This window comes from Daphnia pulicaria, chromosome 7, assembly GCF_021234035.1.
Source record: "Daphnia pulicaria isolate SC F1-1A chromosome 7, SC_F0-13Bv2, whole genome shotgun sequence".
Taxonomy (NCBI): Eukaryota; Metazoa; Arthropoda; class Branchiopoda; order Diplostraca; family Daphniidae; genus Daphnia; species Daphnia pulicaria.
The window spans coordinates 16460870-16701591 of record NC_060919.1 but is presented as its reverse complement, the minus strand read 5'-3'; the positions used below and the strand labels follow the sequence as shown (position 1 = coordinate 16701591).

Here is a 240722-nt window from a genome sequence, read left to right as displayed (position 1 = left end):
TTTTACTTGTCACGTCAAAATCGATAGGTGGCTAATATTTAAACCAGCGACACACCAATTTTTCATTTGAACAATGTCTATTTTGGGTTTCAGACTTTTCGGGGTTGATCTTTTTCTTAATGATCAGATTGATAATTGTTTATTTATAAGCGGGTGCTTTTTGATTGAAAGATTGATGAGATGATCGTGTAATTCCACAATCCCGAGCGATGCTGAATCACGGCCACACAGAGACGGAATAGTCGCCTTCGCTGCCACCTAGTGGCGACAGTGAACAACTTTGTCACGCAGCGGTGACTCACTGGAGAGAACGAAGACAGAACGAAAAATCTTGATTAACAATTAATGGTGGAACTAAAAATATAGACGGTGATGCAGTTGGACAGTCTGGATTTTTTTTGCCACATAAGAATGAGGATTGAGGACATCACGAACGTGAATAGTCTTCGAAAATTCCTTTGATTTACGAACGCGCCCGCTGATAGCAGACGCAAATTGGCAATCCCTTGTCGTTTTCCCGGCATATTTGTTATCACTTGGTGTCCTTACCACGTTGTTGTTTTTTCTCATTTTTCTTCTTTGTGTCCTCACGGTTTTTTCATTAAGCTAATTGAACACAACCCAACATACCAGTTTAAAAGGTAAGACCATTTTTGTTTGTTTTTTTCCAAGAATTACATAAATAACCACGTGAAGGGCTAAAATCGTCATTGAGTTGCCAGTTGATTGCCATTTGAAAGTTAATTTACCTTGACAGCATGCCCAACCAGCAAAAACTTTTTCAAGAGCAATGGCAAATAATGACAAAATTGTCAATACCTTTTTTCTAGGGAAAAATGAACTCCAAAGCTTTCAGTGTTACAGCATTGCTAGTAGCTAGCAATGTGGTAAAACCTGATTCTTCTTATTAGCCCATCAACCGTAATTTTATAATAAGAATTTGAATCCTGTGTTTTTTTCCTTCAAGGTGTGGCTTGAGTGCTACTCGTCAAGAGTGTCAAATATCTTGATATGGTTACGCTGAATTGAACAAGTTCAAAACACATCAGGCGCTGCTGCTCTCATTATTATGACAGTGAAAGTCATTTTTAATGTATTTTCCACTCCTTTCATACAGAGTCAGTTGGCATTCAATTTAATTCCTCCCAAGTTGTGACAGGTAGATTAGGTAGGGGATTTGGTTGGGGAAAAGTGTCTGAAACTTGTTTGAAAGATTTGTTGCATGTGAAACAATCCTAGCTTGAAATATTCAACACCACCACTGGTTTCCAAACAGTTTGAACTTTGAGACTTAAACACCTAAATGCCAGATCACTTTTGTAAAGCCGAATAACTGCCTTTGCCTCGCTTTAGTTTTGGTGCTGCTGTCGGTGTATGAGGAGTACGGCACAGTTCAACTAGTTGACTAGTTTGCTTTTGATCCGCTCTTCACCCCCCTCTTCTCCGAGTTTGGCCCAAGTGGAAGCAGCTAGAATGCCTTGTTATTATTGCGAGGCTGTAATGAGTTTTCGGGCATCTTATCCTGCACACACACACATGCATCACGCCAGCAAGTCTGTGAGACGGGCGGACCAAGGTCGAAGATACCCTCCTTGCCTCTGGTTCTTGTCACAATCAAATTGGATGTTTGATCGTTTAAACTCTGTCGGCGTGATGTGACTGTTGTAAGTTTCCCATGAGGGAAGATTTCAAGACAGGGTTTGACTTGACAACCCCCTCGACTTGTAACATACCCGTGCACATATAGCCTCCAACACTGAAAATTACAGACAAGTTTAGGGAAGTCTCTGCGGGGTGCATTTCGCTTTGGCTCATAGGCCCCGAGCTTTTGGTGTAGTAGTCTCTCACCTGGTGACTGACAGGCGAGAAACGTCAACATTTCAAGGGGGAAAAGCCAACAGCTCCGAGTGTGGAATCTGAATCATAATTTGGACAGTTGTGTGTCTGCCGTGAAATGACCCTCCTCCCAGAAAACGAAAATTTAAAAACGTAGCCACAGGTCAAACACGAAACTGTTGAGGAGAGTTGCTTGATGGTGTGTCTTGATGATTTGTTTATACGCGTTTTCAGGAAACTACAAAACACCTCCCCCGCCCTTCGCCTGCTGGCCTGTTTGTTGTGCCCTTAGTTTGTCCGTTTCCTTCCAATTCCAACTTTGTTGTGTCCGACCATTTTACAATTGAAAACGAAAAAGGAAAAGTAAAAAAAAAAATAGAAGATCTGTGGGCCGACGGAAGCGTCGAACGCGCGACTTTTGTCAGGTTGATGATAGAGGTGGCCCCCCTTTTTCTTTTCTAATTTCAACTGTTTTTCTTCTCCTTCTTCTTGGTATATTTTGTACCTAGTCATTAGTGACCTTGTCTTCTCGTGTCGAGGAAACAGCAACACAATTCCCGTAATAATAAGGCGAGCAAACAAGAGATGTTGCCCGGAGCCCACCAAGAATTGAATTCTTCTTCTTCATTTTTTCCCCATTTTGCACCTGTCATCACCGCACCAAACAAAACTGGGATAACCGCACGCCATTTAACGAGCCTGTCGTTAGTTTTTCTGTTTGCTTTTTTTCTTCTTCTTCTTCTTCTTGGTTTTTCCTTTTTACTCATTTGCGGCTGCGTGTGTGTCATTTTGTTGGTCTTTTTCGCGTTGAGAAGATCACGCTATCGCTGAAAAGAAGAAGAAGCCTGGGTCCAATTTTTGCTGTGTGTGGCGCAGCCCTGGATTATTAATTGGATGTATTTCAGCATCCCATTTGGTTGGCTTGGTTAGGTCCGTGTCCAGGCAGACAAAAGCTTACCGTTTTTCCAGTGTCCTCTATTTTCTTTAGATTTTTTAATTTTTTCGGGGAAAACGTTTCGCTCGCACGCCAGGTGCATGGCACGTGGAAGGGAAATCTTTTTTTCTATTTCATTCCCTCAAACTGGTTTAACCTACAAATATTCTCTTAATGAATAATGAATCAGGTGGCGGCGGGGGCCTCGTTCCACCCTCCGTCACCTGCGAGTCGGCCATATTATCAGCCGATGGATGTCATCGTCAATCAAAGTGGAGTTTCAGACCATTCGGAAGCCGAAAGATGACAATCGCCCAGCAGAACAAAAAGCGCAGACGGACCTTATTTGGAAGGATTAAAATACTTTTGTTTTTGTTCTTCTCAGAAGATTGCATTTAATTTTAAAATCATTAGAAAGAGAGAAATAGCCGATTGAATGCAAAGAGTCGATACTTTTGTGTATCGATTTCAGCCGGTTGATGATGATGTACTTCAACGGTTGGCGGCTATTCTTCTGTTTATTGATTAATGATGGAAAAGAAAACTTTTCTCTGTCGTCGTGTGTCCGCACTCTGCGGGAGTCACTCAGTCGGATGATGAATGTATCGAATAATTGGGACTTGCCAATGTAATTAGTCAATTCCGCACCACCGCCATCGTCTACTTCCTTTACAAGTGCGGGCGGATAGTTAACATTTCGAATTTCGATTCTCAGTTGATCCCCTTTTTCATTTTGGTTGCCGAGTGAAAATAGAGAAAGAGCCGCTGAATGTGAGGACTCTCCATCCGTCCAGTCTAATAATAACGAAGGTAGTCAGCTCCTCTATGTATAGCGATGAAAGAAGAGAGCCTTAATGTGAGGCGACCACGCGCTTCAGTCGTTAACAAGAGAAGAGAGAGAGAAACAGAGAGGAAGATGATGACTCTTTTCTGTGGGATGATAATCGTCTCTAGTTTCCTCTTGTTCCCTTGTCAGCATCTCTCTCTCTCGCTCTGTGTGTGTTCTTCTTCTACTCTGACGCACGCTGAATAATACCGAACCGGCTCTACTCGTTAAGATAATTGAAGAGACGTCCTCTGAGAGTGGGGGCAATGGAAAATCGTTTTTTATTTAGAACTGACGAACCATTTCGGTTTTTTTTTTCTCTTTCTCAAATAATAATCGAAAGAAATGTTCTATTTTTATTGTTATTTATTTATTTTTTAAATATTTTAAATTTTTGTTTCATTTTGATTCTTTCGCAGATGGCCACTGTCGCTGGTCCGGACGGCCGCCTTCACTATGTCTACACAATCAGCGGTGTCCGTGTCGAGTTTCCGGCCAAGGCTTATCCGTCGCAGATTGCCATGATGGATAAAGTAAGAGACACACATGCTTGTATATTTCTTTTTATTATAGTAGGGGAGGCTCTGATCTACTTATGCGTAAGCTGCTTTCGATCCTATTGGGATGATGATGAGGCCTCACGAACGTGAGCCACACACACTATACCAAATTCGTTATCTTCTTTTAACATCAATACGTAATCAGAGGGAAAGGCAAGCGGCAGACGAAGGGGGGAGAGAAAAAAAAATCCCCAAAAATGTGTGCGGGGTTCATTTAGTAGATATTACTAATAATTTATTTGTTGTCCAGGTGATTCGAGGATTGCAGCGTGGCCAGCATTGTCTACTGGAGAGTCCGACCGGATCCGGCAAAACACTGGCCTTGTTGTGCGCCAGCCTGGCGTGGCAGAGAGCGGAAGCAGGTAGGAGACAAACAGACTTGCATTCATTTTCAGTAGTTTGGGGGATTGGTTTGTCGAGTGACTTACGCACAACGTGAATCTAGTCCACTACGTGTACGCGTTTTTGTGTACGCACATGAATCTTTGGATCGATAATAATAACGTTTCATTCCCATTGTCGTCCCTATTGTCGGGGGGAAAGCGCACAATAAGGGCGACCTGGGTGACAGTCGAAACGAAATCAACACAAATAAAGAATAGAAAGAAAATGCGTTTAAGAATGAAACTGAAATCGTCCGGTGGGGAGGTTCAGCCGGAATGAGACCGGAGGTCACGCAAAGTATTTTTCCCATTTCTTTTGTGTTTTCCGTTTGTTTGTTTGTGTTTGTGTGTCTGTGTGTTTACAGATGGGAGGGGATTGATCCTGTCAAAGTTTTGGCGGTTTTCAAGTTTTTGGGAAAACACATTGAAAAATTCTCTCTCCATTTTGTGATTTGGACTTGTGCTTGGTTTTGTTTCGGTCATCCGGTTGCGTGTGGTGGTCAATCAAACACGCAACCGGCGACGACTATTTCGGTTGTCCACCCAAACAGAAAAGAAAAAGACTAGTCCTAGTTATTTTTTTTTCTTTTTTTCGTCAATTTTGTTTGCATTGCGAGAGGGGAAATTCACGCAGTCTCGACAACAGCAGCAGGTGCCTCTCATTTTTCTGTCGTTTTTTTTCTTGGAAAAGAAGTGGGAGGAATAGCGTGTCTCCGAGATAAAAGTGAGATACCTGCCTAAACTTCCGATGAAACGCAGAAAGTTTTTTCTGTTGAGTGGGGGCCGAGGGGAGGGGGGTGGAGGTTCCATATGTTTTTATAGACGTATCTTATTTTATTTTTTTCGGGGGAAATATTTTTTTTTTTTACCTACCCGATTTACATAATGGGCCTCAGCGCTTTGGTTCGTCCACTTGGGGCTTGTCATGTCCACGGGCTCGGGATTGACAACGGGTGATTTGTCTGCCCGCCGACATGTGAAAAGAAAAAAAAAATATCTTGGGATATTTTCCCTTCATGACTTTTTAGGTCCTTTTTTTTGTTGTTGTCCATTTCTTTTTTTTCCCTTCCTATCCTGATGATATTTTCTGATTCCTCGCATCTCTTTTTTTTTTGTTTATTTATTTATCCCGCGTGAGCTGGGACGCTTTGTCGGTATATGATTGGTTTATGCGTGTGTCTCGACTCTCTTGACTCCAGCACCGCTTCCACTCTCTTTTTTTGTTTGTCTTTTGGGATATTTTTCCTTGTTTTTTCCCCTCCGTTTTCAGATTCCACATTTGATTCGGGAGAAAAAAAAAATAATCAAAAATCACTCGCCGCTTTCGTTTCATTGTCCCCTGCCGGTCCTGTCCAGCAGCCAAAGGCGAATTTTCGATTCAAAAATTTTCACTTTCCCGCCCACTTTTTTTTTCTCCCCCTCTCTTTTTGTCGCATTTCAGCAACATGTCAGAATCTATTCGCAGTACCTGTCAGAGGTCGCATTCAATGCTAATCATGTGTGCACGCCCTCCTTTCGGGTAGATGGCAGCTTTTCTTCTTCGACAACAACAGCAACAACAGATAGGGGTGGGAGAGAAAAGTATAGCTTGTACGTCCACGTAATTGACGGTTTGAAAAACGAACTTTTGATTTCACTCTGCAGGAAGGAAGTGCAGGGATGAAATCTATAAGGTCTCTTATAGATCTGACAATGGCCGCCTCTAAATATAGGGTATTATTATCCTACTAGACGGCAGTGTTGTTTCTCAGCTTTCTTGTTTTTGGTCTCGTTTCACATTTGACTAGCGGGGGGTTCAGGCTGTCGTTTTGGTCAATCATCATCCTGATTTGTATGGGTAAAAGAAAATGGTCGGGTGACTCTCCTATTTGGTAGAGAGAGAGAGAGAGAATGAAAAGCAACTTCTTCTTCTTCTTCGTCTTTTGCCCCCGACGCGACTGATACCAATCTGACGGCGCGTCTAGTATTCTTCCCATTTTTCTGTTTTGTGTGTTGATTTTTTTTTCGGTGGGGGTTAAAAGCCGGCCGTCATCGGAGAAGCGTTGAAGCTGGACACACAACAAAAAAGAAAAAAAAAGGAAAAACTTGTTGGATGCATCGAGACCGTATTCCATGAAGTAGGAGAGAAAGAAAGAAGCTAGAGGATTGAAATAGATAAATAAATAGAATAAGTGGTGGCACGATGGAAAAGAAGAAGAAGAAGAAACCTAACCAGATGGAAAGGCGAGATTGTCAAGACAAGTAGCCGGGGACTATCTACAAAGGGCATAAGATGCCGTGTGTGTGTGTGTGTGTGTGTGGACGACAAAAGATAGAGAGAGGAAAGAGAGAAGTAATTTGAAACAAACAGAAAAAGGAAAGAAGAATAAAGGGCGACCAAACAAGAAGAAGAAGAAGCTATAGAGGTTTTTTTTTTTATTATTTTTATTTCAGAGAGAGATTCCTTTTGTCCTGACGTGCATAACCAATCAGTATCAGAGTGTGTGTGTGTCGCCCTTTTTGCCGCTTTGCTTTGAAAAACGTCTTGACGGGACCTGGTGCCCAGGGTCACCTGGGCAAAAGCAGCAGCAGAGGAACCCGCACGTCTCTCTCGCTTTGCTCCTGTGTGTGATGTGTGTTCGTGATTGCGGCCAAGACCGGTAGCTCCGAGGCGGCGCCTTCTTCTTGCACCACCACCAGCACACACACACACACACACCACTTCTTCAACTCTCTTGTGTGTTATTTCATTCCCTTTTTCGTGTGTGTTTTTTCTTCTCTTTTCCTCCTCATCATTCTTTCATTCCTTTTGGGAATTTTTTTTTTCTCCACCGTGTCTGTCGACTGCTACTGCCGTTGAGACGGGCGTGATGCGCGATGGAGAGGAAAGAAAAAAAGAAGCCTGCCTCCTTCTCCTCCTCCCGTCTCCTGTCGCTGTCACCCAGAAGAAGAAAAGAAAAAAAAAAAAAGGAAAAATTCCCTGCAACTGTTTTGTTTTTGTTTGTGTGTGTCCTTTTTTCCGACCGACATCTTTGGCAGGATAAACTATACAAGGACAGTCAGAGACGCACTACTGCATCAAATAAGAAATGTGTGAGCTTTTTTTTTCTTTCTTTCTTTTTAAGAAACGGAGGACAGTTGGAAAACGATAACAATTTATTCGGCGACTCTTTTTTTTTTTTTTTTTCTTTTTTCTTCGGTGAAACATTCTCCTGACCAGTTGGGGTTTTCATTTTCAGAATGTGAAGGAAAAAGGCGCGACATACACACACGCAGCACCGAGAAAAATCTCGTTGACAAAAAAGGAGACCCGTCGCCGCCATCGTTTGCTCCTGTTTTGCTCCTCGCTCGTTGGCTGGCTGCTGTTTTGTCGCTGCAGCCCAGCAGCCAGCAGCAGCAGCAGCTACTGGCAATGCATTGTGATGTGGTGGCGGTGGCATTGGGCGTGAGATCGAGCCTCCCCAGTTACGCATTTCTAGTTACCCTTCAAGTTGAAATAAATTGCTCACGTCCACTTTTGGATCCTTGTCCAATTTTTCTTTTATTCGGACATTTCCCCAAGATGGACCAATGCAGCAAACACACACACACACTACTGCGCAGCGCACACACTATCTCTCTCTCTATATATATATATATACTAGTTACTACACAACTACTAGACGACGACACTCTTGTGTATTACCAGCCCATTCGGTTATATGATTAGTTATTCCAGTCCCATACGGCCGGCTATCGATTCCACATTTATTTTTATTTTTCCTTCGTTTGTATTCACAACTGCCGATGCAAATGGCGCGGAAAATATACAAGGCAATGCAGGGCATCGGGAACGAGCTATTGTTTGTCGCCCAGGTCTCGAAATAAATAAACAATCCAGTTTATTTCTACCTAAATTACGTTTTCTTTTGAACATTTGGAAGTTTTTCTATGAAGGCAAACTCTCAAAACTGCAACTCTTTCTTTATTTTCGATTCGTGGTGTGACAAGAAAGTGTTGGCGCTTTTTGGAACTATGTCATTAGTCTATGAATTTAGACGTGTTTGATTTCGTTCTGTAAAGGAAAGAATTGAAACTAGGCCAAGTGACAGGTCACACCCGACTTTGACCCCGTACCCGACAACCCGAAAGTACAATTTCACATGCGAGTACAATTGGATTGTTTTCAGGGTGCTCATTAAGATGCCAAAGTTACTCTCTCTCTCTCTCTCTCTCTCTCTCTCTCTCTCTCTCTCTCTTCTGTGTATATTCTACACAGAAATGTAGTTTCTTGGCGGACTAACTGGGCCCAGTTGAAAAGTAACTCTTCTTATTACTCTTCTCCCATCTACTTTGACTCCTCTCTCTCTCTCCTACTTTTTCATTCACGCTGAGCCGGCGCTAGGATCTCTCTTTTGTCTGTCGATGTACGCTAGTTTCTATTAGCGCATCGTAGACAGTTTCACTTTGAAAAGCGCTACAGAAGAAGTAGTAGTAGTAGGTGTGTAGTTTGTGTCTACGTTGAATCAAAAGTTTGATGGCAAAAGGCGCGGCCGCCCGAGTTGGATGCACACACAGACTCCAGCGGAACCGTGTGTGCACCGAAAACACGCAAGTTATGAGGAAAACAAAAAACTTGACGCTCTCAACTACTAAATATGCTATGCAGTTCACACTACACAGTCTCTCCTTCTCGCTCTCTCTCTCTCGTATTCCCAGACACCCAAAACTTTTTGCTTTTTACCTAAAAAGCCCAAGGTGTTCCGCGTTTAGCTCCTCTAGCTTTCAATTCCCATTCAAAGTCAGACATTATATGTTTCCATTTATTAGTCGTCTTCCTTGATTATTTCGATTCCAAACTTTTGCCGCGGTCGCAGTTGGGGCCTAGTAGTTGTGGGCGAGGCAATGATTGATTTTGAAAAAGCGAAACGAAATGATTGGAAATAAAAACTCGATGGAATTTCGCTCTTTCTTTGATTATTTGTTCATCAAAGGCTCCCCCCTCCCACTCTAACGCTGGAGATATTTTTAGTTAAGTATCTAATATCTTTTGCCCCCAATAAAGTGGTTCGTATAGGCGGTGGCTGTATTAGCGTTGCCGGGAACAGAAAAATAAATATCTGAAAAAAGAATGCGCGCCTCGATCGCGACTAATCCCGTGTGCCTATACACTTGAAATCTCATCCTTTTGGTTGACTGTCGGAACTCCCACACACACAGCGACGTATTTCTTTTCTTCCCTCTCCAATCACGGCATTCATCTTTCAACAAGGAGATGCTGTGACGACGGCCAATTTCTTCACAACGAATTTTTTACAGACACACTGTCAAACATTCCGTGTGTGGCATCAAATCGAAATTTTTTGGGGCAACTTTTTTGGGCGTCGTTGTGGGCAACGCGTTTTTTTTGTTTTCTTTATTCATCCCTCCATCTCGGCCTGATTAATTATAATTCTCGTGCTGAATAATTGAATATTGGAAAAGCCGACATTCTTGAGCCTGGGTGACGGTGTAGTAGCGATTCGCCGTCGTGATTTGGTGGAGGTTTTTTCTTTCTTTCTTTTTGTGTTTTGTATTTTTTTTTTTTAGCCTCGGCTTTTGATTTTTGATTGTTGGGCGCTCATTAGAAAGAATGTCTGGAACTTGATCCAGCCAATAGACACGTACGTTTGAGACACAGTCGGGTTTATTATTATTATCTTGAATCGCGTATCGCATTGAAGTTATGCACACACACACACAGGAGAAAGAAAAAAGCACAAAAACCGCTGATTGTCTTTTTCTTTCGACTGATTTTGTGAGGGAAACTTTTTTCCACCCCAAAACAAATTGATCACACACGCAAGCGCTCGAATGTGTGTGTGTGTGTTTTTCCTCCCAGCACAGTGAGAGAGTTTAGTTGTTTTGTTTTTTACCCAGAAAGAAAGAGATGAATGTTTTAGATTTGGCGTAGAGTTTTTTTTTTTTTTATTTTTATTTTTCAAAAAGGTGGAGTGGCAACTGAGAGAGAAAAAAAGCAAAAGCGAGAGGTCCAATTAGGCCTAATTAGTAGTGCCGCTATTCTCTATCTATTTTGTTCTTTTCTTTTCATGTTGCACGCGCCTGCACTTTCGTGTCGGATGTTTGTTTTTCTTCCTGTTCTTCCGAACCTTTTGTTGGTTTTAGTGGAATGCTCGGATTCATCATTTCACCGCCGGTGAAAAAGAGAAAGAAGAAATACTCTTTGGCGCATCTTTTTTTATCGCCCGGGTAGGATCTTTTTGCCTTATTTAGTTCGAATCTGATGATGGTGGTGATTGCCCCTTAGTTAGACGCTTCATAACAAGGGAGTCGGGCCAACACAGACAAAAGAATTGAATAAACAATAGCACTCTTGTTCGTGTCGTCTAAACAGAGCAGACACGCCGGAAAAAATAGCTCGCCAATTAAGAAGAAAAATAATCAAAAACTTAAAAAGAAAACGAAGCGACTTTGACTGCAACATGGGCGGCGGCGTGCGGGTTTGGTAAAATTAGCTTTGGCGCTGCGGAGATGAATTGTGTGATGATGGTGGTGATTGTGCGCTTCTTCTGAATGTTATTTCTACGGGCTGCCCACTCACACACGTTCGTCATGGTCTCTTGTGTGTTTCTCTCTCTCCCGGTTGGCCAAAGCTAGAGGAAAGGCAATAGAAAAGAAGAAAAAAGAGATGTCTTATCTATTAGCGTATGGATGGCGCTTGAATATAAACAGTATAAAAGAGAACGGGGGGGATATACACTGCGACCCGGGTCGGGATAATAGGCAAAAAGGAGGATTCGATGCAATCGTTGACATCTGCCGGTGCAAACAAATCTGCCGACAGTGCGATCGCATTACCTTTTCTTCTCGAGGCGGTCGATTGACATCATGTTCTTCTTGTGTTGAAATTTTCTCCGTGTTTTTCTTGTATTTCTTTGCTCAGCGCAGAAACTGTTACAGTTTCTCTCGTCTTTGGCGTTGCCAAAATGAAAATGGAAAGAACCAAAAAAAGAGAAAGGTCGAAATCGGCTTGTTCGCCTTGGCTTCTTCTTTGCGTCACTAAATATGTTCGCCCATCATTTATTTCTATTCCAGTACTATTATCGAAGTATGTATAAAGGGGGTCTCCTTTTGGCCAAGAACCCATTTTGGGTCGAACCGGGAGCTGCTGATCTCCCGCCCGGTCTAGGCCGTCGAAAGCGCATACTTATTAGCTATAGCAGCGGCGGCAGCAGCTTACTGGCACTGTCGCCGGTCTCTCCGTCCGATTATTACTCTCTTTAGTTTTAGTTTTTTGTTCTCGAGCTAAAAATGCACTCGTAAAAAAGATAAGCGTTTCGCCTTGAACGTATATACGTATATATACGAAGCTCAACCGAAACAATGCCGAAAAAGTGTAGATAACGTCAATCTTCCTTCATTCGACAAAAGAAACCGACGGGAAACGGTTGGTCATCATCGTTAAGGTTTTTGTTGGTTTGTTCTTCGGTTCTTTTTTTACTTCTCGTTTCGAGTCTCTTTTTGCGCGCCTGCTGCCCACAAAACACGCGAGAGAGATTTGGGTCTTATTTCGATTTCAGAATGTCGTCATTTCACCGCGCGCCAAGGAGTTCCAGCAATGTCGTCGTTTGTCGTGTCCACCACCACCAACCGACACACAACCGGCATGTCTCAATGCAATAGGGGCTCGCCCGTTTTCACGCAGATTTCTTTTTTTTACGTCCAACTTTTTTGTCTAATTTACAGTCGAGAGATAAGAAGGAAAAAAAATATGAATGAAATAAGAGACATGATTGATTTTTCTCTCTTTCGGTAGATGATGTCATGCACGAATGTCTGGTGACAAGTATCAAACATGCCACCGTGATGACGTTGGGTTTTGTTTGCTGCTAATCTCACTAGACACTATCTCTCATCCCACGACTCTGCTTTCCCCCAAAAAACCCTTTTGTCGGCACGTAGATTATTGCCAGTCTCCCCTCTAAATCTTTTTTTTTTTTTTTTTTTCACGAAGGTATTATATTTGTGGGCTTTTTTCTCTCTTTGCGCACCCATAATTTCATGATATATTATTCCCTTTCGCCCTGTTTTTTTGTACGTATTTCGTACCCAGCCATCGGGCGCCTGGCCTTTCTGATTATTATGATGACTGACGCCATCAGCTGCTCTCTCTTTGCTGACGTTATTTGTAATTTTTTTTTGTTAGCTGGGGATGGGAGTCTATTACTACACACCCTATAACTCCGTGTGTGTCTGTCTATTTTCTGTTGTTACCGTTTTCGTGTTGGGAAAGGATCGATCGGGGAGGACCCTATTGTCCTGCTTAATATTAGATGCAGTTTGACGATGATTGGAACTGACGGGTTCCAATCAGCTGGAAAAAAACTTACACCCCCCTCCATCTATGTTATGTACGGATGTAATAATGTGCCGGAGCAAGACGGATGAGAGAGAAAAGGAAACTAGAAAAAAAAAAAAAAAAGATGAGTGAGGAAAGAATTAAAAAACAGAGATAGGGAAAGGTGAGTGTACAATTTCTACACACGAGTTGTGTGTGTGCGATGCACAGCTGTGCGATGTTCCCGTTTCGATTATTATCGCGATTCGTGGCGTGAAAATGGCCGTCACGGATGAAAAATTGGAATATGGGGACTTCCGGCACGACAGATTGTGAATCTCTTTCCCTCACGTCTGCTGCTGTCTCTCTCTCTCTCTCTCTCTCTCTCTCTCTCTCTCTCTCTCTCTCTCTCTCTCTCTCTCTCCGTAAATTTATTCTCGTTCCAGTTTCTATTATTTTTTCGTGTGTGTTTGGTCCTTTCCAGGTTTTCTCTCTATTATTCCGTGGATGGACGGACGGACATCTTTTTGGGGGTTTGAGTTGTCACATTTTTATTTTATTTTTATTTTTATTTTTTTTTGTCGAGGAAAATGGAATTCCATTCGTGTGGAATGGTTCCGCTTTCGTGAGATGTTTGTCAACCACGCTTCGTCCACCCCTCGATGGATACTGGCGGCCTCTGAGATAAAAAGGAAAACAGAGACACACACACAGGCCCCAAAAAAGGACAAACAGAAAAGAAAAAAAGACAAAACAAAGACGAAAGAAGAAGCGTTTGTGATTACATCGCAGCGCCCTAACGCTTCCGTCTGTTCCGTGTAGTATAGAGTAGCTGCTGCTGCTGCTGCTGCTACTATCCAGTAGTGTAGGCATAGATTCTTCTTCTTCTTCGATTCCCTTTTGAAGATGGACATCAGCCGTTTTCCATCAAGAGCCGTTTCTTGTGCGCTTGTCCTTATTTCTCTTTCTCTTCTTGCCGCTTCTGCTTTTACACACGGGGCCCTACGCGATGGAATGACAGATCGAATATCGACGTGTCTCGATTGAAAGAGATAAAATATAATGCATTTTTTTCGGTGGAGAGACGACCCGAATTTTGTGTCCATCGAGGGTTCACGTTGGTGAGTCACACACACACACACAGCAAAAGGCGGAATGGAGGTCCGAATGATTTCTTTAGACTATTTTGTATCCAAAATGGAAAATTGGAAGGGGGATCAAAAAGTAGTTTGATACAGTGGCCGGTATAGATCTCACCCCCCACCGATCCGATATTCTATTGACACAGGTGAGGGTGGAATCTTCTATTCTGGACGGTGTTTTGTGTGTCTAATATTTCTCCCTTTTTTTATTTTGTTTGTTCGAATCGCCATCAACTCGGCCGCCTCTTTTGAGCGCCGTCTAAATGTGAAATGGAGATGAAAACTCCCTCGATGGTTATTCCGCCATCAGTCAACTCGCATTAGCGTCTTTTCTCTCTCGAGCCTCTTTTTATCGTATCTCCTCTTGTTTGGATTTCAATGGCGATCCTTTTTCATCCATTGAATTTTTACCTGAACCTTTTGCTCGGTCCCCGTAACAACCGAGATATTACCTACGAGTATGTTACGTGCACTTTTTTCAACGGAAACATCTCATCGGGGCTAGGGTAACTAGTACAATTACGACAGTGTTGCACGTCGCATGTGATATCAACTTGGTTGCAGTTTTCCATTTGCGTTTGAAATTGTGTGTGTGTGTTTCTCAAGTGCCTTTTTTCGACCGGGTGAGAAATGATGTAAATTGTTTTGTTTCTTTTTCTTGTAAGAGTTCGTTACTCCGTAGTGGTTAAAGGGGCCTATTATTGGTTGGCCGTCGAGTTCAGTTGGTTCACGATTTGTACGTCCAAGGTCATGTGAATGCAGTAGCCCATCGCGGAGCACTTTATCGTGTCGCTTTCGGCTTAGACCGGATTGTCCATCATCAACTAGGGCAATCCAGCAGGGTCTCAGCTACCCATATTATATACCGACCATCTCTCTTCTTCCCCGAAAGGGCTCGAAGGAAAACGCCGAATAAGTGAAGGAGAAAAGAAGGAGAGGATGAAAGTGATGAGCTGTAATACAGTCCCCCGAGGAAAAATGACGGCCCCGGCCAGCGACCGGGAGGAGTCGACGGGCAATAGGGGGATAAAGTCACGTTCACGATGATCTGACGTGACCTGTTGTCCACCAGACAACCCTGCTGGTCTCACATGTATACCTAATTATTTTCGGTTTCGTCGTCGTCGTCTTCTGCTTTTTTTGTCTTTAGAACTTTGCGGGGGACGAGATTTTGTTTGAGACAATGGACTTATTTGGCTGGAATCTTATTTTATTTGGAAATCTTTCAAAGTTGCAAGTCGATTACTTAGTGTCCCGCTACATATAGTAGAGACCTTAGTAGACATTTTTTTTGTTGTTCTCTCTCTCTCTCCTTTCAAGGGTGTGCTGGGCGGCCAATCCTCGGGAAATGAGATTCAGTTGGCCGTCTTGCGCGATTGGTCATCGCGACGTGGGCGTGACAAAGTGGAGCAACACACACGAGAGTGAAGCCTTAACTTTTATTTTATTTTTCTATTGGAAATTTTCTGGCTGGTTATCTCTATCTCTCTCTCTACTGTTTCCTTCGTGAAAATGCGGGAGTCGGGGATTGTCGGGAACGGAATGGGACGCGCCCAGTTTGTTTGCGAGGCTTCGTTTCGTTTGAATTTGTTTGAAGGTTTTCTCTTTCAATCTGAAACCATTTCCGACGAAACGCCTACAATTGCTGACGCTATTACTATTTACAGAGTCCTGCTCCCGGCCGTCCTTCTTTTTTTTTTCTCTTTTTCCCGGCCGTTTGTAATCTTGTTGTCAAACTGCAAAATGAGACGACCAGCAGGAAACGGCCGCTGCTCGAGGCTAGACACAACAGCTCCAGTTGAAGGAACACACGGCGGGAAAGAGTCTTTCTATTTGAACATGGATATATGTCTTTCATTTTTTTTTCTTTTTTGGGTTTTATTTTCTTTCATGGGAGACGGGCCGAGCTGAGACTCACTTGACACACGCAGAGAGAGAGAGAGCCTCCTGCCCACGTATATTATACATCTATACACATCTGTGTGTAACTGTAATATGAAAGGCTTTTATTTCCTCTACCGTGTGTCTGTTGGTTCGTGTCTGTTCCACGAACGGACGACGGGGCCTCCACTCATCTTCAAGCCGCCGCCGCCGCTGCCGCCGCCGACTAATGAGATCTTTCTTTTGTATCCGTCCATCCGTTCCGTCTGCCTATCCATCCGCCCGCCCGATCGATTGTCATGACCCGTCTACTCTTCTTCCCTCCCCGCCGGATGCCATTTCTATTTGATGACTGCGTGTCTCTTTATTTATTTATCAATTCCAGTCTTTCCCTCGATAGGAAAAAAAATTCTACGAAATTATTATTATTTCTTTTTTCCTAGTTAGTTAGTTGGTAGTTGAATGCGACATCCAGTTGAAATAGAGGACGCCGTTGGGTACATTCGTGTCCGCTCTGATCGTGGCGAATCGATTAAAAATCCGAAACTAGAAGTAAAATACGTGGAAATATCGTTGCGAACGAACGGGGGGTTAGAGAAATAGAGCCTCCTCCTGAATAGATTTGTAGCGTTGATAGGAAACGTTGAAGCCTCTCTCTCTCTCTCTGAACCAACTTGAGAGAAGAAGCGGACAATGATTCAGTGTTTTTCTTTTGAACTCGCCCATCGAGTGAAATCGTGAAAATGCTAAAAGGAAATAGGCAAAATCCTCCTCTTGAAGTAGTTCTCCTGCCCAACCTATATATGCCATGTCATACACATGTGTGTGTGTCTCTCTTTGCTCTCTGAAGATCCTCTCTTGTCGGCTATCTCTTCGTGAAGAGAGATAGGAGGCGGCAACAATGAAGTTGATAGAAGCCGGAGCAGAGAATTGGAGGGATCGGACGGACGCCGATATGTTGTCGTTGTCGATGATGAGAGTTGCAACGTCGACAGCAACAAAACACACGACAACTTCAAGGGGGGAATCAGGAAATGGGAAGAAGAAGGGCCAAGCAAACTGGAGAGAGAGAGAGACAAGACTTTTGAGCTTTTGTTCAATTTGGATAGGGTCAGAGGTTGGTCAATAGCCTCTTCTCTCTTTCATTCTTTCTCCCTTTCTTTTGGCGAGTGAAACTTCAAAAGAAGAGACCAAAAAGAAAGCCTCAGGATCATCCATGATGATGGCCAGCTGGGCCATTTTTTTCCGACGAAACAGACCGATCGATTCCGGCCAACCAAACCAAAAAAAGAAATCAAATAAAACCCCATCGACATTCTTTCTAGTCTGATTTGAAACCTTCTTCCTCCTCTCATATCCACCCTCGATACGAACATTGATTTTAGTTATTCCTTTCTCATACAGCTGGATTTATTTTTTTCTTTTTTTCCCAAACTGGAAAAGATAGTTTGCAGCCGCCAACTGGCGCCAGACTCTTTTTTTCTAATGATCCAATCCTGACCGTGTCCGTGTCAATACTCGGGTCGCACGCAGAAGGGGGTTGTGTTGTTGTAGTTGCTCTTGTTGTGTAGGCCCAAGAACAACATTTCGGGATGTTAAATGTTTTCTTCCCCCTCCCTTTTTTAACTAGTTGGATCCTTCCAAGTCTCCATTGTCGTCTTATTTGTCACGGCTCTCAATCAACCTAGTCTCGCGGTCTGGGTTGATGAAACCCTAGATTTATTCCAATTCCGGATAGAATAGAGAAGTAACAATAATAAACCTCCCCAATAACAAAAAAAAATGTCGTTTTTTTCTTTTTTGTTGTTCAATTCTCTCAAATGGAAAATGTTGTTTTTTTATACGTAATATCCTGTGGGGTTCCTAAATAGGATAAACCCCCTCCTCTTTTTGGATATGATGGCGGAAGGTTATAGCCACTGAGAGCGGTTGGGGTTTGTTATTTTTTTTTTTTTTTTCGGGTGATATTCAATCCGTCTGTATGTGTGTCGGCATCGACCACCGCAACTATAAAGAAGGCGAGTTATAAAATAAAAAAAAGTGGAAAAAAAATCCGTTCGGGAAACGGTCGGGGGGAGAAGAAAAAAAAGACCGCCGCTCTCTATCAAGCGGCTCATTTGAATTTGCGCCGCGACTGCGGTTGTTTTTTTCTTCGATGGGCTTTCCCCTCTTATGATGATGGTAACTTGATGCTGAGCTGCCCTGTAGGTTATTGAGGCATTTTTATTTCAAATACTTTGGGTAATAAATAACGGCCTGTTGCTGTTTGGCTGTAGCGGCGGTGGCGGCGGCTCTCATCGACGCGGCTGCGCCTCCCCCCTTGTGGCTGGCGCTTTGGTCCGGGATTCATTTTATCCGGAAACGACTCAATCATTAACTAAAATATAAATAAATAAAAGGCCCTGGCTATGTACTTGGTGCTCAGCAATTGAAAGAGAATCGAACTGAAACGACGCGGGCATCCATCCGTCTCTGATTTCCCTCTTGTGATTCGCTCCTTGACGGACAGCCCGACATATCAAATGTGTTGGCAGGCCCACACACATCGGGATGTCAGTTTTAGTTCTATATGAAAAACACTAAACAATCCCGCCCCCGGCCCCCCGACCGAATAAAAATCGCCCCCAAAAAGTCGATGAGTAACTGAATCTTGTCTGAAAGGATATGACTCTCAGAGAAGAAGAAGAAGATAAATGTGTAATGCAGCGCAGTATGTATGGGTGGGGTCGGGGCTAGGAGGACCAGGAGTCTCCTCTTTCTCAATATCGGTCAAGTCTCTCTCTCTCTCTCCCCCTATCTCGCAGTTCTTGTCTTTTATGATTTATGACGATTATTAGATATGTAATCATAGACAAGAACACCACCCTCCCGACCCGGGGGCGCGCGCCCTCTCTCTCTCCTCCTGTTGTCTCGTCCGGCACGTGTCACCTTTCTCTCTCGTCTGATTGAATTTCTCTCCGATGTTCCGCTCAGCCAGCCCAAGTACTGTACACACACACACACAACGTACGCACAAGAGATATTAGAAACAACATCACAGGCGTTTGCATAGACACGGCAACCTTTGTGTTTTTACTATACTCCCGAACTACAGTCGTATCTCTCTGATGATGAATTATTGTGCGGAGATGATTCCGTGACACTCATCATCTTTTCTAGCTGCGCATTTCGCGTTTGGGCTTTTTGGGCGCCGCGAATGAGAATTTCCCCTGGCCAATGACGAATGATCGTCGTCGCCAGGCTTCTTCTTCTTTTGTTGGCGTGTATATTTGGAAAGTATGTACGTGGTGGACCCGTGTGTTTATACAGTCGCTTGGCTATCGATCCGACACGATGGTGATGAATGATTGATTGTTGGACGACTCCCTCCGGTGCGAGAGAGAGTGAACTCGCCAGTTACTATCGCTGCCGGTTTATAAATACATATAGACCCAAACGCGAGATGCACTGTGTTGTTTACGACGGGTCAGATTTGTAGGTGGAAGACGATTCAAAATGGCGGATTCATTATGAAGGTGAGGGGGTACTACTGCAAGTTGTGGATGTAAGAAAGTTTATTAACACCCACCTAATCACCTATTGCCGGAACTGTTTCCAAATCCCCTTACAAACTTACTTCCGTTTGTAATTCTGGGCTGAATTTTTGAATTCAATCTCTGCCGTCTGGTGCCACCTTTTAAGCTGGCTTGTTATAATTCACGAGGTTTTCCCATTTCCAGTCCTTCCTGTTCTTCATCTTAAATCATTCTCTACTTACTCGATTGCATTGTATTGATTTATGTGTAGGTTTTGTGCAATTTCTAAAACATGAAATCATTACTCCTATCATTCCTAATTTTGTTTCTTTTTCTTTTTGATTTGTTTATGTCGTCTACAGAAAATGTCAGGAAGTTCAACGAAGCCGTCGAAGCGACAGCGCGGGCCAGCCTCAAAACGCTCAAAACCGAAATTCAATCAACGGGTAAGTCAAATTGAGGCATTTATTCTAAAATAATTAAGACCAGCGGTTAGCCGACAAAAATTTCTTGGACGAAACGGCAGTTTATTGCTCGTTTCTTTTCCGGGCTCTGGAAATTGAAGAAAAATCAACGTTAAATAATGACACTAGGAGCTTGGCATTTGCAACCTACGAGTAGTAGCTTAGCTTGTAAGGCATTCGTGTCTAGTTAATCGAAATTTACAGCAGTAGATCGTGTCTTGTTTGCCGAGCAATTTACGAAATCCGCCCGCGAGACGGTTGCCAGGAATTCCGGCCTCGTGTCTAAACTTGAGAATTGATTGTAATAGCCGTCCTAGTTAATAACTATCGCGCAACCAACCGCTGTGAACGTGATGACGCTCTTCTTTCTTATTTTTTCTCGGTCGGATTGGAAAAGAGAAAAGAGAAAATCATGTGTCTGCTCGATTGTTTCGCCTCTTGTTTCGTCCAATACCCGGCGTGAGAGAGTCCTCGCAAAGGGGTCTGAAAGGGAAGGGAGGGGGGGGGGGGTTGCGCCATATCGAGTGGGTGTATGTGTGTCTATGAGTGAGTGAGGACGGTCCAATTGACAAAGAGGGATTGGCCGATACCGTACATCAAACACGTCCTCGGGTGGAGTTGAAAAAGACGAGAGAGGGGCACGCCGTTGACGCTCTCTCCCGACGTCTCTCTTATTTTGTTTCCCCATTTTCTTTTGTGTATGTCGTCCTCTCCCCCCCATCTCCTCGCGACTCTTTTGTCGAAAAAAGAGGGTGGTGGATGGGTGGGGAGGGGGATGGTGGAGAGAGAAGCGCATTGACGCAAGCAAAACACAGGCGCGCACCATCCGTGTGTTCTGTGTGCTCGTGTGTGCACCTCGTTATAGGCTACGCTGACCAATGGCAGAGCGGCAATGGCGGCGTCCTCTCGTTTCGACGCTTCTCTCATCTCACGCGTCGTCGTCGTCGCCATTCGTTTTTCTTTTTCCTCCTCCTCCTCCTCCTCATTTCCTATGGCTATTTGCTTGGGTTCCCGTGACTGTTGTGTTACTGTCGTTGCACAACAGAGGAGCCTCTTCTTTTTTTATTTTTTCCTTTGACGTCCGCACCCTCCCATTGCGTGTGTGTGTGTGTGTGTGCCGCACGGCGTTTCTTGTTAAGCTGAAGCCGCCGCCGCCGCCGTCGTCGTCGGCACCGTCACATGTAACCGTATATAGCTTCATCATCATCATTTATTCCATATAAAAAGAAGAAGAAGGACAAATAAATAAAATGGGTAGCTCTCTCTCTCTCTTCAAATATTACACCCCCACTACGTTCTCTCTTAAGGGCAAGTTGACGGCTGGCTGCAGGGTTCCGGTAATTCCTCCGTGGAATACAAAAAAGAAAGAAAGGGGTATGGGATGTTGTATTGGTAGCCATCCATCCGACGGAATATTGTAAAAGGGCGCGGCTATTGATTGATTTTTTAATAATGCCCCCAGCTTCAATATAATATGGAGAATCAAGGCATTGAACCCTCCTCCTCCTCTCTTCCGTCCTGTGCCCATGTGGAAAAGAAGAGAGAAAAAAAACCCCGATGGATTTCCACGTCGAGTCTCTCTCTCTCTTGTGTATTATTGCACACCCATCTCGGCAGTTCCCATTCTTTTCTCTCATCATTTTTCGATATCTTTTGTACATGTGGCATTGTGTGTCCATCCACCCGTCCTGCCATCTTTCTATCTAATGTATGAATATCATTCCACGGCCTCTCCGCTCCTCTGCACATCCTTTGGACGTGTGTACTTCCGCTCATTCTCTGGCACAGCACAGCGACTTACCTCCTGAAACTACTACTGTAGTCTACTACCCCCGGTGTAGTAGGACTCTCTACTTTGGAGACATTACAAGTCATCGTTATAATTTCACCGTTGAATAGCCGGTGCCTCATTTCTGTCTTTTCTGTCCTTTTGCTGTCCGTCTCCCCGGCCAGCTGGGATTGTGATCAATCGTCCAACGGACCAACGCACCAAAGGGACCCTGAAATGTCGTCTCTCCTCAATGCGTCTAGTAGTGTTCTTCCGTAATATAATGACGAATATGTCACCGACGTGTCCTCCTACTCTTCCGTCATCGGGGCGCACAAAATCCGTCGGTCCAATCAGCCGGCGATTACAAATGCACAAGACGGACAAGAGAACCCCCCATGTAAAATTGCTCACGCTTTAGACTGATGTTTGTGTCTATGCGAATATTGTACTACGCAGCCAGTAATGATGTCGTCCCACGTACCAGACTCTGAAGCGATCTGAATGATCCGGCTATTCTTTGAATTTGATTGTCATTCGTTTCTGATTTCCCCGTCATGGAATTTTAATTTTAATTTGGAGAGGAGGAGGAGTGGGCCTACAGGTTAAAACCGTTGATGGGGATTGGGGGCAAAGTTTTTGATTAACATGTCAAGTCGTCAGAAATTTATAAGGAAATGATTCCATATTTAATGCCGTTATCTTCGTGTAAATATCGAGCGATTGTCAATTGCTGGAGAGACTGAGACCTGCCGCGGCGCCCGCTGCTGACATTTAACGTTTATCCGCGCTGCAATTGCAACTTGTTTGTCCGGGGCGCTGATCTGTTCACCTCGTGTTATTAACTTAATAATTTAAAAGACTATGTTTGCTGCCCGACGATCGATTCGAGACGTCGGACCGGCCAGACCGGCTAATGGTCGGCTAAGTTGTTCCCTGAAAAAAAAACTCTCCCGGCATCTTTCGTCTAGACGGGATTTCACGATTATTATTACTGCCGAAAAAACGAATAGCGCGCGCCCCCCGTAACAGCTAGACGATGATGATGTACACATGTAAGTAGATATAGTTGGAGGGGGGTATAACATTAGGAAATTTATTTAAAACAAAAAAAAAAGAGTCTGTAAGAGGTGGAATATTATGTTCATCGAATATCCATTGCCGCCTTAATTCGGTTTCGTGGCTGGTTTGAATTTCGGTTGTGGCTGTTCTGGTTTTGGTTGACGAAGGAAAACGGATCTTGGAGGCCACATGTCGCATTGAGTTTCGACGGGCCGAGACGGACTCGTTTTTATTTTTTCCATCCAGGGTTGGCCTATGACTGTGATGAGCGCACGGCAGCATCGCCTTTCGTCGAACAATGCGAGCCCCCGTACTCTAGTTAAGGTATAGATGCTGGGAGGTCTTTGAATAAATCATGAAAGCGATGCGTCGCTTTCCATCTGTCGCCGAGCGCACGATTTTCCCTGCATAATTTCTTAATTTGATTCCCGTTTAATAATATCGGCCGGGGAGAGATGCCGAGCGAGCGAACGAGAGGAGACACGGGGGGAGAGCTGGGAATCTCTCTGAGGAGAAACGGGAGACGCTGACTGTAATCCAAACTCTGGGGCTGAGGTAACTTTCTTGCGGCCGGTTTCGTATGTAAAAAGGGGCCTATGATGTCGTCGGTACATCATGTCGAACAAGAGACGTCAAAGCCGCTCGCCGAGTCATTGATATAGTCAACTATTTAGGCCTAGATATAACATTTCAAGCAACCGCCTAACCTAATACGCGGACTCGCTCTACCGCCGCCACCGTCATCATCATCATCATCAGCAGCTCTGATGTGAACTCAACTAACTAAAGCGGCATTAACGAAGCTACGCAAGGCAAATAGAGTTGATGAAATTTACTTCCCCCCTCCAACCGGCAGGTTTAAAGTCGATTTCTGTTTGAACGTTCCACCCAATCTGCTCTCCCTCAAAGTGGACGCAGAGATGATCGTCGTCACATAACGGCCAAGACGATGTTATTATCGTCCATTTTGGGTTGGACAATTCTAATCGATTTCAAAATCCAGTTTGGAGTTTCCAACAGGATCAAGGATGAGCAGGTTGGACGTCAATAACATGTTTTCGAACCGTAATCAATTTATCCAGGTCAGAACGCAACAAAAAAAATGTGGAGATAAAACGGAGAGCGGGGGGGGAAAATGTACACGTAAGATCTTGAGAAATTATGAAATTCACGATTCCCGAACATTCATCATGTTTGGGATCTTTCTCGGAAATTTGGGACTTTTTTTTTTTTTTTTTTTTTTTTTTTTGTTTCTTCGTTTCTTCCTGTTGTTGGCTGGGCCAGTTACACGAGTTATGACACAAGTTTTTGTTTCACTTTTTCCCATCTCAATTTCATGCGTCCAGGAATCGACAGCTTAATGAGTGGTCATTTATTACTGTCGATAATTATTTCCAATTGTTTCTCTCTCGAAAAAAGTGGTCGATTTTTTTTTTTAATGTGGTAGAAAATGGACCGCCAAAGATATTATTATTATTATTATTATGATGATGATGAGTGTGATAGACAACCGGTCGTTGTATAACATGTAGAGTGGCCTGTGTTTTCTCCGTAGAGCGGCGGCGGCGTTTCTCTTATGTTTTTTTTTTAAATTATTATTATTATTTCTTTCTCTTTTATATGAAAAGAGAATATCATTTGATACGGTTGTCGGCATCTTCAGTCCATGTGGGCCGCTCGTCTCCATTTTTTTCTCTCGGTATTTCGTGGTAGAAAGAAAAAATGTATACACACAGAAAATCCCCCGTTTGCCATTCGAACCCGTAATTTCCGTATTCGCCGTGTTCGTTTCTGTCTTGTGTGTGTGTGTATCGCATTTTTTTTTGTTTCCTCCGCCTCCGTCTCCTCCCATTATGTATACATGGCTGATGATAATGACATATTTATATCAGTGAAGTATAATAGTACGCCGACACAAAGGGGACAATTTTTGAGTTTTTTCCTTATATAATTCTTTATGGGATATTGAGGAGCGCGGGACTCGGCTTTTTATTTTCTTTAAATGGGGCGTTACTCGCTGGGTGTGGTCGTGAGCAAGGAAGAGAGGCTCACTTACACACGTATTTAATCCTTTTTTTTTGTGTCGTCCCTCTTCCCGACATTCTGACAAACAAGATATCAAATGTGTTGCAGTTGGAAATGCAATTTGGAATGGTTTTGAGGGACGTCGTCGTAGGTCTTTGCGGGCCGCACTGTGCAACCCCTGCGTAATGTTTCACAAGCTGCACTAGACTATACATAATATAGGATGGTTTTTTTTTAAATAATAAAAAATGCAGTAATGCCAAAGGTGGAAGCGCTCCAAGATTTTGACAGCCACTTTCTGAGCTGCTGGCGCTTCATTTCCATTCTTGAAATACATGGGGTGCGAATTCCTTTTCTGTTTCAAGGCGAATTCGATGGATGATGTGATGCGCTTGATGGCGGGCGAATTGAATTTGGACTCGATTGAATTTCGTGCATCAGCAGCAGCAGCGTCACAATATCAAAAGGGGGGAGTGGGGGGGGGGGGGAAGGTTGGCTCGGTTGGGTTGTGAAGTGGAATGGAGTGGGTTTGCGCCCTTTTGTGTCGAAGCGGGTGCAATGACATTTGCAGCATCAGCAGTAAGCAGGAGCCGGAGTTACTAAGGATCTAGGAGCTGGCAGCAGCTGTCACCCTCAGAACGCGCGGCAATTGGTCGGGACGACCGGGGGCTTGGGGAAGGGAGGAAGAGAAGGTAGGGGGGGGGGGGAGAGAGAGGAGGAGCGAGTTCCACGCCCCCTTCCCCTCCTCCACTCGCTCCTCTTTGACTGTGTGCCATAGTTCAGAGGAGCGACTCTTCTTTTTTATTCTTTTTCTCTTTTAGATTTTCTATTCTGCCCCTTTTTGCTCCTCTCTCTCTTGTTCGTTATTGTTGTTCCCTTCCTTCCTGTGCGCTGCCCATCCAGCCGACTGGCCAATAGCCGTCCGTCTCACCCAACCCCCCCAAGTACCCCCTCCTCTCTTTTATCTCTTGTTTCTCCTCAATCTATTGATGTCTTTCTCTCTTCTTCTTTTATTTTTATTTTTTCTTATTTTTTTTTTTTCGTTACACGGAACGAACCGGAAAAAGAAAAATTGGGCCCGGAAGGTTGTCGAGTGTAACTCGAATCACTTCTGGGGATCTATTTATACAAGAGCCAGAAAGTAAAGATTCTGATATGTATATGTATTATGTATAGACATAACAAACTTTCTGAATGAAATGTTTTTCATTCACCCATTTTCTGGTATTTTTGCTGCGTAGCTATTCCAATATTTTTCGGATAATGTGAGGTAGGTAGTACGCTACTACTTTACTAAACATATCTCTAACATCTAAAGCAATTGGAGTGTAGTACTTGTGTTTAAGGAGGCTCTGATAGTCAAGGAGGTGCGTGATGTTCCGTCCTTTTCCCCATTTTTTTTTGGTATATATTCTTTCCCCCCATCGTCTGCAGTAGTCACTTTTGTCGGGATAGAAAAGGAATAAAAATCAAATAAAAAAATGGGGAAAAAGATGAGAGGAGACTCGTAGAGCAAGAGAGAGGTTCACTGAGACTCTTGTAAACTGCTGATGCTGCTACTAGTATGATACAAGAAGAAGAGGGAGACTGCGGGTTGACTGCTTTCCAACCTAGCGCATCATCTACCCACTATATAACCCTCCTTTGATCTTCTTCCTGGCTCAATTGGCTTATGAAGAAAAGGAAGACGAAAAGTTTCCATCGGCTGCCAATTAGGAATATAAAAAAAGGAAAAAGAAAAAAAAGAGCCGTCCGTCCGTCCGTCCGTCCGTCGGGTTCGCTGGCACATTGTATCGTATTAGACATGTAAGTCTCCGGAGTGAACAATATATCACGGATGCGGAGGAAAAGGATTCCCGATGATTACGCACCCGCCATGCGAGAGATAGAGAGAGAGAAAAAGGCCGAATCGACGGTGTGTAGGAGTGGTGGCGTCGGGGCGTTTATGATTTCCCGCGGGAGTTTCCTCCTCACCCTTCATCTCGTCACATTTATCGGTCGAGGAAGGCAGACGACTATGGCCTGGATATCAACTATGTGTTAAACTTGATTTTCTGTTTGATTATCTCTCGAGGGCCAGCATGTACAGTCTCTCTATTCCTCGTGGCTTTTTTTTTTTAAAGAAAAAGAGAAAAAATGTCGTCCGACAGAACAAATCTCCATGGTGATCACCCCGGCAACCACTGGGATCGACACAAAAGGGAGAAGAAGAAGAAGCCCTCACGTGTATGTATATATTCGTGCATACACCCTCTCACCGCCCCTTAATCGCGCTGAGCTTGTTACAGATGGACTCTCTCTCTCCATGTCGTTGGTTCTGGCTAGTCTAGCTTCTTTATTTCCTCGAAAATATGTGATACACAATATATATAATAACGAGAGATATACTGTATGGTAGTATTCCGCTATGAGAAATAAGTAGGAAGCAAAGGATCCTCCTACTCCATCCGAAGCAACGGATTTTCCTCCTCTTTTTTCCCCCTCCTCCTCTATTATTCCGGTTTCCCCTCCAGTTGAAATAGGGGTTTGATACTTTGAACGCCATACTGTCCGAAACATGACGTAAATGTCAACCGACTTTGTCCGCCATGCCGTCGTCGAAACTTGAAGAGGAAAATCGAAACTATGCATCTTTCTTGGTCTCATGTGATGTGCATTTTCTACGGCGGCAAGTGTTCGCATTCCCGTCCGCCTCCGTGGAAAAGGCGGAAAGAAAAGAAAAGACGAGAGAAGTCGGTCGCCATCTGGTGCGGTTGGAGCGTTGCCCATGACTAGCGATAACCATATTGATGATGTGATGATTTATTTTGCATTTTCTCATCGATTTCGCAGATGGAGGGCCAGATATGAAAATGGGAAACTGGAACGCGGAGGCCGTCAAAAAAGAACCGACCGCTCCAAAAGTCAAAGTTGAATCCTCGCCGGCCAGTGACATGTCGGCCTATTACTCGGACGACAACAGCGACGACGATTTTAAAATGCCGACCAAGAAAAGAACTAAGGTATTTTTTCCTTCCGTCAAAAATGTGTGTTTTGTTTTTCTATTGTTATTGTGATGACTGTTTGGGTCTATACACCGCATCAAATCAGATTTCGAAATCGCCGCCAGAGAAGCCGTTGGTTGCCATTCGTCCGGCTGGATCGTCGGCTCCAATCAAAATGGAAGACGTGAAGACGGAAAGAGTGATGTTGTCCGGCGATGGAAGCGTCGAGTCACCTGTCGAACAGCCGTTCATTCAACGGAAGCAAAAGTACGTACAGTAGCCCGCTTTGTCAGGGCCGACAAATCGAGATAATCGCATGCGATTGTTTGTTTGTTTGTTTTGTTTTGTTTTTTCTGTGTGTGTGTGTGGAATGGCTCGTTCAACTCAGTAGCTTGTTTACTCTTGCGCATCCATTCCAGGATTCCCAAGATCTTTTTTGGAACGCGGACGCACAAGCAAATCACTCAAGTGGTCAAAGAATTCCGCCGCACCGTCTACTGCAATACTCCGTGAGTCACACACGATGCCCTCGACAGCTATTATTTATTCCCCCCCCCCAGCTTACCTTCATTTGAATTTCCTTCTTAAATCTTAAGACTTGAGATAGATATTTTTCTTCTTCTCTTATCATTCCATTCGACTTTGGCTTTGTCGATCGACATTTTACAGGATGGGCGTACTGGCCAGCAGGGAACACACCTGCATCCATCCAGAAGTGTCGCGTTCCGCCAACAAAAACGAAGGTTGCAAAATACTAAATGACCGACGATTGGCCAAACAGGATCCGCAGCAGAAGGTAAAAGCGCGCAATTAATTTCATCGTCTCTCGTTGCGCGACCTTCTTCCCCCCCACCCCGATTCCAGCGAAAAAGGGAAATCGAACAAGCTACACTGTAAAAGTGTAGTATACCTCTTTTGTATCTACCTAATGATTTCCGCGAATTGATCTCGTCCTCCTCGGTAACAACAGTTCGCCATCGACCTGTTACCTGCCAGCCAAGAGAATCACGCATTCAACTTGTTTTGCCATTTAAAGAACGATCGTGATCGCCCGAGCGTCAAATACGATCAAATGAGATCAAAGAACTTGGGTGGGGGGGATAACAAAAAAAAAAAAAAAAAATGAAAATGACTGGTTTCAAGTTTAATTGCCCGTCATTAGAAGACAGTGAAGAAGGAGGAGCCATGAAACCATCCGGTTATTCAAGACGCCGACGTTGAGACATGATACGCTTTCAAGATCAAATTTTTACTTCCCCCCTTTTTTTATTTTATTTTCATGAAAAAAAATTTCATTTCTAGTATTTCTTCTTTTCATTCATTCAATAAGAAAAAAAGGAGAAGAAAACGAGGGGAATGGTTGGTGGGTTGATTCTTTTGCCTCTTTGAAGGCGGTCTCGTTTTCTCGTAATGAATCCTATCTTTCAATCCATTATCCAACCGTAGTAATCACCGCAAAAGCGGCATTCGTATAACCCCCCTGCAACTTTTTTCTTCGTATTTAGATATTTCTCTCCACCTTCTTTTTCCCCCTATTTTTCGGTTTATTTCATTTTTTTGATTCGTCAGCGCTTTGTAATGTGAGCCAAACATTTTGTCCTGTTTTTTTCATTATGATGACAATTATTCTCCGTATCTTTCGAGACGATCCGCTCATTTCTCCGAAAGGTTTTTTTTTTTCGTCCCTACGACAAAGTGACCATTGTTGTTGACTCAGTTCATGCTTCCCACAATTTTTCTAGTCTCATTTCATTGAACTGTACGTTGGAACACTAGTCGAATTGTTCTTGGCGGACATTCCTGACAAGTTGTCCACTCACACTGGAACTTTAATGAGTCCATTTTTCTCTTTTTTTTTCCCCAACTCTGTACAGGGTGGTTGTTCTTACCGTTGGCAAGGCAAAGACAAGCTCAAGACGCAAGCTCAAATTCGTAACTATGGACTGGTCAGTGGTTGGGTAAGTCAATGTTTAATTTATTAATGGGGGGGGGTGATTCAAATGAAAATTATTTTACTTTTTTTTGCTTGGGATTATTTTGTTTGATGTTTAGGATATCGAAGATTTGGTGAGTTTAGGCCGTCGCATTCGGGTTTGCCCATATTACGCTTCGCGCGACATGTCTGAGCAAGCGCAGATCGTCTTTAGCCCTTACAATTACCTGATTGATCCGAGGGTACGTCAGTCGATGAAGATCCCAATTAATGACAATATTATCATTCTCGACGAGGCTCATAACATCGAGGATTCTGGTATTAAGCATTAATTCTTATGTATTAAGCATTAATGCTTATGTACTTAATACATTCACAGCGCGCGAATCAGCTGGAGGTTCTTGGTCACAAGAGGATTTTCGCTTGGCTCTCAATGACTGCGAGAAAGTAAACAAGTCTTAAAAATTGAATGCTTGATGGGCCATCCCCCTATTGTTTCCGTTCTGTGTCTTGAGTAGATCGGTAATCGGCACCCGACGATGGAAAAAGAAATCGATAGACTGGCCAAATTCTCGTCTTACATGATGCAATGGATCGGCAAACACGCCACGAACATGAAGAGTGTCGGCTTCGACCGGGAAGTTCACGTGATGACCGGCACGGAATTTGTAGCCAATTTGAGCGTCGACGGCTACGGTCCCGAAATGCTGGTCGAGCTCAAGGCGATAATCGATTATATCTTCAACGAGCAACTCGAGTCGGATTGGAATGACAAAGAGGGCAGCCAGGACCCACAATTGTCGGCTGCCACTCAAACTCTCCTCGAAGGATTCCTCATGATTATGGATTTGATGTTGAACGGTAATCAAATTCACCGCGACGACTACCGGGCCGTAGTCGTTCGCACTGTCGAGAGGAAACAGAAAAAAGGACCTGGATCGTCATTTTTCGGGTGAGTCAATGCCAGGAGACGTTGTGAAATGCCTCACTTTGCAATCAATTATTTTGTTGGAAATGGACTTTACAGGAAAGCCAACATCGCCTCGCAGTGGACATACGCCCTCAATTTATGGTGTCTCAATTCGGCTGTCGTGATGCATGAAATCAAAGAGAGTACGCGATCTATCATCGTCACATCAGGCACGCTGTCACCCTTGGCCTCTTATCAGTCGGAACTCGATATCGATTTCAAGCTCACTCTGGAGGCCAATCATGTCATTCCGGCCAAACGTGTGTGGATAGGGACCATCTCGCAGGGGCCTAGGAACACTCTGCTCAACGGGACATTCAAGGTGACCGGGACTTTTGAATATCAGGTAAATCTCCTCTTTATTTTCTATTCTTCGAAGTTGTACCCGCGATGGTGCGGTTTACGCAACGGCAGTTGACGTTTCTGACCGGTCCAACTCTTGTCACTCAAGGATGAACTCGGCCGGTTGGCTTTGTCCGTCTGCCAGACGATTCCGCACGGTGTTTTATGCTTCCTGCCCTCTTACAGTCTATTGGAGAAGCTTGTCACTCGATGGCAGGACACGGGTCTATGGCAACACCTTTCCAATTACAAAACCATCGTTTGCGAGTCGCGAGATTCACGCGACTTTGAGGAAACGCTCAAGAGTTTTTACTCGGCCATCGAAGACAGCGTAAAGTAAACCAGCCTACTTTTTTTTCTCTATCTTTGAATGAATTAAATTGTCTATTTTATTTTTTTTTAAATCAGTGCTCTGAGTTGCTTAGACTTGGACGGCTCGGGTGATGGGTCTGAATGCCCGAGCAAAAAAACTGGTGACGTACCCAGCGGCGCTCTGATGTTGGCTGTATGTCGAGGCAAAGTCAGCGAAGGACTTGACTTTACCGATAACAATGCCCGGGCCGTCATTTGTGTGGGAATCCCTTTCCCAAATTTCAAAGATACTCAAGTCGAATTGAAACGCCAATACAATGACAAATTGTCCGCCTCTACACCGTTACTCAACGGAAGTGAGTGGTACGAGATCCAAGCCTTCAGGTTAGTTTTTCTTTTCAAATTATCTTTCGGTCTATCCATTACTTTCCCATCAAATAATAGTACATGTTTTTTGTTTGTTTGTTTGTGAAATAGGGCATTGAATCAAGCACTAGGACGCTGTATCAGACACAAAGCCGATTGGGGAGCTATTCTCCTAGTGGATGATCGTTTTGCAAAAACGCCACGATACGTGAACCAATTATCCAAATGGGTCCGGTCTTCTATTCGTCACTTCCACTGCTTTCCGCCCATGTTAAACTCGTTGAAGGAATTTGCCGATAACTTTGTAGCAGAAGACGCTGCTGCTTTGGTTGCCAGTCAGCAACAGCTACTTTCATCTACTCAAGAAGAGTCGCAATCGTTCACCCCTATGGTCGTCTCCAGCTCACCTTATTTCACCAAACCCGCTGTGTCGTCACCGAATGTGGTTTATCTTTCCGAGGATGAAAACGATTCCATTCTCTCTGTGAATGATAGTCTCACTGCTGAGATTTCGCCGTTGAAGACACGTCCAGTGCAGATGAACGCATCACCAGTCAAGCCTTTGTTGACTAACAAGATATCGCCGACGTTGCCTGTGCAGTCGAACGAAATGAAGACAACTCCCGTCAGGCACCCTGTGTCTAGAATCAAGAAACCGTTCGCCACTCTTTTGGGGAATTCGAATAAATTATCGCTTTCTCAGCGTAAATTGGCTGCCGAGAATGGATCTCACTATTTCCAGGATATGAATCCAGCTTCCGCAAACGTCAAACCTGATTTTGATTCTTAATGTATTTTGATAATATTGTACGTTGTTCTACCCAACTAAGCGAAATATTCTTGTAAGTGGATTCCTTTACTCATTATCATTTCAACACTATGTACGGGTTGTCCATCGAATTGTTGAAGTGCACAGGTTGTTCTAAAAAGATTCCAATTACCGATGCAGAATTTTTTTAAGGAACAGTGGGTAAAATTGTTTAAATTTTTTACTACAGGGAAAATAAAAGGCAATTGCCCAATTTAGATACTTATTAACCGTTCCCTTGCTATATAACATTGACTAAATTTATTCACCATAATATTTCCTTAGACTTCTTAAATGATGAATTTAAACAACGTTATTTCTCACATATTTAACAGGAGCACCAAAATAGCGTTTAAAATAACCAAGCTTATAATACCAGTTTGCGATTGAACAGCTGAATTTGGACACACATTTAAAGCTTGCCAGGTTTGTGAACATTTTGTGTCGTCGTTTCCGGGATATAATTCGGTAAGATCGACGAATTTGTAATTTTTCAAGTTATGACTGCAAAAATTTGAAGGTTAATATTAATCATGTGCATTGAATCGGATACGAAAATGAAAAAGCTTCTTACTAATCCGGTGACGACTGATTGCTACCTTCTGGTACAGGGTACAAACTGTTCGACTGGCGTTTCTCATCAGCGCCGTGAGTAGAATGCGCATTCATTGCGTATACCTATTCAAATCAAAGTTATTAATACTAAATTGGTTGATTTTGGTTGTTTACTACGTACTCTGGGTGGCAGATACGTCAAAGGAATAGTGGCAGATCCATTCCAATGACTTCCGAAACGATTAAATGAATATTTCAATGGGGAATCCAAACTTCCAACTTTGTTGTAATAGCCATTCCAGAAAACGACAAGATAATGTCCCCACCTGCAAGTTGAAAAAGTAATGTTAAAACAAATAGAATCGGTTCGCTCAGTGATTTGATAACGTAAAACATACGGTCCAAGTTCGATTTCCAGATATTTCAAATCCGGATAACCAAGTAAATAAAGATGGACGACTTCGTATTTATATAAATCTGCAAATGGGCCTCCATTGGTTTTTTCGGGAGCTGGATCATTGTAAAAGGGTGCGCTAACATTTAGAATCAAATTGGTAAGTGATGCATCAAGTTGTACATGTAAGTCGACGGTTTCATTGGAAAGAAGTTCTTTTCCCTTCCATGAAGTAGCGATTTGAAAACTGCGAATCCTTTAGCAAAAAATATCAGTGGTGTTGCAAAATTTAGGATTCAAAATCAGTATTAGGATTTCGATTATAGTACCCTTGTAGCGCATCCGTCCAAACCGACGACATGGCTTCAAAATGTTCAGTAAATAAAACAGTTCTATCGAAGGGTTGGAACGATGGCAATTTGTGACTAAAAAGTAATAAAGTTAATAATAACCCCCAGTTAATGTATGAAATAATACTTACTCGTCTAGTTCAGCAGTAGCAATGTTTTCAACGGGATAGAGTGCGTTTACGACACGCTTATCTCTTGAACCATGATATGAAAAGACGTTCAATTTGGAAGCGTTCACAGGCAGGTAGGTTAAAGGAATAATGGCAGTTCCGTTCCATCGTTTGCCACTCCGGTCTGCCTTGTAATTTATCAACATTCCGAAACGAATCGTGTGTCGATACCCATTCAAGAGTAATACAAAGTGATGGCCCCATCTGATTAAAAATTTGAACTTTTATTAATCTAGTAGCAAATTAGCAATTGTTCAACCTTATAAAAATGTACTTACGCTCCCAGCTGAATTTCAATATACTGGTGTAGATCGTTCAAGAAGAAAATTTTTACCACTAGATCAATTAAATGAAAATAATACTTCATACTTTCAGAAAACAGTAGTAGTTACATACATTCGAAATCCCAAAGCCCCCATTTTGGTTCACCTACATCACCAGGTGTGTTTGGAGGTGGGTCATCGTAGAAAGGAGCTTGAACAACAATTTTGAATGACTTAGCATCATGTTTCTCCAAATTTATTATGACTTGATCAGAAGAATCAATTGTCATATTGTTCCATGATGTTTTTATAACATACTCTGCAGCACTTTAAGTAAATAAAGTAATATGATTATATGGATGTTTAGGTCAAGTTAATACTGCATGACACAAGACACATCTGGACCAAGTGTTAATATTCATATGGTCAGGCCTATTGGCCAACAGATTCCAGGCTTTCCGAGGGCCAATAGATTTTTCCTATTCATATATTTGGCAAATGTGAATCATCATGCCCATGTTCTAGAATAAACAACTCAATTGCATACCACAAAAATTTTGTTTACTTACTTTGTGTTTGGTAAATGAACTGAGATCATAAAAAATAGCCACAGAAAAATGAATGATTGCTTCACATTATGCAATCCCCTATATTAAACAAAACACAAATTTGGTTAATAAAACATAGGGCAAATAGATTGTTATGTAGTATTTGAATGAACAAGAACATACAACACCTACATGTCCAAAACTTAATTAGTATAAGCCTTAGCTTTCAAGTTTCAACAGCCTCTACTTAAGAAACGAGTTTCTTTAAATAGACGGTGTTCAAGGTGTCGCAACTCGTAATCCGTTTTATTTGGCTAACAAACCTTGCGTCACTGATGAGTGATAATTACGAATGTTGATAATCTTTTCCTTTTCACCTTTTTTAAAGGAAATATCAATATTAGAGGCCAAGCCGCTCAAGATATGTCATAATCAGTCAAATCCATACTGCCATCTATTGAATAACTAACATAACTAGCTTTTCAATTTCAATTAAAATTTTATGATATTTTATAAAATAATGGTCATATTAAGAAATGTGTGTCGAAAATAATTATTGAAAATTTATAAAAATCCCAATGTTATTGGGTGTTTTGTCGGAAACGTTTTCTCGAGTCGGCCTTTTTGAACTAGAATTGTCAAATACCGTCCGATACCGTCGTCTGCTTGTCTGAAGTAAAGTTTGGGCTTTTCGGTGCACGTGGTCGACTAAATACGCCATACGATCGAGCGTATGTTCTTTTGATCTGTTTAATTGAAATAGCATATAACAAGCATACAAAATGGGAGCCCGTATGAAGAAAAAGGTTTGTTGCTAAAATTAATTCATATTGTAGATGTAGTGTTGTATCTTTGATGTTTTCTGCCACTGGCTGAAATATGGACATGTGACGTGTCATGCTTAAGCAAAGAGAAAGAGAACGTGATGAAAACTAACTATCCTTTAATTAGTACGAAGCAGGTGAAGCTACCAAATACATAACAAGAGCTCAAGCCTTGAAAAAGCTGCAGCTAAACTTGAAAGACTTTCGACGCCTTTGCATCTTGAAGGGTGTTTACCCACGTGAGCCCAACAACAGAAAGAAAGCCCAGAAGGGAAAACTTGACAAGAAGACCCTGTACTATGTGAAAGACATCAGATTTTTGAGCCACGAACCTCTGATATGGAAGTTCAGGGACTTCAAAATCTTCATGAGGAAGATGAAGACTGCGATGGAGAAGGGTGATAAAGAAACTGTAGCAAGGCTGAAAGATAACAAGCCTAGCATGAAGTTAGACCATTTGGTAAAAGAAAGGTAAGAAATGGTAGTAATAGTTAATAAAATGTTCACTGTCTATTGATTAATTTATCTTCTTAGATACCCTACATTTCTTGATGCACTCAATGATCTGGATGATTGCTTGACCCTCTGTTTTTTCTATTCGACTTTACCGCGAGACACCAAAGTTCCGGCGAATCTGATTTCACTTTGTCGCAGGCTCACCGTTGAGTTTTTACATTATGTGATTGCTGCCAAAGCTTTGCGCAAAGTCTTTATTTCAGTAAAAGGCATTTACTACCAAGTAGAGATTAAAGGACAGCCTGTGACAATTCTTATTAACCATCTAAGAGGGTTCAAGGTAATGTCTATCTACCAAATAATTTGAGTGTCATTCTAATCTCTTCAATTTCTTTAGCCCACAACAGCATCGGATGTTGATTATAGGATCATGACAAATTTCGTCGATTTTTATACTTCAATGCTTGGATTCATAAACTTCCGACTCTACCACTCCATTAATCTTCAGTATCCGCCGAAACTTCCGGGAATTAATAGTAATATTGTTTATATCTCTTCATTAATTAAATAAACTTACCAAAATAATTTGTAGTTAACGAAAATGCCGCGGATGAAGATGCTACTGAAGAGTACAACGAACTGGTAGCAGCTTTGAATACGAGTCTTGTTGCAAACGTACCCGAAGCAGAGGAAGAACTTCAAATAGACGAATTTCCATCGGTAAAAAAAATAATAATCTTTTTAATAATTATTGTTTTTGTTCTAAAACTAGCATTTATTCAATAGGCTGATGGACAGGATAAACTTGATGAAGCAAAGCGTGAGGCGGAAGCAATTGAGCGACTGAAATCTCTTTTCAAAGGTTTAAAGTTTTTCATTAGTCGTGAAGTTCCACGTGAATCGGTTGTTTTCGTGATCCGAGCGTGCGATGGTGAAGCTTCGTGGGATTCCTCCATATTTGCGGGCGCCACATATGATGAGACTGATGAAAGCATTACACATCAAATTATCGACAGACCTTCCGTCGAAAAACAATATCTTTCTCGGTAATTATTGCTTGGTGTTTATTTGTGTCAGTACTGCGCATCTAATCGCTTTTCTTCATGACAGTTATTACATCCAACCCCAATGGTTGTTTGACTGCATCAACTTCCGTCGATTACTTCCGGTGGAAGACTATTTCATTGGTGCTAATCTGCCACCGCATATCTCGCCCTTTGTTACTGAGCGTCTTGGTGACTACATTCCTCCTGAGCGACAGGTACTCCTGGCTCTTGAGCGCGGCGAAACCCTTCCAGGTATGCTTTTACTTGTCCTTTCGCACTGATTAAGCTTGCTAAATTAATGCCTTGTGATTACTAGCTGAAGAGGAAGAAGAAGAAGAGGAGGAGAGTGAGGATGATAGCAGTGAAGAAGAAGAAGATAGCAAACCGAAAAAGAATGATACCACAAAGTCTCAAGTCGTTAAGGAGGTAATGACGAGTTTGTTTTTTAACGATGTTTCTGAAAAAGCAATTAAATGTATTTTTACAACGATGTTTCTCGCAGAAAAAAGGCATGAAGGTAATGAGAGGTCGCGTTGAAATGCCCGACGTCAAGGGTATGGACGAAGAGGAAAAAGAACACTACAAATTCCGTGAACTTATGATTCGCAACAAAGACAAACGATTGTATCGCTCCATGATGAAGAATCGTAAGAGCCGTGAACGCGAAGCTAAGCGTTTGGAAAACAAACGCAAGTTCCACGAAAAGGAAGAAAAGGCATTGAAGAAAAGTACGTCTACTGGGAAAGAACTGACCGCGAAATGGTCCATTCAACCCCTATCGTCCACGACCTCAGACACGCAAATCAAGAAAATAAAGAAGGATGCGTAAGTTGTCGTATTCTTCTCCCTTTTTTTGTCTTAATACACGCTATTGTGGAAACAATCTCTGAAAGGCGTTTAGTATAAATACGGCAATTATCAAGTTAATTGCGGGCCTAGCAACACCTTTGTTGCCTCGTTTTTAACGGGTTATGACTACGACCAATTTATAAATGCATGCATGCGTACTTCCATGAAGCTTCCTTTTGGGGGGAGGGTTATCGAACATTTGCCTTTGCTGCTGGCAGTGCTGGCCTCCTTAACTGGGCCACCGGGATGCCTTCTGGCGATGACCGCAATTGGTGTTCCCTTTTTTTTTAGTGGGAAAACCAGTGTATGGAGCCCTTGGTATAACCGGCAACGACAGAATAACGGTGCGGCAGCTATTCTTCAAGGTGATTTAAGTTACCTGTTTCATTTTCTTGTATACTTGAATCTTTTCCTAATGCAGTGTTATTTTATGATTATTTAAAAAACAACAAAAGGATGAATTTCTTCTTCTCTGTTCGAATTTGTGGTTAGGTTAGTTGTGTTTTGTATTTTATCTATTCCAAATGCCGTCATAGTCTCCTTTGTTTATACTTGACTGAGTCGCCCGTTAGGTTTCTGTGGAGAAGGATAACAGCCGCTTCGATTTTCGCTGTTGCCGACTGACTGAAGACTGGATTTAACGGTACAGAACTCTCTTTCGGGAGAGAGAACTCTTTTGAAGGTATCATATCGTCTCGAACCGTGACTTGGTTTGGATCTGTGTGGATTGTTAGCGAGTTGGTGGATAGTGGTGGGTTAGTTTCTTTCCGTGTGTTGGCTTGCGCCTCCGCGCGCACTGTTTGCTGTCCATCTACACCTTATAGGTGGTCCGCTTTCTCCAATCTGTGATTTTTCTGTTGTCATATTTGGTATTTAAGTTTCATTGTTAAGAGCTACATTTTAAACTACTTGTCACGAAAATCGCGTTACATTTCCGTACTGTACGAACGTTGGCGAAACGAGTTCATGCAATGTCGGTCCGATTTTGGCTTGTTGCGGTCTTCACCGTAACCGTGTTATCCTACCACGTTGTGCCATGCGAATGTCAATCATCCGATGAGAGTGCTGTAGCTCTAAATTCCACAAGCAGTGCCGAGTCGTTGGTCAATGACACCAGCAACAATGCCACCGTTCAAGCCGTCAGCAACTTGGAACGCAATGGTAACAACAGTTCCGGATCATCATCGCCGTCTGGCTGGAATCGCCTATTGAGAAAATTTTTCGATCGCCCTTCATCTCAACAAAAGCATGCTGACAAGAACCGTATTATCTTGGAGAATCTCAACAACATCCAGTCGAACCCTGAAACAGCCAACACAACTTCTAGCGTTGCTTTCCACGACGAGGAAACAGTAGCCATTATTACCTACGTTAACAAGAACGTGAATAGCTGCAAGTTAATGGAAGTCAAGTAAGATTTCGTTTTCGTATTATATAAATAAAAAGAGGTGATTTGAGAAAATTGGAAACTTAGTTTTCCTTTTTGCTCTCATAACACCATTTCGAGACTGATATTTTCGCATTTCATTTGTTTGTTGCTTAACTTTCATTCACAATAGTAAGGATAATTCTTTTGTGTAAAATTAAAAATTCTTTTATTTTAATGCGTTGTATTGAAAGTCTGAAACGAAGGTTATTCTGATTTTTTTTTACTACCTGTATCCAACTACACACACCCTGAGGGATGAGAAGAGAAACGAAAACTTTCTCCGGAAATGTATCCATTCTTAAGAGAACCCGTCCCATGAATCTTTTGTCCGGGAGTTTTTAATCTTATACTACGTTAGTAGTCGAGGATCCGTTGCCCCCTTACACCTTTCAGTACGCCATGTGATGCCAGGTGGCAACCCGTTAGCGGATTTCTGTATATATTAAAGAAATTTCACAGGAAGAAAGTCATTGAAGGGTTTTAACTTCATACGATGCCAAGCTGTTTATACATCTTATAGCTTAAGAGAATAACTAAATTAAAATTTATTCATTTTTTTAATTATATTTTATTTTTGAAAAACGGAATTCAATGTTTTTTTTTTTCTTTCCCATTTTTTAACAGCTATCACTACCAAGCTGTAGAAGTGCTGAAAAATCTTTCGGTCTACATGCCAATTTACCCAGTTGGTAATTTACTATTTTTATTTTTTAATTAATGCGGCCGGCAGACCGCTCTTTCGCGGCCAAGGTACGTGTCGTCCAGCGCACGAACCTTGGCCTACGCTTACATGAACGTGGGCGGCCTACCGGCCGCAATTTTAAAAATATATATAAATCAACAAAAATTGCCTACCTGACCTAGACACCCATACCATGGTCAACCTAATTAAACAATGCCAGTATCTAAGGGGACCGATAGAGATGAACGGAAGGGGATGGACATCTAGATCAATGAGGTCAGAGAACTCGACGTCATCTAATTCGTGGACAACGTTTGTCACGACTATTGTTCCAGGTACGTGTGTAAACGTTATCATTGTTATCACGTATTAGAAATGAAATGCATTATGAAATGGGCATAGCTTGCATCACCAACTGCTTTTCTTTTTTGCTGCGGAAGGTGACGAAAGAGAGAGAAAGCTTTGTGATGACTAATATTTTAGGCTATGCTTTCTTAACTCAGTGTGTTTTGAAAGAACAGATGCAGCTTTCTCACAGATTATTTGAAGGATAAATTTTTTATTTGCTATTACTTGCTATTTTTTTGTGCAGGAACGAAATGGTGTGGTCCAGGAGACGTTGCCCAGTCTTACGATGACCTAGGTGCTCTAATCGAAGTGGACAAGTGTTGTCGGGCACACGACCACTGCCCGATTAAAGTGAAGGGTTTCGCCAGCGCGCATGGCTTGATGAATCTATCATTTTACACCAAGTAATGGAAATTTTTAAACTAAAATTTTGAATAAAATTTCACAATCAAACTTTTTTTTATTTGTCCAAGATCTCATTGCGCCTGCGACGACGAATTCTTTAGCTGCTTGAAGGCACTTCCGACTCCAGTGTCGCGGATGATCGGCAATCTCTATTTCAATGTCATCCAGATGCCGTGCGTTGATGAGCTGCAATTGTCCGTTCCAGACGGACTACCTAAGCCGAAACTCGAAATTTTGCAGCCGGAGCTATGTACAGCCAAAATCTCAAGAAGTGGAGAATGCACAGGTCCCTCCGTTAGAAGACCTTTTCAACCGAGACCCTACAAGTTCGTCACCATAAACCGCGTATTTTAAGTTGATCTTATAACACCTACTTTCCTGGAGTTTCACTCCCAACAAATCAAACCTTTCTTACTCTCGCATCCTCAATATACGGACGGATTCTTCCTCCACTGATGACTGTCTTTATTTCAACTCCTCGGTACTCAGCATTTACGCTTCATGTCGGAATAAAAACGTTTCACGTGCTAGGTCATTATGCATCACGTGTAAAAAAGGACTATTTTCCCTGTTTTGAAAATACAGTTAGCGAACGACACGTGAAACCACACTGTTGTGAAATCTTTTGAAGGCCCATTTAACCAAGGGATCCAATGTAACCAAATTTCTTCGACATAACTGTACTTTTGTACAAGCGGTGCAGAGACGGCAACACGTACGTTTTTCTATTAGGTTCAAATGCTCAGTGCTTGAAGCAACTACAGGTACAACTACCTTTTAAGGCAATGTTGCGTTTATGAATAATGTAGATTTAATGTAGTTATTCTTCAGTTTTGCAAAGGTAGATTTGTTGATGCGAAGGTTACTTGTGAAAATATTTTTACTTAAATTTTTTAAAAATAAATTTCGATTTGAGTATGACGCTATTTTGATTAGACTATTTTGCCCAATCCCCGGCTCTCTACCTCCCCCCTCCCCCCACCACCACCACCACCACACACACACACACACACATAGCACATTTGCACATAGTAATAAAACACAATGGATTCCCAAACAACTGTAATAGCAGCGAAGAATTTAACTTTAAAATTAAAAAATTTATCCACTAAACTATATAATATTAAGGAATCAAATATCAATAAATGAATCTGAATTCATGGTTTGACACATATTAAGAAAATTACAGGTGACAACGTTGTAACTGACTTGTCTTGTAGACGATTTCGAATGGACCAGTTGGAAAATAAAGAATCTTGGGATATCAAATCTCACGAAACTAAACCAAAATTCGAACAATCAACGTCATTACATGAAAGTTATCACCTAAAGCTGTGGATTGGTACCATCAAAAGTTTAAAACAAAATCATTCCGATACGAAAACGGCGATATTCGGAAAAAAAGTCATCGCCTATGTTGACATTTTAGGAACTGTAATTGATAAGTTAACTTACGAAAAAGCTGATATTTATGTTTGTATGTAACAAAATTTTTTTATATGGCGTTTAAAATTCTTTTAACCAAGATTTCATTTTTTTTAGTGGATGATGGTTCTGGTGTCATATCCTGTCATTTTGGAAAAAAGTCAGCTGAACTTGATAACATTGAAGAACTAAGACTATCTCTTAAAAATGATTCATCTATTATGGTAAACATGAGAATATTAATGTTAAACATTAACCTCTTGAAATTTAGAATTTTCCTGTTTGCACAGCTCATTTCTAATCAAGAAGATGAAGGTTTAGAAACTTTACTTACTTTACTGGAGAAAGAAAAAGGTGACTACACTATAGGTGATACTTTGCATGTTCAAGGGAAATTGAGTTTTTACAAAGAAGAGTGGAAAATATTTGGCAATACTATTCGTAGGTATTTCATACAAATCTTCTGAACTCCCAATGTTTGATTACAAATTATCTTAGGTGCTGTTGAGTTTGAAGAAGAAAATCATAGATGTCTTGAACTAGATTACTTGTATAAAAATATATACAAAACAAAATGAGTTCTGAAGCTGAATCGAAGAATACTGTACAAAATATTCGAGATGAGAATCGTCAAGAGTTTAATAGATTACGGAAAGAAAAACGTTACAAGGTAACAACAGTCCAACGAAGTGGCCTCGAACAATTGCAGCCACGTACCTATTCACCCGTAAATCTCCATTCTATGGCTGCTACTTTAAGAAAGAGGAAGGGTGTCAACAGAGAATTTCTCGCCGATCTGAGTCAAGCATTAGCAGAGTGCGAACAAAATGCAATTATTTTCTGTGGCATTGATGGTTCTATTCCAAGCTTATGCACATTTTTAACAGGTATAGAAATTTGTTGTTTGTGTTTGTTCATGTCCAGTTCATATTTAAGAATGTTATTTCTATAGGTGGTGATTCGACTTTACAATTAGAAGCAGCTTATTGCGTTGCTAACGCTGCTGTGTGGGAGGATGAAACTAAAATTGTTAGTCAGGTTGCTTCCGTAACTGGCGCTTACTTGATAACTTTGCTGGGAAGTGGAAATTCTTCTTTACAAGAAGCTTGTTGTTGGGGTATTTTCTTTGATTCCCGTTGAAGTTAATTATTCATTCCACTTATTTTAAATTTGCCTCACTCAGCCCTGGGAAATATGCTACCACAGGGCAAGACTATTTTATCTGCCCAAGGTTTTTTGGATAAGGTGTTGACCTTATTTGATTCTACTTTTGGAAATGTTCAGACTTCTGCAGTTCAGTGTCTTATCCAATACGTTTCAACAAGCACCCCTGCGTAAGTTTAATACGTAACACAATTTTACTAATGTTCATGCAATTATTTTTATTTAGGGAGGCCGATTTGACGAAAATTGCAGCGCACGTCGATAAATTGTTAAATTCTAAGGAATTAGATGTCTGTTCATTATGCTGGCTGAATTATTTACTCTCTTTCTTCTCTTGTTGTGATGCGAGTATCTTAGTTAACGGAGTCGTTTTTTGGTCATTATGTCAACTTCGTAAGCAGTTATCTGAAGAAAAAAAAGTTTCTGTCTTAGTGCCTTTGGTTCGATTTTTCGGTAATGTATGTGCTTCTAGTGATGATCATATAATCGCTTTACTGAAGGAAAGCGATTTTATCACGATAATTATGCAACTTTTGAATTTTTCTTACGAACCCATTTGCAAGGAAACCTTGTTACTCGTTGCCAATATAGTTAACAATCCTAGTACCATTATCGCATCAGTCGTAGCAAACGTAAAATTTAAAGAATCACTAGAAAAATCTGTTGGAAATGTATCTGCACTTTTCTGAGTTTTTCTTCCTATCCTAATACACATCATTTAAAAAAATTCCCGCCTTTCAGCTAACTATCGATTTAGAGCACCCCGATTAAATTGGGGTTTAAATCATACCACAGCCATCCCTACGTTCAAAACCGAATGGTGTTCAACGGTTTTCGTAGATCACAATCACACGCCACGAGCCCCCAAGGTTTGAAAATTTGCTCTTTTTGTAATTACATTTCTCCAATCAAAGCAATAGGTAATGTTAAGTGTAGATTGATTATTATTAGAGTTAGAGAATCTAAAAACAAATTTCGTGCTGCCCTCTACTTTTTTCTTAAAAAAAAGTGGACAGCAAGAGGCAAGACGACGCGATGTGTATCACTCGATTTTTTTAGAAAATGGAGGGCTAATTACGGCGCGTTTTTAACTTTTCATCGAACGTTTTGTAAGGTATTGATGAATTTTGTAACAGTGATTCAAAACAGCATCTTTGTTTTGTTACTAGTTTGTACATTGGATCAGAATATAATTTTAGCTAGATGTTCATTTATTTGGAAAGCATCATTTGAAATGAGACTGTCAAGAGGCTAGGGTGACAGACGTTACCCATGGGTGTACATTTTACGATTCTGTTTATTTGATTTTTTTAGATTCGGGTGAATATACAAAGTAATTAGTCTTCCGAGATCTAGTCTACCTCTAATGGTCTCAAGTTGAACATCCTAGTTTCATCAATTAGCTCATTATGGTGAAGCGAGGTACTGAAAAATTATAACTTAACATTTAAGTCTGTTTTAAGTAGTTAATTCAATTTATACACCAATAGGTTCAACCACAGCCAAGCGAGGAAGGAAGCCAGCTGCCTCACTCGAAAGCAGTAGCAATCCTACAAATGAAGTAGTTGCTGTTAATCAGCAACAAGCAGTTATCCCAAAAGGAGCTGTAACAAATAAAACAAAAAGCTCTTTTAGAGGAAAACTTTCACATACCAGCCCAATACTGGATTCAAGCTCACGAGAAAAGAAAATCACAGTTTATTTTTCTGCAGTCACATCTGAAGAAGCATCAAAAGTTGAACTTGAAAAGATTGATAAAGAAGTTGGTCAGGTTGCAAAGTCTTTAGCACTACAACGTGTCTTTGGCAAATCCCAAAGTAAGTTGATTTATTAGTGAAACAATTCAGTTCTCTAGTTTTATGATGAACAAGTTTGAAATGATCTGATATTAGATTTTTAATCTATTGATCAGAAAAGATCAGTTTAATCTTCTCTCTGATCCATACCCTTCCTACTCTTATTATTATTTCCTGGTAATGTTTTACAAGTATTCTATGATTTTCTTTTAATTTCTCAGGTCCAGAAAAAAGAGAGGTCACTCCCCATAAAATACTTTTGGAAGAAGAGCCCCAGCAGCTGATAGCTGAGACACAGGAAGTTTCTGAAAAAATTATAAAAGAAGAAATTATAGTTGACCAGTCAGTGAAGGAACCTAAAGTCAAAGCTATGAAAGCAAAGCGTAAACTGAACGTAAATCAAAGCCTCAATCAAGACTCATCTCAAAATCACAAGCTCACGGAATACTTTGCTGTCCGTCGTAGCGTCCGCAAACCTAAGACAGCTATTTTAGAGGAAAAACAAAGGAACCTCGAGGAATCCGTATTGTCTGGGAAAGAAGATGGGTTACAAGTAGTTCCCTAAATCATTATGTTATTCTCTTCTCGTTTGATAACCAAAGTTTTATTTTATCTTAAGGTCCACAATTTTCCAGGCAAAGGGCGTGGAATAGTTGCGACTCAATTGTTTCGAAGAGGCGAATTCGTAGTTGAGTATTCCGGGGATCTCATTGATATGACTGAAGCTCGTGAAAGAGAGAAACTTTATGCAGCAGACCAAAATACTGGATGCTATATGTACTATTTTCAGCATAAAAATCAGTCATACTGGTATGTGGATTTGCTTTTAATTGTGAGATGTTGTGTGTGAAACTTTAATTGATTTAACTATGAATTTTACAGTGTCGATGCCACTTTGGAATCTCAACGTCTCGGTCGTCTCGTTAATCACAGTCGACAGTCCGGCAATTTAATGCCAAAAGTTATTGAGATCAAAGATAGGCCGCATTTACTTCTTGTTGCCCGCTCCGATATACTACCAGGGGAAGAATTACTTTACGACTACGGAGACCGCAGCCGAGTTTCTCTGAAATACCACCCATGGCTGGCATCTTAAATTCCAACCTAGTGTAGTTTTTCAGTAATTCAAGTTCCCACCAATTCTCAAAGGACTCCACAATTTTTTGTCTTCTCAAGTCCTGGTATTAGATTAAAAAGGGGAACTTCCTTACACACTTTGTACAAAAAAATATCATTGCCTTTTTTTGCTCTCAATAGCGTTACAGTGTACTTTGCTATAATTTGACCATAATGTAAAAACCGATTTCTTGTGTTCACTTTCAAGTAAGCAAATTTACGTTACAGGATTTGAAGTTAACGTGATTTAAACGTCTACCAGGTACATGCTAAATGGTGAGATTTTGTAACCGAAAGGTAATTCCCACTGCCAAATGAATTGATACATATTAGGTTAACATTTTTCACCATTCATTTTTCTTTCTTGCAATTCTTTTCTTTTAATGTACAGTAATATTTGCCCAATTTTGATTTTAAATAATTCAATGAGTACAGTTTAAATATGTGTGTAGTGAATAAAATGTGTTAGAAAATAAGAAAATAACTGCGGTTTAACAAGGTCATTCATTTGAAAAAAGTTCCGGTGACAACCTTTCTTAGTTAATAGAAAATCTATAACCTTCAAAGATTTATCGCAAAACGCGAAATTAAATTATTTTCTGTAATTACGACTTCAAGCAGAGATAAAAATCTTAATTGTAAAATATTACATTTCATGAAAAGTTGAATTGGCAATTTTTAGTTTTTGACACAATTCGACATTAATATAATGATTTGGTTGCCAAACCCGATCTACGTCACACACAAATGCTTTGCTTGGCGTAGATGGCGCAAGTGAAACTTCATAGTGTGTTGTTGTAATCTGTACACTACCCTTTGTGCGTTCTTTCTCGTCTAGTTGTAAATTTACGCGTTTGTACCAAATTCAGTAAGTTTTTTTCTTTATTGGGATATTTTTAAGAACATATTCTAACGAGAAATCCTCGTTTTGTCAGTCTCAGATTACGAAATATTGTCGAACATCGAGAATCCCTCAAGGGAAGAAAGTGTGGGTTTTCAGGAAGACTGCTGCATGTTGAAAACTCGGCAATGTGCGTGGCATAGCAATTTTAGTGCCAGTTGTAATAAAGTCTGTTCTGATTAAGCTTTTCCCACTTTAAATTAAAATAAGTAATAATTATTCTACTAAATGGTTAGTCAATTCAAGTGATAAATTTTTTTTAAATTTGCAGGTTTAACCTAAATAGTCCAACTGCAAACTGTGAAGCCTACTGTTCAATATTGTTGCAAAACCCAACTGGTCTCTGATTCACTATTCATTTTGTATTGTTATCATTCTTTTAGCTTATTGTCTTGCAAGCTTTTTGTATCCTTAATTACCATGGAAGACATCATCATGGAAAGTGTTGAAAATCTTAATGGCAATGTCAGCCAAAAGATTATGTCTTGTAAAGGTGGCCATGATGAAAACCAACAAGTACCATCCAAAACCCTTCCAAAACTCTTTTATTCAAGAGACTTGTTGATCAAGCTTAAAAACCATCCTAGCTCCAAAGAGAAGCCAGCAATATTTGATGATCTGGACCGTGTAAAGAATGGAATGTGGGATCCAGAGCATTGGCATAGTCGAACTGCCAAAGAGCCCAAAAGGTCCAATTCGGGTACTGTTGTGGGAGCTGGTAACAAGGAAGACCAACAAGAAAAGGTAAATTTTTAGTTTTTGAATAGTTTTTGAATGCATGGCTATAGTAAATAATTCAAAATAGATATAGATTGCAAATAAGTTGCCATTCATGCTCCTCAGTTCACTTTAAAATTAATTTCTCTGTTTAGAAACGAGGTAAAGAAGAAGGGGACGAATTTTGTTTCACTCCGCAGCGTCGAAGCTTTGTCAGTGGATGTCATGTAGTTCGTCGACAAGATGCTGAACCGGCTGTACCGCCTGTTGTGACCGAAAGGTATTGACCTTGTACTGTTTAGTTTCGAGTCAAATAACAAATGATTTTATATTATAGTGTTCGTGAATCAACTTTGCCTGCACGTCGAGTGGGAAGTGGACGTTTGACGGGACGAGATGTAGAACCTGCTCCTGTCCCCGCTAAAGAACCGCGAGACCGACGTGAACCTCTTCGAGCTCCTGCTCCGCAAAGAGAACGAACTTTCGATAGAGAACCTCAGCGAAATGAGCGTGGAAACGAGAGGAATGATCGACACGATCGGAATGAGAGAAATGAAAGAAGTGAAAGGAACGGACGGACATTTCAACCAAGCAGAGCTGATCCGCGTGATAAAGATCCAGCAGAGAAGGATCGTCGCAATTTCGATCGCTCCGGCTACGATCGTGACTATAGCGGTCGTGGTGACCGTGGTGATCGATACAACGTGTGTTAATTTTTACAGGTTCAATCATTTTCGATTCTAATTTAATTATTTTCATTTAGTCTCGTCGTAAAAATGAAGATGACACTCCCGAATGGTTTTTTGGAGGGCCATCATCTCAACATGATACAATCGAGTTACGCGGTTTCGACGAGGAAAAAGACAGAAAACAAAATTCTAAAGCTCCGATTAGAAAGGAAAGCAACAAAGAACGACAACAATCCAGTGGAGCGAAGAAATCGGAGGAACCGCCAACTAGTTCCTCTCGTCCTGGTAGTGGGCTGTCAGGGAAGGTTGTTAAAGAAGATCAACCTCTGAAAACTGAAGCTCCTAAGTATAGTTTAATATAATTATGAGACATTTAAGGAAGCTAAATGTCATTATTTATACAGAAGGAAGAGTCCAGTTAACCAGGATAAAATGGATTTTAACATAGAAGATTTCTTGAAAATGGACGGTGACCTCAATGGGCTCGGTTTAGGACCTACTGAAAGCGAGGAAACGTCACGGGGATCTAAGGCAAGTCGCTGGTTTGGCAAAACTTCTGATTTACCAGAGGCTAGTAAGCCTCCGGCAACGGAAAATGTCAAACCAGATCACTCTACCAACCAAGACGCTGCACGTTCTCTACTAGAGATGTTGCAGAAAGGAAGTCAACAGCAGCAATCGGTTGAGCATAAAAAGATTGTCACGGCGGAAGAATTGGAACGTAGTAGTGGTAAGCTCAGGGATTATTCTTTATCTGAATGGTATGTTAATTGATTATGCGGTTTTTAAGGAAAATATTCCAACAACGAACGAAGCTCTGATGATGGTATGACGGTTTTCAACAAACTGCTTGCGCAGGTGCAGGAATCTACGACTAAACCACATTCCGTAATGAATAGTGCCCCAACTGAGCAAGATATCCTTGCCAATTTACTTGGAAAACAAATGAAGATTGAAGCACAACCTCCCCAACCTGGTATATTTCAACATTTTTTTATGTTTGCGTACCGCTCAAACCGTATTGTACATTTTTTAGTTCAACATCACGCTCAACAAACTCATCAAGATGCATTGGCAAAGTTTTTGCAACAACAGCAAAGCAACCAAATGCATCATCCCAATACACAGCAGCACAATACACATCAAATGTTGCAACAACCACAGATCAACCATCTCCATCATCAACAGCAGCAATCACATCTTTTTTCGATGCACAGTGAACAACCGCATTCCGACGTTCACTCTATGATGCGCGATTTGGCTAACGGACATCCACAGGTTTTAATGTAAACCCAATAAGTTTGAGTAGTGGTGTAACTTTATTTTTTCTCACTCTAGACATTGAATCAATTGCATATGATGACAATGCAAAAGCAACATCAGCAGCAACAACAGCAATTGCAGCAACAACAGCAGCAACAGCTACAACAATATCAGCAGCAACATCAGCAGCAGCAACAACAACAACAGCAGCAGCATCAGCAGCAGCAACAACAACAACGCCAAGCTTATGTTGGTAGTCCTCAACAATCAGTAGCGAAGCAGTCAGCTTCTTCTTCCAGCCCGCTGTCGTTTACTCCCACAGCTGTTATGCGTAAAATGGGTGCCGAAAAAGACAAAGCTAAAGCAGCGTCCTTGGTGAGAATTTAGTGGTGCAGTTTGTGACTGAGTTGTTAATCAATTTATTTTACTTTAGTGGATTTTGTATTTATTTAAATTTTTTTAAACTTTATTATCTTTTACTAGGATAAGGGTGACGGAGCAGAAACTGGAATGGGAACAACTTCATCCCCTCCGGCTAGCCAAAGCTCGGTGACTTCGAACCGCCTTACCGGAAGAACAGCTAGCCAAGTACAAGGTGCTTCTCGTGTAAGCAACCAAATGAGAATGAATGATGTGGTGAGTGAAACTTATAGTAAGCAAGTTATCTATGTGTCCTTTTAACCCACTTGTGTTTAAATCCCTTCAGCCTGTTGTTCAACAGCAGCAACAGCTTTTAACTGGACGTCCTTTAGTGAAAGGACAAGAAAGCATGCTTCCATTCCAGCAACAACAACAACAACAGTCACAACAAGCCGGTAATAGGCCATTCGGACTTGCATCTGCATCGAATGCAGCCATCACTGGTGTGGCTGTCAAGATGCTGGAACAGCAACAGCAGCATCAACTTTTGGCAGCGGCTGTAGCAGCTTCTGCTAATCAAACTCAACAACAGCTCAAACAACAAATCTTACAACAGCAGCAGCAACAACAGCAGCGAACGTCACCACTTCAACAATCTCTTTTGGCGTTTGCTGCCGGTGGACTTCAATCCAACATGGCATTGCAGAATCGTGGCATTCCTACAAATGTTCCAGTCGGTAATCGAACTCATTTTCGTCCAATTCATCCACAACCGATGATTCCTCCCATATCAGGTATTTTCATTTTGTTTTTAAATTGATCGGATGAATGGTTTTTTAACATTTGTTACATTGTTCAGGATACTCTCCGTACATGGGTAATCAAGCAAGCCTTCAAACCGGTCAGAGTCGCTTGCCAACCAACGTAGGTTCATCATCGAACCAGTTTTACGGAATCTCCCCCGCTTCCAATATTAGAGGTAAGCTCAAATTACATTTTAAATTCTGTGTATACTTTATTGCAAGACCGTTTGGGTAGGTCAAGCGCAAGGTCTAAATGCGTTAGCTGCGCTTCAGCAACAAGCATTTAGTGGAAACCGGAGCCCCAACATGTTGCAAGGAGGTAATTCATTATCTCGTTGGTTCCCACCCGAAATCTTTTCCCAAACTGGTTCTGGACAAATGCCAACGCTGCCACCGATGCCGAGTCAAAAAATCCTTAGTCTAGAAGAATTGGAACGTTTGCACACTTCGCCCATGTCACATTAGACTCAACGGCAAGTTTTTAAAGATGTTAATCCTCCAGCTTCAAATTTGAAAATTGTTTGTTGTCGATCTATTTTGTATCGAACAACTGTGGGAAAGGGTGCGTTTCCGAGGTGAGGAAAGCTCAGGCTCTAAGACATACAAGGAGCATTATCACAAAACTTGCACGCGGAACCGAAACTGATAATAATTCAAATCGGGTGTTTGTACCTTTGAGCCTTGAAAATGTATTTACTAAATTAGAAAGTAATTTCTCTGAAAGTCGGGTTGTAGCCGCGTTGAGTTTAAAAAACACACAACAACAAAAAGCAACCTAGTTTTTCTTGTGATACGGAAGATTTTGATTTTTTTTTTCTCTGTATTTCGGGTATTATATATATATTTTCTCTTAGAGTAAGCCTATTTCTTCGGTTTTTTTTGGTCCTTATAAAACCTGCCAGTGGTAACACACGGCCAATCTCTCCCTCTCGGTTATTAAGAAGATGGTATTTTTGTGTTACATTGTAATTTTTTGCATCTTTTTCTTCGCAATTATCAGGATTCTCGTCTCTGTTTATTTTCCCATTTCAGTATCGATTGCAATTTCTAGATCGTCTGAAACCCATATCAGAAAAAAAGAAATTCTCGGTTAATATGATATGAAAACAACTAACGGGGTGTCCAAAAGTGTTTTTCTAAACTTGTCCCAGTTGCTGAAAAAACATTGATTCAGAAGATACGTTATGCTCTTATTTTTTTTCTGTTCCTCTCCACTTCCTAGACTTGAACAAGAAGAGCGCATCAAAATTTATGTTTATTTTCTTTCCCTCGAATGTGAGCGATGTTTGTGTGTGTAAAATTTGCGCGAGCTAGTTCAGTGCCCTGAGTCTTGTGTAAATATTATAATCTAAGCATCTGTGGAAAACATGGTCATGTTCACATTTTCTTTTCAGCATCTTAATTATTATAGTTCATTCTGATTAGAGTGTCGGGGTCAAGAATTTAAGAGGTTCATTCCTCGGTATCGAAAAACGGTAAATATCCAATAAAATTGCAAACTAATGATAAACAAGGTCCTTTTTGTTTTATTCAATTTGTGTCATAAATCATTTTTTTTAGACAAGATCTTCTATTTCACTAATGAATAAAAATAATCTTCGGAGAAATTGGCTCATTTCCAAATAAGACATCTTTTTATGTAAAAGATCAAAGTCTGCCAACTCTAAATCATCACGTCGACTGATGCCACTGCGTCCGATGCGTTCGGCTAGTGCTCCAATACCAGCGAACTGCTCTCGGGTAAGTTCAGAAACAGAAACCAAGTCTATCAACTCGGACAGTTTTTCTTCTGCTTGCGAATCCAAGTGGAACCCGAGGATTTCGGTTAGAGAAAGGAAAAGTTTCTGTGCCGTTTAAAGAATTTTTCATTAATTAAAATTTTGACTTAAGTAATTGTAGATTTATTGTTTCAAACCTCAGTAGAGAGCTTTGACTCTGTGGCGTGTCGTTCAAAGACTACGTCATTTAGTCTTTGTCGGCAACGCGTCGCAACAACATATTGCGACAAGTATTCAAGAGGAGTCATCGCTGCGCAGGTAAAATCATCTTTAACAAAGTCGATTGACAGAAATCGTTTCTTATCAATTGTGTACGTACTTTTTAGTTTTCTCAAATCTATGGGCAATTCAAACCGTGCTCCGAAATTGTTGCCAGCTCGCGGAAAATACAGCCAGGACATGTCTTCCACTGCGACTGTGCCTTCAACTTGATACAAGACGTCATTATTCCCGTTGTGGTAGTCTTCGACTTGGAGATTACGTAGACTTTCCTCGAGATCTTCTACAGAGTGTTGTTTGTTTTTTACCGCTTCTTCACAAACCTCAATTGGTGGTTGAGCACCGACTTCGTTTATGAAAGCTCCGTTTAGTTTTGGATCCAGAAAAACCGGCTCATCCTAGTGTGAATCACAACCGATCACAACAAATGATTCATATTCTCCCCATAACAATAACGGTAAACTAAGTCAAGCAAATAATGCGTCTAAATTGCCTCAGTTTTCGCAAGGGGAAAACCATCGCTGAGATCCATTTCCCTCATAGGATCGGATAAATTATTAGCATCGTAGCCGGTGAACACATTTTCGTCCAAAACCGATGTATCCGGGTTGCGTAAGCTTCTTGCTCCTTTGGATGAAGACTGCTTCGGCACCTTTTTACTCTGTAAACAAAAAAGGTAATCTACAATCTGGGCATCAAAAGTACATGACTAAAAACGGCGTTTGAAAATAATGGGTGTAAATAACTTCAAAACCTTTTTTGTTTTGATTCGTCGTCGCCTACGTTTTTTCTCGGATTTGTTCTTTTGTTTCCCCTGATTGATCAACTGAAAAGTCACATTTTCCCCATCGTACACCCAACCCATTTCGTAATCAGGCGAACAATTTCGAATTTGACATTGCTTAGCTGGTTTCTGATTGCGAGGGCCGGGTTGAAGCGGGTTGGTCTTTCGAGGCTCTCTTCCTTCCAAATGGATACCTTGTAAACCGCAAGGAAGTTGTAGCCATTTCTCAAACTTTATGCTTTTTCTATTTCGTTTTTTCTTCCGTTGAAGAGGAGGTTTCAGTAGCCACTCGGATGGTCGAGGAGCATTAGACGTCCAGTTCACATCATCTTCTTGTTCGGTGCGGAAAATGTCCCGATTGTCCGACCTTCTTCTCTTAGCTGTCTGGACATCGGCTATGAGGTTCAAATTCTTTTGAATGTAAATTTTAAATCCTTCGGGCAATATTCCTGAACGGGAATTTCGTGGCATCCAAACACTTATTGTCGGTAGCTTTCGAGAGGATGTTGGTTTAGTTTCTGGAAGTGGAGTCTCTACTTCCGGAGAAGGCAATTTTTTTACAATGTCAACCCAAATGACTGGCTTAGTTTCTTCCTGGAAGACGGAAGAACTAGAGCAGTTCGATTCCGTTTCGCACAAAAGTTCAGTCGGTCGCTTCTTTGCAGTTTTCAAGACGACACTATTCGGTTTCCGGTTGCGAGCTTCTTTTGTTCGTGAACCTTGTGACAGTTTCAGTTTGTAAGAATCTGCCTCTTTTGTGCGACTTTGTTCCACAACAATCTTTTGTTGTATCCCAGCAACAAATAGATTAAGTTCACCAGCGGCCATCTCGTCTCATTGAATGTAAGAGAGTGACTGCGTAGTCCAATGCTTCGTTTGGTGTCTTTGTAGCACCACTTTCCGATCAATCAAGCAAACATTTTATTTATGTAAGTACATCACCGCCTCGGCTTGTACAATATTGACATTTAAAAGCGTCAAGTGTGCGGTTAGGCGGAGCAAGATTGTATGCTTACCTCTTTGAAAGACTTTGACAGGAATGTTTCCGGCCTTCTAATGGGTCTTGTCGATCGGCCTGGCTTGTCCTGCATCCTAGTTCGAGGGCTCTTTAACTCGAATCGCTTAAGGGAAAAGTAGGGGCCAAATAGAAAGGTAAATATTAAACAATGTTATTAATAGTTTGGAAAAGTGCCAGTCATTGTATGTGTTTGACGTTTGAATAAGGTTTTGAATACTTCAAAATTGTCGAGAGGTTCGTGCTGGCCGTCCGCAATACTGCTAACATTGTCGAAACTTTTCCATGGTCGCAAATCTAGAACGAGCATCCCTTCCGTTTTATGCGAACGCCTTTCAACTGGTGAAGGTCCACCGCTCGCGCATCTCCGTATCGCCAGTTGATTAGCGGAAGACGTTGTGGGATAAGCTCTAAACATTTTCACGCTGAGGGATTCCGAATTGAATAGATATTACGTATAAAACACTACCTGCCTGTTTCAGCGTATGATCCCAGCGCATTTGATATAATCTTTTGCTCCCAGTTGTGATGGAAAATGCTTCTTTCATCGTGTGGCAATCCTGCTCGATTAGCTCTTTTCATCATTTTAGCATTTTCGTAATGCTCTGCTCCGCCTTCATGTGTCTGCGATTGTTAGTAAGAACTTTTTTTTAAATTTGTAAGCGTATGAAAACTATGTTGAAGTTGAAAGATATCGCCTTGATACTACCGATGATATTCTCGGCCTCCACACGACATCTTTTAGCTCGGGGTCCTTCGGATGATTACACAGCACCGAGCAGCCATATGGATATGGATTGGGAAGCCCTGCTAAAGGTCTTGCAGTTCGAGGGGCTGGTCGAGCTGTGATGCATAGTCCGAGATCGATGTAGTTTGATCTGCCATTGAACACATCGAAAAATAAATTTCTTCTATATTTATGAGGTCCCATCTTTGCTAATGTAATAAACGACCGTAAGTGTGATTCAGAAATGGACAAAAACTAATAATAGTGGAACACTAAACAGTTCACGAAACTAGAAAACGACCTTAGTGTGACACTTATCGATCTATCATCACTGCACAAGGTATATAATCACTATGGAGACCATTTAATAAATTCTCTGTTACAATAAAGAGGCAGTGAATAACTTTTTGGCAAGCAAACTGGATGAGCGAAAAGTTTGGCGTCGTTGCAAATTGTCCGCAAAGAGTTGAAACAGCTAACTTGACTGCAGGATCTTGTTCGCGTTAGTTTATTGCAGTACTCCGCCATGACATCTTTCTTTCCTATCGGCCAACATTTTCAGAACATGGTGATGACTAATAAAGTCTTACAGCAGTTAGCGTAACTTCAAAGTAATCAAGCAGAAATGGATTTCTAAAGCGATGCAGATGAACGCTGTTTTTATATATGGACACTTTGACTTTTTATTGTTGGGAAATCTAAAGGGCTTATTTTTTATCATGCAAACCTTCCAGTTATTTCCCCATAAACGTTAAAACAAAAATAATCGCGTCGTTGCTATATCGAAACCTCTGAACTGCAGATAAGATAACTATATAGATATATAAGCTGGGATTAAGGGTACTACCAGGAAAATTTAAAGTACTATAACAAAAGCCATATCATGTTTAAAGTGCCACGACGAAAGCCTATCACGGGCTATCCCTTTAAACGTGTTTTTCAATTTGTGACGTCACGTTCTTTATGAGTGCAACGCAACGGCAACATATCCCCAACCCTCCTTATCAGTGTTCAGCTAACTCATCGTAAAAGCCGGAAGTCGACAAAGCTCGTGGGCACTGGAAGCACACCCAGAACACAAAGCTCTCGAAACCACTTCAATATTCACCAAAAACGAGAGAACACGGCATTCCTCTTAAATTTATCCATTTTTTAAGGTTCGGAATCATCACTCGAGGCCAAAAAGGTGAAACATACAAAATTCAAGAATGACCAAGAAGATCCACTAACTCATCACTTTTAGTTAAAAAAAAAACACGAGGTGATTTAAAACATTAATTGCGATATTAATCTTAAACATGGATTTGAGTTTTCACCGGTAGACGTTATTATAAAAGACATGCCGCCATGTTTTTGAGGCATACTAACTTACCTCGTCCTCTACAGTAATATATGCCGTGTGCGACTCCATTATTGTCAAATTCGTTTTATTGGAACAATATTAGGTTAAGATCAGTCTTCAAAAACACTTCTAGTGATCCAGGAACATATTAATCATTTCTTTGAATAGTTATTTTCGGTTGAGTGGTGTCTGCAAAGTTTTTTCATGTACGAATATCATATATATTCCCCACGCTAATGACAATCGAGTATGGCGAACAACTGAATGTCACGCAAACACAAAACCATTGCTGCCACCAAAATGTTTTTCTTGCCACTGGTTACTGACACATCCTGCACAGACAGGGTCTGATAGAAAGCAGGCATGTTTCATAGTATTATACAAATATGTTTTTTTTTCCCCCAAATATGTGCTGTGTGTTGTGAATTTCAATGTGTTAATAGTGATGAAGAAATGCTGGAGAAGTGTAGTCTAGTTGCTGAAGCCATCCTCCATTGTTTCTAACTGTCAACTCTTTTTTGTATTGACAGATCACATGCTGCTGAAATCACAGTTAAAATGAGCACATCAATGGCTGCTGAGTGTGAGGCAAGATTGTTGAAACTTCAACAATATGTTCCTTTTCTGCAACGAGCAAAGGAATACTACATATCCTCTCCAGAAGATGGGAAGAAGATAACTCAACTAATTGCCATAATTTCCAATGCAGAACGATGTAGAGAACAGTAAGTACTCATGGTTAAAACATAAGCTTCTACTCCCAGGATAGACATGGAAAGTTTGAGCTTTAATGGACTTCTTTGATTTTCTTGCTAGGTTACGTCCTGAAACTCTTGAAAGATGTGAAAACTTTTGCAGACTGCAGTATTTAAAATTTGGGAAGGTATGTGTATATTTTTGTTACAGGTAAAACCATAATGGAATGACTAACTTATTAATTTCTAGGAGGATGAAGTAAGACTAAGGAAAGGGAACAATCCACATAGTAGCCGAGAAAATAACAGGTTGGCTTTCATTACTACTTTCTACTTTCTGTTTTTCATGTATAATGTATTTCTTTATTTGTTTTTTATAAATATAGGTTTGACAATCCTCAACAGTTTCGAAAAGGCCCAGATCATGACGAGACACCAAGAAGTCCAAGTCCTGAGGAAACGGAACGTTTTTCTGCAAACTCTGTACCTAAAGCAATCCCTAATCAACGAACAGATTCTGATTTACGAATCAATCCAATTCTGAATCGTCCAGAAATGATCAATCGGGACTCCTACAGACGTTCTTCTCCAGTCGTTGAGCTTCGTCCTAGTCCTTCCCGGCCTCTACGAACTGAGCCAATTGAAATACCTACAATCCCTCAGATTCAAACTGGATCAAGAGTTCAGGGCTTTTCAAATCAGGATCAAGATTATCGTCCTGCATATGATCAGTCAACAGCAAATGGAAGGCTTTCACTGGAGGAACGTCGAGTCACGTATAATAGAGGTTCACCTGATGTGCAGCTTGCGGGAACGTCATTCCCTAAACGTGAATCTCGATTTGACCGTTATGTGGGCGATCGATCTTCTGTGCGGCCTTATGAAGACCCACTTCTTCATAAGCAGGCTAATATAAATAGTCATTGGGATGCTCAGCCAAGCTGGGAGTCTCATAGCCGTGATAGAATAATGCATCCTGCAGAGAGAGACAGGTCATTCCAGAGTCGTGGTCCTCCCAACACATCACATGCAGGGCCGAATGTTGCAAGACCAGGCACTCGATGGGATTCGTCCAACAATCAAAATCCACATTTTTCGTCTGTTTCTAGGACTGCACAAGCAAATAGGACAACACATGATAGCCAGCGAGAATCAATTCCAGTTCAGCATGTCCCAACTCATTCTTTCCGAACTGGAGAGTCATCCAACCCTCGTATGGATCGCCACAGACACGAGCCTAACCGCGGAGGAAAGAACTGGTCTAGTAGCCGAGATCAGCCTCCATCGATTCCGCAGCAAAATTTTGATCGGAGTCAGCCTAAGACTGAAAGAAAGTATTCTCAAAATGACGCGTCATCTAGACAAGGACTTCTACCTCACCCAGCTTCCACCAGTTTTCCTGTTCCTATCCCACCGACGTTGACGTCTCGTCCTCAAACAACTTCAAAAGTACCAATTCATCAAACAAATTCTGTATCGCAGCAACAACAGTCGACGATGGATTCATCATCTTCTCAAGGTCCAGCTCGCAGGGAAGATCCTCGTCTAGCAAACAGACCAAAACCTTCTGTTCCGTCGCTTCCTAATTCATCAAAACCGCTCCCATCACCCGTCAACTCATCCATACAGGCGCAACCGCCTCCGAGTCCACTTACACCAGCCCAATCGATTCCAAACCCACCTGTAGCAGCACCGCCACCACCACAACGATTCTCTTCGTCTTCCACTCCTGGTTTGTCTCGTTTCCCTCCTGATCTTCGGGGAACTCAGCGACCAGTAAACAAAATGCCACAACCAACAGAACCACCAAAAGGACAAAGCAGTGCTAAGGGCTACAACAAAAGTGACAGTGATGTACGAAAAGATGTTGCAAAGCCACCACCTGTTACCGATAATGCTAGCGGGTCTAGCACGAGAAATCAGGATGAATTTGTCTCTCCGTTGGATAGTTTGTATAGTGGAACGTCAAAATCTGGCCAAACCGGCCGAGGTTATGGTGTACAGACTTATAAAATACCTAAAAAGAAGACTACGGTGGAATATTCCAAAGGAGGAGGTAAACAACTCTCATCAGAAGCTGATCCATCCATTGTGATCTCATCGGAATCTTCTTCAACAAATGAAATTACTCAAGATACTACTAAAGCAAGCGATAGTCTCCAACCAGCAGCTGAACTCGACAAAGAACCATCTGAACAACAGGACGATACTATTCCGTTAGAGGTTATCGAAAATTTTTTGAAGAAGAACCTCCCGTCGGATGATGCCAAAATGGTATTAGATCGAATTAAGACAAAGACTACCCCCGATAAGACTAGCCCCAATAAGGATGCGAACGATTTGACTGGATCTCCCTTAAAGGCTCCAAAACAGGCTGAAAACTCTCCTACTCCCCGTTTGAATTCGAATATTCAGGAGTTGAACACTAAAAATATTTCTCCGGTCAGTAATAGTGACAGTAACAATTCATCAGGGGTTGTCACAGACGCCACTGTAACATCCTCTGGTGATCCCCTTATTTTAGTTTTATCGGAAGATGATGAAAGACCAACGGATGAGGAGAGCGGAAGTTTGGTGCAGGGTACAATTAAAACCGTGACTTCTAGTGATTCGAGAGACCCTGGCGAGGTAACCGGAAAGAAGAAAGGAAGACCTCGCAATTCTTTGCCCCTTGAATTAGCAAGACTCCGCGAAGATCTCACAGATTTCATGAAAGGAGGCATGGAGCTTGGTAGTCGAAGATGTCGTTCGAAATCCTCTCAACCAACATTAGATGGAGCGTCGGAAGAAGGTGACAAACGAGTTGACAATGTGGCACCAGCGACCGCTAAACGAGGAAGAAAAAGAAAAGTCGGGGGAGATAAGGTGCCAGAAGTTTCGTCGTTGAGTCCAATTCCGCCATCTGAAGAAGGAAATGAGAATTTAGATGACACCGGAAGCACCTACTCTTCGTCCTTGGAACCCACTAGCGTAATCGAGTCTCCAAACGAGTTGACTAATCCTCTTCGAGGACAAACAAGTACTCGGGGCCGTCCAAAGAAAGGAGTCGCTCGTGGAAGGAAATCCGGTCCGAACGATCCCAGTCCCGAAGGCACAGGGGGTAAATTGTCGAAAAAGCGGAAGAAACCCCTTGTTCCAACTCATTTATCGCTGCGCGGACGTCGTTCAATGTACGAAGACGGTGAACAAGAGAATCTTGCAGATCAATATTTCCAATGCCAAACATGTTCGTATCTCGGACAGAAAATCGTTCATCATTACGTTAATGAACATCCTGAAATAGAAAATCCTTACGTCTCTGTGCCTGAAAGTAATTGGGAAGAAATTTTGAGCTCTGCCACCAACCCACCACATCTTGAAGTAAACTCTGATCTTCTTTCGGACTTGTCTTGGATTCCCACTCGTCCGAATTACACCAGTCCTGTGCAGTGTAAATTATGTGCTTTCCACACCTCCAAACGAAGTGAACTCATGGAACACGTAATGATCCACGCCCTTCCTACTAATTGCAAATATCGTTGCTTACTCTGCGGCTTCACCGAAACAAATTTCTTCGACATGTTGGATCACGTCAGCGGTCACACTGGCGAGTTTCGGTACCGATGCAACTACTGCAATTTTCAAGTTGCACATCGAGCCGGCATCAAACACCACATGAACAGCATGCATGAGTCTCAAGATGGCCTGTTCTATAATACCAAGTCGTTCGAAGAAGAGAATCTACAGATGTGTGTCTCCGGATTTGCTTGCCGGACTTGCCGTTACGTACAGATGAATGAAGAGGGTGTGGAACGTCACAAAGCTTTACATCCTGAATGTGATGAGCACGTAAAGATCAATTTGGTTACCTTTATTCAGGAACCTATCACTGTCAAGAAAAAAATCATTGAAGAAGAGGAAGAATCTATGGAAGATAGTAAGTTAGAAAATATTCAAGACGAAAAGGAGAAAGGAGTGTTTTTATGCCCAACTTTAGAATCAGTGAGGCATGACGATGATCTGGATGAGGATCAATTGACAGTGTCTTTAAAACTACACTCAGTTTCGTTCATTGAAACGTTGGCTGAAAAACTTACTTCTCCTGAGGCATCGGAACAAATACCGAAGAATAAATCTCAAGAACAACGACCTGTAGTGCTAAATCCACCAGATGCAGAATCTGTTTCCCAAGTTCCCTCGTCGATGGCATTAGAAATTTCATCCCAAGAGCCAGAAAATTCATTAATCACGGAGGTTGCCAGCAAGGAAACAGAATGCATAGAGCAGGCAACAAGTGATCCCCCTAGGCTTTTAATGGAAGCCTGGAAGCAAAATGCCTTATTACAAACGATCATTTCCAAACTGTCGGACAAACTTGGTGGGTCGGAAATAGAAGCAAGCACATCGATTGAAGTTGAGGATGCTGAAGACGCCGAAGAAGTATCTGAGGAGGAGGAGGATGAGGAAGACAGCGAAGAGAGTTTCGATGATTCCGAGGTAAGAAACACGAATTTCTCCTTAACATTGTACTTTTGTATCTGTTGTTAATATTGTTTTTTTTTTTTTGTTTTTTTTTGACGTAATAGATTGATTCAGAAGATGAATCTGTTGAAGACCAAAACATGGATCAAGAGGACACTGTGCATACACCCATTACGGCAGCAGTTGATGTTAACGAAACGGCAACCGTCGAGGATATCGATGCGTCGTCAGATTCAGCTGGATTTTTGAGGATCGAAAACGTCATTAGTCTCATTGATATCGATGAAGATGACAGTCTCGATCCGGTTGCTTCCGCCGATCTCTTCTCGAAAGTAACAGTGGCCAAAGACGAAGTGACTTTCCCGTACAACACTAAGCATGATCGACCCAAATTCGCAGCTCAGTTGAAGGACGGAGAAATCTACAAATCAATGCTGGATCGTGGACGTGTTCGATATTTGTTCAAGTGCATGGCGTATCGTTGTATGTTCTCTAGCGACTCGGCTAAAGATTTCAAGCAGCATTTGCAGTGGCATAGCAAACATTTCTTCGTGACAAATCCCAGTCGGCTAATTCGTGAACGACGAATGGTTACGGAAGGAGCTGAAGGTGTCTGCGAAACGATAACTTTACCAGATTTTCATTTCTGTTCCTGCTGTCCGTTTGTGGCATGTTCTACATTAGAATTGGTGAAGCATATCGAAAGCATCCACGGATCAAGCGATTTCCAATGCTCTGCCTGCTTCTTCCGCGCAAGACGTTCCAAGATAGTTGACATTCATACCATCATCTCTCATCAAGGCACGAATGCATTTTCGCTAAGCTGCAAATTCATAACTCCTGCTGAACGTCAATTGGATGTCGATCAACTAGGGTTGAGTCAAGTCCCGAGGTATCGCTGCTGCGTCGACAAATGCGGATTTGCTTGCATCCTCCGCAACAGTTTCATCAAACATCTGTCGACTTGCCACCCCGGGCTGAGGCATTTTATCTGTCGCTTGTGCACGAAAGACATTTCTTGTAACAATAGCGATTACACTCAATACTTTCTACACATGAATACCCACAACATGGGGTTCTTTCAATGTGCCTTTTGCCTGTGGGGGTCTGACCTACCGACGGATATGCTCATCCATCAGTGCCTCCATCATCCCTCCATGGAGGGCAAAGTGTTCACTCGCTCCTCGCAAAACTCGTCCTCTTCCATGACCTTGTTAAAGTATTGGCATCCAGGATTGCACCATTCATACTCAGTGAAACAAAAGATCGATTTCGAGCAACGTTTTAGAGAACTTTTTGACAAGGTTCACGTTATCGAGAGTCTAATGTCGCCAGAAGAAGATGTTATTGATGTGCATGTGACGGAAACAGAGAACAATAAAAACGAGGTGGTGGCTGGAGAACCGATGAATGTTCCATCAAGTCTTGAAGATGAACAAGTTACCGAAAAATCAGTGGCAGTAGAAGAGGATTCGGCTCTCTCAGAAATTTCCAAGGAACCTGAACCCGAGTTCCATGGTTTTGGGGAGGAAGAACAGGCGAAAGCCAAGCAGCAAACAGAATCTATTGTAATTGTATCAGATCCTGAAGATGAAAATTCTGCTAGTGCTCCTATTGAGCTACGAGCAGTCGTGGCCACAAAAACCACTGAGGAACCAGTAGAGCAAGAAACAGAGGAACACCAGGAAGGACTGGCTGGACGCAAGTTGTACATGTGTGGAAACATAGGCTGTGATGAGACTGCTGAAACTGCGGCAACTTTCAAGGTTCGTTAACAAATCAAATTTTTCTGTCAATAACTAATAAATTGTTTTTATTTGCCATAGGATCATTTGTTGGTGTGTGATTTAGCTCGAGATTCTCGTTTATTGACATGCCGTCATTGTGGAAAAAATATTAAACAGGTCTCTAACCTGATTGAACATCTTCGATCTCATGGCGTCAAAAGATTCTTGTGCGGACTGTGCACTCACCGTTCCAATCAAGCTGCGCAAATCCGTAAGCACATGAAGACGGTACATCGGGTCAACGTTTGTGGTAAGCTTACTTATTAATTTCTCTTTCTATGCCAATATCGTTTAAATTTTCTGTTAAAATTTTTTAGACGAGGTGCCTATTAGTTCAGGACCAGGACCAGCGAACGCTGAAAACGTTCTCCATGCTTTGTATCCCCGAGAAATGATTGCTCGGTTGAAACTGAGGACGAGAGGATCGCCTGGTAAGAAAGGTGCTTCTAAGGCCTTTTCGTGCCGAGATGCGCAAATGATTCCAATGAGGGCAATTTTGCCCTCTAAAGTCAAATGCGCACATTGTGGTTACGCGAGTATTGTCAGAACAAATATGATTCGACACCTTTCCATGCATCAGTGTAGCGAAATAACAAATGGAACATCCAGCGAAGGAGAAGAAATCATTCCACGGATAGTGATACCTGACCAAGACCCTATCAATCCAGTGCCTCATCTGGAAACCCCGTCTCAGGGGATGATGTTTGACAAGATGGCTAATTTAGCTTACAGTTCGCATGTCAAAGAAAAACCGGCAACAAAAGAACGAATGAGTAAGATGAGAAATTCGAACTTGGTTGACGATTCGGTCGGATTGGAGAAAGCCCTAGAGCCTATTTTTGTTCCGGATCATCAACGTTACGTGTGTGGCTTCAACGACTGTGGCCATTTGACCATCAACGAAAATATGCTGAAGTATCACGTGCAAACTTTGCACAAGAACGCCGTCTTTTCTTGTCCTCACTGCACCTTGCTGGATGAAGAAGAACCCATGTCTATTGAGGCCTTCCGTGGTCACTTGAAGATGCATGGTCCTCAGTTATTCAAATGCGGACATTGTACCTATTATCATTGGCAACAACAAGATATTGATTCCCACTTGAAAGACAAGCATCCGAACCGTCCGCCGTGGCGGATACTCGTTCGGGATCCGAACGATGCCGAAGTGAAACGTTTGCAGAACACCAATCAGAATGCTGAAAAAAGCGGCGCGTCATGGAACTGCAGTTTATGTAAACAAGTGGCGTACACTGCGGCCGACATGCAAGCACACGTGGAATCAAATCATGGAGTCAAAAGTCAATTCAAATGTTCCTTGTGTCCAGTCCGCTGCAACATCCGCTCTGAATTCGACCGACATTTTGTAACAAAACATCCCGGACAAGACGTTCAAGTTCTCACAATGTTTTACAAGTGAGTTGAATGTGGAATTTTAACGTTGTCGCCTATTAACTAATCACTTTTTTCTTTTGTTAAGAGTGGAGAACAGTGAAGCTACCAATGAAACGGAAACAGCTTCATTTGTCGCAGCCAATTTTGAGCCACTATGGAAGAAAGATGACAACAGGTTGCGTCATATTCGTGGAATTCTTTTAGATGAGGACGAAATAAAACCAACCGAAGAAGATGGACATTCTGGAACAAAAACTATGAACGAAGATCCAGTATTTGGTCGTTATGGTGCACCGTGTTCCATCACTGGCCAGTATTGTTGCCCTAAATGTAATCAGTATCGCGTCTCGTACTCTCGCGACTTGAGGATACATCTTTATAAGGAATTAGATTACAAAAAATTCCTGTGCTCCATCTGTAACGAAGGCTCCTGGAGCCGTGCTCTGGCATTGAGTCATGTAGGAAAGCTGCATCCCAACTCAGGCGCTTATATACGGGAAATCACGTCTAATCGGGCTCTTGAGGATTGGGTCAGTTAATTTATTGAAAAACTTCTCATTTTAAATACGATTGTAACGTTTTCTTTATCTATCAGGTGGCAAAAGTAATCAAAGTTCAGACGGACGCCTTAAAAACCATAAAAGCAGTTTTGCCTACTGCAAATAAGGCTAAAAAAAGTGTTCCGTCTTCTCCGGCCACATCTACTCCGTCTTCTCCCGTCAAGTCACCGGCGAAAACAAAGAAACCTGTCATTTCAGTGGTGTCTGCCCCCACAGTTTCGATACAGCCTAAACCAATTGTGATCACTGTAGATCTGGAACCATTGCCAGACACTAGTGCCGTTGCGTTGCCGTTGGCATTAAAAAAGGACTGGAACTGCCTTTCTTGTCAGTTTGTAGGGGATTCCGAAAAGCTACTGGAAGAACATGTTGTGGCGAAGCATGCAGATGAAAACACAAAATCCGGAAATAAAATTTGCTTGGAGTGTGGATTCAAAGCCACACCCAAACAGTCATTGGTCAACCATCAAAAGAAAACCAAACACACCAAGACAAACGAGGTGGCAACAACTGCTGATGATGGTGAAAGTGAAGGTTCAGTTAGCACATTAACCGAAGTGGAGAGTACACCGCAAGTACAACAAGCGAAGAAAGGTCGGACCAAAACGCCCAATCCATACCGATGTAAGCATTGTAAATTTTCAGCAGTCAACGAGCATGGTATAAATCTTCATTGGCAACGCATCCATTTGGCAAATGATTTGCCGTTGGATTTTGAATGCGACATTTCACCGGAGGTTACTGCAGCCAAACCAGAATCAGCAAAAATTTATTATAAATGCCAACTTTGCTCTGTGCAACCTGGTCTTTACGAAGAAATGCGATTGCACTCGAAGACGCTTCATCCCAATTGTCCTGTCAAAATCTTTCGAATAACGTCCAAAGTGAAGGGTAATCAACAAAAGGAACCAAGTGTGACCGACAGTAAAGATTTGGGAACACCGCCCGTGAAGATAACCCGAGTTGAGAAAGCTCCAACACCAAGTAAGGAAGCTGTTGCCGCAACCTCGTCAACATTTGCAGTCAAATCTCAGCCGAAACATGCTGCTAAAACGACAGCTCCATCAACCTCAGGTAGCTCGCAAACGGTATTTGTGGTAGCACCACCTGCAAATCAGCCTGCCTATGCTTGTGCTTGGTGCAACTCTAAATTTCAGCAAGAAAGTCAGGTAATAAAAAACAATTTTTTGTATTTTTGGTTTCTAGAACTTTACATTCAATGTCAATACTCTTAGGTAATTCGCCATCACGCGACTCATCCGAGCAACGTTCCTTTACGTTACACCTGTACAACACCTACTCTTAAATCCGCGGGGAATGCACCTTCAGCATCAGTAAGTTTAAAAGTATTAGGGATTGCGTTGCAAATTCACACGAAATTCAATTCTATTTTTAAATGGTGTCCTATATTAGTTAATGTGATATTACCGTGTGTTCGAATTCGGAGAGCTATTGGATTTCTTGAATCTAATTCTTAGTCTCTCCTTTCTTTAGTCGTCGACATTTAAACCTGAACTTGCAGTGATGGAAATCCGTTTCGGATGTCCAATTTGCACGAAGTATTTTATTTCACTGGCTGGAGCACAGCAGCATGTGGTCGAACATAAGCAGGTGTGGAAGTGCGGACACTGCGTAATGTTATTTGGTACGCCTACGTTAGCTCTTCAACACTGGAAAGAAGTGCATCCTGGTCTTCAGGGGCAGCTAGAAAGCATAGATTCACCTAGTCAAATAGTCGAGAAACTGTCTAAGGGAATCACAATCCATCGCGTCCAGCTAAACATGAAATCTCTACTGAAGGACAAAACTTCTCTTCAATCTGCACATGCAAGCGAAATCACTGGTAACAAATTATTTAAAAACCATTTCAACCGTTTTCATCAGTTTGGGTTATGTTTTGACAGGAACAGTCAAGGAGATCAAGGAAACACGAAGTACTGAGACACCAACCCCATCACAAGTTCCCAAAGCCACAGCAGTGGCGAGGAAATCAACTAGCACTAACCTCTTTCTCAAAGAAAACATGAAACAAGATTCAGCGTCACCAGCAGCTCGCGAAGGCCCCCCTGCAGTGTTAGAAGTAACAAGAATAACTTAGAGGACCCACTAAAAATTTAAGTGCTGATGAGACATTGGGATTAATCAAATGCGTCACGATTTCCATTTAAATTTTGTAAATGTCCATCAAATTCATTGTACAATTTTATTCATCGGAAACCTGTCTTTTTTAATTTATTCGTTATGTTCTATTTTTCGTTTCAACTTTTGCCTGAATGAAACTGTGGCAACGCGGAATGTATAGCGAATGCTGCGAAGCTCATAAAAATGTCTATGTATCTAATATGTTGCACTCCTAGTTTATAAAACCGATACAACTCATTAAAGTGAACAAGTCGAACATACTGACATATTGTCATTCTCTAAATTGGCTGTTGTGGCTTTCTAAGCGATTTGTGAATTTCCTGATTTTTCCGCAAGTGCGTAAACATAAAATAAACATGTGTAAAGTTTTTCGATTTTTGTTATGTTTTTTTAGATATTATGTAAAAATCTAGCGACTAGTTTTCCAAAATCCGAGAAAAGAAAAGAATTTTCATGTTGTTGCTTGTTACTTTGTTAGCTAGATTAGATTGAAGGAGTTATGGTGGTTAAGGTTAACTGGTTAAATGAATGTTTCCCACCCCATCCTCCCCTCCCAGCCAAGTAGCTGCAGGTCTGGCAACATCGTGTTCAAACTGGTTATTTCACAAAAATAAACACGTGTGTGAGACTTGATTCGAAGAAGTCAATCTAAAAGTTTCTACAACGAATTCAAGGTTTATTGCCTGTGTGGGGATTTGACAGCTGGTAAAACATATGTGAATTTAAAGAGGGTATGTATGCTGATTTCATATTTTCATACCTAGTCCTTGATTCTCTGGTTAACATGGCATAGACCATAGATGATAATAGGGACATCAGATTCTTAAACAACTTTTGAACCACCCATAAATGATAACTTATGCCCAACTGCTCTAGTTCTATCTAGCTTAAACATTTTTTATTCATTATGAAAAAGGAGTGATGCAGTTAGGAATAGTTATATTTCCAGAAATAAAGTTTAGAACTCAAGTGCTCAACACTCCAGTACTGCCATACTACTTCAGTGCGGTTTCGGTTTTTAGAAAGATTTGGTGAAGTATCTATTAAGAATAATAATACAGTTGATTGTAAATGGGTCGGCTTTGAATTTGAATCTGTTTCATAAACGAAGTGAGTCCCCAAAACATTTCTACAATTCAACAATGCAAAATGTCTATAAACTACCCAGAGCAAAGCTTTTCTCTTAAGGTAAAAAAAAAATGGTAATTCTTAAAAAACACAATGGATAGTTTTCCCATTGACACATGCACTGTTAATCTGGTGATAAGGCATCTTTTATTTTTGTTTGTTTGTTTTTGGAGACAGCTGTTTATCTCTTGTTATTGTTTATTAATATGTTGTTTATTTCTTTCTCGCAATAGAATATGGCTTTCGTTGATGATCTTGCCCGAATTCGGGAGGTTCTTAGGGCAAATGCTGTAGACAAATTTGTAGCTGAAGACATGTTGGTTGCACTTCTTGAACTTTATGCCTCAGATAATCAGCGTGTTGATTTGGTTGTACTGGATTTACAAGCAATGCTTGGAAAAGAGCTATCAGCTGGAAATCATTTCGCTATGCAGCAACAAAGGTAAACAGCTATAAAAATTATGTGTTTGCAGTTATTTTCCACTGTACTAATATCTGGAATAATTTTTACAGGTGGGTGGAACTGCAAAGGCCACCAGAACCTCTAAATTCTGACATTATAATTGCCCGCACAAATGTTCCTCGAACTACTATTGCAGCTGAAGTAGTAGTGATTGATCAGAATCGACCTTCAACATCGGGAAATGCTGTTGCTTTGCCGAACGTAGTAAATCGAAATAAGCGACAGATATCGGAAGTTTCTAAAGAAAGTAGCGTTGCCAAGAAAGTAACACCAACTAAAGTGGAAAATGATCCACGTCGTCCATCGGTTACCGTTGCAGCTGTAGACCGAGTTCGCCCTGCTAGTGAAATCAATCAAGTGGCACCAACTCGACGTCCTGTTGCGAGCGGCAGCACTGCACAAGGTTCCATTCGGACAAATCATGCTGGCACATCCTCTCAAACTATTCTTGTGCTAGACAACAAAGCAACTACTGCTACTGTAATTTCAGCTTCAACTGCAGGTAACATTTGTATCTTTCAAATGCTATAGAACTTGACTGATCCACTTATCCTTCATTCTGCAGGACCCTCGAAAAATGAAACGATTCCTAGAGAGAATTTGGAAGAAACATCGATGAAGTTTCACAAGGCTACACTCAGTGCTGTTCAGGATATAAATGTCAAATTTTCAGCTTACAAGGCAACCGAATACGTCGAGCTACGTAAATCATCTGCGATTTTGGACGAGTATATAGGAATGATCGTGACGGACGCAAATCTCGCTTTACCGAAAGTTGATGTACTTTGGAATCCACCAGTGGAAATGAATCCTGAACACCAACGTCTATTCCAACACGTTTACGAAAGCTTCATCAGTGAAAAAGTCGAATTTCTCGTTCGGGCGGTTCCCGATGCAGATCCAGATTTTTTGGAAGAGAGAGTTAACAGTTTTCAAGGTTTGCAAATTTTAAAACTAATCTTATTGTTAATACTGAAAAATGCGAATTATTTTTATCCACAGGTGACCAGGAAAAAATCAGAGGCTTTCTAACAGAGATTTTGGAAGGAAATATGCAATTTCCTACGCGAGCCGATTACAATAGAAGAAAAGAATATAACGTTCTTGCAAATAAGTTCTTTACAGTCGAAGAGTTTTTGGAGCTGTACGATGACCCTCAAAAGTATTTTATGGAGGACACACGAGTCACAGATGTGGTAAATTGAAATTTTGAAAACCTTAATTCATTAGACATTATAACCGATTTCATGTTTCTTTTCAGGCGTATCGCGATCAAGCCATAAATCAACTGAAAAAAGATTTTAAATTTGCAAGCTTGACGAACATCCGTCGGCTATTTAACAAGAACAATTACCATTACACTCCAACATACTTTGATCTTATTAAAAACCCGACATTTAATCAAAGGAAAACGAAGCGATCTGCCCATGAATGTCTGGGAACTGCAAAAGATTTGTTTTTGATCCAAGAGGTAAGGTGGCCTGTTTTGTTTTCCTTGTGCAAACTAAAACGCAATTCTTTGTTTTGCAGATTGCTTTTGTTGGTCTTCTACATGATATTGATTTGTATTTGCGGAATAAAGAAAAAATGCGAAAGGACGCTATTACTCTATCTCGTACAACTGGAACTTTGTTGGACTGTCCAATTTGTTGCGAAGATGAGCTTATTGGACTTGATCTCATTTACTGCCCGCAAGGACATGGAGTTTGTCGCAGTTGCGTCCGCCGGCAAGTGTCTTTATTTTTAATTAAATTTTAAAAGCTTGTAATTCACGCCTTGTAATATCTTTGCTATTCTAGGCAATCGGAAGAACTAATTGGTTTGATGAAAACTCGTGTTCCGTGCCTATATCCTGATTGCTCCACTGAGTATACTCTTAATGATCTCAAGGTCGAGTTTCTTTCAGAAATTTAGCATTTCTGTTCAAAATCAAGACTTTATTTTTTTTTTTAAACAGGAGGTGCTTAAAAAGTCCATTTTTGGCTGTTTAGAAAAAAGGCGACAGGCAGAAGAAGTTCTTGCAGCTGGAATCGAAGGTATTCAAGATCAAATTGTTTTACACAGGGCATTTTATATCTTCGTTTTTTTTTTAGGAATTGAATCTTGTCCATTCTGTGAATACAGCGTAGTGCCTGGATATGATGACCGTTTGTTCACGTGTCGCAACCCAGAATGTTTAAAAATATCATGGTAAGAAGTAATTACAAAAATAATAATAATAATATTTTTGATGCTATCCCCTTTTGTGTAAATGACAATTTTTTTTCTTTGTTAGCCGTCAGTGTCGCGAGGTGAACCATTCCCCACTTCGCTGCGAAGAATATGCTATGAAGCAAAGACTCAACAATTACGTTGAGACTAAAATGACGGAAGCGCTTGTACGACAGTGTCCTAGTTGCAAAAAGAATTTTGTCAAAGCGGATGGTTGCAATAAAATGGTAATATTTTTTTAAATTCTTAGTAACATTTAACAAGTATTATGTCATCACTTTATTATTCCATTATAGGTTTGTCCCTGTGGTGCTATAATGTGTTACATTTGCCGACAGCAAATAAAGGACTACAATCACTTTTCGAACCTTCCACCCAATAATCCTAACCAACCGGCACCTATCAAACCTCCTAATGCTAAATGCCCCTTGTATTCTGATACTTTAAAGATGCACGAAGAAGAAGTTGCAATAAGTGCCGCTAAGGCTCGAGCCGAACTGGCGTCTTCTAATCCCAACATCCGCATTGATTTAGTTTTGGGCAAAAAGTAATGTTCGATATTTGTCCCGTTTAAACCCAAGTTACAAATTCCTCGTTCGTTATTATTAAAAAAAACCAAACCCAATGTTTCCGATTGTTTCCCTTAAAGTGAATTCGCGATGAGACTTATAATTCTTTCGCCCCGTTTCTCTTTTCAATTTGGTATTCAAATTTCCCTATTCAAAGTCTCTCTTGCCAAATCAGTTCTCTGTTGATGCACTAGTCTTCCCCATGATTTTCATTTGTTTTACGTTTCTATTTTAAAGTTGCTTAAAAAGCGGATCTAAAAAATTTGTCTACGTTGTAAACCCTGATCAGCCAACTCCTCGTTGTACATTTGATGTGTGCATTACCTGATCCATGCAATCTCATCTACAACAAATTGACTGATCAAAATTTCTTCACCAATTCAGAAATATGATAACTTTTTTCTAAAGAGATTCTTTTTGTTATCTAATTTTGTTTTCAATTTGGCGCTAAAAACTAGTGCTGCCACCTGGTGCCGTCTGTAGATAGTTTAGCGAGGGTAGACATATACGTAGGCACTTCGCCTCGCGTTCGTTTCTTTGAAAGAGTTTGTATGTATCCCCATCGGAAAAAAAATGGCTGACAAAATTTCCAAGCCTTATGGTCGTGTAATCATAAACTTAGAAAATTGCCTCCTTCCAACAGAAAGACTTGCGTGTACTGCTTCCAGTCTCGATGGATTGGACCCAGAAACAGAAATGGATCTCAGGATCCTTGGATGTGAACTAATCCAAACTGCCGGAATTTTGTTAAGATTACCACAGGTTGTTGTTTTTTTACAATATACAATAGGAAGTTGGCAAATTGGCTTAGATATAGTCTTCTTAATGTTTCTTTCTTTCATTTACAGGTTGCAATGGCAACAGGCCAAGTTCTGTTTCACAGATTCTATCATAGCAAATCGTTAGTTCGACAACCCATGGAAATAACTGCTATGGGATGTCTGTGTTGTGCCTCCAAAGTTGAGGAGGCCCCAAGAAGAATTAGAGATGTGATATCTGTTTTTGAGCACATCAAGCAAGTTCGTGGTGGAAAGTAAATATTGTTATTTTTAAAATGTCGTTACATTTTCCTAAAGACCAATTATCTTTTCGTTAGAACCATTGAACCTGTCTTGCTTGACCAAGGATATATTAATTTAAAGAATCAAGTTATTAAAGCTGAAAGAAGAGTTCTAAAAGAATTAGGATTCTGTGTTCATGTCAAACATCCACACAAGGTAATTTTCATTAGGTTTATTGTGTCTTCATTACATAATTCATGTAATCATGGTTTGTTGGCCTAGATTGTTGTTATGTACCTGCAAATACTGGGATTTGAGAAGAACAAGCGACTTGTCCAACTTTCCTGGTAAGAATTTTTTGATTGCCTTTTTATTAGTTACTTTTTGGACAGTCGAAATTTTGTTGCCTAATGAGATATCATGGCTCAGTTTTGTTTACTGATACTCAAATATTTGGAAATTTACCATTGCAATTAGGCATAATGAAAGTGTAGCATCTGTTGTGGGTGCCTACTTTGTCAAATCTTTCAATAGTTTCCTCATTAATTCTCACATACTGGAGGATTGCAATTTCCAAAATCAGATTTGGACATATATGTAAGGGATCGGGGAGGGTTGAACTATTGCTGTGAAATTTGTATGATTTAATGGTTTGGATTGGGGAAATTCAGGCATGGATAGGTAATAGTCCTTGTAGTGACGATGGTATTAACTTTTCATTTTTGGTTCCCGCCTAACAGTGTTTAGGTGAGGACCGGGGTGTCCCCATTGAGTCGGTAAGTAGCGATGAGAGGGAAAGCGAGGGTCCCCCCGCCATACGCCTGCGTATTGGCTCCTCCTTCTCTCATCATTCCATCAAGGCTGGAACGTCGGCCATGTCGGGGCTGGGCTAGGCTGAGCCACGCCCACTGTGCAAGCATCCGCCATCGAGTCATATTTACTTTTGACTCCTTTCTGGAGAGTGCTTCAACCTCACTTCAATTGCTATTTGACTTGAGACAACTTGCCTCTCGCTCACGCAATCCAAATCGTCTCCATGACTTCAGTCATTTCGTTCCACTTTTGTGGGCGTATTCTCATTTGACCAATGGAATCGGGTTTCAATAGTTAACTTTTTTTAGTAATTCAATAGGCAAGCATTTAATTATTTACATTCTGAAGGCTTTTGCCCACAGGTGAGCCCTCACCTTCTGCTGGCTATCCACCACTTCTTCCAGATTTACTTCTTATTCATCACGGCCTTGAATTTTTTCTTATAATTTAATTTGATCTTATCTAGCTGCATCTATTTCTTTTTTTTTTTTTTAAATATTATTCTTCCTTTTGTCTGGCCATTTGTAAATCTTATTTTATTATTATCGTCATTAGCCTTCCTTCCTTGATGAAATTAGCATGCTTTTAAATTCGCTTGACGAAAAATGACTGAAGACATGGACACATTTGGATCATGGTGTCCGTGTAGTGAAAGCCTAGCCCAATGCGACCAACGTGTTGTGCCTCATTGATTTGTAAATCTTTTTTGCTCTCACTATTTTCCCCTCCCTATACAACAAATGTTTGAACGCTGTCATTGACTGGTTCTTGGTGTCTTTTTTATCTTTCCTCCCTCCCAAAACGTGCCACGTTCTTTTTGTTCTCGTGCAGGAATTACATGAACGACTCGCTGAGAACAGACGTCTTTGTCCGATACAGTCCTGAAACCATCGCCTGTGCCTGTATATACCTCAGCGCCCGCAAACTGGGCATCGTTCTACCCAAGAAACCCGCTTGGTACCTCCTGTTTGGCTGCGTCGAAAATGACTTAAAGGACATCTCTATTCGCATTCTCAAACTGTACACGCGATCCAAGGTATGAGCGTGTCTTTAGCCCAGCTGTCGTCCGTCAGTTTTACATTTTTTATTTGTTTGATTTTTCTTGTTTTGGCAGCCGGACGCCGACGTCCTGGACAAGATTGTGGCGCAGTTGGAACAAGCTTATCAGGAGAGTCGCCAAAGACTGAAGCAAGTCGGCCAGGAGGGCGGCGCTTCGGGACTTGTTTCGGGTGGGATAGCCACGCCCATAAAAAATGAGAGTCACTCGACTTTCAGTCCGGGTGTGGCTGTCGCTGCTGTAACTCAACAACCAGAAATAAACAAAGGTATCTCTGCCGACTCTGCTGGAAGCACGCCATCCAGTTTCAAAGGTATGGGGGTGACTAAGATCATGTCAATGTCGTGACTAAGTGAAAAAGATTTTAATCGCGATTTCAAAACTTTTAAAAACATGTTTTTTATTTTGTTTTTTCATTTTCATTTGGCAGGTGAAGAAAAGAATCACCATGTGTCGACGACGACATCGAAAAAGAGTTCTAAAGTAATGGACAGTCCTCCCCGTTCTCCATCATTAAGCCCTTCAGAAAAGCAGGGCAAGGACAGACGTCGTAAGTCTCGACACCACAGCCACCACCACCACCACCGGAAGAAGCGCTCACGTTCCCGCAGCCGATCTCGCTCGCGCTCCAGGGACGACAAGCGACGAGAGCAACGTGATCGCGACCGAGTGGGCAGCGATAAAGACATTAGCAAACGAAAAGACAGGGAATCTGCCCATTCGCTGAAGAGCACAACGACGACGGGTGATAGGTACGGAGAGAACCGCGATCGTGATCGAGAGCGGGAAAGGGATCGCGATAAAGAGCGCGATTATAAATATCGCAGCAAAGACAACAACAGCTTCCGAGAGGAGAAGAGAGATTCGAAGAAGGAGAGGTCGAGACATCGGGATCGTTCATTGTCGCGAGATCGACGACGTTGATGCATTCTTTGGAACTGATTTCGGATGTGAATTTGAAACAAAACACAAAACCTCAATCCACGATGATGATGATGATGATGATGATAATGATGATGTCTTGTCATCTCCTTAAAAACAAAAAAAAAAAACATTTTTCTTTTTTCCTCCTTCTTCTCTTTCTCTATTTGTGTCGTCGTGTCTGCCTCTCGTGTGTTTTGTATCCTTCCGTACCCTTTCCGGCTGACGGCAGCTCACATGGTTCCATATAAGAATGATTTCTTTTGTTCTCGATTATCATTATTTTCTCTTTTCCATTTCATTTTGGCTTCTTTTTTAGATTCAATTCAGTACTACCCCGTACCGCCCGCTCCCGATTTCGACGTCTCTCTTTTGGTTTTCTCCTTTTTCGTTTGTGACGAATAGGAAGTATTTCCATTTTATGAAATAAAAAGAGAAAAAAGAAAATAAAATGTGCCCCATTCATCCCAATGCAAACCAGTGTGCGCCATTTTTTCTTCAACCGTCAAAGCATCGCCGATGGTCTGATTTGATTTGCCAGTGAATCTTATTCGGCAGCAGGTTCCAATTTTGATTGGCCGTGATTCCAACAATAGAATAAGCAACAAAAGCCGCGGGCTGTGCTGTGCTGCAGAACAAATATTTCATGAAAAACGGTTATCAGCATCCAGCAACTCTCTTATTCCACCCGACTGATGTGTGTTGGGGATGACTCCTTTTCTGGCTCGGTTGAATAGGTTCGCATTTGCTAGTAATAAGAACAACCTTGGCACGAGTTGTTGCATGAGCGTGATCTTGCCGCCCATCTAGGTGCGTCCAGGTCCTTTTTTTTGTTTCCCCCCCAGATTTGAAGCTCGCTCACCTTTTGACTAAATTTGGTTTTATCACGATTGAGTCGAGGTCAAAGTCTTGCGAAACGACTTTTTAGCGAGATGATCCTTCTTATTTCTTTGACAACTTTTACCGTTTGAATTTCAGATATTCTGGCGCCATGGGTCATTTGAATAGTGTGCATTCCGAACGATTCGCATTTTATCACGAACCCGTCGTCGATCGAATGCACTCAACTGCGTTGGATCATTTTACATAAAAGGGGGGTGATGATATTTGATTTGGCCCGAGCGTTTAGTTCAGTTTTCGGGCGCTAGGTGTCGTCGTTGTTCCACCAGCAGGTGCAGCCCCTTCCTCCTTGGGGAAGTTAAAAACTTTTGGTTGGTGCAAGTCGAGTCTCATTACTGAGGCTGCTCTTGGACTCTTAGGTCGTCCACGCGCGTTACTCTTTTGCAGTTTTTTTTGTATTTTTTGGCAGCCGAGAATCGTTTTGTCTCTTTATATTTATTGCGCCATTTCGTTGGCAGACGGTTGTTATTACTTTGCAGTGTTTGTTTGTTTCGCTGTGCGTCCGATCTGTTTTTTTGTTATTTCGTCACCGGATATTTGGCTCCTCGTGGCAGCAGAAGAAGAAGAGAAAAAAGTGTGCTGGAAGAAATCAACGAGAAACGGCTGGTACATGTACGTTCACCTCTGCCCCATCGAGTGACTCTCTCACTCGCTGCTGCTGTTGGGAAATAGAAGCTAAAAAGGTGGGGGAGAGAGAAAAGAGACACACAAACAAAAATTCCCCAGAAAAACTTGTTTTTCCACTGTGACGCCGAGGAGGTTTTGCTCACATTTTCTTCACGTCTAGACCGAATATTCTTTCCAAAAGATTTTCCTTCATGGCTGGCTGGCCGACGCTCGTTGTTGTTGGTGTGGCCTTGGCTTTGTTCGCCGCAGTGTCGAATGCCGAAACTCAAGGTAAGATGACGAAAAAATATCCACCTCTTTTTTTCTCTCTTCTTTTTCTTCCATTTGTTTCTTGTGAACACCTGAAAAAACCGAACAGGTTTTCCTCGTGATTGCGTCACTCCACCAGGCGTTTCGGCTTAATACCTGGTGGTGGTGTCGTCTATCCACCGTTAGGCACCCCAGCAACAACAATTTCTTTCCCAAAAAACAAGAAACAAACAACCCAAAAAAGTCTCGTTTCATACACGTCCAATTCAATCAGACTGAAACGTTTGATGTAGCAATTCTTCTGGTTTTCTCTGTTGTGTTAACACGAGGATTATTATGTGCCCGAAAGCTTTTTTCTTTTTTTTAACAACAGACAAAAAACTTTTATTTTCTTTGAAAGGCCCTTTGATTTTTTGAGGTTTTTGCTGAGCAAAGTAATACGGTGCCAAGTAGATTCGATCACGTCTCGGCATCGAGACATTGGAGAGAGAGAAAGGAGCTTGTGAGTTGGAACACATGAGTCATGTCCGCCCCATACTTGGGATTGTTCAATACGACACTCCTACACGCCAAGAGAAAAAAAAAAAAAACGGTCATATATATTTGTGTAGAAAAATTCCTTTTTATACACACATTTATTAAAATACTTTGTCTGGTTTTCACCGGAATCACTGCCGCCCTAGCTGGAAACGAGTTCATTAGATCTTTGTGAATTTCTTTTGAAGCAGCCCTAAAAAGATTCCTTCTGATTGGCTGCTCGTTATTAATAAGCGAATTTTTTTCTCCCTCCTTTCTTTCTTTTTTCAATTTGAAAGAGTCTGAATTTCAAATGAGATGCTTCTGCGTCTTGGTTATTAGTTAGTTAGCGGAGTAGTAAGCAAGGCAGGTATAGTAGGTGGAGTTTTGTCGGGGGGCAATCGATATTTGTGAAAAGCCCCAGCTGTGCACCGAGCCAGATCTCATCATCAGTGTGTGTGTGTGTTCGTTTCCTCCCTAAAATCTCATGTGCGTGGGTTGTACATTTGAAATACACCCAAAACTGCCTGTCTTTGCCACCGACAATTTTTGTGTTTCCCTATGCGACGACGACTCCGCTGCAAATGCCCGGAAGGTCATTGGAAAATGACGGAAATGGGCAGGCAGCAGACCTACAGGGCAGCAGCTGCTACTTCTCAATTGAAACTAGAAGAACCTTTTTTTTACCTCCTGAGACAAGGAAAAAGAATAAAGAAGAAGGTGGGCAGATGTTGTTTGTCGGTGTCCAGCTGACCCCTCCGTCTGGGATTCTCAGCCCCCCTCCTATTAGAAGAACCCCTTCATAGTACCTATTTGGGGGCTTGTAAAAGAATACACCTTGATGACCCTGATTGAGGCTGTTTTACCGGTGCATGTACACTATAAATGAGGTCAAAGGTCCTACCGAGATTAATCCGCTTTGAAATGGAAAGAAGGGGGGCTTGGTCTTGTGATCCATCCGGGGGGGGGGGGGGGGGGGACGTCGTCGGATGCGCGGGCGTCCTGGTGAAACCTTTTTTTTTTTCCTTTTTTGGACGACAAGAAAAGCCAAAACGAAAAAGAAGATGGGTGGGTGGAGGAGACATGATAGGACAGGGGGGATACATGAAGGGGCTATCCTCCTTCCTCTCTGCTACGGTATATATATATATATGATGAGAGCTATGAAGATGGATCCGCTCCCGCTTCGTACATATATCCTTCTTCTTCCCTCACGAGTCACAAGACGGATCGTACATCTTCTAAAGTCATGATGATATTACAAAGGGTGGGGACTAGAGGGTCTAAGAGTTTTCTTTTTTCCTGGCCACGATCGATACGTACATGACCTGTTTTTTCTTCTTCCCCTAGTACCTTCTTACTGCTTCTTCCTCCTCACTACATCTTCTCTTATTATATTGTGAAAAAGATTGAGATAGACTGTGGAATGTGTCGGAGCTAGTGGAAATTGAATTGTTTCCCATCCGTCTCTCTCTCTCTCTGTGCGTGTGTGACTCTGCGCCTTTTGGATGGCTTATAGAATACTCACCATTTATGATGTTAGTACAACGACGACGAAGACTTAACTCCATTCCAGCTCTGACTACATTATAGCAGCCCGGCAGTGGACAGGGCTGGATGAAGCGAGACTCTCATCCGTTGGGGTTGTATACAAGTGTAAGAGTCTCCCCTGGAACATTCCACTTTCTTGTTGTTATCTACAGCGACACTGTCGGAATAGGCGGAGTGAGTCTTTATGGCTCGTTTCTCCTCGTCGTGGCATACAGTCTAGTATGTTGGCGACTTGATTATTTACCAACTATATAGTACTGATGCGACCAGCTCTTTTTCTTTAGTGTATTCTCTACCCACCCTCATTCGCTCTTCCTGTCGGATGCGACGTTTGCCAAGGCCTAAATTGCATTCGCTCAATACTCTCATTTAATTAGGCCTGGGATACTGTATAGCTGAGCAGTATATTAGCTTTGTTAATACATAGAGAGTCTTGCGTTGTCAGCGCTACGTATTGTATTACTTAACCATGACTACAAGGCCCAGTCCAAGTTGTGTGGATCAATCTCATCACGACGGTTCACCCCTCGGTTCACGTGGAAATAAACCTTTTCTTACCTTCGTTAAAAAAGAATTTCCCCCATTTTCCCGCCGTCACACAAATTCCTTTTCGTCTTTTCTATTTATTTTTATTATTTGTCGTCCTCACCACCATCACTACCAACCCGCCCCTTCAATTTCGGTTGTGGAATGCAATCAAAGCAAATCAACAGCGGGAGAGATGCCAGATTGATATTGCTCTGCGACCCAAACACAGCGGCTGAAAAATCTTTTGATGTGAGGAATCTTTTTTGACTTGGGGAATAAGAATGCCAGAGAGAGAAAGAGAGGTGCGATTGTGATCGGGTTACTGCTTCGTCCTCCTTCTTTCTTTTTCTCTCTCCCTTCCAGCTGAAGGAGAAGAGATGTGGATGAAAGTTGAGAGAGAAAGAAAGAAGGAAAAGAAAAAGAGCAAAACGGTTTCAGAGGGACTATGTGGGCCAAGAAGCCTCCGGGTTTCTCTCTCTCTCTCTCTCTTGCTGTTTCGTATATATAAATGTATTTATATACCCACACATACACTCTCTCTCGCTCTGGTGTCTCACGCTGGGTGACCTAGGTGGGTGGCTGCATGGGGTGAGGAGGAAAAGAAGAAACGGTCGCGTCACGATCCAACTCCAAGTCAGTCAACCGGGACCCTTTTTCTTTTCTTTCTTTTTGGAATGGTTTTCCGTGTGTGTCTATTTCTTTTTTTTCCTAGTCATTTGCTACAGATTTTGCCATTCCACCGACAAATTTTTGTGAGAGTCGAGATTTATTCATTTTTTTTTTTTTTTTAGTAGTAGTAGCCAACAGGAAGAAAAACGAGGGTTTTTCTTATGGTAAATGCGATGTAACATTTGTACGGGACACAGCATGTAACGCGCCCGTATAAATTCAGGATCTCATATCGAAAAAGAAAAACAGACGTTGGGAGAAAAAAAGAAAATGAGATGTTTGTGTGTGTGTTTTTTTCTTCTTCGTCGTCGTCTCCCTATTGAATGACGGCGATCATTATGCCGCTCACGTTCTCCTTTTGGATCCTAGACGGATGGATGATGATGATGATGAAGTTTATTATATATTTTCATGTCGGCTATAAAAATGACGGGATCGTGATCGGAATAAGCCACGAAATCCTTATCGATCCGCGTTATTATATTCCATTGTTCCAGTTTTTCAGACTTGTGGTCTTTCCGCTCTGCCCACGTAGGAAAATTCACAAGGGCCCAAAGTTTTCGTTTCATCTGTTTTCGTCGTTATGGATTTTATCATCACACACACACACAGATGGACCCTCTAACGTCTGTGTGTCATTTTCTCGTTGAAAGGCAGAAACGAGGTGGCGGTGGGTTAGCAGCTGTGTGCCATTCCTTTCTGCGCTTGTTGCTCTTCCAAGTTTCTCCCCCCACCGACGCCTTTGCCCCGCCAAGCCGCGTGAATCTATATTTACACGCCGACCGACCGACCGACCGACAGCGCTTTATTTTAAAAAAGGGCAAAAGAAATGCTGGACAAAATCGAATCGACTCGTTGATGGATTGCAGGTTTCTTTTTCATCCAGGAGTTCCTAGAAAAAGACGTTGACTTGCGTTCGTGAGGAGCCGTTTTGGGTGCGGTCAACCTATCTTTGGGCGGTAGATTTTTTGAAAATTGCGTAGTATACATAGGACTCGAATCTTTTTTTTGTTTTTTAAATTGTATTTCCCCGTTGGCTCCTCGTTGGTCTTGTCTCCTATTCTGTGTTTAGACTTGAGCCTATTAGAGAAGAGCTTAACCTTTAGGCTCTAGTGTTGTTTCCATACCGAAAAACTCTGGGAGTTATATACCCCCGAACAACTCGCTGCCTTCTCCCCAGAGGAGGAGAAGGAACAAGAAACTTTGTGACTCTCTTGAGCGGATAAAATAGGAGCGACTTTGTTGTTGTGACTATAGGAAAGGGGGGAGAATTTTTCAGCGGAGGGAACTGTGTCGAAGAAAAACGGCCTCTTGACTCATTCATCTTTCTTTAGTACAACCGCTGTAATCACACAGGCGTCGTAGTCAATCGTAAAAGACGAGTGGGGGGAGGGGGGAAAACGACAACGACGTCGTCGTTTTTATAGCGACCGGAGATTTTGATCCCCTATTTTTTTAATATTTCTTTTTTTTTTGGCTGCTGCTGCGGCTAATGCCGACACTGCTGTTGCCATAATATCCCGAATTTGATGCAATCATCGTTATCGTCATTATAATGTCCACTCGACGGAGCGTGTATAGCTCCTCGTTCGTATCATAGCGGAGGAGGAGAGCGGCACGACGACGTTGTCTGCTAATGAACGCGCCATCGCTCGCATAGAATGCACACACACACCCGTTCGAGTATCATGTCCCTCCTCTTCTTCTTCTTCTTCATCATCTTTTCTTCTCTTCAATTCAGTCTCATCCGCACCACTGGCTTTTGTGGAGAAAGACGACGATGATTTTCATCTTTTTTATCGTGTCCCGCTCGTGAACGATGAAGAAGAAAAAAAAAGCCACCGTCTATCTTTCTTTTTTTTTTCCCCCGACTTCTCATTCGTTTCATTGCCATTTTATTTTAAATATTCTTTTCCCGTTGGGATGAAATCACACAACGATTCCTCTTCTTCTTTCGTGACTCACGCCGATGCTGCCGATCGACAATCTCACAAACAGCTGTTTCTTCCTCTTTTTTTTTTTTTGTGTGTACAGTTGAGAGGATCTTTCGTGTTTGTGTTTTTTATAGGGTCCCTTAACGACTTGTTCAATGTCTCTCTCTCCACTTTTGCCTCCTCCTCCTTTTTCTCGACCATTTCAAATGCATTTTTATCGATTTCTCTCCACCGACGAAATTTATGCAACCCTCCTTCTTTCGGGGGGTGGTGGTGGTCTTGTTGTACCACAGAAAATCAGACAGCATATTCGACTAAACGTGTGCAGCATCCCAAAAGATCCCGCCTCATCTTTTCCCTTGGAACTGGAGAGAAAAACAAAAATTAGGAGCCCCAAGTTTTTTTTGGGAGGAATTGAGGTAAGAGCTCGGGAGAGATGAAATAATCAATACAGCAGCAGCAGAGAGACCGACGTCATTGACGGCGTGGCAAGCGTCGTCGGTCGTTTTCCACCTAATCGACACAAAGGTTTAAAGCTACTGGCCCCCGGGATGGAATGAAGGGAGGGACAGGGAGGAGGGTTTACGTAATGAGCTTGTCAGTAGCAGAAGTGCACACACACACAAGTTTTCTCCTCTTCTCCGTCTCTCACTGGTGGAGAGTCTCTCTAATACTTTGAATGTAATCTCCTCATTCTATCATCGTCTTCCTAATTAAAAGTTGAGTCGCTTGTATACAAATCGATGGTAATAGATGCTGGGAGGGGGGTAGTTATTCATTTGTTTTTTGATTGGGAAAAAAAAGAGATGAGTTTTCAAGTCGGTTGCGTCCTGTCGGTGTCCATTTTCGTCATCCTACCACCACTCATCCAATCACAAGATATTTGTTACCTGCCAGCGTATCTCTTGAAAACGAGCCCCCCTTTTCTCTCTCTTCTTTCTCCCTGGGATTATTATTATTCGGAACTAATTAAAAGTGGAGGTCGCTCGCTACGTTGGACAGTGAGCGCGTGTGTGCAGCCGTTTTGTCTTAACGGGGCGGGTGCGCGTGTCTCCGATGCATATTCCCTTGGATGACCCTTTAGTTGCCTTGGTGACGGTTTGTCTTGTTTACTTTATTCCGCTAGCTCCTTGCTGTTGTTGTGTGTGCCAGAGATAGACGACGACGGCGGCGGCCAACAATATGAAGACGGTGCCGTTGCCGTCACAAAGGCGTCCATCTTGAAAATCGACGGCAAGGCCACCAAGAGCAAAGAGAGCCAACAATTAAGTACATGGGCGCCCTATACATGTACCACCACTGCTGCTATACACTTGTGCTCCGTGTTTGATCAAGCGCGCACCACACACACGCTCCACGACTTGTCATCCACCACCTTTCAGTTGTGTGGTGGTGACGACGGAAACTTTTTTCTTCTTCTTCTTCTTTGCTCCATCGATCCGGTTGGTGGTTGATGCCGTCTGGGGGAGGTGGGGAATCGGGCCAGATATATCTTATAAATAAATAAAAGCAAAAATAAAAGTAGGAACAAGGATGCAGCCAACCGCCGCTGCCGCCACCGCCCCGACATGGTGAAAAACAAAGTCCTTTCAATAAATTATTACGGCATCCGCAGCAGCAGAGGGCTCATGAAAATGTTAAAACGGGAGGATTTTCTTGTATTCGAGATTATTCGGCGTTCGACTTACATTATATATACAATGGTCGTTTCGAGTTGTTGTTGTCGAAAGAAGCTAAAATGGGAAACGGTCATCAAACATTGACGGTGTGGACGTGCGTCTTGGGCTTTCCGTGCACTGGTCCGTAGGCGTGTCCTTGTTTGGGGCTGTTTTTCGTCTTTTTTTTTAGTTTGTTTGTTTCGGGTTCAATGAAAAGTTAAGTTTCAGGTTTTTCTCTCTCTGTTTGACGTCAGCAACGACGACGACGAGTGTACACGATTCTAATTCCAGGACGGATCGATTGCAAAGGACAGGCGAGCTACGTGTGTTTGTCGACACTGGCGTATTTATTCGTGTTTTCATGCGACAGAATCTTCCGTTTTTCTTCTTCTTCTTCTTCTCTTACGACATCACTCGATTAGCATTTTGATTTAACTTTAGAGGCAAGACTCGTTTCTTTGTGCTGGCGGCAAGGAGACACCTGAAACTGGAAATGGGAAGTTTCAAATGTCGACGGAGATTCTTTTTCATGTGCGCTCAGAGAGTATCCAAAAACTTCAAAAGGAGCCCAGAGACTCTCTCTTTTACTTGGGCTCTTTTTCTTACAGCTATTGAACTGGGGAATTAATCTAACTTCTTCTGGCAACTATTGTGAATAGGGGGGACAATTACAAGAGAGAGAGAGAGAAAGAAAGAAAAAGAGGGAAGCAGCAGCAGCACAGTCATCGTCAGAGTGGCTTTGATGCTATTGGCTAATGGAGGAGCTCTGACAGATTGGGACAGGCAAGTTAACAGCGCAGATGATTGCCGAAAATGTCATATCGATTTATTTGATACCTCGACAGGAGGAGCCCAGCAACTCTTGTGTGTGTGTGTGTCATCCTATTAGATGGGCAAATCTCTTGGCATTTGTCACGATAGTCGGCATTTTTCTAAAAGAAAAGAACTGGGGGGAAATGAAAGAATGGGTCCGTCGCTATTCTTCTTTTCATTTTCTCGAGTACCACCACTAACCACCGCTTACCACGACACTGCAATCTGCTAGCAGACGGTCCCTCAATTGTTAAAAGGAGAGCTGGAGGAAGTTGCCAGATCGGCACCACCGTTATATCACAAGTTGCGTCCCTTACACTCAGCCAACTTCTCCTTTTCTTTTGCGTGCTACTCTCTTTTTTTTTCGGGGGGTTGGGTCGGGAGCGGAGGGCAAGACTTGCCCCCCCCCTCCCTCCTCCCGAAGGGTGTCGTCAGTGTGCCGTCTTCGTGACGTGTGCGATTGAGTGCTGCACCTCCCCTGCGGACGATCGGCAATCGATCCGCAAAGCTCCTGATGGCATATACAGAAAACATAAAATAAAAATAAAAAAAAGGAAGTCTGAGGCATTTCCATCCACATTTTTCCCTCTCTCCGACACACACACACACGCAAACACACACACACACAATGTAGTATTATAAGGGCCGGAGGGTTGAGGGAGAGAGGAAGATCCAATATATTTTTCATCACGTCCTCTGTATGTCGGACGAAAATTGGAAATCCGGGATGAGTCGGGATTTTTCTTTTTCTTTCATTCCTCTCGCTCATTCTTCACTTTCCATCTAACTTCATCTGTGCAGCCTCGACGTCCTCTCATTTTTTTTTTATTATTATTTTCGCCATTCCAATAATAGAGAAATGCTGTCTAATACTCCCCCAGTGGATTTGCGCCATTTTTCAATTTCTTCTCCCGTCAAATCCTTTTTTTTTATGGGGGGTGATTTGTGATGATCTGCTTGTGTGTCTCTCATCAATTTCTTCCTATTTATCATTTTTCCTTTTTTATATTATTATATATGGATTATTATTATTATTATTATTTTCTAGTTCCCCGTTTGGATGGAGCCGGCAGAAGTGTCGGTGGGAACAGCGGCTACCATGGACTCGTCGACGAAGATAAACTGATTGTGGATGTGACACCGAAAATCAGGGCCAGTGGCGCTGAAATTTGCGCCTTCCGCATCGTCAACAAACATCACGGAGAGACCCCATTCGAGGTGAGTTTGGCTTCACTTTACCTAACCAAATATTCTTATCGTCTCGTATATTTATTTACCTTATCCGTCTTGTGCTGAGAGTTGTTGAGAGGGAAATGAAAACCCAAGGCGCACACATTTCGAGCGACTAGATTGAATTTGTGTATTGCAAGCGGAGTCGAATGATTTAGCCGGAAAGAGTCTCCTGTAGGAGCCAGCCGTTGAAATGAGTGTAACCGTTGCCGTTCATGTAAGCTCCCGGTGACATGCCGAAAATCTCCAGCCAAATTTGATCTCCCGCCTGTAAATTGAGCGTCGACGACAGGGAAAATGTTTCGTGCTGGCCTCCCTCGGCCGCTATCTCGTCGGAGAAAGCGTGAGCCAGTCCGATGCGGCTGCCGTTCACGTAGAGAACGATGTGGAAGTAGAGGAGCGTTGACGACGAGGCCGGAATGAAGGCAATTCCCGACGCCGAGAAAAAGTAATTGCCCGTCCGCGGCGCTGTGAAGACTCCCGATGTCGAATTCATGGCGCCTCCGACGTTGAGTTTTTCCTCGTCGAATGGAATCGGAACTTTGGTTTGATTGAAGTTGGCGCTCGTCTGGACGTAAAAGTAGGTCGGCGATGACTTGACATCGGCAAATCCAATCAACGTCTGTAAACCTGACAGTCAAATTGAATTCAACGGCGTTTGACTTGTTTCACTTTTTTTGAGTTTACGATGCATTTCATTTGATGTCTCAACTTACTCGGATCGTCTGGTTGTTTGGTAAAGTCGCAGTAAACGCTTTCGACCATTTCGGCTCCCATAACGGAATACAATCCGCTTAAAACGTGGCCTATTTGACTTAAATCTTGGCACGAAGTCGGCATGGCTTTAGGAGCGGCGGCTCCTGATTGATTGGCACGATCGACGCGATGGGCTTTTCCCTCCATTCGGGCGACTTTTTCAGCCAACGTTTCCTGTTTGACCCCAAAACAAAACCAAACAAAAGAGAATGAAAAAAGTAATGAAAGCTGCTACACACTAAAACGAAAGAGCCCTTTTTTTATTTTATTTTTTTTTTTACGTACATGTTGTTGTTTCAGGTCCTTGAATTGACTTTCCCTTTCGGCTGAAAGTTGCATCATTTCATTCTGCGGAGAGAGACACACAACAGGTCGAACCCAAATGACATTTTGAATAGCCAATAGAACGGGGAAATTCGATTTAGTACCTGCTGGAGTCTGAGAGCCGCCAATTGATTGTCTTTTTCAGCCAGACTTTGTTGCAGCTCAATCTACCGACAGGAGAAAATGGGTGGGAAAAAAATTTACATGTAAATTCAGAGTGAAAGGGTTTTCTAGAAAGTAAATTTGATGATGAATAAGGAAATGGTCTTCCTTGAGACATGCACTCACGTAGCCGTTGGTTAATTGCTGCAATCTGTGCTCCAAAGAAAGTCCATCAGTCACGGCAGTCGAGCAGGACGTCCAAACTAGGAGACTACCTAGTGCCACTAGGAAAAGTGTATCAGCGCTAGAGCGGGCCATCTTCTTCCAAAAGTGCCAGACTTGCCTGAACACAATAGACTGTTCTCTCCCACAGATGATGCATCACCGATTTATATACTTTTTCCTAGGCCTACACACACTTACACAATAGATCCCTGCTGCTGTTGACTAGATTAATCACGTCCTTATATAAAGAGAGTAAGAGATAAGAACGAAAAAATTGGGTGGGTCCATCCAAACTTTGACTGATGCTCTTTTTTCTCTCGCTATCTCTCCCCCATTTGATATATTTTTGTAGTTGGACTCTCTGCTGGGAGGTGTACGTACACTGCGCAGAGTGTGTAAAAATAACGTTTTTTATCGTTCAATCAACAACAGATGCCCTGACTGATAGACGGTCGTGCAGGCGGATATTTAGGGCAATGTGTAAGCATTGTATAACCGAAATGTCGAGGGGCCTATCAAAACTTCACCTCAGCATGTCGGCATCTATTCTTCTTGTTGTGACTGGCCAGAACTCGCCAGGGCCGTTGCATGTTTAGTGTTTACTCTTTGACGTACTCTACGTCGTCGTACCAACACAAAAGAGCATATAGACTCATCGCTGGGGTTCATTCGGTCTATACTGGCGTCTGCAAAGATTGTCGAGAGGAGGGATGATGGTTGATTACACGCCGAGATAATGTGAATATCCTTGTGACCGCTCTGGAAATAGCCGATGCGCTTTGGCGGTGGCGGCGGCGGCTTTTGCACACACACGAGGAATAATGGAATATAGGGTTGGGGGGGATCTGTCTACAGCAAAGAGAGCTGATGGCCGTGGTGATGATATCGATCCAACAAAATCTAACCTCCTCCTTCTCTACCCTATTCCTCCGCCCTTTCCTTTTCGCTTCTCCCATCAAGATGGCTGAATAGTGGTAGTCCTATGCTCCCCCCGTCTTTATACTTTGATGGCCGATGATATGAAATTGGCGTTATAGTTTTGGCTCATGAGGGACATGAGAGAGCAGAAGCCGTCGTCGTCGTCGGTCGTGTTGTTGTTGTTGTCGACGCAAAAGCCAAGAGCTCAGGGCCGCACCAGCTATAGACTAGGCGAGTAGTAGTAGAGAAATGTAATCAATAGTTGTTAAAGGAGAAGAGCGCTATAGCACGCGCGCACACGACGCCCCGGAGAAAAAAAAAAAACTGCGAAGAGAGAGCTCCATGGCGTCGTCGTCCTATTCAACTCCCGTGCAGTAGTAGCAGCAACTCTGCCTCGCTGCGCTTTATGAAATTTCTCCCTTTAACGCGCTCGTCTTATTTTATTTTTCTGGCCGTTTTCTTGTTGTCGGTTGGCCCTCCCCCACTCAATTGTGATGATGGGCACAAATGGATCCGACCGAATGCCTTTTGAATTTCCTGTTTGAAATGATGAGAACAAGATGGCGGACACACACACACACCAAAAAACGAAGTAGAATGAAAGTCGAGAAAAATAGGAAGAAGCTAGAGAAAAACAAGCCTTTTTCTTTCTCTCCTTTCCGGCCACCAAATCACACCCGAAAAAACTTCTTTGTTCCTTTTCAATATTGACTCTCTCTTTTTCTCTCTGTCTGCCTAACACTTTTGGCTTTACTCGTTCGATTTCCTTCGTTCGTTCGTTCCCTTTTTTTCTTTCTCCCCCTTTTTTTAGTTAGGAAGGGCTGGTTGTATAAATCGCATCCAATAGTGTTTGTTGGCTCAGCTCTTTTGCTGGAAATCCCATCACGATGGAGCTCTGCTGTCGGAGTCGATCGATACTCAGACATCAAATCGCTTCTCGACTCTTCTCGACTCGCTACTTTTCCCCAATTTTTTCTTTTTCTCTAGCTCTATCATTATTATTACGAGGCCGATTTTTCACTCTCTTGTAACTTTAGACGTGCCATCGACGTTTTATAGATCCACTGACGAGGTGGATTGACGAGCTCGACTGTTGTGTGTGTGTGTTTTCAATTTCGTTAGTTATAGACTATGTGTGTGTCTCGCTTTCTTCTTTCCATTTCGAAAATGAAATCGACATGTCATTTATTTGCTTGTTTGTTTGTGTGTTTCTTTTTTGTGCTCGACAGATTGTGGTGAAGGATCGAGAGAAGGGCGAAGCTGAACTGCGGGCCAAAAAGAGTCTCAATTGTGAGAAGAAGAAAAACTACAAGTTCGACATTGTTGCCGTTTCCTGCGCCGGAATCTCATCCGAAAAGTGAGTCAACTTCTTTCTCTCTCTTGTGTACACACATGTGCTCGTCTAAAGCAATTCGGCAACAACAACCAACCAACCAACAAGAGAGCCATTGAAAATTGGGTGGGAGGAAGATGAGAGTGAACTCGGATCTGGTGCAACAGCAGCTGAAAGTCGTGAAAGATATCTAGGGTCTGCTGTTCTTTTATTTTTTTATAATAATAAAAAAGAAAAAAGGAGTGAAAGATAGGAGAGATAAGAGTAGATGAAAAAAGGGCTATATACGGCAGTGCAGCAGCCGTCGAGTTGATCAAGTGCTCCAGATAATATTGCTGCTGGCCTCTGTATGCCAGCCAGAGCCTCTTTCTTTGCTCTTTGTTCAAGTGGATGGACGGGAGAAGAGGAGGATGACATGACAGGGCGGACGGACGGCGCATTGAATAGACAAAGGAGCCTCGGATATATACCGTATTACATTTATAATAAAAGCGGGAGGGCATAGACGTCTCTCTCTCTCTTGGTGGTGAATGGCCTTTTGTTTCCCAGCTTGTTTCTGATTGCCAGTCTCATTTTTCACGATGTGATTGGTTTGATTTTCAACTGTTTGTTTTTTTCATTTATCTGCAGCGCCACGGTCCACATCAGCGTCAATGACGTCAACGAGTACGCGCCGAAATTCAACCAGCCGTCGTACGTCGTCGATGTAGACGAAGGTCGTCCCGTCGATAAGATCCTCCAAGTGGAAGCCAACGACGCCGATTGTTCGGCCAAGTACGGCGACATTTGCCGCTACGACATCCTCAACAAAGATCAACCATTTGCCATCGACAACGAAGGTTTGCGCCTCGACTCGACTCGACTCTCTTCGATCTTTTTATGTTGGATCGACTCCTTCCCCGGTCCTTCTACTCTATAAAAGAAAGTCCCTCGTTTAATGTATGCTAACCTAACCCAGTTCCCTTCCGGCCTCGTGAACTTTGTATCTCGAACCTCCTTTTTTCGAGCCCCCCTCCCCCCCCCCCCCCCCCCCCCCAAAAAAAAGGAGCTCTAGGCTTTCTCCATCCGGTCGTCGTCGAGGGGAAAGAAGGATGTATCCAGCACACACAAGATACAGAGCCTAGGCAATCCATCGAAAATCCCATCCACTTTATAGTCTCTCACGACTCTTGTTCGACGAAACGTTTCATGACGAGAACCTTTGGTTACTATTACCATGCAGAAGCAGCACTTTTTTAGAGGAGGAGTGGAAAAAAAGAAAAAGAAGGAAGACGCCACCACCACCACCCTCTTTTTGATTCCGGCGGGGGTTGTGCGTCTATTACCGCAGCGTCGAAATATCTAAGTGCTTTTGCACTCTTCACTCTCGTCCTCTCTCCCGATAGTATCTATGCTGCGAGGAGGAGGAGGAGGAGGATAGATGGATTAATCACCTCACACCCATATCTTGGTTACAAGACACGAATAAATAGAGGGGAAAGAAGAGGGGGGAGAGATATGGGGATATGTGAAACTTGATACACCGTGAAGAGAGAAGTGGATGGCGAGGATCTGCTGTGTCTGATGTTGGTCTGTCATCCGGAATCGAAGCGCACAAAGGACAAGAACTAGCTGCAATTCGGAAAGGGCAAACATTTTAGCTATCCATATATTCAGTGCAAGGTTGTAGTAGTAGGTAGTAGTACTACAGTATTCATCCGATTTGCCCCCCACATTAAAGTGTGTCTGCCAACGGATAGAATATGATGAATTCCGTCCTACGCTGCAAGTCTCTCAATATGCACGGTCTATTATTCACGAGATCGAGTGGGCCACGCTCGACTTTCGACGATTATGCGGGCACCAGTTTTACCTCCCAGCAGGTGGGGTGGAAAAAGATGGCGCCGTCTGCGTCATTATAATTGATTTTGCTTTTTTTTTATTTTCAAATTATTTTTAGCTCAATTCTCGCATTTTTGAAGGAGAAGCAACTGAATTATGACGAGTGCTTAAAGTATTTAGATTTTCGCAACGGCGTTCGTGGAACCAACTTTTTTCGTCCCGTCCTTTCCTGATTTCCACCTTCTTCTTTTTTGCTGGGTCCATTTCGGTCGATTCACTCTATTTAACTCTGGGGTTTGATTTTCTATAGCAACTGGGAGGAGGTCCTACTGGAATCTGCAATTCCTGGCGCTCTTTGATGTTTGTGTGCACCAGTGCTCGCTCCTCTTGTCTCCTTTTTTTATTTTTTTCCTTCTTCCTCCTTAGGAGCCCATCCATTGAATAGAGTAGGCGGGCGGACTAGAGCTTTAGTTGCCATCTTGTTATCGCACAAAAGTTGGGCATGATGATGGTAAAAGCTCTTTCTACCCCCCCCCCCTTCTCTTTTGAGACTTTGAGTCTCTACACAGGATGAGGAGCTGATGCCATGGATATTTGGCATTCGATTTAATCCGGATCAAATTTCAAAAGAGATGGAGAGGGGGGGGGTGTGAGCTGAGTGAGATTTGCAATCAGCAAATCCTTTGCTAGTTTCTGCTCTCACGTCGGTGGATTTCAATAAATCCCGATCCCTTCCCCTCTTTTTCTAAGTCTTCCATTCAACTCTTTATCGAAAATGCTAAACAAACACGGACTTTTGATTTGCTTCTGAAAGGATGTCGATTGATTCTGTCCATATTTGGATTTTTTTTTTTTTCGTCTTGTTTGACCTTTGAATCATTGGACCTTGTTTGCACAGGTGTTATTCGTAACACGGAGCCGCTGGATTATGAAAAGAATCACAATCACATCCTCCAAGTTGTTGCCTTTGATTGCGGAATGAAACGCTCCGAACCGGTCCTTGTCAGCGTCAAAGTCAACCGCGTCTGCCGTCTCGGATGGACCGGTAAGTGTCACTTCCGATTTTCATTTTCTCTCGTTGCCATTGTCTTATTTTGTGCGCAACTTGATTTCACAAATCTGATTACTTATTTGTGTTGCTTCTTCTTTTTATTTTTAGGCATCAGCGAACGCGTCGAGTATGTTCCCGGCTCTGGTCGGCAGGATCTTTTCCCTGAGGCTCTGATCAACTTGTGCGATTTCCCTTGCCAGCCAGAATCCATCCAGGCACGTCTTACTTTGGCTTCCTCCCATCTGGGCAAGAACTGCGACCGCGATACCTACACCATCCAGGTAGATATACACACACAAAAACGCTAGAAAAATGCGTTTTTTTTTTCTTTTTCTCTCTTGAAAAAACAAACACGGAATGACGTCGATAAAATGTGTTGAATAAAACAAACGACGGTGGAAGAGTTACCCGATACCATTCCCCCTCTCCCTAACCCTGACGTACTCTTCGTGACTGCCCAGGTGGTGCACGCCCGGAACACGAGAATTCATTGTCTCCCTTTTCATCGCCTAGTAGTTTTAGCTCCGGTCTAATCTGGTTTGTGTTATCCTACACCATTTTGGGATGGAAACTTTTATTTTATTTTTCGAGGGATTGGGTTTTTTTTTCCTCTTCATTTTATTTATTTTTTTTATTTTCCCGCGGTTTCTTTTGTTTCATTCGTTTTTTTTTTTCTATCAAATTGGTTATTTTTTTATTTTTTTTTGTTCTTCCCTGTTAAAGCTCCTTGGATTGTCGTCTTCCGTTTTATTTGTTTAGTCTTCGTTTTATTTTATTATATTTCGTTGTGTGTATTTTGTTTTTGTGTGTCCATCCGGAATGGATCGATAAGACTAATCGAAGGAAATGGCCGTTCGTGATCCCAGTCGACTCGAGCGTTAGAGCTATTTGGTGTCCTACTCTATTCCATTTCCTTTTCAATCAAAGAATAACAGGGGAAAAGCAACTCGATTACCTATTTATTTATCTTTTCTCTCATTTTCTTTTTTTCGCGACTGGGAAACAAAAAAAACTCACAGAACCAAAGGAAATTGTGTGGAGCCAATAGCCGGGCCATCGATCTCCTGCCACCACCAGGACCAGGAGCCGAGTGGACTCGCGACCTGCCCGTCGACCAAGGACGCGAAGCTGATCAGGTACGTGCCCGTCTATTTTATCCACCACAAACTTATAGAAAGGAGAGCATCATTTGTTATTTGACTGGCCTTTCTCCTTTGCGCGAGTGCTGATTGCACTGCGGTCCAGTGACAGCAAGATTGGATTACATTGCCAGTAGGACGGATCTATTCGGTCCAATCACACTCGCCACGCGGCTCGGTTCCTGTTATTTGTTAATAATTCAATTTGATTATCGTTATTAGCAACTAATATGAGCAGTCCAGCAAATTAGCACTAGATGGAACTGGACTGGGTTGGGTGTGCTCGGGTTCTTGATTAGTCATGAGCATGATATTCCTAGTCACTCATTTGTTTCACTCTATTTAATTGGTTTGGATTGATATGATTTTGATTGTTACGTGTTTTTCGTCTCTTCACATTTGTCAACCAATCGACGACGACGACGACGACGCCAGGTTTTCGTGTTTGACGGTGCAACAGGCGTGACCGTGCCGCCGGAAGTGATGTCTCACAACCTGACGAGAAATTTCACCATGTCCGTGTGGCTCAAACACGATCATCACGCAGGACAGGACAAACACGTCAAAGAGCACATTCTCTGCAATGCGGATGATCACCGTAAGGAAACAAAATAAAAAATGAATAAATATTTGCCGTCCATTTTTTTATTTTTAAGACATTCGATTGATTTTTTCTTATTATTTCTACAGAAATGAACCGCCATCATTTCTCCCTGTTCATCCGCAACTGCCGACTCATTTTACTTCTGCGCCGTGAGTTTGGAGACGGCGATCTCAAAAGTTTCCGCCCGGCTGAATTCCGTTGGAAATTGCCCCAGGTGACTTTTGACTTTTGAATTGAACAAAGAGAAGGGAGAAACTTGATCCAATGTCTATCTATATATATACTGTATATGTACCCATTTCTCGTTTCTCTCTCTCTCAACCACCTACTGTATTTGCGTCTTCAGTTGTGGCTTTTTAATAACTTGCTGTGCTCCCAACAACAACAACAACAACTCTCCAAAGCTCATATGGACTTTTCCTCAATTAGGTTTGCGATGGCCAGTGGCATCACTACGCCGTGTCTATGGAGTTCCCCGAAGTTCAGCTCTACGTCGATGGCCGCCCTATGGTTGCCAGCAAGAATAACCCTGAAATTATTGACGATTGGCCGCTTCACAACAGTCACGGACTCAACACAACTCTGACGGTCGGAGCTTGCTGGCAAGGTAAGCCGACACGCGAAAAAACAAACTCACTGGACGTTGGCTCAATTTTTTTTTTTTTTTTTTTTCCTACTTTTCTTTGTTTGACAGGATCACAGAGTCGGATGCAACATTTTATGCACGGATCCATGGCTGGTCTGTCCATTCTGGCCGGCCAAACGGAACTCGACGAGGTCATTGCTTGTTTCCACAAATGCAAAGAAAACCTGGAAGCTCCTCCCATGGAACTCCTTCAACCCGGCATGGAAATCCTCAACAACAACGGTCTTTAACTTAGCCACAATACGTTGCTCTAGCTTGGCTCGACTCAACTTTGATTTGATTTTTCAGATTTGACTGAATTGACGCTGGAAGGCGAAAACAAAACCAACTTGGAAGTGCTTTTGCGCAAAGTTGCCTACGCCAATTTGAGGGACTTTCCTACACCTGGCCGCCGTCCACTTCGCCTCTACACAAACATTATCTGCTCTTCTGGCCGGACCCTCAAGATCCCCGTCATTGAGAGTGCCATCGTCGTCCAGGCCACTCCATTGCCTATTGTAACTGTCACCGGACTCTCGAGCTCTCACTACGGCTACGAATCGCTGCGTGGTGGCGTCCATCTTTTCCCCGATGCTCGCATCGAAGTCAGCAATGCCGACGCTGCCGCTGCCGCCGATCAGGACTCTTCGTCGGAGGAAGACGAGTCTTCCGAGGAGGAAGATTTGTTGATGAACATTGCCCAGCGCGTCGATTCGTGCACGGCTACAGTCTACCCGCCGTTGAATCCCGATCACGAGACGCTGACGTGGCCGCAGAACCTTCTGAACCAGTTTAAGATTGAGGCCAAATTCAGCCACGACGGTGTCACGTTGATGGGCAGCGAGTCGACAAACCACTACGAACAGATCCTGCATCAGCTGCAGTACAACAACCACAAACCTGCTTTCTACTTGACACGAGCCTTCAAATTGATCTGTTCGCAGATGAGCGGGCGCTTTGCCAGCAACGAACTTGTCCACACTGTAAGACTTTCTGTGTAGTTACATCTATTTATGCCTGACTGAATTCCGCCCGATGAGTGAACTCTGAATGAATGACTAATGTGACCGGTTTTTCTTTGTATTTTTGTTTGATTGTTTCCAGGTCACCGTCGATCACCCTCAAGCGTCATCATTTATTGATGGATCGACATCCACCCTAGTGGCTGCTTCGACAACTTCGGCTGCCTCATCCAGCTCGTCTGCTGGCCATTCGACCGAGCCGTCCACCAGCGCTCCGCAACCACCGAGCCAACAGATGTCGATGCACCAGAGCAAAACGGCAGCCCCGGCTCACGCCAAGATTGACCGGCACCACGTCGACATCCGTCCCGTTGGCCCAATCACCTCCATCTCGGATGTTTACATGGGAATGGGTGGCACCGTTCAGGGCCACCTGTCCAACGGCGCCAGTACGCGATTGTCTTTCTTCCTCCTCCTTCCCACTTCGGACGAGAGTTTAATTTCTCGTGTTCTTTTGATTGATGAATTCAGGCCACACCGTGACGATCATCGTGATGGTTTGCGCTGGTTTCCTCCTTTTGATGATCAGCCTGGGAGTGGTGCGCGTCCGTGCCGCTAGGCGCCGCGCCCAACAAGACGAGACGACAGCCGATACTGAAATGGCTTGGGACGACTCCGCTCTCACCATCACCGTTAACCCGATGGAGGTAAACAATGCACGCTACATGAAATGACGCAGAAAATTATTGACTAAACTTTTGCAGACGTTGGAGGCGGCCGAGAAGTCGACCATGACACGAACTTCGCTCCGTCATGACGATTCTGACTCTGAAGATGACAGTTGCCATGGCAACGATTCATCGGACGAAGACCCAGATGATGAAGATGATGACGACGATGACGACGGAGGAGTTTGCAAAGCCCGCGACCTCGAGTGGGACAATTCCACTTTGAGTATCTAAAAAAACAAAAAAACAAAAACAAAAAAAAAAACAGCAGACGCAGCTGATATCATTCTTTATTTGTTGTTTTTGTCTTAGTTTTTTCCTTTTTTTTTTTTACAATTTCTTACTTCTTTGTCGTCCAAAACCAATTCGCTCTCTATCTTTACCTTCTATGACAAACATTTTTTAAAAATTTCGGTTTCTAAACTAAAAGAAATAATCATTGACAAATTGACGGCTTCTAAATAGGCAAAAAAAATGGGAAAAAATCAATAATATTTACGGTATCGCGTATATATAACACAAAAAAAGACAGACAAATTAATTGCCGGATTGTTGTATCGTATACATTACCATGTCGATGTTCGTTTCCTCTCTCTATTTCTATTCAATTCTACTCTAATTTTCATCATTTTTATTTTTTTTTGTGTGTGTCTCATTTTCTACTCCTTGAAAAACGTGTAACAAGGCAATTAATAGTTGTTGTTCGTTTCCTGATGAAACATGAAAGACTACCGAAACACAGGAGACTCCATTTTTTCAGTTTCTTTGTTTTTTTCTTTGAATTTATTTGTTTATTTTACATTGCCTATTTTTCCTCAGTTTTAAAAATTGATTGAGCCTCCCCGCGCGAAAAAATGTTATTGATTGATTTATTTTTTTTTTCTTTTAGGATGGAGAATTGAAAGCAAATTAATTTTGTTTGACTTAGGATCGCAGTATCCGTTCTCTCTTTTATCGGCACATTTGCAACTTTGGCACAATGCGGGGCGGAGGTAATGTTATTGGGAGGAGGTTCTTGTGGACGTTAGGAAACCAATCATGAAGACGAAAAAAAAGATAGATGGTAAGAGTAAAAGATTTTACTTTTCCCCCGCCAATATAGTTGTATCCTTCTTTCCAAAATTCCTCGTTTTTAAGAGCTAGAGGCAAGAAATAGAAACGGGCCGTTATTGAAACACAGTCCAAGTTTTCTAAACATTCAACGAAAGAAGGAAGACAAACACGCAGTTATGTTTCTTTAATCGCGGGGGGATTTGTCGTTCATTATGTGGGATTGGGAGAAGAACGCGGAAGAAGGGAATGTGAACGTTTGAATTCTCCCTTATTAATTTTTATGTTACTCGGTTGTATGAGTGTGGTAGAGTGACGAACATTCCGTTTTTTTGGTTGAGTTATTTTTCTTTTATTTCTGTTCCCCAATATTCTTCGGTATTTATAATAATTATATATATATATATCACTGCTAAAAGCTAATAACCAATATCAAGTCCACCCATCGTAGGTAATTGACTGCTTATTTGTTGGAGGAAGGAGCGGTTCTATCTCTCTTAGAAATTGACAAACTTTTTTTGATTCTCTTTTTTTAATCGAAGCTTTAATTCATATTTACCCTAACCACCGTCCGATTACTACCACACCAAATCATATAGTGAACTCGTTTCCCTTCTTCATTATCTTCTTCTTTTCTTAATTACTACGTATATATATATGGCCATATCATTGTGTGATTTCAGATTATTGAGATCTATTTAGCCGTCGTTTTTTCACCTCCCCCCCTACCAACCCTTTATTCACCCTGGAACCGCATTCGAATACCACTCCTATACTTATTATTATTATTATAATATCACCACGGAAAATAAGGCAACCGCAGAATGATGTCACGAGGGCTTCTTCTATAATTAGAATTTCATATTTCATTTCCCCCATTATTATCAAGCGATTTGAGTTTCATAAACCGGCTTTAACGTACTTATATAACCACATTCATATTTAACCGAATCCTTTAGCAAAAAAAAAAATAAGTTTTTTTTCCCTGCAGCGCTAGGATTTGTATAATAAATATACGTCTTACAGCAGGATAAATCCTTGTTTTGTTTTTGGATAGTTGCATTCTGATTTTATTCTCTAAAAATCTAAAAAAAAAATATTAAATAATAATGTCCCCCTCCAAGTTAATATTCCTTCAGGAAGAAAAAAAAATGCCAATGTAAAAAATGGCGTCGCTATATTTCATACATAAACAATTATACATCCCTCCCACACCTTTTGAAAACACACCCACGACACATCTGCTGCTGCTGCTGCTGTATCACCTTTTCAGAATATCAATTTCGTGTTATTGTATATTGATCATGTAACTGGGAAGGCAATTACATGGTTAATGACTGTAAAAAATGTGTTTCTCTTCCATTTTGCATATCGACATGCCATGAGTCGTCTTCGAAAGTTTTCTTTTGATTTATGCGGGTTTGGATTTATGCGCTTGCTTCAAGTCGCCGACGACAATAAGATGTTGATTTGTGAGTCAAGACGAGAATCGGGAATGCAATGGAGTGTTACGTGCATCTGTGCTTTCAGATTGCGGAACGTCAATCGATTTAACAAAGCAACTTGTCTTGGAAGTTGGAACAACACTGGAAAAACAGAAATTGACGTAATTGTACATTTTCCTTAATTATGAATGCACCAAACCCGACACGCAAAATCCAGGAAATAGAAATATGTTATGATGAATGCCAACAACTGAAGGCGAAATTTCTTCGGCGATCCTCATTGTGCTGTGGTAAAATAATACTTGTTAATTAGTTTTTTATTCACGCCAAAACACTTAATTTGTTACTTTTTTTCTTAATTAGTTTTGTCTTGTTTCATCTGTCTTCATGGTCTTAGACTCTTAAGTCATTGGCGGTAATTAAACCTCATATGCTGTTGTGGTTTTTTTAAATGAAACACAAATCACAAACAGCCCCTCAGACAGATACTTTAATTGCCTTACTAACGCCTTTAAGCTAACAATTTCTTTTTCCTAATTTATATTAAAGAAAATGAGCAAAACGGTCACTTTGTTTGTAGTTAGATGTCGCTAGCATCGCTTTGTTTTCTTGTTCATGTCGAAAGTTCTTGCTGGCTGGCTATTGCTGCTGCCTTCCATATTTCTTCGTAATTTTCTTAGTGTTTATGGAATAAATTCAACGCCATACAAAATGTAAATTTTTTTACTGAATTTAGGGCCTGCATATTTTCGAATCCGCTGTCGAAGCAAGCAGATTACGAAGCTCACATTTACAATATATTTGGCCTTGATATATTTATGAGCCTCACTCGAGAGGTAAAAACCATTTTTCTGTTCTTCGTTTAGGAATTACTCGACAGGTTGTGTGATATACCGTTGAATTTCACATGTTCAGGGTGTGGAATCTTGGTCCTTGGACTTGGAAGCTGACTATTCTACTTGCAGATTCGTTTTTGCCACACTTTCCCGCCAGCAGCCATAAGGTATCGTCCTGACGATATTAGCGAGCCTGGTGGGGAATCTTGGAACCACTTAATAATTCAATTCAACAATTCTATTATTTCTTATCATATTGTGGAGAGATATTTGAATTTCAAAATAAATAAACGCAGATTTTTGTTGCAATCAATGATCGAGTGGCACGCGCCCAAGCGGATTGATAGCAGGTTTTCAAACCACGAATTATTAAATCATTGTTGGCAACTCTGCAGATTAATAACATTCTCGTGGTCAGGCGGTACGACGTACGTTCTTGAATTCTTGAATTAGTGCATAATGGATTCAATAATTAAACTTTCAACTTCAAATTCAACGAGATCGAAATGGTAGGTTATACTTCTTTGGGGTGATTATGAGAAACATTATTTTAGTTTGGGATTGAGGCTACAAAGTTTGAGGCAGGTGCTCTTTTCAAATTAACTTTCAAAGGCCAAGTGAGGTAATCTGAGTCAAGTAACTTTTTGTTAGGGCTTAGAATGGACATTAAAAAGGATTAATGTTCTCAACTTGTCACTTCTCTGTGTGAGACTGCCACTTCATCATCATGAATCAAGGAAAGCAACACCATAATTTTGTTGGGTTGTTTGGTATGTTAAGTTTATTAGCAGACATTGTGTCCAAGATTATTTATATCTGCTGCTCTGCACTAGCAGAATATAGGTTTGTGACAACTGGAAATTAATAACATAGTTCACCTCAAGATTGCTTACTGGTTCAATAAGGTTGTTGTCTTTGTTTCACAATTTACAGGAATCGTGATGCCTGTTGCCCTGATTGCTGCTTTCATCCTGAACTGGTCTGGTCTCTCAACTGTGTTGGAGTGTTGGATATTCTTTGAGGTAGGAAATGACTGATTTCTTCCATATTGACGGCTAGCCGCTAGCTGTGTAAAGTGTGTAGCCTATGATACCAAAAGACTTGAGCAGACAACAAAGAATAGGTTTTGGCTTATGTCAATATAAAAGGATTTGCGAAGAAAGAACTGAAATAAAGGAAAGACCGAGAGTATTTAAAGGGACTGCAGTCAGGTCGTAAAAACTTTACATTGGAACCTCTGCTACTGCTCGACCTCTGGACTAGCATAGTGCTAGTATATTGCAGTTCGTTATTCAAGAGCTTATATATAGCCACGGTAATGTCAAGATCAAACGTAGAAAACGAAGAGAAAGAAACGAAATGAAGTCTGTCACTGGAGAGCCAAATTGATGATTTCAATCCCGATCGCCGCGTCTTATCCCGTAGACTCGACATAAAAGCCGACTCTTTATGGCAATTGAATTTCCCCCCCCCCCCCCCCCCGAACAGTGCACTTTGTCTTTGGTAGACTTCCGCTTCCCTTATTTCTTATTTAGACGTTCAATTTTACCAATTGCTCTCGACACAATCGGTAGAAAGGCAGTGAGCGAGAGAGAGAGAGAAGTCATCGACATGGTTGGCTGCATTTCCTTAGAACTGAACATATGAAACTTTATTCGACACGACTTGGAATCGATTGGGTGATTGCATTGGTCGTCAACACACACTTGTAGCCAACTCTCTCTCTATTCCTCCTTTCTCTCTTTATATATAAACTGTCCTAATGTTTTATTAAGAAAGGGCAGCAAGGGCCAAGCAAGCAGACTCTATTTCTGTAGTCGTCGTAGTACTAGTAGTCTTTTTATTCATTCCGGTACACTAGCACGTGTCACGCGTGCTAGGCTCCGTTTGAGGACTTTTGATATTGACTCTGCACTCATCGAGACGCAGTTCCCGTCTCTCTTTGCTCGCCCCTTCCTCCCGCCCAACATCGACGAAGATTGCTTGTCCGTTCTTCATCTCTGTCTATACATTCTCCTTGTCTATAGCTACACTGGGATGAGAAAGTAGGGCACCCGGTACACCAAGATATGTGGAGGTTTGGGATCCCGCTGGGGTGATGATGGGGGGGGGGGGGGGGGGGACGTCCCGGACAAGCACGAAATAAAAGAAAATCCTATTTCCGATTTTCTGACATGCTTGCAATACACAGTATGTACGACGAGAATCCGTTGGCACAAAAATAGCACTTATGGATGGAATGACGTATGATACCATGCAGCTATTCGCCGCCAAGTTGATGTATCGTTTTCGGCCCGATTAAGAGAAATATTACACATTCATGTTAATGGATGTAGTGTATGTGTGTGTGTGTGCAGCTATCGTGTTAAGAGGGTGCCCCCGAGTCTTGGCCGAAAAAAGGACAGATACATCGTTCGTCTATAGCGCGTGGAGGGTGGGCAACAGCGGCGGAAATCCTTATACTAACAAGATTCCTCTTGTCGGTCGGGGCTGAGTGCCTGTCACCCCACTGTCTAAAGAGCCGGGCGTGTGTGTGTGTGTGCGGGACTCGGTCGCACAATAGTGGAGAATCCATGTCCAAGTGAATAAATCAAGAATGAACCTCATGTCGTCGAGACACGCGACGGTCTCGTCAACCCGCAAGACTTCTTTTTCATCGATGGGAATAGCGGATAACTAAGTTTTTAGTCGCCGTAAAGTCGTCGTAGAGCTTCTTGCTCGTCGCGAAAAAAGGTTCAGCTTATTAACACACAAAATGCCAGCTGACACGGAGTGATTCAATTAGATAGGAGCCCTCTCCCTTCTTCTTCCGTCGTGCCATTTGTTGGCAGTCGTCAAAAGACCTCGAGAATCGAAGGCCAAGAATGTTTTCTTCCGCCAAAAGAGGGAGGGGGGGGGGGGGGGAATCCAGTTTGCAAGCAAGCGGATGATGATCTATTTCTGCATCGGGCAGCCCCCCCCCCCCCCCCCCCCCCCACACACACACACACATGTCCCGAAGAATAAGGGAATCACACAAAGTGCGCGCATTTCTTGAATCTTTCTGCCCTTTTTCGGACTTCTCCTCGGGGCCAGCGAAGAAAAGCCAACGACAAATTAAGAAACGTCGTCGAAAAAATTTCCCAAGTCCTGTGGTGCGTGCTTTTTTGTGTTGTTGTGGTCGTGCACGACAAAAATCAGAGAGAGGAAAAATGGCAGCTGTCATACTACTACGACTCCTCTCAAATCGCCTTGCCGGAGGTGGTGTGGGGGTAGTGGTGGGAGGATAAAAGAAGGGTGCTGGGTCCAGTTTTGTATATACAGGCATAGGCATACAAGAGGAAGTAAATTGGGAGTACAGTTGACGGACTAGGTCACATGGAAATGATTGGACGGCACAAGTTTGCCGTTTCTGCTCTCACTCTCTCGAGGAACTCAAATATACAAACCTTTGATCCGCGTTGGGCGGAGCGCAACTTCCATCCCGTCCCTCTCATTTACGATGCGAATACTGTTCCTGGTAGCAGTCGTAGCAGTATTGCGACGGGGAGAGCTAAAAAGATAAAAAAAAATATCAAAAATTCTCGGCTTCTGTGATGTTGGGGCTCAATTTCGTCTTATTTACCATCGAGTCATCACAAGATGATGACGACGAAAACGACGTCGCCGACGACGTATGGGCTTAAATCGGATTTGATGGTATAGATTGTGTAATATAGTGGACCACTCCCTTCCCCGCCTTTTGTTATGCACCGCCGTGTGTGCGTCGTTTCTTTCTTTATTTTTTCACTTTTTTCTAGTTGTATTTATTTATTTTTATTTCGCGGCGCTCGAGTTGATGGGACCTGTCGTACGTGACACGACTGACCAAACGTGGATTGCCTTTCTCATCAACTCCGTGCGCCTCCTCCCTCCTCCTCCTCCTCTTGTGCGGCACGTCACACGAAATCAAATCCATCCATTCCTATGCGCCGGAATATATCTCGCAATTGAAAAAGGGAATTGCAGAAATAGCAGGCGGCGCCCGATTTTTCTCTTTTTTTTAACGACTTTTCTCGTTTTCATTTTCTTATTCGGGGAGAAAGAAACTGGCGATGACATTTCGTTCCGAAAATTCGGCGAACTTTCACAAAGTCAGCGAATGAAATGAGCTCTTTTGACTGGGTGCGTCACCACCCCAGTGCCCGCGTCTGATTGAGGAAGGACGAGGCTTGCAAGAGTTAATTTACTCGGGCGCCTCCTCGATTTCATCAAGTGAAAATAATCTTTTGAGATGGGACAAAAGACGACCTACACCCATCGCTAACAGCGACGGCAGCAGTGTATCTTCCGGCCTACATGTCAAACATATTTCCTGGCTCTCTCTCTCTCTCTATGTGTGTGTGTGCGCGCGCGCTCGCTTGCTTGAACCATCATTGAAATGTTGGGGGCCTCCATGCGTGTATTTAGGGTAATCCAGCCAACGCCGCCTTTATCCTAATAATGGAACAGAAGTTGCATAGACCGTTGCCCTGTATATACATACATACAGAGAAAGAGAGAGAAGCAAAGTTTTACATGTTATAATACTATCCATCTGTTATTCATTTGATGCCGAAGTTGCGTCAAAAGATTCAATAGTGAAAGAATACGTAAAAGGTCGGATCCTTTTTTTTATTCATCCCCATTTTATTTCTCCTTTTTGGCTCGTTGAAGTAGCAACGAACATACACACACACACACGATTCCGCTTTTTCTTTTTCATTCGTTCTATCTCTTGGCTTTTCTCGCTTTCTCTGCGACACACCATGCGTTGTTACAATCGAAACTTCCGGCCGGAGAGAATGGAATCCCGGGTGCGGAACGGACGACGACGACGACGACGCTCAAATGTCAACTGTCAAGACACTGCGAAATCCTCAATCCCATGTGAAAATCGAATGTTTTCTACACTACCGCCTTCCTCTATTTTTTCGGCTACCAATTTGTATTTGATTCTCTTCGGTTCGTTCGTTTTTCTTTTTTTCATTATATGATTCCTTTTTCTTCCCGTTGCTTTCGGGATTGGCGTCAACTCGAATCGAATCAATAAAATCTGAGATCATCGACACTAAATAAAAGAAATAATCGTAAAATAGGGAAAAGTCAGTGGGAGAAGAAGGGTGTATCTGAAATATTTCGATGACTATGGTTATGCGTTCCATGTGAGAATCTATTGGGGAGTGGAGGGTTAGGCTGTTTTTGTTTTTTTCTCTCTTTTACCAAAGTCCAGCGGAACTGTTGATAGGGCCAGCCCCGTTAGTGTCCCCCCCATCGATTTCTCCGGCCATCATCATGTCTATTTTTTTTTTCTCCCTGGCTTTTCCTTTTGCCGATGGAAAAAAAAGTTATAATTATGGATGACACTTTGGCCTATTCTCAATGACCGTTTCTCTCCCTTTGGCCGATGGGAGATGGTTAGAGTGTCTTGGAAATAAAGAAGAGCTGCTATACACCATCGAAATATTGATGGGCAAAAGGTGATGATCTGCTGCTGACGACTACACAATCGCCGATTCGATGCGCGCGCGCGCGCGTGTGTGTATGTGTGTGTGTGCGTGCTCGTCGCCCGGCTTTTCTCTCCCCACCACCCCACTGTCGTCTAGTTCATAACCGACAACAGCAGCAGACATCAGTCGTTGATTCACTCTCGCCCGATCGACACGGCGGAGACACTTAATCTTGTAGACCTTCTATACAGTCGCACGAGTTTTTAAATTTGAAATCATCAAGAAGAGAAGTTTTGGTGATGTCATTCGGTCAAGACGCGATGAACTACCGATGAAGTCAGTTTCTATCCCGGTGCTGGCGACTTTTTGTGGTTCTTTTACCGGCCGCTCAATGGACGGACGGCAGGATGCGAACCAACAGCAGTGGGTGACGAGTCGGTGTTGTGCTGGGCGAACACAACGACCTTACGGCAAACGTTTGTCTAGTGTAGCGTGTTTCCTTCTGGTGGTTCTCATGCTGATTCTCGGATCCCGTAAGCAGAAACTTTTTAATTCTCAATTTTTTTTTTTTTATTTTTTTTCCTCCCTTTTTCACTCCCACCCACTTTTTCCTTGTTGAATTTTATTTTATTTATTTATTTTTGTGGTTGGTTTAAAATATTTTCTCTCGACTTCTTATGCTAAGGGGATTTCATTTGATCTCTTCTTTCGTCTTCTACTTCTTCATCTATTGCAATATCGCCCACGGGTTCTAGACAGAAATTTACGACCGACAGCACCATCTCCATCATCTCTTTTCCTCCTTGCAACTCTGCAACCTCCTTCCCTCTTGCGCTCCCATTTTCGGTCTTTTAATTCCCGGCTTTTTTCTTCTTCCGTTCTCTTCTTTATATTCCCGCCTTTTGTAGTTGGGTGTTTCCCCACTACCTATGGCAGTACTAAAAGTATAGAAAGTTGTTCTTTTCTTCCTCCCCGACCGCCACCAATTTTTTTCATTTCATCGAAGAGAAACGAGAAGCTTTGCCACGTTCAATGTTGTTCAGAACTTTTTTATTATGCGCTAGTTTCAAACGATAGCGGCGGCCCCCCACCACCACCCCTCTCGCGAGACTGATTAATATCGCAATAAAGGTGCTGATGGAAGATGGAGGGGGAACCTATTAAATTTGCAAACTTTGACCCATCCCCCCTTCATCCACACTTTACCATTTCCTGTTTCCGTTACTTGTCCGCCTCTCTTCTAGTTACGTTTTATTGATGTATCGGTATTCAATAGAGAACCCGCTGAAATCGGCTTTATTTTAAGACTTTTCCCCCATGGCCCTTGCCTATAGACTCTTGTGTGTGTGTGTGGGTCTGACAATGGCAGCACCTGTGGGCTTCCCTGGCGCTTTCAATCAAAGATTTCCTTTTTGCCTTTGAGTCCATTTTTGGAATTGACGAATCGACCGACAACGACCCGTTGGGCACTAAAGGAAACAGATCTGTTTTTACTTTGACGTGGTAAAAATTGAGCTTCGTGAGAGATTGGATCATTGACATTCGACTTCGTATAGATCCGATCGTATTTATCTATCTGGTCTGAAGAAAGAGAAAGAGAGAGAAAAAAGCTGAGCTTTTCTTTACTGCCATCTTTGTTATCTAGGCCAGATCTATACATGTTTTTTCTTTTGGATGAAATGAGCCATCTTTATGTTCTGGCTTCTTCTTCTTCTTCTTTTTTTGCGGAGCTGGAGAGGGATGTAGAAGCCAATCCACTCGTTTGACGACTCGGTGGTTACATCGTCGTGACTCTCATCAGAGAATCTTTGGCTTTCCACTCGAATTTGCGAGTGGCGTTGTTTTGGTGGCCACACATCCACCCCGTTTTACGACTGCTAGAGACTAGAAGAAACTGGGAGGGGCTTTTATCTAGTGAGAGACTAGTGAATTCGATGACGCTGACTCTATAGAGAAAGAGAGTTCCTCGGCGCAAATCGGGAAACGTTTGGAAAGAGCCCCTGAAGTTATAGTTGACTTGTAAATTGGGAACTTTGGTCAACTGACTTTTCTACAGTTTTGGGAGGGAATATCTCTGAGCTATATGGGAAGTCAACTCTGATCGAGCGGAGTTTCAAAACTTCCGCCAGAAGTGACAACAATAGTCTGAGAGAGAATTTCAGAATGCCTCTGCGCTGGAGGGGAGTTTATATTTGGCGAACACAAGAAATAACCGGATGGCCTCCCATTCTTTTCTTTCTATTCAACTGTCAAGTTTTCTCATTAAAAGCTAGGCACTCCCATCAGAGAGGGACTCCTGCTATAGTGTGGGCGCCGTGGGTGACATGGTATATATCTGGTGGGAGGAGGAGGAGGAGACACTGCCACTCCATTTGCGCTCCAACAATCGAATCAGATGCTTTCATTTACCTTTTTTTCCTTTTTTTATTCTCCGAAACCATTTCCTTCGTTTGCTGTTTTTCAATTCCCATATTAAAAAAACAAAAAAATCATCAAAACGTTCATCGATCTCGCAAGGGTGTGCTGGGTTGGCTGTTTTGTTTATTTATTTACTTTTTCGTTGTCTTCTTTATCCCCTGTGAAAGGGAGAAAATCCATCAAGTCCAACAGACGAGAGAGAGAGAGATCAAATTGTTAATATCCTCTTTAGCTTTGTAGCGAACAGCTGGAAGCAGCTCTCTCATCCTTTTCTTGATGTATATTTAGTATAGCAGTTGTAGTAGTAGTAGTAGTAGTAGTAGTAGTAGTTGTAGTTGTAGTTGTAGTCATCGTCTAAGGAAAAGGGCGTGGAATAGGGAAAATTCACGAAGTTGATGAATACCTCGTTCAGTTCGAAGCCAGCAGTAAGTTCGATCGTCGTCGTGCTGTTTGGGATTGCCAAGGCAGTACCAGGGCGAATTGATTATGAATAAGCACCCAACTGAATCAGCATCGTTACGGGTGGGGGTTGGTGTAGACGGAACCTATTTCGAGATGAGCCGATTAACGTCACTCTACTCAACGCCATTATTCTCTTCCATCAGTGTAGTGTAGTACAAGCGGAGGGAAAAAAGATAGAACTTTTGTTGCGTAGCCCACATTAACATGCTCCGGTTGCTCCCCCGGAAGATTTAAAGGCCTATTTGTGTTTGTTTTTGTGGTGTGTCTGTGTGTGTGTGTGTGTGTACGTATGCGAGCGATCGTTCAACAAACAGCTGGATATGTTTATAGACAATGACAGGCCATGTCGAACACAAACTCTCTCTAGCTGCTCTACTCTGCTCTCTCTGTCAACGGACACTATATAAATAGATCAATAGGAAAAAGGGGAAAAGTGGAAATGGACCAAAAGGGAATTTTTTAGATTTATTATTCTATAAAGGCGAATCTCTCGGGAAATATTTGGCAAGTCGACAGGAGGGGGTGGTGGCGCTCCTAGAAACCTCGGGACTCTCTAAACGGCTTCACCAAACAAGTTTTCGGCGAAAATCGAGAATGACTTTTGCGGTTGTCATTCAACCCAATAATAAGAAGGAGGAGTTGCTGCTGCTGCTGCAGAGGTCGAGTGACAAACATGGGACGCACCAGGGGCCGGTCGAGGACGACGGGACACAAAAGATTCCGAAAAGACTTTCGGAAAACTGAAACGGTCCTCACTGTTCTGCTCACGGCCGTGGCCGCCATTTCAAACTTGTACGTCACGTTTCTTATTCACGGATCAGAATACTGTTAAATAAATTTGCGATCGCCATGGTTTCCATTGTGAAACATTTGAAACTTCAATGACGTCATACCTCCATGACGTTCAAGCTCTCTTACGTAGGAAATAGTAGCAGCGAAAATTGTCTTCGGAATCAAGATAATGAATTCAATACAACTACGCGTACTACCCTGTCCAGATATTATGTACATATGGCATTGCAGCTGGTCTATCGATCGGATCTGCAATTCCTCACGTCAACCTGTCACAGTCTTTTGAAAGCACATCTTTTTTAAAGACTCAGTGGGAAGGTACAGACGAAATGCTGATATAAATTTCCCAGTGAGGAGGGTGGGTGGGAGGCTTCAGTCGATTTGTTGTTGGACTTGTGTGTGTTCCAATTTGGGCTGGCAGTCACAGCCGACAGAGGACGGACAGGCGTTGTGACACCAGTATATGCTGGGTGCGTGATGTGCATATATATGTATATGTATGGTACCAGGGATTCGCAGGAAACGTGCTATGTTATCCGGAAGGATGGATGGATGGATGGTAGAGAGAGAGAGAGAAGCTGACCGGTAGGAATTGAGAAAAAATCGATCGGCTTTCCTCTCTCTTGTTCGCACCAACTCTTCTTTATTTTTCCTCTCCGTCTTCTTCTTTGGTCGTTTCCTTCATCTTCCTTTTTCCCTTGTCCTGTTCCATCGACAATTCATGAGATGCGGTGCCCAACAAACACATCGACACGCGCCAGCTTTTGCCTCAGCTGCGCTTAAACAAAGAAACAGCCGGAATGACATGTCGACTCCACACGGAGGGGCTACTTCTGTTAGGATAGGCGAAGGATTTCGCAGCAAGCTTCCCTATTTTCTTTTTCTTTTTTTCCGTGATTTGCCTTTTGTCGCCTCCCTTTTTGTATGAATGATTTATTCAAACGCCCAAAGAAATCGCACACACACACACAAGATACCGCTCCCAACTGATTTGTATTTTTCATTCCTTCACTCTTTTTCTTTCATTCCTTCCTTCCTTTTTTGTTTTTGTTTTTGTTACTTTCGATTGTGTCGCCCTTTGTTTGTGATGGATCGTTGCGGATGTATGAAGTGCCACACGACGAATCGATTCTTTTCTTCTTGTTTTTTCTCTCCAAACTCCACGCCAATTTCAAATTGATGATTTACTCTTGCGGATCAAAGGGGTTTGGTTGTTTGGTTGTTTGGGTTTGGTTGTTCTTTTCTTTCCTTTCTTACCGACAATTCCAATCGTGTCGCTACCGATTGCGTCAATCACATCGCCAATGTGTCATTTTACGTGTCGTTGTTTTTTTTTGTTTTTTTTTTACTTGTATGTTTTCTCGCTCGGCGGCTGAGTGACACACTAACGGCCAGTTTGGGACGGGGCGGCCATTGACGGGATGAATGTTGCGTGAATGGTCTTTTTTTCTTCTTTTCCCATCCTGCCCTACCAAAAGTTCTATAATGGTCCATATATATATATGGTTGGGACTTTGGAGAGTGCACTACGGGGCAGGAGCTTTTTGAGTTGCGTGTCAACAACTATAGATATACAATATGTTGTGTTATTGTTGCAGCTCACGAATAATAAAGGGAAACCCCCCCCCCCCATCAAAGCCCCAGGTGGAGGTAGGTGCACTGGTAGCGAGAGTTGCGTGTTCCAACTATCTTTAGTTGGGTGCAATGGGAAAATAACATGAGTTAACTATTCGTTAACTTTGGGAATAAAACTATCGCCTCAAAAATGAAACGATCCCTTCGTGCTTCGATACCCTACAGTCGTATCAATGGGGTTGAGTGGGAGGTGGGAGGGTTAAGAGGATTAAAGGGCCGCACCACTCCCATCCGTGAAAAAGGGTGGCGGGCACATAGACAAAGTTCAATATAGATATATATAAATAAATATATATTGCGTAGTGTGTGCATCCAGCCTTAAGCTTAATGTACAAGGCAGCGCCTGGCGACAGCTGATGATCGTTTTCAAGAAAACACACAAGAAAAGAAAAGAAACAAATTGAATCTGGCGCGCGATATTGTTATTTTTCGGGGGAATTTCACGATCCCATGCGCAGAATTGATTTCAACTTACTGCTGGATGATGCTCCGTTCCAAAGTTTTGGTCTTCATTATCATCCGCACGTCAGAATTTCCCCTTTTGGAAAATGAGGGGTACAATAGAAACGGGGATTGTCTTTTGCGTTGTTGCCTCATCTCATCTCTCCTCGTCCTCGTCCTCCTCTTGCCGGCTGATAAATCAAAGTGACTTTGCTCATTCGAAGGGTCTAGCTGTCATCCGTCGAGAATTGATAAGAGGCCACACAATACTCTGACGACGACGACGACGACGGATGTTCCTTATTAACAACAACCGAAACTCATCGTCCACCGTTGACATGAGACTGATTCACCGTCATCTTTCAGCCCCATCACAACTTTCCGCTATTTTTGTTTTTCTCCCATCAGCTTTGTTATATTATGAAAGCAGTGGCTATCCGGCCAGCATATAACCAACGGGATAAGGAGAGACACAAAGACTCTAAAATGAGAAGGTTGTCGTTCTGCCGCTTCTTTTTCTTATTCTCCGGATGGACCAAGCAAAATGTCTCGTGAGCCGATCACTGACGGGAATAAGACGAGAAACCGTACGACCAGCCACTCGCGCCTGCTTAACTTTGATAAGGGCGTGTGTGTGTGTGTAGCCCTTGCGTAAGGTATATAAATGCGGTTCGTCTCGCCAGCAGCGACCGGAGACCAGCATCTGCTGTTGTCTGCTGCCGGTGAGTGCTGTGCTGTTGGAATAACGATCCGAGTTGTCGTCAGCAACTTATTTAGTTTTCATGACATTTGTTGTTTTTTTGTTATTTTTTTTCTCTCTTCCTGGTGGGCACGAGAGTCAGCCATTGACTGGGCTGCATTGTTTGGTTATTAACGAGACTCTGCGTCCTGAAAACCTCCCACCGATGATATGTATGACGCAGGAGAGGACTATATTCACGGCAGATGCGTCGAAAAAAAGAGAGAGAGAGAAAGAAAAAGAAACAAACAAATCCTTTATATAGGTTAATGCAATCTTTCTTTTTCTTTTTTTCTATTTTGACAACCGCTACAGCCAGGTGAGTTCGCCAACGGAGACGCTGAAAGATTGATTGCGGCTGGTGGAGCCCGTGAAATAAGGAAATAATTGAATTGAATTATTAGAGTCTTGCTGGCGAACCATGAGACAGCCAATGTTTTTTGGGAAAGTTTTTCAAAGAGACTCACGCACTTGGGCGCTCGCTCGCTCTCTCTCTCTCTCTTTCATTCACCATGACTCGGTTGATTGAACTCTAAAGAAATGGCAGCTAAATGAGGGCGCCTTCATCGTTGATCAAGCCAAGTTTTCCTTTTTTTATTTTTTTCGGTGGGGGGTCGACTTGATCCTCGTCCAAAACGTCGTTCACTTGCCCGGCGTGGAATAGAGAGAGCGTCCGACGACGGGCGATATTTATGTATACAAGTTGCATGATTTCCTATTGTGTGCCAGCGCAGTTTTAGAAACTTGAACTTGTTGTTGTTGTTGTAGCAGCAGCAGCAGATACCGTAAGTTACGGCGAAATATTCGATTAAATGGCGTCGTCATGGAAACGACAACCTAGTCATCAATAATGGATGCATCAAAGCTATTCGTATTATAACTGTGTTTCAACCCCTTTGGCTCTCTTTTCTTTCTTTTTCTTTTCTTGTTGTTGACCGGACATTTGCCAGTTGATCGACGACGGGAGTGCCAATGAGCGAGCATCAACATCCGTGCGTGTGTGTGTCTGATCATTTCCCCAAATAGTCAACGACCTTTTGCCATGTTTGCCATGTTGGATAATCGAATGAACGGACGATGACAACAACGTCGTCGTCTTCTTTTTTTCTTTTTTCCCCCCGGTTTTGGACGGGGTGGATGGCAAAGCATCCAACAGACGCTTCATTAACGGAATGTCATCAATGAATGTTGTTTGGTCCAATGACGTTTTCTCTTGATCAAAGGGGAACAGATTCCCGCATTATAGTGTTCTCCCCTTGCGTTGTTAAAGGTCACGCTGGCTGCCGACAGAAAGATGGAAAGCGAGAGAGAGAGAAAGAGGGGGGAAAGATGTCGCCTCATCTTCTATTCAGCGCCGCCGTGATTTCGGCGGATCCGCCGTGTGCGGAAATGAAGTATGGGCGGATGAAACAGCAGTTCACGTTCTAAGCATCTGCCTCTTGTTCGTTTTGCTGCTGCTGTCTCTCGATTTTGAAATGGAAACAAGAAAGTCGACGCTGCGAGATTAAAAAATCTTCTTCTTCTTCTTCTTCTTCTTGTTTCGCTCGCAGCGCATCTCGGGAAAAGAAAAGAAAGAAAAGAAACGACAAAAGAGAAACTAGAGACAGTTGGGCTGGAGCTCTATATCAAGCATGTGTATACATATATATACTATTTATGAATCCGCCAACGGGGCTCTCTTTGTTGATTATTAGACATCCAACCTCGACTGTAAACTTCTCAGACCGTTGCCTTTATTTTATTATTATTTATTTGGGTTTTGGTTTGGTTTTTTTTCTTCTTAAAAAAAAAGGGTTACCATTTATGCATCTCTTATTCGGGAGGGGGGAGGGATCTCTTCTCTGTTTTATTTGTTTTGCTTTTTTATGACATTGGCCTGACAGGTTGACGACCTATCCCCGAGTTCCCATAATCTTCTTGTAGCCCATTGGAATAGAGATGCAATATAGAGAGGAGGAGAGCGACTCGCTGGGGAACGCCACACGCACAAATCGCAGGGGGGTTGCTCTAGATCTCTTTTTTCTCTCTATCTCTCTCTCCTCACTATTTGGCGTTTTCTCTTACATTTTCAAGCAGGGAGAAAGGAAAAAAGAAGTAGAGGAAATGATAAAAGAAACGAGAGGGCGCGCCGTGGTGGTGGAGATGATGATGATGATGATGATGCCAGACGAGTCGGTTCCGATAGAGAGCCAACCGACCGCCACCACCACCACAACATCACCAGACTACCGAAGGGAGAAATACGAAAAAAAAAAAAGAAAAGAAAACGAATGTAATTCCGCGTTGCACAAGTCCCGGCGGATCTTGTGTGATGCTCGCCTCTCTCTCTCTCTATCTGTGCCATCCAGTATGTACCACAGGAAGCGAACAGTTAAAAGACATAAAAGTCTAGAGCAACCAGTACACAACGATGGAAGTAGTTAAGAATGAGAGAAAGAAAAACCCAAAAAAAGAGAGTAGAGAAAGTGTGTGTGTGTGTGTGTGTGTGCAGCGCGCACAACTTTTTACCTCTTATATACAGACACTCGTATCGCCGATTGCCTTTTGGCTTGATAGTTGCCCGTCTGTATGATGGCGGACGCCAGTGGCTTTTATGCTTCTTAATCTCCCGCTTCTGTGTCTAGTCTAGCGAATGTACCCATCAGCTCCAATTTCGCCCTTTTCGACGCCCACGATCGAGTCTTGTATTTGAACACGTCAGAGGGTATTTTGCCAAGTTGTGTAATCAGCACGACTCATCTGACGATGTGGGAAGCCAAAAATCCATCCGTTCCGCTTTTCAGCCGAATATAATAATAATCGTAATCAGAGAGAAAAGACGTCAGCGGGAGTCATCGATAGCGAGTCGAGAGAGTAGTATGATGCATGCCATCAACAATGGCCAGCAGACGTCTCATTTAACGTTCATGTCTGAGAGCTGCTGCTTTCTCCTAACTTCTATTGGCACACGACTTAACTGATGTTGGGCTAGTGGGGATTTATCTGCCGTCACCTTTGTTCCCCCTGGCGAAAGGTGCGATAAAAGCCAACGCAGCAGCACGTACTGCGAGACTCTCACGTGAAAAGAGACGTCAGATGGATCTCTCCGCCCCCCGTTCCCTCCTGTATATTGAAAGGAATCTAAAACTTGAAATGGGCGTTGTAAGTCGGTCATTTGAGGTTGAAACCACATCGTCCATATTTCATCTTCGTCACGTATTCTCTCTCTCTTTCGGACGAGTGTTCTGTCAGTTGCGCCGTAAAAGAAAATAAAAAACTCCCACACTCTCTCTAGTCGCCATTTTGTGTCCCTATTTAAAGGCCCCGATGGTGTTCCGTTTATATTTTATTTTTTGATGTTATGGAATATTAAACCGATGAAGCAAATAGACACACAGCAACCGAGAGAGAGAGAGAAAAAAAAAACAGGGCGGCCGTAATAGTGCGGCATCAAATTTTCATGGTCTGGCTGGGAGCGATGGAAGAGACCTACAACTACGCATTCAATTACGTCAGGCACGCCAACTCGTCACCGACGGGCGGAAATAGGAAAAAAAAAAGTTTTTCCTTTGTTGAGTGCTGGTCCAGGTTTTTGGCGATCCAGTAAAAAAAAAAAAATGCGAAAAACATACGAACTATTTTATTTGGTTTTTATCAAGTTCCGCCCTTGTTGAATAATTTTTGCGACTAAAACGAAAGTTTGCGTATTTGACGGCGTGTGCGGGCGGCCTATTTTTTTGGTGGGCGTTTTATTCCTGTTCAATCCGTCTTGTGTTTGTTTCTCCTATTATACTGCAGCTAGCATTTTCCATTTGACTTTATTCTCTGTTATTTTTTTATTATTCGACAGGGCGTTGCAGCGCAGCCATGGAAAGTCGGGATCCAGCATCCAGCGGCGGCAGATTCGGCGGTGGGGGCGGCAATCACTTTCTGGACGACGACGAAGACGACGATGGAGACGGAGTGGTGTGGCCCACCCTGTCTCTTTCACCTCGTTTCCAGCACATCCCGCCTCCACCCCCGCCCGTCGTTTACGGTAATCTCCATAAATCATATTTGAGATCATTAGAACCTCCCCCCAAGAAATTCTAATCTCATTTCTTTTTTGGTTGAAATAGGCCCATTTTTCGAGCCGGAATTCGCTACAAATATAAGCGTCTTGGCCGGGCAGACCGTCTTGCTCCAGTGCCGAGTCATGGATCTAGGTGATCGAGTGGTACGGTGCACTTTATTCATAAACCTATTAGCGTAATAAGCTCTATTGTTTTTTATTGTGTTGGGCTATAGAGAGGGTAGAGGGGGGGGGGGGGTGGTTTAGGGCAATTCTATTAGATCCGTTGTGTCAAGTGGCAAAAGCAATCACCGTGGCCGTTGCTTGATTAACTGACGGCCCGGCCGGCCAAGCTCGAACTATTCGATTCCGAATGGTTAGCTTGCGCCTATACAGAAAAGCTAGACTAGGGGTGCTGGCCTTACATGTCAACAACACGCTTAATTATCATCATCCCCACGGACCATGATGAGAGAGCGAGGGGGGTTCACATCACTTCTACTACTACGACGACGACGGGCGACTTCTACCACTCTTGTGATAATTCAGTTGTGTGTGTTGGAGACGATCCAAATCATCCAGCCTTTTTGACCCTCCGGCTGACTGGTCATAGAAAAGGAGAGAGTGGGGTGGGGGATGTCGGATGGATGGAAAGGTCTATCCAGTGATGGAAGAGACTGCCACCAAAAATGCGCTGATGGATCAGGCTTTCACCTATCCACTTTTACACGCACTGCTCACAAGATTTTCAAGTTCTAGTTTTATTTTATTATCTGATTTTATTCAATTGATTTAGTTTTATTTATTTATTTATTTTTATCCAGTCATTTTATTGAGTATTTGGTTTTTTTAAACAAATTCGATAAAAAAAACTTGAGTCAATTTTCGACTCATTTCGCAATCTGGCAAATGCGAGTTGCAGACTACAATTTAGCGAACGACACATGAACTTTTTTTATTTTATTTTTTAAAGTGTGAAAAAATCCTAGAAATCAAAGATAAAACCTACAATGAATTAGTTTGTGCACTTCACAATTGGTATTCTGTTATTCTGGCAGGTATGTTTGTCTTAATTTTGTAAACCTGTGAATTGTGTGACGTGTGTGAATTATTTCGTAGTGTTCAAAGATGGGAGAGTCAGACACAGACATAGCTTTCTTTCTTGTCAGAGGCCACGCTGAAGCCACCTTGGCCGAATTAGGTGAACACTTTCAAGGGAATGATGAAAGCATCATTTCAGGCATCCAGATAGAGTTTTCTTTGTACAACATCATCCATGTGAACAAGTCACTTGGTGGTTCTCGTTGCCGGTGAACCAAACTTAAACCCTCAGAACTACATACAGGTTTTTCATTACTTTGAGGATTAGAAACCTATTTACAGAGTTTTTTATTTAGTTTAGAATTTTAAAAACTAAATACAAAATATTTGTCTAGTTTATTATCTTGTTTAAGACAAAAAACTAATTTTTTTAAATTTCATAACGTTTCTTTGAAACCAAAATGATTGAATTTATTTTTATTTCTATTTTTATTTTTAAACGATAGTCTTCGTGGCTTTCCGTTTGCTTTCCTGTCGTCCTGTCCCATTTCTATACATCTTCTATCTTTAATCCCCTACATATAACCAACCTATTTCCTTTATTTTTCTCCTTTACTCTTCCGGGCCGGCATCAAGCAGAGAAACACACACACACACACATGTTCAGCACTGAATGATACTGTCTATATAATGCTACCATCGCATCTTTCTCTCTTGTCCCTCTTGTGTCTCCAGCCTGGGCAAACGGATGGGACCCCACGACATGGCCACGACCACGTCAGTCGATCGATCCAGTATAACCTCCCTAATGTTGGCCAAAATAGAGCCAGACACAACTGCCGCCGACCCAACAACCGCCCAGCCTAAACCCCCCCGTTCTCTCTCTCTCTCTCTCTCTTAAGCTTCGAGAGTTTGTTGCGTGTGTATGAACGACCAATCCATCCATCCGGACCATCCGTCAGTCGAGGGAGAATTGAATAACAATCCATCTCTGTTCCTTCTCGCCGCAGGGGGTTGGAAAGAGAGGGGGGGGGGGGGGATAGATACACTGTTCAACTTAAATTACGGCCTTATTTTGATGATGATATAATAACCCCCTAAATAATAGGAGGCCGGGTCCGTCTGATTCAATCCGGCGTCAAGTGCTCTTTCTTCTCTCCTTCTCGCGTTCTGCCCGTCTACACAGCTCGTCTTTGTCTGTCTCTCAACGGAAGAGTTGCCGGGGAAAAAGAAAGAAAGAAAGAGGAGGAGGAGCCCAAGGAAACTACTGCATAGTCGATATATATTACAAGACATCAACTGTATAGACTGGGATATATAGGCCTATATCTGCAAGGCAGTACCATGAAAAGAGATGAAAAGACTATGAGACAGGCCAGCAGCCAGCTGCTGCTGCTGCTTCTTCTTCTGTCACCCGAAATCTCTTTTGATGCTGATGATCATGGGGCGACGCTTTCATCATCAAAAGCATATCATTCCGAAAGGAAGGATTCTCCGTGCTTCTCCTTAGACTTGGTCTTCCTTAGTTTTGCCCGTCGACGACGAATATTCTCCACGTCAATGTGTTGATGAGGCAGCCGACCACGGACCCGCACTGCCTCATGTCATTTATATCCCACAGCTGGATGGAAGCGGATTTCCCGCGCTGGGAACATGTTTCCCGCTCCAGCACGCTCAAGTCTTGGAGATTTTTATTATTTTTTTTTCTAATCCGCAGAGCTGCTGGGTGAACGCGGGCAATGGTAGAAACGATCGAAATCGTGTTATCTTCGTGTTATCATTTTTATTTTTCCTGTCGTCCGCCCCCCCTCCTCATATTTGTATTTTTGTTGTTATTATTTTCAGGTTTCGTGGGTTCGACAATCGGATTTGGCTATTTTGGCATCGGGCGGAGTCAGCCACACGAGCGACAACCGAATCACGGCATCGGCCGACGAAACGCTGACCGACTGGGAACTGCAAATCGCCGAAGCCCAAACCAAAGATTCCGTAAGTGTTTTTGGCAATCGTCTTTCCCTTCCCCTCCACCACCAGCCATCCGCCATTTTGTTATCAATAATCCATCGCTCTGCACGCCATCGAATCAGTGAAAACAAATGATGGATCTAATACGTGCCTAACTTTTTTTTTTTTTTTTTTTAATTCATTTCATTTTCTTCGGTCCATCAAATCAAATATTTCTATTTTTCTTTTTCTCTTTATTCGTCTCTTTTTTTGTTTTCCATGTATTTGTTTGTTTTTTTTTCTGCCGGCGGGCGACGACCGAACGAACTGCAGGGCCTGTACGAATGTCAGGTCAACACGGAACCCAAAATCAATTGGCCCGTCACTGTCCACGTAGAAGGTAAGTTTAGTCACGCAACTTCTTTTATTTTGTTTCACGGCGTGGTTTTTTTGTTTGTTTGTTTTTTCTGCCAGTCGTCATATTTGCGAGTAATATGGTCGCGCGGGAATCGTGCCGTGTTGTTTCATTGATCATTGATTGTTTGAATTAATCAAACATCAACTGAATAATTTTTTTGCTTTTCGTCGGTGGGTGGTGGGGAGTGGGTGAGTTAGCGACTGTCTTGTAGACGAGCATTCGCCTCCTCGTTCACATGTCAGATGTTTTAAAATGGAACAACTTGTCCCGAGTCACGTAACACAATAAAGACAAGGAGGAGGAGTGGAAGGAGGTTTACTATACGCGACGACGGGTCGACGCGAAAAAGATGATGGCGTCTTCTCCGCCGCCGCCACCGCCGTCTCTTTTCCATTCCAATTCTCTCGTCTCCTTTTTCTTCTCTATTTTGCTGCTAGGCACACACACACACACACACAGTCAATTGATTTATCCCCGAAAGTTTATTCTTGCAGTTGGCCTTGCTGTCGATCTTCTTCCTCTTTTCAGCCGCTCGTCAACGTGTACCTCCTCGCTCGTGTGTTTTTCTCTTCTTTTTCTTTTCTTTTCCACTCGTTTATTTTTCTCGTCATAAAAAAGATGAGTTGCGTCTATCTATAAGTGTGCCAATCCCGACGACGACAGTCTTCGCCTCCCCCCCGTTCCAGATCTCCGGGAGAGAGAGCTTGGGCATTATTGGTGGATAATTGGCCGGACGGGAAGATACAAGATCAGTCGGCAACGTTACGCGCTGTGCCCTGTATGTGTGTGTGTGTAACGTGTATCCAGCAACGCAGTAAAAAGCAAGAACTAACATAGATGGCGGCAAATTCAATTCCGCGAGAAGACTATACGTACGTCGTCCATACACAGTGTAGTTAGTCTCTACACTAACTCTCAGCCATCATTAGCGAAAGGGGATTATGCGATCGATAGCGTGATCGATTGCCGGGACATGACAGCCATCGCCAGAACTCTCTCTCTCTCTCTCCCCCTTCCTCACTCCGACGTGTTTCACGTGCGGGTACATGGTGTACACAGGGTCGTCGTGCGGATGATTGGTGAGAATTGGAATGAAAAATGGGAGGGAGCAAGAAGACGGAAGAAGAAAAAAAAAAGAAGGAAGGAATTACCGGATCTGTAGTGGTGGATGGGGTGGTCCAGGAGTCTGAACGGGAGAGATTGAAAAGAGGATGTGTCCATTGGTGGTCTACTTCGCCGGTTTGGTCGAATCGTTTTCAATGCTGCTGGAGACTGGACGGATGTGTGTGTGTGTGTGAGGCGTCGGGCAGCATATCCATCAGAGCGCTGTTAAGGCTCGACCCGTTTTTCTTACATGTCCTCTCCTCCTTCCCCAGATCTTCTTCTTCTTCTTCTTCTTGGTTGGCATCGGCGGCTCATTGATCGTTTACAGAACAGACTGGCGGGTCGTTTCCGTTTTTGTTTTCTTTTGGCGACTCTCGTCCGTTTCCTCCTCCCGCAGTCGACTGCTGCCACTGCGTCATGTTGCATTCTCTATGGTATTGCACAGAGAGGGATAGATAGATAGATATGTGGGCGCTGGGAAGCTATATCGTGTTTTTCTTTCGACAAGAAGGAGCCTGACAGGAAAAGAATATAAGACCTGCCGTATTCAAGTGCATCATTAACGATCAACCGACCGGAGGGGGAAATTAGAAGCCGTGTTGTGGGCTCCAGTAATAATACTTGGCGGTTGCATCGTCGGGAAAAGGAGTATTATAATAAAAAAAGAAGAGGATTGGGAAAGAATAAAGAGAGAGAGAAACTTGATGGCGGACGAGTGTTGGGAGCCAGAAGTAACGTTAGGAGCCTTGTTAAGACAACTCGATCCCTGTGTGTAATCTAGTAGCGCAGATCGCCTATTTATGGTTCCCGTTGGCTAATTCGCTCCAGACGGCAGCCAATCCATCCGTCAATAAGACTCTGCCGAAACATACTTCGTTTTTCTCTGGGTGCAATAGACACACACACAAACAAACAAAAAGTATGAATCGAAATGGAAATGTTGTTCCGGGGCGTGTGTGTTGTAAGGAGCAAACGCCACAAGTTTATCCAGACGGATGACATCATCAAGATTCATAGCCGCTGTCACCCGATTCCAATTGACTCTCTCTCTCTCTCCGTATCAAATATATTCCCTTATTGTAGTCGAGAAAAAGACCAAGATTTTCACCATCCGCATCCATTTCCGTTTATTTTTTTCCGCCGTTATTTCGTTTGACTTTTGTGCTTTCGAGTACGTGAATCTCGGCGTGGCTCTGCCAACAGTAAAAAAAAAGGGGGAAGAAGAAAGAAAGTCTAAGAAGAAGAAGAAGAACGACACATCAAAGACGATCAAGTTGCAATAAAACTACAATAGTTGTCCAATAAAACACTGCGCTAGAGCGCATCTTTTTTTGCCTCGGTTCGTCGTCGTCGTCATCCTTGGCTGCTTTTCCATTCGTTGACTCTATCCTATATATCCTTCGTCGTGTTCCTTCTTCATTTTCCGGGCCTTCCGCCGACTTGTTTGCGAAACTTTTTTATTTTTATTTTTTTCCACCCCCTGTCGATGAAAAGTTGATGGCGCATCTTCTGTTTTTTCCGTGACGAGAAAATCGATCTAGCTCCTGCTGATTTGCTCAAGTCTCGGGGAAAAACGAAAGCACTTTGATCGAGTCGATGCGCTTTTGCACAGGTTGTTGTTCCTGCATTTGTTTAGTTTTTTTTTTTTTTTTTTTTTTTTTTTACTTTTTTTTTCCTGGAAAAGCGAAGCAAAGGCGATAAAGGGGAGGTTGGAAAATTTTAGAACTGTGTTCACTGTAAAAGTTGTTTTGTTTAATATCGTCTTCCGTGAACCGGGGTGGGGTGGGGTGGGGAGGGCAACGGCAACACGGACAACTTGGTATTTTCGCTTAAATATGAATTAGAAGTGGGCGAGCGAGTCGATGGAGCGCAAAGAGGCCAATATAAGTTTTGGAAAAGCGACTTGGAGATGTGTGTGTTGTATATAGTTGTGGGGGGTGGCGCTCTCTTTATTGTGCAAGGGCTGAAGTGAATCAAAGAAGCTGTTTCTTTCTTTCCTTTTTTTTGTGTCTTTTTCCCTTTAATAAGTTGAACTATGTCGGGCTCATCTTGTCGTGCTTGTCGTTTCTCCTTGTCTTCCTGTCCCTGTCTCTTCCGCCATATTGAGACTTTTCCCAAATAGATAGATGTAGGCGTGTAAAGAGGCGGGGTCTCGATGTCATCTTGTCGAAAGGGGGGAGACTAGTAGAGACAGAGAGAGCAGACTAGAGAGATCGCCGGGTGCGGAATAATCACGTGGAAAAGCGAGTGAGAGACACTGAGCCCCCCTAGGATGTTCTCTCTCTTTCTCTGTCTCTCTTGATGGCAAGGCAAGACATTGCTCCGTTGTTGTTTGACGAGCTGAGACCTGAGCAAGTCGCAGGCAATGCATTTCTAAGAGCCTGTTACACTGCAGTCTTAGTGACTATGGAGAGAAAGCCTAGATTCTATAGAGAGACGTAATAGTAGTACTACAACGGAGAGAGCGAGGGCAAAAGACGAGCACAAGCCCAGAGAGAGGAGGAAACAAAAGAATATAAGAGCGAATCGATAGTATATATATGTGTGTGTGTGTGTGTGTGTATGATGTCGAGAGGCGAACACAGCGAGAGAGGAGAGAGAGAGAGAAAGATGAAGGAAGGCAAAGAGACGATGAAAGAGAAGGGAAACAAGAAACAAGATGAAGGTTTGCCAAGAACTTGTGCAAGTTAAGTATACACTACGGCGCTCAGAATGGACAGGGGGAGGGGGGGCCTGTCGATGTGTTCCGGGCGGCATCCCCCTCCTCACCCCCGTCATGTATTTTGGTGCTGGCCTGCTATATGGTCCGCCTTCCACTTCTAGATATCCTTGGCCACTCTCTTTCATCTTTGCAATGGAGTAGACGGATTCAACGTACACACGGGGGAGCAATCAAATAGGGAAAAAGCCAGTAGAGCTGAAATGATTCAACTTGGCAGGCTCTTTCCCCCCCCCCCCCCCATCCTGAATTGCTAAAGACATATTCCAATATTTTAATCGGACTTTGTAATAAATAAGAAAAAAAGGACCTCTTTTTGAACTATTCAAATAGTCAGACAAATACTAAAAAAAAGGGGACTCAATCGAATCATCAATTCATCGTGTAACAATTAAATTATGCATAATGAATATGAAATGGAGATGTAATAGAAAGTGGGAGAGGGGGGGGGAGCGAAATCAAGAATAATTCGTTCGACATTAACAAGTCGACGACCGTCTTTTTATCTATTTTCTTCTTCCTCCCCACTGTTCTTCTGGCTGAACTATAATATCTTTGGCGTATCGTGACTTGAATCATCATCCCAACAAAGTTTTACTCTCCTTTTTTCTTCTTCTTCTTGTTCCATTTCTTGACATTTAACTGCGCGTTGAATTATTCAAGACTGGGTTGTTCGGGCCGATTAGCACAAATTAGGCAAATCAGTATATACGAGATAGAGATCGACGTGGGACAGATAGTCGGTGACTTTTTAACTGAGAGCGAGGGGGGGGGGGGGGCTAGGTTCGGGTAGGGAGAAAAAAAGACTCTTAAGGCAATGAAGAAGAAGAAGCGGAAGTGAAGAACGGAAGCTTTTCACCAGAGTGCTGTATGAGACACCAGGGAGAGAGAGAGACGCTTTCGGTCTTGTACGTTTCTCTCAACTAACTCGATGCCAGTCGTCTTTTCTTTTTTCTTTTCGATGAACTTTTGGGTAGAAAAAGAGTTGAGAGATCGTCGTCTCTTATGTTCAAGTCTTTTTTCTTCTTCTTCTTTATTCTGGGATTATATTCGTTAGATATTTCATTCTTTTTTCCTCGGAGGGAAAGTAAGAAGAAAAAAGGAGATGTAGAAAAGGAAGTGTCGTCTAAAGAGATCCAGAGAAGGAAGAAACTCTCGCAACTCTTTCCTTCCTGTGTCTTTCCTCAGAAGAAGAAGAAGAAGAAGAAGAAAAAGGGACATCAGAGAGTGGAACGGCCGGAACCAGTCTCGTTTCTCAGTTTATATTGAATCAGCTTTTCTATATGGACCTTCTTATTAGATATGTTGCATTTACATCAGGCTATACATCTTTTGTTTGTTGTCTAAAGCTCTTTATCTCTAATATTTGCTTTATGGCCTTTATATTTATTTATTATTTTCTCTTTTATTCTTTTTTTCTTTTTTCCCTCTGTTTGACTTCATAATGGTCTGATGCGGTGGATACATATACATACGTATAGTGCAGCGCAGTGCACGAAGAATTACCTCTTTGTTCACCAAGTTTTTTGCGGCAGTTGAACCGAACCCCCTACGCAACTGCAACTTTTTTTCTCTCTGTTGTTCCCTCTACTTTTGGCTTTTTGACCAGTCGGGTGCTGGGGGGAGAGAATTCTTATGTAACACTAAATCAAGTCGGTGCGCTGCCGCCACCACCACCACCACCACCACCCACTCACTGCTATTCGCATACAAAACGAGCGACTCGCTGCCCTCCCTTTTTCCCTACTTTACCTATTGAAAATTCCCATGATTTAGTGTGCTAGATGGCAGAGATACGTGAGCGACTGTAATCACGCACCCGAGCGTGAAAAACCAGTGTTAGACAAGAGAAGTCTTGCCTGAGAAACGCACCCAAAAAGTTTCTTCTCGGGACCCACTTTTTGGGGGTTTGTTTTTTGTTTTGTTTTGTTTTTTCTCTCCCCCTGGGTGGGGTGGGGGTGGGGTTGAGACGTCGTCGTCTTCGTCTGCGGCGTGACCTCAATCCGTGCGGAATGATCCGTGAGATGCGGAGGGTGGAAAGATTCCGTCCGGTTTGTTTTATGGCGTGTTTTTCTCCGTTGACAGAATCCTCAATTGTTCTTTTTCTTATTCTTTTTCTTCTTCTTTCGTGTAACTTTACGTCTTGTCTTGTCTGACTAACCCCCTACCGTCTTATGATGTAGGCCTCTTGTCGGCGGGATGTTTGAAAAGGGGAGCGGCTGATTTGTTTTATCTTTGGGCGTTGTCTTGTTTTCACTCTAAGCGCATTTGGTAGTAGGCCCTTGTCAACTTTACTCGAGTGGCCATTTATTTATGCCAGATAAACATGAATAGAAGACCCGACTCCGACTCAAACCCATAGACTCTCTTAACTATGTGTGTGTGTGTGTGTGTGTCGCACAAGTTTTCCGTCACGAGTTCTTCTTTTATTTTTGGGGGTTTTTTTTTTTATTCGTTTTGTCGCTCCTTGGGCGATACACACACACATTTATAGTTGGTCTAAACAAAATAGCCTCGAGTCGGCGAAGAAAATGTCCGGCCTGGAAGTTGTTTCGCTTCACTTACTTTTCTCTCACTTGACGGACGCTAGCTGCTGGACTTGTTGAAGATGGCGCAAACAAAAAGGATTGTGCGCGCAAAGTAAAAACCTCGCCCGGCCGGCCGGTTATTTCTTCTTCGTTGGCATTTATTTTTTTCGGGAGGAGGGAGGAACTGTCCGTCTGTTCCGTCGTGGATAAGCATAGGGTGAATAAGATGTAGGACTGAATGTGAGTCATGAGTCCGAGAGAACGAGAGAGGGACCGATTCGTCTTCGTTGCTGGACCAAGACACTGAGGATAAGAGACTGGGCTCTGTAAACGCTGCCGGGCGGCAACCAGCCTCGAGTTGTGTCGAGTCTCATTTGGCCGAAGATGGATGGATTCCACTGGCAGCTCCGCTCACCGAGCAGTAACGCGAGTCTGACGACACACAGTAATAGTCACTTCACAGACAACGTCAACATGAAAGGGCCGGCCGGCAGCAGCAGCAGCAGCAAAGTGGCGGGCTGATGTGGTGGTGGTGGTGATCCAACAGGAACTGGATCGAAAGTGGTCGAATTCGCCTCTATGATCCACTCATTCGCCTCTCACTCTATAAGTAGTCAATAAATAGTGCGCACCGTCTCATGATGGTGATGCAATCGTCGGTGACAGCTACGCTGAGCTTCATTCACGATGATTTGTGTGACTGATCGCCGCCGTCCTCCTTATCCGCCCTCCCCTTTTTGGTTTCGCCGCTCCGCAAAAACGACCTCGCAAATCCACCGGGACAAATCCGTTTTGATCAATAGCCAGAAATAAAGATGGAAAGGAATGAAAATATTATGCGTGTGTGTGTGTGTGTGTGCCCTCCTTTTTTGGCATTGTGCAATTTTCCGTACAAAGTCGTTGGCCATTGTCGATGGGGAAGAATCGGTGACAAGATCATCGATAAGTTGATTTGTGGGGTTGCGATGACGTAATCGTTTTCGGTTTGACAGTGTAACTTATATTGAACTTTTTTTTGTTTCGCAACAGCTGCTTTGGCGTCGATCGTGGGCGCCTCTGAACTTTACGTGCGGACGGGCAGCACCATCAGTCTGACGTGCATCATCCAAGGATCGGGTTCCATCCCGCCACGTGTCCTCTTTTGGTTTCACAATTCCAAGCCGAGTAAATATTAAGAAATTCCATTTCACATTTGAAACGTCTCCGCTTTTTAATTTTTCTAATCTTTTCCTTCGTGTTTTCCTTTCATTTAATGACGCACTTTGGTCTCTCCCCCTCCCCCCCGGTCGGCACAGTCGCGCTCGATTCTCCGCGCGGTGGGATATCACTGGAAACGGAACGAACGGTCACGGGAATGTCATCCAAATTACTCCTCACGCGTGCCACCGTCCAAGACGGAGGTAATGACCCATATATACTCGCTGAACTCTCTTTTTCTTTTTCTTTTCTTTTACTGGGGTGGGTGTGTCCGGAGGCTTTGGTTTGAGAATACTAAACTCAACCTTGTCTTACGGCATGTCGACTTTGGAACTTGACTTTGGTTTTATTTCTAATTACTCTCTCTCTCTCCTACTCTCTCGTTTGGTCTTCTCTGGGCCTTATGTCACTGGCGTTGGCTTTTTGATGATGCTGCAACAATCTTGTTGGAATACTTGAAAAAGGAAACTACACTTGCGCTCCTCCCGGCGCCCAACCGGCTGACGTCACTGTCCACGTCCTCAACGGTAAGTCATTTCGAGTTAATTCACTTCCAACTTGTCAGCTGACTCTCTCTGCCGACTGGTTGAAAACACCTCGTTATTTATTGATGGTTTCTTCTTGTGTTGTTGGGTTTCTTTTTTTTTCGGGGGGGATGAATCTGGGTGGGGTCGGCTTTTTCTGCAGGTGAGCATCCGGCCGCCATGCAGCGAGGGAACAGGAGTCCATCAACCAACGGCGGAGAAAGAGCGGCCCATTTGGGTGCCAAATGTCTCTGGGCCGTTCAAGTGATTGCATTACAGTATTCCATCCAGCGCTGGCTATTCGGGAGCCCGTCTCCCACCGTTTAATTATTTTTTAAGATCCGAAAGGAAATGCGGCACATCACATATAGATGGGATTCAACTTGTTTCAAGGACCCGCGCTTTTCAAAAATTCAAAAAAAAAGAAAAATTCAAAAAAAAAAGAGAGAAATGTTTTTGGTTTGTTTTTTTAACAAATGAGATTTTGGTTTTTCCTCAAAAAATGAAATTCTTTTACCATCCCGCGTCATTCTCTTTTTACTTATTATTCTGATTATAACCTTATTATATATATTATATAACTATACTGCGATTATCATCATCCTCTCGAGTGAAATAGTACGTGACGAACAACACAATCGTGACATTTTCACCCTTTTTCATCTCTAAATCCTTCACACAAAAAAAGTCATTCCCCACTGGAATTTTTTTATTTCTCGGTTGTTGTACTGTGTGTGTGAATGTTGTTTTTACACAAAAAAATATGCTATCGTTCATATATTTCTATATATAATAATTAAGCACTCCTCCCAACCCATCCTCCGACCCCAATCTGTACGTGATTCAGTTAAGATTATTCCTTACAGATGATGATGACTTTGTTTGTTATATTCCCCTTTTCATTTGATCTCTTTTTTCTCTCTCTCTTTTCGGAACTCCCCCCCCCCCCCCCTCTGGCTCCGTAAATACCCCCCACCGTGGATAAGTCATGGTCCCTCCCAATGATGATGATCCTGATGATTGGCTGGAAGGGAGAATGAACAGTCAGTGTTTGAACAAAAGGAAAAAAAAAAAAAAAAAAAAAAAAAAAAAACGGAGAAATGTCATTAATTTCGTTTGCTTTTTTTGTGATTAGTTTCACGCGCGGGACGAGGCGGCGGGATTGTAAAACCGCCGTCGGAAAAAAAAACCCGCCGGTTTCACGGTCTCGTATGGTGGAAAAAATGGAAGAAACGAGGGTCTTTTCATCTTTTTTTTTTCTTTCTTTTGTCGGTGACATGAAAGAAGATAATGAGCCATGGTTATACCCCTCCCGCCTCGCTGTCGAATGTTTGCTGCATCGACACACAAATATACTCTCCCGCCTTGACAGATCTGATTACGCTGCCGGGCGAGAGCCAACAGTGGGGACGTGCGACGCTCCCGCCGAATCGGATCCGGATGATGCAAAAGAGAGGGGGGAACCGTGAGTTTATATAGCAGAGGCTTGGAGAGAAGGAGACACCAGGCCGGGCGGTTTGATGGGAGAAAATCCAATTTGTATTCGCGGTTATATCTTTTCACGATAGCAAATGCAAACACAACGCGTGATAACACTCACCCGTGTTGAAAAGGAAACCCAGGACTTCGACATTTCGATCGAGTGAAAAAGAAACAAATCCAAAATTTCAATCAACGAAAAAAAAAGGGAAGGAGCTCTTTTTCTTCTTTTACCCTGGCGTTGACGACGATATGTTACACAACAACAACAAAAGAACGGCTAATGAAAGGTAATTAGCGAGCTCTTCTTCTGGCGGATGTATTTTTTTTATCAACGATACTACACCACCACATAACCTTGGGGCGGGGGAAAAGAAAAAGAAAAAAAGTTGGTACTGTATGTATTACAGTTATTTATCGTCATTCACGGTCCTATTTTTTTTTTATTATTTTTCTCATGTCGTTTTTCATCGTTTCCCCGTTTTTTTTGTTGATGTGTTTTACTATGCGTGTCTGTTGCACACGCGGTTACGCGCTGTGATCTCATTTTCCTTGGGCTTGATTCTTTATATTCTTTAATCATTTTTATTTTTATTTTCTCTTTTTTTACTCGCCGTGGTTGCGTATTAACTTTAATTATAGGCGGTGACGACAGGCGGAAGTTGCCTCTGCCATCCCACGTGTGTCTTCTGGCACGAGGCGAACGGGGGACTCGTGTTACCTGTACGGCCAAGGTGGTCTCTCCCGAAGAATATCGTTGATGTATTCGACCTTGCCGGACTGGGCCGTAGAGAGAGAGAGAGAGAGAAAGAGTATTAAATATGTAATATGTAAGTACGTGCTGGCCGAGAACAGATGCGAGGGGAAATAGGGGAGAAGCCAGTCCCTCGGTCGACTGCCCTTGTAGGACGACGTGACGATCGACCGAGCGCGCGCCGCGACGTCCACCGCAGGGCAATTGGGTGTGGGCTACCGAACGCAAAACCTTAGCAGACAGAAAATGATCCAGTTGCTATATTGCCATCCCCATCGATTGTATTCATTATTGAGAATCCAGCTTCCTGCAGACTGCAGTATATTAGACATTGATGGAATCTGTTGCCGGGCCGATGCCGAAAAAAAAATAGCCAAGTGAAATCGCTATCGACCGCCATGATTTCAGTCGCGCTCCGTTTGAGATCGAAAACAATTGCGGGAAAAATTTAAAAAATAAATAAAAAAGTGTCCGGTAAGTAAACCTTGGAATGTCCTTTTATAGTCCAGTTCATTTTGGTTTTGGTTTTTTATTTCTTCCTGATGAAGAACCTGTGTATACTGTTATTACTCTAAGTAATGGTCTTACCTACAACACTTAAAATCGAGAGGAAAGGAAAAGTGAAGCCTTGAGGCGCTTTTACGTTTGCCTACCAAAAACTCGGACGGACTTGGGGGTATCTCTATCTTGTGTGTCTATCTTGTGTGTATGTATGTATATAAGGCAACTGGCAAACTAACAAGTTCTCACATTCTCTACCACTCGCTTGTCACTGACGAACACACTGTTTGACGTAAGTTGTGTGTGTGTTTGTGTGTCTGTGTCTCCGTCCGGTGATCGTTTTAAAAAAGACTTTCCTTTTTCCACTCTTGCTGTTTTTAGAGTCTCTTTTCCTCTTGAGTCTTGACTGGACGACATTCTTTGAGAAAATAAAACAAATTCTCCTTTCCAATTTCAAAAAGTGGATCTAGAAGCAGCATACACCCTCAGCAGCAGCAGCAGCTTCGTATTATCTAGTGTCAACTAGATTCCCGAGAGATGATTATCCTGCGACCACTTGTCACGTTCCTGGCCGCCCTGCTGGTCTCCTCCTCCTCCTGTCTAGCTCAGGATCGCTCAACTTATTGCCGCCTTTCGACACGGCACACACTGTGTCGATTCCAGGTAAATAAGAACCCCGTCTCTGTGTTGCGAAACGCTCGTCACACATGATGAGATTTGAAACTCTTTTTTCTTTTTTCTTCTTCCATCCGAAGCGGATTGTTGTTGTTGTCCGAGCGATGGACAGAAAATGTCTTTTCACATTGCGTTGAGAGGGGGAACGATTTGGTTTTTCTGGAAAAATAGGATAAGCCCAGGATTACAATATATTGAATAAGGCGGGGGTTGTGACATTTGTCGGATATTGATGAGATTGATACACAACATGCGCGTTGGTAAATGTCGAATAAAGAGAAATTTCTTTTTTAAAAGTTGGCAGAGCCTTTTTTTTTTTAAATAACAAGTCGTTGTTGTTGTTGTTGTTGCAACAACTGGTTTTTTCGAAGCACAATAGATTGTTGTAACGTGGCCCTCGCTTTGTGCTTTTTGATCCCCTCCCGCCGTCTATTTGAGAGCTGAAATCGAATTCCACAGCATTGAATGCAACCTCATCTTGTTGTTAGCCTACAAGTAGAATCGCCTGAAAAGGTCAGAAAAGAATCCCAAGGAAAATGATGCGAAAATGGTAATACTTGTAACTGGACCGATGCAAATAGATTTGGCGAAGGGGGAGAGGGGAGATGCATGTGCGTATCTTTTATTTAGATGAAATGCGCTCTAGTACAGTATACTACTAGACATCCGTCCCTGACAAATCGAAAGAAATTGAGTTACCTCGCATGGCAAATCACATCGACCCGACCATAAAGTACTGACGACGCCACTCACTTTTGTTTTTCATTTTTCCCCACCTCCTTCTCTTATATATTAAAAAACTCTGCGATGAATGGAGAGAGAAACTAAGTTATATTCGCATCGTTGAAACTTTTCGGATGAATTTTTTTTTTTTTTTTTAAATTCCAATTTCGTTTGTGCTTTTTTGTGGGGGTTGAACTAATCCGGCCGGCAGTTTTTTGTTGCCATTTGTTATGGTATTGATTGTGCGTTTCCAATGCAATGAATGTTAATGCTCTTTTTTTTTTTATGATACGATGGGGACTGGCGTGTGCCTACGACCAAACAGAGCGACGGCGAGCAGTGCGGGAGCTCCGTTTCGAGACGTGGCGTGGAAGACAAGAACCGGCAGGTAATCTTGGACGCGCACAACGCGCTGCGGTCGATCGTGGCGTCGGGTCAAGAGTCACGCGGGCGTCCAGGTCCCCAACCTCAAGCTTCCAACATGCAAATCATGGTAGGTTGACACACACACACACACACACACGGCTCTCATGTCGTGTCAAATAACCTTCCTTTAATAATAAGAGCGTGCGCTTTGCTGCTCTGATTTGCCTTACACGCGTGACTGGAAACATGTCGTCAATCTCTCTCTTATTCTCTCTCTCTCTCTCCCCCCCCCCTCACCTCTCCTTTCTCTCTTGCGCAACAAAATGTGTGCTGGCTGTGCTCTCTGAATGTAATCAGACATGGGACGAGGAACTGGCAACCGTCGCTCAACGCCTCGCCGAGCAGTGTCTATTTGAACACGACTGCAACGAATGCCGCAAAGTGGGTAAGTTCTCGGTGCGAATTATATTCCCGCGCTTCAAACGCTATTTTCGTCCAGAATATTAACGCTTAGCGCAGCATTGTAGCTGTCGTTCTAAATTTGTCTCCACCCTTTTCTGGACTTTTTGCACGCGGGATTTATTTTCTTTTTTTTCTTTTTGTTCGGTTGGGTCGGGGAATCGGTTTAGGTCGATTTCCCGTTGGTCAGAACTTGGCTGTCGAATGGACGACCGGCCCACCTTTGCCAATCAACTGGAAGACACAAGTGACCAGGTGGTACGAGGAGGTCCAAGAGTTTCCCAACACATCTGCCCGCAAATTCGAGTAAGACCCATCAACTTGAGCCATGTCATCTGATTTCGTCCCTTTCTAATCAAATGTATCGATCCTGGGGTAGCTCGCCTATTAATATTTGTTGTTTTCTATTCGAAAATGGCGCTCTGCTGCTCTATACTTGGAACGCGCAACACTTTTGTCGTCAGCAATATATGGTGAAGGGGAGAGGGGGCATCGATTTTTTGTTTGGCAAGTCCATGCATATTTACGTGGCACTCTCTACGAGCGTGTGCGACGCTATATGCTATCCCGGTGGATGTATTCATTCTTCTTTTTTTTTTTTTTAATTAATTTTAGATCAGAGAAGTTTCGGGTTGCGAAAACTATAGAAACAGCCGAGTCAAGTGCACCACCGAGTCCCCTCACCCCACCTACTATTTTGGGTTGAGTTCCTGTTAGTATTGCTCCCATGCTGGGGTTTGTTTATTTCTCATTTTCTCGGCTGACGACTGCTGTCACAGCTGCGGGAGTTGCCTCGTCAGCTTTCCTTCCCTCCCTTGACTTTGATGACTTAAAGACTGACAAAAGTTTCATGAGCTGGGTGAATTCATTCTTCATTGCCTATAGGCCCGAGTCTATCTTTCAGCCGCCGCAGAGCTATAGATTCTTAAATGTTGTTTACGATCAAAAAGTATTGTCGGCGCATCAGAATAAAGTCCAATAAAAAAGTAGTGCGTAGTCGCATAGGCTTTCATTAGAGTAAAAGGATCCTGCAGGATTCGCCCGTGCCACGCGAGACCGCTCAGTACTCGGAAAATGTTGTTTATACAGAATGGGATTTGTACAGCACACACAGACGTACTTGGAAGGAGAAAAAAAAACCCAAGAAATCTATCCAGCCTCTAATCTTAAGAGGCTCTTTGATACGTAAGCAAGTCTCGCTAGCTAGGTTTTTTTTTTTTCATGAATATACTCACCGCTTCGTAAAGTCTGAGCTCGCGTGCAATCTCCTTGATGGAAATGGCTCATCAAACCCTGCTCCCCTATACGATGTGGGCCCTGATTTTTTTTTCCCGTCAACTCACGACTAAACCCTGGGCGGCATTCAACAGCTTTGAAAGAAAGCCCCCGCTTTTTCATCTTTCTCCGAGTTCCCTCTCAAGACGGTTTAGACATTTTTCGGGACTAGGCAAATGTTCGCTGTTGGTTTAGCAGTATTTATTTCTATCGCCTAGGTAACCCTCTGTCTCCTTGTGTCGCCAAGAGTGGCGCCTCATTAAAAAAAAATGTGAAGTTGCCATCAACTACGGTCTCAACTTAATTATCGAATCTTTGTTTATTGGTAGGTTTTCGGTAGTGACGGGTCACTACAGTCAAATTATCTGGGCTGATACGAATCGCGTCGGTTGCGGATTCACGTCCTATCGAGACAACGGAACCTTGGAGACTAATCTCTACGTCTGTAACTATGGGCCAGCTGGAAATTTCATCGGATTACCCAGCTATAAAGTCGGAGCGCCTTGTTCTCAGTGTCCCGCTAATACTGCCTGTAGCTCTCGATTCAGCAGTCTGTGCGGTACGTAAGACATACAACATACATACATGGGCTAGAGAGATGTAAAGAGAATGACTTGCCATTGGACATGATTTATCGATTCGTTTGCAATTAACTTAGAATCCCCCAAGAAAAACCCCGAGATTTCCGGCGAATCTCCTTCTGAAGAATTAGCTAATGAAATTGTGCCCGGATCGACAAGCAGACCCGTCCGACCTCCGCCGAAAGTGACGACGCCTACTGTTTCAGTTACACAGCGACCCACAATTACGACAGCGATCGGCTCGGCCGTCACAAAGCGGCCGACTGCTCCAACACGGCCCGTCGTAGTCACGCAGCGGCCAGCAATGAAGAAACCCACGGCGGTCACGCAAGGACTGATTGTCGGCGTCACTTCACGCCCACCATTATTTCTGGCGACGTTGGGCAACAACAACAACGTCACCGCCGAGGAAACGGTCGTCGTCCGCAAAGACTTGGTCTGTCAAGTAGGCAGGGGGGCGTGTCGGGCCGTGTTCAGAGGCACCGCTTGGAATTTCCGACCTCAGCCTTTTTCCATGAATCAAAGCAAGTATCTCTTCGTTTCCTCAGTTATTTTTTTTTAATACGTGATTCATTTGCATATGTGAAAGGCACACTCTGATAACTCGGCAATGTGAAAACTGCTGGCTGATTCAATGTGTGCCCTAACGAGTGTAATGCACTAACGAACTCGTGATTTAACTGAGTGCACAAATATTTTCTCTTGTTGATTTCTTTTTTTCTCCCACTGGTGTATTCTCATTTAAAAAGGGCGGGATTCATCAATGCAAAAAGTTAGCCGTGTGTTTATTGAATCAATAGTGACGAAAATCACTATTCCGGAAGATTCTTAATGATTTGTTTGCTTCTGGTTTGTTGCTTATGTTGTAGCAGGCTATCTGGAGACGAACCTGGCGGTAGGCGAACTGACGGAGTTGCAAATCAGCCAAAACTTTCCTGCTCCAAAGGCAAACAGTCACTCGTGCTTGAGCTTCCAACTAAGACAGGAGGTTGAAAACGATCAAAAAGGGACATCGTGGCTCCTGCCACCTTTGCTAATCAAAATTCAGCCAGAGAAAAGCCAGTCTGTTGTGGTGCCCATATCCAGTGGCGTGGAAAGCAAATGGGTTCAAGTAAAGTTGGCCGTCAGTCGGATACGGACTCCCTTTAAGCTGCTTTTCCAACAGACTGGCCCTACGTCGACCGACGAGACGACTAATTTCTCACCCCTCTCAAGAGCAACTCTTCGTCTAGCACTAGGAGAGATGCGAATTTTCAGCGGAAGTTGCAAACAGTAAATAAAACTAACGGCGAAGTTTCATTCGGATTCCCCCACCCAAAATATTTCCTCTTTCAAGTATCCAAGGCAAAAAGTCAAAATGATACGTATACGTGGTACGTGACAAGATACAGCTAATTGATTACACCTATTGATGTGGTCGATGAACTTGACAGATTGTTTGACATGCATCCTATTTTATAAAACCGTTTCATCTTGTTCTGAAATGATTGATTGCGGCAATTATTTGTCTCGCTTTGAATACGCAAATATATTATTGAAATAATATTTTGGTTGAGTTAAAATGCTGGTGTGATTCTGTTATCGGAGATCATTTTTGAAGCTGAAGTCACTAGTCAGAGGGGAATTGAAAAGTTTAATGTTTGAAACTGAACTTGTGTTTCGCGCATCAGGCGAAGTTGTTTTAGATTTTCCCAGTTGCATTTAGGAAATCATTAAATCAATCACATCGCGGTTTTCAGCTTAAACTCGGTTGTGATTTACTGATTTCAGCTGGTGTCAACCTAATACAAGCCAATTTCTAAAATATTCAGAACAGTTAGGCCTACTTTTCTTTAAAACCAACGAAATTCTACTGATTTAAAATTCTTTTTAAAAATAGCCATTAAGTAGCCTAGATTTATTGGTTTTCCCTATATAGTACTGAGATCTTGCGAGGGGGTGATAAACCAGTTGTTTCCATTTTTGTTTATACTTTATCGACTTTAGACTTACTCTTTTTTTTTGCAGTTCCTTTGGAAGCAGTGCTTCATAACTTCATTTGTCTATAGTCATTTCGTGTAAACAAATTAGTGTTAGTCTATTCCGGACATTGGCGGTTTATTGGACGTCATTTGGTATTATGATATTTTTTTTTATGAAACAAAAATCACAAACAGTCCTTCATATATTATTACGGTACGAGTCACCTGAGCCCCGTTCAAATCCGGGGAACTTTGGTCTAGCGTAAATTCGAACTCTTTTTCTATTCGCTTTTCTGTAGCTTAATCATCTGCCCGTAATAGATTTAAGCATGGGAAATCTGCCCAGTACTTTACTTTAAGATTATCACGGCGATGCTATAGACATCTGGTGGTGATGTTGCGTCATAAAAGATTGCGTCATCACGGCGACGACATCCGATGGGCATGTTTGGGCATGTTCCATTTTGGGGGAGGAGCTTGTGTCCGTGACAGACACAGGCTCCTCCCCCCAAATATCCGTGACAGACACAGGCTCCTCCCACAAAAGCTTGTTCTTTTATTATATATAGATTACCTTGATAACGCATGCAGATCATGCAGATGCAACCTAAGTGGTGTGGGATGGATTAATTGGATTAGTTATCGATTGTCTCACTAGATGATAGTGTTGAATTGTTGTCTTATTAGATGACCGTTACAACTTAAGCCATCAACCGCAAATTGGCCATTCAAGCCGAATAAAGACAAATGCTTTTCATAAATGTGAAGGATCATTTGGAGGATTTCTCCAGAAGTCAGCAAAGATAAATCTCATTCTGATAATTAACAAGTTAGCAATCTAAGTGTTATTTACCAAAAAGGTCACAAGTTTAAGTGTCGTGAAAACTGTTCTGAAAGGCAATGGAAACTGGGCGAACATCGTCGATTGGCAATCACCTTGTTGAAAGGTGAGTGGAGCAAGAACTTAAAATATTCATGAAATATTTCCTACATCAAGTTGTTTTCTCATAGATGACATTTGAACAAATCCCTCTTAGTCCCATAAGCAAAGCCATGACCATTGGGGGATCCTTAAATGGTATTTGGTATGATCAAATCTGTGTAGGTGGAATCGGTGGAAACACATTCGACTTTTATTGCTGTCGATTTGGGAATCATGGACCCTACATCTTAGTGCATGGACATCAGGGTGCTTATTGTTTGTGGCACCACATTGAGGTGGTTATTGATCATTTAGTGTTCTATTTTCTTTGTACTGACACTTCCCATATCCTTGAAGGAACAATGAAATCCAGCTGTCGTGTTTAACAGGCATTTTGATTCTGATGAAGACTTCATATGGGATCCAGTGATGACTTTGCTCTTACTGTAAGTGGTAGTAGTCCTCACATTTTTCTGTTCGACTGTCTGTCGATGATATCTTATTTTTGTTATACCTTTTATATGTTAAATTTCGGTTAGCGTCGATCAGATTACTATAGGCTACATACACCTTGGATTCAGTAGTCTCACCAAGAGGTATTCCTCGCATCACAAAAAAATTAAATAATTATAAAATTCCTTTTGAACGCTTAGGTTGTGTGGCACGAAGTAAGTCGTCCTCAAATATATGGTTTTAATTTGTCCTGCATTGCATCTCTCGGACGGTTGCTTCCGATTGCATCTCCCGGCTTGCTTCAGGAGCAGAAAAGAAAGTCATCCAACTTTTTGAAGCACCTCATAATTTTCTAAAGAATTTTACCCAGGTCTGTCGTATTGGTCAGCCAATTCCAGAACGTAATACCGTTTTTCATAAATCAACTTTCCCACATAAAGTATTTAACTCAACATTCAAAATCGGATTTGTATGCAGAAAACCAAATTACGGAAATTCATCTCATCACAGAACATAGATTATATATTTGAATTATTATCCCTTTTCTGATTTATTTTTTATGACGCCTCTTTTTCATAAGCTCTCCCATCTGAATAAGAACCTCTTCTTCAAAACCCACTTTGTCCCTAGGTGCAGAAACTGTACGGACAGGACACGGTTACGAGTTATTCAGTCTAGCGGCTGATCCTTAGTGCTAATTTTTTGTGTCGGCCTCGTAGGCCCAGAAGGTAGAACACGCATCTGTATTCATTTGGGATTCATCGCACCGGGGGTATGATTGGAAAATTGGAAGCCCAGTGAAGATTGGACAGTAAAGTCACGAGATCGCCAAGCTGCTGCAACACCACATTCAACACCAAAGAAAACAAACAGCAATCTGAATCGGATGTTGAAAAAGAATGATTGTTCAAACGCCGACAGAAAGAATCATCGTCGAGAGAAGAAAAAAGGGAGAATGCAATATCGGTAGTTCCAGACGAAACCGTTTTCCCCAAACTTGTGGAAGATACAAAAAGCGGAGTCTTCCTGGACGAAGTTGATGACAGCCAATCAAAGGCATCGTCCCATCGAAAACGAGCAGCCAAATGAGAAGCCAAAGAGCGAGCTGGTGTCGGAAGAAAAAATATCTCGTGTCGAGCAAGGCATACTAATCCAAACTGCATCTACCACTCCTGATGCCACCATCTTAATAGTAATCGAAGAAACTCCTGTGACTACCGACGCAAACATACCTTGCTAACGCAGGTAGGTTTCACTGATATAAGACATCTGCTTCTTGATATTAATTTCTTTATTTTTTATAATTTTAACAGTCTCTGAGTATGAGCGTCTGCCAGTTGGTGAGAGGTGAGAACAAGACAGCTGTTGCATTCAGTTTGTGGTGCTGCCATTATTGTCCTTGAATGTATTGGTTTTTCTGACCAATATCTTTAAACCAACACAGAAACCAGAAACAACTCACAAAAAAGTAATTACATTTTTATCAATTTCTAATGAAGAAAGCTACAGATTAAGTAAATGGGAGACCATTCAGTAGAAAAGTCTAATAATCCATTGTATTTAGGCAACAACGACTGCAATGTAGATCTCTACGAATAAGTTTCTAATAGGGAGGAATTTCAAACGAACGTTAACGAATAAGTTTCTAAAGAGGAATTTCAAACGATCGTTTAAGTTGAGAAAGAAGAAAATAACGGCTCGATACAATCAAATCAAAGAAAGACAAAACCAGAGGAGAGACGCCGCAAATGTTACTTGTCGCACAATTCCTGGTGATGGTGTGGCGTTTTGATGTCAGGTGTCGTTAAATTACATTCCGACTTGTAACTACACCGACTTTGCAACCAGATTCTTCGCCATTTCCAATTGGAATGATCAGTTTAGGTCAGTCAAAGTTTACTAGACATTTCCATGTAAACTTTCGTCCTACCACAAATGTCGCACTGCCCTGTAAGTATATTGCTCACATTTTAGTCTACGTATATGAGCCTAAGAGTCGTACACTCGTACGTTTCTTTAGAATGTTTAAAATTAAATTTAGATATATTTTCAACATGTTCCCAGTGATGCAGTATGTATTTATCATTTTTCAATCACCATTGTAGAGTTCCACCTGCAGACTGGTCGGCCAGTTTGCATGTCCTTCACGCTTGAAGGTCACGGTGAAAATTACGTGTAAAACTGTCAATGCGGTGGTGTAGAGGTTGGGTGAGAACTGGACGTGTTGCATCCTTATCAAGCAGGTACAATTGCCGCAAGGCTCAGCCATTTCGTATTCATTTTGATTTTGGTTGTTGTAGACCCATCCCCAGCCACGACAACCTGCAGAAGGAAAGGCACGTAAAACTTGTCATGCAGTGGTGTAGAGGTTGGGTGAGAACGGGATGTGTTACATAACCATTTGGTATTCATTTTTATTTTGGTTGTTGTAGACCCATCCCCGGCAACGTCGACCTGCAAAAGGAAAAGGCGGTCCGCCTGTCCTTTACATTCGAAGGTCACGGAGATCATTACGTAAAACGTGTCATGCAGTGGCGTAGAGGTTGGGTGATAACGGGGCGTGTTTCATAATTTTCAAGCAGGTACAATAGCCGCAAGGCTTGAGAGGTGAGGGTGACAAAAAAATCGTATAAAAAGGAGAGACAAAAGGCCAGAGACATTAGTCGAGTGAGCATCTCCGACACGGCAACAACTGCAGCGCACTGCGCACTTTCTGTCACCATCTTCCTTCTTCACCGTATTGCCAGTTCGCATCCATGGGTAAATATTCTGTCTTTTACATTAAGATTGGTATCAATCCTACTTTTTTTCTATATGTATGCCTTTTATTATTTAATATTTATGTTTGAATTTGTTTAATGTCTAGTTAATAAGGCGTCATATGCTGTTGGGGTTGTATCGTTGATGGATGGGTTGAACACTTGTGTACCGATGTCTCCTTGGTATGGCGGAAACCGAACCGCTCCGCCGCCTTACTATCCAAAAGCAACTTACGCAACGACCAGTTACTGCACCGAGGTCTACAAGTACTACACTACTAAGGCACCGGAGTTTTAACCACAACTTACGCTGCCCCGAGCCACTACACTGACGCCCTGAAGTATTACTCTGCCCGAGTTACTACACCACTAAGGCGACGGAGTGCTACATCACATGACTACGCATGCTGCCCCATCTTGCTATACCGATGCTCCCAAGTATTACTCTGTTGTCCGCTACTTATTGCACCCATTTTCCTAAATACTTCTCTGTTCCCAGATGCTACACCGAGGCTCCCGCTGATTACTCCACCAAAACGTTCGAGTACTACACCGAAGCGGCAAAGTACTTCTCTGCCCCGATCTACGCAAGCACCACTGAGGCGGCCAAGTATTACGCAGTCCCCACTTACTACACAGAAGCTGCTCTTTCGTGCTACGTTGCACAGAAATACTACACTGATGCTCCAGTCCACTACACCACGACCTACGCTACGCCTAGCTACAACACCGCAGCCCCCAAGTACTTCACCGAAGAAGCCGCCAATTACACAACTACGTATGCTGCCTAGTTTACTACATGAGGAATTTAAGTATTACCCTGCCCCAACCTCTACCAAACTGAAGTTCATATGTATTACATCAGTAATTCTCCCGACTATGTCACCAACCTACGGTACTCCGACCTATACACCGAAGTTGTGAAGTATTTCTCTGGAAGTGTTGAAAGATTGCTGAAATACAAGATTGATTGAAAATAACAAGTGCATTCTCTATTTTCTCCTTAAGTAACTTTCCTCCTGCTGATAATTGCATGATGTGAGAAAATATTTCTGAGTGCTATGTAAACTTACAAATAATTGATTTTGCAAAATACAACAAAATTCAAACCCATGTTTTACACTTTATAATAATTCTATAGATGTTTTATTAAAATTCAAAGTCCAATTCCAACAATATTTTTCTTAAAAAAATTCAAATAACCACCTTATCATTTTCTGCTAAGTCCAGACTTGTTTTTGGAAAAAATTTACAAAATTTCCCTTACAAGTCTTTTAAAAAAATTTCGCGAAACTTATTTGATTTTTTTATTACAACAAGATTTATTTTATTCGAATATTTTATAGCATACAAAATTTTATAATATTTACATATATTTTTCATGTGGCCCCCAGGGGGGGGGGGCCTGTCGCTTTCTCTACCGCGATAATAACATGATGCAAGTTATAGTCAAGTTATTATTTGTTTGGCGCAGAAAGCTTGTTTTATCTAGCAGTTCTCGACTGTGTCAAACCTGATATTGATCAGGTTGCCTCAATTGTATACTGCATGATTGAATGAAAACTCAAAAGACAACAGATCAAACTTTTAACTCAGCAACACAAAAAGCAATTCATATGGCATAAACGACAACACAACAATTTTTAAGTCGGGAACCCAGATGGAACAGCTCAACTACAACAGCACAGCAACTTCGGGATTACACTGCAACCACATGCTCCATACAATGGTTCAATCTGTCTTCGTCACACCTTTCACTATTTGGCTGCAACAAGGTAACCACCACCAGCGTTAAAGAAGTGTTTGTTATACCTATTTAAGAAAAGAAAATTATTTTCGAGAAACACAACTCTGTAAACATGCATGCACATTATAAAAGAATACAAAGAGTATCAGAAAACTATGCAGTCCAGCAGAATAACTTTGATATCTGATTCAAAATTTCTATAGTAGCAGAGCAAACTGGTCTACTCTCTAGTCATGTTAACTAAATCTGTACTTTTGTAAGACATTTGATCCAAATAATTACTTTTTGCTGTTGATTTGCATGGGATGAGACGTACGCCTAACAGGCAGCGAGACACACGAGGCACGCCATTTCGGAAATGTACAGGCAATTCCAAGTCTCAGTTGATAGATTTGGCAACTCGGTTTCTATGTGCTAAATCACCTATAAATTTTCACATCAACATATCACATTCAATAACAAGAGGAAATTAACGATAAATACCTTTTAATTTTCATCGTGAGAAACGTCACAACCAACAACCCATTTCTGCTGCGTCTTGGAACAAAATATCTCTCCTCTGAAGACACTAACGCTACCTGGTGGACATCATTTGAGCCACTTATTCACAGCCACCTATTGACAGCCATTAGATTCCTGTTCCAAATGACTGAACGCAACGGTTGGATTGCTTCCTTCGAGACAGCATGCAGCAGCTCAATTGAATTCGACATGCCTTTCGGCTTTTACTAGCTGGCACGAAATGAATCAAATGAGCATGACCACCAGATTACTCCAGCAGCTTTCCTTATGACACAAATACACAAAGTTTTTAGTTAGCTTTTCAAACTTTGTAACTCTTTCAACATAAAAATCTATAATATTAACAGAAAGTGTTGGGGGTCAAGACAAAAAATTAAACTTACAATTTTCTGAAGAAAAGAATCATTTTCCTGCCTGTGGCTGAAAGGCAACAGCACCAGTTATCTGTGTTTTTAGAGTACGCACAGTGAGTTGAGTTCCAACTAACTTTGGCATCAAACAGTTAGTCATGTTGAATCTAAAGGAAATATGTCAATAAATATTCCAACATTCTTCCAATAAATTAAAGTTAATGGCTACCTGCTGCTCGTGTTAACATTCAGAAAAATACAACACATGTTGGTATGTGACCAGTGCCCTGCATTTGTTCACATTCTTCTCTTAAGCTGCTGCAATAAACGTGAAGATTACCCATGGCCTTGATTATATGATATTTTTCATAGCTTTCCCTATGACAGAAAATAAAAATAACATCAAATAACAGTTAAAAAACCGAAAGAAGAATAATACTTGTACGTCAATGAATTATTTGTTGAAAAACATGTTCAGAAAAACAAACATGTTCACACTGGGGTAGTGACCCAGTAGTGACCTACTGACCTACCAAGATCAATAGAAAATTAGAAACTGCTGATAATTAGACAAATATGAACTTAGTCTGGGAATAAGTATTTTTAAAAATGTGTGACTAAGACATTAATGGTTTTTTTACCTGTATTAACTGCATGATGCATTCAGCAGAACGAAGATTTTTAATAAAAGAGTTGGTGGTAGTGATGGTAGGCTACTTGTATGCTAATTTTTCCTTTCCCGTTCCTTCCTACAGGTTAGATTGAGGAATTTTGAATTTGATCCAGCACACATACGGAATAAATCACATCACAAACAAGTTGCACAGAAAATAACTTGAATTTACTGATGAATTCATCGGTAATTTTCATGGAAAAATAGGAAAACTTTTGACAACCACTGACACAACAATCCGCCATCGCATGAAAACGACGACGCCTATGTCATCTATTGGACACTTCTGACACCCCAGGTTCATAACGCAATTTACTTTGGTATGGCGACCGTACAACTCAAAAGTCAAAAGACAGAAGAACTCCATCGACAATAGAACCAGAATATTTTAAATCATTTTTAAAATTTCTTTGTATGCGACAGTAGAACTCAAACGACAGTAGAACTCAAAGCCGTTGCGTTCAGTCATTTGGAACAGGAGTCTAATGGCTGTCAATAGGTGGCTGCATGGTGTATTAGTATGGTGGGGGATCTTATGGTTGGAATCGGCTATCTCGGCTGAAGCCAGTGGTCGGCTATGATCAGCGCTGCCTGGTGGACAATTGGGTGAACTATGAGCTAAAAACCCCCTTGAATGCTGTCAACGGTTTGAAAATTCTCTAAGTCCGATTGCACATTGCTTGTGTACTTAGTAACCTATAATATCCTATTTTGATTGTTATTAGACTAAGTAGATTTGTGCTCTATTAAAATTGTATGAAATAACCAAAAATATGAAAATAAATTGAAGCAAAAAAATTTAATTGAGATTATTTTGTATTTACATGCGCTGTAGTTCCGAGTTTGAAACTTATAACAACTACTAACTTAAAATATAACAACAGTTTGAGACACTGTATAGTGTTTTGAAATACCAGGAAGAATAGAAGTGACAGGCACAGGAACTGAATCAATCAGAGTGTCGTCTTGGTCTTGGCTTGACCCAGGATCGAATTTTACAAAATGAAATATAACAACAGTTTGAAACACTGTACAGTGTTTTGAACTACCAGGAAGAGCAGAAGTGACAGGCACAGGAACTGAAACCATGATAGTGTCGTCTTCAACAGTGGCTTGGCTTGACCCAGGATCTAATTTTAAGAAATGAAATATATCAACAGTTTGAATCACTGTACAGTGTTTTGAAATACCAGGAAGAGCAGAAGTGACAGGCACAGGAACTGAATCAATCAGAGTGTCATCTTCAAACATTACTTGGCTTGGCCCAGGATCTAATTTTAAGAAATGAAATATAACAACAGTTTGAATCACTGTACAGTGTTTTGAAATACCTGTTAGAACAGTAGTTATAGGCACAGGAGCATAACCCATCAGAGTGTCGTCTTCAAACATCACATGGCTGGAACCAGAATCTAATTAGAAAATAACAAATAAAAAAATTATTGATTTAAAGGAAATTGCTCAATCAACATAAGTTGTTGATAAAGTTATACCTGAGAGAGCATTTGTGCAAAGCAATTTAGTTGTAGGTTGGGAACTGTTCCTACGATCTGTGTGGTGAATAGTAGTTAACTGATTTTAAACAATGCTGGAAATAGGTGTCCCCAAAATTGACGTAATTGTTAAACGTCTTCATCAAAATGACGCCAGCACAAGCATGATGAGTCCAAAAGCCCCATTTTTGGAAGGATCCCTCTCCATTCCTCTAGACGATGTTTGGGTACTTTGAAGAATATAGCTGGACCATTTTCTTGGTCTCTTCCAGTACAACAATCTAATATAAAACACCGTTTCACCATTTTTCGATAACTTTTAAATCACACATCAATGACACAGTTACTTCGCATTCACAATTTCACACATAAAATGGCCGTCTGCAAACGAACGAGAACCAAAATTTATAAATTATGAAAGAATTTAGTATATTGGTTCATAGAGGGCACTGACAATAGCCGACCAGCCCTGCAATTGGCTGTTAAGAATTTCGACTTTTGCCCTAAGCTCCGCCTCTTGTCCGGAAACTGGCTTCATTCGAGATAGCCGATTCCAACAAAAGTTCCCCCACCATACTAATACACCATGGTGGCTGTGAATAAGTGGCTGTATGATGTCCACCAGATAGCGCTATTGTCTTCAGGGACGCTCAGCGAGTCAGCGGCCATTATGATTCAAGACGCAGCAGAAATGGGTTGTTGGTTGTGACGTTTCTCACGATGAAAATTAAAAGGTATTTATTGGTAAATTTCCTATTGTTATTGAATGTAAAATGTTGATGTGAATATTTACAGGTGATTTAGCATGTAGAAACCAATTTGCCAAATCATTCAACTCAGACTTGGGAAGTGCCTGTACATTTCCGAAATGGCGTGCCTCGTGTGTCTCGCTGCCTGTTCTTAGGCGTACGTCCCATGCAAATCAACAGCAAAAAGTAATTATTTTGATCAAATGTCTTGCAAAAGTACTACAGATTTAGTTTACTATAGAATCTTTGAATCAGATATCAAAGTTTTTCTGTTGGACTGCGTAGTTTTCTGTCACTCTTTGTATTCTTTTGTTATAATGTGTACACAGTTGTGTTTCTCGAAAATAATTTTCTTTTCTTAAAAAGGTAAAACAAATGCTGGTGGTTACCTTGTTGCATCCAAATGGTGAAAGGTGTGACAAAGACAGATTGAACAGTTGTATGTATGCTGAATGTGATTGCAGTGTAATCCAGATCAGTTGCTGTGCTGTTGTAGCTGAGCTGTTCCATCTGGGTTCCTGACTTCAAAAATGTTGTGTTGTCGTTTTCATCCATGCCATATGAAATTGCTCTGCCAGTGATATTTTGTGTTGCTGCGTAAAAAGTTAGATCTGTTGTCTTTCGAGTTTTCATTCAATCATGCAGTATTCGACTGAGGCAGCCTGATCAATATCAGGTTTGACACAGTCGAGAACTGCTAGATAAAACAAGCTTTCTGCGCCAAACAAATAATAACTTGACTATAACTTGCATCATGTTATTATCGCGGTAGAGAAAGCGACAGGAGGTAAATCCTCAAATATTTTAGCAAAATTTTTCAAGAATATTTATTTTGCAAATTTGTATTTTTGTAGAAATATTTTTGCAGAAGATGATCAGCAGGAGGAAAGGTACTTAAGAGAAAATAGACGTGCAATTGTGATTTATCAATCAATCTTGTATTTCAACAATCTTTCAACACATCCAAAAAATATTTCAGAACTTCGGTATACAGCTCGGAGCAGCGTAAATAGTGGTGACATGGTGGGGAGAACTGCTGATATAATACATGTAAGCCTCAGTTTGGTAGTAGTTCGGAGCAGAGTAATACTTAAATTTCTCGATGTAGTAAGCTAGGCAGCGTACGCAGTTGCGTATGGACGCCTTCTTCGGTGCAGTACTTGGGGGCTGCGGTGTTGTAGCTAGGTGTAGCGTAAGTCGTGGTGTAGTAGATTGGAGCATCAGTGTAGTATCTCTGTTCGACGCAGCACGAAAGATCAGCTTTGGAGTAGCAAGTCGGGACTGCGTAATACTTGGCCGCCTCAGTTGTGGTTGTGTAGATTGGGGCAGAATAGTACTTTGTCGCTTCAGTGTAGTATTCGACCGTGGTGGTGGAGACATCAGTGGGAGCCTCGGTATAGCATCTAAGAACAGAATAGTATTTAGGAAAATCGGTGCAATAAGTAGCTGAGAACAGAGTAATACTTGGGAGCCTTGGTGTAGTAGGATAGGCAGTATACGTAGTCGTGTTGTGTCATCCGTCACCTAGATGGTGTAGTAACTCGGGGCAGAGTAATACTTAGGGCATCAGTGTAGTGACTCGGGGCAGCGTAAGTTGTGGTATAAAACTCCCGTGGTTTGGTGGTGTAGTATTTAAAGACATCGGTGCAGGAACTGGTCGTTTCGTAAGTTGAATAGGTAGGCGGCGGCGTTGCGGTTTGGTTTCCGCCATACCAGGGAGACATCGCTACACCAGCAGTCGATTCAGCCATCAACGATAGCTACAACACCCAACAGGAGCACGACGTCATAGTTGACTAAACAGTAAATGCATTTAAACATTAATATTAAACATCAGCAGGCATATCAACAAATTAAAAAAAAAATAATTGATACAAAACTCAATGTAAAAACAAGAATATTTACCCATAATTCCGAATCGGTTACACGATGAGGAAAGTAGTTGGTGACAGATAGGGCACTGCAGTTCGGGCACTTCTTTTCTTTTTTGAAGACTCCTTTTACGCACAGTAATACTTCGGGACGTAGGTGTAGTAGCTCGGGGAAGCGCAGGTTGTAGTGTAGTACTTGAGCGCTTCAGTGTTGTAGTAATGCGGGGCCTCGGTGTAGTAGGCAGGGGTAGCATACATAGACGTGCAGAATTCCGGTGCCTTAGTGATGTAGTAATTGGGAGCCTCGGTGTAGTAAACTAGGCAGCATACGTTGTTGTAGGCGGCTTCTTCGGTGTAGTACTTGGGGGCTGCGGTGTAGCGTAGGTCGTGGTGTAGTGAACTGGAGCATCAGTGTAGTATTTCTGTTCGACACAGCACGAAAGAGCAGCTTTGGTGTAGTAAGTGGGGACTGCGTAATACTTGGCCGCCTCAGTTATGGTTGTGTAGATCGGGGCAGAGTAGTACTTTCAAGCTTCGGTGTAGTAATCGGCGGGAGCCTCGGTGTAGCAGCTGGGAACAGAGTAGTATTTAGGAAAATCGGTGCAATAAGTAGATGAGAACAGAGTTATACTTAGGAGCCTCGGAGGATGGGGCAGCATGCGTAGTCATCCTCCGTCGCCTTGGTGGTGTAGTAATTCGGGGCAGAGTAACACTTCAGGGCGTCAGTGTAGTGGCTCGGGGCAGCGTAAGTTGCGCTACTAAATTCCGGTGCTTTAAAGGTGTAGTTCTTGAAGACCTCGGTGCAGTAACTGGTCGTTGCGTAAGTTGCTTTTGGGTAGTAAGGCAGCGGCGTTGCGGTTTGGTATCCGCCATACCAAAAAGACATCGGTACACCAGTGGTCGACCCAGCCATCAATGATTCAACACACAACAGCAGCACTACGCCATAGTTTGCTAGACAATTATAAATTTTAACATAAATTCTACATAATAACAAGCATACATATTCAAAAGAAGGATTGATACCAAACTCTAGGTAAAAGACAGAATATTTACCCATGGATGCGAACTGACAGACAAAGCGCTGCAGTTGTTGCCGTGTCGGAGATGCTCCCTCGACTGATTTACCTTCGCCTTTTCTCTCTCCTTTTATACGATTTTTTGATCACCCTCACCTCTTAAGCCTTGCGGCTATTGTAGTTGCTTGAAAATGATGAATCACGTCCCGTTCTCACCCAACCTCTACATCACTGCATGACACGTTTTACGTAATGATCTCCGTGACCTTCGAATGTGAAGGACAGGCGGACTGCCCTTTCCTTTTGCAGGTTGAAGTTTCTGGGGATGGGTCTACAACAACCAATATCAAAATGAAAATGGTTATGTAACAGTAACACATCCCGTTCTCACCCAACCTCTTTTTGACATGTTTTACGTGCCTTTCCTTTTGCAGGTTGTCGTTGCTGGGGATGGGTCTACAACAACCAATATCAAAATTCAAAATGAATACCAAATGGTTATGTAACACATCCCGTTCTCACCCAACCTCTACACCACTGCATAACACGTTTTACGTGCCTTTCCTTCTGCAGGTTTACGTGGCTGGGGATTGGAATGGGTCTACAACAACCAATATAAAAATTAATACCAAATGATTATGGCTTAAAACTCACTTTACACCAATTGAAATTAACAATGGCTCCTTTTCAGAAAGGTTTTCTACCTAATTAGACTTCATCATCTTGAATTATTACCACAGTAATTAAAAGAAATATTGGTTGAAATAATTACCTTGCAAATAGAAATTCCTTGGTTTTGGATGGTTTTGGAAGACAGCTTGCAAATTTGCAATATATGGATTGGGCCATTTTATCTGTTGGTCATGAGCACTCTGCAAATCAGTGCCCACAAAAACTTCAAAGTTGCCTGAAAATACCGTATTTAGCCAAAAATGCAAGATTATTAGCTAAATGTTATATTATCTATTTATTAAATAGAGTTTAACTTTAACCGTCGAAAGTTTAGCCATCAAGCCACCTTTAAGAATCAAGGCCAATTATATCGATGTGCAACAGGCAGAATTTCTTTAAAAAATCACATTCACTAATCTTGTAAAGATCTAGCCAAATTCTCTTAGCTAGCCTCTAATATATTTAGCGTTCAACTAAAGATTATACAAAGCAATACAAACCGGGACGAGCCATAGTACGGGTAATGCCTCGGGTAATGCTGTAACATTGTAGCTTTATGATAATTTTTTTTATGTATAAAATGCAATTTATGTTAAAATCTCGAATAAAGCACATCCGAGTTCGACCTGACAAATCACGAAATGAAACCTGAATGTCCATGATTAAAATTATCACGCCACTTCACAGCACACCTTCTAACCATTATTGGTGCTGTTTTTCTACCAATTGGTTAGCGACCGCGATCGACAGATTGGATGTTCCTCACCAAATCTTTAAAAATCAGACAGTATTTTTAAAAAATAAAATAAAAATACCACATCACCTTCTTATTTTCCACCAGTTGACATCTATTTCTGCGACCCCATATTCTCATGGTTATTTCTTATTTTTTACCTGAAAACCATTGATATATGAGTAAACATGATGACTAATGACTTTGCAAAGGAATTATTATTTATTAATAACTCAAAGGATTATCTTTTTCATTAGTCATCACAAGTTTCCTTTTTTTACATGTGATTTACAAATGACAGAAAGTCTAAATTCAAAAACTTTAAGATCGTCATTCTTTAAAAGTCCAAAACTCGAAATTTGGCTACTACTTTCGCTGCAGACGAAATTTTCACAGCATGTGTACTGATAGTGTATTCTGCCCCAAAAAACTTACAAAGCCGCGTTATTTGATAAATCTGTTTGAAAAGTTTTAGCTTTCAACGATTAATTTAGTTGGTAAGAATCCGATTGCCAACCATCTTATTCTAAGATTATACTATGAAAATCATTTGTTTTGATGGGAGTGAACTGCCTATTTCTTTTCAGTAGACTAACCAAAGCTGTTCCAACTAGTTATCCATTTCGTAGTTTATGGACCAAAATGGATTTGTCTTTACCTAATGTTCGCGGAATGACCGAACTAGACAGAGAAAAATTTTCAAAAGAAGTGAATGTACCGTCAGTTGAAATCCCAAGCCAAAATATTGGGAAAAGCATGCATGTTTTCAAAAAATACCTACTCAAGATGGAGAAGCTCAAACCAGTCGTTGAAGTTGATGGCACTGTTTTGAGAAAAAAATTGCTGCTGGACCCTCTGTTATTTGAAACATTGGAAAAATTGAGTGAAGAACAACAAACGAAACTTTCTGAATTGGATGTGAACAATGACAACTTCTCTAGAACATGTCTTCATTTACAGTATGAAAATTTCAGAATAGACGACATCTTCAAAGCTGTTTTACCAGAGGGGAAAGAAGGATGTACCTCATATTCACGAATAGGTCACATCATTCACCTTAATCTTAGAGATCACCTGCTACCCTACAAAAATTTGATTGGTCAGGTCTTGATTGACAAGTTGATTGGAGTGAAGACGGTGGTGAACAAGAGTTCGGCAATAGACTCGACTTATCGAAACTTCCAAATGGAAGTATTGGCGGGTGAAACTGACTTTATAACGGAGGTGAAAGAGAATTTATGTACTTTCAAATTTGACTTTAGCCAAGTGTATTGGAATTCAAGACTCTGCACGGAACACGAGCGCATCATCAAACTGTTACCCCAGAACTGTGTTTTGTTTGACGTTTTTGCTGGAGTGGGTCCGTTTTCAGTTCCGGCCGCGAAGATTCGCAAGTGCCAGGTCTTTGCCAACGATCTCAACCCATCTAGCTACCATTGGCTCAAAGAAAACGTTCGAATCAACAAAGTCGCGAAAGTTGAAACGTTCAATCTTGATGGGCGTCAATTCATTCGTGAACAGTTGTCATCATTCCTTCTTAGAAAGCCCACAGAGCCCATCCACGTAACGATGAACCTTCCTGCACTTGCTGTCGAATTCCTCGACGCCTTCATCGGACTATTAGCGGGTATCGAGTTGGATCCACTCCCAGACATTACCGTTCATGTCTACAGTTTCTGCGAAGAATCTTCTGCCTTCTCTGAAATGCGTACCAAAGTGGAATCATCTTTAAAACATTCCATTGAAGATGGAAAAATCGTCGAATTGGTCGACGTTAGAGATGTTTCACCCAAGAAGCACATGCTACGATTGTCCTTCCGGATTCCCATCGAAATCCTTACGAAGTCTGGACCTGAAGTGGAGGAGGAAACTTCCGAACCGAAGAGGCTAAAGCTGGATTTAGAGTCACAAGATCGATAAAGTCTAAAGTATAGTTTAAACTCAAAACTTATTTTAATTTCTAATTTTTTAACCTGTTTTTTATCTTAACATTTGTAGGAAGAAGATGAGAGTGGTGTATCTAAAGGTGTTCCCGATTAGGTTTTGATGTTTATAACAATTTAAACAATAAAACTCTGGAAACCTAATCACGAAAACAATTTCACTGGCATATAATGAACACTTTCTCTAAACACTTACAAAAAGAAGGGCGGTGACGTAGAGTAGTGTTACAACTTCTCTCTTATTTTGGTTTAAGTTACAACTTGGCATGCAAGTGGATGAAATAAATCATGAGTGCTATCCATTATCCTTTCATCTTTTTACTCTTTTTAAAAGGTTTATTAAGAGTATATTTACTTGAGGTAAAAGTTCTACAATTCATCCTTTGCTTGTTTATCATTCATAAGCTTGGCGACAAAAGAAAACATGTCGTCTAAACTACGGTTTCCGTCATATTCTTCTACTTTTTCTCCGTTTGAATACAAGAACATGGTGGGGAAACCATTGACCTATGATACAATTTTTGAATATTGAGAACATGACTTGTAACTTAAATTATTCGATAATACCTTTTGGTCAGCACACAACTGTCGGTTTGATCCCTCAGTACAGTCTACTTTGGCGATTTTAACTCCGGTTTTACCGACAAACTTTGTTCCTAACTCGTCCCACTAATAAAATTATTATTTAAAATATTTGCAATCTCTATTAAAACTAAAAATGTAATTACAGTAGGGGACATTCGCTTGCAGTGGCCACACCTGTAAAAAAAATTTATTATCAACCCGATTTCTAAGTTGCCAATAGATTGGTTTACCAAGGTGCATAGAATTTCACAAACGTCACTCCTGATGCTATTCCGTTTTCAAAGTTTGAACCGACGAGCTGAACAACAGGACTAGAACTAGTCACAGTAGCCTATGAGGGTATTTATATTAGCGAAGAAAACATTTATTTTATTTCAAATTTCTTTATCATCCTTACGGTCTTGGCATCTGCAGTTTCGGCATTGCCTTTCTTCATGCGCTCAATAAATGCCTTGAGGTCTTCGTGGGTTCGCGACCCTTGATATTTTTCTACCTATCACAAAATAACATGAGTAAAATTAGGCATCTAAATTACAAGGGGAAACACCATATAGAATTATAGATAACCGCACTTTCTTTCCATCTTTAATCCACAGGAGAGTAGGGTAACCTTTGACTTCGAACTCGTTGCATAAGTCGCGGAATTGAGTGCAGTCAACCTTTCCAATGGTAACGCTGTTTTCTTGCCCAACTGACTGTGCAAGGTTGTCCCATGTTCCAGCCATTTTTTGACAATGCCCACACCAAGGAGCAAAAAATTTCACAAAATGATCTCCAGAGGCGACATGTAAATGAAAATTGTCTTCAGAAAGATCAAGAGCTCCTTTAACAGGCTCATCACTTTTAGTATCTACAACATTTTCCTATATGAAAAGAATTATAAATATTTAGTTAATATTAACCTAAAATTGAGGAGAAAAAAAATGTACATTAATGCTTTCAGCCAAGCCTAGAGTCTCTTTGATGAATGTCAGCAATGAAGGTAAGTCCCTTGGTCCTCTGTAGCGCTGTGATTCTGCCACTCCTTTCGTAAAGAATTTCAACCTATAATATTCAATACTTTAGAAAAAGAACCATTGGATAAGGAAAAATCTTTACGTAGGGTAGCCTGTGACATCTTGTTGTGAGCAAAGAGAAGTTGCAGTAGTACAATCAACTTCAGCGATTTTTACTTCCTCATTCAACTTTGATTTAACAGTAGTGGCTAATTCAGCCCAAGTTGGCTTCAATCGTTCACAGTGTCCACACCTGTGAAAAGTTAATATGAATGAAACTCTCAATCATTTTGGGTCCAACTTAACACTAACCAAGGAGCAAAAAACATGACAAAATGATGGCTTTTGGGTAATTCTGCTTGAAAGGTGTCACCATCAAGCTTTACAACTTGACTAGTATCAGAGTTGGCCTCATTTCCCGAAACCAACTTCATCAATAAGATGATGGCTATAAAGATGCTGCACTGCATGTCCTGCAAAATGAAAATATACATTTTAACTGAAGATCTTTATGAAGTTATAAAATAAGATGTTTATACGCGAAATGATGTCTGAAAATGCATCAGAATGTCTTGATAGTAACTGAAAATTGGCAGTGCGCCGGTATGAATGACGAGTTATGCTCAGAGACTGACACGTATAATATTTTTCAGTTGAGGCTTGCTAGATATACGATACCGGAGTCAGGAGGCAGTACAGGGCGCAAATAGAATAAACAGCGTGAGGAGATTATCAGCTCGAAATACAACAAGTTAAAGTTATCGTTGGGGCGTTATTTATTTCAGATTCGTTCGGTGTAAAACAAAACCACAAAACTACATCTGGTGTCGTTCTTGTCATTTACTTTCTGCCTGCAGCTATGTAGCGCCATTAGAGATGCATTTGAAAACGTCAAAAAGAATTTCTACACATGTTTATAAATATTTACTTTGATGGATTATTAATAAATTAAAATAAAATAATGCAACTTGAAAAACGTTAAAGTTGTTAAAACTGCTCAAAAAGCGGAATTTCTTTGCTCTTCGATGGCCAGAAATATTTTTGTCGGACACTCAAATCGTCAACACAAATGAATAAAAGCTTGGCTTGAATAAATACCTGTGTCACAAGTTGCTACACATGAAATTAGAGTTTCTTTTACGTCGACTGAATATGGAACACGTAAATGTTAATGAGCTATTGTCACAACAAAAATTACAACATTTAACGGCTTGTTGTAAACCGCGCTTTTACCGTTTACTCATCATTTTGAAATTGCGCTATCTCTTCATACAATGGATTAGAAAGGCTCAAAACCTAATCAAAGAAAAAACAAAGAGAATAACAGAATTGGATCCGCATGTTTTATTTAAGCCACACGTCATTAATATAAGAAAGAACAATATATCCTTAGCTACAAAATTTTAGAGCGGCAGTCAAATAAATAATTATATTATCTAGCATTTTTGTTTTGCATAAATATGAGCGAAGTCGCAATTATGTAAGGTTAATTTGAAATTGGGCAGGGCACTATGCTATATCTATGCTGGGCACTGGCAAACGCAACCGGATTTAAAGGCAGTTTGCTGGAACATCGATCCCTGGCCAGCCATCACTCCAGCACCGCTCTGATAATTGTTGTTGTAGCTTCCAGCACCAGCACCGTAACTCTTTCCCATTGATGAAGCTCCGCCGTATTGGTATCCACCATTGTTGACTGAGTATCCACTATTGCCAGAAGTAGTTGGTGGATTGAAGAACGACGAGGTCTTGACGGAAGCACCACCCGATGAATAACCGCCAGCAGCCTTGCCATAAGCTGGACTGGATGATCCATCGGCATATTGGACGTCGGCAACGTAACCATTTTGATCGGCAGAGTAGCTAACAACTTGAAGGCGATCGTCAGGTAGAAGAACACGGTATTCACCGTTCACTTTGCCAGATTTGCTGGCCTCTTCGTGCCCGAAATCCTGGCCGGAGTAAGTGTCCCTGGTATCGATTTAAAAAAAAAAAAAAAGGTAAACTTTAATTCTTGTCAAATGGAAACGTAAACTCACAAAATTTGGTAGGCGTAAGAGTAACTCGGGGTGTTGGAATAAGTATCCGAGTACGAAAGTGATGAGCCGATGAGTGCCATCAAAACAGTAGCACCGATCTGGTGCGGAGGAGGCCAAATGAACATTGAAACTTGAATAGTGAAAAAAATAGCAATTAGGTATAAACCTAATTAAATCTTACCAAAGTAAGCATCGAGAAAGACATGACGATACGTATAAAGTAAATTGAGATTTCAGAGAGAGAAGCTGAGACTGGAAACTGAGAGAACTGACTGTGCTTGTTAAGAACCACTGCATTGTCCTTTTATACATTAGTCGCACTGTTGTCGTTTCTGCTGTGGTTACTCATTACTGCAAGTTAGGCGACGCTGGGAAATGATACTATCCAAAAGGAGGGGTCTTGTTGACTCTTGAAGGTCTCTTGGCTCACCCCGTAAAACCGGATCATGCGTGAGTAGCTCGGCGCTTACGTCTCGCAGAGTTTCGGATTCTCGGTGACATCGCGTGAAACGGAAAATAACAAGTAGCAGCTATACATTGCATAGCCTTCGACAACCGGCCCGCCTGTTTGTCGCTTGACCACAACGGTAACAAAAACAAAAAATTATAGAAAAGGATATTGGAAGTTATACTTTCCCTTAATTGTGTCGCCTAATTCGAAACCAATTAAACGCGCAATTATTGCTATTTTTTTTTTCTCTCACCATCCAAAATAATAGTGTGATCTTTATGTGTGACCGAATAACCAGTCTTACGTGACCGGTCAACAAGCCAATTTCAATCCGGCAGGCGTTTCTTTAAATTGCGCAATTGAAATCGTGAAATTTAAATTGTCTGGAAATTTTTTTTGGTTGTTGGTTTGGATCTCTCAATTTTCGGTTTGAGGTCGAAAACGTAATTTTCCAAATGAATTAATTTGCACAATCAACGTATTATTTGCAATCTGAAAAATCCCTTGTTCCAGTAGAAATTATAAGGGAGAAATATCGTAAGCGTATTAGGGAAACTCTGGAGATTCTACGAGGTCGTTGGAGAAGGGATTCATCACGATTGGACCGTGAACTACTAACCCAAGCGTCTTTAATAAAGTAGTTACGAAGCAGCAACTTATAATCATATTTGTTGTAGATATACATTTCCGCGCTAATGATTGACAAAGAAGACTATAAGACTCGGATGATGCTTAGACAAGATTCTGATTTAACTCAGATAAATCCATTTAGTGCATAGTTACCTCGACTGTAAAAGGATTTGATTCGTCGTTTCGTGAATTATCCTCCCGTGGAATATTGTGAGATACTAGTATAGTTGACGCTTGATTGCCTTCCACACGCTGTGTGTTGTCTATGATATAACTGGGATCAACCCTTTTTCCAAACGCGGAATAACATTGCCTTGAAAATAAAAGAGAAGCACATGTATAAATTCGACGACATAGAGAAAGAGACATGTAAGCTGTGAGAATCAGAGATATTTTATGTGTTCTACCCGACATACCAACGAGGTTATGATCAATCTGTGCTATCTACACCAATAAAAGATACCATTCAAATACTCAAATAGCCATTTTACGATTGAGAATGTATCTTCACCTTCAGATAGGGTCGCATCGTCAAACTTTTTTAGAAATAAAGTCAACAAAATTATTTGCGATTTTTGTGGAATTGAAGGGCACCGTTCGAAAGTCTACAGTCACAGATTTCACGAAAGAGTTATGTCATTGAGCAAAAAGATTATCATTACACATCATTACACGGGACCATCCCAAAAAGGCGACCTGTTCTGAATAGAGACTCATCTGCTTACGATTGTGTGTAATGACATCACATCATAGATAACCGCATGCATGGCATTGAAGAAAAAATCTACACAGCATCTGTCATTACGAAATCGTTGTAGTTAAGTAAATAATAAACGAGAATACGTACGTCCTTGGTAATTGAATACAGGTGCTGTACAAATTGCACTCGAACTGTAAAAACTTAAAAAAAAACTTAATTTCAATTTGGTTTTTTAAGTAAACACCACTTCACAATAAAACTTTTACGTAGATTCGTCTGCTAAATAGAAAATGCTTACGCGTCAAGCAAAAATAAAATTAATAGTTTGTCCACCTGCCGCAGTGGTGCCGTCGGTGCGTGTTGGCGTAACATGCGCACAGACTTTTGCCTTTTCTCCCCTTTTGCACCGTGGGAATTTTAAAAAATGCTTTTGATTATTTATTCATCGGCACTTAACAGAGCTTGGGTGAATGAAAAAATTCCGATGTGTACACCATCATCAATAACCAATGACAATGTGGGAACAAAAAACCATTAGAATTCAAACATGTTTCGCTTGTATCTAAATTTATTTCTGCCCAAAACCTCGTGAAATAATCGAACCGAGGACAACAGGTAGTGATGCCCTTACCGTTTGGCAAGATAATTTAATTCTGTTAGCACGCAGTTGGCGCCCTCATTTCGTAACCATTTCGAAAAACGACTGCGCAAATGGTTGCTGGATGACGGTACTAGTTATTATTCCGATTTCAGCGCGTATATTATTTCCTAGCTAGGACTTTCACCCGTCATTTCTAGACCAACACACATAGTAACATGCAGGACGTTTACAAGAATTGGGAAGTAATAGAAATCGCAGTAAATCTATTGATACGAACCGCCCATGCCTCCAGTTTGTTATACAGTCAGCGTTCAATTAGGCGTACACGTATAACATGACGATTGACTTTTTCGTTATCGCTATGTAGGTGTGACCACGCATTTCGGTTTCTAGTATATCATTCCTCCGCGGCAAAAGGAATACATGGAAAAAGTCGTGTTGAGAGAAAATAAGTAATAGTTGCTGTATGTATATTTACAAGTAAGTGTTGCGATGATTGATGAGTAAAAACGGGAAATGGCGCACCTGTAATAGATACACACAGACTTTCCCTTTCAGACGGATAGGATATGTATCGAACTCTATGTACAGCACCGTACAAACGTCTGAGAAAAATAGAAATGAATGTGTTGTTCTCCTCTAGACAATTCTTTTATATTTTTCAACCACGGCGGGAAGTCTCTGTATTTCAAAATTGAGAAAAACACGAAATGCGCTATTAGACATCGTGACCCGTTATTCTTCTACCGTTTGGAAATTACTGCGTGAGTTTGACCTAAGCCTGGAAAAGTTGGGAAAGAAAACGTATGGATGTATAACAATCAACTCGAGTTGTTCAACTCCACCGAATGTGCGCAAGAGAGAAGGGTCTCACGAAATGTACGAAATTTAACGAGCGGTGAATTTTGTTTCGTTTTATTTTTTTTCACTTTCCCTCCCGCACTGAAACTTCATGCGCATCAACAAGGAGAAAAGCTCGGATACAAGAAGAGATCGCGTCTTCATCCCGCCGACAATCGCGAAATTGGGCGGCACATATAACAACGGTCGTCCATCATATCTTGCGGTTTCCTTTCCATGCGCCATGCTGAGCTTTTGTTTTCCCCTCCAGACGATTAAAGCCCTAGTTCTTTTTTGTTTCTCTTTATTCATTCGCTTTCGCTCTGCTGATTGCACAGTGGTGTTCAATTGTTGTTGACGAGTCGAGTTTCTCGCACACTTTGCTGACTAGAAAGTGAAAGGTGGCGATTAAGAATAATGGCGCCGTTTTGTTTCGATCAACAAGAGAAATAACCAAAATAAATGCGGCAGATTAAAAGAAAAGATAGACATTTTTATTGATTCAATATCGAGGCACATGAATACAAATGAGGAAGCACTTTCTTATTACATAATAACTAAAAGGCGATGAAATGCTCATTCATCGTCGCACGATAGTTGATTGTTTAAAATCTATTAACGTAAATCATCTGTTTTTTTGGGAGTGTTAATAAATGGCTAAGAAGCTTCGTGTTATTACGCTGGTACGTACTGCTGAGGTCTCGGAGCTCCTTCGACTTGCTCCTGACGGTGGTAGACGGGCCTGTAGACTGGGAAGGAAGGTTCAGGGTAGGAACGACGCTCTTCGGCCGGATAAGGGTAAGGTGGTCTTCCTTCGTAGGCTGGCTGCGGGTAAGGAGGACGAGGATAAGCTGGTTCGGGATAAGGAGATGGCCTGTATGAAGGGGGGCCTGGCCTGGCATGAGGGTAGGAAGGAGGTTCGGGGTAGGATGATTCCGGATAGCTGGGCTCGGTGTAGCTGGGCTCCGGATAGCTTGGCTTTGGAGTAGTAGTTGTTGTTGTGGGGGTTGGTGTAGTTGTGGTTGGGGCAGGAGTAGTGGTTTTGTATTCCACCGTTGTGGTTTCAGGTACGGGCTCCGGAGTAGTAGGCTCTGGTGTAGTAGGTTCTGGCTTGGGTTCGGGTTTGTAAACTGGGGGCTGCTGTTTAGGGTATGGAGGCCTTACATAGACGGGCTCGGCTTGGTAAGAAGGTTCAGGGTAATTGACTGGTTCTCTGTATACTGGCTTGGGTGGGGCTACTGGCTCAGCATAAGCAGGTTTGCTAGGGGGAGACGGTCTAGGATATGCGGGCTGTTTGGGCGATGGCTTGACGGGTCTAGGATAAGCAGGCTCTTCTGCGGTATATTCGGGTTCCTTTTCATAGCTCGGTCTAGGTCTGTATTCTGGCTGCTCTTTGGGGTAGGCAGGCTCAGCTTTATAGGTAGGCTCGGCTCTGTAGACAGGCTCTGGCTGGTAGGAAGGCTCTGGCTTATAGACAGGCTCTGGCTGATAGGAAGGCTCTGGCTTGTAAGCAGGTTCAGCTTTATAGGAAGGCTCTGGCCTGTAGGAAGGCTCTGGTTTATAGGCAGGTTTATAGGCAGGCTCCGGTTTGTAAGCAGGCTCCGGTTTGTAAGCAGGCTCAGCTTTATAGGCGGGTGCAGGTTTGTAGGCAGGCGAAGATTTGTAAGGTGATTGGGTTGGCTCGATGTATTCTGGGTAAACAGCTTCTCCCTCGTAGGTGACATCCGCTGTGAATCCGGTGTTAGGATCAGCCCTGTACTTAACAATTTGTTTGCGACCATCAGGAAGGACTACGTGGTAAGATCCGGTCACCACCTTGCCATCGCTCTCCTCATGACGACCGTAATCATCGTACTCATCCTTGATGGCGTAACCAAAGTTGTACGGCTCCCTGGGCACCTGTTCAAACACAATAAACCAGATAAATATTTTCCCAACAAGTCGTAATAAAAGAAGATAAATGTACCTCCTTTTGCTCCTCTTCGTAAGGTGATGGTTTGTATGTGGCAGGTTCAGCGGTGGCCTTGTATGGGGCAGCTTCAGCGGGCTTGTATGGGGCAGGAGCAGCGGGCTTGTATGCAGGTTGTTTCTTGGCAGCCGGACGAGGATATTGGGGCTCTGATTGCTCTTCTTGGTAGACAGGCTGACGAGGTCGGTAGACGGGCTTGGGCTGAGGCTGATAAGGGCTCTCCTTGTATTCTGGCTCCTGTGGCTTAGGTGGAGCATAAGCGGGAGGAGCTGGTTTGTACTCGGGTTCCTGGGGTTTAGATGGAACATAAGCGGGAGGAGCTGGCTTGTAATCTTCTGGCTCCTGGTAAGGAGTAGCTGGTCTGGGGTAAACAGCTTCAGCTGGAGCTGGTTTAGGATAATCCACCTTGGGCTCTTGGTATTGTTTAGGAACATAACGAGCCGATTGGACACGGCGGCGGACGATGGGTGTCTCCTCGGAGATGATCGTTTGGACTCGGCGACGATAGACGGGAGGTGCCACTTCGGAGACTGTTGATGGGACACGTCGTCTAACGACGGGAGAAGCCACTTCAGCGGCCAATACGGCGGTGGCCATCAAGGCGAGGCAAATCAAGAAAATCTAAATAGAAACGGTGCTCAAGAAGATTCAATCAAATTAATCGGCACGAGTAAAAACTTACCTTCATGATGTTTCTGAGCTTGTATGAGATAAAGCAAAGCTACAGCTTTACTTCCAAAGGAGGTAGAAGTCAACTGTACTGAATTGCTCAAACAGGGTCCAACTTATATAGGCGGTCTGGGCCGCTTCTATATCCTCCTCATCGTTCATAAAAATATAATACCGCCTCCTTTTTTCCATGCGGCAATAATAAGCGTACGTACAGCATACAACAGACAGTATAACTAAAAAGGGTCCCTGCTACTACCTAGGCAACCCACGCGCATCCAGCACACGTATACCATGTACCTTTGCTCTCTCTCTCTCTTGGGCTTGATGATGTTGCCAGTCTTTTGTCTTTCTCCTTCTTCTTTATTTTCCCACCTTACTCAACTCCCCCACGAAAAAACACAGTTATAAGAACGATAGCCTATATATTCCAAAAGAGCGCAATTGTCCACGGCTTGTTGGCCTTTCCCTTTCTCTTCTTGCAACGCGAGCGTGTGATGATGTGTTCCTCCTCCCCGCCCAGCCGACTTGCGGCCCGATATTGTTGCTCAGACAGACGTATATAATGCAGGGCCACCGCCGACTTGGATGGCAGGTGCGTGTTTGCCGTACGCATGTGCTCACGATGATAGAAAAAAAGGAAGCAAATGGAATAGGGCGAGAAAGTTTCCCAAATCATCCCTCTAACCATCACGACCGAGTCACGCCCTAATAAAACTCTTTTGGTTGGGTATCCTTTAATCGTATCAACCACGCTGGATCCCCCCCCCCCTCCGTAGAAATGTACAGGTAGGTGGGTGTACAGGTGCTGATGCAACCAATTGAAAAGCCGCAATTAAAAGTTCTCTTGTCGACCTCTCCCTTGACTGGTGAATAAAAGTACAGCACGACTCCAGGCTCAGTAAGACCGCGAAATTTGAAAATCGTGAGATTCGTGACCGAACGCGGGAATGGTCCCATTTCGCTTGTTGGTCAGCAGCAGCAGCAATTGAACTAGATATAATAATAGAAAAATTATATTTGTGAGAATCAACAAAACAACAATCACAATAAAAGTTGAAAAGAGAAGAAAAAGTTGCGCAACTTTCGCCGAGAGTACTGCAGGTTGATTGGCGCAATATTTACTAACACAGGTGTAATTAAGTTAAGATTTTGGCTGTCGAGACGATAGCGGTCGGCTACACGTATACACACGTCAACACTCTTGTTAGATGACGGATAGTCATCGCTTGTTTTACCTTCTCCGTTTATGGAGAGTCAGTGACCTGGGAAAAAATAATTTTTCCGCTTCTGGACCAGCGAGTACGAATCCAATGGTGGAGTTGCGTGAGTTGCATAACTGCACGCCAAAAGAAAAATTTTTGAAGCGATTCGCCATCCAAGGCCGATGAAACACAATAAAAGTGAATTAAGACTTTTTGGCATTTTGTTTTCCCCCGAGCAGTGACAATTTGGAATTATTCTGCAGTGTGCATGGGACTCAATTGGGGACACTGTAGCTGATAATCTGCCATTCTCCTTTATTCCTAATTTTTCTTTGAAGGGATTTAACCTTTTTCTGATTGCACAACAAGTCGTGATATTCCGCAGGAGAAATGGAAAGTGAAACGCTGGCTCCTCGTACGGTATATTTTATGTTTCATAAGGAAAAAGAGCAAAAAACTAACTGACAGAGCTACTGCTGTTACCAAAAAGCGGCCTGACTAATATGTATTTTGAATGATTCTTCAAGCCAGGGCGTGGTGGTGATTTCCCCCCCAACCCCACAGTTTCGCTTGACCCAAATATCACTCACCAGGTGTGTGTGTAGTAAATTTCTTTACGTCGATCACATCCATAATGGTAAGAATAGAGAAAGAACCGGTTGCGTGAGTTGCTCTGCTTTTCTGGAAAATTTGAAAACAACAAACAAACAACTTTACTAGCGCCGAAAGTCAACGAACGACTTTGGGTGTGCGAACCCAACCCCAATCAGACGGACAAAAAAGTGTTTCCCGTTCCTGGTGCTGGCAAATTATTCATTAGAAAGTTACTAAGACACTTGTTGTATAGCCTTAAAAATATTTGTTGAAATTTCTCAGCCGCCCGTGTGCTTCTTACGTGCCTTTTGCCTGGTGCCCTTTTAGGGCGAATTTAATATCCGCCTCTATACCTACTGCCGTCTAGTTATTACCGTTCAATTACTACTATTCTCTTTGTCTATATGTACACAGACCTCCCATTACGCGTGTTCTCTTTCCTAGATCACTCTGCAAATAAATTAGTTGAAATTACAACTCGGGCGGGATTGTAACAAAATTTTACGAACGCACAAAACCTTATAAGAGATAGTTGCTCTAGTAAAATCAATTGCATTCCACATCAAAGGGGCAAAAAATAAAAATAGAAATCTGAAAAAATAAAAAAATGATGAAATTCAAAGTTCTCAGGAATCCTTACCTTGGAAAAGTGATAGTCAATTGTTTTGGTGGCTTCCCTCAAAAGTTGACGTTGCGCTATCCCTGGTCTCACTCTCTCCGTACCTCATTTTGCTATTCATAGAGACAAACAAAAGAGCATATAGTCGAGTGCAGCAATCAGAGAAGCACATCAGGTGGAAAACAAAATGGGCAACCGCATGCAGCACAGCCGGCACGAACCACGTGAAAAACAAATCAAAAGAGCGGCTACGAATCTTTTAAGTACAAAGAAGAATTTTTTCGCTCGGTGCGGAACAGAAAATCACGAGCATAGCTGATTACGTCAACCTTGGCGGTTGATGTATAATAACGCGTGTCGGGACTTTTCCCTTTCGTATTGTCATTATGTGCAACCAAGGTGGGGAGACTGCCACAGGTTTTTGCTTTATTATTCGACTATTCTGATGTTGTGATGGCCGACTAACCGCGTTCTTTTTTTCTTTCTTTCTTTCTCTTTTCCCCCAAATTGTTTAACGCTCTCGCTCTCTCCGTTTGGGAAAAACTTGGGCCACGACACATCAGTAGCGATGGGAATTGAGTTTTTAAAATACTAAATGAATTCTACATACAGCTCGTGTTCTCATATGGCAAGATTGAGTTGCTTCACCAACGAGAAACACCAAGTGACTTGTTCACATGGATGATGTTGGACAAGAAAATTCTGAGATACCTGAAATGATGCCTTCATCATTTTCTTCTAATTCCAAGTTTTCTTTTAATTCAAACATGCTGGCCTCTGACAAGAAAGAAAGCTATGTCTGTGTCTGCACTGCCTTTACTAGCTTTTAACACTACAAAATGATTCACTCAAATTTAGAAAACTAAGAAAAAACATACCTGCCAAAATAGTAGAATGTCAGTTGTGAAATGCACAAACTATTTATCTTTGATTTCTAGTATTTGCTCTCTAAAAACTTTTGAATGTTTCATCATTTCATGTGCCGTTCGCTAAATTATAGTCTGCAATCTGGGATTACGGATGGTCCGATTTGGCATTTGCCAGATTGCGAAAATGACTAATGAGTCGAAAATTTTAAAAAAGTTTTCAACAAAATTTTTTTTTTTTTTTATATTGGAGTTGTATTTTGAATTTGTATTAAAAACCAAATATTCAATCAAAATGATTGGGTTGAAAAAACTGAATAAAATAAAACTGAATAAAATGAAACCGAATAACAAGATATTGGCCAAACTAGATTTGCATTTTGCAACGCTACACATAAGCAGAGCAGCACAATCCGAATTATGTGTTGTTTCACAAATGATTTGTCAAGCTCTACTTGATAACAGTAAAAAAGGGGACAATAAAACAATTGAACGAAATAACAATTTCTCGATGCCAAACAGACCAGTGCGTCAACGCACAGAGAAGGGGGGAGAAAATTGGGCGAGTGTAACGAATGGCTAATATAGTAATAAAAAGCTTAAAATCTGTATATGCATAAGTTATTCGGGTTTTAAAAAAAAAAGATCCAAAGTTTAGTAGCGCAGTAGGTTTACCACCATCTTTCCGCCTCTCGACGTGTGCTGGGATTGACAATCCGGCGGGTGACAACTCGCGGATTAGCGACACGGCGTCGGTTACGGAAGGCAGCTGGGATAGGTAAGGGTCCGTCCAATTCAAAGACGTCGTTGAAGTCAACATCGATAGGAGAGAACTCCTCGGGAGCTGCTGGTCTGGCCTCAACAGCCGGATTGGGAAATTCAACGATCCTGGCACGGGGTGGAGCGTTGAATTTTTCAGGATTTGGGAGTTTTTCGGAGATGATACTGAGCAAGGATTCATCAGGAGCCGATGGAGATTCAGTGGTAGCAACCAGTCGTTCCGGAGTAGCAACCAAACGTTCCGGAGTGGGGAGGGATTCAGCCGGAAGGAAAGATTCGACGGATCGAGCTTTGGACGGAGCCGGAGGACCGGTTTTATATTGAGCGGAATATTTGACAGGAAGTTCAATGGCCCTGGCTGGAGGTGGTGAAGGGTTAGGACGAGTGTAAACCGCTTTTACTTCTCGGTTTACTTTATTGACCTCCTCCACTTTTTTGCTGTTTGTTTTAACGACTTCTTGTTTGTTGGTTTTGAGCGATTCCTTCGGCTCGGTTTTGATTGTCTGTCGGTTAATTTTGACACCTTGGCTGGTCCTCAGAGCGGGATTGATGGACGCAATTGGTGTTCTCTTCTCTTTGACCACCGGGGTGAAATCCGGGAACCTGGCCTCACCTTCGTAACTGACTTTCATGACGTTGCCAGTATCCGGAGACGATCTGTAATTGACAAGTTGAGTGCGGCCATCGGGTAAACTTACTCGGTAGGATCCGGTCACCACATCGCCGTCGCGTTTCTCTTGTTGCTCAAAGTCATTGAACGAGTCTTGATCCTTGATGACGTAACCATAGGAATAGGAACGGGCGCTCTTGGCTCCTGCAATCGACCTGGTTACTGGGCTCTGTGAGACCACAAAATGGATAAGAATTATTTTGTGATCAAATTTCGATGAGTGTTTATATACTTACAGTCGATCTCTTGGGCTCTTCTCGTTTGATCTCTACTCGTTTAACCTCTTCTTTCTGCTCAACTTTCACCACGGATGGCCGGGCCTGACGTTTGATCACTGGTTTGGCGACCTCCTCTCTGACTTCTTCTTCTTCTTCTTCTTTGACCTCCTGGAATTTCCTGGATGGAGTAATGACAACCGGAGGAGAAGCCGGAGATTCTCTTTTAATGGTCGAGTACGGCCTGGCGATGGGAATCTTGTATTCCGGATGGTAAATCCTGATGGAAGGATAAGTGTTAGGACGCTGCTGGGATCGCTGGGTGTCGCCTGCGACGGATGCGATGGCCAGGAGGACGACAACAAATACCGAGATCTATGCACCAAAATGGAGGAAAATGTAATTGTAAATCCATTGCAATCTTTTATTTTGAAGGATGATTTAACCAATAAATGGAAACTACCTTCATTCTGGATGTGTTGGGTTAAGAAAGTCTGAAACTATTGTGACGATTGAACCGTGTCCACTGCGTCGCCTTATATATGCCTGGGTGATGAGCCAATCCGGAATTGGGCGTTCCTACGAGCACTTTATCCAAGTTATAACACGTGCTACAGGATAGAGCCTCTTGGTGAACTGGAATCGGGAGAGAAGGTAGGAAGAAAAAAAAAACGACATGGATGTTTAACAACTATATAAGAAAAAACAAAAACAGGTTTTAATTATTTTCTCGTGTTTTTTTGGTCGATTCCGTCTAGTCGTCGTTGTTTCTTATCGCATTAAAGATTGGCCGGTGAAATGAGGAAGAATGACACTCTCCTCTCGGTCAGTAGCGTCCAATAAGAGTAGCGCATCACAGGTTGACTCCCTTTCACCTCGTGATGGAGTCTCTTCCGCGCTGCTCCTCTTCCACAGATAATCGAGAAGCGGTTTGGTATAGATAGTCGTTGGTTGGGATTCCGCGTTGCCCGTTTTTTTGTTTCTTTCCACGGAGAAAGTGGAGAGAGAGAAAATGAACGTGGAGATCAGAAAAAAAACAAATAATCTAAGGAGAAAATGAACTAAATCCGTCGCTGCTGTAGACGACAGGTTTTTTGGGTTCTTTCTTTTTTTAAGAAAAAGAAGTTATTTACCATATTATATCTATGTCATCTTCGACTGGACGCGATAGGCCGGTTTGAAAGCTGCTGACTTTGATCTGAAATAAAAAACCCGAGATTTTTTTTATTAAATTCAAAAGTGATCAACGACTTGTCACTTCTGGTATTTCTTATCCGTGTGCGTTCGAAATCAAACGATTTTCACTTATAAAGACGGGACTGGATTGGCACGATCAATAACTAGCCTTGCATCTCAATAAATCATAACAACCAGGAATTTCCTTGGACATGTGTCTTGGCTTGTCATCGCGGTGTCCCACATCCATTATTTCAATGGGCAATGAGGGTTGACTGATGGATAACAAATTCTACAGAGATGTATGGGAAAAAAATAAAACAGTTCCATTCAAACTGTCAAATGATTGTGTAATAAAGTAGTCCCTATACGGTCCCGTATGGTCCCTTTTTGTATGTATCTTGCTGGGAGATTATACAAAACACGTTAAAGCTGATTTGTCCTTTTTTTTCTCAGTCGACTTTATGGTCTTTACGCCCGCACGATTCATGACTATTCAATGACCGCCGTCTCGGAAAGTGAAAACAAATTTATGCCAATAACGAATTCCGAATCGAGTGAACGACGCTGAATTCAATATGAATAATGTATATATAAATCTGTGTGCAGTATAAAATCCCTTATTTGGTTGCATTATTCCTATATATCTTTTATGGGAAAGTTGATATTCATCATAATTCCGTATAATAGTAACTGACTTTAGATTTTGTTATAGATGAGTGAGATTGAATTCATTATACAAAAAGGGGGTCTACATCTCATTTAATATCTATACAACTTGTGTGTCCGGCGAATGGCAGTTTTAGGGCAACGTCCTCGGGTGCGTCTTCCGCGACTTTCTATTGCAACATCAAAGATTTGGCTTTCTTTTTCTGTCGCTATTATGCTAGATTTTATTCTTATTAGTTATGTTATGTCTCATCTTGTGCGGACGTTGATGAATGTCCAACATCAGAAACAACTTCGATTGCGCGTTTCTTTCAAATATGTACAGCAGTATAAGATGTCATAATGTGATAAGAGTCGTTGGACATTCGACCGACTGAACGTTCACCCTCTATATGTGATGTCCTCATTTCCTCGTGCTCCAGTGACATAAAGGTGAAATAAAAACTGATCCGACGACGACAAAACGGTTTCTGGTTTTTCTTTTTCATTAAACTATTTTAGAAACGTCGAGATTTTTCATAATTCCTAGTAACTGCAAATGAATCGAATAATAACGACGTGAGTGAAAACCCCGAATAGTTTGGGGCGCGATAGTCGAATGACCCAATAAGCTTCAAATGGTGAAATCGGAGAGGTCATTTGGATGAGTCAGCTAGCTCGGGTTATAATGATGCCACTAGTGTATCATTTAAGGGAATGTTATCTCCCGGGTTTATATAGTGGCAAAACCTGAATTGACTCTAGAACAGCAAAAAAAACATCTTCTCTTTCTATATAGAGTGAAAGCGCTCCTCTTCCATGTACCTCATTTCACGCTTTAAAATTCACCGTGTAAAGGCGGTTCGTTTTGACGGTAGATGTTATTCATTGCGGTTTGTTGTTTACTGCCAGACGCGGAGAATTATTAGGCATTCCATATCAAGGTCAAGATCATTCCGTCCTCTTTTTACGTTACAGACGTATCATTGTCATTTTTATGTAACAATAGGCACGAGTTTTCACTTTCCAAAAAGGCCCAGCAGCCACAGCCCCTCCAAGCTTTTGAGTTTTTCCAGAGAAATCGAAAGGCCTTTGAAACATTATCCATTGTGTATAGACCTACTATAAAATCGTGACTGTTTTTTTTCCTTTCAATTGTACTATGATCTTTTAATTGAAATGCTGAGCTCCTCCCAAAGTCCCCCCCCCCCCCATCCATCTTCCAAGGTCGACTCTAATAATTTCTGTCTCGTTAGAAGCATCCGTCATTCACCTGCTGCTCTCTGACTGGGGCAACTCAATTTCAGCGTGACAGGATTGACCCAATTCTTTGCGGTGACCATCCCTCACATTTTAGTTGATCATTACGGCGGAATTTCTGTCGTCGAGTTCGTTGATTTGTAAAAAAGAAGAAACCGGTCGCCGATTTGAGGTTTCCTTATGAGCTGCACAATCAATAATAATAATCTCCGAATAAAAGAAAACTTTTGGAAAATAAGAGAGTGTACATATATCTATGGTGTACGTAGAGAGCGCTAGAGAGAATATAACAAGAAGAAGAAGGAAGGTGTGCAGTAATGTGCACGCAGATGCCACCTATTGCCGGAACCCACCAAACCGCTTATTAATAACTGATTTGCAGCTTGCGGCCGTCACGATCCGGTGAAAGAATGGAATTTCACGACTCTCTGCTCGCGATATCTTATTATTATTTCTACCAGCATACGTCGTTTCTTCAAATGAGACGAGACTAAATAATCTAAGGTATTTATTCTACAAAGTTCGAAGTTTGTCGTCAAAAAGCCATCAGGACCCGTTTTGTTCAAATAGGAGGAGAAAGAGAGTCGCCTCTCTCTACAATAACAAGTCAAAGAAAAAAACGGATTGGTGTTAGTGGTTTTAAGTGCATTTGACTCGCTGGCAACTGGTGAAACTGCTCTCAAGGAAAGAGAAAGAGAGAGAGCGTTGGTCGGAGAAAGCGCAGAGCCTTTCTTTTGTTTGCCTTTTGCTAGCGAGGGTTTTATTTTTTACCAAACAAAAAGAAAAAAAAAAGTCACATGCCATCTGCAGTGTACAACATCTCTCTGAAAATTTCATCAACTGGAAAATGGAACTCAAATGATATCGAGGGGACACCGCGTTTCTTCCTCAAAACTTTCATTTTAATGTTTTCAAACCTTATTTTTTTTTTAAATAATCCCATGATTCAATATTATTAAAAATAAGCCGATTTGATGACTCGAGTCTTTTTTTTTTTAATGCTCAGCACAACCTCAATCCACATTTAACCTGTCGGATGTAGAAGATGCGGTTGCAGTCAGACAGGTGTACGATGACACAGGTGAAAACGGCTCATGGGCACTCATCCCTCTTGGCTTGTTTCTTATTTTCTTATCACTTTTTCTCTCTTTCCCCCCCCCCCCCCCCCCACCACATCACTGGGGGCTTTTGTTATTGTGGGAAAAGCATTTTCACTTTTTACGGGATTGAACACTGTGTGTGTTGTGTGTGTGTGTATATTGTGAGTCGACTTTTGTGGCGTGTGTTTATGTTGCGGGCGTTATTCTTAGTCTTCTTCTACGTCGTAGTATATAGTAGAAAAGAGCCGAGCGGAGAAAGTCAGCCGAGATAGTATAGCCGAGTGGTCCTGCATGAGCGTCCAGCAATTAATGAGTCGCGTCGTAAACCGGTCGAGGTGAAAGTGAACAATGGAATATCTACATCCCTCCCTAATACTGCTGGCCGCTGCCCCTTTGCGTGTATGTTTCTTTCGCCCCGCTGCTGCCGATGTATAGTACGCTAGGTGTACCAGCAGCTGCTGTCAAAAGTGTGTGGCTGGGCACAGCAGCGGCTCTATATAAGAGCTAGTCCTCCCTGCAGAGCTCATTCATCGCTTATTTGCCGACAACCAACCCTCCCGAAAGGAAGTTTTTATCCCGATTCCACACAATGAAGGTAAACTCAATTCTTTTTTAAAAAGAAAAGAAAAGAAAAGTGACACAAGAATTTCATTATTTTGTGAAGGTGATGATCATTTGCACTGTCGGATGTTTGATGATGTTGACCGTGGCTTCGATGCCGGTGGCTCAAAAATCATCGCTCGATCACCTGATCATCCCTTACGAGGATTCTCCAGTCGACTATGGCGTCTTCGTTTCGGATCAAGGATCCCAATTCAAGGACGAACCGACAGTAAGTCAATCAAATGGTTATTTCCTGGTTAATATTTTATTTGACGATAACGTGATTGTCGTACAAACTACTCATTATACTATCTACTCCCGTGAAAGGTCATCACCACCTACAACGTCGGCACGTTCAGGCAAGGTGATTTCCTCACGGTGCCACTTGGAGCTTCGTACACGGTCGGCGGACCCGATCACCAGAATCGTTTGAAAAAAGGCATCGTCACCGGAACAAAGCGCTTCTCTCTGACAAATACCGCCGGATATCGACCCGGAATTGTCTTGTAATCTCTCTCTTGATGAAAACAAAAAGCTAAAGGAACCCTTACGAACCTATCGGATTTCTAAACCCTATGAATGTTTTTTCTTTCTTGTATAGAGCTCATGTGTGTGTGTGCCCGAGTGTGTGTGTGTATTTTCATTGTCTCAATCACGAATTCCCTCCTGTCAATGTCTTTTTTTCCCCGCTCAGGTAAGCGATAAGGAGACATTGATTATTTCCATTGTAAAACTGCACGAGCTCATTTGAACCTGCGATGTTGTCACAAATAAAAAGCAACTGAATTTCTTTTAATTATACGCGTAGATTCAATTGTCTTCGTTCTCCGGATGAAAATTAGACATACCTGTATAATTAAAAGTAAACTTGAATCGCACGCAGCGGTTAGCTCTAACAATTATCCAAATTACATTATAATTGAATAACGTATTTAGACATTTGTTGCATCGAGAACATTTTCTGTGTTGCTGTTGTTGTCTGCGGTGTGCAGATATCCGGTCAGATAATCCCGGGAGGTTCGTCTGAATGCCAAACACATCCTGTGTGAGTGGGTGTGTTTATTTCTTCATTCCACCGCACATACACACAGACACAGGCAACGCCGAAAATTCGTGATTAAATGAGATGGCACAGATGGCACTAAATTTCTAAAGAAACCAAGGCTGTGCTATATCCCAGTACATTATCAAGACACTTGCTCACGCGCCAGTCCCCCGACGATCAATAAATATAATGCGCGGTTGTTGTGTATAGCCCCCTGTGCACGGTCGCGCAACCAAACGCGCAGGTTTTTCCATCGCCCAGGCCGGCCAAATGAACGCAGTTTCAGTCAAACCAGCAGTCACTCTCGAAACAGCTGTTCCGCATGGTCTGTGCGTCTATTGTACACACAGCACACACTCTGCTCTGTTTTGTGTCCACTTTCTGTGGATCGATTTCTACACATCCAGCGTGAAACAGTGGCCAGCAGAAAGCTCCCACAAGGTAAGCTATAGACGAGAACAAACCTGGGTTTTGTTTTCTGTTTTACAACTAGGTTGAACAGCAACAGGAGATCTCTGACGTTTCGTTTCAAAAAGTTATTGCATCATTTACCTTGGATAAGTTTTAAAAAAACCTGCAGGACTTTTGTTAATGGAACTTGACAGGACAAGGACAGAAACCTTAGAGCAGTCCCCGAGTTGGTATTTTAGTGACATTTTCTTTGTGACTTTTCTCCTTTCTCGGTCGTCAGCCTTCTGTGACGATGAGCAAGTCGAACGAGCAATTATATACGTCCGTCGTGCTGATGCGAGCATCAAAAGGCATGAGAAACGTCATGGTCGTCTATGTGAAAGCTACTGACGAGTGTTAACGTCCTGTATACAGTGGGCTGCACATGGAGAGTTACGTGTCGGGAACGAAATCGAATCAACATCATCTGTTGAATCTTTCATGACTTTCTATACGTACACCCCTTTCACCAATCTCTAGCCTCGACTACCGATCAGATCTCAACGTTCTGAATGTTAACACAATCGAGAATCCCATGACCACCGACACTCGTCCGTTTTCACTTTAGTTTGACGGAGTATAGAACAGTTTCTAAATGTAGCTATGTGGAGTCGACATATGACTGGAGTGAGTCGCCATGTTTAAGGATAAACAGTACAAGGTTTTCAAGTTAATAGTGTTCTAATTATTATTTTTAACATCACCTTCTTCTATCAGAAATAGTTCAACGCAGATAAGAATTATAGATGAAATGTCCTAATATTTGTTCTGATATCGATCGGAGATTGAATGTTTATGCGTTCGGAAAACTGATTGACTTTCCCTTTGTCTCTGTATCGAAGAAGACACCGATCAACGTTTATAGACATTTTTTTCAGCTATTCACCTGAGTGAAGATAATCAAAACCTCGGGGAGAACTTTTGTGCAGTCGACCTTCAAAGGATTGCATCAAGGGCGATCACCCCAGCTTGTTTATAGACACAACAGAGTTCGTCGTGGTATATTGCCTAGTATAAAAGACAAAGAAGTTCATCAGTCAACTAGCTAACACAGCGTGACTAAGTTGTCTTATATTGTTCCACTCGATCGCAAAAGTTCTTCTTAGCGTCGGTTGACTGGCTTAACACACAGCTCTGTACCTATATCTCTGTAGCTGTATATCTACTGGCTTTTATCATGGCCAATTTGACGTGCGTGCTCTTGTCTTTTCAGTCCAAACGAAATTGTTGGTCTTTATGACCCCCCTGATTTTATTTTATTACCTGTACATACGGTTATTACGGTACTAACAGGATTGACCTTTTATTTTGTTTGTTTTGTCTTTTTTTCAAAAGAGAGGATCAGCCGCCGTTGGAGGCGAACAACATATCAGCTGTCAGCGCTTCGGAACTCAATAATCCCATCGACGACACTACCAAAACGGAAGAAATGGGCGGACTGCGCAACCGATTAATGTGCCGATTTGTCAGTTCGACATGTTTCCAGATGAACCGACGCAAGACCCTAGGCGAAGATCTCATGGAAACTCCTTTACGACGATGTCTCTCCACTCTCGACATCACAATGCTCGGTAATTATACATTCTCGTCGTATTCAAAGGATGTACATATTTTGTGTTAAACGAGGACGAGGTGCCGGTGTAGGTCACTTATGGTCAAAAAATTGTCTTGTTGCACTTTGCTTCAAGTGTTTAAAGTTCAAATATTTTAGAATGTGATGGTTTACCCACACGCAAACTTTTGAGGTAAAAAAACAAGCCTGATCTACAGTCGTTCGACAAATGGGATTTTAAGTGAACCCTTACTGAGAAAAAATAAAAACGAAGAGAGTTGCAGTCAACCCCATAGCTAGAATAAATATACTCCGTGATCAGCCCACGCGCGTAACGATTTATAATCAACGCCACCAGAAATTGTCAGACAGATTTGTCCTACCTTTATGCCTGGAAAATACAGCCAGGCATCTACAGTTGCTCCATCCATCTGCTGAAGAGTTGAATTACAGCACCAGACGGAATAGGGTAAGGGGTGTTCTCGTGAATACACCCACATTCACATGGGCATACACGAGGACATTTAAAGAAAGGGGATAGAGAGATCCGTAATTCGATTGATATCGGTAGTTTTTCCAGTGCAATGGGATGCTTTGTATCTAAACATAAATAGAAAATGTGGGTTACGAAAAAAATATTGACAGAAACAACAAGTCAGGAAAAGTTGAAAATGAGACACTGGGGGAAACTCTAATTGTTAATAAATGGGAGAATTAAAGGTTTACATTTAGTACACTGCATTGATGAAGGTAATGCAGCAAAAACATATCTAGTAGGTCACAGGTCAATAAAAGTAAAGGACAAAATCATTACCCAAGCGATGATCCTGAGATTGTTGCTGATGACAGGTTATCACTTGCACAAGAAAACTTGTATATTGTGTAGTTATGATGGCTGGCTCTGGCCTCAAATCTGCAAAAAAGAGAAGGGTTACCTATAGCACAAACAAACTGCCATACATTGACAGGGCAATTGCATGATGAATGCTAGTCAGGAACTAACATTTCAGTTTAACTCTTCTACAGCTTCCAAAATCATTCTATTTGTAATATTAGTTTTATTTACCGGCTAAACAGCATGGAATTGGAGTATGACGGTTATCAAAAACAAATAAATCTATGACAATGTAAATCTTGAACTCTCTGGAACTTTTTCGAAATTTTAAACTAAATGAAAGCAGACAACACTTCACACTTGTCCAATTTTCTTCTAATCAGCATATTGCTTACTCGATGCAATTCGAATTTCCATTTGTACACCTCTGAAGGTTAAAACAATTAAAATGTTATTGTTTTATCAAATTCGAATGAACACAATCATAAATCATTGGTTCTTTTTTCCTCACCCATCCCCTTTTTAATTATTAGCCGCCATCATGGATTTTTATCGCGCGGGTTTTTTTAAAAACAGAACTCGAGTTTAAGGGCGGGAGAGAAAATGGGTTGGTTTATTCGTGCTCTTCCTTTCGCAAAAACCCCAAAAGGTTTACAAAACCTAATTTGCATATTTTTACAAAAAAGAAAAAAGGACGAGATTGTAATAAATCATTTTCAATGTCATAATAATTAATCCGAATTCAATTAGGAATTGGGCATATGGTGGGTGCCGGTATTTACGTCTTGACCGGAACCGTAGCTCACAGCATGGCAGGTCCTGCCATCGTTTTGAGTTTCCTGATCGCTGGATTAGCATCCGTTCTGGCGGCATTATGTTACGCCGAGTTTGGAAGTCGAGTACCAAAGGCCGGATCCGCTTACGTCTACACTTACGTAACTATAGGAGAATTCTGGGCTTTCGTCATCGGCTGGAATATTCTTCTCGAACACATGATAGGTAATATTACAAGGAACTTTGTGCAAACTTTGTGTCTGTGTCCTCTGTAACACCTGCAATTATTTACTCAGGTGCGGCGTCAGTAGCCAGGGCTTGGAGCGGTTACGTTGATGCTTTGACTGGCGGAGTTATAGCAAACGCTACAGCCGGAACTTTTGGTGAAATGCACAGTGGAATGCTGGCCAAGACTCCCGATTTCTTGGCCTTTGCCGTTTGCTTGGCCTATTGTGGTCTTTCCACATTGGGCGTTAAAGGCTCATCCTACTTTAACAGTTTCTTCACCATGGTCTGTTAGTCCTCCTCATTTATAAGTAACTTAAAAGCTATTATTAAATGTCTAACTATAATTAAAAGGTGAACATCGGCGTGATTGTCTTTGTGAGTGCATTCGGTTTCTACTGGGCCGATTACCGCAACTGGACCGACTACGGAGGATTCACGCCGTTTGGCTTCTCCGGAATCTTGAGCGGAGCGGCCACTTGTTTCTACGCTTACGTCGGCTTCGACAGTATCGCCACATCGGGAGAAGAGGCCCGTGATCCGAGTTTCTCCATCCCGGTGGCAACTTTCGTTTCGATGAGCGTCGTTTCCTTAGGTTACATTTGCGTTTCGGCCGCTCTCACCCTAATGGTGCCCTATACCCTCATCAACCCGACGGCGGCGTTGCCGGACGCTTTCGCCTCTCACGGCATCACCTGGGCGCGGATCGTCATCAGCGTCGGGGCGTTGGCCGGAATGACGACCACACTATTTGGCTCGCTCTTTTCTCTTCCACGGGGAGTGTACGCAATGGCACAAGACGGTCTTCTCTTTAAAGTCTTTGCTAGAGTCAACGAGAAGACCCAGGTCCCGTTGATAACCATCGGCGTCTGTGGACTCTTTAGCGCTTTCGTAGCTCTCTTTTTCGATATTGAAAAACTAGTCGAATTCATGTCCATTGGCACTTTGATGGCCTACACCATCGTCTCGGCAGCTGTCATTATACTTCGCTATCGTCCCCTCGTCGTTAGATCCGACGTGCTTCCCTTAACAGAATCCCCCGTGTCACCTGGAAGCGCCAAGGACTTTGTTAACGTATGGAAATTGAATGAATTATTAGGTCAAATGGGAATCACCTTTTATTTGTGTTGCAGATGCTGAATGAAGCTGGGCGATTGAAACCGAAATTCTATTGGATCGAACGGCTCGTGGGCAGGTATGAACCGGGTGTTCTTCCAGCTTATTGCGTCTTTATTTTCACCGTCACCTGTGGCTGTATTTTCTCCATTCTCCAATGGGGAGGAAAGGCCGTCTACCATCCTAATGGTCCGGAATGGTGGCTCATCGTGTTACTAACTTTCCTCGTTGCAGTTTCTCTCATTAGTGAGTTCATCCAAGTTGTATACTAGTAAAAAAAGAGTTAATTGTCAATAATATTAATTAATTTTTGTGTCCAATTATTTAGCTATAGCTCTTATTGCTGTTCACAATCAATCGACCGAAGGATTGAGATTCAAAGTCCCTTGGGTTCCCACCATTCCAGCACTTTCTATCGTTGCTAATGTCGCACTTATGGTTAATTTGAATCCAATGACGTGGGTTCGATTTGGCATCTGGATGTCTATAGGTTTAAAAACAAAATTATTTTCTAAATTGTATCAGACAACTAATATTAATCAATCGATATACAGGTTTCGTTATTTACTTTGCATACGGAATGAGACACAGCAAAGAAAACGCTACAGTAACCTCTTACTCTGGTTTACTGAAATCGAATTCCCGCACAGGAGAGTGGGGTTCTACTCTGACGGCCAAAGATCTACCCGATACACCGACGTCTCAGACAGAAAATTAAAAAAACAGACAATTATTTTTCAAAAGCTACTGTTTCTGTGTCACGTTTAAATTTTAGATGTATTTAAAAAAAGAAAAAGAAGTTTAATTTTAACTATTCAGAGCCACCGTTTTCAAATGTATTACAGGCCATATTTAAAAAATAAAGAAGAGAGAATGGCCGAAATACACATTTATCTGCAACAGCAATCCGTTCAAATCGAGCAAATTTAATTGTAAGTCATGTAGCGAGGTGTTGCGCTGAATTTAGCGTAAGACTTGATGACTTTGTTGACAGCTTCGAGGAAATCTTTTTCAGTTGCCACCTTTCGACGGGCACGAATGGCAAACATGCCGGCTTCTGTACATACCGAACGAATTTCGGCACCTTTTTAAGGGAGGAAATTCATTAGATATGGTCTAGTGTACAGATAGAAAAAAATCGTCATTACCAGTGCTGTTGGGACAGAGACGGGCCAACAATTCGAAACGAATGTCTCTTTCGACGCTCATGGAACGAGCGTGAATCTTGAAGATGTGCGATCTGCCTTCCAAATCGGGCAGACCGAATTCAACTTTACGATCTAATCGACCGGGACGCATCAAAGCTGGGTCAAGAGTGTCGGGTCGATTGGTGGCCATCAAGACCTGTAGGCAATGCGAAGCGGTTTTAATACTAGATAAATAGATGGCAAATTTTTTTATTTTACCTTGATATTTCCACGAGGGTCGAAACCGTCAAGCTGGTTAATCAACTCCAACATAGTTCTCTGAACTTCGTTGTCTCCACCGGCACCATCATCGAAACGTGCTCCACCAATAGCATCGATTTCATCAAAGAAAATGAGACAAGCTTTCTTTGTCCTGGCCATTTCAAACAACTCTCTCACCATTCGAGCTCCCTGTGAGAAAATACAAATAGGAATTAGAAAATTCATCTTTTCAAAATAAAGCCAATTATTATCAATTACCTCTCCGACGTACTTCTGAACAAGTTCAGAACCGATAACTCGAATGAAACAAGCATCTGTTCGATTGGCTACTGCTCGAGCGCAAAGAGTTTTGCCAGTACCAGGTGGGCCAAAAAGAAGAACTCCCTTGGGTGGCTCAATGCCAAGATTCACAAATCTCTCCGGCTATAAACGAAATAAGGCAAAATTGTTATTGCTTGAATGAGAATGCGACTTGGATGTTTACTAAATTACATGAAGTAAAGGTGTTTCCACGACTTCGCGAAGTTTTTCAATTTGTTCTTTGCAGCCACCAACATCACTGTAAGTTACGTCTGGCTTTTCTTCTACTTGCATCATCGTTACAGTTGGGTCGATTTTGGGTGGGAGAGGAATGTGGATCTGGTATTTGTTCCGATCTACACCAACACGCATGCCTTCTTCAATGTCAGTAGGTGCCACTGAATCAGCCAGATCTACAACAAACTTGGCAAATTGTTTGACATTGATGATGTATTTAGGATCATCAGAGTCTGCATTGATGATCTTTGTACAACGGGCAACCTACAAAGGAAATATTAAGTTAGTGCTCTTGATGGCCAAATCACAACAAATTCTTAAACTTACTTGCAGGGGTTGTTCATTTGCCAAGTTCTGCTTGTCAGCAGCAAGGTCCCATAATGCTGGGGGTGCTAATCCTGTGTCTGATTCTTTGATGCCAGCCAGTTCATTTACACGTTTAATAATGGACTGAATGTCTTCCTCCACATTTTTTATCGCCTTGGTATATTGTCCTTGACCCTGTAGATTAAGTTGTAGACCATGTAACAATCACTAGTGAAACGAATTATAAATAACTGTAACTTACATAGGTTTTGAGAATTTCGATGTCTCTTTCGTCGAGAGCTGTGAACCAAAGAGACAATTAAGAGTAAGTCTTGAATCGGGAAAAAACACTATGAGACAAAACTCTTACCTTTGATATCTTTTTCTTCTTTGACTTCCTCATTTTTAGTTTTACGCATATCTTCTCCTAAATGGTCGGGCATTTTCACGTTAATATTGGTGTTGATTCGAGGAATAAGAACGTCTCTTGTCGGAAAAGGGTGACAAGCCGAAATTTTGGATGAGCATGAGCATAAGAAGTAGGAAGCCTCTTCTAGCTACAATTTGGAAGGTTGATGCAGGGAGGAGTGGGAAATCCGAATCGGGAATGGGAATCCAGTTGTTATTTGAATTTTTATCAGATTTTTATGTTGGTATTTTCTTTTTGTTTGTACTTTGTGCTTATAATAAAATATGATCACTTAAAAACCAAACTCAAATTTAATCGTATATTCGTTAATGTTCTGTGTTTCAAGGCATTAAATGAACAGACAATTCAATTAGTCACTAGTAATAATAAGAGTAATAAACATAACGGCGTGAAAGGCAAGGGTTTTTTGAGTTTTTCCCCCTCTTTTTCTAAGTCTTCGAGATTTCCGGTGGGTTTCTTCCGGGTTTTCCGAAATTTCCTTTTGCAAATTTCCCAGATTTTCGAAAACTTTTTTAATTTTCGGGTTTCCATTGGCTTTTCCGGACTTTTTTGGTCAAGTTAACCACCAAAAAAAGAGTCCGGAACTGTGATATGATTGGGGAGAATAAATATAATCGAGCAGCATTTTCCGGCATTTTCATCATTTTCGAAGCTCGGCGTAAATGACTGAATCGCGCTTTTTGTTAAGACCGGTCGTAGAATTAATTTCAGCAGCTGCATTTTCTGAGTTTGAATTTTTCTGGACGTTGAAATCCAATTCGATGTAGCTGATGGGTTCGTTATGTAACAAATTTGGAATCACATTTTCGTACGTCACACTCTCAGACTGATTCGTAGAATTAATTTCAGCAGTTCCATTTTCTGCTGGGTTTGAATTTTCCTGGACGTTGAATTCCAATTCGATGTAGTTGGGTTCGTTTAGTAACAAATTTGGAGTCACGTTTTGATACGTCACAATATCAATTGCAGATTGATATTCGCGTCTTCCCATCGACATATCTGTGTAATAGAATGCATCGTCCACTACGTCGGGGTTTTCACTTCTTCTTAAAAATTTCGCGATTTTGGCCCTGGAAAAAAAATACTATTTTCTCTTATATAGACTTGATGTATTTAAACCGATTTAAACAGATGTACCTTTGACAGAATAGTATGACGAAAACTGCGAGTGTACAAACAACTCCAGTAGCACCTAAGGAAATCCACAGGATCTTGTTGTCAAAGCTGCTTTGCTGCATTGCTGAAGACGTAGTTTGGGTTGTTGTAGTGTCAGCAGCTTTTTAAATATACATTAATTAGAATGAAAAAGATAGACACATAGTAAATATTACATTGTCATCGAATTACGTATGTTTGTTTATCAAATGAGATACTGTACTCGTTCCAATTATTTTACTTACGACATTGTGGATGATCTGTTGTGTTATCGTTAGGCCATCCGTTATGTTTACACCAACCCACATGCCGTACTAGATAATATTTTACCCACATACATTCTCGTTCGAGATTAACAAATAAGGTGTGTTGTGTGAGAAATCTTCTAAAATTGCTGTCATTTTCTGTAAGACCGTATCTTCCAGCAAACAGATTTGTAATATCCAAAAGCTTTGGGTTGGAAGGACAACCGTGATAATCTAATAAAGTGAATTTTAAATAAAACACAGATTTTGGAATAGTAAACTAGAACATTTTGACAAAAAAAAATACTTGCAGCAATTTAAGCAGTTCATTCCACGTTGCGTATAATGATGGGAGACACCGCAATTCCCACTCACATTAGTACTGAACGGACCGATACAAATGGACGAAAGAATTTGAAATTTTTTATTGTGGTGATTAAGCTGGAAATAAACCGAGAGATGCTCATCCTTCTGGAAGCTCGTCGATCCTGGCATTATCGGGAACATTTATTCACGGAGGACATTTACAACAATATCTTCAAAATCGTGAACCCACCTATAATGATCTGTAATACGAACGTCAGAAAAACAATAAGATCTGCGGCAGAAGTCTCAACAGAAAAACTGAATCGTACAACACGTCTCATCATGCTAGTGAGCTAAAGGTTCCAACGAGACAGAAAGTTAGAAAATAAATATATACTCGACCAAGAGTACTTTACGTTCAAGTTAGACAAATTGCGAGCGAACTCGGTTACATATCAAAATTGGTTTGTCGCGATACCCGACTCTCCATCAGTTAGTAAACCCGCCCCTTCGTCCGATAAGAAATGAGTTCTTAGAGAATTTGAAAAGCGTTAACACTTTCCGGAAAAGGAAATTCGAGAAATTCTGTGGTAAATTCTTGAGATTTAGAGTTTAGGCTATAAGATTTGTTCCGTCACGTTTGATGTGTATTATCAAATGTTTTCCGTTCGATATTTTATTTGAATTAATTGAATATACTGATCTTTGCATTTCTGGTCACAAGAAGAAGAGTCGGGAAATGTAATGGGATTAAAGAGCATTAATATAATCGGCGAGCAGCATTTTCATCACTTTCTTAGCTCGGCGTATATGACTGAATCGACGTAGCCTTTTATATCGCGCTTTTGGTTAAGGGTCGTAGAATTAATTTCAGCAGCTGCATTTTCTGGGTTTGAATTTTTCTGGACGTTGAATTCCAATTCGATGTAGTTGAGTTCGTTTAGTAACAAATTTGGAGTCACGTTTTCGTACGTCTCACTCTCAGATTGATTATCGCGTCTTCCCATGGATACATCTGTGTAATAGAATGCATCGTCCACTACGTCGGGGTTTTCACTTTTTCTTAAAAACTTCGCGATTTTTGCCCTGGAAGAAACAGACTATTTCCTCCAATTCTAAAACTCGATTTGATGTCTTGTAACAGATAGTACCTTTGACAGAATATAATGAAGAAAACTGTGAGTGTAAAAACAGTTGCAGTCGCACCCAAGGAAATCCACAGGATCTGGTTGTCTAAGCTACTTTCATTTGGCATTTGTTCGCCGAACTCTGTTGCTGCTGAATTGTTCGTTTGTCGAGTTGTTTGCCCATATAGTGGTGTTGTAGTTGTCAAAGTGATAGGATTTGTCGTCGTAGTCTTAGTCGTTGTTTTGGTTGTTATTGTGTCTGCAGCTTTTTTGGATATGCGTTAGATGGAATATGGACAGAAAAATATAAATATTACATTGCCATTGAATTACAGTATGTTTGTTCAACAAATGAGATACTGTACGTGTTGCTGGCTTTTGTTCAACGAAATCTGTAGCTGAGTTGATCTTTTGCCAATATCTTGTCGATGTCGAAGTGACTGAAGGAAACGGCGCACGTGGAATATTCGGAAAAGAATTTATCGGTGATTTGGTAGAAGACGTAGTCGTCCTAGTGATAGGATTTGTCGTCGTAGCCTTTGTCGTCGGTGTTATAGTGTCAGCAGCTTTATTTATACATGCATTAATTGGAATGAAACAGAAGAATTGAAATATTACACTGCCATCGGATTATGTTTTTCAACAAATGAGATACTACTGCCGTATAGACCTACGTCAAATATTATACTTACGACATCGTGGTATTTCATCGTTCAGCCATCTGTAATATTCGCAGAATTGCACATACCAATCAAGATACGCTTTTAAGGATGTGCATTTCACTTCTAGATTAACAAATAAGGTGTGATTTGTCTGATATCTTTTCAAATCCCTGACATCTTCTATGCTGGGACGGTATTCCCCAGCCAACAGATTTGTAATATCCACATAATTTATGGCGTTATGGCAACCTTGCGGATCTATTAAAGTAAATTTTAAAACACAAATGTTGCAATTTTCACAATATAACGAAAACATTTGTTATACGACAAAATAATAACTTGCAGCATTTAAAGCAGTCCATTCTATCCCAACGATGATATACACGGCAAATGCTATTCGCATTACTACTGAACGGGCCAATACAAATAGACGAATCAAATGAGCGATTTTTAATCCGTTGATTAAAATGGAAGTATACAGAGAGATTCCCTTCCGTCTGTTGGGAGCTCGAACCTAGCGTTACACCGAAATATTTATCCATTATTGATAACATTTATTGAATATTCCTACAACTAGTCTACTATCTTTAAAAAAACATGTAAACCCACCTAAAATGAACTGTAATACGATTGCCAGAAGAAAAACAAATTCTGCTGCAGAGGTCTTAATAACAGAATTACTGAATCGTGGAACATTCCTCTTCATGCTAGTTAGGTGTAGCTAATAATTTCCAATGGGATTCAATCAGGAAAGAAATATAAGAAATATATAATTACAGTAGTCAGGAAACAAAATATACTTAGCAAGTGAATTTTGCGTTTAAGTTAGACACGTTACGGAGCTCAAGTCGGTTACATTTCAAAATTAGTTTATCACGACCCGACTCCCCTGTATTAGCAAATAACCACTCGAAACCGCCCCTCCGTCCGATAAGGATTTAGTAAAATAAGTGTCACACGCCGGAAAAGGAAATTCTGTGGTAAATGCTCTCAATTTTAATTCTACTGACACTTTGTCTTATCTTTTAGGATAGAATAGGATTTGTTCCACGTCACGTTTGAAGTACGCACATAAAATGTTTTTCCCTCGATATTTTATTTGAATTAATTATTGCCTTATTGGTGGATTTTCGCGAGTTCCAGAAATTACAATTTGATTGACAGTTGATTACGTCAATAACGATTGTTAAACATTTCATTTTTCAACCTTACTTCGGTGCTCTGTCTCGCCAAGAGTGGCACCACACCACCATTCGACTTGCAACACAACGAACTCAGCCGTCTAGCAATTAAAAAAATTTAACGACATTTATTCCATGTTAAAATATTGATCGAAGTCATTTGCTATTTTTAGTAGTTAAATTTATTGTCAAGAAAAATGTCGTGCTACACGCAAAGGGTGATCTGAAGGAAGTAGTTGAATTTATACAATCATACCAGCCTTTCGAAATTCTCCGCCGAATAAAATCTTATCCGAGTTCAAAAATGCTACGAAAATTTTAAGAAACATTTTCCAAATTAAAAAGGGGTAAGAAGGAAGGTGGTAACTTCATCGGTATCAATAGCAACGCTATTATTGAATTGGCAAATTTTCTTCAAGGTTTCCACTTCGTACATTTCCGCCAACGCAGTCAGCTGTCTAATATGTACGCTTGAATCCAACGAGCCCATACTGAGAAATGCCAAAAAGTTCTTCACGACCTCAATATCCATTTCAAAGGTGACAGCAGGTTTGTCGGAGACGTCGACCCTGCTTGGTAGGGCATCGAGTTTACATGTGACATCCGGAGAAATGCAATTGGCTAGCTGGCAAATTTTGACGAGTGCATTCACTTCGTACATTTCGGCCAGTTCAAGTAGTTGCTTGTTGGTGGCGGACATCTCTAAACATCCGGTATACAAAAATTTTAAAAAATGTTTCACAACGTCAACATCCATACTCTCTTCAATGGCAACCGACGATTTGACGTGATCGATGCTGTCCAGCAACACACTCAATACGGGACTACGAGCGGAAAGTACAACTCGGTGGGCTTCCAGCTTAATGGATCCGATAAATATTTCAACATCCGTCAGCTGTTGGTCTAAAGCGGCCTGCCACAGCTGGGTCGTCCACGACGTGTCCATCATGTCGTAGTGATAATTTTCAATGGTGCTGGTCATCTCGATGCGGAAATGAACATTACAAGTGTAAAACGTTTCGGTCGCTTGAGCCACGAAGAGAAACAGTTCGACGTTATCGGCCCTCATGGGTTTCATTTTCATCCACGTCCGGCCGTAATCGGTGGAACAAAAAGCGCCCGTGGCTTTCAAACCAAAGTTGCGATGATTGACGCAAATCAAATGAATCCACGGATTCTCGATTCGTTTGCTGAACAGGATTTTCCCAGTCAAGTGGGGCGCAAATAATTTTTCGTTTTGATAGTCGATGATGACATTGGGTGTCAATGCGGTTGAATCGAGCGCAGTTTCCCAGCGGCACTGAAAGACGGACGTTGCGTCATCATGGAAAATTTCCGTCTCCTTATCCGGCCTGTTATCAGTAAGAAATTCTCATCATTTTATAGAAATAACCAAATCTTTTTGTATACCTTATGTGGACAGGATCGAAGAAATGTGTTTCCTCATGCATTGTTGTGGCTTCCGGATTGAGACTAGACATGCAGCTCATCATCTGCTGGACATCGATATTGGTCAAGGCCGTCCGGCACAAGTCGATCAGAGTCTTGAGCTCGTAACGTTCAGCCAATTTGAGCAGCTCTTCATTAGCCAACGACGACAATACCGGCTCTCCCGTGTACAGGAAGTGCAGGAATTGCTCGACACTTTCCGGTTCCACGTCGTCGATTCGGATGATCTGCAGGGGACCCTCGTCGTCCTTCCGTCCCGGCTTCTCTTTGGTGAATTCGGCCGCAAAGACGGGACTGCGAGCGGCCAGAATGGCCTGGTGGGCTGAAAATCGCTGGTCTTTGACGGCGAATTCGACATCGACGTGATGTTGGCTGTCGGAAGAGGCACTCCACAATTGCTCCTTGGCCAGGCGGTCGGACAAGTGGTAAGAATGAGCCGGAACGCTTCCATCGATGCAAATCGAGAAGTAGAATGTGCATTTGCCAGCGGGCATTTCGGTGAGGTCGATGGTGAACAACTGCAAACTTTCACCGGCGTCTTTGGTCCTCTTGATTTCTCCTTCTTTCATTCTCTGGGTGGATTCGAGATCTTGTTTGCTGTACGTCACCTCTCGCACTCTCAATCCGAGTTTGTTGAGATTGGCCACCAAGAAGATCAAGATGGGATTCTTGGACGTCGTCGTGTTCTTCAAGCACAAACGGAAGACTTTCTCACCGTGAAAGAGAATCACTTTGGATAAAACGGTGGTGGTTTTCTCGACGTGTTCCAACATCCATTCGTAATTCAACGTCAGTTGGGACCCCAGAATCTCGACGGCCATGATATTGTTGACTGTGCTGCTACAAAACGGCATGTAAATGAAATGAATAGGCAAATTACCTTGGATCGACTTGATTGAACAATTTCGGACAGTCCAAGTGAGGCGTACGTGGTTAACTATAGAAATGCTATTCACTTATTCAGACCTTGACGCTTTTGGCTTTAGCGTCTTGTCGACGTCGACTATCTTCTGGAAGCTTTATAGTCCCCAGAGATTGTCAGAGGAATATGCTGTTAATAGAAAAATCTCTTGAATTTTAAAATCCTGGGAATCAGATAGTAGATTTCATAAATGCAAACAGCCCAATTGAGAATTTGCTGTGGAAATTATTCGTGCAGTGGTGGGGTCATATTATATTTTAAACTACATAAAATAGTTTTGAAATATTGTATTAATGTAATCAAGGGAGTCGTAGAAATATGAGGGGATTCCCCTTGCGAAAATATTTCAATTATGTTTTCGTGATAAAAACCCGCACTACCGGTTTAATAATTTACCGTTGGTAAAAGTTGCTGGACCGGTAATAATTCATACATGTGCGCTCACGCACATTGACTGGAAAGAGGTCAAGAGAATTAATTAAAAAAATCTCTATAAGAATTCAAATGTATATTTTCCGATAGTAAAAGAAAGTTTCACGATATAAGCACTTAAAAGTTAGCCAGGAGGAAATTGGTCACTTCATCAACGTCCGGAGAGGAAACCATAGCCAGATTACAAATTTTGCTTAGCGTTTCAACTTCATGCATCTCGGCCAGTGCCAGATATTGCTTGTTGCTGAAATTGATCTTGGACGAGCCCGTGTACAGGAAATACAAAAAATGTTTGACTATACTGGAGTCGATATCCGCTTCGAAGGTGATGGTGGCTTTGCCGTTCTTGGTGACAATGTTACTCAACAGGTTACTCAGAACGGGGCTGCGGGCAGACAGGATAACCTGATGGGCTTCCATCAACTTTTTCTGGCCGACGTAGACATCCAGGTCGGTCAGCTTTCCGTCTTCGGCGGCCTTCCAGAGCTGAGTCAACCAGGAAACGTCCATCATCTCGTAGCGGTAGTCTCCGATGGTGCTAATCATCTTGACGTCGAAATGGATCGATTGCTCGGAGCAGTGATCAAAATCGACATCCGATTTGGCCACGAAGAAGAGCATTTCCGATTTCTCTAATTTGTGTTTGGCATTTTTCGGCTTCATTTTGATCCAGTTTTTAGAGTTGGTCGAGTAAATGACTTGGTTGACGAATTTGCGGTGGTTGACGCAAATGAAATGGATAATCTCGTCTTTGAGATGCAGAGAAAAGAGATTCTCATTTTGATAGTCGATTGCTAGGGGTTTTTCGGCCGCTTTGCGTCCTTCAAAGACCCAAATGCATCGATAGGTGGATTCGTGATGGCCGAAACTTAATTCCGTGTCTTTATCCGGTCTACAAATGAGAAAATCAGAGTTGTATAATAATATGCGCATAATTAGTAATTAGAAATGTGTTTACCGGACGATGAAAGGTGGTGATTCAGGATCAAGATCAAGATTGGAAACGAAACTGGCCATCTGCATGACGTCGACTTTCTTGAGAGCAATTTGACACAATTCCACCAGAGTGTTGAGCTCGTAGCGCTTGGCCAATTTGAGCAAATCTTCGTTAGCTAACGACGATTGAATGGCTTCTCCGGTGTAGAGGAAATAGAGGAATCGTTCAACAGCTGTAGGGTCCACGTCGTCAATGTGGATCTGTAGGGGACTGTCGTCAGTGGTTTTAAATTTATATTTCTTGGCTAATTCTTCAAATTCGGCTGCAAAGACGGGACTGCGAGCGGCCAGGATTGATTTGTGAGCTGAAAATTTCTTGTCAGCCTTGCAGACGAATTCGACGTCGGCGTAATGTAGACCTTTAGACGAGGCGTCCCATAAATCTCGTTTGGCAAGACGATCGGCCAGCTGGTAGGAATAGCAACCGGGGACGCTGCCTTCCAGCCAAATGGAGAAGACGAACGTGCAATTGCCGACGACCATTTCGGTCAGATCGAAGGTGAACAGCTGCAGACTTTCGCCGTCGACATTGTTGTGGGTCATCTTTTGGCGATTGTCGCTGTTTTGCTTGTCGAATCCGACTTCGCGGACTCTCATTCCGATTCGGTTGAGGTCGATGGCCATGAAAATCAACGTCGGCTTGTCGCGGTTTTTCAAACCGACGCGGAAGACTTTCTCGCCGCGGAAGCAAATCATCCTGGACGAGATTGTTTTGTGCTCTTTTTCCAAATCTTGAAGCTCCCAGCGGTAAGTGATCATCATCATGGATTCGCCCAGTATTCTGGCCGGTTTGATTTCTTTGTCACCAAGGATTTCGAAATCACTGCAATAAAAACCCCGGATAAGTGACATGTTATATCATCTGAATAGCGAACTAGTCGAATATGAAATGATAAAAATTTTGCACATACCTTCCTGGTATGGAGATATCCGAACTTAGGCTCGTCGAAACTTTGTTTCCGCCATGGTTCTCGTGAGATTCTTCGTCCGGATGCATGTTGAATGAAATGTGAGGGGGAGACGTGTTGTGATAATATGCGCGCGCTTGACAAGTGGTGGTAGCAATATGTCACATTTTTCCGGCTTGTTGGTCACTTTTATGAGCTCGTCAAATGGGTCAAGCAACTCGACGAGGGGAGCGTCACAAATACGTTGATGTACAGTGAGAAAATTTACTTTTACTTTATATTGGAGACGGTCTGACTGCACCTTTCTCTTGAGGATGTCTACCCATGAGATTTATCAAGAATTTTAACAACAATATTCATTTATTGTCTACAGGTGCTGTAATTAAAAAACAATCGACTTGGAGGATCGTCTTCTAGACGATTTCGCTTTGTTGGGACGAACTTATGTAATGATTTTAATTAGAACATCATACGTAACTGCAATTGCCTCCAAATTTCCTCCGAGGATTGTGATAATTAATTATTTGACTACTTGTAATTTTCGTAACTGTTTAATCCATTGTTGTCATCCCAAATCGCATAAAACCAGATGAATTACCAAGGTCTGACTAACTTATCTATATCTAGTAAATAATAATAAGCATGCCAATCAATATCTTATCCTTCAAAAGGTCCATGTTTGTCCAAAATGTCAGCCAGCGAATTATTTGCTTATCAACCAAACTGTCAGCGCATTTGAGATGTTATATAAAGCCGCTCAAAATATTTAGACGTTGTGTTACGTAAGCACTCTTCAACTGAATGAAACGCGCTGATGAGCCGTTATGTGTGTTATTTTTCAACAAAAAACTACCGCTGTTACATAGCATTATTCTTTTTTTATTGAATAACACTTGTTTTGTCCCAATACTAAAGCTTTTATAAGTCGACTACGAAATCTGACTCATTCCGCTTGACTAATCGCAGCGAATGCGTCAAGACACATCGAAAATTCCATCGAATCGAGACCTACTTACTATAATCCTTTTGAAATTACGCGTTTTATTTTAAAGCTAAAAATAACTGCGATCCACCGCAGCATTCTTCACATTTCCTATACTATTGGGAGCAGAAGAACCAAATTGCAAAGACATTTAAAATATCATTATTTTATTTTGGGCGGGATATTAAAAAATAATGTTACTTTATTTTTGGCGTTCTTTAACGGCATATAGCCCCACGGTCGCCCACGCCACACATGGCCCACGGTAGACATAGGATTGCGCCATCTGCTAATCGATAGCGCAATATTGCCCGGCGCTGCACGGCGCAAGAATGGCGCAATCGTAAATCCCCCGCTCAGTCCAAAGTCCAGACTGCACCGACAGCCGAATTGTTGGTGGTGGTGCCACTTCACAACCGACCGAGTAACAAGAACGTTGTCAGGTAGGACACTATAGGCGGCTGTTGTTGTTGTACCGGCCGTGCCAAGTGTTCATCGTACGTAATTCTATTACAGCAAATTGTCGTTTGATTGTTATTCTCCTCGACAGCGTAACGCCCCGTTTCGAGAACAAAATGGATCCAACCAACAGGTGTCGTTCTAGTCAAAAAGGTAACCCAGTCATCATTTGTCCGTTTTTCCTGGAAGACCGCTGCAAATTTGGCGATCAGTGTCACAATCTTCATCCAATCAGACGAAAACTTTCCAAAAAGAATAAGCCGAAAATCAATCGAGAGGACGACGATCTCGTCGCCGCATGTCACCAAAGTCTCAACCGGAAGATGCGCACGGCTTCCGACGTCATCCATCGGATCCAATGGGATCCGGCTTTAAACGTTGCCGATTTCCGGGTGATTTACCTTGACCGATTCACCGGACTCGGTTGCACGACGATGGCCGAATTCCTGGAGCAGAATAGCGACGATCCCACCATTCCGCAGCATCGCATCCAGCAAATCTGCTACTGTCCATTCACCTCATCCGACAGCCGGTGCGGATGGGTCGTCTGGGAAAAGCAGAGCAGGACCGATTATGTTTTCGGCAGCGGAGGTGGCGCAACAATCAAACTACTCGATTTGATCCGGCACGCGAGCAAAACCAGTCAACCGGTGTAGTAGCACGAAACATGTTTAAAACACCTGTCACTACTCCTGACCGCTAGATGGCGTGGCGATTCATCTCCAGCCCCATTGGCGCTCATTATGGAAAAAAAGGAAATAAAATCGGGGGCGACGACGAGAGTAAAGAAATGTAAATTGCGCATAACGATGCTGCTGCTATATGACGGGAATACACACATTGCATCCAGTCGTTTGGTTTTTGTTTATTTTTTCATACGATTAACAGGTCGTTATAAAATGTTCAACAACTTATTGTCCATCGTGAAAAATGTTTAACTCAAGAAACAAGTTGAATGAATAAAAGGAGCAAATTGGTTTTTTTTTTCTAAAGGTAAAATAAATAAAAAAATAGAAGGTGGGCAGGTAAACACCAAAAAGGTCCGTTGATAATAAACGGTCTTGTGTGGTTTCCATTTTATTTTTATTTTTTGGGAGGTAGAGAGAGAGTCAAATGAGAAGAGAGTGAGAGAGAGAGAAAAAAAAAGAGGGGGAGAGAGAGAGAAAACTATCCATTCGTTTCCTGCCCGCTGATAGGAGAGAAAATAAGAAACGGGTTCGGTCGGCAGCCAGTTGCAGTCCAGACTCGTTGGAGGACAGTCGGGTTTTATTTCAGCTGTTGGTGGGATTTTGTTGTTTTGTTTCATTATTTCGTGAAAAAAAGTGAATTTCAATCGTTTAATTAATTGGGTTAGAATTTTGTTTTGGGGTCGACTTGCTAAAGAATTTTGTATAATCCTGTTGGATTGTGGGATTTTTGAATTTCGAGGGGGTTTCACATCATCCACCATTGCGCCGTATTCGCAAAATTTACAACAATCGACGATGGATGCGATTCCGCCAGACGCGCCAGCCCCTCGTCTCTGCCATGTAATCAAACGACCGGATTTCGAAGGATTTGGTTTTAACTTGTTCGCCGGTAAAGTGAAAACGGGTCAATTTATTGGCAAAGTGGACGCTGGATCGCCAGCTGAAGATGCTGGGCTCAAACCGGGCGACCGCATTATTGAAGTCAACGGCGTTCATATCGGCGTCGAAAACCACAAACAGGTAAAAATTTGGGAAAAAAAAGGAAAAAAGTTTGTAAAGACCATAATGTAATCAACGGTAATCATATAAAAACTCCTCCTCCATTTTTTGGCCATCAACAAAAGTAACTGAATCAAACGCGAATTTTTATTAAAAAAGGAAAATACCATCGGTGGAATTTTTGTCCTCGGTGGAATTTTTTTCCTAAGTTGCTGCAACGGGACATTATCGTTATTCCGAGATAAGTGTCGCTGGGTTGGGCTTTTGCGTCGAGATAATAGCATACACACGGTGTGTGTGTGTGTGTGTGTCTTAACTTGTTTGAAGGTGGGTTATTCACTCTCTGAGAGAGAACAAACTCGCGGCTCCCACCGTTTTCTTCTATCCCGGAGAAAAATGGGAAGATTCCAAAACTCCTTTTTTTTCGTTGTTTCATTTCTTGTTAACGACTCGTGCCATTCCAACACGACCCAAAAAAGTAGTTGTCGGAATGTTCACTTGTATAATTAGTATTTCACTGAGATAATCTAATAAAGAAGAAAGAAAAAAGTCCCATCGTATATGCCGAACGCAACTAGAACGAAACGAATTGACATTTTGGGCTGCTGCTTAGTTTAGTCAAGTTAAGGTACAGCCATATGTGTTGCGGTGTATATTATTGCTGTTTGGATATCATTAAATACTCCTGCTGCTGTTGGCCTGTTGGGTCTGCGTGCGGAAGTGCGGGGGGGGGGGGGGGACCCCTCGTATGTCCGTGTTCCACACCCCTTACAACAGCAGCAGCCGTTTTTCACATGTGTGCTAACCGGAAACGAATTCCCACCACCCCCAAACCGGGGTTGGGTTTCTCTCTCTCTCTCTGTGGGTGTACAGATGTGGATTGAATCAAAGAATCGGGAAAACCAGTTGATTGTTTCTAATCAATGTTTTTGGTCTTTTTTCTTTAAACAAAAAAGGTTGTCCAGCGGATCAAGTTACGTCCCGACGAGACGGAATTATTGGTTGTCGACGACGAGACGGATGAATATTACGCCAGTCGCGGATTGACCATAAAGAGCACCAACTCGAACGTTATCCGCAAAAGGAGTTCGCCAGCACCGGAGCCGGCCAGGAAAATATCAAGTTCCTCTTCGGAGAGCGAGTCCGAACAACAGAAACAAGCCGCCCGTCTACAACAACAACAACAACAACAAGCTTACGTGACAAACGGCCAGAGACGGGAATCCAGTTCGTCTGAGGGAGAGGTAAAAATATTTGATTGATGAATCGATTATTGAAGAAATAATTATCAATGCAGCCAACAACAAATGGGCGGAAAAATGATGTTGTTTGATACGCGTGTTAAACAGGATTGGAGCAACGCACCTGCGCCACGCTTATGCCACGTCATCAAGTGGAACGAGAATGATGGTTTCGGATTCCACCTGCTGGCCGATAAAAAGCGCAAGGTAACAAAACCCGGCACTTGTATTTGCGTGAAACGAAAGACGGACGCGCTGATTTGTTAACTGTGGTTATTAATCCAGGGCCAGTTTATCGGTAAAGTCGACGCTGGATCTGCGGCTGAAGCGGCCGGATTGAAACTGAGCGACAGGATCGTGGAAGTGAACGGACACAACGTGGTGGAGGAAACACACAAGCAAGTGGTTCAGCGGATCAAAGCCGTTGCCAACGAAACGAAATTGCTGGTCATCGATCCACAGGGGCAGCTGTATTACGCCGAGCGCAATATTACCATCACCTCATCCATGCCAAATGTCCAGAAGATGAGAACTCCAGCCACGCCACCTCAGCGAATAAATAATAGACCGGATCACTTGAAATTGGCCGTCACAACAGCAACAGCAATCACGGAAACCAACGGCTCATCCATGGCACCTCCTCCCAAATCATCCCTCAAGGTTTTTTACCGCAAATTATTTCAATTCTTTCCACTAAATAATAATTGACGTCCGCTTTCTCATTTTTTTGGGGTTTTTAACATTTTCTGCCAAAATCTTTTATTATTTCTAAATAAATGTATTCTTTTTTTTGGGGTTTTATTATTATTTTAGAGAGTTAGCTCGGCTCCGGCTCCTCGTTTGTGTCACATCATCAAATGGAGGCAGGATGCAGGCTACGGATTCCATTTGTTGGCTGATAAGAAACGTGTCGGTAAGTCTTTTCGCAGACTTTGTTGTTTTCATAACTATAACTGATTGATGACATCATTTCTGACTTCTATCATTTGAAAAAAAAAGGTCACTTTATCGGTAAAGTGGATCCGAACACGCCAGCCAGTGCAGGAGGACTGAAAGTTGGCGATCGTATCATCGAAGTTAACGGTCACAACGTGGTCAACGAGACCCACAAACAGGTAAAGTTTTAAAACTTGTTTTTTTTTTTTTTTTTTTTCTGATTGAACTTATTTGAATGGGACCAACTGGTATGTGCATTAGATTGTGGAGCGAATTAAATCCGTTTCCAACGAGACGAAATTGCTGGTGCTGGATCCCGAAGCGGACCTTTATTATCGCGAGCGTGACATCATGGTGAGCTCGTCGCAAAGCAACGTCGCCCTTATCAAAACGCCGGCCGCCCCACGGGCCACCAATGAATCGTCGGACGATGACGACGACTACGAGGTGAAACTTCGCTCCAAAGGATCTCGGGTATGTTTTGATACGCGGTCATTGGATCTCCTTTTATTATTTATTTATTTCGTTTTGAGTAATCGATACACCCACCACCGCAAATGATTACACCAGAAATCGTATTCTACACGTATGCGATTTATTCACGTTAGGGTTCTTAACCGTGCATATCATTTGCATGGCCAATCAGTTATTCCGACGTGTGCTGCGCTCGTTCACCTGTGCAGGTTTTTTTCGACAAACATTTCGTGTCCTTTCATGAATCCCAGGGACAATTTGGGTTTTTTGTTTTTTTTTTCTCCTGGAACTGGAAATTCTTATAAGATGAGGCGCTCGCTCATTTGCGATGCAAATGTGTTTTCAATGAGGAGAGAAAGCGGAGATAGAGAGAAATCTCGATGATACATCGCTATTCTCCAACATTTTTCCGTTGTATTTCAACTTGAAAAAAAAATTGTTTGCGGAGAAGAAGAAGTTGTCTGTGAAGCCATGTAAGGCCGATTGGGGCCGAATAATTGAAAATCCGTCATTGCGGCCGTTCCCGGGATTTAAGAGACCGGTTTGTCTTTTTTTTTTTAACCAAATTTGTGGGTTAGAATTTTGGTTTGACCTTAGGGGGGAATTTTGGTATAGACAAGGATTAGACCGGGATTGGATTCTAGGTACGGGATTTTGTAGTTATTTCTTTACAAGTCTGTTGCGTATCAAGCGAATGAAATGGAAACCTCGCAATAGCCAGCTCGACGAACCCAACTGAAACCAACACAGGTGTGTACACGGCGTCCCAACCCACAACAGTGAGTCAGTCGGGAAAATTTTGGAATCTGTTTACGTTGAGAAACGGGGAGGAAATAAAATGGTCGGCAGGCGCAGCAGTGGCCGAGCCCCAGCCACCACTTTCATTTGGTGATGGTCGTAATGGTTTTTCTTCAGTGAGTTTATATATAGTCCCCTCGGGTGGTTCTCATAGTTTTGTCCAGGTAAAAAAAAAAAAAGTAAACGCGCGGGAAAAGTTAACACCGTGCCTACCGAAAGATTCCACCTCGTCATTCACGTGTTGTATAGTAGAAACCGTTCGGACATTGTGGGTAAAGAAAACGATTTGTTCCGATGGATGGACAAATTTACTCTGGCGACAGTGATGGATGGCAACTTGTGAATCTTATTGGCTAACGACGTAATCATCTGTAACACGATATCAATGTGCGTAGGAGAAGCTTTTGGGCGTTGTTTTGAATAGTTAAATAATGTACGGTTGAATCGAAAAAATATGAATGACGTCATATGGCAGCTATGATAACCGAATGGAACCCCGAAGAAGGAGGTTTTTTTTTTTTCTTTCTTTTGTTGTAGTAAATGGAATTGTCGGCATGCAAAGAGCTGGAGGCAATGAAGCGGAATACTTTTACGTTTCTTCTCGAAAGAGCCGGAGTTTTCCCCTCTTCAAAGTTTTTCGATTTTTTGTTTGGCTGAATCGCCGCACAATTCAAAAAAAAAGAAAGAAAAAGGAAACCCAATGTGCACCTATAGGTCATAGATCGTCTTATTGTGGTTAAAAATGGGAAAATGGCCAAAATAGACAAGACATTATTCCGGCTGTGGATATTTTTTTTTGTTATCCGGCAGTTCCGGCCGACAACAACAAAAGGAGACACGTATTGGTGTATGTGCCGTGTGCCCATTTCGCGTGTCTGTGTCACCTTTGTCTATAAAGAACAGACAGAAAACGAGATAAAAGAGACTGAAAAAAGAAAGGGAACTCGAATATCTCCTCTTGTAGTAGTACCTGTGTGTGATGGTGATGGCCAAAAAAGAATCAAGGTCGCTTTAGAAAAAGGTATACGCCACTTAAGGTTCTTTCTTTCTTTTCCTCGACTCGAAAGCCCCCTCCAGGTGTATTGTTGTTGGGGAACTATCGTCGTCGTCGGTGCTCTCTCTACCATTTTCTTGTTTTCTCATCGTCCGAAAAACGGGCATCCTTATATGTCGTGGAAAATTTCTCCATAGAGTTTTTATTATTTTCCTCATCTTGTTTCAGTATACATTGTCGGTTCGACCTCTTCTTTTGTTTCGTTAAGGGGGGGGCGTTGCTGATTGGAACATGAGTAATTGAGCAGTTTATTAGCATAGAGGCGCTCATTTGTGCTCGGCGAAATCATTTTCAAAAATGTTTAATTCATTCAGAGAGAAATTTTGTTTTCCCATCAGAAATAACGCCAGAAGGGACTTGCATTTCTGTCTCTATCCAAATTCTTTTATTTTAGCTCGGCTACCTGTGTGACGACATAATCAGACAAGATTACAGAAATATGGCCCTTGTATTATATCTCCGCTGATTACAAGTGCGCACGCAGGCTAATAATCCTTGAACCCACTTCGACACACTAAACAAAAAACTGGAATAGTACAGACAGAGTTGGTGAGAGAAGAGCAAAAAGGAAGACAATAGGTCGATATTTCCAAAGGAGATGCAAAATAGATAATGTATACAACATGCAGCCAGTTGGGGGGGATAGTAGACGGGGCCAAGAATAAGATGGCTCCATTTCTCCACTCTGAACGCCGGAGAAAGGAGGACACGTATACCAAACAAAAACAAACAACACACACACACACTGTAGTATTATTATGGAAGTATAGAGAGATAAAATGTAAGCCAAGTCTCTTCATTTTTTTCCAAAAAGGGGGGAAACCGGTAATAGATTAAAAGAAAAGTTTTTCAGCTGCGCATATGTTCGGCGCCACATTCCACGTACGCCAGTCTCTTTTTTCTTCTTATTTTTGTTTCTTCCTGAGAAAACAATCGCCTATATCTTCTTTCCGTTATCAAAAAGACTCCTGTGAAGTGATGGTTAGTCATTTAAAGACAAACACAAATCCTCCCTTTCATCTTCTTTTCAATCCCCTTGTGTGTTTTAAACCTATCACGATAATGACACGTACGCGCATGTGTGAAAAAAAAAGAAGTAGTCCGGTGAGGATAGATAATCGGGTCGAACGAGATAGGAGTCCTCTGCTCTATCTCCATCTGTTCCTTTATTCATAAAAGCTTCAAGGAGATTTATATTTGAGTTTTGGAAGTGTGCTCGTCTGCCACACGTTTGTCCTTGCGCACAACACGTATGGACGCACGTCTCCTGTTTCATAAACTGGAGCTGGAAACAACAACAACAACATACCAAAAAGGGGAAAAAGAGGAACATATATGGTGATCCAGCTTTTACGTGGTTTGGATTGATAAACATGAATGAATGGCCGAGGCTTATTTTGCAGGGGAAAACTGTAAAAAGATTGATGATATGAAAAGTGCAGAATGTTGTTTGGAAAACTGCGTTTCAGAGATTCCATTTTTGAAATGGTTTTCACGATAAAAACATGGAATCTTTTTCTAATTAAGAAGTTACTTAACTTGTTTTCTATTTCCTCAGTCACCTCCATCGCGATCTTCCGTCTCCCCATTAACATCGCCAACTTCGCCCACTCGTCCGCTCTCAATGGCGACGATAGCAGCTGCCGCTAATTCCGGATTGAACTTGAACATGTCGGCTGCCCAACTTCGAGCCCGGCTGGCGGCCCAGAAGAAATACGATCCCAAACGGGAGGCTATGGACTTGCGTCGCAAGCACGAAATCATCCAGACCATGTGAATAATCAACCCACTACACACACACACACACACACAGCAGAGTACAATCAGAAAGGTAGAAGAATGGAGCAACCAATGGAGAGTAAAAAGGTGAAGAGAAATCATTTCTATTTGAATTATTCGATGGCTACAGCGTGTTAACACAATTGGTACTAACTTGACACTAATTATTTTTCACCTTATTTGTTTAGTTACTTTCTTTTTTCTTTTTTTGGTTTTTGTTTATTTCTTATTTCATTATTTTCCAAAATGATGACTGAGCTTGCGAGTGGTTGTGATGATCGTGTCATTTTTATAGTCACTTACGTATCGCATTGACATACGTAACCTCTAAAGAAATAATCCCCAAATTTTGGTTTTCAATTTTTTGACGGAAATGTTTGAACCCGTTTGACCCATTTAAGGGCCACCAAGAAAAGAAAAAAATATGGAAGAAATTAAGGAGAGAAAAAGAAATTTGTGCTATTAAACGTTCTTTTAAACCTTCTTAATGTTCGCCCGTAAACAATGACGAATGCTTTGTTTATTTCCCCATATCCAACTTTTTAACTACTTCCATCAAGTTTGAATTAGTGAATTTTTGGGTTGAGGTCGATTTGTTTTTCTTTCATTGGCTTTTTTGACGACTATTTTGTGCAAAGGACGTAAAAACATGATGGATCAACTATTTGAAAAGAAAGGTTTAATATAATATGTGTATAATATACCATTTCAAATATAATAGTATTTTGAAACGTGATTTCCAACCCTCAAAATATAATTTGAAAATTTTCTGAATTTCCGGTTGAGCCAAAAATAGGTGGGAAAAAAAAGGTAAATGTCCAGTGATTTGCATTGGCGTCGTTCGTCCACCTGCCATTAAAGAAAGTTGATCCAATTATCTCGAGCAAAGATAATTAAGGGGTTACCCAGGAAACGCAACTCGACAATTGTGAAAGAAGAAATTTCTGTGTGATAAAAAAAAAAGTGGTGACAAATTGGTCAGATGGCGATAAGCCAACAACAAAAAAAGATAACGAGCCAAGTTATATCGCGTGGTTCGTGGCGTCCACCAGGTGCGGAATCGTCATTCAAAAACCACAAAACTCTAACGGCAATGATCGGTACAGTACGAGAGAGAAAAAAAAGGAAAGACTTTTTCTCTTTCTCATTAATAAAAGAGTAAATAAAAAAGAAACAACAACATTTATCGGCCAACGCAGCTCGGCAGGAGCAATAAAACATCATTGCTGCGGTACGGTAAGTCATGTCGCCTTTGGAATGAAACACACCTCTTCTCTCTACTACCTACAACAACAACAGCAACAACCCAAACGGGCCGACTCATCCTGGCGCGCGCGCGAGCGTGGTCCCGCATCGATGAGATTCCGGTTTCAGCGTGAACAACACACACACATACAAAGCGGTTTGGAATTCAATGCGGTCTCATTCCCTTCTTTCTTTCTTTTTTCTTTTCCCCTTTGGCGTGTGTGTGTGTGTTCCCTTACAATGGAAGATGGAGGTGCGCCGGGGCGGATCATGACGCTTGTCAAATGACTCTTCGAACACACATACATACCTTATGGCAACTGGCAGCATCGATTACAAGTCAACGTCGAACACGTATTTCTTTCGCTACCCCATATCAAATCGTGAATCTCACCTGAGAGTTGAGACGCTGACGGGGCTGAGCCAGGATTATACAGATTGCTACGAAAGATCTTTGATCCATCCACTGACGATAGTGGCCATCTGTTGGCTGGATTGCAGGACGAATGCGTGCTCGAATCCGTGTGGGCAGACAATGGCCCTGGCTTCGGGGACTTGGCGTTGCAAATTTTGACAGTACTCCATAGGGCACCAGTGATCTTTGGTGCCGAAATAGAGGACTAGCCTGTAACGTCATTCCGACATCCATCAAAATGCACGTCAGTTTTTGAATGAACGGCAATTATAGGAATGTATACCAATCACCTGTCGCTGTGAAGACGAATATCGTCGGCGTTCAATTCACCCACCACTTTGAGCTCGTCGTGAGCCATGAACAAAGACCGTTCTAAGGCTTGTGGGTGTAGCAGCCTCATGGTCGTTCTCACGTTTACGTGAACTGCAGACGGCGCACTACCCGATGACGTGGAACTTTCGATGGCCAAATGACTTCCTTTCGAACCTGCATAACGTGGGAAATTCAGAGTACAAGGAGAAAACGACCCAAAACAAATAGGCATTTGTCTTACGCATGGCCCATTCGACGACCGGTGTTAACCAGGACTCAGGTAACCGATAGAGCAATGACGCAGCAAATACGACAACTTTTCTCAGCGGGCCTAAGATAGGCCACAACTTTCTTCCACTAGGAGTCTGGGCCATTCTCTCGAGAGTAGGAAATAATAAGTAGGCAGCGGCGTTGTGTTTACTCCGATATCTTTTTACAAGTTCTACACAAATTTTGGCGCCGATGGAATGTCCGATAAAGTGTAAATTGACACCAGCAGGAACGTAAGTTTCAACAAAGTCGATTTTGTGATTCACTTGTCCATCAAGAGTGAATAGCTCTGGTTTATCTAAATGAAATACATCAAGGGTTTATTGGATATTTGATGATGTGAAAAAAATGTGCTTAGAAAACAAAAGTTTACCATTTACACTTGGCATTGTTACATTGTTGGGAAAATCATGTCCTGCATGGCCTAGACCCCATATCACATATTCACCGAGTAATTCATCATATAGTGATCTCATGAAATGTTCATAGTAACCAATTAACCCTGGATTACCTATGAAAACCAAAAATACACTTTAAAATGCTGCACACACAAAAATAAGCCACATATTTATTTACCTGGAATTACAATAATCAAATGCTTTTTTTTAATGGGTTGCCCTACGATCCAACCACCCATGGAAATTACTCGGGTTGGTACGCTGTTAATGTCTACATATCCTTCTTCCATTTTATATCAGTAAAACTATTCAAGAATAAGTACCCAAAAACTCACAAATCACAAAATATAACTACTTTTCAAAACACCAGTTTCACAATATTGACATTTTCTATTTCGGACACTAGCAGACGAAAATTGCAGGTTGCTGATAAATTTGTTTCTTATATGTAAGATAGATGTCACTTTATTTGTTTTCTTCTTTTCATTTTGCTCCACAAATTATTAATCTGTGATTACTGTTAAAAGTAAAATGTTTAAATGCAAGAAATCATTCTTCGTTAATAATGTTACATTCTTTACGAGACGTAGCGTGATAAATGTTCTAACTTCTATTCAATGCAAAAACTACTCGTGAGTTAATGTTTCCCTGCTGCAGTGCATCTGCAATATCTCACATTCGATTCGATAAATTCTATTAAACTAAGCATTAATACATTTCGTTTTAGGTCTGATAATGAAAGATATTTACACAAGTCAAAAGTTCCAACAATGCACTTCCAACCTTCTCTACCCCGTCTCCCAATCCCAAGTCTCGAGGAAACCTGCCAGCGTTATCTGAATGCTCAATTACCTTTACTAGATCCTACACATTTTGAGGACACACAAAAGTTGGTTGCCAACTTCCAGTTAGAGGAGGGGAAAGGTAATAGTCACATCATTTCTTTCCTTCCCCTGAGTTTGACTACATTCTGTTTCAGAGCTGAACCAAAAACTAATTGCGCAAGATAAAGCCAACAAGCACACAAGTTACATTACTGGGTCATGGTTTGACATGTATTTGAGAGATCGTCAACCTATTGTTTTAAACTACAACCCGTTTATTTCATATGTTGATGATCCAAAGACAGCATACAATGATCAAGTTATCAGAGCTGCTAATTTCTTGATCTCAGCTATCAGGTGTTTTTTTTTACTTGTCCAATGGATTATTCAAAAGTTCAACATATCTAATAATTTGTTTGGCATATTGCTGTATAGGTTCAGGGAAACCATGAATGCTGGTCTACTTGAACCTGAAGTTTATCACATGAACCCAAAAAAGAGCGACACTGATACGTTCCGCAAAGTTGTTCGCATGCTGCCATCCTCGCTGTCGTGGTACGGCGCCTACTTTTACAAAGTGAGTTTGTTCAAATTGTTTAGTACCACACTGATTGATTTCATGGTCTCCTTTTCTATTTAGGCTTTTCCATTGGATATGTCTCAGTATTCCAGCTTGTTCAACTCAACTCGAATTCCAGAAATAGGCAAAGATCGCCTCGCTCGTTTCGAGAAAGCAAAACATGTTCTGGTAATGCGAGGCGGTCATTTCTACGTATTTGACGTTTTGGACAAAGATGGTATATCATGTTTCAACTAAATATGTTTTTAAAAGGGCATTGAAGCTAATTGATATCCCGGTGTTTTTCTGTGCAGGAAACCTGTTGGAACCACTAGATATCTACTCTTGTTTAAAGTGGATCCAGCAGGATCCGATTTCACCTTCCCGGGATCCGATTGGTTATTTAACGGCGGAAAATCGCGACACGTGGGCTAAAGCCCGTCGACTTCTGATGGAAAACAATAGCAGTCAGATGGAAGCTATCGACAGCGCTTTGTTCAACTTGGTATTGGACGACGTTGGTACCGACAACGATCCAGTCAAAATATCCAAACTGTTTCTCCACGGCAACGGGGCTAACCGGTACAAAAAGAAACTTTTAAAAAGCTTTGGCTGCAGTCGAGCGGCGATATCGTTTACATTACATAAACAAATCTGAAACTCGATTTTAGGTGGTTCGATAAATCTTTTTCTCTTATCGTTGCTCGGGACGGCAAGGCTGCAGTCAATTTCGAGCATTCATGGGGGGATGGAGTGGCTGTGATGAGATTTATAAACGAGTCGCACAAAGATTCGATCGAAAAACCTCGAGTACACCCCCACGAAGTCGCCGGGATGCTTCCACGTCGCGACGTCGATCCGTCACATCATGTCAGACGTCTTGGTAATATGCTGAAATATCTGCCAGCGTGACGAGACAAAATCAAATAACATCTCCATGGAGTCGTAGATTAAAACGTCCTTTTCGTTTCTTTATTCAGAATTTCAACTGAGTGATCAGCTCAAAACGGCAGTCAGTGACGCTCGGCAGCATTTCGATCAAATGACGGGCCCTCTGGCAGTCGACTTATTTATCTACGAGGGTTTTAGTAAACACTTTTGCAAAGAAAAGCAAGTCAGCCCAGACGCAATGATGCAGCTAGGCTTTCAGGTATCTCCCAGGGGATCGCCATAAACAGTCTATTTGGTGGCTGACAGGCTGTTGTGATTCTGAAATAGGTGGCCTATCAACTACAGAATGGCGGTACATGTGCCACCTACGAGTCATGCAGTACTGCCGCCTTCAAGCACGGACGGACGGAAACGATTCGACCGTGTACTTCACAGACTACTGCCTTCAGCCGTGCCATTACCTCATCTTCGGGCAAGCATAGTCTGCCGGAATTGCGTGTCATGATCGCCGATTGTTCCAAAGTTCACGGCCAGTTGACTAAAGAAGCAGCCATGGGTACATTAAATTTTATTCCCTTTTCAGTATATACATGCTTCTTTGATGTCTTTTGTATATCGTTTAGGTAAGGGGTTCGACCGTCATTTGTTTGCTCTTAAATATCTGGCCCAGCAACAGTCATTGCCCATCCCAGCTTTGTATCAAGATCCAGCGTATGCGGCCATCAATCATAACATTCTATCAACGTCAACCCTGGGAAGTCCGGCGGTCGAGCTGGGTGGATTCGCCCCGGTCGTCCACGATGGATATGGACTCGGGTATGGCTGTCCCATCTCCTCCCTTGCAACCGCTTTTCACTTTGTTGACGTTACCGGATACCTTTGTTTCTTACATGTCCATCCAGGTACTCGATCCAGGACAACCGACTGGGCGCTGTGGTGACCACTTACCCCCCACACCGATGCGGCTCGGATTTCGTTTCTTGTTTACAGTCTGCCTTCCGCCGGATCGAAGATGTCTTGCGACAGAAGATGTGATTCTGCAGCCATCCGCTGCTGTTTTTCGTGCTAAATCGTTTGGCTTTCAGCAATAACAATATAACAGTATTTGATTCCCTACTACTTCGATCTATACCCGTGTTTTAATCGCAATCATTTCCGCTGTGTTTATTATTAGGTGGCGAGAGAATGAGAAAGGTCAAAACTCTTCTTCTCTGTTGTACAGAACAAACACAATAGATGCGGTCGGGATTCGTAGGATGCAGTTGTAGTAGTACTGGGAGTAGAAGACTATTTGTATTGTGTGTCACAATGAACGGCCGGGTCACAATCTAGTCACACACACACACACAGAACAGTGCTCAGACGTGTAGAGTATATATAAGAGTTCTAGGGGGAGTCACTCCTGATGTTCTGGGTGTGTATGTGTGTGTGATCCCCTCATTACACGTCCCGTTCAGCCGGCGCGTTGCTGGGCAACAGCCAATCAGCCTTTCTTTTCAACCAAAAAGAAGAAATATATAGAAAATCAAAATAATAGAACGTGTGACGAGGCATGGCCCGAAAAAAAAAGCGGATGAAGGAGGGGGGTGTTTTTCTTCTTTTTTTTTAATATTTCACCTGCTCTTCGCTCAACAAGAAAGAAGAAGAAAAAAGGTGTGTAGATGTTGTGTATGCGTCTGATGCAGCCAACATGAGATTCATAATAAGGAGCTGGGAGAAGAAAGAAAGAAAGAAGATGTGATCCAACGAGTAGAAGATAATGATGAGTGACTATTTCGGGGACTCAATCCAGCTAGATATTTCCACGAATCGGTACTAGTGCCACAACTTCAAGTAAAGAAGAAGATTAACATCACGGTCAATATTTATTTTATATTTCGCACTCAATTTTATAACCTTCTTTTTTTAAGTAGAAAAAGGGCAGCGGTGTACATGGGCACTGATGATGATTTGGGGATATTGACAAAGGGAATGATTGGCAGATGTATAGAATAATGGGGGTCTGCTTAGTACTGTATAATGAATATGAACAAGTCCTTCAACCCCTCTGTGGAATATGTAGTGCTGGTCTTTAGAGCAATCACTCCGTCGCCCCCGTTTCATTTCAATGGAAAACGAATCTCGACAAATGCATTCAGCTAGCTGCTACCGATGTTGTCCTCATTCCCCTCGGTCCCCCCTCCCTTCCTTTCTCTATACTTCGATGAGATGGATGGAGGGTTTCAGGATCTCTCATCTGATACCATCCATAATAACATCGATCCTCTATTTCGTTGGTGTTGTGACAGGTATAAAGGTAGTTATGTACTCTGTCCGTCACTACTCTTCTGTTCTAATACCAGCTATTTTTGACACCCTGACCTTTCACGCGTAATTTATCTGATGGAATAAGCCTCCGCCTACAGGGATTTTAGATATGATTTGTCTGAAACTGCAGATGGATTAGTAATTGAGACTGAAGGCTACTACTTATTACAGCAGCGATTTGTTGCTGTCGAGATATCAAAATGTTATTGACTTTTGATTCAAATGGTTGATGAAACTCTCTGATGAGATTTTTAAAAAAGGTTCAAGATTGCATTGAGAAAATTACTTCTCAGTTCTTTTATTAAATGTTTTATTGTTTAATAAATCAAATAGAAAATTTTAATTTTTTAGTCGGTATATTATAATATTTAAATTTTCGCATGTTTAAATTAATTGAAAAATTTAGTCAATGTTATTGCAACGTTGGCACTTGGCACGTGCTCAACTAGTCAACTGATTAGTACACCTTCACCTCTGCTGCGGGCAAGTTGTTTCATATTCCGGTATCATTAGTTGTTTTTCAAGTAAAATTTGCAGTCATTGGAATCGTCTATAAAAGTTGCTTATGAACTCAGTAGTAGCCGTTGATTTACAGACTCCTAAATCAGTTAAGTATGGCCCATAAAGTCTACTTTTTTTCTCCCCAGTTCACACAGTCCGTACTCGAATTAGAGACACTTGCCTCGTTCTTTTCGATTGTCTTGAATTGACGAAACTCAATGTGATATGCAAATTATATTCCGTGACCAATTAAATCTCAAGTAATGTTCGATGAATTCTCAAAGTCTAACCGGAAATCTTGAAACAAGAAGTCCATCATAAAGTTGCAGTCCATCCATTTCTCATCATGAAAGTTGCAAACACGTGGAGATCGATAGACGCCTACGAGAAGGCGATACTGTCGTGTTTTAGTTGATGTGTGGTGTACTGCAGAGGCATTTCACCTTAAAAGGTAGAAGAGAGATACTGTCAGCTACTTCCCGACACGTCATAATAGACTACAACTTCATAGGCAAAAGTCCTGGTCGAGTCTTCGATTTGTGTGAAGGTAAATACGTTATTCGTTCAGCATGACTGATTCCGCTGCAGTTGATGAAGACTCTACACGCTGTTATACTGTAAAGGATGGAAACTGCTCCACGACCACGTCCCTATAATGAGACGACTCGCTCGACTGCCTTGTCAGTCAGGTGAACTTTATTGCCGTCCATCGCCCCCGTCTACTCTGATATTACCTTTTGTTTTTGTACACGCTGTGCACGAGTAGAGGACTGAACGAGAAATATCTGTAAGAAAAATGAAGCCATTCAAAAGATGTTTGTGTTGACCCTTGCCTTGATCGAGTTGACTTGTTAAGATTGTACCCCCTATTTATTTAGATTTGCACCTTTTCTTTTTTCTTTCTTATTCAGGGTTACTACCTTTTTAGCCTCTTGCTAGCAGCGCTGCTCCTTATTCTTGGCTGTTGAACTCGACAGTTGGAGGTGGCAAGGTGAAGTCGATCAGCGAAAAATGATGCGATCAACAACAACCCACCGTTTCCAAAAAAAAAAGAAGGAACGAAAAAAATGACAACAAATAAAAGAAGAAATGGCCGTATCCTACTAGTAACGTCTCTACTAATTCAAGTACACCCGAGCGTGAAAGTGGTCCCTTTGAACAGTAAGAAATCTAGAAATAAAACACAACATTCCCCCCCCCCCCCCATCTCTCTTTTTCATTTTCCAATTCAACGTGAAATATTTCTGACATTGACAGGTACATGTACAACTTGAGGGGGGAAAAGTGAGAAGTTGACAATCTTCCGGATGTAGTACACACACACCCAAATAAGTTTTCGTAACCATTGAAAGTAACAAGTAAACGACAAATTATTTTTAGACTGACAACAGGATTTTGAAAACTGTACCCCTGTAAACGTAATAACGACATTGGGGGAGGAGGTGGAATAGTTTAATCTGCCTAGGTGGAAACAAACTGATTGTGACAGCATAGACTATTATATACTTTTAAACTGGTTGACTGCCAACTGATCAAAACTCATCCGCTAAAAACTTTTCTTTTCATACAGCAGTCGACAACTTTCTTTTCCCACTTGGAATAGACAACCAGGCCGCTGTGTGCACAAACACACAGTTGCATTTCCAAAGTTTTGACGGCGACGTGTCATCCCAGCGGTAAACCTACACGCAATTCGCTTTGTAATTTTAGTTTATCCTTTTTTTGTTATTTCTCAAACAGGCGCACGCCATGCAGTTGATCCCCCTTCGATCCCTTTATTTTAAACTCCTTACACGCTCGACGTAGTAGAGTTGTCTGTCATCCATCCATCCATCTAGGAGTGCTGCTGCGGATGGAATAGGAAAAAGTGGGGCGGAATGAGGTGGGGATCGACGGGGTGGAAGAAAAGACGTCGTCGACATCGAAGCGGTTAGAGAGAGTTTTGGTGATCATCGATCTACATCAAAGGCGTCAACCAAAAAGCCGACGCGATACGTGACAGGCAAGTCTCTGACAGTCGCCGCCAGGAGAGTCGAACGCCGCTTTTATGGTGGAGGGAGAGAGAGGGATTTATAGCAGCAGTAAAGTGGGTTTAATAAGGGAAAAGGGGGGGGGGGAGCTGGATTGTGATTGGCGGCCGTTGCGTCGACTCCGCCCGCTCCTACAACAGTGCGGGATCGAATCCACGGGCGGAGTCAACATCCCATTGGTTCCCTGCGTCTCCTTCCTGACGTCACCCTTATGTACAACATGAGAGAGAAGGTCTTCTATACATTTTCAATTGACGGATGGGAGAGGAGTCAAGGGAGGATTTGGGTGGGGAGAGATGGAAGGTGGAGAGGAGCTGAACGGTTACAAATAGTCTCGCAATCGTCCAATCTGATCGTAAACGTGATCCGGAAATCCCGCAATCAAATACTACACTCCCGCTTCTCTCCTCTAAAGTTTTGATCGTTGAACAGATACACGCAAACATCGTTTAAGCAAAAACTCACCACAACATCTCCGAGTATACAACTGCAAAGTGATCCTTCCAGCTTGTCGTCCCAATCAATTTGACCCAGGTAAGTTATCGATCCTATTTTTCTCCTTATTTGTTGGCGTTGTAGCTTGGAAAACTCTTCGGCAAGATTTTTTTAGAGAAACAACTATCATACAACTGTTCGCCTTTAACAAAAAGACAATGTTTTTCCAAGTCATCTCTGAAAAGTTTGGGCGGAGGTCAATTTGTAGGAAAAAATTCAAACTTTTTCACTCCTAACTTGAAGCTTCAAAAGTTTTGTTCATCCAAAAGTTTGAGTTTTTGAAAGCCAATTAAACACAACACCTGTGCATGAATTGTCGGCGAATAATCAATCAAGTGCAATAGTCTTGACAAGTTTTGCGAACGAGGCCTATTAAGGGTGTTGCCTTCCCCGTCGGTTGTTGTTGTTTTTCATAAATGAAAAGATCAAATCTGTTTTGCCGGTAGACATGGTGTCAACTCTAATCAGGTAGCTGATTCCCTTTAATGACAGTTATGGGCTAGTATAAAAGTTGTATCCGGCTGAGCAAAGACTTAATTACATTAGTTTGACGATTAACTTGACTCTGGGGGCCATGAAAAATGATAGTATGTTACAGCCTATTAATGCTTTTGGGGAAAAGCCGGTCAATAATATACAAGAACTGAAGCCCGTTTCCGTCTCCCCCTCCTACGGTCGTCCAAAATGCGTCGCACACCTGGATTTGGAAGCTGTTAGTAGCTAGACTTGCTACTTATCCGCACCAGTTAACTCGTTACAGGGGGATTTACAAGGGAGGGAAAAAAAGAGAGAAATAAAAAAAAAGGATCTGCTGTTGACTGGTTTTTCCACTCAACTTAATGATGAGACAGCACTGGCTTTTCCTTTCTTTTTATCCAACAGAGATTATCGGGCTCCTGTTAATGCCGACTGTTGTGTAGGTAGCTACCGCTGCGTATCATCACTCAGAGTGCTCTGTGGGTCTCTTAAATGTTTGGCACCTTGAGACCCCCCGCAGGTTCATCGCTATTGATACCTATACACATCACCCTTCCTTACATGTTCCATAACATCCCACGAGGAGATTTAAAAAAATAAGGATTGCTGCTAACACAAGGAAAAGCAGATGTGTCGTTGCAGAATCAAGTTTTTAAAAAATTATTTCTTTTTTAATCACAGCAGGCAGGCAGTACATTGATCCAAAAGAAATTTTTTCCAGAAATCCTGTCCTGCCGTTGATGATGGAGACGCGGATCCTGATGTCGTCGTCGACTTCGTCTGCCAGCAATAGCAGCAATTACGAAGGTTAGTTTTGTCTTCTTGTCCCATTCTCCATCACCTTTTGTGTCAGTCATTTTTAAACAAAAGATACGAGGGGCTACGCAAAGCGTCTGAGAAAGGTTTCGGTTGAATTGTATAACGAGTTTCGAGATGAAGGTATATACGAGATTGAAACAAGAGCGAAGCAGTGGAAATGTCGGTTTGTGACTGACAAGTTTGTGCCGACTCATTAAGACTTTTAATTGCTTGACTTCCAAATGTTGATATTTATATCTTACACAGATGCACATAAAAAAGGTAGAATTAGAAAAGAGAACCAGTCTATTTAACTATATGCAAAAGAGAGAGACCTTTTTCCAACCAATTAAATGCTGCTGCCGCAGTCGGCGGGTCGTTGTTGCGCTTGATATTACACGCATAAAGCGAAGCCGTATTAGATATCCCAAACTGCTGCTTTCCTATTTATCTAAACGTAACCTGATCAAACGAACTAATTAACGAGCTCTTGCTTTTTGCCACCCCTAGTATCCTTTTCATGTTGATAACTTTGTCTCTCTCTCCTCCCTGCTGTCTTATAATAGAGCTAGCGTAGCATCAATCAGCCACTTGGAATTGACAAAAGTGTCAAGACTTTCAAATGAGCATTAAACCAAGGTAGACTTAGGGTTTTTGATGATTGCAATAATCGAGTTTCTTTTTTTTATTATTTGATGAAGTACGACGGTTGTTTCTTATTTTCGGTCTTATAATCTAAGATTTCCGTCACCCAGACAACTTCAAAAATAAATCGAGCCGATGTATGAACACCAGGCCCCCCCCCCCCCCCCCGCATCTCTTCGTTAGTTGATGTTTTCGAGCATTTAATACAAAGTATTTGATCTTCAGTCCGTCACAGCGTATTTTCAGGCCAGGCCTCTCTCTTGTACTCTTTTCAGCTAGTCTCTCTGCGTGCTATTGTATTTGACCATGAAAACGATACAGCAAGGCTTCTTCCACCATAATATTACTATGAGCTGTATAGTATATAAATATGGGGGGCGCCTGGCCAAACAATAGGTACCAGGTAGAGCATGAATACAGCTCAGCGTCGCTATACTGAAAGACCAGAGAGGAGAGAAGCCATGCCGAAATTCTTGTCTCAATAGAATCTCTCCCTTATTCTCCGTTTCATATCATATCCAGCAGCAGCAGCAGCAGCAGCTCATGTATTATATAATCATGATGGCGGATATTGGTTTTCTCTCTAGCTTTCACCTTTTCCCCCTTCCTGTGCAGGTATATAGCCACGTCGTCATCAATTCCAAGATATATATATATGTGTGTACCGTGCTGCAGATACATGCAGTCCGTGTAATGTTCATACAACAATCGAGAAAAACAAGTTGAGTATATCGCACACGGTAGGAAGCTAGTGACTCTGAATAGATCCGAGGGTACAGCACCCCTCTGAAATTATTGAACCGGATAATCCAGCTACGTGTATACATGTTGTATACAACTAAAGTACTAAGTAGTATATTTATAGCTTCACGAAAATGATGTTGTGCTCTCTTGGCCGAGTAAAAATGATTTACCGTGATAGTTTTCTTGCCAAAACACACCTGGCGCTAAAGTAATAATTTATTGATCGTCGATGAAATCAGATAGGGATGCGAGCTAGTACCTAATTGAAACACTGTGTATATGACACAAGGAGGAAGAATCGAAAAAAAAAGAAGGGGGGGGGATAGTCAACATGTGAGGAAGGGCAGGGAAAAAGAGGATGGCGCGTGGGATCGAATGTTTGGAATGATACACCGACAAGGGCACGTGGCCACGCTCTTGATTGACAGCCATTCAACTGTGATATTAGCTTCTGCTAGTAGTACTCGTCACCGTGTCAGTACTTTGTCAGATATGTGATTCAAACCAACATGAATACAAGTCGATTCGTTTCCCCTCCCCCCTTCTCTCGTGTCCGTCATGTTCTGGTTTTCGGGCAATTCGATTAGCGCATAGAGGTGAAATTTCTCATCCGTTCCGTCATGGTTTCATCCGAATTTGTGTGGGCCAAATATAGGATGTTGTTAACGGTTTAATCTGCTATTGCGTATTAGAAATGATGCTGAACCGGAAGGAATCATCGTCGGTACATCATCTTCACCACCAAAGAAGCAACAACTCTTCGTCAGTGACGGCCATCGGTGCCGGCGGTGGTAATGGGGGACATCATCATCATCACCATCATTCACATCACAATCAAACGACTCAACTTCCACCGTCGTTGACCGTACAGATGAGGCCTCACTCAACGCCGGCCACTCTCCTTTGGCTGGAAGAGAATTATGAAATGGCTCAAGGAGTTTGCGTTCCACGCAACACCCTTTACCTTCACTACGTTGATTTCTGTTCCAAACATGGCATGACACCCGTCAATGCCGCATCTTTCGGCAAGGTATAAAATTATCTCTAGAGTTTCTTTTTTTAGTTTCGGATTAATTTGAACATTGACATTTTCATTTTTAGATAATCCGGCAGCAGTTTCCGCAATTGACAACCCGCCGTTTGGGAACGAGAGGCCAATCACGCTATCATTATTACGGGATCGCTATACGAGAGAACTCTGCTTATTACGAGCTCGTGTACTCTAAGAAAGGCCTACAAGCGTAAGTGAACCTTCACTTTCTTTTTTCTTAATAGGCTGCCGAGTCATTTGACTGCGCAGTTTTTCTTTAACTATTATTCGATCGAATTTTGACAATCAAAAGCGTACAGTACCAGTCGATCAAAATCAATCGTAATACCTACTACTACTCGTATCTATAATAAGAAGACCGATTTTCTCTCGATTCGTGTATTTTCCTGTCGTATCATGAAGTAGTTGTGCGTTTATGTGTCGTTGGTTGCCTAGGTGAGAGCAGCCATCTTGTTATATCAAGCCTCCGTGAATCTTCTCTCCCCCGCCGTGCACATTTTCCTTCTTCTAAACCCATCTCCCAATCTTCTTTTTTTCTTTTTTTTTACTTTTTTCCCCCTCGCACAATTTCCGACTGGATGTGCTTGTCAAACGGCATAATATGTGCTACTGTAACTTATCCTGACCCCTTCCTTTAGCCTTTCGGAAGTTGAAAAGTTTTAAAGTTGAAAACAAAAGTGAAAGAATAAAGAACAAAAAAATGTTTTTCTTTTTTCAATCAGGACTGAAGATATTCGAAAGGATCATCTGAGACAGGTAACAAACTTGAATTGACACTTTTGTTATTTGACTGGATGGAATTTTTGTTATTAAATCTATGTATGCGTTATTTGGGAATTCATTTTTAGATGCCTTCCTCTTGTTCGGCAAACCAGCAAGGAGGAATGTCGTCGTCGTCGTCGTCTGCAAGATCTTTGACATCATCGTCCTCGGCGGTGGGTACGAGCGGTGGCGGGATGCCGGTTTCAGTGGCAGTGGCTCAAGCAGCCACGGCCGTCGCCCTGGCCACCCGCCTACCCGAGTTTCCTAATTTACGTGATTTGTGTCTACCGCCGGGTGGCATCAGTGGGGGCGTGCCCGAGGAGCGCGTGGCTACATTTATTGTCATGTACCGTGCACACTGTCAGCGACTCCTTGACACGATTATTCGGGGCAGTTTCCAAGAAGTAAGTTTTTCTTTGAATTTATTGGCGTCACTGATGGAAAAATAATGAACCGTTTTGTCTGATTGAATGTTAGGTGCAAACATTCCTACTGCATTACTGGCAAGGCATGCCGCCTCATTTGGTTGGTGTCCTAGGAAGTCACGTGGTCGTCAACATTGTCGGCGTCTGCGACTCGATCCTTTACCGCTCTGTGTGCAGCATCCTCATGTCTTCTGTTATTCGAGTAATTTCAATCGCGTCGACATTACTTTGTGCTCTATTACTAAGTAACTATCGATTTTTTATCTTGGCAGGGATTGCCGGAAAATTTGATCCAAATGATTCGCAAATTTGCGTCCGAACTGGATTCTTGGCTTCAAGCCGCTTTGGAGGACTTGCCGGAAAATTTGCGTGCCGTCAAAATCGATCGTAAAAATATCTTCTTATCGTTCAAATCAACAACGATTTATAAAAATCTTTTTCATTTTGTACGTTCAGTTGCGCGACATTTTTGTCACATGCTCAGGAGACAAAGTTCCCTCAATCAGATTTTTGGGACGGTGCGGTTAGCTTTACACGATCCGCAAGTCAACAGCGTGTTGCTTCACGATTGGCAACGTCAGGATCTTCACGCCATGACCAAAAGCGCACTGCAGGCGGTCAGCAATTTTCATTTGGGAGATCACAGTCAACAGTTTCGTAAACGTCGTCCGACAGATACCCAATCCATCAATCCGGCCACAGTTGAATTTATTGCTGCCTGTAAGTTGAAACATAATTTGAACATTCTTTTTCTTTCAAAAATGTCATAATGTCTTTTCAAATATCCCCAGTCGGCGGCGAGTTTGAACGCTTGTTGGCGGAGCAGGCGCCGTTGGAAGCCTACACTGAATGGGTGGAGTCGATTGTGGATCGGTGCGTCCTCCAACAGCGCGGCCATCATCGCAGCAGACCCGCCTCTTCGTTGCGCCACTCGATCCGCCAGTTTCTCCTTGTATGGATGGCTTTTAGCGGCCGTTTGCTGCGTGAGTTGACCGCACAGACCGCTGCCGGATTCGGTTAGTTGCCCCGCAACATTCGATTGCTTTGTCCTTTTTTGGGGATTTTTGATTTTTTAATACTTCCTTTTTTTTCGCCTTGCTGACACTGACCGATTTTTATCAAACAGAAACGTTTCATTTGATGCGCATCATGGTGGACGATTATTTCCTGTACCTGGTCGAGTTGTTGCACGTTGACGACAGAGCTCGTGAGCTCATGCGTAACATCACACTCGACATTCCGCCAGAATACCTGGACACTGACTATGAAGGTTTTTTTTTTCTAATAAAATATTCTTTGATTTTCTGCCTTCTTACTTTGATGAATGAATCCAGGTTTCCTAGCCACCGTTTTTGCCAATTTTGATGTTTCACCAGAATTGGCTGGCCTCGGTTCGGATCATTCATCTTCCGCCAATCGCCATCTGACCGTGGGTGAACCACATTACGCTGAAGTCGTGACGGACGAAGCCAATCGTAAGAACAATATTTTATTTCGCTTTTTTCTCAACTTGTTCAATGTAACATAATATTTTTTTTCAGACATGGAAACCGGAAGTCCCAGCAGCCAACAGCAACAAGTGATTGTGGTCAACAATACCAGCAACAATGATTACAACGGTCTACCGACCGAATCTACTTCTGACACTGGAGCATCAGATGAAACGTTCACGGGCTATGACTACGCAACCAACGTCAGACTTGCCAATGGATACAAATTCACAAGTGGCGGTGGGCCTACCAATACCGGAGTGTATACGAGCTATCCGGCGACTAATACTCCGCCTGCAGCATCTCATCAAGTAATTAACAGCTATAACAATAGCTTTACTGATTGACAGAAAGTAAATGTATCTTTGAATCTATTATGAAAACAGTTGAGTTATTATCCGAGTACTGGCTTTGGCGATGTCTCAGCGTCGGCCGAACAGTATACTAATGGCTCGTACAACGCAGCCTATCAGCAATTCCACATCCGACGGGACTTTAGCACCGAAGTTATCCATCATCAGGTGCACAGCTGTTCAACCTCGGGTGGAAGTTCTACCGGATTTTATCCGCCTGAACATCAGCAATCACCACTGGTAATCACACCAACAACAGGCACAAATTACGTCACCACTGCCGGAAGCGGTGACTATTACGGGACGGTCTATGATGTCACGTCGTCCGCTTCGTCCAGCAGTAGCACATCTGTCTACGGAGACCTGAACGACCAGAATCATTCAAAGTAATTCGTTTGGATTGTTAATTGGCTATTGCTTGGTTCTGATGAATTTTTTGGGGATTTCAGATTGAAGAAAAATGAAACTGTCATAGCACAACAGTCTTCAAGTATCATTAATAGCCAGGCACAACCTGAGACGGAATGTGGAGGTAAAGCGCCTGAAACAAATACTTCAAGCAATTTTCATATTTCCTCAGAACCCTACATTCGTTCATAAGATGTTCAACTGTACTATTTTGATTGAAACCTAGTCGATTTATTTATCCCAATCTTTCGTAAATGATCTCATTATTGCCAAAGGACAATTCGGCAAATTAGTACAACATTCGCCAGAATCCCGAGTGAACACTTGGTCCCAGCACAAACCAAAATTCTTATCACTAACTAAAAAGTGGGCTTCTTCATGTCTTATTTGATCATTATAGTCTGCGTATACACTCCTTCCTTATACTTCGGTACATCAGTCAGATGCTGGTCAATGTTAAATTGCACACGACTTTTTTTTTTCTATCACTTAAAATTTATTTCGATGGCTGGTTGTTTGGCCTTTTGCTGAAACTTCTAATTAAGAACTATTTCTTTCGTGTATTCAGACTTTGGAGTGTTAAACATATTGCTGATTTTCTTCTTGTGTGCATGCTATTATCGTTCATAATTGAAATCCTTTCAATACACTTATATTTCGTTTGGATTTTTCCGCTTCTCTCTTTTTTTTGTAATTAATCTCACTTTCATCAAATCAATTGTATATATCAGGCTGTTTTTAAATAGGCAGATAACGGCATCTAGCGGTCAGATTACAAATACGCAGAACATTTTGGTTAAAGGTCGATGGCTCTCAAAGTCGGTAAAAAATGTGTTGCACGTCAAATGCAAATTACAAATGCATTGCATTTGCCGCCTGATACAGGCGATTGTATAGCATCTAGCGGAGAAATTCTTTACTGCCTATCTGCATTACCATTCATCGTCTGCTACTTAGCTTCTTTGATCGGAGTGGAGACGGTTGCCTGGTCGCCATTTGTACATTTTTTCTAGAATTTGGAAATTCCTTAGCTAGTTTATTTTTTTATTTAGGTTATCTCTCTTCTAATTGTGCTGCTGAGTATTGTTAAATATTAGTTGTAGCCATTTCGATTTCACAAAACATTTATCCCTCTCAAACAGTATCGATATTTACCATATTTGTTCTTGTCCAGCCTAGATCACTCCTTGCCTAGATTTTGATTCATTGCTCAAAGTGACTTCACATAGAAATTTTCCAAAACTATTTTTGTTCTGTTTTCATTTTTATTCAGAATAGTCAATCCACCCAAAAGTTTTTTGTGTTAATCTGTTCTTTGAACAGTTCTATTCTATTCAGATTCTTTGACTTCAGAAGTTGCAGACGGTGAGGTGTTGAGATATCTCAGATCTGCCAGATTGACCAGGACTTGTGTGTTCATCACCAAATTATTTCATGTTGTAAGTTACATGTTTATTGAACACTAAGATTGTTCCTAAGTTGAGACATCACAATTTTCATAAAAGGTAATAAAACTATGTCCGCTAAATGGCGCGAATTGGTCCGTTAGTGACGAAATTTCTGCCATTTCTTCTAAAGACACTGAGCGGAAAGGTTACTCATTCTTTGTTATTAAGGATATGTGGATTACATTTGTTATTTTCAAGTTGGAAAACTTGACAACTACAAATTCCTTTGTAAGATTTATCAAGGTAATTCTGAGAGGTTTTATAGTTTTAACTTCATACTTCTGTCATTTTATATGTCACATGAGATCTGTTCCTTGATAGTTGATAGTAACTTGATTTTGTTTTTCAATAGCCAGGTGAAGTCTGCGCTTCTTTGTTGCAGTCTAATGTACACATGGATTGGTTGCAGTCATCCAGTGAAAGGTGTGATTAAATTGAGCTGTTGCATGCAGTCTTTGGTGCTGATGTTGTCCTGGAGTGTGGGAGAGTTCCATGCATGCTTCAAGTCTTCTGGGATCAGCCATATCTGAGTTGATGCTGGATCATGCTGCATTGTGGTTGCCGAAATGTTGGACATCTAGTAGAACTGCAAGAAGACCCCTTGAAATGGTAATTTGATAAAAATTATAGGTTCTAGCTTGGGAAGTATCATGCTTGGACTACTATAATTGCTTACATTGTTTAATTTTAACATTTTGGGATTTCATCATGTCAACAGCTCTTTCCTTCGATCATATGTAAATTGAGTTATGGATTGTTTAAGGGGAATTGGTTAACAAGATAGGCAGATACTGTAGAAGAATGTTTTTGCTTGCTGCTGAGCACTACAAATTTCAAATGAATTAAATGAGTAATCTAGTCTCATGTAAATTTTTGTTTAAACTATAGTTATCAGATAGTGTTGCCATAGAATATTTTGGTGAACTCCATTTGAAGTGATTTTTTTTTTTTTATTTTATACAAAATTTACATTGATCAAACATTAATTTCATTTTGGTCATAGGTTTATGTTTACGTAGCAGTGATGTTGCTGTCCAAATATGAAATATGGCATGTTGTTGCAGCCTATACTGGTGAAAGATTTTTTGCATCGAGTAATGCTGTTGCTGTTCCTTGGTGCCGGACTGCTGGTGTTGTGCACAAAAGTTACATCCAGTTTTAATTGTTATTTGCGTCTATGAAGTTAACCGTTTATTTGGTGAGAATGAAAAAAATAGTAATATACGGGGAATTTTTACGTTGAACAAATAATAAACATGCCTTAGCGATTGGGAAACCAGCGAGGAGGAGATTGGGGGGAGGAGGGCAATTGATTTTCATTAGCTAGAAGAAGTCGTTGTTTGTTTTAATAAGGTTGACATAAAATCGTTTGTCTATCACATGCATATACCTACCTATATAACCACATCTATTCTTCAAACCCCATAACTTCCACCAACAACCATTTCTTAAACCCCCATTTCCCCACAAATGACAAATATCTTTAATATGCAAATGTTATTGTTGAATAAATAAACCATCTACATAATATGTAAACCTCATTTTTATTCTGGAACACTTACAAAATAAATAATTCATTAAACAGAGCGTCCGGTTCGAGACAATTTTTTTTTGTGCGAGGCTTTTTAGCAAGCAATCCGCCACCCAATTTGACAAAAAGTGATAGTTTGTTTTCACGGAAATTTCGTCAGACGGTTACAAAATTTCTAATTCAACAATCTGATGTAGAAATTTGCATCTAGTCTACTGGTGCAAATTGCGATTCTGTAAGCCTGATTAATTTAGGTGATGTGTTAAAAGCAATTGTGGGTTTTTTAACACATCTCCTAAATAATCAAGCTAAAAGAATCGCAATTTGCACCAGTAGACTAGATGCAAATTTCTACATCAGATTGTTGAATTATAAATTTTGTAACCGTCTGACGAAATTTCCGTGAAAACAAACTATCACTTTTTGTCAAATTGGGTGGCGGATTGCTTGCTAAAACTCGCACATGCAGAGTCGGCGTAGATCCAGGGAGATTACCTGGAAATGGAAGAAGAGAGAAGAGTGCGAGGCAAGTTTTAATGGGGAGCGATTAGTCATACTAGGCTTCCGGGTTAGACTCATGACCCTCTAAAAGTTTTCGTCGGATCATACGCCTTCCAAGTCCCCGTTCGACCAGAGCCCTCCCCTCCTCCTGGTTTCACAGCGGGTGAGTGACCACCGGCGGGCGTTGGTTAGTGGTTAGTTAGGGAAATGGGACCAAAGAAAGAAGGGAGCCCAGACATTCACTTGTTTTATCTAACAACTACACAATTTTTCAGTCTTGAATGACAGCATTCTCTTGAATTATAGCATCACCAATGGATGAAGTCCACGATAAGTAGCGAAGGAGTTACCCTGTAGACAGAATGAACATTTATTAGTTTGAGAATAATTTTTCAACAATATTTGAGCGACAGAAAGCAATACCTCAAATCAAGCTTAAGAAAGTAAAAAGGGAGATTCAAGGGAAGCAACCAACAGGTTACCAAACAAGGTAGTGTAAATTGTTGACTGTCAGTCAGTCCTTTTTCTTCAACATGACTGTACTTAAAGTCTGTCATGCAAATTTAGAAACCTATAGTTTCAAACCTGTAAATAAAAAATAAGAAAATTAAGTCACCTTGTTAATAATTTGTGTCATATATGTGCTTGACAACTATGAAAATAAACTATCTAAAAGAATAATTAAACAGTAATCAGTATACTGCAGTTGAAATCGTCTTATAACCATAGACGTGAGTGCAGATCAATACTTTGAATACATATTAGACTGCAACAAAGAAAGTTCCTTGACGTGACAAGTGAACTTACACTTGAAACCACCGAACAGTTAGCCAAGGTTCTCTAGAAGATGGAATGAGAGATTTGTCTGTGATGGGGTTGGTGATCTAGCAAGTCCAATTCTTACAGCAGATAATTATAATGAATCCTAATAAAAGATGAGAAGATTGTATGTTTTTCAACAATACTGTAATAAAGCTAGTGTTGGTAGTTACCTGTGTCATTTCGATGGCACATGTTGAACAAAATAGTCAACGGTAGGCTACGTTTCCTCCTGTAAGTTGGTGAGAAACACTAAGGTTATCCAACATGTACACGGAATAGAACACATCACCGACAAGTCACAAACGAAATTACTCGAATTAACCTATGTGTCCATTTGTAACTTTCGATGAAAATAGCTTAGCTGAAGATAGCTTTAGACAACGAGCCGCCATAAGCCCACATTTGACAACACAATATTCCTTCACGCCATCTATTAGACACGTCCAAAACTCACTATCTAAAGGACCGGCTTTAGATAGTCACAAAAGTCACAAAAGTAAATCAAAAAGACCTTTTCGGTTTGCTTTAGCTGGCAAGGAGTCTCTAGAATTGTGCAGAGAACAAAGCTCACTTGCTAGTTTTATGCAAATTTTCCGGAAGTATACCGGAAGTAAGCGATAGCGCCTCAACCATTGAGCTGCCGACCTAATAAACCAAATATTCGTGATCTACGTGAAATTTGGGGTCGATTAGATGTAATTTAAACTAAATCCAGATTTTGGCCAAAATCGAGAATTTTCCTGAACTATAGTTCAGGAAAATTTTAAAACCGAAAGTACGAAAATGTACAAAACAAAACATGAACTTTACCACAAATTTGACGAGGATCACGAATATGTGGTTATTTTGTGCGTCGAATGAATATTTACTGAACTACTGACTAAAATGAGAAAACCGGAAGTAGAAAAAAAAACATATTAATACAAATCTAACAAGTGAGCTTTGTTGCTGAAATAGAAACTGACAGTTATCACAAAAAAGTTCTTTGTAGTAGTAGCGAGAAATTTCTTCAGAGAGGTGCAAAGTAAGATTCTGACAGGTAAAAAATTATCAAAGACCATGCCGTCTAACGTCAGAAAGAAGTCTAAACGTTTAAAAAAAGTAACATGAAAACAATGTCCGCTCTAGCTCGGTGACACTAAATTGAAAGAACTAACAAACAAAGGTAACAAATAATTTTCATACTCACGTAATATTCACCCTGTCAAAAAGCAACAAAAAGCCACCACGCAGCATGAGCATGACACATCACAACAGACGAAATCCTCAAGGTGATAATAGACGCCAGTTCAACTTCTACACTGAGGAAAAGGCACTCAAGGCGGTGAGCCGGTGATATCCTTTCATGTACCTTGTCTGCAAGTGATTCCCGACGTTTCAGCACCTAGGCAACAGTGCTTGGACAGTGGGATTGCTGAAAGGAAAAACACCTAGTTGGTAAGGTAAACCTGCCGTTATTCAGAATGTGTTTCTATTCACTGTGGCCTTCTACTAGGCTACATACTACAAGGCAACAGCAAATGTAAGATCAATCACAACGGATGGTGAAGATGAAAAATCCTTTCCACACTACCCTGTCTCACAACAACAGCAAGTTCCGGGCACCTCACACTAGGGACTGGGCATCTGATTGTTTTAATAATCACCTGTATCACCCTTTTAGCTTTATTCCTGTCATTCTGCACTTTACCTAATCTGTGATAAATCTTTCTTTTTGAATGAACATGTTTTGTTTGTTTTTTAATTTAGCAGACAAACGAGACAGAAATCATTTCACAACCGTCACAACTGTCAACTGTGTTTATTTATCCTAGAGAATCCAACAAGTGCGATCGTACGTTATCTAACAGCAGTATCCATGGTTAAAATGGAAATTTACGTGTCGCAGTTCAGTAGCCAAAAGGATAAATAACAAAGCACCTCACCAAACGTTAATAAAATCTAACATTTCCTAGAATCATCGCAAATAAGATGCGTTAACACTGGAAATTTATCAAAAAATTAAATGAAACTTTTACACGTACATGTTACTTTGAATTCACTTCATTCATTCACAAGACTCAAATGCTGAAGTCAAACCGGGTAATATTACCCGCACTCGGCAAAATCCTGATCTGATCCATCATCGTTATCAGCGATTTCACCGTCGTCTCCACCTGCGAACAAATTGTAATCTTGTCAGTAAATCAATTACATGGACAAACAGATGAGACGCAACGGTCAACTATGAAAATATTCATCATATTTGACCCTGAATTCCCGCTATATTCCAAGAACTAGGTTCTGTTGTAGGGTTTATAAGGATGGCAATTAAGTGAAAAAAAAAAGCATTTGTTCAACATTAACATTAAGGTAATGAACCTTAGGAACGGAACAAAACTACAAAGAATATGACGACAACGTAAGTAATTACGCCAACTCTATCGACAATTTAGAAAATACAAACTGAAAATTGTACATGATAGAACGAAGGTTAATTGGAAATTGCCATTATGCACAAGAGAAAGTCTCTAAGAAATTCCATAAAATACCTGTATCGCGACGACGTCGTTTGTTAGCGCTCCTGACAGAATGCGGAGATGGATCAGTTTCGCCATGAACCAAGGAATTCCGGTAGAACAAGAGAGGTTCCCATTCTCGACGAGGTGAAAGCCTTCCCATGGTCAGCATTCGGTCCAAAAACTGTAAAACCACCTTTTTGTCTTGTTTTAGCAGTTTGTTTGAAAACTCGCCACAAATTTCAAGAAACCCTAAATTAGGAGGAGGGCCAATTGGATTATTTGGATTCTCGAGTGGATTTGTGGCAAAAATAATTCCATCTCTATGAAGGGCGGTGATAGCTTCGCGATTTTTCACCATATCGAGTCCAAATGACATAGCCAATTTTTTGGCCAATTCCTACGGACAAATTTATTACAATTATTAATATTTCATTACAAGTATTCGCGTGAAAAGTAATGCTGTCAGTAAAGTTAAAATTTGTTTCATACCTTGACACTAAGAAATTCTTCTGACTGCCGATCAATACGACTTCCACCATCCCTTGTTAGATCGTGAAACAGCAATGAGAGACTAAGAACCATAGTTTTTGCACTGGTAATTTTGTTGATGTTTCGAGTTTTTCCCAATAATGTCTTAATGATGTCACCGTAATCATCGTAATACTTGACATAGTGTCTAATAACACCTGCCGCAGCTTTTACAGGCAAGACGTTGCAAGCTACGAGTTTGCAGAAAACCGCTAAATAGTTCCGGCGATTGTGCAATTTTTCAATTTTTTTTATGTTCGTCGCCTTCCTCGTCTACATCTTCTTCTTCTTCTTCAACAAACACATAAGTCTGAATGAAGTTTTCCAGAATTTGTTGTAAGTCACGATCAGGCTCGTAAACAAGCGGTTTTAAATGAGGATTGTCTTTTAGACGCTTGCTAAAACATACAAGCAAATCCCCTACCGACACGTATGCCTAAAAAACAAAATTATAAATAAGCGTGAAATGACAAGAATTTTTACACTAACAATACCTCTTCTCTAAAATCAGCAACGTTCGAAGTGATTAGCTCAGTCATCAAAGACATGTAGGCGTCCAAATGATCTCTTAATTGTTTCTGTTGTTGAGCGGCAGACGTTCCTTGTCCAGAACAGTTTTTGAATTGCAGAAGCTCCCATAAAACAGCAGAATGGCAAGCTGAAATGCAATATTTTATAGCCTAAAAAATTTATTGCATATTATTTTGAGGAAATAAAACCAAGAAAATCACTAGATACTTCAAGTGGAATTTTCCGATTTAGGTTTATAGTTTCTTGAATTGCGTTAAACAGAGAATCCCACAAATTCCATGTCCCAAGATTGTGATGTGACGAGAATAAGGCAATTTTTTTCAAACCCAATACCAGCGTAAACACCGCATCTTTGTTGGGCTCTTCGTCCTATAAAAACACACAAATTAGTATGTAAGACGTGAAAAAAAATTTGCAAACAAAATAAATTCTTACGCCAGACATCAGTGTCACATAATTTTCATAATCTTGTTCGCATTTCTTAACGAGACGATCAATTAAAGTGTTCCTTGTTAAATCACATCGAGAAGATATGGCGTAATCTTCATCACAAAGAAATTCCAACGCTTTAGCGCAGCCTTCCAGCACTTCTGTTGTGGTATGTCTTTCTACTATATTCTGGATCAAGCGCAATAACGAATCTAGACTCTGTAATTTGAGAAGTAAAGTATCTCAGCCTTTTGTAAACAATATCATAAATTAAACGAACTCACCTTCTCTTGACGTGAGGTAGTATAGATTTCCATATTAAGGTATTGAGGGATTGACAAGAGGTTTGCAACTTGTTCGGGATCAGTCATATATTTCCCGATTAACAGAGGAAGAGTTGGTATGAAATGTTCAGTAAGTCGTACACGGTGACCTTGGGTTTGTCTGGTTTCTTTGACGGTAGGAATCTGTAATAATAATAATTTATATGAAAATCTCCACTACTACATGTTGTATGTTAACATGATAACCACAATAAAAATAATTAATCGGTTACCTTTCTCATAGACCCTCGACCTGCAGGTGGTTCTCCGGTCGCAACTTGTTTAATGCAGCATGTCATCAACTCGATCAAAGCTGTTTCCTGCTGATCGTCCAAAGGCTCTTCGTCTGGCCCAGGTTCTTCAATTAACAAATCCGTCATGCACTCCCAGTCTTTCATCATTTCATTTGAGTCGATTAAGGAGTCGATCAAATATGCTCCGTGTTCATGCAACTATGAAGTATTTGTGTTTAATAATTTATTTGAATTGTTACTTGATTGGATTTCACCTCAGATTCAATGAAAAATTGAATCAAATCACGTATGAGAGGTGTGTTAGGTAGTCTCTTTTTGCCACGGAGAGTTCGTGGAGCTGGATAACTGGTAGCATTAAGTGTGAATAGTCGCTCTTTAAGGAATTCGCCGGCAGCTTGTGCAAGGGCTCGATGAGAAGAGAACACCAACTCGTAAACTGACTCACAATCCTTGTCTGATAACATTTCTTGGTGATACTTCTGCATAGTGATAACCAAACGAACAGCTTGGACTGAAACATCATAGTCTTTGTCTAGCGTCATCGAAATGACACGATCCTAAATATAATATTTAAAGTATTGTTGGTTGACTAAGCAAAAATTTTGTACTTTATTCACCTTAAATTTGCTGATAAAAAGTTCCAGTTTTTCTTTAAGCTCTTGTGAAGCATACAGCGGTTGGAGAGCTTGAAGACTTTTTAAACGAACATCGGCAACTTTGTCGTACAAATTCCACCCAATATACTTCAGGTTAGAATCATCAAGAAAATTTTGGGGAAACCGTTGCATCCAAATGCCTATTTCCGTCATACAAATGGCTCGAATATCGGGAACGATATCTCGGTAACGATGGACAAACACCGACTTGAATAAGTAAGTCAACATGTTTTTAATGTCATGCATGTTTTCTTCAAGTTCTTCGTGTTTGGCAAGCAATCCTTCAAGGCGATCACTGGCTCGTTTATCCTGTGTTTTCCGACGCTCAACTTCATACTGACGAGACGTGTTGTCAAGATGAACCGACACGGTCAGAGCCACATCAACCAAGGCAGTCATTAATTTCATAACTAAAACAAATACCTTTAAAATTTGTGAAGAAGAAAAATAAAGAATAAGGAAAATCATTTTACCTGCTAAGGTGGCAGTATGACGAAACGCTCGGACTTGTGAATCAGAAAGACCAGTAAGAAGTGAAATTACGTTATCCATCAGGTATTGTTCATAAATTATGGAATATTGGCACTGCTTCACGAGTGTGTGCACGAAGTCGCAGAAGTTGCTTCGAAATTTTCTCCATTGTGGTCCAGACATGACCAACGGATATTCTCCACTATCCTAAAGTACAGGTTTATTATTTATACTACACAGTTAAATCTTCGTTTGCTACCCAAATTAATCAAAACTATTATACCTCATCAAACTTTTTTGTCATATCGCGGATAACTGCGGCATGATCCATGCTACTTGGTATTTTAGATGGTATTTTCCCGTTGCATCCTGAAGCACTAATGAAGAACTGCATTATAGCGTTCAATCCTGAGTCACGGTCAGCCTTGTACTGCTCAATCCATTCATCTACAATGTGCTGCAATCGGCAATAAAATGTTTGAAGTTTGAATTTTAGGAAACATTTTTACAGTTGAGGAATTGAGTACTTCAATACCTGTAAGGAGCTTTTGCCATTCCTGATAATACTAAATAAATCGCTTTCATCTTCAACATTAGCAACATGTTCCGTCTCTGAATGTTTCTTTGACCGTCCTATACGTCGAAGAGAAGGACGTGTGGATGTGGGAGTACCTTCAAGGCTAGATACTAATTTCTGAGAATTTGCAGTAACTGCAGGGGCCTTCTTCCCAGTAGGAATAAATGAAGCTATAAAAAGCATTTAAAAATTATGTTAAAATACAACAAAAGGTCAAAAGAGATTTATACTTTGGCCACGAGTACTTTCAGGTGTCTGTCCATGCCCAACAGAAAGAGTTGGGACTGTGGTATTTTCCGCCTGATTTGAACTGATAACATTCAAATTCTGCTGCACAGGAACACTATTTTTATCATGTTCCATTTTGGAAGGAGTATCGAAATCATAATGTGCGTGTACATTTTCACATTTTTCACTGAATGAATTATTGCATTTCAATGAAATTAGAATTTCACTTAACAATGTTTAGAAAGATTTCAAACCTTTGCTGATCCATTGGAGTTTGCTGCTCATCCAAATAAGAAGTGGATGGTGGTTCAAAATCCTCGAGAGGATTGTCCATCTTTACTTTTTTCCCTCTTCTACGTTGCATTTCTAGTTCTTTAGGCTGAGTAATTATTCTATAACATTATAAAGAATCATTTAATTTTAAAAATTTATGGATAATGTTAAAGTATGTAATGTACTATTGTTTGGTCACAACACACAATTAGCCTAGTACATTCATAGGTTTTTTAAGAAATAAGGTTATGAATGGTTGACTGATACAGAGGTGACTTACTTTGTTCTGTTATTTATAATATTTTCCTTGGAAAATAACCGTCGATCATGAAATAACACAGCAACAAACTGAAAGCTAGCTTTTTGTTTGAGTGTTAGAACGTGCTTTAGAGACCTGCTTCATCAGAGCAATGATCCAATGAATGAGAGGGCAGAGACCAGAGAGGCAGAGAGGCTGAGAACATGCACGTGAGTCATCTGCTACTTGATTTTCATTGTAAATTCAGGCCAGGTTGAAACCAGTACTGTTCTCGCTAATATTGATTTCTCTGATTATTTAATAGAAAATACATACACAAATAATAAAATTGTTTCCTATTTTGATGTTGTTGTAAATTACCCCATATCAATGGTACCATACCAGTTAATTGAATTAGAAGGGTCCAATTTCAGCGACAAGATTTTTAAGATGGCGCGCTGCCCAAAGGAATATAGCCTCCGGAAAATGTATCAACCCGATCCCTTGCTGAGGCGCGAGTTTAAGGACCAACCTGCTTGCTTTGAATGTTTTTCTGATTTTTGTCTAAAAATAAATTTAGGTTTGCTGTGAAGGTAAAAAATTTGGATGCTGTTGATTTCCAGTTTTAGGAGGACAATGTTATTTAGATAGGAATGTAGGAAAAGAAGATATTGCGACTCGTTTAATACCGCATCGGATTTAACCAGATATAACTACCGCTAGTACAATAGTACCGCAGATCACCAAAATGACGAGTGTTTGATTCCTTGCTTCACCTAATCTCACTTCTATTCTCATCTTCCTTTCTGTTAAGCGTCCAATTAATATAAAGGCCTCTTTCATTAAAATCGCCAACACCTCTCGTGTCTTGACTAAAGAGTGCGGCCATCAAATGAAGTTACTTTGATTTAATTTTCACTTTTTAAACACGCCACACTTTTTTAATTTTACAAGCAAAGCGATAACAGGGCCAAAAGATTCCCCGTTACACTCTAAAATGTGTACCAAAAATCCCCAGCCATGTCTACAAGAGATTGATGAACTTGCAAAAAAAAGGGAAATCCAATGTCATAGAAATTATTTTTTTAAACTACCTACTTCCTATTCTTTTAATACGTATAGCTACTGTGGGTTTCCAGGGGGATACCGGGGATAACGGGATACCGGGGATACCGGGATACCGGATATAACGGATACCTGGGATACCGGATAACCGGGGATACCGGGATTTCCCAACACGATTTTTGCATGCGGACCGTAACTGACGTCAACAGATTTCCCTTGAATGTGAGAAACTTCACTCCCAAATTTAGAACTAGAACAACTGAGGGGAATAACCCCGCCAATTACTTATAGAGAACTAGCCAAGATAAAAATTAAAAAATGTGGCTAAAATCTCGTTTTCGTTGAGGTCTATAGTTCGATCAGAAATATGACGAGTTAACACAGAAAAATAAAGTTTCGTGGGTCTCTTAATTATTTCGTAAACCGGAATGATCAGACCGTTGGACAATATATAGGTTACTACTTTGCTGAACTAAGCTTACTTACATTAAGGTAGGATTGTTCAGGAATTGAGAAAGTTTGAAATTGAGTTTTTCCGCATGACGTCAGCGTGATCAAGGTCGTTCCTTTTCCTCTAGATTTTATCCGCTGTCGTTTTTCTTCTCTTATTCGCCGTCGTCACTTTCTCTTCTTCTCCGGATTGGTGAGCTGTCGGCAAGCGTCCATCAAAGCAACAGCAGCAGAGATCAACGAATCGAGCGGCCTTATAAACCACCGGCATTCGTCTCACTTCCACACCAGTCGATAACGGAACACAACAGCGAGAACATCAGCGAAGAGAATCTTACTTAAAATGCTGGCTATTAGATCACTATTCTTCTTCGTCTTGGTGGCGTGCATCGCTTCTTTGGTCTCGGCCGCACCACGTAAGTTTCTTCAAATTTACCTAATTGAAATAAATAATTAGTATCTCGTAGATTGCATCAATTAATGAAATATATTTTCACATGCAGAGAACCGAGTTTCACGTGCTGCCAGCGAATGTTTCCTTCCAAAATATGGAGGACCATGCCGAGGGTATTTCCCTCGATATTATTACGATCCATCCAGCAGGTCGTGCAAGTCTTTTGTCTACGGTGGATGTGATGGAAATGGCAACAATTTCCACACGCTCAACGAATGCAGATTAGCGTGTCGAAACTAAATGTGAAAAACTGCTTTTGTTTTGTCCAAATTTATTCCTTTCCTTTAACTTGTTAATTTGATGAGAACTCGAGACATTTTAATCTAAAAGTTTATTTATTCCACCCGCACTACAAAATAAAGATTGTTTTAACGAAAAAGGGATACGCCCATTTTATTTTACAGTGAAAACCATTTGCGTGCCCAAAGACAAACTAACAAGCAAATAAATTAGCCAAACGCATCTTTAAATGCCGGTTTTTACTTCGTTAAATTCTAATTGCAATGGATAGTATAACAACATTCAGTGCCTTTATCAAGGATGAATTGGGAAAACTATGAGCAAAATTTGGGCGTATTATGTAAAATTGAATTGTGAAAAGTTTTTTATTTTTTTATTTTCTTAATTCTTTAATTAAATTAATTAAATGCATATTTTAATGTTAAGTTGAACAAGAGGGTTATTTTAGTTGCCTATTAGGGGTTTTGGCTAAATTATCCAATATTTTTCGTCAGATTATCAAATGAGGCAACCAGCCCAACAAACAACCCCCACAATTAAGGCTAGCAGAATATGCGGTTAACGATAAACTCACCATACTGGATCATGAATCTTAGATGTGTTCCGCTAATCGCCGCTATTAAACATGAAACGTTATTTAATAGTTGCTTTCCAATTAAGTTTATCATATATATCATTCTTCACACGAAGAAATATTTGAATTTACATCCTGTTGCCCATCTTACAAAGTACAATACCTTGTTCCTATTTCTTATTTTACTTAATGCGAAAAGAAATTAGGGGGAAGAAATGTTGATTCGGGAGTGTAAAATAAGTGGCTTGATCGCGGGACATGGAAAATATTCAGAAAAAACGCAAGAGATTTAAACTAGGGATAGTTGTCTTACCTTTTAATGTCGTGAGCTGTTCATACGTGTTCACAAATACAATCTAGGTCCGAACTCCGAAGCAATATCGCTTTATTGAAAGCAGGGCGATGCAGATGGCACCGTCAGTGCTGGTGTTACATGTCACAATCATCAAGCGATGCTGAAGAATTGCAGCAAATTGCTGAATCTATCATCACAAAAGAGAAAATGTCAACATTCACAGAGCGACAATGATGGATCAAATTTCAAATTTTTTTACTGAATTGGATTGGAATCTCTTCATCTATTAGGCATCGCTTGGATCGCGTTCATCAAGTTATTATTCGCTATTTTGTCACCTTTCATTCTAGTTCCTTTCAGTGGACAAATCACTTCCAGTTTGATGTCAGATGCGATTTGATGGTTTATGTCCTCCGTTCCGACGGATCGTCCGAGAATAAACCTGCGAAACATTTAAAAAATTCGATATATCACTAACATAAAAGTAAGAATCGTAATTTTGTTTCCTATTACAGGCAATGATTTGAACTTGTAGGCCTACTTACGAAAAAGTCTAAAATGATTGGAATCGTATCCCAACACTAAAACATTATATTAACCCAGTTTTCGTTGTCAACGTCGAAACTGTCTGGTGTTGGTGTCCCAATGCAAAATTGTTGTTAGTTTAATAATCACATGTAGAATACCTAGGGCTTGAAAAATCCTGTGATTTCTGGTGAAATGTTTTATCTATCTACGGCTGTTCCTGATGTGATTACTTTTGGTCAAGTTCATGGTTATTTTGCTGCTGGATTATTTACAAGCATAGACTTACAATATTCAAACTGCACTCAACAGCCTAAATTTGTTGCTGTGTTTGGTACTGTGTATCATTGGCTTTACCAGTTTGATGAAGATCCACCTTTTTGAGAAAGTTTTCTTTGTTGCAGTTAGCAGCATGGAGATACTGAATCTGAAAGTTCAGTGAGGCGATGCCGCGATGGCGATGTAAATTGAGAACCCAGGGCATTGATTTTACTCCTTTGATTTAACTTTTAGCAACGTAAAAGCGGTAAAGGTGACGGGATACCCATAGACAACATATTGCGATTGGGCAATCGAGAGACTAAACAAAATTACGCGAACCGGCAAACGGTCTCTTTTGCCAAGAGCGAGCTAGAATTACAATAAAACTATTTAATTAATTGGTTAAACTCTTACCACGCTGGAGTTGATAGGCAAATTCGACAAATCGTGATATTCGTGAACTGATTTCCCACCATTATGAAAACAAATACTACAGGGTGTTACTAAAACGCGAAGCGAAACGGCGGAACGCGAAACTCCTAAAACGCGAAACAGTGGTGCGAAACGGTCCCAAAAATTTTCGGGACCGTTTCGCAGTTTAGGCGCTAGAGGTCTTACTAAAATGCGAAACCGTAGACGCGAAACAGTCGACGTCAGTCGTCAGTGTATTGTTAAAAGTAGTCGTCAAAGTGTCGAACTAGAAGCTAATAAAAAATTGAAAGTAAGTTATTTTTTAAATTTATTTATTTAAAGACGAGAATATAATTCAAAAATTTCCGTGTAAAAGTTCTTCGTTTCGAGAAGTGCATATTACTGTTCTACACAACATTTATTCATTATGATTCTTATTATTGATTATGACAATTATGATTCTAGCCTTCTAGGTTATCACTTCTCAGCTTACAGTAAGGGCACACTGCCAATGTGTGTAGTTGCATGTAGAGGTCATTCATGGTCCTGTTAAAACACAAAGTAAGTTCAAATATTTCATGCATAAGTTTCAAAAGTTGTATAACTGTTTGCGCGTGTATTTTCTTCGTTGCTAAAGTTGCGTGAAGCGTTTGCTTTGGAAAGCGCGACGACCACAAATATTTACTGGCGATTACGTAGAAAATCCAGCACAGGGCACGATACATTTTTTTTTTATGCTAAGGTTGACATTCTGGGTAAAATCTCACTTGAACGACATTTTTATCGAAAAACGAAGTAGAATTGTCTTTCTCAACCGAATATAGCATTTTAAAACTTAACAGCTATCCGCCTTTTTATCTGAGATGGAATCTCGTTCCGTTATTTCATCATTCATGACATCGCAAGTAGCGTCAGGAGGGAAATCTTTTCTCGTTCAGTTTAGATTGAAAAAACAAAACAAAAACGAAGCATTTTACATTTTCATAAAGCTGAACGGTACGCATAAAGCATTTGCGTGCCATACGTGAAAGCTGGAGTTGAAAATTGTTGAAATGTGTCCTTAGTGCCTGGCAATTTGTTCATTTTTTTGTCTGCTTTTAAAGGAAAGTAGAGGAAAAAGAGAATTTATACTGACACCGTCACATATTGGCGTGGACGTATGGATTAGATTGTTAACGAATCACGCACGTCCGCCATATATGGCGTCACTAAGCGTCCCTATCGTCTCCTCGGGCGCGACGTATGAAATTGATCAAACAGATATAATCCATTTCTTTTTGTTTTCATAGAAAACATCACGCGCCTTCTCTCAACGCAAATGAAAAATATTACTACATGTTCCGATTTTGTCTTCACCTTCGAATTTTGTCTTATTTGGCCGACTTCCCTTGACATCAGGGTCCTTGGGAACAAACTGGAGGAATCCTCCTCTCTCAATTGCGTAGCATAGAAAGGAAGTTGTAACCGCAAAGACAGATTCGTTTTAGAGGCTCTTTTTTTTTATCTTGATTTAATTCGTTCGGATTCGTTCGGAAGTTGTAAGGAGCGGTTTAAAGTAGTTGGGGGCGTGGTAGTAAGGGTGTTCAGAAATTTAAAAACAGGAAATTTTTTATATTTCACAAATCAAAGGTTTCGCAAATGGTTTCGCACTTTAGGATGCCCTTAGGCCATTGGACCCGCGAAACGGTCCCCAATTGTTGGGACCGTTTCGCACCACTGTTTCGCGTTTTAGGAGTTTCGCGTTCCGCCGTTTCGCTTCGCGTTTTAGTAACACCCAATACTACAGAGTACGAACTGTCGTGATACGCAGCATTGCCAATTTAGGAAGTTTGACGCCGCCATTTTTGCTGCCCGCGGCACCTCCGCACCTGGCGGCGTATAAAGAACTGCACGAAACATTTCTTCGGTTTTAATTTCTAAATTTCAGTGTGTGGTTGACCTTCGGATGGTAGAGTCTAGGCTGTCTATCTCGCAATTACTGAATCTGTTTCTGAGATTTTAAAAAATTCAACTCTTAATATTTGGTGAGTCGTCCGAATAATATTTATTATAGTTTATCAACAAATTAAATTAGAATCAACAACGTTGTTTTCTATATATTTGCCAGTTTTGGGAAACACGTCAACATGACGTCCGATTTGTTTGGTACCCCGAAGATGATTGTGCCGTACGAGTGGATCTTTGAGTGTGTAGAAGGAAAACCGATGACAATGGCTTCGAACATGATTTTGTTTCGGGGTGAAAAAGTATTCCGTGTGGGTTTGAAGAACTACACCAAATCACCCATTTTGTTTTTCATGGTAATTGATCTCGGCAAATTTGGGATGAAAGTGGAAGACGTAAAATACGGAATTCAAGGTAGTGGACTCGGCCCTTCAAAGATGACGACAATGACAAAACATGATTTCGGAGAAGAAGGAAATCTACAGTTATTCACCATGACGTTTCTTGAAAAGATTGTAGGAAACTTCACGTATGTGTTTCGAATTTGCATTGAAGGAACTGATCCCGGCTTTTCCTATCAACTGTGCGATCGTCTTGCCAAGGAGCAATTATATGATGCTCTTAAAAGTCAACAAAAGATGGCGGACGTTGAATTTGTGGTTAAAGACAAAACATTTCCTGCACACAAATCAATCCTTGCTGCCCGCAGTCCCGTGTTTGCAGACGAATTAAAGAAGAAACAAGCAGTAAAAGACAGTCCTCATCAGATCCGAATCAAAACCGGAGTGGAACCTTCAACCGTGGTAAATTTTCTTCACTTTATCTACACGGGCGAGCCGAAAGGAACATTGGCAGATGAAGAATTGCTAAAGTTAGCTGATCGCTATCAACTTACAATTCTGACTAGTTTATGCAAAGTCGCTCTGAAGAAAATGGACGCCATTCAAATGGAGAACCTCAGGAAACGTTTGAACAGCAACGCCGAAGATCTTTCTTCTTCCAAAATCATGTAATATTTTGTTTTCTTTTATAAATATTCCAGCATGCTTGAATTTGGTTACGCTTATTTTTATTCGTTAAATTTCGCCCTTATTACTTAGGCCGGAGAAAGAAACGGAAATATTCTTTGATCGGACGACGCCTACCTTTCGATGCAGTTTGATGTGTAAAAAATCTGAGAACGGACAATCCAAGTGTGTGATGCAATATCAAAATGAGAATATTTTTATTGCTTACTACACTAAAGAAAAAGAAATTGATTCGCAATTGAACCAAGACGATATTAGTAAACCGATCATTCATTTCTCATGCGCTAAGCATCGCAGCTTCGGTCTGCAAGTTGAGGATATTTACTGCGGCATGCAAGGATTAGGCACGCTGGGATACATACAATGGTTAAAAATGGAATCGAAACGTTTTCAGAAAACCGCTGAACTACTTCACTTCGCAGCACAAGCACTTTTGAATTTCAGCAAAGAAAATCTTCAATTCCTAGTCTACTTCGACATCAAAACAGTCAGTACAATCGGCAACTATTACTACGAGATGATGGACGACAAATGGTCTACAGATTTCTGGATGGCAGCAACAAATCAGAAATTGACGGATGTCGAAATATTTGTCGGAACTGTTAAGGTGATGGAAGCCCACCGAGTTATCCTATGTGCTCGGAGTCCTATCCTGAATGAGTCTTTCAACAAGATCAGCAACATAAGGAAATCAATCGTCACATTCGGGGCTGAATTCGATGTCGATACTGTGCAGCATTTTCTAAATTTCCTTTACACCGGCTCTTTAAAGACGACTGACAACGTCCAACAACTTGGTAAATTGGCTACAATGTATGAAGTGGAGACTTTGAAAAATATTTGCCAACTAATCAATTGCGTACCGGATGTTGAAGAACTGACTGACTATCTTCTGCAGCTATAACCTCTGATGGTTAAGTTGCCATTATTCTTTAATTGAGCATCCTACTTTTGCTATCCTACGTATCTTTGTCTTTTAAGTTTTGAATACAGAAATTCGATTTGTAATTTTTTTTTTTTCATTTTAGTTTTTTTCGTAGGTTCTTTTAAGGTTGGTTTACAGTAATTACTTTTGAACAGTTTTAGCTTTGCAGCATGCGCAGTGCGCACATATAAATCTTCTACCAAATAAATTTAATGCTGTTTAGGTTTAAATAATTGCTTTTATTTTATATTGCTTTAAACTGAAATAGTGATGATTTATTTCCATCCAACTATTTTCTATTAAAAATTACAAATTCTTCTTTTTAAACAAGTCCCGCTAGATGGCTCTACAAGACTAGAAATTTGAATATAATATTTGATTTGATCTAATTTAAGTTTTACGTGAGATGCACCCGTCAGTGTTGTTCACTTTGAGAGAATAGTAATAAAATACGGTGTCTAAAGTTCTACGCCAACTATTTCTACGCCAACTCTATTTTTATCGATTTTAATTGTCAAATTAATCAGCTGGAATGGTCGGTTCGCTATAATGCTGTTCTGCTGATGGAAGCTTTTGACAATCTCCTTTTCATCTAAGTAGAGAGAAATAGGAAAGAGCTAGGGATGGACAAGCAGAGATCATCTTTGCAAAGTTGCTATGCCAACCCATAACAAGCTTCTTCCGTATATTAGTAGTTTCCTTAGCTCGGACTTGTCCCTCTCAGCAGCTTCTATACCGCTGAAGTTGTTGACTTGCAGCTTTCTTGCACCGTAGATGGTTCACGACGCAGAAAAATGAGTCCAAGATTCAGCGAATGCGTTGATGAGACGAGAACGCCGTTCTACAGAGAATTCGATATGAGAAAGGTGAATAAAGAAACCTTATTTAGAGAAAAAGAAACACATGTACATTAATACAAATATAGAAAACTATGCTTCATAGTATATTCAATCCAATCTGAAATAACATCAAAACTACCAACGCTTTAGCGTCGGGGGAAGGAATTGTTTAGCTTTCAGTGCATAATTCATGCTTTCAAATATAACAACAACAAAGCAACTGGTAGCTATCATAGAAACTGAAACCGTTGCCCTTGTACCGGAAACATTTGGTAGATATGTTTACAATAAAGGCAAATACTTCAACTTGTATATAGAATTCGGAAAATAATGGAACCAGAATGCAGCTATACTCTAATCGTCCAGATTGCAGTTGAAAAAAATTAACGCAACAACATCAGCAAATAATTGAATCTAAATTCATTGCTATCTTACTTTCCTACTGCGCAACATGTTAAAATACAAATAAGTTGTTTGATATAACAAATGCAAACACATAAAACTTAAATTCAATTCATTCTTTATTGGAGCTTTCTCACATTAGTTTTCCAAGTTGAAAATGTCTTAGAACCAGCTAACGTCTATTCCTTTTAGTTCTTCTTTCCTAAACTCATTCAGTTGATGACTAAAAATTAATCAATCGAAAATCATAGTCGGCACATGTTAATTGTAACTGGGGTAGTTTCTTGGAGAGAAGAAGAAAAAAAAAAACACTTCAACGCTGATTCATTAAGAAACCAGGGAATGCAAAGAACCCTGGAAGAATCAAAAACTCTAATTATCATTACTAAAATTAATGGAATGGAATGGAATTAACGGAAATTAAACATCAACCCTAAATTATGAAGTAGCTAGGCAAGTCTGAATAGAGTCACATCCGGTCATCCGCTTACTTAAACAGCTTTTGGAAATAGAAATACTTAACAATTATAAAGTTCATACGAGTTCATAATTTAAGTGAGAAATGAATATCAGTTACAGATGATTGCAAACTTTATTTCCACGAGAAAGTAGACGGTCCCAGCTAGAACGTATCCTCCAGAGACAAAACTGAGAAGCGCGCTAATTCCTTAATTAACATTTCATAAACTAATCTATTTGGGACTATGCTAGTAGATTGATGATTGCGTGTAGCCTTTCTGTATGCCGTATAAAAAGTCTGTAAAAACGTTGCTTGTCATCGATCGAACTCTGCCCTTTGATTACAAAGTGGATTTATCACAGACCAGAAATAATAAATAACCTTGCGTTTAAATCATTTATACAAAAAAGTTGGTGCAATCTATTGGTATTTTCTTAAAACAACTATAGTTTTCTTGTAATAGAACAAAAGTTAGAAATGTGCCGCACGCACTGAATCTCATTATTTTGTTACCATTCGCAATGCTGCACAAGGAGGACGAAGTCTTACTCTTATACAAAAGTTTGGGATACGTGGTAACATCACTCGAAAGCATCTCTTTTTCTAAAAAAATCACAACTTGCCATTTCAGTCATGCAACGAATATCTGCTCATAACGAGATATCAGCTTAACTATGAAATAACACTTTGAAATGGAGCCTACGTACTACGTGTTATGGCGAGAATGATCCACTTTACCAACTTTGCCCCATAAGATTTTACGAAATCAATAGCACGCTACGCTGAATCCGGCAACGGCCTCGAACTAACAGTGTTCAACGCAAGAAGTACTTTAGGCGAGTGTTCCCGCTGTATTTGAATTGGAATGCAATCTTTTAGTGGAACCTCAGTTCTGTTTCAAGGAATCAAGGTACGTATTGTACTTGGCATTCGTAGACGGATATTGAGCACGTCACCCGATTTGTTCAAAAAGTCAAATCTGTCAAGTGGAAGAAGCTTGGGGCTCAATCTTTTGCACTAACAATCTGTTCCATCGATCTTGCATAAGTCGCGCAAAAAACGGAGAGTTATTCCACTTTCCCAAAGGTGAACTTGAAGAATAAAAAATAAGAGTCACATGGTCAAGTGGACGTCCATGCACTTATAGGACGTGAGTCGAGGCAATTTGATTGTTCCGCGAATTATTGCGGCCGATAAAATCGTTCAAATTCTACCCTTGTTTTCTTTTTCAACAATAGAGATGTGCACCTCAAGTACCACAACGACGGTCTAGCACTTTCCACTGCTCTTCCGAGGACGGAGCCTTTGAGTCCATTTGGGAATAATTAATTTTAAACGATTAATCACGAAACAAAAAAGGTTACTTGTGCGTCAAGGGGACAGAGGAATCCAATCAAATCGTTCTTAGTCGGCTTCCCTTAAAGAGTGTAGGCCAATTGGAGAATTTTCATAAAGCCCGTGATTAAGACGTTGATATAAAACGATAATGTTGCTTTCGTGGAAGAAGCGGAATTATGGCAGCGTAATATTGATGCTCATAGATACTACTAGGTGCCCCCTTCAATCATCTTCCAGTTTCTAATAAATCTCAAATTCTCTGGCGTCAGTTGCCTTGAATAATCAACGGCATTTGGATCGCAGAGCGGGGGCGTGCAGAGCCCTGTGTCTGCTTGTGCGACTTTAGCTTTTAAGCAGATCTTACGCATCTCAAAACCATTCCGAAATTTGGGTGACACGAAAAGGGATTCGCCCTCCCACGCACCCTAGTACAAAGTTATTGTCCAACACTATTTGTGGTGCAGGCGTCGCAGCACATTCGAAACCAATCGAAATGTCTGACACACACTTAATGAAATTCAACTATACGGTACAAATTAAAGGCTGGAAATAACTTGCCAAGTCATTTTTTCAAAAAAAAAAGTGTGCATTTGCAAATTCAGAATGTCCTAATGACCGATCCGAATGCCGTTCTCGCGAGTTCTTTTATGCAACACAGACAACAGTACCGCGGGAGCTCGTTAACGGATCGCCTCATCAATTTCTTCGAAAGTTCAATGAGAACCTGCAAACTCGAATCACAAGTCCTGCGGTGCCTATACAGATAATACGACGTCTTGTCTCATTCAACATCAATTTCCCTAGAATGCCATAGAGAACACCAATGTAGGCCTACAATGACACCTACACACATATCTGACAGCGGCTCGTGCGGAACGAAGAAGCTCAAGCCGAGTACTTTTTCCCGAATTTTACTGTGAATTATTTAAGCGGAGCTTTCCGTGTGTCAGGGAACATGAAAACTCTTCTCGCCGAGCATAAATAGCCATAAAAAAAGGAGACATTGCATACAGTACATCAGAACATAAAAGGATCACATTTCTGGGGAACGTCCAAATCAAAGCCGAGAGATCAAACTCTGCTGCGCAAGAGAGAAAACATGGAAATGTCATCAATGTTATATGGATGTTTAATAGGATCGTATCATTTACGAGCCGGATGTGGCAAACAGCTTACTTGCAAGTGTAACGACAATTCCGTGCAATCCGGAAGCAAACTGATCTGTCTGTCGGGAATGACACGACGAGTTGATAGTGGGGTGCGAAACCCAAAACGGAAGAGACGGAGGTGGTGCCCTGATTGGATCCCAATTCTCTTTTAGACACAAGACTGCTGACTTTGATTGACGTCAACTAAGTAGCTTCCACGTCATTT

At 41.7% G+C, this 240722-nt stretch overlaps 32 protein-coding genes, 13 long non-coding RNA genes and 1 pseudogene across 80 annotated transcripts; 25 read left to right on the top strand and 21 right to left on the bottom strand.

The window, feature by feature from the left end:
• The first annotated feature begins 490 nt into the window (after positions 1–490).
• On the top strand, positions 491–32633 carry LOC124348852 (Fanconi anemia group J protein homolog). 2 transcript variants are annotated; one of them, XM_046799194.1, is made up of 16 exons: positions 491–638; positions 4014–4129; positions 4407–4518; positions 19736–19819; positions 27525–27694; positions 27783–27943; positions 28096–28185; positions 28346–28472; positions 29551–29634; positions 29729–29927; positions 29989–30056; positions 30128–30561; positions 30637–30925; positions 31031–31257; positions 31330–31617; positions 31711–32633. In XM_046799194.1, exons 2-16 carry the CDS (start codon positions 4016–4018, stop codon positions 32387–32389), a joined length of 3126 nt encoding a protein of 1041 aa, XP_046655150.1. In that variant the 5' UTR covers positions 491–638; positions 4014–4015; the 3' UTR covers positions 32390–32633. The 2 variants fall into 2 exon arrangements, with proteins under 2 accessions (XP_046655150.1, XP_046655149.1); XM_046799193.1 differs by having other exon boundaries at positions 491–641; positions 4016–4129.
• Positions 32634–32653: 20 nt separating this feature from the next.
• LOC124348996 lies at positions 32654–35049 on the bottom strand. 2 transcript variants are annotated; one of them, XM_046799453.1, is made up of 10 exons: positions 34876–35049; positions 34709–34786; positions 34273–34466; positions 34155–34212; positions 33838–34080; positions 33686–33781; positions 33361–33612; positions 33144–33288; positions 32982–33085; positions 32654–32911 (listed from the first exon to the last, which is right to left on the bottom strand). In XM_046799453.1, the coding sequence occupies exons 2-10, from the start codon at positions 34735–34737 to the stop codon at positions 32728–32730; spliced, it is 1305 nt and encodes a 434-aa protein (XP_046655409.1). In that variant the 5' UTR covers positions 34738–34786; positions 34876–35049; the 3' UTR covers positions 32654–32727. The 2 variants fall into 2 exon arrangements, with proteins under 2 accessions (XP_046655409.1, XP_046655408.1); XM_046799452.1 differs by having other exon boundaries at positions 34880–35049.
• A 286-nt stretch (positions 35050–35335) lies between these two features.
• On the top strand, positions 35336–37898 carry LOC124348931 (pescadillo homolog). The gene is made up of 9 exons (XM_046799341.1): positions 35336–35493; positions 35639–35982; positions 36046–36307; positions 36365–36503; positions 36560–36687; positions 36754–37013; positions 37078–37265; positions 37330–37439; positions 37516–37898. Exons 1-9 carry the CDS (start codon positions 35470–35472, stop codon positions 37840–37842), a joined length of 1782 nt encoding a protein of 593 aa, XP_046655297.1. The 5' UTR covers positions 35336–35469; the 3' UTR covers positions 37843–37898.
• Positions 37899–38451: 553 nt separating this feature from the next.
• On the top strand, positions 38452–41347 carry LOC124349025. The gene is made up of 5 exons (XM_046799510.1): positions 38452–39273; positions 39916–39980; positions 40156–40308; positions 40566–40725; positions 40795–41347. Exons 1-5 carry the CDS (start codon positions 38834–38836, stop codon positions 41078–41080), a joined length of 1104 nt encoding a protein of 367 aa, XP_046655466.1. The 5' UTR covers positions 38452–38833; the 3' UTR covers positions 41081–41347.
• Positions 41348–41924: 577 nt separating this feature from the next.
• Positions 41925–44048, top strand: LOC124349028 (CST complex subunit STN1-like). Of its 3 annotated transcripts, none has more exons than XM_046799512.1 (7): positions 41926–42203; positions 42269–42375; positions 42442–42592; positions 42650–43038; positions 43104–43268; positions 43335–43485; positions 43542–44048. In XM_046799512.1, the coding sequence occupies exons 4-7, from the start codon at positions 42726–42728 to the stop codon at positions 44002–44004; spliced, it is 1092 nt and encodes a 363-aa protein (XP_046655468.1). In that variant the 5' UTR covers positions 41926–42203; positions 42269–42375; positions 42442–42592; positions 42650–42725; the 3' UTR covers positions 44005–44048. The 3 variants fall into 3 exon arrangements, with proteins under 3 accessions (XP_046655470.1, XP_046655468.1, XP_046655469.1); XM_046799513.1 differs by having other exon boundaries at positions 42442–42596; XM_046799514.1 differs by lacking the exons at positions 43104–43268; positions 43335–43485; positions 43542–44048 and having other exon boundaries at positions 41925–42203; positions 42442–42596; positions 42650–42704.
• A 55-nt stretch (positions 44049–44103) lies between these two features.
• LOC124349030 (N-lysine methyltransferase KMT5A-B-like) lies at positions 44104–46579 on the top strand. 4 transcript variants are annotated; one of them, XM_046799521.1, is made up of 7 exons: positions 44218–44235; positions 44325–44429; positions 44630–44737; positions 44806–45132; positions 45333–45664; positions 45731–45921; positions 45994–46579. In XM_046799521.1, exons 3-7 carry the CDS (start codon positions 44725–44727, stop codon positions 46205–46207), a joined length of 1077 nt encoding a protein of 358 aa, XP_046655477.1. In that variant the 5' UTR covers positions 44218–44235; positions 44325–44429; positions 44630–44724; the 3' UTR covers positions 46208–46579. The 4 variants fall into 4 exon arrangements, with proteins under 4 accessions (XP_046655476.1, XP_046655478.1, XP_046655477.1 ...); XM_046799520.1 differs by lacking the exons at positions 44218–44235; positions 44325–44429 and adding an exon at positions 44104–44184; XM_046799522.1 differs by lacking the exon at positions 44325–44429 and having other exon boundaries at positions 44147–44235.
• A 404-nt stretch (positions 46580–46983) lies between these two features.
• On the top strand, positions 46984–52345 carry LOC124348853 (mediator of RNA polymerase II transcription subunit 15-like). 2 transcript variants are annotated; one of them, XM_046799196.1, is made up of 14 exons: positions 46986–47095; positions 47163–47337; positions 47400–47872; positions 48001–48125; positions 48183–48549; positions 48609–48880; positions 48939–49264; positions 49325–49510; positions 49571–49812; positions 49873–50172; positions 50281–50433; positions 50504–50951; positions 51017–51136; positions 51196–52345. In XM_046799196.1, exons 3-14 carry the CDS (start codon positions 47549–47551, stop codon positions 51423–51425), a joined length of 3093 nt encoding a protein of 1030 aa, XP_046655152.1. In that variant the 5' UTR covers positions 46986–47095; positions 47163–47337; positions 47400–47548; the 3' UTR covers positions 51426–52345. The 2 variants fall into 2 exon arrangements, with proteins under 2 accessions (XP_046655151.1, XP_046655152.1); XM_046799195.1 differs by lacking the exon at positions 47163–47337 and having other exon boundaries at positions 46984–47095.
• A 118-nt stretch (positions 52346–52463) lies between these two features.
• On the bottom strand, positions 52464–55692 carry LOC124348970. Of its 3 annotated transcripts, none has more exons than XM_046799399.1 (8): positions 55466–55692; positions 55226–55380; positions 54977–55166; positions 54758–54862; positions 53451–53618; positions 53058–53355; positions 52876–53006; positions 52464–52804 (listed from the first exon to the last, which is right to left on the bottom strand). In XM_046799399.1, exons 1-8 carry the CDS (start codon positions 55685–55687, stop codon positions 52517–52519), a joined length of 1557 nt encoding a protein of 518 aa, XP_046655355.1. In that variant the 5' UTR covers positions 55688–55692; the 3' UTR covers positions 52464–52516. The 3 variants fall into 3 exon arrangements, with proteins under 3 accessions (XP_046655355.1, XP_046655356.1, XP_046655357.1); XM_046799400.1 differs by having other exon boundaries at positions 52876–52988; XM_046799401.1 differs by having other exon boundaries at positions 55226–55399; positions 55466–55551.
• A 282-nt stretch (positions 55693–55974) lies between these two features.
• Positions 55975–68232, top strand: LOC124348817. Of its 5 annotated transcripts, none has more exons than XM_046799101.1 (13): positions 55975–56051; positions 57356–57550; positions 57642–57708; positions 57771–57829; positions 57907–61996; positions 62086–63747; positions 63808–64018; positions 64086–65181; positions 65246–65690; positions 65756–66889; positions 66956–67054; positions 67215–67563; positions 67625–68232. In XM_046799101.1, the coding sequence occupies exons 2-13, from the start codon at positions 57384–57386 to the stop codon at positions 67816–67818; spliced, it is 9573 nt and encodes a 3190-aa protein (XP_046655057.1). In that variant the 5' UTR covers positions 55975–56051; positions 57356–57383; the 3' UTR covers positions 67819–68232. The 5 variants fall into 5 exon arrangements, with proteins under 5 accessions (XP_046655057.1, XP_046655055.1, XP_046655056.1 ...); XM_046799099.1 differs by lacking the exon at positions 55975–56051 and adding an exon at positions 56530–56669; XM_046799100.1 differs by lacking the exon at positions 55975–56051 and adding an exon at positions 56530–56744.
• Positions 68233–68424: 192 nt separating this feature from the next.
• On the top strand, positions 68425–72644 carry LOC124348883. Its single transcript, XM_046799258.1, has 12 exons — positions 68425–68593; positions 69224–69432; positions 69504–69955; positions 70019–70390; positions 70456–70649; positions 70715–70924; positions 70984–71180; positions 71253–71343; positions 71411–71489; positions 71547–71643; positions 71729–71891; positions 71961–72644. Exons 2-12 carry the CDS (start codon positions 69227–69229, stop codon positions 72213–72215), a joined length of 2316 nt encoding a protein of 771 aa, XP_046655214.1. The 5' UTR covers positions 68425–68593; positions 69224–69226; the 3' UTR covers positions 72216–72644.
• Positions 72645–72720: 76 nt separating this feature from the next.
• LOC124348973 (cyclin-L1-like) lies at positions 72721–76502 on the top strand. Its single transcript, XM_046799405.1, has 7 exons — positions 72721–72995; positions 73082–73266; positions 73330–73450; positions 73517–73581; positions 74879–75083; positions 75162–75417; positions 75535–76502. Exons 1-7 carry the CDS (start codon positions 72807–72809, stop codon positions 76026–76028), a joined length of 1515 nt encoding a protein of 504 aa, XP_046655361.1. The 5' UTR covers positions 72721–72806; the 3' UTR covers positions 76029–76502.
• Positions 76503–77252: 750 nt separating this feature from the next.
• On the top strand, positions 77253–98047 carry LOC124348858 (calsyntenin-1-like). Its single transcript, XM_046799201.1, has 15 exons — positions 77253–77822; positions 86519–86688; positions 90255–90382; positions 90989–91197; positions 93078–93224; positions 93339–93511; positions 94250–94366; positions 94805–94967; positions 95060–95187; positions 95403–95580; positions 95668–95841; positions 95908–96581; positions 96703–97009; positions 97092–97267; positions 97325–98047. The coding sequence occupies exons 1-15, from the start codon at positions 77744–77746 to the stop codon at positions 97520–97522; spliced, it is 3021 nt and encodes a 1006-aa protein (XP_046655157.1). The 5' UTR covers positions 77253–77743; the 3' UTR covers positions 97523–98047.
• LOC124349044 lies at positions 86817–88260 on the bottom strand. The gene is made up of 5 exons (XM_046799539.1): positions 88069–88260; positions 87885–87947; positions 87742–87804; positions 87417–87630; positions 86817–87330 (listed from the first exon to the last, which is right to left on the bottom strand). Exons 1-5 carry the CDS (start codon positions 88198–88200, stop codon positions 86855–86857), a joined length of 948 nt encoding a protein of 315 aa, XP_046655495.1. The 5' UTR covers positions 88201–88260; the 3' UTR covers positions 86817–86854.
• Positions 98048–100399: 2352 nt separating the features above from the next.
• Positions 100400–128832, top strand: LOC124349017 (hemicentin-1-like). 3 transcript variants are annotated; one of them, XM_046799496.1, is made up of 10 exons: positions 100400–100496; positions 101553–101641; positions 116383–116568; positions 116651–116748; positions 119470–119613; positions 119902–119968; positions 127367–127501; positions 127633–127737; positions 127999–128061; positions 128222–128832. In XM_046799496.1, the coding sequence occupies exons 3-10, from the start codon at positions 116400–116402 to the stop codon at positions 128383–128385; spliced, it is 945 nt and encodes a 314-aa protein (XP_046655452.1). In that variant the 5' UTR covers positions 100400–100496; positions 101553–101641; positions 116383–116399; the 3' UTR covers positions 128386–128832. The 3 variants fall into 3 exon arrangements, with proteins under 3 accessions (XP_046655452.1, XP_046655453.1, XP_046655451.1); XM_046799497.1 differs by lacking the exon at positions 100400–100496 and adding an exon at positions 101050–101128; XM_046799495.1 differs by lacking the exons at positions 100400–100496; positions 101553–101641 and adding an exon at positions 106238–106599.
• LOC124349161 lies at positions 120384–143296 on the bottom strand. Of its 3 annotated transcripts, none has more exons than XR_006920151.1 (5): positions 143197–143296; positions 142996–143136; positions 142337–142778; positions 124149–124153; positions 120384–120394 (listed from the first exon to the last, which is right to left on the bottom strand). It is a non-coding gene; the product is annotated as an uncharacterized LOC124349161 (long non-coding RNA). The 3 variants fall into 3 exon arrangements; XR_006920150.1 differs by having other exon boundaries at positions 142996–143091; positions 143197–143264; XR_006920152.1 differs by lacking the exons at positions 120384–120394; positions 124149–124153 and having other exon boundaries at positions 142313–142778; positions 142996–143091; positions 143197–143264.
• LOC124348961 lies at positions 130988–136414 on the top strand. Of its 3 annotated transcripts, none has more exons than XM_046799383.1 (8): positions 130988–131084; positions 131174–131455; positions 132516–132683; positions 132914–133001; positions 133186–133321; positions 134620–134849; positions 134949–135395; positions 135741–136414. In XM_046799383.1, the coding sequence occupies exons 2-8, from the start codon at positions 131330–131332 to the stop codon at positions 136145–136147; spliced, it is 1602 nt and encodes a 533-aa protein (XP_046655339.1). In that variant the 5' UTR covers positions 130988–131084; positions 131174–131329; the 3' UTR covers positions 136148–136414. The 3 variants fall into 3 exon arrangements, with proteins under 3 accessions (XP_046655339.1, XP_046655340.1, XP_046655338.1); XM_046799384.1 differs by having other exon boundaries at positions 131009–131084; positions 131254–131455; positions 135744–136414; XM_046799382.1 differs by having other exon boundaries at positions 131009–131084; positions 131254–131455.
• LOC124349142 lies at positions 139217–147132 on the top strand. The gene is made up of 4 exons (XR_006920102.1): positions 139217–139227; positions 146381–146485; positions 146547–146686; positions 146867–147132. It is a non-coding gene; the product is annotated as an uncharacterized LOC124349142 (long non-coding RNA).
• LOC124349131 lies at positions 140720–141944 on the top strand. The gene is made up of 3 exons (XM_046799647.1): positions 140720–140967; positions 141074–141404; positions 141466–141944. Exons 2-3 carry the CDS (start codon positions 141361–141363, stop codon positions 141755–141757), a joined length of 336 nt encoding a protein of 111 aa, XP_046655603.1. The 5' UTR covers positions 140720–140967; positions 141074–141360; the 3' UTR covers positions 141758–141944.
• LOC124349189 lies at positions 143291–144542 on the bottom strand. The gene is made up of 5 exons (XR_006920204.1): positions 144431–144542; positions 144227–144334; positions 143815–143963; positions 143619–143752; positions 143291–143499 (listed from the first exon to the last, which is right to left on the bottom strand). It is a non-coding gene; the product is annotated as an uncharacterized LOC124349189 (long non-coding RNA).
• On the bottom strand, positions 145374–145875 carry LOC124349182. The gene is made up of 3 exons (XR_006920193.1): positions 145752–145875; positions 145590–145670; positions 145374–145529 (listed from the first exon to the last, which is right to left on the bottom strand). It is a non-coding gene; the product is annotated as an uncharacterized LOC124349182 (long non-coding RNA).
• A 427-nt stretch (positions 147133–147559) lies between the features above and the next one.
• On the bottom strand, positions 147560–148808 carry LOC124349165. Its single transcript, XR_006920158.1, has 3 exons — positions 148406–148808; positions 147965–148296; positions 147560–147903 (listed from the first exon to the last, which is right to left on the bottom strand). It is a non-coding gene; the product is annotated as an uncharacterized LOC124349165 (long non-coding RNA).
• Positions 148809–150341: 1533 nt separating this feature from the next.
• Positions 150342–151189, bottom strand: LOC124349213. The gene is made up of 3 exons (XR_006920235.1): positions 151029–151189; positions 150886–150956; positions 150342–150833 (listed from the first exon to the last, which is right to left on the bottom strand). It is a non-coding gene; the product is annotated as an uncharacterized LOC124349213 (long non-coding RNA).
• On the top strand, positions 151176–153043 carry LOC124348995 (tRNA (guanine(37)-N1)-methyltransferase-like). Of its 5 annotated transcripts, none has more exons than XM_046799447.1 (3): positions 151176–151292; positions 151383–152723; positions 152794–153043. In XM_046799447.1, exon 2 carries the CDS (start codon positions 151438–151440, stop codon positions 152713–152715), a length of 1278 nt encoding a protein of 425 aa, XP_046655403.1. In that variant the 5' UTR covers positions 151176–151292; positions 151383–151437; the 3' UTR covers positions 152716–152723; positions 152794–153043. The 5 variants fall into 5 exon arrangements, with proteins under 5 accessions (XP_046655403.1, XP_046655405.1, XP_046655402.1 ...); XM_046799449.1 differs by having other exon boundaries at positions 151187–151292; positions 151386–152723; XM_046799451.1 differs by having other exon boundaries at positions 151189–151292; positions 151410–152723.
• Positions 153041–155131, bottom strand: LOC124349014 (thioredoxin domain-containing protein 5 homolog). The gene is made up of 10 exons (XM_046799490.1): positions 154858–155131; positions 154631–154791; positions 154422–154571; positions 154253–154367; positions 153896–154186; positions 153721–153816; positions 153554–153654; positions 153467–153497; positions 153306–153407; positions 153041–153245 (listed from the first exon to the last, which is right to left on the bottom strand). Exons 1-10 carry the CDS (start codon positions 154879–154881, stop codon positions 153108–153110), a joined length of 1209 nt encoding a protein of 402 aa, XP_046655446.1. The 5' UTR covers positions 154882–155131; the 3' UTR covers positions 153041–153107.
• A 518-nt stretch (positions 155132–155649) lies between these two features.
• On the bottom strand, positions 155650–158419 carry LOC124349093 (pro-resilin-like). 2 transcript variants are annotated; one of them, XM_046799600.1, is made up of 4 exons: positions 158286–158419; positions 157592–157751; positions 156358–156487; positions 155650–156289 (listed from the first exon to the last, which is right to left on the bottom strand). In XM_046799600.1, exons 3-4 carry the CDS (start codon positions 156480–156482, stop codon positions 155839–155841), a joined length of 576 nt encoding a protein of 191 aa, XP_046655556.1. In that variant the 5' UTR covers positions 156483–156487; positions 157592–157751; positions 158286–158419; the 3' UTR covers positions 155650–155838. The 2 variants fall into 2 exon arrangements, with proteins under 2 accessions (XP_046655556.1, XP_046655557.1); XM_046799601.1 differs by lacking the exons at positions 157592–157751; positions 158286–158419 and adding an exon at positions 156539–156921 and having other exon boundaries at positions 156358–156455.
• Positions 158420–160051: 1632 nt separating this feature from the next.
• LOC124348922 (adhesive plaque matrix protein-like) lies at positions 160052–165633 on the bottom strand. Its single transcript, XM_046799324.1, has 5 exons — positions 165514–165633; positions 164657–164748; positions 162231–163210; positions 161546–162169; positions 160052–161478 (listed from the first exon to the last, which is right to left on the bottom strand). The coding sequence occupies exons 3-5, from the start codon at positions 162234–162236 to the stop codon at positions 160255–160257; spliced, it is 1854 nt and encodes a 617-aa protein (XP_046655280.1). The 5' UTR covers positions 162237–163210; positions 164657–164748; positions 165514–165633; the 3' UTR covers positions 160052–160254.
• A 224-nt stretch (positions 165634–165857) lies between these two features.
• Positions 165858–168136, bottom strand: LOC124349001 (titin-like). Its single transcript, XM_046799460.1, has 3 exons — positions 167630–168136; positions 167188–167541; positions 165858–167120 (listed from the first exon to the last, which is right to left on the bottom strand). Exons 1-3 carry the CDS (start codon positions 167633–167635, stop codon positions 166173–166175), a joined length of 1308 nt encoding a protein of 435 aa, XP_046655416.1. The 5' UTR covers positions 167636–168136; the 3' UTR covers positions 165858–166172.
• A 381-nt stretch (positions 168137–168517) lies between these two features.
• Positions 168518–176079, bottom strand: LOC124349214. The gene is made up of 3 exons (XR_006920236.1): positions 175815–176079; positions 175384–175600; positions 168518–168634 (listed from the first exon to the last, which is right to left on the bottom strand). It is a non-coding gene; the product is annotated as an uncharacterized LOC124349214 (long non-coding RNA).
• Positions 171829–172749, top strand: LOC124349126. The gene is made up of 3 exons (XM_046799642.1): positions 171829–171945; positions 172015–172182; positions 172281–172749. The coding sequence occupies exons 1-3, from the start codon at positions 171940–171942 to the stop codon at positions 172461–172463; spliced, it is 357 nt and encodes a 118-aa protein (XP_046655598.1). The 5' UTR covers positions 171829–171939; the 3' UTR covers positions 172464–172749.
• LOC124348901 (cationic amino acid transporter 4-like) lies at positions 173208–178856 on the top strand. 4 transcript variants are annotated; one of them, XM_046799294.1, is made up of 8 exons: positions 173208–173439; positions 174784–175019; positions 176586–176834; positions 176906–177120; positions 177189–177908; positions 177968–178196; positions 178279–178440; positions 178505–178856. In XM_046799294.1, exons 2-8 carry the CDS (start codon positions 174878–174880, stop codon positions 178666–178668), a joined length of 1881 nt encoding a protein of 626 aa, XP_046655250.1. In that variant the 5' UTR covers positions 173208–173439; positions 174784–174877; the 3' UTR covers positions 178669–178856. The 4 variants fall into 4 exon arrangements, with proteins under 4 accessions (XP_046655250.1, XP_046655248.1, XP_046655252.1 ...); XM_046799292.1 differs by lacking the exon at positions 173208–173439 and adding an exon at positions 174045–174117; XM_046799296.1 differs by lacking the exon at positions 173208–173439 and adding an exon at positions 174210–174447.
• LOC124349002 (26S proteasome regulatory subunit 7) lies at positions 178765–180729 on the bottom strand. The gene is made up of 8 exons (XM_046799461.1): positions 180573–180729; positions 180465–180502; positions 180224–180397; positions 179852–180160; positions 179618–179782; positions 179357–179548; positions 179099–179294; positions 178765–179034 (listed from the first exon to the last, which is right to left on the bottom strand). Exons 1-8 carry the CDS (start codon positions 180643–180645, stop codon positions 178877–178879), a joined length of 1305 nt encoding a protein of 434 aa, XP_046655417.1. The 5' UTR covers positions 180646–180729; the 3' UTR covers positions 178765–178876.
• A 573-nt stretch (positions 180730–181302) lies between these two features.
• LOC124349201 lies at positions 181303–181865 on the bottom strand. Its single transcript, XR_006920219.1, has 2 exons — positions 181770–181865; positions 181303–181702 (listed from the first exon to the last, which is right to left on the bottom strand). It is a non-coding gene; the product is annotated as an uncharacterized LOC124349201 (long non-coding RNA).
• Positions 181866–182787: 922 nt separating this feature from the next.
• LOC124349210 lies at positions 182788–183981 on the bottom strand. The gene is made up of 3 exons (XR_006920231.1): positions 183831–183981; positions 183490–183730; positions 182788–183424 (listed from the first exon to the last, which is right to left on the bottom strand). It is a non-coding gene; the product is annotated as an uncharacterized LOC124349210 (long non-coding RNA).
• Positions 183982–185537: 1556 nt separating this feature from the next.
• LOC124348912 lies at positions 185538–187681 on the bottom strand. The gene is made up of 2 exons (XM_046799311.1): positions 186719–187681; positions 185538–186660 (listed from the first exon to the last, which is right to left on the bottom strand). Exons 1-2 carry the CDS (start codon positions 187609–187611, stop codon positions 185646–185648), a joined length of 1908 nt encoding a protein of 635 aa, XP_046655267.1. The 5' UTR covers positions 187612–187681; the 3' UTR covers positions 185538–185645.
• A 491-nt stretch (positions 187682–188172) lies between these two features.
• Positions 188173–190202, bottom strand: LOC124348937. Its single transcript, XM_046799349.1, has 3 exons — positions 190019–190202; positions 189070–189930; positions 188173–189003 (listed from the first exon to the last, which is right to left on the bottom strand). Exons 1-3 carry the CDS (start codon positions 190102–190104, stop codon positions 188229–188231), a joined length of 1722 nt encoding a protein of 573 aa, XP_046655305.1. The 5' UTR covers positions 190105–190202; the 3' UTR covers positions 188173–188228.
• Positions 190203–191357: 1155 nt separating this feature from the next.
• LOC124349100 (leukocyte receptor cluster member 9-like) lies at positions 191358–192305 on the top strand. Its single transcript, XM_046799612.1, has 2 exons — positions 191358–191440; positions 191548–192305. Exon 2 carries the CDS (start codon positions 191573–191575, stop codon positions 192110–192112), a length of 540 nt encoding a protein of 179 aa, XP_046655568.1. The 5' UTR covers positions 191358–191440; positions 191548–191572; the 3' UTR covers positions 192113–192305.
• Positions 192306–192676: 371 nt separating this feature from the next.
• LOC124348952 (Na(+)/H(+) exchange regulatory cofactor NHE-RF2-like) lies at positions 192677–199855 on the top strand. The gene is made up of 8 exons (XM_046799371.1): positions 192677–193165; positions 194101–194388; positions 194494–194592; positions 194671–195045; positions 195199–195298; positions 195385–195500; positions 195583–195795; positions 199206–199855. The coding sequence occupies exons 1-8, from the start codon at positions 192941–192943 to the stop codon at positions 199422–199424; spliced, it is 1635 nt and encodes a 544-aa protein (XP_046655327.1). The 5' UTR covers positions 192677–192940; the 3' UTR covers positions 199425–199855.
• Positions 199856–199910: 55 nt separating this feature from the next.
• Positions 199911–202477, bottom strand: LOC124349039 (lipid droplet-associated hydrolase-like). The gene is made up of 6 exons (XM_046799532.1): positions 202245–202477; positions 202042–202179; positions 201640–201966; positions 201377–201572; positions 201066–201296; positions 199911–200275 (listed from the first exon to the last, which is right to left on the bottom strand). Exons 1-5 carry the CDS (start codon positions 202354–202356, stop codon positions 201113–201115), a joined length of 957 nt encoding a protein of 318 aa, XP_046655488.1. The 5' UTR covers positions 202357–202477; the 3' UTR covers positions 199911–200275; positions 201066–201112.
• Positions 202478–202524: 47 nt separating this feature from the next.
• LOC124348902 (carnitine O-palmitoyltransferase 2, mitochondrial-like) lies at positions 202525–205799 on the top strand. 2 transcript variants are annotated; one of them, XR_006920087.1, is made up of 12 exons: positions 202525–202698; positions 202794–202990; positions 203046–203247; positions 203326–203467; positions 203531–203687; positions 203764–204031; positions 204121–204332; positions 204430–204599; positions 204668–204896; positions 204964–205156; positions 205243–205441; positions 205515–205799. XR_006920087.1 is itself a non-coding variant. In XM_046799297.1 (11 exons), the coding sequence occupies exons 1-11, from the start codon at positions 202598–202600 to the stop codon at positions 205373–205375; spliced, it is 2004 nt and encodes a 667-aa protein (XP_046655253.1). In that variant the 5' UTR covers positions 202525–202597; the 3' UTR covers positions 205376–205459. The 2 variants fall into 2 exon arrangements, 1 of the variants encoding a protein (XP_046655253.1); XM_046799297.1 differs by lacking the exon at positions 205515–205799 and having other exon boundaries at positions 205243–205459.
• Positions 205800–207147: 1348 nt separating this feature from the next.
• On the top strand, positions 207148–217492 carry LOC124348869 (transcription factor RFX4-like). Of its 2 annotated transcripts, none has more exons than XM_046799230.1 (17): positions 207148–208309; positions 208406–208824; positions 208889–209712; positions 210835–210957; positions 213030–213367; positions 213439–213578; positions 214111–214144; positions 214237–214554; positions 214628–214777; positions 214848–214962; positions 215032–215295; positions 215367–215591; positions 215702–215845; positions 215910–216050; positions 216117–216376; positions 216452–216804; positions 216868–217492. In XM_046799230.1, the coding sequence occupies exons 4-17, from the start codon at positions 210891–210893 to the stop codon at positions 217016–217018; spliced, it is 2700 nt and encodes an 899-aa protein (XP_046655186.1). In that variant the 5' UTR covers positions 207148–208309; positions 208406–208824; positions 208889–209712; positions 210835–210890; the 3' UTR covers positions 217019–217492. The 2 variants fall into 2 exon arrangements, with proteins under 2 accessions (XP_046655186.1, XP_046655185.1); XM_046799229.1 differs by having other exon boundaries at positions 210832–210957.
• Positions 217493–217711: 219 nt separating this feature from the next.
• Positions 217712–219804, top strand: LOC124349158. Of its 5 annotated transcripts, none has more exons than XR_006920144.1 (5): positions 217712–217824; positions 218150–218265; positions 218332–218517; positions 218627–218883; positions 219278–219804. It is a non-coding gene; the product is annotated as an uncharacterized LOC124349158 (long non-coding RNA). The 5 variants fall into 5 exon arrangements; XR_006920146.1 differs by having other exon boundaries at positions 217714–217814; XR_006920147.1 differs by having other exon boundaries at positions 217807–217824; positions 218165–218265.
• Positions 219805–220756: 952 nt separating this feature from the next.
• LOC124349196 lies at positions 220757–221475 on the bottom strand. Its single transcript, XR_006920213.1, has 3 exons — positions 221299–221475; positions 221114–221231; positions 220757–220891 (listed from the first exon to the last, which is right to left on the bottom strand). It is a non-coding gene; the product is annotated as an uncharacterized LOC124349196 (long non-coding RNA).
• Positions 221476–222014: 539 nt separating this feature from the next.
• LOC124349197 lies at positions 222015–222871 on the top strand. The gene is made up of 3 exons (XR_006920214.1): positions 222015–222293; positions 222368–222565; positions 222624–222871. It is a non-coding gene; the product is annotated as an uncharacterized LOC124349197 (long non-coding RNA).
• A 49-nt stretch (positions 222872–222920) lies between these two features.
• LOC124349135 lies at positions 222921–228436 on the bottom strand (annotated as a pseudogene).
• A 4063-nt stretch (positions 228437–232499) lies between these two features.
• Positions 232500–234177, top strand: LOC124349180. The gene is made up of 3 exons (XR_006920191.1): positions 232500–232722; positions 232878–232973; positions 234068–234177. It is a non-coding gene; the product is annotated as an uncharacterized LOC124349180 (long non-coding RNA).
• Positions 234178–234325: 148 nt separating this feature from the next.
• Positions 234326–236378, top strand: LOC124348949. Of its 2 annotated transcripts, none has more exons than XM_046799365.1 (3): positions 234326–234436; positions 234520–235365; positions 235457–236376. In XM_046799365.1, the coding sequence occupies exons 2-3, from the start codon at positions 234539–234541 to the stop codon at positions 236286–236288; spliced, it is 1659 nt and encodes a 552-aa protein (XP_046655321.1). In that variant the 5' UTR covers positions 234326–234436; positions 234520–234538; the 3' UTR covers positions 236289–236376. The 2 variants fall into 2 exon arrangements, with proteins under 2 accessions (XP_046655321.1, XP_046655322.1); XM_046799366.1 differs by having other exon boundaries at positions 234333–234436; positions 234487–235365; positions 235457–236378.
• Positions 236379–240722: the final 4344 nt, after the last annotated feature.

Coding starts and splice junctions, on each gene's coding strand:
- LOC124348852 (XM_046799194.1), top strand. CDS start 4,016: ATGGCCACTGTCGCTGGTCCGGACGGCCGCCTTCACTATGTCTACACA. Junction 4,130..4,406: donor AGATTGCCATGATGGATAAA/GTAAGAGACACA, acceptor TTTGTTGTCCAG/GTGATTCGAGGATTGCAGCG. Junction 30,926..31,030: donor CCGGGACTTTTGAATATCAG/GTAAATCTCCTC, acceptor TTGTCACTCAAG/GATGAACTCGGCCGGTTGGC.
- LOC124348996 (XM_046799452.1), bottom strand. Junction 33,782..33,837: donor GCTACTGCTGAACTAGACGA/GTAAGTATTATT, acceptor ATTACTTTTTAG/TCACAAATTGCCATCGTTCC. Junction 33,613..33,685: donor TGGACGGATGCGCTACAAGG/GTACTATAATCG, acceptor TTTTTGCTAAAG/GATTCGCAGTTTTCAAATCG.
- LOC124348931 (XM_046799341.1), top strand. CDS start 35,470: ATGGGAGCCCGTATGAAGAAAAAG. Junction 35,494..35,638: donor GAGCCCGTATGAAGAAAAAG/GTTTGTTGCTAA, acceptor TCCTTTAATTAG/TACGAAGCAGGTGAAGCTAC. Junction 37,014..37,077: donor GAAAAACAATATCTTTCTCG/GTAATTATTGCT, acceptor TCTTCATGACAG/TTATTACATCCAACCCCAAT.
- LOC124349025 (XM_046799510.1), top strand. CDS start 38,834: ATGTCGGTCCGATTTTGGCTTGTTGCGGTCTTCACCGTAACCGTGTTA. Junction 40,309..40,565: donor TGTCACGACTATTGTTCCAG/GTACGTGTGTAA, acceptor TTTTTTGTGCAG/GAACGAAATGGTGTGGTCCA. Junction 40,726..40,794: donor AATCTATCATTTTACACCAA/GTAATGGAAATT, acceptor TATTTGTCCAAG/ATCTCATTGCGCCTGCGACG.
- LOC124349028 (XM_046799512.1), top strand. CDS start 42,726: ATGAGTTCTGAAGCTGAATCGAAGAATACTGTACAAAATATTCGAGAT. Junction 43,039..43,103: donor CTTATGCACATTTTTAACAG/GTATAGAAATTT, acceptor TTATTTCTATAG/GTGGTGATTCGACTTTACAA. Junction 43,269..43,334: donor ACAAGAAGCTTGTTGTTGGG/GTATTTTCTTTG, acceptor TGCCTCACTCAG/CCCTGGGAAATATGCTACCA.
- LOC124349030 (XM_046799520.1), top strand. Junction 45,665..45,730: donor GGAAAGAAGATGGGTTACAA/GTAGTTCCCTAA, acceptor TTTTATCTTAAG/GTCCACAATTTTCCAGGCAA. Junction 45,922..45,993: donor CATAAAAATCAGTCATACTG/GTATGTGGATTT, acceptor TGAATTTTACAG/TGTCGATGCCACTTTGGAAT.
- LOC124348853 (XM_046799195.1), top strand. CDS start 47,549: ATGGAAGACATCATCATGGAAAGTGTTGAAAATCTTAATGGCAATGTC. Junction 48,126..48,182: donor CCGCCTGTTGTGACCGAAAG/GTATTGACCTTG, acceptor TTTATATTATAG/TGTTCGTGAATCAACTTTGC. Junction 49,813..49,872: donor TGGCTAACGGACATCCACAG/GTTTTAATGTAA, acceptor TTCTCACTCTAG/ACATTGAATCAATTGCATAT.
- LOC124348970 (XM_046799399.1), bottom strand. CDS start 55,687: ATGGGACCTCATAAATATAGAAGAAATTTATTTTTCGATGTGTTCAAT. Junction 55,167..55,225: donor TCATACGCTGAAACAGGCAG/GTAGTGTTTTAT, acceptor GAAAATGTTTAG/AGCTTATCCCACAACGTCTT. Junction 54,863..54,976: donor AACCTCTCGACAATTTTGAA/GTATTCAAAACC, acceptor TTTTCCCTTAAG/CGATTCGAGTTAAAGAGCCC.
- LOC124348817 (XM_046799101.1), top strand. CDS start 57,384: ATGAGCACATCAATGGCTGCTGAGTGTGAGGCAAGATTGTTGAAACTT. Junction 57,551..57,641: donor GCAGAACGATGTAGAGAACA/GTAAGTACTCAT, acceptor TTTTCTTGCTAG/GTTACGTCCTGAAACTCTTG. Junction 65,182..65,245: donor GTTCTCACAATGTTTTACAA/GTGAGTTGAATG, acceptor TCTTTTGTTAAG/AGTGGAGAACAGTGAAGCTA.
- LOC124348883 (XM_046799258.1), top strand. CDS start 69,227: ATGGCTTTCGTTGATGATCTTGCCCGAATTCGGGAGGTTCTTAGGGCA. Junction 70,391..70,455: donor GAGAGTTAACAGTTTTCAAG/GTTTGCAAATTT, acceptor TTTTATCCACAG/GTGACCAGGAAAAAATCAGA. Junction 71,181..71,252: donor TGTCGCAGTTGCGTCCGCCG/GCAAGTGTCTTT, acceptor TTGCTATTCTAG/GCAATCGGAAGAACTAATTG.
- LOC124348973 (XM_046799405.1), top strand. CDS start 72,807: ATGGCTGACAAAATTTCCAAGCCTTATGGTCGTGTAATCATAAACTTA. Junction 73,451..73,516: donor ATGTCAAACATCCACACAAG/GTAATTTTCATT, acceptor TTGTTGGCCTAG/ATTGTTGTTATGTACCTGCA. Junction 73,582..74,878: donor CGACTTGTCCAACTTTCCTG/GTAAGAATTTTT, acceptor GTTCTCGTGCAG/GAATTACATGAACGACTCGC.
- LOC124348858 (XM_046799201.1), top strand. CDS start 77,744: ATGGCTGGCTGGCCGACGCTCGTTGTTGTTGGTGTGGCCTTGGCTTTG. Junction 86,689..90,254: donor ACGGAGAGACCCCATTCGAG/GTGAGTTTGGCT, acceptor TGTGCTCGACAG/ATTGTGGTGAAGGATCGAGA. Junction 97,268..97,324: donor TCACCGTTAACCCGATGGAG/GTAAACAATGCA, acceptor AAACTTTTGCAG/ACGTTGGAGGCGGCCGAGAA.
- LOC124349044 (XM_046799539.1), bottom strand. CDS start 88,200: ATGGCCCGCTCTAGCGCTGATACACTTTTCCTAGTGGCACTAGGTAGT. Junction 87,805..87,884: donor CGGCTCTCAGACTCCAGCAG/GTACTAAATCGA, acceptor CTCTCTCCGCAG/AATGAAATGATGCAACTTTC. Junction 87,631..87,741: donor AGGACCTGAAACAACAACAT/GTACGTAAAAAA, acceptor GGGGTCAAACAG/GAAACGTTGGCTGAAAAAGT.
- LOC124349017 (XM_046799495.1), top strand. CDS start 106,398: ATGAAGTCAGTTTCTATCCCGGTGCTGGCGACTTTTTGTGGTTCTTTT. Junction 119,614..119,901: donor AAGCCCAAACCAAAGATTCC/GTAAGTGTTTTT, acceptor AACGAACTGCAG/GGCCTGTACGAATGTCAGGT. Junction 128,062..128,221: donor CACTGTCCACGTCCTCAACG/GTAAGTCATTTC, acceptor CTTTTTCTGCAG/GTGAGCATCCGGCCGCCATG.
- LOC124348961 (XM_046799383.1), top strand. CDS start 131,330: ATGATTATCCTGCGACCACTTGTCACGTTCCTGGCCGCCCTGCTGGTC. Junction 133,322..134,619: donor ACATCTGCCCGCAAATTCGA/GTAAGACCCATC, acceptor GTTTATTGGTAG/GTTTTCGGTAGTGACGGGTC. Junction 134,850..134,948: donor TCGATTCAGCAGTCTGTGCG/GTACGTAAGACA, acceptor CAATTAACTTAG/AATCCCCCAAGAAAAACCCC.
- LOC124349131 (XM_046799647.1), top strand. CDS start 141,361: ATGACTACGCATGCTGCCCCATCTTGCTATACCGATGCTCCCAA. Junction 141,405..141,465: donor TGCTATACCGATGCTCCCAA/GTATTACTCTGT, acceptor CTCTGTTCCCAG/ATGCTACACCGAGGCTCCCG.
- LOC124348995 (XM_046799446.1), top strand. CDS start 151,354: ATGGGAGTGAACTGCCTATTTCTTTTCAGTAGACTAACCAAAGCTGTT.
- LOC124349014 (XM_046799490.1), bottom strand. CDS start 154,881: ATGCATTTTCAGACATCATTTCGC. Junction 154,572..154,630: donor GTCATGTTTTTTGCTCCTTG/GTTAGTGTTAAG, acceptor AACTTTTCACAG/GTGTGGACACTGTGAACGAT. Junction 154,187..154,252: donor GCTTGGCTGAAAGCATTAAT/GTACATTTTTTT, acceptor CTTTTCATATAG/GAAAATGTTGTAGATACTAA.
- LOC124349093 (XM_046799600.1), bottom strand. CDS start 156,482: ATGTTCATTTGGCCTCCTCCGCACCAGATCGGTGCTACTGTTTTGATG. Junction 156,290..156,357: donor TCTTACGCCTACCAAATTTT/GTGAGTTTACGT, acceptor AATCGATACCAG/GGACACTTACTCCGGCCAGG.
- LOC124348922 (XM_046799324.1), bottom strand. Junction 161,479..161,545: donor ACGAAGAGGAGCAAAAGGAG/GTACATTTATCT, acceptor GTGTTTGAACAG/GTGCCCAGGGAGCCGTACAA.
- LOC124349001 (XM_046799460.1), bottom strand. Junction 167,121..167,187: donor AAGAGCCCAAGAGATCGACT/GTAAGTATATAA, acceptor GTGGTCTCACAG/AGCCCAGTAACCAGGTCGAT.
- LOC124349126 (XM_046799642.1), top strand. Junction 172,183..172,280: donor AATTCAAGGACGAACCGACA/GTAAGTCAATCA, acceptor CTCCCGTGAAAG/GTCATCACCACCTACAACGT.
- LOC124348901 (XM_046799292.1), top strand. CDS start 174,086: ATGTTTAAGGATAAACAGTACAAGGTTTTCAA. Junction 178,197..178,278: donor CGTTGCAGTTTCTCTCATTA/GTGAGTTCATCC, acceptor CCAATTATTTAG/CTATAGCTCTTATTGCTGTT. Junction 178,441..178,504: donor TGGCATCTGGATGTCTATAG/GTTTAAAAACAA, acceptor ATCGATATACAG/GTTTCGTTATTTACTTTGCA.
- LOC124349002 (XM_046799461.1), bottom strand. CDS start 180,645: ATGCCCGACCATTTAGGAGAAGATATGCGTAAAACTAAAAATGAGGAA. Junction 180,503..180,572: donor AGAAGAAAAAGATATCAAAG/GTAAGAGTTTTG, acceptor TTTGGTTCACAG/CTCTCGACGAAAGAGACATC. Junction 179,783..179,851: donor TGGAAACACCTTTACTTCAT/GTAATTTAGTAA, acceptor TTTCGTTTATAG/CCGGAGAGATTTGTGAATCT.
- LOC124348912 (XM_046799311.1), bottom strand. CDS start 187,611: ATGCCGTTTTGTAGCAGCACAGTCAACAATATCATGGCCGTCGAGATT. Junction 186,661..186,718: donor TTCGATCCTGTCCACATAAG/GTATACAAAAAG, acceptor TACTGATAACAG/GCCGGATAAGGAGACGGAAA.
- LOC124348937 (XM_046799349.1), bottom strand. CDS start 190,104: ATGCATCCGGACGAAGAATCTCACGAGAACCATGGCGGAAACAAAGTT. Junction 189,931..190,018: donor GATATCTCCATACCAGGAAG/GTATGTGCAAAA, acceptor TTTTTATTGCAG/TGATTTCGAAATCCTTGGTG. Junction 189,004..189,069: donor TCACCACCTTTCATCGTCCG/GTAAACACATTT, acceptor TCTCATTTGTAG/ACCGGATAAAGACACGGAAT.
- LOC124349100 (XM_046799612.1), top strand. CDS start 191,573: ATGGATCCAACCAACAGGTGTCGTTCTAGTCAAAAAGGTAACCCAGTC.
- LOC124348952 (XM_046799371.1), top strand. CDS start 192,941: ATGGATGCGATTCCGCCAGACGCGCCAGCCCCTCGTCTCTGCCATGTA. Junction 193,166..194,100: donor GCGTCGAAAACCACAAACAG/GTAAAAATTTGG, acceptor TAAACAAAAAAG/GTTGTCCAGCGGATCAAGTT. Junction 194,389..194,493: donor CCAGTTCGTCTGAGGGAGAG/GTAAAAATATTT, acceptor CGTGTTAAACAG/GATTGGAGCAACGCACCTGC.
- LOC124349039 (XM_046799532.1), bottom strand. CDS start 202,356: ATGGAAGAAGGATATGTAGACATTAACAGCGTACCAACCCGAGTAATT. Junction 201,967..202,041: donor AACAATGCCAAGTGTAAATG/GTAAACTTTTGT, acceptor TATTTCATTTAG/ATAAACCAGAGCTATTCACT. Junction 201,573..201,639: donor GGTCGTCGAATGGGCCATGC/GTAAGACAAATG, acceptor CACGTTATGCAG/GTTCGAAAGGAAGTCATTTG.
- LOC124348902 (XM_046799297.1), top strand. CDS start 202,598: ATGTTTAAATGCAAGAAATCATTCTTCGTTAATAATGTTACATTCTTT. Junction 204,600..204,667: donor TGATGCAGCTAGGCTTTCAG/GTATCTCCCAGG, acceptor ATTCTGAAATAG/GTGGCCTATCAACTACAGAA. Junction 204,897..204,963: donor GACTAAAGAAGCAGCCATGG/GTACATTAAATT, acceptor TATATCGTTTAG/GTAAGGGGTTCGACCGTCAT.
- LOC124348869 (XM_046799230.1), top strand. CDS start 210,891: ATGATGGAGACGCGGATCCTGATGTCGTCGTCGACTTCGTCTGCCAGC. Junction 214,963..215,031: donor GCGTGCCGTCAAAATCGATC/GTAAAAATATCT, acceptor TTGTACGTTCAG/TTGCGCGACATTTTTGTCAC. Junction 215,592..215,701: donor ACAGACCGCTGCCGGATTCG/GTTAGTTGCCCC, acceptor TTTATCAAACAG/AAACGTTTCATTTGATGCGC.
- LOC124348949 (XM_046799366.1), top strand. CDS start 234,539: ATGACGTCCGATTTGTTTGGTACCCCGAAGATGATTGTGCCGTACGAG. Junction 235,366..235,456: donor CTTTCTTCTTCCAAAATCAT/GTAATATTTTGT, acceptor CTTATTACTTAG/GCCGGAGAAAGAAACGGAAA.